We start from the raw sequence: 288,358 nt of genomic DNA, 5'->3' as shown, positions 1-288,358 counted from the left end.
CAGCACATGGATGGCAAGTCCATAAATGTTAGTTAGTATTATGTTATGGTGAGGTGAGGATGGTTACCAGGAGAAGCTGACCCATTCCCAGTCAGCCACAGCAAGTACAGAAATTCAACCAGACTGTGAACTCCTGGCTGCCTGATTCTACCCATTCTTTTATCTTCAGTACCCATGGAGTAGTGAATGACACACAGTTGACACTTGACAAATATAGATAAATAAATGGATAAATGGATCTGGTAACCACCTTCCAGCTGCCCAGATTTTGGCATTCCTGGGCAGCTGTGATCTCTAACATACCTGGGTAAACTGTGTGGGATTTCTGGGAGGGGCATCTGGGTTCCCAACTCGAGAACCAGTATCTAGGTGTACTTTTCCACCAGCGGCTACCTTTTTCTAGGTCTCTATGTAACACTAGGCAGAACTAAGATTTCCAGTTCGAACTGACTGTAACATATGGCAAACGCTGTCTGAGGTCACTCTCTTGGTTTGGGCAAAACCAGTTAGCACTGTTAGAGTTGGGAGCCTGGCAGTACAGACACATCCTGCCAGACCCTTTTTGGCAGAGGACAGATTAAATGAATTGCTGTGATCCAAGGGGCCACTCCTTGTGAGAGCCATCTGAGAAGTCCTGAAGCTTCTCTGTATGAGACGAACCTCATTAAACTCTGTGATGCAATCGTCACAGATTCAAGCAATCAAAATCTTAAGTTTGTATAACAGAGCACAAGGAAAGGATTTTGTACATGGGTGGAGAGGGCTACTTCTAAAACTGCTCTCCTAAGCTACCTCCTCCTTCACTAGTTCTCATCTCTCCCAGCAGGCTCTTAGAATATGAAACTCAGTAGCACATACTGGTCTCTGTACCGAGACTAAAAGTCTCAGAAACCAGGTTTCTATTCTCCGATTCCCAGAAGACAAGCAATGTCACCTCTTTAGCATTACTAGTTGCCTGATTTCCCATATTGTTGGTACCATGAAAACAGCAATTTTTATGGGTACAGGTGTCCTTAAAGAGCAAGCTGGCCATTGGTTTTCATTTGCTAGTCTCATGAACTGTATACATAAGAATCACCTAGGCAGCTTATTAAAAATTCAAAAGCCTAGGCCCAAAACCCAGATATTCTAATTTAGTGGGGTTTAGATGGAACCAACCCAGTTACTTCCTTCCTTTTTTTTTTTCAAACTAACTTCTCAGAAGATTCTGAAAATCACAAAAATCTTCCAAATTTGTCTAATTTCCAGCCCGACGCTTCAGCCTCTCCATAACATTCACAGTAAATGACCAGCAAATCCATGTTTGACAACGATTAGTAACAGGAAGCTTGACTTCTGGAATAAAACCATCTTTTCAGATAATGATATAACTCACCGTAATTTTATCCTTTTATTCTAGTTTTAACCCTTTGGGACCTTGAAAAATAAATATAATCCCTCTTTTACATCTCAAATTTCTTCATTTGACCTGGCTTTCTGTAGGAGGATTAAAGGATTATTTATAATTCAGTCTTTCTTAAATTATGTTTCAGAGGACAGTGCTGTGAGGATGCATTCCAGAAAAATGGTGGTCTGTTGTCAAGTAATTTCACTGCTTACAAGAAACATCGGATGCATTCAGTGCTAGCAAGTACACATTTGATAAGCAGAGGCAAGATGGTGATCTCCTTCATGCAAGCACGGCAAGGGATTTCCCTAGGGGATGAAAGCATTGAGTTGATAACTAAACTACCATTTCTGGTCCATCCATTATGAGTACTTTAATGAAAAGGATCTAGTAATTCCTTCTTGCTTACAATGACCCACTTCCATTTGAAACCTCATAGGAAAGCAAGGAAAAGTGAACATTCTCTATTTAATCCATTCCCAGTCATCAAGGGTCAGCCCTGGGTCACACCCAGTCAGCAGAGTTTGTCAATGAGTCATCATCTTGAGGGAAGGGCCGGGTCTGTGTACTCCCAATATAATTCACTTAGTTCTCATCAATGGCAATAGAAGATTTCACCCTTCACTTAAAAGCTCAGCAGATTTCAGATGAAAGAAAATCAGAAGTCAGGGAGGTCCACACCTACCCTTTCCCAGACACTTGGGAATTTGGTCTAATTTTGTTTTTACACATTGTATAAATCCTTAGAGAAATTGTTTAAAAGCGTACTTGTGATATGCCAACCTATTTCATGAACTGCTTTTTTTTTTACATAAATTACTCTAGTCCTATAGCAACTACTTACATATTTTTCGTAGTTGAAAACATAGTGCACATATAATTTTGTGTACTATAATTTCACATATGTGTACACATCTTTCATACTCTTATGGAATTCGTATTTATCATGCAATATATATCTGGGGAGTTCCCCCTAAGTGTCTTGAAGGTTAAATAACTTCAGGTTAGTTCAAATACTTATTATGATGTAGTGTTAAAATAAATATTTTGTACAGAAAGATTTCTCCTCATCTTCATTTTGTTAGTGTTGAATTTTATGAGTGGGATTATTGACCTAAAAAGCATTAGTAATATTAACAATTTAAGGCAAATTAATGTTTTATAATGCTATGCTAATTTATAATGATACCAAGTTATTAGAATTAGAATAAATAGTGTTTTAGGATACACATTTCATTACAATTTTACCAATATTGTATAATAATTTTTCTTTTACATTCATCTATATTTACAGCACTTTCACAAAATTTTTAGAAAGAATGTATCAAAAACAGAATTTTTTCCAAATACCACAAAACATATCTATACAGAAAGATATCCTCAAATAAGTCTTTAAAAAAATTTCTTCAAAGACCATGAAAAACTGGTATGATTTAAATTAGACCTTGTGATAAGCAGAATTCTAAGAAGGCCCCCAATATTCCCATCCCATGTTTATATACCCTGTGAGTGCTTTTGAGTATGGCAGTTCTCATAAACATGAAAGCAAACCACCACCACCATTAGGCTATGTCATATGACAAAGTAAAGGGATTTTGCAGATGTAATTAAGGACCCTGATCTACGAACTCTAAGTGAATTAAAATGGAGATAACCCTGGGTGGGCCTGATAGAATCAAGTGAACCCTTGAAAGAGGGTCTAGAGAAAGGTTAAAGATGGAAAGTCAGAAAGATTTGAAGCAGTAGCATACACACTCCTGCATATTCTTAAAGAATCATACTGCCATATTTTGAAGAGGGCACTCTCTCAAGGAATGAAATGTGACCTCTAGAAGCTGAGCGCCTCTGTTCAACCATGGCAAGGAACTAAATTCTGTCAACAACCAGTGATTTTGGAAGAAAATTCAGAGCCTCACATGAAATTTAAGCATCAACAGACATTGATTTCAGAGACTATGTCTGAGACTGAACATAAGACCCGTGTAATCCATGGCTGGACTCCCAACTCACAGAAACAGTGAGATAATAAATGTGTGTTATTACAATACATTTAGTTGGTGATAATTCATTACTCAGTGATAGCAAACTAATACAGACCTAACAACATATTAAAGGTAAAAAAAGAGAAAAAGAAAACTCGTGGTGATCAAAAAACTCAATCCATATTAGAGGAAAAAATAATAAAACATTAACGGCAAATGAGAAGAGTCAGGGCTAATAATCATTCCAAATTAATGTAATGTTTTGGAGAAGTGATAATGATGAATAAAATGTTATAGTCAAAGATGGGATTTCATTCTTCAGATTAAAAAAACAAAAATGCGCTGTAAAAATATTCTCTTTTTTTTCCTATAAAAGTAAGTAAAATATATATTTTAAGTCAGCATAGATAGATAATTTGGTTAACAATGTTTAAAATTATGTTAGGAAATAACAGCATAGAAAAAAGAATCTTTATGCAATTTTAAATATAAAATCAAATAGAAGATAGTTTATGCACTGATAAGCAAATAATAAATATAAATAAATCCAAGAAAGTGTACAAAAAGTTAATACAAGTAAAATTATGAAAAATTATTAAATAAATATACATGCTGTTAATTTCTCTAATCAAAGGCAAGGAATCTCTAACTGTATCTGAAAAGAAATTTAGGAACAATGCCTTGAAAGATATTTTTAAAACAAAATTATAAATTAATTAATTATTTCATTTAAAAGGCTGGGGGGAAATGAAAAAAAAAGTTATATTTAAACAAAAGAAGAACAAAGTTGCCAATCTCAGGGGAAGAAAAAGAATTGGACAAAACAAGCAAGTTTTACAGGATTATTTTATAATAATTAAAGTTGTAATAACTTAAAAACATATAAAATATTATGAATGGAGGGAATGTGTAAAGCAAAAATGTTATACATATTTCAAGAATGATCAGAAATATAGCTTTATATTAATGCAACAAAAGGAATCTATTGGAGATGAAACAAATATGTGACAAAAGCAGACCACTGAAAAATACTTAATTAAAGTTTAAATCCTACATACTAGAATTTATCGAATCTGGTCAAAGAATTACTCAGAGCAAAAAATAAAATGAAGCCACATCACAAGAAAATAAATAGAAGAAAATCAATTAAATATAAAAACTGCTATGTCTAGTTTAGAAATTACAAGCACATTTAAATTAATCAAGCCCAGTTCCTTAAGTATGTCTAGCAACATAGACCAAAATCGTGGAATTTAATCAAAGGCAAAGCAGTAGCATACACTTTGTAATATTGAAGGGAGGATACATTAGTAAAATGGTTATTTCAACGACTGAATTTGTAAAACTATTAACATGGATGATTTTATATAAAAAAAATCCAAAATATCAAAAAACAACGCAAAAAGAAAGCTGAATCAACCTGAAAAATAATAATGGAAATGTAACTTAATTAAGGTGACTGTCTCCTCCTTGTTTATATTTTATGATACAGGAAGTAGTCATATTTAGAGTCCTTCTGAAATTAAGGAAAGGGCCTTTGTGTGTTAAGCCTTTTATATGGTTTATAATTCTCTCAAAACTGTTAGTTAAGTACATGTCCTTAGTTTTGTGCTACAAAAGAATTTTCATTATTTCTTTGTGTGTGTGCGCACGTACGCACGTACACACACACACACACACACACACACACACACACGGCACCAATGGAATGAATACTAAGAACACTCCTACGTCCTCAGTGTGATACCAGAAAGGCCCCTGAGAACAATCCCACTGACAACATTGCTGTGTCCTCACTTCTTCCATGAAGTATACTTTGGTAGTGAATCACGTAGAATTTTTCATGGTCAAATATACTTTTTGCGGTCTATAATAAAAAGTTCCCTTTATTTTTCCTTTGTGTGAGAAAGCCTATCTCAGCATCATGGATCTAGGGCTGAAGGACATGTCAGATAATGGCTTTATTTTTGCTTTTCATTTGTTTACAAACACTTCCTAGAGAACAGTACCATGAGCAGTTTAAACTTAGGTATAAGGCAGACCCAAATTGCTGAACTTCTCTGAGCTTAATTTCCTCATTTCTAAAATAGGACTAAAATACCTTGCTTGTTTGTTTTCTTTGAGACTTAAGAGAAATAAAGACTGCATCTGGAACAATACCTGAAACATTGCGCTCTTCTTTTTCTTCTTCAGAATTGTTTTAGAGGGGCAATGCTGGTGCTGCCACCGATCCACAAGCTCTCTCTCTCTCTCTCTCTCTCCCTCTCTCTCTCTCTCTCTCTCTCTCTCTCTCTCTCTCTCTCTCTCTCCTCCCTCCACCCCACACAATTCACTCCTCATAGCATAAAGAATAGCACACTGGTGCTTTCCCAGTGGCTGATGAGGGCAAAAAAATCACAGAATAAGCATATAAAGAACAGGCTTACAAACTGGGGAAGTGCCCTGGATCTGTGCTTGATTCTTGGAACATTTGCTTACCAACTCTGTGTACTTGGACGAATTCTCGAACTCCTCTCCGCCTCAGTTATAAAATACAAAAAAATAACAGTAGCTCCCTCATAGAGATGCTATGAGTATTACATGAGTTAACAGAGGTACGTAAGCCCTTGGATGGAAGGGTGACACACACTTCATGTTCAATAAGTGCCAGCTATAATTATACCATGAGTAGTTGAACGTATTAAAATGTTCATCACTTTGTATAATCCACATACTCCAGGATTCACCAAGATATGACAATAACATAAGGTCATACTTCCTTTTTATAGCCAAATTGTGATAGGACTATTGATCTCAGATCAAAAATCATACACCCTCTACAGGTCCCTCAAGTATTTCTGAGATTTTTTTTTCCCATTACTGCTATTTACGTCATTAGGAAATAGAACTTCTAGTCCATCTGCCCTTAATTCTTTCTCATGCCATCATCCCATAATCTCTATTCCCAGTGACCCTTGGAAATTATTGTCTTGTTAAATATAGCTGTTATCCAGAGGACATCACCATTGTTTATTCTCTTTTGGTATCAGCTGAGCAGTTGGTTTTCCGCAAACTGTTTCGCCTTTACTATCTGAACAAAAGCTCTACTTTTTGACTAGAACTTACTGAAGCTTTGTGGATAATGAAAGGAAGGTGAAATACCGAGAATAACTTTAAAGGTTCTTTGCGTGGGCAGTTCCTCTTAATTTGGAAACCATTTAAAATGTCATCTTCTCAGAGAGACCCTCCCAAATCATCTCCCCACACGTCTTTCTGTTACAACTTTCTTCTCCTCCTTCTCCTTTTTATTCTTCACACTTGAAATTATTGTCTATATTTGTTTACTTGTTTATTTTTCTATTTCCTTGTTTTAGAAAGGGGGTTCTTGTTCATTCCTGAGTCCTTACAGCCTAGAATAGGGCATGTCTCATTGTAGGAAAATAATACGCATTTGTCTTAAGAAAGGAAGAGTGAATAACTGAATGAATGGATGTCCAGAACCAGACTGGCCATAGAGTATAGCTGATTTTTGCTCCCTTTTCAGATATCAACTTACACATGACTTCCTCAGGCAAGGTCTTCCATGACCCACTAGACAAGATAAGTCTCCCTGTGACATAATCCCTCTGCATTCTTTATTTATCTAAAATCATTCACTTAAGTATCTGTCTTCTCTGCTTGATTGTCAGGGCAGGAATTAAGTCTATTTCCTTTCATCATATGTACATGCCATGTAGCTCATGCTTAATAAACTTTTTCCAATAAAATAATTATTAAAAAGACTATTCAAATTGATGAAATAACATACAATTAAGAAGTAGCCTTATTTAAAGAAAACACAAAACTGAAATTTATCTGAAGAAATTATTCTGCTATAAAGTTGACCTGCCCAACATTTGTACAAATTATTTTTTGACTCTTTACATCTCTCATTTATGAGTCATTCTGTTCTCACCATTACTAAATATTACAAATTGTTTCACTGTAATTATAAGAGAATTGCTGAGAATACCACTTAGCAATAAATGCATTATTTAACCCATCAAGCACTACTGCCTTCCATTAACAAATCTATCGACTAAGGAAATAGTTTCCCTATGTGTACTTTCCCATTATTCCGTAGGGGGCAAAAATTATAACAGTCAGGGCTTGTATTGTTACATTTGGGTGTCATCATGAGAAAGCAATAAAGTGACGTGTCGTGGGAGTCAAACTGCCTAAGGTTTCTCAGTGTTCAGGAATGTGAAGATAATAGCACATTCCCACCTAAATTTCCATGACATAAATAATAAAAGAGCCACTCAGCTATTTTGATGCTTAGAGTTTAAACCCTAGTTTTCACATAGGTTCACACGATGGCAAAGAACACCGTTTAACTAAATAAAGAAACATCACAACTTAAAAAATATTAGATGTATAAGAAAATTCTGTTGAAATAATGTTATTGTATTATTTAATTCTATGGCAAAAGCTCTCAGCCTAGAAGCATACTTTATTTGTGCCTTGAAAAAGATATGTTTTTTACAGTGCCTCAGTTCCCTCATTTGTAAAGTAATATAATAATGGCTGTCGAGCTGAGAGAACTGCCTAAGTTTAAGGGAGAGCACGATCATGGTCACAGTAATTATAGCTCCCATTTATGGTTTACTATTTGCCAAGGATTGTGTTAATTATCTTATTCACATTACTACACAAACTTTACAAAAACACTGTAATATCGGTGGATTTCCAAGAAAAAAATTTTTAATAAGGAACCAAGGCACAAGAGATTAAATAACTTGCCTGCAAGAACCACCACAGTGCAAAACTCTATTTGGCACCAGATGTTGTAGGCTGTATGGATGGCAGGCCCTGGTCGTCCAGCAACACAGCCCTGTGTGCCAGAGCCAGGATTAAAATCAAGCTCTTAAATACAATGTTCTACCACACGGTTGGCTATAAAGTACACCACTGATGCAAAAATACTACCTACTATCGACATAAACAATTACAAATATTAAAATAATTCATTTTGCTCTGGTGTCTTGCCTAGGAGAAAGTATGTTAATTAAATGTATTTAAAAGAGAAAAATGGTTATTAAGTTTACCAGAAACACTAATTCAAAAGAAAAACCATTTAGTCAGGCTTGGAAGAATCACCAGTTTGACCCAAAAAGCACAGAAGAGAGTAGACCAGTGGCTGAGCTTACAATGAGCTATGATTACATTCTGTTGGTTTGGAGTACAACAGATAAAGGAACAGCAATATTACATGTGTTTTATGGAAAGAAAAACAGATTCAAGCTACAACTTTATAAGAATTTGTATTCTAAAAGGATCCCTTCACTGTTGTATTTTCTGATCAAAGCTTTTGCAGTCCGAATTTCAAGAAACTGGTGTGGATATTAAGACTAGTCTTAATACGAACTTAAAATCTCTTCTTGTCTCCTTAAAAATAATTTTTTATGATCTAATAATAATAACTACTTATACTTAGTTAGGGGTTACAATGTGCCAGGCTCCATAGTAATGATGTTACATTGATTACCTAATCTAACCCACCCAGCCTCTTTAAGAGTTATTAATATCATTATGACTCCATTTTACAGATGCAGAAACTGAGGCACAAAGGTATTACATAACTTGTCATAGGTCACGCAAGCTAGCTAAGAAATAAAGCTGGTACTAAAACAAGGCAGTCTAGACTCCAGTGATAATACTCTTCAATGAGTCAGTTTCTTGAAAAGGGATTAATTCCAGGATCATCCCTGAAAACTGACTCTTTCCAACCAAACTACTTACCAGTCGTTGAAAACACACTACACCTTATTTAGCATTTGAGTCTCTCTCCACATCATTGTCTCTATCTGAACTTTTATTTTCATGAATTATGAAATAGCTGTATAATTCAAATTCTAGATGCAGGCCACTTTTCCTCATGATACTCTTTTTCCTGAGATTTCTTATCACGTGCTGCCTGTGTTGTAGTTATGGGAAAACAGGAACCATAGTCCTTTCTGTTTCTTTCATTGTCAAGAACTGTCATTATTCCAGTGTCTTCTAATGTCAAGAACAAACAGCTATTTGAGAGTTATCAGTAGAGTAAATAAAGTAAGATGAAGAACAGAAAAAGAAAAGCAATTGATCAGGCAAGAATTTATTTAGTTACATCAGACTATTAATATTTCCAAGATTTTAAAAGCAAGGTGTGACAAGACCATAATCACCAGAAGAACAGGGGCGACTCTTCTTGCACCTTTGACTCTGGTAGTTCAGAATTCTCCCTTCCCTGTGGGTTTTTCTCTTTGACACCTGCCGCCATTTCTATGCCCAGAATCAGGTAGAGCCTACTCCTTCCCCATGTGCAACTGTGTCCCCACTTGGACCAAAATCATTTTCCTTTGATAATGTCAGTATGGAAAACAGGGGAGTAGCATTTTTGAAATAAACATCTTCAACAGCCTATGCCAAATAGAAAAAATAAGATAATTTTAGGGAATAAAATTAAACAAGTTTTTCCAGTGGAGAAGTTTCTGGTTCATAGTAAAGGTAGCAAAATAGTATCAGTTTGCCAAACACTTTACATATATTACCTCATCTGAGTGAGAAAGGTGCTATTTTCATTTCCATTTTGTATTGGACAGAGAATTTAAGTAACTTGCCTAACTACACATGGTTGGTGATATAACGGGAATTTGAACCCAGCTTTGCCTGATGTTAAAGTCATTTCAACTAACCGCTATGTTTTACGGAGTCTCCCAACTCCTTAAACCTAAAGAAAGCCTCACCAACTTCCCAACTGTGCTTCTGTGTCATTTCTTCTCTCCCTCTTCAGTGGGATCAGTATTATCACCTTCTTTGTGGGTCTTGCTTACTCCCCTGAATGATTTGAGAAAAGCCTATAGAAAAATTTTTTACTCCTTGGTTTTTCTCATTCATAATTCCCAGCACCCGTAAACTTCTTTCATTTCTAGAAGAAGCTACAGAGAAAAGAGCAAGGAACCAAATCCTGGCTCTGATTCTGGAGACTTCCTCCACAAATGAGGAAGGTGTAGACTCAAGACATGATTTTCCTTCCTATGCAAGTGACCATCTCTTCTCATCTGTCCCATTCCAGGGACCGTTACTCAGGCAAGTGTCTCCGTCCATCCACACATATGCACGGACTCGATTTTATTATTAATCATAATAACAGTGATGACAACAATTTGCATTTACTGGCATCTTCTATTTTTCTCAGTACTTGCTAAATGCTTCATCTGACTTATCCTACTTAATTATCACATCCACGCTAAAAACTATATATTACTATCACCATTTTGTAAAGGACGAAACTAGAGCTCGTACAAATTAATTTTGCTACCAAGTGTGTAAGCTTGAGTTAGAACACTGGTCTTTCTGACTCCAAAGCCCTTGCTCTGAACCTTCGTTCCAAAATGCATTTGATCCCATCCCATCAAAACTGAATTAATATTGGAGCATAAATATTTTAGCATGAACACAGATATAGTACAAACACGTACACACATGCACACATAAAAATCACCATATTTATACATTATGCAATTCCACACCTACAGGTATTTTCTCACAGTGTCTGTCAAGTTTCACTTTGCAGTGAGGTGACCAAGCAAGCCATAAGAATTCCACAAATAGTATTGATAGTCTAATGCACTGCAGTGGAAGCATTATTATAGACAAACTCTCTGTGGCTTTTTATAGTTTACAAAACTTTCATCTAGTTCTCACGGGATGTTCACGTGTCATGTGCCATTACCCTATCCGACCGAGGGGGTGCAGCCTCTGATACTTAGGTAAGAAGCTGAAGTTAGAAGCGAGCAGAGCAGAGTGGGGAATTGAATCTCTGCTCGAACTCCAAAGACTGAGCTTTTGGCATCACTCCCCACTGGCTCTCTTCATGTGTTTCCTGGATTCCTTCCTGATGTTGGTCATTGGTGGAGTCAAACATTTCCCCAGGTGGAAATCTCCAACCAATGGTATTACACAAGAATGCTTTTACCTGGGTGGAGTCCTTGATTTTCCCCCTAAGTCTTTCACTTTGCAGTTAAACGCCTGGATAAGGTCCAAAATAAAATGGGCGGAATGGCTCCATGCCCTCTACTGCTGAGTCAGCTAGTGTGGGGCCTGCGTGACTGAGGCAGCCGATTTCCACAGGCAGGCAGGCCTCTTCATCTTCTCAGTAGCCCCGGGCCTAACAACCCAGTAAGCCAGCTCTTTGTCTGGGATGGCTTTTTTGGCTTCTACACTGCAGCACTTGTATTACTTCATTTTTTTAAGTGGAAGAGAAGGAAGGATGAAAGACCTTTCCCATCTGACATTCTGCATCTACAGTTAGTCTTTGCACCTTCTCTGGTTCCATGTACTTCTCTGAATGGGACATTCAGCCATCATTCCAAGCTAGGACTACATGTGAATTAATGTGAACTCCTACAAACTACTGCCAATAACCCTATTTAAGAGGAGCCATATGGAGGACACATTAAGCAACTCAATGCTGTGGCACTGCCAAGGCTGGTCAATAGGCTAGACAGCACGACCTGTGATCTATTCTTGATGTCCCATAGGTCAAACCACACTGCAGCTTGGCTATACTGCTGTGTTAGCCTCCATACTATTCTCTGCATACATTCTTTTCCCTCTACAGCCTAATCTCCAAACATCAGCCAATGTGATACTGAAAACATATACCCGATCATGTGACTTCTCTTCTTAATTCCATCCAATGGCTTCTCATTACTCCTAGAATAAAACCCAGATTCCTTAGAACGCTGGCTTCTTAGATTTTATTCAAAGAACATCCTCAGAGTGACGCATGGCAAATTCAGTATCGTTAGTCCCTGAATACTCAGCAGAGGAAAGGTTTCCCTGTAAAATATGTGGATTAAAGAGGGAAACTTGAGCGCAGCAAGAAACAAAGATCTTTACAGTGAAGAATGACAGACTGAGAGATAATTACCCCACCCCCAAAAAAGGATTTACTTCTTATGGGGATCTGAAGAAAAGCTTTTCAAGTTGTGGAGGAGTTTTTACCAGAAAACAGGATTAGTTGGCTTGAAATCAAGCAATGGAGGTTTACTTAGTTAATTTTTTGCTTTAAAAAATTATTTAGGATTCTTGTGATGATGGCATCTTGAAAGCTGAAATGGAAATTAAAAATCAGCTATTCCCAGATTCCTAATCCATTGGTTTTAAGTATAGGGCAGAAGGCCACACACACTGAGCATTTTGATCAACTTCAAAAATACTCAGACTTCTCATAGACACAGACAATAGTTTAGTGGTCACCAGAGGGTAAAGGGGGTGGGGGGTGGGAGATGAGGGTAAGGGGGATCAAATATATGGTGATGGAAGGAGAACTGACTCCGGGTGGTGAACACACAATGGGATTTATAGATGATGTAATACAGAATTGTACACCTGAAATCTATGTAATTTTACTAACAATTGTCACCCCAATAAATTTAAAAAAAAAAATACTCAGACTGACTAAACAGCCCTGACGGTTTCCATTCGGTAAACCTTTTTGATTTACCAAGAATTTCCTCCAACATTTATTTCCCACAAGAAGAAAACTTTGAGGAAGGTATAATCATTTTTCCAAAATTACCCTGTGGTGTCCTAGCCCAACAGCACTTCTCAGCTTCTCCTGATTCATGTTTTTCCACATCAGCATTCAGCGTATTTGTTTATTTGTTTTCTTATGCCCACCAATAATAATAATATGCATAGTATAATAAATTCAACAGTTACTATTCTAGAACTTTATAGACATTTATTCATTTAACCTTTATAACAACCCTGTGAAGTAAGTACTATTACTATCCTCATTGCTGAGATGGAGAAATTAAGGAGAAAGTTGATGAGTTCAGTTTTGCTCTTGATGAGATTGAAACAACACCTGTGAGATATTCCTGCGTACGTATCCAGGAGGCCACTACACATACTCCTGGAACTCAGGAGAGAAATGACATTAGATTTAGACATTAGAATCCCCAGTCTATGCATGGAAACGAGGGCAGCAAAACTGGAGGAAATCTCTTAGGTTGATGGCCCTGGTGTGTGTGGTTGGGTCTTTTTGTGCTGATCTTTTCAGGTAGTGGGGACAGAGGAGAGGAGACAAAGGTAGCATGCCAACAGCTATGAGTAGGACAGGATGTGTGATGCTTGTTTGGCTCTCTCTGATACACGAGACCAGCATTTGGGCAGCACAACTTTCTCTGTGACTTCGTATAAGTCTTTTTACTTTTAAAGACTTCTATTTCTCTGCATGAAAGATGAGTAAGCTATACAATGTAATCTCTAGGTCTCCAAGCTTTAAAATTCTAAGAAAATAAGCTCTCATATACTCTGCTTCTGGTCTTGTAAAGGGAACATCGGGTATGAAAGGTAGTTTGTCAATATCCTTCAAAGCTACAAAGTCCTATACCTGCTGGCCCAGCAATTATACTTCTAGGAATTTATTCTGTAGTTACATGTGCATATGGAAAAAATGATATGAATTCAAAATTGTACATTGCAGCACTGTTTGCAGATCAAAGATTGGAAACAATCTGAATATCTATCAATAAGGGATCAGATGAATCCTTGTAGTGGAATGTTACATAGTCATAAAATAAAATGTAGATACAATGAAATACTATGTAGCCATGAGAATGAACAAAGTACTGTTACATGCAGGAGTATATAATATCAAAACAATATAGAGGAAAGGCAGAGCAAAAGAAGCCAAACACAAAAAGAGCACACTCTAAGAATGTGCTTATCTAAATTTCAGAAACAGAAAAGAGAAATCTCTAGTGTTAGAAGCTGGGACAGTGGTTACCCCTGGGCCAGAGCTCTAAAGAGCACAAAGTACACCACAATCTATCACCAGTGGCTTCCTGTAAGTACATTCACTGGCTCCTTATAACTGAACTGTTATGGAGAACAACTCCCCTTATGAAGATAAAGGGCCCCAGGTTCCCCAATCTCCGGCCTTCAAAAAGAGCAGAGATGCACTGCTTTAGAACATGATGTTGATGACTAGGAAGGGAAGGTACTGGAAACTGTGCTCGAGAGGAACAGTGTATCTGTGGGAACAGTGGAGAATGGCAGAAATCAACAACCACTGGGCAAACACTCCATCAGTCTGCAGCCTCTGAAGAGTTTCCATGGGCGACAATGCGGAGACTCGTTCTTTGTAGTTCAAGGAGATGAAACTAGGACATGTGGGTGAAAGCTCCAGAGAAACCTATTTCAGTTTGTTTAAAGAAGGATTTTCCATAGCCAGACTCTCAGGGTGGAACTGGTTGTCTGTCAGCAGCCACTACTGAGAAAGACCAGGTTCCAGCTGAGAATTAGACAGGATGGAACCTCTCTGTACCCATGAGAAATCCTCACGGCCTTTCCCACGGCTGTGAGGAAGAATGTGAGGACAGAACAGTCCTTTTCCCTGGTTGGGCAAGAACTATGGGACAATAGCTGTGTGGTTCTCAGTCAGCTCTCCTTGACAGTGACGTGGGTGATCTAAAGGCCAAGTTTGAGTGTCACAGCCAACAATGGTGCTCTGAGAGCAATGACTCTTTGAGTCCTGATGAGCAGTAACTTAAGTGCCCTCCCAAGATGTAGGAGGAAAACTCAAGTTCCAAGCTTCTTCAGCACCTTGGAGTTCAACAAAAAGCAGAATTACAAAAGTCTCTCAGCTGGAATCATGTCAAAGTTCTAGCTGAGCTCCCACCCATGTAGGAGTCTCCCTGCAGCGTCCCTCACCAATGCCCAGCTGCTCTTGTTTTCACACCTTCAATAATGAGCAGCTCTCTGCTTCACAAGGTGGTTGTCCATAGTTCAACAGTTCTCATTGTTACTGATAAAAAGTCAAAACAATAGCTACCATTTATTGAGTTCTATGTGCCAGACTGTTGAATATTTTCCATGCGTTGAACCATTAAATCCTTGCCACAAACTTATTAAACAGGTAAGGAAATTAAGTATCATAATGTTAAGAATGTGTTCAAGGTCATGTGAAGTAATAGAGTGCGCTTCAAGAAATACAATTTCCACAAATAAAATTTTCAATTTTATTTGCTGCTCGATCACCTCTTGCAATATGTCTGAGAATCACCTTTACTATTTATTATGCACTTAACATTTCTCTTTAAATGACCTTGTTTCATTTAAAAAAACTTACATACCTACTTTAACCACTTGTTATATATCTGAAATTACAAAATTTGTCTATTAGCTATGTATTTTCCCTAATATATATTAAAATAAATTCATAACTAATAAAAGATTTCATATATTCAACTGTGTTCAAAGTAAAAATATCTTCCTTAGCATCCAATTGTATGTACCATATTTTGGTAAATATTGTCCTAAGCTATGTTCTTATTTTTAAATGAATATTTTTTAATAAAAAAACCCTGATTTTTGCAATTATTTTTCACTGTTGGTATTAACTCTGCCCTGTGAGATTGCTGAGAAAAAGTCTTGGGAATATTGTCTTCACAACTGGTTTGTAAGTGTCTAGGAAAATTAAGGAGATCTTCATTAAGACTTCTCCAGATTGGTCATTTCTTGTTCCTCCAACTTCTTAGACAGGGTTTTATGTTCCTCGAGACCCACATAGGCTGGTCACTCTTGCTGGAAATACCCTATTCTGTAGCCCAGCCATAGCTATTATTCTATAAGGACATATACAACCCTCATTATAGATTCCAGAATCTTTACACCTATATCCAGTAGTTGCTTCAATGCTTGGTTTCAGATCTATCCAGGGCTGGGGACAGCCTAGTAGAAAGAACATAGAACACAGTCCCAGCCCAGAAAATATGAGTTATTTCCCAACTCTGCCCACCCTTTAGCTATCAACTGACCTATAAAAGCCTCAGTTTACGCAACTGAAAAATGAATATAATAATTCTTGTTTTTCCAACCTTTCAGGATAGTTATGAAAATAAAATGGGAAAACTGGTGTGTAGATTTTGTAAACAATGAAGTCACAGACATCAGTTATCATTAAAGCAGACCTCATGGCCTAAATACACCATTACTTATCCTCTTCAGCAATTTATAAAGCCAGGGCACCTTACAGCTCTTCTAGAAAACATCGAGTCAGAGAAAGTGGCATGTGGACAAGACTTGATGATACTCAAGCAATTCACCAGGTGAGGAACTGCTATTTTCCATCACTGTTCTAGGCCCTGACATACAATGTTGAATATGGAAGACATGTTGAATATGTAGGGATGACATTCAACCAGTACAAACTCCTGGCTATACTGATTACTGATATATTTTCATACTAATGGATACATAGCCATTTCCTTGAGTTTCCTAGTTCACATGTATTGTCCTAGTTACTCCAACCCCTCCCTCAGGACTCCTAGACCTCCCCAAAAACCAACAACTTAAAGGGTTAAAGGGCAGATAGAGGTGCCTCCTGGTACCTGTTCCAGGACTTTGGCAGGTGTCAATTCTGATTGATAAGTACCATGTGATACTGGTTGTTAAATATTTACAGTATCACCCAGGGAGAACAGGTTTCATTCTATTGAGAAGACACAGAGTAAACAAGTCAATGAAACAATGCATAACTCAACTGCAGGGTGTGATAAGAGCTATAAAGGAATGAGATGGTGATGGGGGCAGAGGAGGGTACCCCAGGGAGCCTGATCGGGAAAGTCCTCCTTAAAGAAGTGAGATTTGAGTTGAGACAGGAATGAGGGTGAAGAAATGAGAGTCAGCCATGCAAAAATCTAGGAGGAGAGTGGAGCCGGAAGAGGGACGAGTAGGAGCAAAGCCTGAGGGCAGGAATGGCTTTGTCCTGGGTGAAGAACAGAAAGACCCATGTGATCAGATTGTAATGCAGGTTGCCCAAGGTAGGCCAGGCCAGGGCGTGCAAATGCTGGCAGTCTTTGGTAAGGAGTCTGGATTTCATTTTGAATACGAAGAGAAGCCATTAGAATGATTTAAGTACATTGACATGTGGTTATCATCTTTACAAAACTCCTTGTTCTGAGAAACTCTAGTCTGGAAGACACTTCCTGTCCTATGGTTTCTCTATAGAATTGGAAAACCTGAGGCTAATGAATGTCCTGAGAGAAGTATATGTGTTGGATGATAACTACCCATTCACCAGCATAGAGTGACCAGATTTGGAGGCTCCACAGAGACCTAGTAACCCTGTCCTATGAGGTTGGAAGAACAGGAAGTCACCAACCTGGAGAAACCTTAATGGGAATATAGTGAATCTTTTCAGACACTGAAAAACCAGCCTTGGAGACAAAGTTGCCAAAACATTTTCCTTTATATCCATCTGATCTTCACAATATCCAGGTAAAGTGGTCCAAGCTGAAGTTATTATTTCTTACTGTTTTATAAATAAAAAGCATCAGATTCTGCAAATAAAATTACATGTGTGTTCTATAGGATGATAGTTCCATAGGCAAGGGTGATTTTACCTCTTTTGCTTAATGAGAAAGCAATTAAGAATATTTGCCTCACTTTACACCCCAATTGTCACAGCTGGGTTGGCACTGGAATAGTATAGGTGCCCTGATTCTCACTGTAACACCGCACTGCCTCCTTTTGACATTTAGGGAATATGAGCATTTTGAAATGTCTGTGCTAGTCAGCTGAGGAATGACCCAGCCTACTTCCCACGTACAACTCGGCTCACACACAAGCCATGACCATCTGGTCAGGTACTCAGAGAATGTGCATGCTCTATCTAGTGTAGAGAAGGCATCTATGCATCCAGCTCAGCACACACATTTCCGTTAAGTTTTATACCACATTTTAGAGAGGGCAAAACCTGCCCAGAAAATCCTATGTCATTAAATGCCATCCAAGCTTGTAAATTGTGAACCAGACGATCCCGGTGGTACAAGTGAAAGGCGGGTGGCCTAGCAAGAAAGTGATGTTGCTTTGTTCATTTTCCTAGAGGCCCCTAACGACCTGTAGCTTTAACCCACGGGAATGCCCCCGAAATACACAATAATAGCGGCATACATTTTCCTGGTCCTGATGCAGTGCTGTTCAGTGGAAGAGCCGCACAGAGGGCCACGGGGAAAAGCTTTGGCCCCCAGGATGGGGACATGAGGGCAAGGTGGCCTTTCCCACACCTTTTCAATGAAGTTTTCTTCTGAACTCTTCTCCAGGTCATAGATGTTCCAACTTCAGCTCCATCAGTTCTTTCCCTCTAACTTTATCTCCACTTGTCCATTCCCCTTACTTATTTTGATAATTTCTATCTCTTCCATTAGCCTGCAATGTTCTTTGAGGACAGGGAGCATGCCTCCTTCTTTATCTACTTCTATATCCTGTTTCCCTGAAAATAAGACTTAACCTGACCATCAGCTCTAATGCATCTTTTGGAGCAAAAATTAATATAAGACTGAGTTTTATATTATATTATGGTACATAAGACCCGGTCTTATAGTAAAATAAGACCGGGTCTTATATTAATTCTTGCTCCAAAAGACACATTAGAGCTGATGGCCCAGCTAGGTCTTATTTTCGGGGAAACACGGTAGTACAACCTTGGTAGTTTTCATAATAATGATTCAGTACATCGTTATTAAATTAAACAGAATATAACTATGACTACCCTTTATGAAGCAACATGTGCCAGGCATGACGCTAAGTGCTTTTCACATTTTATTTTATTTAATCCTTATAGCAATCCAGTGAGGTAGGCGCCTTCCGTCTTGTTTTATGGAGGAGCAAATAGAAGCTTTAGGAAGTTAAATAACTTGCCCAAGGTCACATAATTAGTAAGTAGCAGAATTGGGACTCAATCCATATTTTCTCTGATGCAAACATAGAGTAACTTACACACTAATCCACTCTGCCAACTTGTACTGAATACTTTATCATAAAATTGGAAGAGAAGAGCCAGAGTGGTGAGCCAGAATTAGACAAGTAGCCACTTGCATGAAGGAAGCTGGACCAGTTGAACTGCCAAGCAGAGTCCACATTCTTGACTGGGTATTAGAGGGTGGGCAGGTATCTGTGGGAAGGAACTCATTTCAGATCTTAAGCTAGTTCCCACCCCCTTTTAATACCAGACAAACAGGCTGAAAAGGAGCTGCCCTGTGCTTGGTGTGCTAAATGCTAATCCCAGTCTCCTGGGAGAAGAGAAGCAATAAGAGATGTTTCCTACAACTCTTTGCCTGGTTTTGTAGGTAGTGAGCTGAGTCAGAGAGAGAGTTGGCTGAAACAATGGAAAGGCAGACCAGCAACTTAATTCAGGGTGGTGCAGAGCTCTTGTTATTCAGCCTTTACCAGGAGTTGGAGAGCAGAATGCTCTCACAGTGAGAGTGGAGATTTAGTAACACTGGGTGGTGTACCGGTGAAGGTGCAATACGTCATTGCCGGTTTGGAAATCCAAGGTCTTGAAATTGTTTCTGAAAAAATTATTGAAATGAACACGCTAAAGACAGCACACAGGGTGTGGTCAAGTAGAACAAGCACGAGCCGTGGACTTAGGAAATTGTGTCTTTGCATTTCAATACTGGAACGAATCCTAAAAATCATGAAGATGGATACTATTTTGAAATGTTTCGTTAATATGCTTTTGTTTTCAGAATTGGTTTCAACCCATGTTTCTTTCCTCATCCAGTCAGCTAAGCATTCTCCATCACTGCTTTAGAGATAAAGTGACAGGAGAAAGCAAAGAGAGTTAGTTGTTGGTTTTTGAGTTTAGCAAAGCATGTATTATGGCTCAGCTACAGGACACATGAGATTTTGAGAGAACAGATGGTATGACGATGATATGAACGATAAGAGAAAAATGTCCCACCTTCAAGATAAAGGGTAGAATTTTCTTACCTTCAAGATAAGAGATAGGAGAGACTAAGAGATTAGTTGAACAGAGAATGAGGGGACACAGCCAGTGTCAGGACAGGAGTGAGTCAACATCCAGGGAATGGCAGTGTCCATGGAAGTGTGCAGCAGCTGTAGCCATGGCCCATTTAGAGAAGCTACTGCCATCAGACATGAAATCGTACATATTGTCTGTTCTGAGGAATCATAATGAGGCCGTCCCTTTGACAAAAGTCAGCATCTATGTGGTGATGGAAGGAGGACTGACTGGGTAGTGAGCACACCGTGTGATATACAGATGATGTATTACAGAATTGTACACCTGAAACCTATATAATTTTACTCACCATTGTCACCCCAATAAACTTTAATTAAAAAAAAAAAAAGAAGTCAGCATCTAGCCCATTGATCATCTAGCTGGAGTGACAGCCGTTCCTATCCTCACTCTTAAGCTTGTTCTGTTCCCATACATATTACACTAGAATTGTCTGCCCTTCATGAGCCTCTTGGGACAGTTGTATACCAAGGAGATGGGCACTTAGAGGGGTGGGGGTATAGAAGAAAAAGATCCTCACGTGTGGATTTAGGTGGGAATGAATGAAATCATCTAGGATTTCTCTGTGTAACCAAAAATAATAGGTTATCATCTATGATAGAATGGCCTCCCAAAGATGTCCACATCCATCTTAATCCCCAGAATCTGTAAATATGTTCCTTTACAGGCAAAAGTGACTTTGCAAGTATGATGCGATTAAGAATTTTGAGATGAGAAGATTACCCTAGATTATCTTGGAGGGCCCAGTCTAATCACAAGGGCCCTTAGAAGAGGGAGGTGGAGGGTGAGAGAAAGGGAGATGTGACAATGGAAACAGAAGTTGGAGTGATGCACGGCCATGAACCAAAGAATGCGGGTAGCCTCTAGCAGCTGGAAAAGGCAAGGAAATGAATTCTCTTCCTACAGCTTCCGTAAGGAAGCAATTGGTTAATAACACAGAATCTTGAGCCCTTCTCTATAGATAGTATACTAAGTCAGATTATCTGGATTTGGGCCCAGACTTATGTATTTTTAAAGCTACCCCAGGCTATTCTGATACAGCCAGCCTATACTAGCCACTGCACAGCAGGTGAAAAAATACTGAATCTAAATTGACAAGTCACTCACTGAGACCAGGATCACATTCAGAAATGTTAATGTCCTTTACCATGGAAACCCCACGGAATCATTCAGTTTCACGAGAACACCTGAAGGGACTATGACCTCATCACCTCTTGAATAATAATAACAGCTTCCATTTATTGAAGATATCCTAAAACGATCAACATGCTAATATGCTTTCTGCATTTTGTCATTTCATCACAGAGCAATCTTATAAAGTACTTATTAATGTTAAAATCTACAAAAGAACAAAAATACCTAGAAGAGCTAACTGTAACTGATGGGCAGGGTAAAGAACAGCTTCCATGGAACTGGAATTGCTGTTGTGAGTGAGAGGCTTTCCTTCCAGGTAATCACTCCTCCGATCGGTGTGCAGGAGGCCTTCTGTCATGTCCACAGGGGACGTAGACCATACCTGGTGAACAAAAGTTGTGCCTCCACAGGGCAAGTTGGATGGAGCTGAGCAAAATGTTGGTCCCAAAGAGCTGTGGCAACTCTTACAGAATGATAAGCAGCACTCTGCTGGGGGCTCAGCAAGAGGTCTGCATCGGATAATGGGGGCGGGGGTACAGCTCCATGGCATGGGGGGGTTAAACAGTAGGCCCACATGCCTACTGTGATCCCCGATCTTCCTTAGTGACCTGACTCCCATCCCACTTGGTGATGGGTGATGTTTCCCTGTCGGGAGCTGATGGGTCTTTAGTGCTGACTCCGCTGCTCTAGCCCTGGTCCCTCCAGGCACACTGAGCCCCAGGCGGGCTGGGCTCCACCCACCTCCTCCCTCCACACCTAAACCTCTAGCCCTTGGAATTTTCATTTGGGCTTAGGGGGTGGTACAGTATGACTCCTACTCTGGATTGCCAAACCTATTGTTTTAGTATATACTTTGCGTGCTACTTCCTTCCAGATGTTCTGGCCTTTGATTCTAAAAGCCAGACTTCCGGTACTCAACCCCCGCCCCCACCTTTTTAAATCAAACTATTCTCTCAGCCTTGAGTTTCCAAATCCTGACAGTATAAGTTGGTAGTAAGACCATGAGGTACAAGGGCATGCAGAAAAGAGAGAGACAAAAAAGAGCTGTATATATACAATATTGCAAAATATTATTCCTTTTCAGAACAGTAATTGCCAGCATCATATAGGCAATAAAGGATGGAGCCAGGAATTAATACCCACATCTCTCTGATGTCAGTCTATATGACAACTAGTTCATCATTAGACAGCTCTGACTAGTAAGCCCAACTGTAAGTCCCAGCACATTCTCTCCACGGGTCCTAGTTCTGGGCTTATCGAGCAGCTGAATTCCTCCCTTCCCATAACAGTCATTCAGACATTTGAAGATCATTATTTTGACACCTAAGTCATCTCTGAGCTAAGTACCCAGTTCCTCCAACTCTCCTTAGACAAGGTGCTTCCCATTTTTCATTATCCTGGACCTTCTTTTGGATAGGCACAAGTTTTTGTGTGGCCCTCTTGACTTGTAACTTTCCTAAATAAGCTGTGTCATTGCAACCAGGAAAATCGGAAGTCAACTACAGAAACTTTTCTCATCTCGTCGTTTCCGGCAACACACTCCTACAGTGAAGGGTGTTCGTACCACGCAGTATATGTGCAGCTTTCTACTGCATCTACCTATGAGATATTTGCACACTCAGAGAAGACATTTAGATCAATTTAGGGTAGACCTCGAACTCTCACTAGAGCCCAAAGCGCTCCCATGGCCAGGATGACTAGACACATAAAGACACAAGGACAAAGTTTTTAAAATGTATTGCATAGTAGTAAGTCTAGTGAGAGAGAAAGAATCTGAACTCACTACAGGTGAGCCTTACTTTAGAAACCCTAGATTGGAGGGAAACAAAGGATGGGGTGGGCATGTTTGTAAAATGACATAGTGAAAAGGGCAGGAGACTACAACTGACCCTGCCAATAACCTTGAACAATCATTGTTCCTCTTTTGGTATTATTTTTCCCTCTTGCAACACAGTAGGGTTAGATTAGAGGGGTTTCCGAATGTATTTGTTTACGTACTGGGATCAGAAAAACATTTCTGCCCATGCACATAAAATTATGTATATTTTATTTATTTATAAATCCTATATATAGGAACTATTCTAATATATTTTGTAGAGTATAAAACAAACTACAGATGAAAGTTTTTAAATAATTAGATTTTTTAATGCATCTGTTTTCCTTCATCCCAGTGACTCACGATAAGCATCCAGGGCAGGGAGCAAATTTTTTTTGTAGAGGGCCAGATAGTAAATATTTTAGGCTTTGCAGCCCATACATTCTGTTTTAAAGACTAATTCATCTGATGTTAGTATAGCCACTCCAGCTTTCTTATGGTTGCTGTTAGCAAAATATGTCTTTTTCCATCCTTTTACTTTTAACCTATTTGCATCTTTGTGTCTCTTGTAGGGAGAATATAGTCGTATCTTGGTTTTTAACCCAGTCTGTCTGGGTTAAAATCTCTGCTTTTTGACTGGATTGTTTAATCTATTCACATTTAATGTTATTATTGATAGAGTTGGATTTACATCTGCCATTTTGCTTTTTTTCTATATGTCTCATATCTTTTTGTTATCCTATTCTTCCTTCACTGCTTCCTTTTGTAGTAAGTGAATATTTGCTAATGTAACATTTTAATTCCTTTAATGATTTTTTACTTTTTAAATTTTTTAATTGGTTGCTGTAGGGGTAACTATATACATTTTAATTTACCACAATCTACTTCAGACTTAGACTAACATAATCGAAGTCAGATATAGAATTATTTCTATAAACTCTATTCCCTCTATTCCCCCTTTTTGTGCTATTATTGTCACACATATTGAATCATATCTGTTAAAAATCTTACATTGTTATAATTATCTTATATAATTTTATGGATAGTAAAGAAACTGAGATACAGAGTCTACCACAACTACTCAGCTCGGCAACTACCGTAGAAACAGCCATAGGCACCATATGAGTGTGTGTGTGTGTGTATGTGTATGTTCCACTAAAATTTTATTTATGAACACTGAAACTGAATTTCATATGATTTTCACATGTCATAAAATATCCTTCTTTTGCCTTTCCCCAACTGTTTAAATTGCAAAAACCTTTTAGCTTGCAAGCTGTCCAAAAACAGGCAGAGGGCAGGATTTTACCCAAGGATGTAGTTTGCCAACCACATGACCTTCACCTTCATCAATGATTTTTCAAAATCTTTAATGTGGCACTGTGGGGTTACCCAGACAAGCTTCAGGGCCTGCCATGGTGCAAAGATAAGATCAGAGATTGGGCTTCAGCATCCTACCTCTATTTAAAGAAGGACAGCTTTGCTTATATTATGTTTTGTTTTCCAAGCTGGAAAGATTGCATTTAACAGTGTCCAAGAAGGAAGGAGGAAGGTAGGGAAGGAGTGGAGTAGGAAGGAAGAATAGGAAATGCTCTCAAATGTTCTATCTAGCTCCAAAATTTTACTACATTCTTCAAAATGGTACCAAATCGTCAACAACTCTGGGACTGACTTTAGTTAATCTTTAAATCTAAACATTTGTACATTAGGCTATATTTTCATTATGTCTATTAATATGGTCCTTAGATTTGTAATCTAAGTTCTTTTCCACAATGGAAGCAGCATTAATGGAAGAGAACGTGGATTTTCTACGCCTGGGTCTAAAGAACCAGAAGAACAGGTATCTTTTAGCACCCTCTTGTGTCCATAATTAGTGATCACAACACTCAACCCTGCTAAATATCAGGGATGTCTAATAAGGCCTAAGGCAGTGGGTGAGAAATACATGGAAAAAAGAAGTTGAGGTAGTAACAGAGGTTCTTCTTTCTTATTTATACTGATCTGCTCTAATTGAACACATCTTCTACAAACAAGAATATGTTACAAAGAAAAGTGCTTCCTTTCTCCTCCTTATCTAAATGCTATGTACTCTTTGAGGGAAAATCAATCACCCTTTTAGGTTTTTCTTTAGTTCACCATAATGATCCCTTCTCTGCATAATTAGAGCGGTGAAGATGACAGGTTTTAACACCAGGGGTTTGATTCTCGACTCGGCCCTTCATTAGCTGTACAACAGTGGGTAAATCAATTAACCTGCTCTCCTAAGTATGTCTGCAACCATTTATCACTAAATGGGACTCCACACATTTAAGCATAGGTGTTTCATCTATGACTGAACTAAGCAAGGTCACATGCCCTCAATAGTTATGACTGGAGGCATAAGTCACAAAAGAAAGAACAGACATATTGGACTTCATCAAAATTAAAAACTTTTATGTACCAAAGGACACCATCAAGAAAGTGAAAAGACAACCTACCAAATAAGAGAAAATCTTTTCAAATCATAATCTAGTCTCCTTATTTGTGATACTTCCATTCTAAGTCACTGTAAACACTGAATTAGGAAAAAAAACACTGAAACATTGCTCCTAGGAATAAATATACACACAGAGAAAGGGGATTATACAGAGAGAGAAGGGAATAATCACGCAGATTATAATCTTAAATCCTAAAAACAACTCATCCTGGCAGATTCTATTTTCTTTGTTTTACAAGAGAAAACGAGCTTCAAAAGAGTTAAGTGACTCACTGATACCCCCCTACTCACAGGTACCAGAGTTGGGATTCAGATCCCACTCAACTGCACCCAGAGTGGAAGCTTCTTGTTCTAGCGTGTTTCCCCCAAAATATGACGTAGCCAGACAATCAGCTCTAAAGTGTATTTTGGAGCAAAAATTAATATAAGACCTGGTCTTATTTTACTGTAAGATCAGGTCTATAACATACCATACCATACCATAATATACCATACCATACCATAATATACCATACCATAACATAACATAACATAACATAACATAACATAACATAACATAACATAACACCAGGTCTTATATTAATTTTTGCTCCAAAAGACGCATTAGAGCTGATTGTGCGGCTAGGTGTTATTTTCAGGGAAACACAGTAAGTGTACTGCACTGGCCCTGCTGCCGCCATCTTCTGGTCACCTCTGTATGAAAGGTAGTACAAGAAGGCAGAGTGACACCTTATTTGACCTCAGCAGGGAATGTGCACCTCTGGCAAATAAATTTTTCACTGCTCTGTGTGTCTTCAAACGACCACAAAACCATATTGATGTGGGGTTATAAACAAATTTTAGCAAGTAGGCCAATTTGCAAATGTAGAATCTATAAATGTTAGGAATCCACTGTATTAGGTAAGAGACTATTACACATAATATATAAATGTTACCACTCAACAAGAAAAAGATAAACAAGAAATTTTTTAAATGGGCAACAGACTTACACATATAGACATTCCGCCAAAGATTTATACATGGCCAGCAACTACATTAAAAAGTGCTAACTGTTGGTGAGATGGTAAAGTGGTGTAATCATTATAGACAACAGTATGGAGGATCCTCAAAAAATGAAAAACAGAGCTACCATATGATCTAGCAATTCCACTTCTGGGAACATATCCAAAGGAAATGAAAACACTAACTCAAAAATATATCTGTACCCTTGTGTCCACAGCGGTACTACTTGCAATAGCCAAGACATGGAAACAACCTAAGTGCCCATCAATGGAAGAATGGATAAAGAAGCTGTAATACAGATAACAATGGAATATTATTCAACGATAAAAAACTGAGGAAATCTTCCCATTTGCAACAACATGGATGGACTTTGAGGGCATTATGCTAAGTGAAATAAGTCAGACAGAGAAAGGCAAATACTGCATGTGAAATCTAAAGGTATCTGATTTGTGGTTATCAGAGTTGGGGCGGGAAGAGGAGGAAAAGGAGGAAGGTGGTCAAAAGGTACCAACTTCTAGTCACCATGTAAGTAAGTACCAGAGATGTCATGTACAGCATGATGACTACAGTTAACATTTCTGTGTTAACTATACCGTGTTTACCGTATAGTTAACATACCGTGTTTCTCTGAAAATAAGACCTAGCCAGACAACCAGCTGTAATGCGTCTTTTGGAGCAAAAATTAATATAAGACCCGGTATTATATTATATTACATTATATTATACTTATATTATATTATATTATATTATATTATACCTGGTCTTATATTATAGTAAAATAAAACCAGGTCTTATATTAATTTTTGCTCCAAAAGATGCATTAGAGCTGATTCTCCAGCTAGGTCTCATTTTTGGGGAAACATGGTATGATAGTCATCAAGAGAATGAATCCTAAAATTTCTCATCACATAGGAAAATGTTTTCTTTTTTTTTTGTTTCTCTTTTTATTGTATCTGTATGAGATGATAGATGCTCACTAAACTTATAGCAGTGATCATTTCATGATATATGTAAGTCAAACCATTATGCTGTACACCTTAAAATTACACAGTGATGTACGAGGTTGGACAATTAAGTTCGTGAACTTTCCACCATGTAAATGCACAGTGGAAAGCTCACGAACTAATTGTGCAACCTTTTTTGTACGTCAATTTTATCTCAATAAAACTAAGGGAGAATAAGGTACTCAGTATCGTTAGTCATTAGGATAATACAAATTAAAACCACAATAAAATACCATTTTACACCTTTTAGAATGGCTATCATTTCTTTAAAAAGAAAGAAAATAAGTTTTGGCAAGGATGTGGAGAAATTGGAACACTTGTACATTGCCAGTAGGAACATAAAATAGTGCAGCCATTGTGGAAAACAGTTTGGCAGTTGCTCAGAATGTTAAACATAGAACGACCACATGACCCAGAAATTCCATTCCTGGGATATTCTCAAAAGAATTATTAATACAAGCAAAACCTGTAGCACTATTCACAACAGCCAAAAAAGCAGAAACAACCCAAATGTCCACCAACAGATAAATGGATGAATAAACTGTGGTATAGTCATACAATGGAAATTATTCAGCCATAAAAAGAAATGGAGTACTGATACATGCTATAACGTGGATGGATCCTCAGAAACATTTTACTAAGTAAAAGAAGCTAGCCACAAAAGGTGACACACTGTATTATTCCATTTATATAAGATATTCAGAATGGGCAAATGCACAGAGACAGAAAGCTGATTAGTGATTGCCGGGGCCCGCGGCAGAGAGAGGGGAGTGACTGCTTAAGGGGTAAAGGTTCTACTTTGGAGGTGATAAAAATATGTTGGAACTAAATAGAGGTGATGGTTCCACAACATTGTGAAAGTACTAAATGCCACTGAACTGTACAGTTTAAAATGGTTAATTTATGTTATGTGAATTTTACCTCAATAAAAAAATACATCACCAAAAATATGTTGGAATTGGAACCAAAAGTAAGATTTTCTCTTCATAAAGATTGCAGCATCTGTGATATGTCAGCTCAGAAACAATCAAATGGATCTCTACTGCCTACCATGGGGGGCAGAGGAGCAGAGAAAGGTGTTCTGCAGAGAAGTAGGGAGTAAAAAATTTTAATCTGTAGCTGGGATGGAGAGAGAAAACAGCTGATATTCCAGACCCTAGTTTCAGTTCTTTTTATCCGGCCTGTGGATTTCTTGAAACACCTCCCAATTCTTATAATTAACTTTTTTTCTTAAACTAGTTTTTATCCTACAACTTGTAATCAAAAGTGGACTACGTATCTCAAAAAATTGAAAATGGAACTACCTTATGACCCAGCAATTCCACTCTTGGGTATCTATCCAGAGAATTCCAAACTGCTAATTCAAAAAAAAATCTGTGCACCCCTGTTTATTGCAGCGCTATTCACAATAGCCAAGACATGGAAACAACCAAAATGCCCATCGGCAGACAACTGGATTAAGAAACTGTGATACATTTATACAACGGAGTATTAGGCAGCCATAAAGAAGACTGAAATCTTACCATTTGTAACAATATAGATGGACCTAGAGAACATTATGCTAAGTGAAATAAGTCTGACAGAGAAATACCATATGATCTCACTTATATGTGGAATCTAAAGAATAGAATAAATGAATGAACTAATCAGAAACAGTCTCAGAGACATAGAGGAAAACCTGAGGGTTGATAAATGGGGAGGGGATAAGGGGGAAGGTGAGGGGATTAGAAAGCACAGTCGGTAACCACAAGATTGCCACAGGGAAACCAAAGTCAATCTGGGGAATGTAATCAACAATGTTGTAAAGATTTTGTAGGGTATCCAATGGACACTTGTCCCATTAGGGAGACCACCTCAGGGATGATGTAGATGCCTGATCACTGCACTGTACATCTGAAGCTGAGGCTGAATAATAATGAATATCAATTATAATTATATATATATATATTCACAAGAAGTGGAGTACAACATAGACACAGTGGAAATGTAATGGCTGTATGCGATGTCAGAGGGGTAGTAGATTGGGGGAGGGCGTTATCACTCTGTGAGGGGTATAAATGACAAATGTCTAACTATTACAGTGTTTTGTACACGTGAAATTTTTAAAAAGTAAAAAAAAAAAAACGTGGACTACGTAATGCCCAAGTCCAGCTGAAGGATCACTTTTGTCATAAAACCTATTGCAGTCCAAAGAATGTATTGTATTTTGAAATTTATTAGAGAAATATTGACATCTAAAATTAGAAAATACCTTAATTGTCCCTTTCAACGAGACACAATCACTATACTATAACAAGTATCAGTAGTCTCTGTTTAAAAAATAATAAATGTTTTATTATCTCTAAGAGCAGATTACTCCATATTTGAGCAATTCTGGCTATTTAGAAAATTATTCTGTGTAAATGGACCGAAATCTATTCACCCAAAATATAACATCTGGAATCATTTGGAAAAAAAAATCATGATATTCTTTTCCCTATGACAACTATTTAGCAATCTGAAGACAACAACCATACCTCCACCATTCTCCTTCCTCTGGCTCCCCTTGTGTGTAACACACACACACACACACACACACACACACACACACACACACACACACACACAATTTGTCTTTTCTCCACCAAATATTATTTCCTTGTCCAATCCTCTCACAAGCATCTTAGAGCAGTTAGGATGACATGCTGCAACGTCAGACTTGGATTTTATTTCAACTCTGCCTTTGTTAGAGATGTAACGATGGACAAATCTGTTACTTCAGAGTCTCAGTTTCCTCACCTGTGAATTGAGCGCAAGAGTTCTTCAATGCAAAGAACAATTGTGAGGGTTAAACGAAATGGTTCATGTAAAGAATGCAGCACAGAGCCTGCTACCAGTTGGCATTCATTATTAACAATATCGTTAACACTAGTCTTGTTTGACAATGCCCTCATACTGAACCCCAAGGCGTCAGATTAGCAGCTCTGTGTGCTTGCTATAATACCAGGCACCATGGGCAAGGTAGATTACCCCATTTACAGAGGAAACTGATGCACGGTTAGGTTAAGTAGCTCACTCACAGTCACATAACTAATAGGTAGCAGAGCAAGAATTCTAATCCAGGAATTCTGTCCCCAACACTGTGGCAACATGCCAATTACACCATTATAGCTCATTATTTATCCACAAGATGGCGCTCAGCAATAGAATAGCTTGTTCCGCTAACGACCTCTCAAGCAAAGAGATTAGCAACTCAAAATGAGGCCCCATGGTACTGAGCCACTATTTTTAACAAAGGCATTTTCCTCCAACGGTCAGACTTTAAGTCAGTATTTAAGGAGAGCAAATAAGTCATAGGGATTTAATGTACAGCATGGTGACTATAGTTAATAATACTGTATTGCATATTTGAAAGTTGCTAAGAGTGTAGATTTTTAAAGTAAAATACTACTACTACTACGAAGAACTGTAGGTGGGTGGTTTGGTCATTAGCACAAATTTAGGGCACAAGAGAGGCACTGAAATGCTTTAAAAAACTGATGGATAAACTTACATGACTGTAAACCAGAAAATAAGCAACTTCCTACAACTAACTACCCTATGTCTGGTCCCATAACACAAATTTCACATCCCCATAGCTACGCTGTTAATTCAGTCATCCCCTTGGAGAGATGAAAACAAACTATACTAAATTTAAACTATGTATGTATTAATTTATGTGTTCATTAACTTTTACCCTTCCCCAATGTATTAAAGAAAATTATGCATTGTTCTGGGTTTTTCGCTAGACTTCAATCCCTGCCCAACTTCAAAAGATAGATTCAGAGTGTGCTACTTCTGCTGCTGGCCCATTTTTGACATAGAATTGGCAAATGAGAAGACAGAACAAATGGAAAAGAGAGATAATTTTCATCAGAAAGGCAAATATTTAGTCAACTAAGAGCATAAAATATAGAGGCTAAAAATAAGAGAGGGGAAGAAAAATAAAGGGTCCCTCAGGCTCAGTCTGGTTTGGTTTTGTATTTTTATCAAGGTGAGTTTCATGAAGGATTGATAGTAAAGGTTGAAAATCAGGGCTTGGGTGGCTGTAGAGTGTGAAAGATGTGAAGACTGAGAGAGACCGGGGAAAGGAGGACTGTAGGAGAATTCAGCATTACTTGCATCTCTGTTGATGTTTTCCAAGAGAGTCAAGATTTGAATCACTTTGAATTACTTTTGGATAGCACACTTGATATCTTGAGGAATACACAGAGAACGTCAGCCAGCTGGAGTTCTCAGGTAAATTCTGGTAACAGCAACCGTCATCAGAAGCACCCACACATGCACCCACCTTGCCAGAATGAATGATTCTTATCCCGTTTGCTCCCCCCTGCTCCAGAGCAGAACCAGGCAAATCAGTTATTTCCAAAATGCTGATGAACGAATATTAAGCAAATTATGCTCCCTTGTAAGTGTGCAATATAAATACAAATCCCTTATGCACCTGCTGTTCTTTACAGTTTGCAAACTTCTTTTTTATCTCATTTGAACTTCATAACATTCCTGGAAAGCAAGCAAGGGTCATTATCACCATTTGACGAGATGAGGGAAAGGAGGTTCATAGAAGGGACATGGCTTTCACAAGGTCACACAGTCGGTATGTGGCAGAGCTGGATTTTAACTTTGGTCTCTGACTGCAAAATCCACTGGACTCCGGGAAACTGGTCACCACACATTTCTACTGTTCAAGTGTGCTTCAAATACTACTTCATGGTGACTGCTCTGTGTGTAGAGGCAAAAGCATTTGGCTTAGAGCTTCCAGGACTTGGTTCTAGCCCCTACCTTTCTAGAACTTTGGTTAAGTCATTTTGCCACTTTGGTCCTATGTTTATCAACTTCTTCATCTATTTGTATTTTAGAACTCCAATATTCTACATTATCAATCATAATAGCTATTATTACTGAAGGCTTCTGTACGGCAGGCACTACTAATAGATACATAGATTTGTTATTCATTTGGTCTTCATAACCTTACAAGGTTTCAGAGGGGTTAAAGAAACTTTCCCAAACTAGCCAAGTAGCATTATAGAACCAGGATTTCAACGCAGATCAGACAGGTTCTTTTTTCACATGTGCCTTCAGAATCTTTTGTTGAATATCAGAATATGTGAGTGACTGTGAAAGAGACAGGCCACTCCAGATTGGTAGGTGGCCGTTTTAATAAGAATGGAACGTCCATGCAAGGCTTGCCTTGGGCATCCCCCAGTGGAGTAGATTTCCACACCTGCCCGTTAGAATCTTAAAAGTTTATATAGAGGCCTGGAACCAGGTTCAGTCATGTATGCCGCCCAGGCGGTCTCCACAACACATTACTCTCTCAACCTGCATCGCTGAAAATGGACCCTACTGTGGACACAGTGGGCAGAACGTACACTGCAAGGATAGAGGAGGGGATGAGGAGCCTCCAGTTGCTCGGGTCCAGCTCGAGGGGCAACCAGCAGTCACATCCTCTCATGATCCCCTCCAACAGGTTCAGATCTGGGTTTGTCTTCCTCAGAGCCCATGTACTTAAAAACTGCTGTGTACTGCTCAGCTAAGTGGGACTTTTTCTGTGCTCCCTGTACCTGAGCCTCTGTCTTGAATCTAGGTGGGTAGAAAAACGTCTCCTTTGAGTGGACCACAAACCTTTCCTCCATTGCCTCAGTACCCTTTTCTCCCATGCCTACTCCCTCCCGCTCATTGGCTCAATCGCCTGTCTGAAACTGCTGGTGCATCGCCATCTACCTTTCCCATTGCTCTAAACCAGGATATCCTCACGTGTACAGTTTCTATTTATTAGTATGCAGGAAAGTAATCTTCAGGAAGTAGAACTTAATAATAAATTAGGCCTCTTTTCTCCCCATTAAAGGCTTGGGAACTTTATGTGGGAGAAGTGACATCCTCAAAGCACCTGTTGAGACAAGCTTTGGGCTTCATTCTGGATAGTGGCCACATTTCTGAAATACATACTCTAAAGCAAGTGGGACAGGTTTGAGCACTTAATCTAAAACAGTAGGCCCTCTTCAAGCCAAACATAGGACTCTCCAATTCTTACACTGGGAGAGGAAGCCCAGCTTTCACTGGGGAAAACACAAGGGCACTCGAGTTCACCTCTGAATATCCTGGGAACCAACACACAGCTCTGTCCTTATTGAAGGCAAGTAGGCCTTTCCCACATTAGGTTCCTATCCAGCTTAGACATAACCTTAGCATTCCAGACCGTGACAAAGTCATCAGGCTCATTCCACGCCCTCTTATAGACACAGAAACTGAGGGCTGGAGACTTGCTCAATGTCAGACAACTCCTAAAGACCGTGCTGTTAATCCCGGCCCTTTTATTAAAACGTGACACTATCTCTTGGCCAACCCTACAACGACTGGGAGTCATCCTGACCAGCAACTAGAGAGGACTGCCCTTGGCAAAATCCTCCTTCCCTCCTGAATTTTCTAAGATAGATCCACAAACTACCTATCCATAAATGGTGTTAGAGATCTCCCCAAATTATTGGGACAGAGAGAAAGAAATAAAGGAAGATAGGAAGGAAGGAAGGAAGGAAAGAAATCTTTGTCAATGAGTACCATAAATGCTGGTTTAGACCAAGTTAAAGAAGTGTTTTACTTGCTACTTCTTGAAGTCTTTAATATGGTAAAAGGTATTACGATTTCCTAATAGGAAATAAGCTTCCCAACTTATTTGGCCACAGATATGTTTTTTATTCCCTCCATAGAGAAGTGTACACATTTAGTGTTATATGAAGCATACTTTGGGGTAGCGAATATATGTAGTCCAATACCTTAAGATCTGATTTGCAGCGTTCAGAAAGCTGAAGTGACTTCTGTAAGGTCTTGCAATACACGTTTAAAAGAAGGACGACTAATTTGCGACATCATGGATGAACATGGAGGGCATTATGCTAATAAGCCAGACAGAGAGAAACACATGCTGCATGGTATCATTTTTATGTGAAATCTACAACAGCGAAACAAACAAAAGAAAGATGATCTCATAGAAACAGAGAGTAGAATGGCGGTTGCCGAGGGATGGGGTGGTGAAAATGGGGAGGTGTAGACCCAAGGATACAAACTTTGAGTTAGGAATAAATTCTGCGATCAACGCACAGCATGGTGACTGCAGTTAATAATGTGGTCTTGTACACCTGAAATTTGCTGAGAGCAGATCTGAAGCATTCTCACTACAAAGGCACAAAAAAGAGTTCACTATGTGAGGTGACAGAAGTACTAATTAGCTTGATTGTGGTAATTTGTGTGTGTGTGTGTATATGTGTGTAATCATGTTGTCCAGTTTAAATACATACAATTTTATTTGTCAATTACTCCTCAATAAAGCTGGAAAAAAATAATAAACAAAAGACAGAGGGCTGCAATCTATGTATTCTCGCCTGTGATGTCAATCATCTATCTACAACACCGTGCTGCCACAATCCAGAACAGGAATCACTTTGGTCCACAAGACTCAAAAGCAATGTAAGCTACGTGAGGCCGGGAACTTTGTCCACTGCTGAGCATTTAGCACAGTTCTTGGCACACTGAAGGTATCCATGAGTATTTGTTTAATGAGTAAGTGCTACACAGCAACACAGGATCTCTTTGTCTTGTTGACTGTTCACAACAACCCTACAATTATTATTATGATTTTCAGATTACAAACTTGAGGTTTAGATAAGGACAGTAATTAGTCACGAGTTCATACAGCTAGTAAGTTAACTATGAGTGTATACCAGCTGAGTATTTCTCAAATCCTACATGCATATAAATCCCTTGGGATTTTTTGAAAATGTAGGTTCCAATTCATTGAGTTGGGGGGTAGGGTCAACGATTCTGCATTGCTAACAAACTCCCAAAAGAAGCTGATTCTGCTATTCCACAGACTACACTTTGAATAGCAAAGCGCTACTCCACAATCATGGAATGCCAGAGTTTTAAAGGGGAATCTTAGGTGGCCAAGTTAGAAATATGAAGCCCAGATATTACAATCTATCTATATTATAATCTAAATTATCTCTTAGGTGACTTAGGGATGCTCACGTCACTACTCTGAGTGTAAATTAGGTCCAAATCCTACTGCACATTACTACACACAAAGCCAACACACAAGGACGTAGCATGCAGGCCAGTGGAGGAAAAACACCTCATAACACTTTCCTACTGCCCTTTGATTTCCCACCAGTGATCACCAGTAGCCAAACCCAACAAGAAAACGGGAGTCAAGGAAGCCCACTGATATAATCCAACCAAGAGCAAATAGCAGAGTACAGAAAAACAGAGGATGGCTTTAGAAGGGCAAACAGACTATCCAATCTGGATTCTCTGTAGAGACCAGACCAAGCTCATTTCCACCTCCTTTCACCCAGAGTAGACCAAATGTCAAGAAAATAAAGAAGAACTGGGGGCGGGGGGGAATACGTCTTTATTTTGTACCTGAATATTTTACCTAGAACTGGATCATACTCCTGTCTGTGGAAAAGAAATACATCTCTTCATTTAGAAAGATAAACTTTTTGCCTGTGCTCTTAGCATCATCTCAAAAACGTCTCTTTTCTTCTAAATAGGAGTCCCTTACCTCTAAATTCTCTTCTCTCTCATCTTCTAGAGAATTAACTCTCAGGATTCTTCCACAAATTATTTTACAGTTTCTTGTCAGATACATTCTTCAGGATCTCATCTTTTTTTTTTTTTTTTAAATTTGTAATCCAAAATGTTCTATCTGTTTAAGGTTTTAGCCATCCCATCTTTGGGGCTCACCCTCAACTCCATTCCTGTACTTCTATTTCACATCAACTGATGGGGAAATGCCACCTAGATGTTGAGGAAACTCTTCAACGTCACTAAGTGCTCAACTAAACTTTACACCTTTCTGCTCACATTCCTCCTTTGCTTTCACATCATGACAAAGTCACACCACCCTTCTGCTAATCACCCAGGCTCAAAGCCAAGTCTAACAAATTCTAGCTTGACAATATCACTGGTAGTTATGCAAGTATCCTCTGCTTATTTCCCACTGACAAGATTGTTTAATTCCTTATTTTTTCTTGTCTGGGCTAATTAAATTTTTTCCCAATTAGTTTCTTGCTTCTTGTTTTTTTCCTCTCTAGTCCAGTATACGTGCATGGCCATAAGATTAATATTCCAAAATTACAATTCTGATCACATTATACCTTTTAAAAAAAAATAATTCAGTCTCTGAACAACTGTTAAAGGGAAAGGAACTGTGAATGTGTACGAACAAGAAAGGGCAGGCAAAGTTAGCATTCTACCTTTTTGGATTTCATCTTCTGTCATGTTCTTTACCCGCTATAGCTTTCTGTGGTGGCGAGTGGTATATTTGTCTTCCTTTTCATTCATTTCCAAATCTCTTGCAAATTTTGGAATTGGAGATAGTGTGAGAGGGAAAAAAGGAGAAATGTAATTTGTGGTAGTAGAAGAGGAGGGGGTAATGAAGCCCCTGAGTAATCAAACTGGTCCTTGATAATCGCCAGTCGTCAACTGGGAAACTGAAAGCATGAATGGTTATTTTAAAGAATGAGGATTTCTAAGTATGGCTAAAGAGGAACTAACTTCATTGACTAGTGTCCATGTGACAATATCATTGACTCAGTGACAATATCATTGCTGGGGACTTGGAAGTTCCGGAAGGGAAAAGTCGGAATTTTATTTCAATATGAATGGAACCAAAATCAAAGTATTCCGTTGAGTAGATGTGCAAAATCTCAAAAAATAGAAAATTCATGACTTGCTTAACTATGAGATCACAGTCCTAAAAGTTGGGAAAGTATTTTTTTTAACTGTTGCAGCAAAACATACTTAGAGTGATATGGTAAGAAAGATAATAAACATCAACTCTGAAGAGGAAGAGGCTAAAGATGGAAATAAAGGTAATGAAGATAATGTGGAAGATGGAGCCAGTCCACCAGAGAATACAAAGGAAAAGGAAGAGGAGGAAGAGAAGGAGGAGAACGAGGGCAAGATGAAGCAAGCTCAGAATTGGGAAAGGAAGAGGACATAGACCTCTCATATTCAGAAAAAGAAGAATTTCAAGATGGATATTATGACGACTATGTTGCCAAGGAAAAAGTAGAGGACAAAGAAGGAAGTCTTCAAGGGTAAAAGAAGAAACCAGATGTTAAGGATGAGAGAAAGAGATGACTAGATAATTCTAAAGCCAGACTCCCTAAATGCTCCTGGTTTTGTAGCAGAATAGTCAGTACAATTATGTTTAAAGAAAGCAAGTAACATGTAACTTTTTATAGGAAGAATGTGTTTTACTGTCTTCATATTGTCTTCATTCAAAATGAGCTTTATTAACCGTTAATGATTACATGTGTGGAGAAAAATTTTCCTGATCTCATTGTCAAATTCCCTAGAAATTTATTGGGAATCTTTTTTTTTTCCTCCTCCTTTTCTTGTTCTTGCTAGTCATGATTAGCAATCAATGAACACATGGCTGATTTTACACAGGTTAAATGATAATTTTATTCATAATGTTTTAAACTTATTTTTAAAATAGCAAATAAAAGTTGCTATAATATAAAAAGGTGGCAGTTTTTCTTTTGAATGGCAAGTCGATTATCTGTGTAGTTACCCAGAGATCTCAAATGTTAAAGCTCTCAGTTTTTTGTCTGCTTGTTTGGCAAGAGTTTTTAATTTTTTTAAAAATTTGACTACGTGTTTGTTTTGTCACATGAGTAGTTTGGAGAGTAAGAGTCAGAGTAAAATAATAAATCTCAGCCACATAGTACATGGATTTTAGAAATTTGTATGACAGCATATATATGTATTGTGTGTTCAGTTCCTCATGAATCTCTTCTTAAAACTTCAAAATTATTATTTTTTTGTGTGTAACTGCATTTTTCAGCATTATAGAGGTATAACTGACAATGAAAAATTGTACATATGTAAGGTGTACAACTTAATGATTTGATAGATACATTGTGAAGTAATCACCATAATCAAGCTAAATAGCATATCCATCAGGTCATTAGGTACCATCATTTTTATGTGTAGTGAGAACACTTAAGATCTACTGGTCTCACAATATCTCAAGTACACGATGTAGTATTGTTACCTATAGTCACAGTGCTGTACACATTGCTGTACATTAGCTCTCCAGAACTGATTCGTCTTGCATCCTGAAACTTTGCACATCTTGACCAACATCTCCCCATTTCCTTTACCTCCAGACCCTGGCAAGCACCTTCTACTCTCTCCTATATTCATCAGGGATATTAGCCTGCAGTTTTCTTTCCACCTTCCTTTGCTTACTTTGTCCTTTCCACCTGAAGTACCTTATTGTCTCTCGTCACATAGTTCAAACATAACTATCCTTATAAGTCAAGTTCAAATGCCTCCTGCTCTGTGAAGATTTATTTTTGACCACACTACACAGAATTGTGAATTTCCCCAACGCGTCACTTCTATTTCCTGGTTCCCTGACATTTAAGAAATAACATTTTGTAAAAATAAATAATATTAGCAAGTTTTGTTCTCAAAACTGGACACGTGTGTCCATACTCAACACCCTAAGAATCAGGGAAAGTTACAATGCTCCTATGAAGAGCTAACACAGAGCTGACATCTGTTCCCTTCTGCCTGGTTACACTACGGTTAGTGTTGGCTCTCATTGCACACACAAGGACCATTGCTTTGCTTTCCTCTCTCTTTTCCCTTCTGACAACCATACATACCACGTCCAGGATACTGTGCCAAACAACTGTCTGATCGTGGCTCACACTCACTCCAAAGACACTGAGGAATCTCTGTCGTCAACTGAATAGAATTCATTCCTTAAAAAGGCATTCAAGTCTCTCCCTTACCTGGCCCCCTAACCTAGATCCTCAAACTTAATTTCATAGTACTTCCCACTGCACGGCCTCACTGCAGCTTAACTTTTCACCGTCTCTGAACGCATCCCAGGAGGTCCACCTCGTGTCTTTGCCTGCTGTTTCCTCAGCCAGCAATGCCCTTTACCTGCCTACTCCTCCCACTTCCAACCCTGCATCTAAATTATGCCTTTGGTTATTAATAATCTTTCAATTCTCAGATCAAATGCCACCATCTCCACTATGGAAGAACAGAGACACCTTGGAGTGAATTCAAAATACAGTAACACTGATGGAGATGGACTTTAAAAACATGGTTATAATGAAAGTTTGAAGAAATGGAGATGTTTACCAAGAAGGACAGAAGATTTAATGTGGAAGAGCTGCTTGGGTCCAAGAGCAAAAACTAATTCCCCCAAAATATTCGGGAATTGGAGGTAAACACTTTAGGCCAAAACAATTAAGAAATATTCAACCAGTCAAAGATGTCAAAAAGAAAACAATAAAAAAAATACCTATCATTTTTTAACACAGTGTCTGTGCTAGAGGCTGTGCTATTTGCTTTTTATGCCTCATCACCTTTGAGTGTCTTGACAAGTCTGACAGCTAGGTATTGTCATCTTCATTTTACAGATAAGAAAACTGAGATTTAGAGAGATTACCTAACTTGCTCAAGATATCATCGATAGAACAGCACCCACACCTAGTTCTGACTACATAGCACATAGTCTGTGCTATGTAGCACCCACTGTATTGTCCTAAAGGGTAATGAAGTGCCCAGCATTAGAAGCAGAAGAGCAAAGTGTGGACGCACACTTTGGGGGGAACAATAGAATGAGGCTCTAAGAAGAGGATGAGTTGTTGAACGAAACCCTTCAGCACAATTACGACCCTGATTTTAGCCTTTCCAATCACAGGAAACTTTAAAGGTTATAACATTTTATAACATGCAGTGATGAATTCAACGGGACATTTAAGATGGAAGCAGCAGAATTAGCAAGAGCAGAATATTGTTTTTCCCTTTCTCTCCTGTATATCAAGATTATAACTTTATCATATTCTGCCTTATATTAGAGGTTTTTACATTTGATATATTTCTGAGGTAGAGAGGAGCCATCAACGCCTGTGTTTCTCAGGTAAGGAAACCAGCCCTGAGAGAGATGCTTATCCTCGTGGAATCTCCTATCTTGATTCCCACACCATCTAATGAGGTGTATCACCACCATGACACTAACACTTCTTGCTACTAGATTAATAAAACATCACAGTCTTGGTCTTCCTTGATTTCTAAGCAGCATCCAACACAGCAGAACCGTTTCCCCCTCCATGAATCCTCTCTTCCCAGTTCTCATAGTATCTAAACATCCTCTTTTTTCCTTCTGTCTTTCTGATAGCTTTTTCTAAACCTCCTACAAGGCTTCTCGCTTTGGGGAGTCCCCAAATGTTGATGTTTCTCAAGCTCCTGCGTATGTGCTCTTCTCTTCTAATTCTACCCACTAACTATCCTTAAATAGTCTCATCTACGCTCATAGCTTTATTTTTCAGTGATGACTTCCAATTCCATATCTCATGTAAAGTCCTCTTTTCTGAATATAGATCAGAAAGTATTTGTTGATAAGTGATTAAATGCAGGAATGAATAAATAAGTATATGAGAAGTAACCCAGTTTTCATATTTCAGACGAGAACTCAGTTAAGTGCATTCTTATCACTGGTTTTAGCATCAATTAGAACTAAGTTCAAGTCCAAACTTTGCCCCTTGCTAGTAGAGTGACATTAGATTAGTGAATTAAAATGCTCACACTTTAGTTTTATCTTGTCATTGTTGCTGTTTTTGTTCTCTGTAATAGTTTATAAAATGAGGCTAATTATACCCTCCCTGACCTATATTTCAGGTAGGTAATTGTGAGGAATGCATGAGTTCTCACATGGGAGAGGGCATTAGGAAAGAGAATCCTTCTTACTAAACTGAATTAAGCTGTTCACTTAAAAGAGACAGCAAGAAGGATGCCTAGCAGTATGCAAACCAGATGTTTTGTTTTGTTTATCCCCAGGCTCTGGATAGCTGTTGATGGCAGCTGTTCACAGCTCAGCCATAAAGAGCCTGCTGAAGGATACTGGGTGGTGGCCTGATTAACTAGCCCTAGACATCTAACACATACCAGCCTATCATGCATGGTAACACCTCAGAACATGGGCCCAGCCCAGGCCACAGCCAGAGTACCTGGTCTCAAAGATTGAGAACAGAAAGGCAACCAAAGAAACCACCTCCTCAGTCATCATATAACGCCAAGACCAGAAGGCACTCAAGCCATTATCCCATTCAACGTTCTCATTGGAAAAATGGAGAAACTTGGACTCAGAAAGGGGAGAAAGAAGTGCCCAAGGTCACCTAGCAAGTTAGTCACAGATCTGGGATGCAAATATAAGCTACCAGTCCACTAGATCGCCTAACCACTCTGACCGCCACCATCCACAACGTGATTATTACAATGACTTTTCTTTTCCTTTATCAGGGAATAATGTACATATAGGAAAACATTACAGTATAATTTATATACAATTTAAATATTTGTGTAATAAATAAAATATGAAGTTCTGTGAGTTTTGCCAAATAGAAAATTTTATCACTACGACCTCACGCATGGCATAAATGTCCATCATCCTGAAAAATTCCTTCATGCTCATTTACAGTAAGACCCCCCCTCGCTGCTCAATGCTTTTGCACAACGTTATATAAATGAAATGAGAATTATACAGGATGTAGCATTTTGAGTTGGGTTGCTGTCACTTAAAATAATGCATTTGAAGCTCACCCATGCTGTTGCATATATCAGGAGCTCATTCCTATAGAGCTGAGTAGTATTCCTTTATGTGGATGTACCACAGTGTGTCTATTTATTCACCAGTGAGGGACACTGGATTATTTCCAGTTCGGAGCTATTACCAGAAAAGCCTCTATAAACAGTCATGTATATTTTTTGTGGGAACGTATTTATTTCACTTGAGTGTATACCGAGGACTGGGACTGCTGGGTCATATTTAAGGGTATGAGACAAAGCAAAACTGTTTTCTCATTTTACATTTTCCCCAGCAAGCTATGGAGAGTTCCAGATTCTCTGTGTACTCTCTAGTATTTATCATTGTCAGTTTTTGGTTTTTAAGTGTAGCCATTCTGATAAGTGGGTAGTGATACCTCATTGTGGTTTTAATTTGCATTTCTCTGATCACGGATGGTGCAGCATATCTTTTCATGTGTTTGTTAGCACACATCTACTTTGATGAAATATCTGTTCAAATATTTTTAATCTGATTATTTTCCTGTTACTAAGTTTTGAGAATAATTTATGTATTCTGCTATAAATCCTTTAACAGACTGCCTAGGGCTGGAGGTGAGGAGAATTAGGAAGAGGTCAGGAGTGGCTGCTAATGGGTACAGGTTCCTTTGGAGGTAATGAAAAGGCAAAACTGATTCTGACGACTATGTGACTATACTGAAAAACATTGAACAGTACACTTCAAATGCTTGCATTGTGTGGTATGTGAATTATATCTCAATAAAGTTCTCAAAACAATTAAGAACTGTTTCCTCCTCTTCTATATTTTCAATGAGTTTTCTCTAACTTGTTATTATTTGTTTGCTGAATGTTTGACAGAATTCATTAGTGAAGCCATTTTATCCTTCATTTTCCTCTACTAAGAAGTTTATAAGTATGCATTTTATTCTTTCATAGATTAGAACTATACAAATTAGTTATTTCTTAATAATCTTCTTCAGTTTGTATAAGAAATGTGTCCATTTCATCTAAGTTGTCCCATCTATAGGCAAAGAGTTGTTCATGTTATCTATTTCTTATTATTTGTTAATAACTATAGGGTCCATAAGATGTCCCCTCCTTGGTCCTGATACTGGTAATTGTGCCTTCAATTTCTCTCTGTCCTTCTTGCTCCCTGTCTTTCTCTCTCATTGACAAGTCTGTTTTGATGTTTATCAATTTTATTATTGTTTTCAAAGGGCCAGATTCTGGTTTCATTGATTTTTCTGTATTCTCAATTTAACTGGTTTCTGCTTTTATTTTTATGTTTGTTCTGTTTGTGTTGAGTTTAACTTGCTCTTTTTTTAGTTGCTTAAGGTGGAAGCTGAAATCACTGATTTCTTCTCTTTTAATACAAGGACTTAATGCGATTAATTTACTGCTAAGAATGGTGTTAAATGACTCCCACGGATTATAATGTGTATTTTTATCCAATTCAAAATATTTTAGTATCGCTTGGGCATCCTCTTTGGCCCATGGATTATTTAGGACTTTATAAATTTAATTTCCAAATATTTAGGGACTTTTGACATATTTGATTATTTGATTTTTAGTTTGATTTCATTATGGTAAAAAAACATCCTTTGTATTATTTCAATTCTCTTATATGTGTTAAGGCTTATTTAATGACCCAGTAAAGTCTACCTTGAAAAATGTTTCCTTTGCAAACAAACAGAAAAAAATGTATATCCCACTGTTTGGGGTAGAGTATTTTATAATATAATTTAGGTCAACTTGGTTAATAGTGGTATTTAGGTTTTCTGTATCATTCCTGATTTTCTGTTTGTTCTATCAACCACTGAGAGACGAGTTTTGAAGCCTCCATCTATAACTATTGATTTGTATATTTCTCCTTTCTTGTCTGTCAGTTTTTGCTACATAAATTTGGAGGTTCAATTGTTAGTTGTATACACATATAGAATTCCTAAACCTTTTTAATGAATTGATCCCTTTATGATTATGCAATGTACCTCTTTATCTGTGGTAATATTCCTTCCTCTGAATACTATATTTTCTGATATTAATAGAACCACTGCAGGTTTCTTTTGATTAGGGTTTGATGATATACATTTTTGCATTCACTTACTCTTATCTATATCTTTATATTTAAAGTGAGTTTCTGTACCCAGTCTGACAATCTCTGCCTTATTATTGATGAGTTTAGATTGTTTCCATTTAGTGGCATTACTAATAAGTTATGTTAAAAATCTACAATGTTGTTAGACGTTTTCTTGTTATTCCATCTATTCTTTCTTTTTCCCTCCTTTTTGCCTACTTTTGGATTAAATTACTATTTTCTTATGGATCTATTTTATCTTAATTATTGACTCAATAGAAAAGCCTCCTTTAATTAATCAGTTTTCCTTAAATGTATAGTTTTCAATTTGTAGTGGGATAATTTCTATTTTTCCAATCAATTCTGTATCTACTACCTCATTTGATAATAGGAAAACCTTGTGATTTAAGTATTATGCCCACATCTGGCAAAGGTAATTTACATATGGCTGGCACAGAAATATTTACACTCTGAATTCAGAGCTAGTGTCTTCATAATTTAAGCAAAAGTCGCTATTTCCACATGATTAAGTAACACTTTTTTTTTTTTTTAAGTCCCCTTCATTCTATCCCATGTGCTAAGTGAGGCATAACCAAGTATGTCTTCTGGAATGTTGCCTCCTCCCTCAACCATAGCTCTGGCTGCTAAAAAACAAAAGCCACTAGACTCTTCATTGTTTGTATCTCATTTATTGGCCTTCACTTTGACTTCATTCCAGTGAGGCTCTGGAATCACCTCCAACACTGGCCCAATTGTCCATTCACACACTTTATTAGCATCCACTGAATACCCACTGTATCTACTTGCCTGTCTAGTTGTAGGCAAAGGCTATTTGAGTATAAACAAGGCATGGCTTATGCTTTAGAAGCCTCTTGCTTAATGAAGGTGTCAGATATGAAACAATAAAATGATTCAATGTAATACATGTTGTAATAGAGATGTGCGCAGAGTGTGCGCACAGCAGAAGTCATTAATTTTGTCATGGATTAGGTAAGGATGTGGTCATGATGTTTTTCTGCAGGACATAATATTTGAAAGATGGATTGGTTGGGGTTGGATATTCCAAGCAAAATTACAGGGTGATAGAATAAGTAATAGTCTGGAGGTATGCCTGGTAAGGTAAGAGAGGAAGTTACATGCTCAGAGAGGGCTGGGAGGGTATAATACACATAGTAGTAACTCTTTATAGGCTGATCTCATTTATGCTCATAAACATTTTATGAGGCCCACATTCTTGTTCTCTTCATATTAAAGGCGAGGAACTGAAGTTTAGAGAGTATTAGCATCTTGCCAAGTTGCACTGTTAGGAACTGGGAGAATCTGATATAACAATGAGGGTGCAGACACTGACCCTTCAGAGCGGACTAGGCAGAAACCACCAATGTAAGCATTCTAGTGCATGCCAGGTACATACTGGCCCTGGTGAAGTCAGAAATGGAATGCAGAGAGCTGACTGCGATTCTGCAGTCTAAGACGTATTCTATACTACAACGGAGATAAAGCTGGAACTTTTGGTTGAGAGTAAAATATGAAGGGCTTTCGCTATCTGCAGTAAGGAGCCAAGGAAATTACTAAAGAAGGCAAAAAACGGAGGAAGTAAAGATAATTGTGTTTTGGAAAGATATAACAGCAATGTTGGGGAGGTGGGGGATCCACACATCAGGAAGAGTCCGCGGCTATTGTAGCCAAGGCAACGTCCTAAACTATGATACTCAGTGTCAAAATAAAGAGAACTGGATGCATTTGGAAGACATTTAAGAGGAGAATTACTAAGACTTTGTGAGCAAATGAATTCTGTGTCGAAAAAAGTTAAAGAAAATTCACATTTCTCACTCAGGTAACTGTATAGATGGCAAGTACTTATGTGAGATGGTATATAATCGGGAAACAAGAACAGCAAAAGCTAGTTGAAGGTCTGTAAACTTCCTGATTGGTGATTTCTTACTCTCCACCCCCAGAGCTCTGTTCCCTCTGTGCGCTCTCTCTCTCTCTCTCTCTCTCTCTTTCTCTCTCTCTCTCCTCCTCCTCTTCCTCCTCCCTCTCTCATTATCTCTTCCTAGCATGTTCATTAATTAAAACAAATTTCAAGGTTCAGTTAGCTCACTTTCATTTTTACTTCTAATAGCAACACCCAAGAATTTGAGGGTCCACGCCTAGAAGTGTGCTATGCTCTTCCGTGCCTCTGTGCCTTGGCAGATGTCATTCCTCCTGCCTAAGTGTCTTCACACCGTGCTCACATAGTCAATACCTGCTAACACACTTCTCAAGGCCCCAAATGAACGATACCTCCATGATGGCCTCACCAGGCAATGCTCACCACTCACCGGATCGTCTCCCATAGGAATCTGTTCTTACTCCATCAGCATTTCCCAAATTTAAATTGCAATTATTTGGTTATATTGTTTGCATCCTCAACAAAGGTGAGGTCTGGGACTGCTGTTTTGTCCCCAGTGTCTAGCAGAGCATCTGGCCAAGAGTGCAAGCTCAACATATGTCCATTAAATAAGAAATTACTAAACTGATCAGTGGCATGAGGACTGGCTACTCGTAAGTTATAAGCTATGTTTAGAAAGGCGATTGGCATGACGAAGGCTGTGGCCACTCCTCAGTATATGGACACCACGGGAATGAGAAGCCTTCCTAAAGCCACATACATCCCTTCCAGGGCTGGAATGAAACTTTAGTTGGAGTGAATCAAGAGCAAGAAAGGGCCTAATGATTTTCTTATGAGGAATACAGGGGAAAAACATGCCCTAGATGTGATATTAAAGAACTGGAGCTCTTCAATATCTTCCACTTTCCATATATGATTTTAGCTTTTCACATACTACCTTTTCATCATTGATTTGACCTCCTAAAGCCTGTGCTTCACTTCTGATCTGAGGTTTAATGTAAGAAAACACTCATGAGGGCCTCTACAGGTAGGGTTTCCAGAGTCAGCAGATACAAGTACAGGATTAAATTTCAATTCAGCTAAACAATGACTTCTTTTTTTTTTTTTTTAGTATAAGTATGTCCTGTGAAATACCTGGGACCTACTTATACTAAAATAATAACTCACAGTTTATCTGAAATTCAAATTTAATTGAGCATGTTGTATTTTTTTCTATAGCCTATCTCCAGTTCACTTTCGGCCCAGGATTAAGAAGGCACTCTGTACCCTGCATATTAAATACATCAAACTGAGCTAAAATAAGAGGTGAAGGCGTGGGTCAGGCCTTCTTTAAGAGGTTAGTGGGGGCTGGCCCAGTGGCTCAGGCAGCTGGAGCTCCATGCTCCTAACTCTGAAGGCTGCCAGTTCAATTCACACATGGGCCAGTGGGCTCTCAACCACAAGATTGCAAGTTCAACTCCTGGAGTCCCGCCAGGGACAGTAGGCTCCGCCCCCTGCAACTAAGATTGAACACGGCACCTTGAGCTGAGCTGCCTCCCGGATGGCTCAGGTGGTTGGAGCACAGGCTCTCAACCACAAGGTTGCCAGTTCGACTTCCTCAAGGGATGGTGGGCTGTGCCCCCTGCAACTAGCAATGGCAACTGGACCTGGAGCTGAGCTGTGCCCTCCACAATTAAGACAGAAAGGACAACTTGAAGCTGAACGGCCCTCTCCACAACTAAGACTGACAGGACAACAACTTGACTTGGAAAAAAGTCCTGGAAGTACACACTGTTCCCCAATAAAGTCCTGTTCCCCTTCCCCAATTAAAAAAAAAAAAAAAGAGGTTAGTGGGAAATCTAGAGCCTAATGGGAAAAACAGAGGAGACAAACAGGACAATGGCTACAGGGTTCCTTGCTTGACCCAGGCTTTTTGCCAGTAGCTGCACACAGCACATGACAGCGCAACATAATGTAACAGTTAAGAACACAAATTTTGAAGTCACATGCCCTTAAATCTGATTCCCGCTCTGGCTCATACATGATTTGTAACCCTGGACAAATTACTTAACTTCTCCAAGCTTGAACTTCCTTATATAAAATTAGGATAATAGTGGCAGCCTCCCACCAGCTTTGCGAATATGTTGCATCTAGTTTGATACCTGGCCAGAGTTAACAACATTAGCCTATTATTATTATTCTTACCATTATCATTATTCTTAGCTAGTGACGCTTACATGGCTAACTGTCACCACCTCCTCCAGTACAACCCACGGTAGAACAGGATAGGACAGAACAGAATGGAACACAATAGAATGTCAAGTCTACCATTTATTTTTCACTTAAGATGTACAAGGCACTGTGCTGCTTGAATGTATTTTCTGAACCAATACTCATAACAACTCTGAGAGATATAATTATTCTTATTGTGTAGACATTAGATCCAAGGCACAGAGAAATCAGGAAATATTTCTAAGGTCACAAGGTCACACAACTTGTTAAGTGGAAATCTAAAACCCAAACCCAATTCTGTCTGATCCCAAAGTCCAGGCTTTTCACCACTGACGCACACATTAAAATCTCTCTATGAGATTTCTAACCCAGATTGTAATTTTTTCCTACCCTAAGAAAGAACTCTGATTACTTTCAGTTATGCCGGAAAATGTCCATAGGAATTAAAGCGCTCCATATTCCTTTCATTTTCATATCTTCTTACCAAACTAGAAAGGCGTTCTAGAAAAAGGCCCTCACTTTCCTCTCCCAGACTGCGTAAAACCATCTTTCATAATCTCAGTTTTTCCTCTCCTTAAAGTCAAATTCATTTGCTTATACCAATGGAAGATAAGTGACAGCTTCTTAACTGCTAGTAATATGGCATACATTAAAGGTTCCTTACAGTTTATCAAGCATTTTGTCTCATCTCTCCCACATCTTTAAAACAGTGCAGATAAACAGGTAGGAAATTGCAATATGTCCCAATTTTACAGATGAGGAAACTGAAACTTAGAGTGGCATCAGCATTTGCCATAGTTACACAAATAATAACTAATAGAACTATTACATGAGTCCAGGCTTCTCTTCCCAAAATTATTCATTACTTCACCTATTCAGTGTATATTTGTTGGGTATTTTCTGTGTGTAAGGCACGGCCCGAGAAACCAGAGCTGTGTCTGTGAATGATGTAGACCAGAATCCTTCCATCCTGGATTTTGACATCACTTGGGAATAGAGACATTAAATAATCAAACAACAAAAAAATAATATTTAAGTGCTAAGAAGGAAGACTGCAGAGTGCATATAAGATTACAATAGAGAAATCTGTGTTGGATTAGAGGGTCACAGAAGTTTTCACCAAAAATAAAGACATTTTAGCTGAAATCTGAATCTAAAAAAAAAAAAAAAACCAAGAGAAGAGAACGCAGTAAACAGAGAAAGCAGTGTCAGGCCTGGTGGGTATTTAATCAGGGTCACACAGAGTCATGGTACTGACAGGAAGAAAAACCAGCTATCCCGAAACTCGGGTTGGTGTTAGTTATATCTTTGACACCAAACCACCTATAGCACCTGATTCAGGACTTGCCTGCATGACCTTTCAGCTGATATCCTTGAGAAGCAAGCAGTTCTCTCCCCTAGGTTGCAATATCCAGAGCTTTTGCTTGCCTATACAGTGTTCTTGTGGTGAATTAGAAACAGATGTCTCCTTCAGGGCTGATTAAGCTCTGAGGGCTCCAAGTTTGTACAAAGTAAAAGATATCGATTGCTACTCTTTCCCCACCAAATGCAGCCACATGGCAGGGTCCATGGCATGGATAGCAGAGGGTACTTGGATGTTATTTCTCCACACTTGGACATGCACAGTGCTCAGTCCTAAGCAGTGACCCTGATGGCATCAATCTAACTTGCTGAAAGCTTCCTATCGTGGACCACTGTCTTTAGATCACAATCACAGCTCTTGGCATACGCGAGACAGGATCAGAGTCTTCTTGAGAAGATATGCGTAGGTTAGAGAGGCCACTTTCTGAAGCAGTTCTGGAAGTCCTCTTTCGTGAGTGTCTTTAGTTGCACTGTCATGGCTGCTTCCATGTCCTGAATCGATTTAAAACGTTTACCTTTCATGGTCATTTTGACTTTGGGAAAGAGCCAGAAGTTGCATGGTGCCAGATTCGGTGAATAAGGTGGATGAGGACACCATAATGTTTTTATTTGACAGAAATTGCAATACCAGAAGTGAAGTGTGACACGAGTGTTCTCAAATGGAGGATGAAACCATTTGCTCATTTCTCAGGCTCTTTTCTACACACATCGTTTCTTAAACACTCATAAAGACACTCACAAAAGAGGACTTCCAGAACTGCTTCAGAAAGTGGCAAGAATGATGGGATAAGTGTACTCGAAGCAAGGGGGAGTATTTTGAGGGGGATTAATGGCAATGTATCTTTCACTGCAATGAATTTTTTTTTATTTAAACATTCATCATAGTTTTTGATCACACCTCATATTCAACTCTGAAAAAAGATAGTCTTGCCTTCAAAGAGCCTACAGCCTATTGTTGGAGACATTTACTCAGGCACCTATTAGGCACATGAGAGAAACATCTAGTTCTTTCCAGAAAAACCAGAACAAGCTTCCTAATGAAGTCAAAGCTGAAACCAATGCCAAGCACAGGATTAGGCTCCTTGAGGAATCAGGAGTGAATAAAACATTCTGACCTTAAGAGATCCATAGACTAAACGAGAAGAGTGTTATTAAAATACTTAGTCCTCAACAATAGACCAAGGATTCTATATAATAGATGATGGAGCAACTAATTCTCTGGAATTGGGTGAAATGGTCATCATGAAGATTCACAGAGAAGAGAGAACTTGAACCTGAGCCTCAGGAATACGTAGGAATGCTCCAAGAGGAGATGATGGGGAAGGTATCACAGGAAAAATAAAGAACAGCAGGAAAGGCATCAGGGTGTGAATGGACGTGCCCCTGCGGGGACAATTAATTAGCTCAGCGCATGGGAAAAGAAGCAGAGTGCCCTGGATGGGAAGTAGGCACACCTTACCTGATTTGATGCTTGTTCCTTGATACTGAATAATCATTTTGCCTGACACACATCTCATTGTGAATGCTGGCATTGGAACCACCTCCCCCAAAATTATCCCAGTGCCATTTAGAAATACACATTAAAAACACCAATATGGTTTTTCTTTCCCTATATAAAAAATTTTAGGCTGGGCTCATCAGAAAAGATCCAAGAGCAAGGTGTATAGACATCTTGAGCAACAACCTAAATTCCATAGCAGATGATGTCACCTATAAATGCCCTATAAGTAGGGCAAGGTTTCAGGTACATTAGAATGCTTTATCTGCATCAATACCCAGTGCTACAAATATGGCTGTCTCAGTGCTTCGGATGACAATTGTCCTGGGACTGCTTGTCTTAATCCTGACTTGCCATGCCGGTAAGTGTTTCCAACTGCAGCTCATGCAGTGAGCAGCCATGATTTGGGGAAGCTGGTGGCACTGATCCAGAACATAAAGGCGAGAGAAGGGGAGGGACCTTTGCACACTGGACTGAGTTACAAGAGGCTGATCTTCTAACAAAGAGAAAGTAGAATTTTATTCAAATGTGCTTCAGTTACAGCCTCTATCCTCCATGAATGTATGAAGTTTGAAATGATTTTTTTCTTACATATTCATGTGATATAGTCACACTATTTATTATATTATAAATCCCTCAAGAGCCAGGGGTGTTTATTTTTTGATGATGATGACTAACAATGTTCAAAAGTTAAGAGTATATACTCTGGAATAAGACTCCTAGGCCTGACTCCACCACTAATCAGAAATGTGACTTCAGGGATGTTATTTAACCTCTCTGGACCTCACATGTAAAAGAAAATATCAATAGTTAACTTTCTCATAAAGTTATAATGGAAATTAAACAAAAGAGACAAAACAAATTGGGTATTTGGTCCATAATAGGCACATAATATTAACTGTTATTATTATCATGTATTATCTCATTTGATTCTCATAATAACCTTTTTATGTAAAAATGCACAGTTTTATAATTTCCCTTTTTGTAGGTTAATAAATGAAGCTTGTAGAGGGAAACATACTTGCGCATTAGACGCAGATAGCAGTAGCACACCTGGGACTGGAACCTAAGTCCCTCAATTCTTTCCATTGTAACTAAGCATCGACTTTTTCGTGTCTGTTCCAAGCACACAGGGAACCTCAAGGCAGCATGCAGAATGCTCATTAATTAATTTATATTTTGTCTGCAGAAGATGGTAAGCTCTTAATTTGTCTCTATTCAGAATGATAGGTCAGAAAACACAGACAATGCAAATATTACCCTTTAAACTATTTTAAATGTAATTTGGCAGAACTCACATGGTTCGCCACCCACTGTCCGCTGGCACAACACACAGGCAGACACTCCAACAATATTACTGTAGAGATGGCCTCAGAGATTACTATGTCCACCCATTCCTAAAGTAATAACCGTGGTAAAGTGAGATTTATATCCTAAAGACCATTCCCAGCTCTGTCTCTCATGAACCTGAAACTGGTTAAATTAGTTCACTGCTTTGAATCTCAGTTTCTTTATCTGTAAAATGGGATAACTATCAACTTTACTAGGTCAAATGAGCATACTTTTAGAATTACTTTGCGAACTATAAAAACTGTACAAACATCAGCACTACTGTATTTTTCAGAACCTTTTGATTACACAATGTAGTTAATATAAATAAAGGCTACCTCATGCTATATTTGAAAATACAAAATATTCAACTGTTGGCTTCGATCATTTGTTTTTAGCATGTCAAATTTCTTAATTTTATTATTATAAATTTTTGTTTTGCTGTCCAACATTTTCGAATTTCTTAATATTTTAACAGCACTTCTTAGATCTCCTAAAGCACTAGAGGAGAAAGCTACCATGAATCATTTTGTTATTATTAATCATACTAACAATAATAGAGCAAGCATATCTTGTGGCCTTACCTTGGGTCTGGTACTAGAATAAGTGGTGTACACACACACACGATGTATATGAAAATACATGACATATCTTTTAATCCTGACAATAACACAATGAAGAAACACAGACAGAGTGGTTAAGTATCGTGTACAAGATTACCTGGCCAATTTTTTGAAGCACTCAGGTATGCAGGACTCCAAAACATGTGACCCACCAAAGCCTAATATCTCTCAATACACATGTGGTCCCAGGACTGGGGCCGAGGCTCTGATCTACACACATACTCCAATCCAGGGCTTTTCATGTAGTAGAAAGCTACCATTTAGTGTCATGTTCAAACACAAAGTTGATAAAGGTAAATAGTTTTGCAAATAGGCAGACAGGAACACGGAAAAAATTCACTTTTCGTGCAAGGAACTGCTCTGTTGTACCTGGTCAATGTCTTCAGGGGACAACTGCTTAAAGGCAGTATTAGATCACACACAGAACATAGTCTGTGGAGTTAAAAAAAAAAAAATAGGTCAAAACCTGGCTCAGCCACTTTCTAGATGTGTGATTTTAGGTGAGTCACTGACTTTCTCTGATTGCCTGTTTTCTCTCCTGTAAAACTGTATTATCACCACTCAACTGCAAAAGGATGAAGGCATGCTATGAAAGCACGATCCCAAATATGCATTCTCATTCCTTCTCCTGCCTGGGATGAAAACAAAGCAATTCTGGCCACTGTGTTTGACCTGTACGTTATATGAGGCTCATATTCATATATGTCCATTTTTACCCTAACTCTTAGCATATGCTGCTATGTCCATAATAGTAGGCTCACAAAATACTTGTTGAAGGAAAAAACCAACAGCTGAATGAACGAATAGCTGGTGATTAGTATATTAATTTTGGTTATAGGTCCCAGACTGGTGCTTTCAGCGAATCTTTTATTGGGGCATAGTAAAGTGTTTGCGGAATCTAAAGCCATATTTTTTTACTAAGAGTTTCCATTTTAGGATATAATATAGATGCAAGGTTTTCTAACATAAATTGACAGTCCTCACATTTCATTCAGAGTCAGGGGATACCTTGTCTGGAAGTTGGGACTTCCTGAGTCAAAAAAGTTGTGGTGGGGTTACCAGATGAAATACAGGACACCAAATTAACATTGAGTTTCCAATAAATAATGAATATTTTTTTAGTTTAAGTATGTCTAAATACTGCATGGGTCATTCTTATGCTATAAAACTATTTGCTGTGTATCCAAAATTCACCTTAAATGGGGCATCTTGTGTTTTCATTTATTCAATCTCGTAGTATTACTTGTGAGGCTATAATAAAAGGAAAAGATTAATGTCCTACTTTATCCTGGCACCAAGGTCCAGTGGGGAGGCCACATGCAGTTGCTTACTGCCACTCTTCATTCCTTTGAATCTCCTGAACCACTTAGACCACTAAGTAAAGGCAAACCCCTCCAAAGGTCATCAGTCTCACTCTCTAGATCCTTGGCCTCATTCCAGAGTGCACCTGATTAAGAGTCAAGAATAAGAAGCCTGCAGTTATAGTTTCTTCTTCTTCTCTTCTTCTCTTGCAATATATCTTCTTCTCTTGCAATTTGTAAGTCTTCTGCAAGTCACGTTATTTTTTCAGTTTCTTAGTCCAGTGAGCTAAAATGTACATATCGCATAAGATTGATCAAAGGTAAAATTACTCAGTATTTTCTTTTCTTTTTTTTAAATTAAAGTTTATTGGGGTGACAACTGTTAGTAAAGTTAGATTTCAGGTGTACAATTCTGTAATACATTATCTATATCTCACATTGTGTGTTCACCAACCAGAGTCAGTTCTCTTTCCATCACCATATATTAGACCCCATTTACCCTCGTCTAGAGACCCCCTCCCCCTTACCCTCTGGCAAACCCTAAGCTATTGTCTATGTGTATGAGTTTTTGTTCCTTCATTTGTTTGTCTTGTTCTTTTGTTGTTTTCAGTTTTATATACCACATATCAGTGAAATCATATGGTTCTCTACTTTTTCTGTCTGACTTATTTCGCTTAGCATTATAATCTCAAGATCCATCCATGTTGTCACAAATGGTATTATTTCATCGTTTCTTACCACCAAATAGTACTCCATTGTGTATATATACCACTGCTTCTTTATCCATTCATCTATCGAAGGACATTTTGGTTGTTTCCATGTCTTTGCCACCATAAATAAAGCTGCAATGAACATTGAAGCACGCATGTTGCTGTGGATAAATGGTTTCAGATTTTTTGGGTAGATACCCAGGCGAGGGATTGCTGGGTCATATGGTAATTCTATTCTTAATTTTTTGAGGAACCTGCACACTGCCTTCCATAGCGGCTGCACCAGTCTGCATTCCCACCAACAGTGTTTGAGGGTTCCTTTTTCTCCACAGCCTCTCCAACACTTATTACTATTTGTCTTGTTGATGATAGCCATTCTGACTGGGGTGAGGTGATATCTCATTGTGGTTTTTATTTGCATTTCTTAGTGATGTTGGGCATTTTTTCATATGTCTATTTGCCATTTGTATGTCCTCTTTGGAGAAATGTCTCTTCAGGTCCTCTGCCCATTTTTCAATTGGGTAGTCTGTTTTTTGTTTTTTTGTTGAGTTGCATGAGTTCCTATTTTGGATATTAGCCCCTTATCGGAGGCGCTATTTGCAAAAGTCTTCTCCCATTCAGTTGGTTGCCTCTTTATTTTGTCAACGGTTTCTTTTGCTGTGCAGAAGCTTTTAAGTTTGATATAGTCCCATTCACTTATTTTAGCTTTTACTTCCCTTGCCTTTGGAGTCAAATTCATAAAATGCTCTTTGACCCAAGATCCATACGTTTAGTACCTATGTTTTCTTCTATGCAGTTCATTGTTTCAGGTCTTCTGCTTAGGTTTTTGATCCATTTTGAATTAATTTTGTACATGGTGACAGCAGTCCAGTTTCATCCTTTTGCACATGGCCTTCCAATTCTCCCAGCACCATTTATTGAAGAAGCTGTTTTTGTTTCTTTGTCAAAAATTATCTGTCCATATTTATGTGGGTTTATTTCTGGTTCTCAATTCTATTCCATTGGTCTGTGCCTTTTTTCCTGCCAATACCATGCTGTTTTGATTCTTGTTGCCCTGTAGTACAAGCTGAAGTCAAGAAGTGTGATACCTCTAGCATTGTTCTTTTTTCTACACAGTATTTTCAAAATCATTATTTTCAGAGTGATCAGCTGATGTACAAGTGGTATAGTTCTTCTTCTCCTCGTTACTATCATACTACTTTCAATCTTATAACATCTGTGGTTAGATCACAAGTTTTCTATCAAAGACTATGCAGTTCGTCACGGAGTGCTTAACAATCAGAGTTTAACCAGATAGACATGGGATTGAATTCAGTTTCTGCCACTTCCTACCACTGTGACTCTGAACCACTTTCTAAACGTCTCTCAAATTCTGTTTCGGGATCTTTAACGTGGAATAATAATTTTGCCTACCTCGTAGCGTGGCGGTGAGAACAAAATGAGACGATGCATATTGATTTCCTGTCATAGGTATGTGCTCAACAAGCTCCATCCATCATTATTGTGTCCTCATCATTATCATGACCAAGGGCCCAGGGATTACGTGGAGAAAGAGATGTGAAACCAGGCATTCTGTATTTCAGTCCTGGCACTAGCACATACAGAGGGTGCCAAAAAAATGTATACACATTTTAAGAAAAGAAAAAATTGTATTAAAATTGTAATACTATACAACAAGGACATTTTTCACAGAAATAGAACATATAATCCTAAAATTTAGATGGAACCATAAAAGACCCCGAATAGCCAAGGCAATCTTGAGAAATAGAACAAAGTGGGAGGTATAACGATACCAGACATCAAATTATACTACAAGGCTACAGTATTCAAAACAGCATGGTACTGGTATTAAAACAGACACATAGATCAATGGAACAGAATAGAGAGCCCAGAAATAAATCCATGCTTATATAGTCATTTAATCTACGACAATGGAAGCAAGAATGTACGATGGGGTAAAGACAGTCTATTCAACAAATGGTGCTGGGAAACCTGGACAGACACATGCAGAAAAATGAAGCTGGACCACCTCCTTACACCATATACAAAAATAAATTCAACAGAGGGTAAAGGGGTTGGGGGGTGGGGGATGAGGGTGAGGGAGATCAAATGTATGGTGATGGAAGGGGAGCTGACTCTGGGTGGTGAACACACAGTGTGATTTATGGATGATGTGATACAGAATTGCACACCTGAAATCTATGTAATTTTACTAACAATTGTCACCCCAATAAATTAAAAAAAAAAATTCGTGCTGTGAACACCAACCATAAAAAGTTGAAATAGTTATTAATTGTCACATCACATCACTATTATTTTTCATGAATTTTGTCAGTGCTCCTCAGGGTACAGTTAATGTTTTAAAATATTTTGCATTTAATCATAATTACCTGTAACGTTCTCATGCTCTTGTGCAATTCTGGCTGTTAAGATCCTATATGTAATGAAATATCTGTGTGTTAATATTTAAAAAAAAAAAAGAAGAAATTCAAAACGGCTTAAAGACTTAAATGTAAGATCTGAAACCATAAAATTCCTAGAAGAAAATATAGGAAGAAACTTTACAGACATTACCCAGCGTAAGATGTTTACTGATATATCCCCTCGAACAAGGGAAGCAAGAGAAAAAATAAACATGTGGGATTACATCAAACTAAAAAGCTTTTTCACAGCAAAGGAAACCATCAATAAAACAAAAAGGGATCCTACTGAATGGGAGAAGATATTTGCCAATGATATATCTGATAAGGGGTTAATATTCAAAATCTATAAAAAACTCACTCAACTCCAAAAAAGCAAGCAACCCAATTAAAAAATGGGCAGAGAACATGAAGAGACATTTTTCTAAAAAGGACACACAGAAGGCAAACAGACATATGAAGAAATGCTCAACCTCATTAATCATTAGAGAAATGCATTGTGGCAAATAAAAACCACAATGAGATACCACCTCATCCTACTCAAAATGGCTATCATCAATAAATCAACAAACAACAAGTTCTGGAGAGGATGTGGAGAAAAGGGAACCCTTGTGCACTGTTGGTGGGATTGCAAATTGGTGCAGCCACTATGGAAAACAGTATGGAGGTATCTCAAAAATCTGAAAATGGAACTACCTTATGATCCAGCAATTCCACTCCTAGGTATCTATCCGGAGAAATCCAAAACTCTAATTCAAAAGAAAAGTTATGCACCCCTATATTTATTGCAGCACTATACACAATAGCCAAGACATGGAAACAACCGAAATACCCATCGGTAGACGACTGGATTGAGAAACTGTGGTACATTTATACAATGGAGTATTACACAGCCATAAAGAAGAAAGAAATCTTACCATTTGCAACAATACCGATGGACCTAGAGAACGTTACGTTAAGGGAAAGATAAATACCATATGATCTCACTTATATGTGGAATCTAAAGAAAAGAATGAATGAACTAATCAGAAACAGTTTCGGAGACATAGAGGAAAAACTGAGGGTTGCTTGATGGGATGGGAAGTGGAGAAAAGGGGGAAGGAGAGGGGATTAGAAAGCACAGTCGGTAACCACAAGATTGCCACGGGGAACGAAAGTCAATTGGGGGAATGTAATCAATAATGTTGTAAAGATTTTGTAGGGTATCCGATGGACACTTGTCCCATTAGGGAGACCACCTCAGGGATGATGTAGATGCCTGATCACTGCACTGTACACCTGAAGCTGAAACTGAACAATAATGAATGTCAACTACAATTTTATATATATATACATAGTTACAAGAAGCGGAGTACAGCATTAGGAATAGAGACAGTGGAAATGTGATGGCTGTGTGCGATGTCAGAGGGGTAGTAGATGGGGGGAGGGGAGTTGTCACTGTGTGAGGGATCTAAATGATAAATGTCTAACTATTACATTGTTTTGTGCACCTGAAACTAGTAAAATAAAAAATAAATTAAAAATAGATAAATTTAAAAAAAAAAGATCTAGAAAAAGAAATTGTAATACTACATACCAATAACAAAAGATGAATCCAAGTCATGTGTATACTGTTTTTGGCACCCCCGGTCCTAGCTGCTCAACTCTGGGCAAGTTCCTGAACCTCCATGAGCTTCTGTCTTCTCATCCGGGAGGGGAAACAACATCTACCAAAGAGTGAATGCCTATTGGTCCGTTTGATTTCTTTTAGGAATAAATGAAATCATGCATGCAAAGACGGTCATTGGGCAGTCATTCAGTGTTTAATAAACACAACTTTACGAGGCTCTATAGTTAGAGCATTGGTATCACGGGCACAAGGGACTGCCTACAAAGAAAGACATCCCTCTCTTGTTGCTGAGAATCACCTGAGATTCTGTTGTGTTTTTCAGATGACAAACCAGATGGCAAACCAGATGGCAAACCAGATGACAAACCAGATGGCAAACCAGATGGCAAGCCCGATGACTCAGACAAAAAACCAGGGCAAGACTTTCCCCATTTTCTAAGCCTCTTGGGCACAGAGATCATCGAGAATGCAGTGAAGTTTGTTCTCCGCACCATGACGCGAAACAACCTGTAAGCACCGAGACAAGCCTTGCTTTTGTCCCTTTTGAGGCTGGTAAAGGCCGCCTTGTATTAAAATGAATGAGAAACGAAAGTGTGGCGCATGCCAATGTATTACTTGAATGGAAAAGTGTCACCCTACCTGGAGTTCTATTTGCATTCAAATGAATTTTCCCTGAGCTCTTTTGGGGTGAGCACATTCCCACTGGGTGGTTCCATAAAATATATTTTAGCTCAGGACCAAGGAAAGAGGAGGAAGAGCAGCAAACCAGGGGACAGAAAGCCAGGTTCTGGTCTTGACACAGGTGCTACTTTACTGAGTGATCTTGGGCAAGCCACTCCCTCTCTGCGTGCCTCAGTTTGCTCCTCTGTAAAGTTAACGGAATAAGGGACCCACCCTGTATTATAGACACTGTAATTCTTTGGTGAAGGTGGTAGGTAATGGTCTGTTCATTAGTTGTAGTTGTGATGAGTCCTGCCTTTATTTTCTAGTTTGAATAACTCAAGAGGGTTAACAGAGACAGCAGCTAATCTCTCCTCACAGGCATTCTAGAGACACTCTCGTCATATGCGTGTTTTAATCATGAGAGATTGCCTTGGGGGCAGATTCCACAGCCCGGAATCTTCCCAGTGTTCTCAATCTGCTTCCAAGCCCCTCGTGCATCTTACTCCAGACTACACAGCTCTGACTTTTACTCCTACTTCACCCTGTTCTTCATTCTCCCCACGTTCATCTCCCCAGTTTCAGCTCTCTGGAATGCAATTTGTTCTTCTGAATGTCCAGAAACTTTTAATCTCCACCTCTCTGAACCTCTGTTCTCTGATGCTCTCCTTCTTAGACCCCTAAGCAGAGTCTGCCAGAGTGTGGTCTGTTACCCACCTGCTTCAGAAGTCCCTGGAGAACACAAAATGTAGGTCCCTTCATCCCATTTTGCACCTTCCTGGGACAAGGCTATGGCTGTACTTTTTAATGAGCTTTCAGGTGATTCTGACATACCGTACAATCAATTCTGAAAGCCCTTGATTAAATGCTGGGGGCTACATGGCTGGGCCTTAAAGGCCCACATAGCCTTTACATTTTTATTCATATTTTGTGTACATGTGAGTATTTGCATTTTTCTAGGGAAATTGCTTCTAACTTTCCTTTGATTCTCAAAGGGGTCTATGACCAATAACAGATTAAGAACCACTTCTGTATAGAAATAATCAGGAGTCATTTTGTAATCTCTGATCCGCTTAAATCAAAATATTATCATGTGGGTGGGTAGGATTCTGTATACAAGCCTTATGCGCAAGTGTTGAAACTCAGCTTTTATTTTTTCAATGGTGGTTGCTTTTGCAACTGTTGTGTTTCCATGACTATTAATTAATGTAAACAAGGAGAAAACTGACCAGCAAACAATAAGCATAACACCCATATGTATAAAGTACAGATTAGACTCCAGTAGAATTCATATTGTTATAGAGCACAATAGCAGCAATGCAAGGTGTTGAAACAATAATAGATCTTTTTATTCCTCCCCTGGGGAATTCCCCAAATATATTATAAAATAGAACTTTTTTTTCTCTGTTAGCCCTAAAAGTTGACTATCTGAAATACTAAAGAACTGCTGTGAGCTCTGGGTTCAGAACTGGCACCTTCCATTTTCTCCTTCTCTGATTATATTCTGAGGAAATGATGTTCTTTCTGTTTTCTGGAACTTAGAATCATTTCAGGCTCTCCGTCCTTGCTTTCATTTCTGCCTAAAATGCTTTTGCCTTTTCTCATGACTAGTGCTTTGTCCTGCAGCTCATAGAAAAGTCACTGCCTCAGAAAACTATTCTATAACCACTCATTGTCTTGTTTCATTCCTGGTTATTTTCTATTACTTTACCTTGTCACAGTGTCATTGTAACATGTATCGACATCTCAAATGATTTCTTGTTAATCATGTAGCTATATGAAAGTAGAGACCAGATCTATTTAGCTCATTGCCATAGCATAGTACCTTGTAAGCTGTATCAGGCACTCTGTAAATAATTGTTGAGTTAATTAATTAAGGAAAGCTATTTTAGAGACTAGATCTAAAGCCCATCTACCTCCAAGTGAACTGAGGAATCCTGAAGCATCTTTGTTGAAAAACACAGCAATCCTTGCTCAAGGGAACCAATCTAGCTGTCCTCCCTCTTGGGAGGAGACCATCAAGAAGTATTCCCGAAAAAAAAAAGAAAAAGGTATTCCTAAACACTTAACACATACGGAGTGAGGACAGGAATTGTGAAGGAAAAATCTAGATGGTAAATCCCTTCTCCTCCGAGAATTTGCAGCTTTTATGGTAAGATAACAAGAGCAAATGCAATGATAATTAAAATGCTAAATAAGATAAATGTCAGCCAAAAATCACAGGTCATTTCTAGAGAAAGGAGCTGTCAATGAAGCCAGGATGCTTATGGAGTGCTTACGACAAAGGTGAGATGCAATTTGGGCCTTAACGGGCTCAATGAGATTTGATTAGAAAGAGAGAATGACAGGAGTGATGGAACGTCAGAAAGTGGAAATTTTGCTTTATTTACTCCAATATACTTGATGTCTAAGTACTGTGTCAGGCACATAATAAATGCTAGACATTTGCTTTCAGGACAGTGAACAGACCAGCTTGTTCCTTCTACCTGCTACCTCAACCTGCATTTTGGATTACCTTAGACCTATGGAAATTGGATTCTGGTCACTTTTGAGAAGGCTTCAATTCTTGTGGATTTCCCCCCACCCCTGGGTTTTTATGACATGACATTTTTTTGGTTCTGTTCCTACCTCTAGCCATTCTTTCTCATTCTTTTTATTTGACTTCTCTTCGTGCACCTGTCCCTTAAACATCACTGCTCCTCCAGGCTTCAGTGCAGCCTGCCCGGTTTTTCATACTGGGAATAGTAAGTACTTAGAATCGAATGGATTCCAATTTCAGATGTCTATTGCGCTCTTTTTCCTAAGCTACATTCTGAAAGGACTAATTGCTACAAAACCCCACCTAGGTTTTCCATCAACACCTCACATTCAACGGATCTAAACCCAAGCCCATCATCTCACTTACATACCTGCTCCTTCTCTGGTGTTCCGTGTCTCAGTAAGTCACATCCGCCGTCATCCCAAATTTAGAAACCTCAGGGTCTTCTTGGGTCCTTCCTGCTCGTCACTACCTGCATCCAATTGCTGAATATTCTACGCTTAACTTTTTTCTTATACTATCCCTTTTCTTTAACTCCACTGACTCGTCGGCCTAGTCGAGTCCTTCATCCCCTCTTTCCCAAGATCTTTTTGTTAGATTTGTAGTAGTTTCACTGTTTCTGTCTATCCTTACACCAATCCATCCTCTACCTACCATCAGAGTTATATAACAAAAACACAAATTTGATTCTATCACTGCCACGCTTAAAGCTTTCATGCGTTTCCTTTGCCTACAAAATCAGAGCAAATGCATTCAGCGGATGTTAAATGCTCTTCCCTGATGCCAATATATCTTTCTTTTTTAAAACATTAAAGTGGATTGGGGTGACAATTGTTAGTAAAGTTATATAGGTTTCAGGTGTAGACACAGACGATCTAGCTCTCCATCATCTCTCTCACTCCTGAAGCCAAGCACTCGATGCACTAACGACAAATGATTTCTGTTTAAGAGCAGGTCATGTTTGTATAAACTGCCAGTATCTTTGCATATGCTTTTCTCTCTGCCAGCAACGCCTGGCCCCCAAACTCCATTTTCTTCACCTGACAAGTCTAATCATTTTCTAAAGTCCAACTCAAAGACAAGCTCTGTGAAAACATCGCAGACCCTTACCATTAAAAAACTCAGGCATTCATACTCTGGGATTTCGTAATGCTTTGTAGGACCATACATAGCAGTTCCCCCCGCTGCCCCACACCTCATTGTTTAAATTACTTGTATCTCAATGCATCTTTTTTCTCTATTAGACTATAACCTCCTCACAGACCATATTGAATTCACATTTGACCTTCTCAGCAGCTACCCCATACCCAATCCTTGACCAGCAGAGTACAGTGGTTCTGGCATTCATTCATGATTGTGGAGATCTAAGTTTTAGATTTTGCTTTGAGATGTACCAGTCATGTGAATTGGACAGGTTGTTTAATCTCTTTGAGCTTCATAGGTTTTTTTTTCATATGTAAAAGAGATAAAAATTCATTCATTTTCCCATTTAATATATATTTATTAATTTATACTATATGCCAGGCATTGTTTTGGTGCTGGGGATATATTACTGAACAAATATATCAAAATATATGTATACATGGAGTTTATATATGAATAGACACCTAACTAATAGATTTGTTTACAGATTCAAAGAGATAATTCTACATAAATGGCTTTTCAACTATGAACTTCCATGGAAATCTTAGATCTTATTTCTTTATGACATATAAATCTGGAGAAGAAAAGTGTGGCTTAAACATTGTAAGACACCCTAGTGATTATTCTAACATTTCTATTCAGTCTAAATTATAATTCATTATTCTCTCTCTCTTTTTTTGTGTTTTTTTTTGTGTTTTTTTTTGTTGTTGTTCTTTTCAAGAGGATGTATGGAATTTGATGATAAAGGAGAACACTCATCAAATGACTTCCCAGGCAATTTTAAGTGACATTTACAATTAAAATAACAGTCTATGGAATAAAGAAAAAAGGGTCTGATTTTATTTAATGAATTTGGACACCCATGCCTACCTACAAGCAGGAAAGGCATTTCTGTTTTTGCTTTGCTCTTGCTGGAGATTTTAAAGATTAATTTTAAATAGATTGTTCTTTATCCTCTTGAAGACAATAATAACTTTAGGATTACGGAGGCGGCCCGATGGTGGGGGGAAACAAGTAAGCACAAGGGTTTAGGAGACCTGGTTCCTGCCCTGTCACCACTCAGATAGGAACTTGTTTTGTGCACATCCAGCCTATGGAATGAGAGGATAACATCCACAAAAATCTAAGGGCCCATGGAATCAAGCAATTAGTTACTCACAAGAGTAGTGAGATTTGCTGAACCTAATTCCAGAAGGAAGGACTAGCAATCTCCCTAATCCCACACAGTCAGGTTTATGTACAAGCTATATGGTTTGAGTGCTCAGAAGTATCTGCTGTTTTCTTATCTAGTTCTCTCCTGAGAGTGGATTTTGAAATAGCAAAAACGAAATGTTAGAGCTGGAAAAGTAATTATATCAACAGCTAACATGAACTGAACACTTCCTCTGTTTTAGGCATTAAGCTAAGTGCTATATATGTGCCACCTAACTTAGTCCTAACATCCCTATGAAAAACAGGTATTGTTATCCTTAAATTGTATAAATAAGGAAACCAAGGCTCAGGGAGATTCACATATGGGACCAAGTTATAAGGGAGGAAGGAAGGATTTGAACTCAAGCAGCGTGATTCCAGAGCCTATGCTGTTTCACGAAGCAGTAGAGCTGTGGAGAACAAAAGAGAATAGTGTAGAAGGAGACAATAGGAAACAGTCATTAAGCTATTTTCCCTGAGACATGCATGCCACAAGATGTCCACAGAAATAAACCACTACCCCTTTGGTTAGTTAAGTTAACCTTATTTGCAACTCCAGAAGGCATGATCTTTCCCACCTTCTATTCTGTATCTGATCTAGGGATGCTTCTTTTCCCTACTTGCTCCATTTCATAACTTGGATGTGATTAGTGTAAGCTTAGCAAATCACTATCGTGTTATGCCAGAACTTAGGAAAGTTATGCCAGAACTTTCCATAAGCTTTAAAGGATGGAAATCAGATTTGAGCATTGGAATCAAGACATGTCCAACTGACATTCCTGACTCTCAGCCCAAAGCCAGTTAAGCTCCTAAAAACATATGTTTGCACTTTTCCATCTTTCCAGAGAACAACGTACCTGTTGTTGCAGGTCTCCTAACTCTTTGCCTTCATTCAGTCTTCTGGTATATACCTTTACCCATTGGTAACCACCCCCCAAATCCTTGGAGTATCTTCCCAGATGTTCAATAGGTAGACAATACAAAAGAGTCAGAAAGAACAAAAGGCATGGATCTGAGAGCAAACAGTTCCACGACTGGCACAAGATCAGGACTGAAGACATGTGTAGCATGTAGCATGTGTAGCAAAAGGCATATATCAGTTGACCTCCTTGAACCTCCCTTTCCTCCTTATCAGTAGTAAATATATGAGGGACTTAACTGTTCCAGATCTTAATGCCAGATTTCTTTTTAATGGCACCTAAACAGCTTTGAATAGATTCATGAACCAATAGGCCTTCATGGTCAAGGAGGAATGGCTCAATCTAGGGATGGCGGAAAAAAAAAATCTGGGTTTGAGAGCAAAAAGCCTGTAAGGCAGATATTAAATTTTGGATGGGTTGATTAGGAGTATCTCTTTAAACCCTAGGGACGGTGCATTTAATCAGTAGTTTTATAAGTTTCATTTGTGTGATAATTGCTTCATCTAATCAAAAACAGATCATTACTTTAGAAGCAAGTGATTCCCAGAAATGCCTGTTTCTAGAGTATAAAACATTTGGCCCAAGTTCCAGATTATTTCCTAAATTAAGATACATAGATAGACAGACAGACAGATATCCGATCCTTTTCCTACAACATACACCGTTTTCTTACACGTGCCTTTAATGGTTAATCCATGCCTACTATGGGTCAGGTTCTGCCAGTGCTACCAAGATGAATAACACTGTCCAGACACTGAGAAATTGATAGTCTAGGCTATCACTTAGTACAGTGTACCCCAGGGCTGTGGAGAGAAATGATAAAGTTACATATGAAAGTGCCTTGGAGAAAGAAGAGGGAACATCTGGAGGAAGGGGTAGGAATTAAAAGGGCTTTACAAAGAAGGCCAGTTCTGCATGTGTTCTCGGATGATGTGCAGAGAGGGGCCAGGTCTCGAAAACAAATCAGTCAATATTTGGACACATAATTAACCTGAGACCATCAATCACACGAGCATGATTTCGTTGTGTTAATAGATTTACAAGCTGAACTCCTGTTGTCTGGCATCACTTAAAATCCTCTGTCTTAAGTTATTTGACATCTTAAAATGTAAATTTCCTTTCTTTTGTTAAAAAAACAAAATCTGATAGACCTCACTAGACTGCTAAGATTATCAAAGAAGCAAAAGATGGGAAAGTGCTTTATAAATTCTTAATTTCTATAGACATTTACTGAATTAAGAAAAATACACTATGGACACACTAGATCGCATGATTAGACTTGCTGAGTCAGAACTTCCTAAGGAATAAGTAAATTTAATAGGTAATTCGCATGCAGCTGATGAGCAAAACTGCAGTTGGACATGACGTCACTCAGTATTCACAACATGAAGTCTTATGGGAATAAATTCTTTTAGAATTTTGAGGGGAAAAAAATTTGCCTTCCCTCAGAACTGCTTCCTCTTTTTTGATTATAAGATTTATGTAACTTGGTCTGTTTTCTTTTACTTTTTCCCTATCTATCTGAAAAAAAATGAAAGTAAACACTCAATTTATCCTGAATGTTAACCTACGGGCATTCTCTCTTCATCCCTGTTACTGATTCTTGCCCTATATATCTTGCATTTTTGTTTGTGTCGTTATTGCTTATTCCCTTAAATATGTATTATAGTTGATTTCATTATAAATCATTTCACATTCTGAAGTGCAAAGGTATAAAAATCTTAAAGAAAAGATTTAAAGGCCTTTGTATTTTTCTTAAATCTGAAGCCCTCTCGAGCTGGTAATTGTCTCCCTCTGGCTTGTGTTTCTAAGGACACACCTATACAGCTCCAGAATAATCAAAGGGCAGCCAAATCCTGCTTTTCCAGTTCTTCTGTTTCACAAGTCCTTCAGTACAGAAGCCTTAAAGCCCCTCCCAGCAAGTTCTCTGGATTCAGGCCCTGGCTTCAACCAAATACAGCTTCTTATGGCACATCCTGACTTTGCGTTTTCTCTTCTATTAGGTTGGTGCAAACGTAATTGCGGTTTTTGTAATTATTTTTAACCTTTTAAACCGCAATTACGTTTGCACCAACCTCACAGAAGTCAGAATAAATGTGTCCTATTTGAGGTGACATATCCTAGTTCACTGAAGATTTTTGTTAGTGGCAGTAATTTTTCCTGAGCATGTTTAAAGTGTTTGATGCTGTAAGAAAATATTAAACATATAATTATTATTAGCCAGAATAACCAAAGAATGGTTCAAAATAAGGAAACTAAAGCCTGGATAAACTAAGTCCAACGTCGGACAAAGAGTAGATGTTAAAATGAGGATTTTAACCTGACTCCAAAGAAAAAGCTCTTAACCCCTAAACATGTATGAAGTTTCAGAGTTAGACATTTCATACATCCTTTTTAGAAAATCTTTCAAAAATTATCTGAGCCTAAGGGCAACAGGATGGCTCAGGTGGTTAGAGCACGAGCTCTTAACAACAAGGTTGCTGGTTCAATTCCCGCATGGGATGGTGGGCTGTGCCCCCTGCAACTAAAGACTGAAAACGGTGACTAGACTTGGAGCTGAGCTGTGCCCTCCACAACTAGATTGAAGGACAATGACTTGGAGCTGAGGGGCCCTGGGGAAACACACTGTTTCCCAGTATTCCACCCCCCAAAAAATTAAAATTAATAATAATAAAAAAAAGTATCTGAGCCCACTCTCCTGGGCTAGTAAACAAAAAACTGACCTTTAAAATAATTAACAAGGTTATTGCTGTTCCACAGAGGCTTTATTAGTCTCTTAGAATAGCAGAGTGTTAGGGATGGAAGAGTCCTTGAAAAGCCTAGTGCAGCCATGTCACTGGTGTGAGCACCTTATCCAGAGGTTGAGTCCTCAGGAGGTGGCCAGTGCTGTGGGGCTTGTCAATTCGTCACAGAGGATGGTACCATCATAAAAACCTGACCTAGCGGAGCCAGAAAGATTCTTCCAGGATTACTTAATATGCACAGCAAGACAAGACTGAAATCAGAGCATGATGACAATTATAGCAGCACTCTAGTCTGGAATAAAACATCTATATGCTCTGCTACTGGGTTCTCAAGAGCTGTCCTGAGTCCCGTCCTTCTCAAATACTTGACTCTGAAAGCAACTCCTGTGTATTTCCAATAAATCTTTGGTCTGTTTGACTGTCTTCCTATTTTTACTTAGCCAAGGGAGGTTCTCATGAAATGCAAAGTTCCTTCAATAATACAAATGGCTAAACAGTGAACACCTACCAAATACTGAAAAATACATATTACTTTCTACAATAAATTCAGAAGAACCACTCTCTGCATTTCCCAGAGACTGTTCCAAATTCTTTTTTTCCAGCTTTATTGAGAGATAATTGACATGTAACAGTAAGTTTAGGGTATAAACATGGTGATTTGATATACATATATATTGCAAAATGATTACCACAATAAGGTTAGTTACAACATCCGTCACTCACATACTTGCCTTTTTTTTTATTTGTTGGTAGTGAGAACTTTTAAGATTGACTCTCTTGGCAACTTTCAAGTAAACGACACTTGTACAATATTGTCAACCATATTCACCATGATGTATTGTACTTTAGATCCCCAGAATATACTGATCTTCTAACTAGAATTTTGTACCCTTTGACCACGTTAACCTATTTCCTCCACCACCTCTCTGCCCTTGGCAACTAATCACCAATCTACTCTTGGTTTCTATGAGTTCCATTTTTTTCTTTAGACTTCACATAAAAGTGTGATCATAGAGCATTTGTCTTTCTCTAACTTATTTCACTTAGTATAACAATATTCCATATTGTTACAAATGACACGAGTTTCTTCTTTTTTCTAAGCTGACTAATATTCCATTGTGTGTGTGCACCACATTTTCTTTCTCCATTCATCCGTTGAGGGATGCGGACACTTAGATAGGTCCCACGTGTTGGCTATTATAAACAGTGCTGCAATGAATGTGGAGATGCAGCTGTCTCTTCAAAATAGTGATTTTGTTTCCTTTGGATATGGACCCAGATGTGGGATTGCTGGATCATACAGAAGTTCTATTTTTAATTTTTTAAGTCACCTCCATACTGTTTTCCATAATGGCTATAGCAATTTACATTTCTACTAACAGGGCACAAGGGTTCCCTTTTTTCCGCATCCTTGCCTGCACTTATCATTTACCTTTTGATAAAAGCCATTCTAACAGGTATGAGGTGATACCTCCTTGTGATTTTGATTTGCATTTCCCTGATGAAAAGTGATGCTGAGCACCCTTTCATGTACCTGTTGGCCATTTATGTATCTTCTTTGGAAAAAGGTCTGTTCAGGTCCTTTGCCCATTTTTTAATCAGGTTAATTGTGTTGTTTTGCTATTGAGCTGTATGAGTTTCTTATAGATATCTTATCAAATATATGATTTATGAATTGTTCCTCCCATTTCATAGTTCGCATTTCCATTTTAATTATTTCAAGACTATGCTAATTTCAAGTATCACACCCTCATAACCAAAATCACCTAAGAGTTTTATTATATTTAGCATCTGACATGCAAACAGCTTCTCTCCAACAAATGTGACCCAAAAATCCCTTTGCAGATTCTGAGTGCCTAATTTGTACTTGAGAAATACTAGTACATTGATTACTGTAGTTATAATAAGTATACAAAAGTGCGATCAAAACATACGGTGAATGTTTAAATAAAAAAAAATTATTATAGTAAAAGACACATTGCCATTAATCCCCCTCAAAATACTCCTCCTTGCTTCGAATACACTTTTCCCATCATTCTTGCCACTTTCTGAAGCAGTTCTGAAGTCCTCTTTCATGAGTGTCTTTAGTTGCACTGACGTGGCTGCCTCCATGTCCTGAATTGATTCAAAACGTTTACCTTTCATGGTCATTTTGACTTTGGGGAAGAGCCAGAAGTCTCACGGTATCTGATCTGGTGAATAAGGTGGATGAGGACACACCGTAATGTTTTTATTTGACAGCAATTGTTGTATACCAGAAGCGATGTGTGACACGGAGCGCTGTCATGACGGAGGATGATTTATGGCGTACTTTAACACACACTTTCTCTTAACCGTAGCTCACACCCAACTGACTGCACTGAACAAGTTGAAACTTGTCATACACTGTTACTAAGGTTCAGCGCACCACTTTCCATATAGAAGATCCCTGCCTTTCCGTTGGATGGCACTCGGCAGCTGCATTCACCGTATTTTGTGATCACAACAGAAAGGCTCCGTGTCACACATCACTTCTGGTACGGCAATTTCTGTCAAACATTTTGAATCAATTCAGGACATTCAGGACAGCACAACTAAAGATACTCACAAAAGAGGACCTCCAGAACTGCTTCAAAAAGTGGCAAGAACAATGGGATAAGTGTATGCGAAGCGAGGGGGAGTATTTTGAGGGGGATTGATGGCAATGTGTCTTTTACTGTAATAATTTTTTTTAATTTAAACATTCACCATACTGTTTGATCACACCTCATATACTAAATTTTTTCCTATCCATACAAACTTATGATAAAGTTTAACTTATAAATTGGATACAGTAAAACAGTAACAATGACTAATAAAATAGGACAGTTATAACAATATACTTTAATAAAAGTTATATGAATATCTTTAAGGCCATTATGTAGTAAAATAAGGGTCACTTGAATAAAAGCATTGCAATATCACCATAACTAATCTGATAACTAAGAGGGCTACTACTATGATTCCCCAAAAATAAGACCTAGCCAGACCATCAACTCTAATGTGTCTTTTGGAGCAAAAATTAATATAAGACCCGGTCTTATATTAATAAATAAAATAAGATATTTTATTTATATATTATATTAATATATATATTAATAAATAAATATATTAATTTTTTATATATATTATATATATATATTATATTAATAAATAAATTATATATATAATTTATATATATATATAAATTATATATATATATATATTTATATATATTATATATATATATATTTATATATATATATATAAATTATTATAAATAATTTATATATATATATAAATTATTTATATTAATAAATAAAATAAGACCGGGTCCATATTATAATATAATATAATACCCGGACTTATTTTAATATAAGACCGGTTATAGTATAATATAATATATAATATAATATAATATAATATAATACCAGGTCTTATATTCATTTTTGCTCCAAAAGACGTATTAGGGCTGATGGTCTGGCTAGGTCTTATTTTCTGGTAAACACGGTAAGTGACTCATGAGTGGGTGTGTGTACAGTATGGACATGCTGAACAAAGGGATGATTCAAATCCTGGGTGGGACAGAGCAAGTCAGAGTAGGATGACACAGATTTCATCACACTACTCAGAGCGGTACAATTTAAAACTTATGACTTGTTTCTTTCTGGAATTTCGTATTTAATATTTTGGACCATGGTTGACCAGGGGATAACTGAAATCATACAAAGCAAAACTGCAGGTAAGAAGGGACCACTGCACATAGAATTGATTCAATAGATGGTAGAAGACCTAAAAAGTCAAATAGGTGATGGTGAGGCAACCTAGAAACTGGTAACAGGAGGAAGCCACTACCAACCTAAGCTGGAGAGGGCAAGAGGTGGCCTAACCAGAGCCAGGAACCAGAGTCACCTGGCAAAAGCTAGCACCAATGAAGACCTATTCAGTAGGACCTGGCGGCTCAGACATGGTACTGGCACTTCCAGAGATTTCTCCCAGATAGGGAGGGAGAGGAGGCCACACTCTGGATTTCCCTTTTCCTACCTCCTATCTCCTGCCTGGGGCTCCCAGGGGCAGAACACAAGCCAAATGTCAGCTGGCCTCGGAACTCAAGAAAGGCAACCTGAAGCGGTCAGCTTCATGACCCTTTCTTCCCACAACACAGGGCAGAGCAGGGGATAGGTGGGGAATGGATCTGAGAGCAAACAGTTCCACGACTGGCACAAGATCAGGACTGAAGACAGACTATGGCAGAAGTTCGAGCTGGGAAGAAACTTGATTTTTCATTAAGGCATAAACGTTTTAGCAGCAAAGAAATGTAGCTATCTCTTCAGCATGGCTGGGGCTAGCACACATGTGAAGAAAGGAACATCAATGAGACTAGACATGTATCAAAGGACAGGGCATGAAGGGTCTTGCATGCCATGCTCAGGAGCTTGAAATCTATTTTAGAGGTGGTTGTGTATAACCAGAATGACGTCTTGGAAAGTTAATTCTGGCATCATTGTAGGTGGTAACACGGCGGAAAGGAAAGGATAGGTCAGAACCCATTTGCCAAAGGCTGATGTAGTACAGGCCTAACTTGACGGAAGGGTCTGTGAAGCTATGGAGTGGCCCTACTGTCACTATCAACTTAGTAGAAACTCACCTCCTGGTGGTATCGACTCCAAACCAATGAGGTTTATAAGACCCTAGTCTTGTCAGACAATACTTTGAAAATTCTTTCACATTTTGTTTTAAAATTTCTTTAGAAGTACGGGGAATAGGAGTATAAAAGATCTGGAAACACTGTTGCAGAAAATGGAGATGTTTAACTTACAAGGGAAGGAATGATGATGTCTTATTGAAAATATGAGTTATCGTTATAACAACAGGCTCTCTAGAGTTTATGACCCAAGGGAAAAGTTATCTAGTTAGGCCCTTCTGAGTAGAGCCCCCAGAAACAAAAATAGGACAAAAGGAAATCTATTCATTGCTTTATTCATTCTTTTCAGGGGTCACTGCATTTTAGGATGGAAGGAGTTTCAGCCAAGGAGGAGGAGGCCATCATCCTCCTTCCACTTTCACTCCTGCTTTATCCTGCCGTCACACCAAATGTGATAAGGCCTCCTGAAAGGCAGAAGGACAGTAATAAAAATAAGAGCAGCTTACATGCAATTAGCAGATTTCCAAAAATAATCTCTCTCCTACTTAGACACCTCAAAACAAAGGCTCAGAGTGGTGAAGTCCAAGCCAGAATCACAGAGCTGGGAAATGGCAAAGGCACAGCACACATCTCTCTTGTTCAAATATTCCTGCTAGAAACTACGCGTAGATATTGCCCTTTCCTTGAGGTTCCTGGAGAGGCAAACTTTATATGAGCACAGTCTGTAAGGGGGAAATACAGGCTCACAAGTGAGAATAGGGTGAGGTGGGAGTGGGATGGACAGGGTAGGCATTCAGGGTGACTAAGCCCTTCCCCTCGGCCAGTTAGCCCACAAGCTGTATGTAGTTACCAGCAGTTTCTTCACAGCCTCAGAAGCCTCTGGGCCCAGCTCATCCACACATTTCTTGAGCCCTGCCACAAGGTGCTCAACAGAAATGCCCAGAGTTTTCAGAAGAAGCTTTAATGGATCCAGGATGGCGAGAACTTCCAGAGGTGAAGGTAAGACATTGCCGACAGGATTTGGCACACTGTTGATGAGGAAGGCAGTAGCTGCAGAGCAAAGGAGAGACCAAGTGAAACAGGAACATCCCGCTCCTGTCTGTGACCTCACCACCTTTCATTGTGTCCATCAGTGGCTTCATTCCAGCCTCACTCATCTTGATTTCCCATGAAAACTTCTGCCTCAGGGCCTTTGCACCTGCTAGCCCAGCTCCCTAGAATTTTCTTTCCCCATATAGGTAAATGTCTTTCTTCCTCACATTATTTGGTCTGTCCTCAAGTGTTACATTCTCAGAGAGTGATCTAAAATGGCACCCCTGTCACCCTCTATTTGTATTTTTTTCTTACCACCACCTAAAATATTAAATCAATTTTTTGTGTGTGTGCCTTCATGCTCTCACCAGAAGGTAGGATCCATGAGAACAAGGAGTTTATGTTTTATTCACTACAGACCCTGGAATGTAGTAAGCACTCAAAAAATACTGGTGATTGACTGAATAGGGATGCATCTTGCTTGTGGCTGTCTCCACAGCCCACAGGTTTGGAACCAAAGGGGAGATGCTACAATGTATCTCCATTTGGGGATATGAATGCACCCAACCACAGTCCAGGACAACTGCTCCAAACTAATTCAACTCAATGCTACAAACATAATTGAGCACCGACTCTATGCCAGTTGGTACAGCTACACAGATGAGTAAGACAAGAATACCCCATTCAGAGAACTCACACAATCTGGTGAACAGTGAAAATCTGTGCGTCACAATGCAGCTTATGCTGAGCTAACATTAGGGACAAAGCTCTATGGAAACACAAAAGTAGCAATGACTAACTCTAATGTGAGAGTATGTTGTAGGAATCTTCCCAGAAGCGAGAAGTGTGTGTTGCAGCAGATCCCGGGATCACAAGGTAATGGAAGGGAACAGCATTTTAAAAAAGAACAAAGTTAACAAAGGCACCGAGATGTTGAAATGAAAGTGCATACACAGGATGGTGAGTCCTCCCTAGAATAGCTGGAGTGCAGATGCCATTGGGGTGTGGTGAACGGGCATACGGATGAGGCTGCAAGATTTGGGTGAAGTCAGATTTTTAAAAGCCTTGAATGCCACACTAACAAGGTTGAGATTGGTTTTCCCTGAGGGCAGTGAGGAGCTATCAAGGCTTTTATATGAGACGACTGCAGTTTATATCTTCAGTTTTAGAAAGACAACTTTCACAAAGAAAAGAAACCAGAGGGAAAGTAGAGAGAATGAAAAAATATGTATGACATATTTTTATAAAACACGTGTGCAGATATATAAACACACATGTACATATCTCACACATAAGACTGCATACCCTCCTGCTAGCTAAGACCCTAACATCTTTAATTTTCCTTTCGAATCCTTTTTATTTCCCCAAATTGTAAAAATGGAACCTGTGCACCTGCCTTCCTTTCATCTTCTACCACGTATTTCCACTCTTTCTCTTCCAGAGGGGTGATATTTATTTCCCTCTCCCCCATCTTTCAGTTGCCACCTATGCCAATAGATACTTGTCCCTGGACACTAAAGAATGACAAAACAGCTAAAACTGGTGAAGTTACAAATTTGCCGAAAATGCAATAAAAACACAAGACAAAGTTGGCAATGTATATAGCAGGTGTGGGCAGCACCCAGTTTCTCATGATTAATTTCCTTCCTGCTTATTTTAAACACTTTGGTGAGTGTCTTCTCTGTACGTATTTATACAGAGGGTGCCAAAAAAATGTATACACATTTTAAGAAAGGAGAACTGTATTAAAATTGTAATACTCAATATATACTGATAACAAGAGATGAATACAAGTCACATTTGACTTTTGCAATTACAAGAGGTGCTCAAAGTGGTCACCATCAGCATCCAGACACTTCTGATTACGGTGAACTACTGCTTGAGCAACGTTGACCAAAGTGGCCACTTGTAGACACTTTTTTGGCACCACCGGTGTTTTTCTGGGGCAAGACCCTCAAAGCTCTCTGTTCTCTCAATGAGCAGTGGCCAATCACAATGCATTCTGATGGGAACTGACCCAAATACATCTTCCTGATACTTACAATAACTCCCTCCAAAAAGAATGAGTCAGTTTCCATTCTCTTCCAAGAAGCCAGCTTTTATAGCCCACCTAGAAACTAAACTGTTTGCCCTTCAGTATTCCCACAGAGCTCTATCTGTATAATACTGCACTGACTTCTGTAGAAGTCTTATCTTCCCTGCCAGACTGTAAGCACCTTGAGAACAGCATCTGATTCATTTCTGAATCTTCCAATGCTCAGCCAGTGCCCAACAAGTTGCAGATACTCAATAAATACCCATTGAGCTTGTGAACAGACAGATGTAGCTATGTCTCAGGAGAACCAACCTGGCAACCTGACTGATTAGAGATAATAGATAGCAAGAATGATTCCATACGGTTTCAAGAGCGTAAAGGAAAGAAGTTGCAAGTCAGATTGGACTCAAGATGAAGGAAGATAAAGAAAAACTGTAGCGAAGAATGCTCAACAATTAAATCTGCTTTGTTGACCCTCAGTGGGAATTGGCCACTTCTTATGGGGGATGCACTGGGGGTGTTGGGTTAGGGCTTGGATTGAGGGCTGAGTGGGGTACCTCTGAAATCCCTTCCAACCTTACTATTTGTTGGTTCCAAAACTCCCTCTACCATATTCCAGTGGGAGCCTAAGCTCACTAGTTGTGTTTCTAGGAACAGAAAAGCAGAGAAATACCCTATGTTCCAAGCTACTTACCAGAGTAACTGCAAATGCTGATGGTCACCAGCAGGAATACAGTGACCAACTTCATGACAGGTTATCTATGATATTTACTTGGAGTTTAAAATTGAACTGGAAAACCCAGTGAATCCACGAGCCAGTGTTCCACTTGCTGTACCAAGTGTAACAGCTGCTTCTGTACACACACATATTTATATACCCACCGAGGACCTGAAATTCAGTCATCACCACTTGACTCGCCCCAGTGAAGAAGAGCGTGAAGATCATGTTTCCTCACTAAACACTGGAGGTTTTTCTGCTTTCCCCTATGTTCCCACGAGAAACCAAGCCCTAACTGAAAGCCTTCTCAAAGACCTCTTGCACAAGCCTTGCTCAGAGACGCCAGCGGGAGGCAAAGAATTCTACGAGTCCTTCTCCTGGAAGAGCACTGAAAAAAAGGGAAGTTTTTATATTTGGATTAAAAGGAATGGAAGCTCTGTTGTTTTCCTCTAGCTTTCTACTCATTTCAAGTTCAGAGAATCATATTACCTGAGGAGCTACCCAGCTGGAGAAGCAAGCTGGAGGTCCCATCAGCTGTGGTATAATACAGACTCAGCTTAATGGCATTTTGTGCCATATTTCTCTAGACTTTACCTCCACCCACTCCTTCCCCACTCACACATCTACTATGGCAAGATCTTGTACCTTTTCTCGTTCCTCCCAGTTATTTGGGGAAACCCCGGGGTATGTCTTCTCTGTGCTCTCATATAGAATAATAGGTTCAGGGTTTAAAATCAAACATGCCTTTTTAAAACCCTGGGATTTGATTTTCTCTTTGTGTAATCTTGGATTAGACTTTTTATTTTAAATCTACAGTATTGGTCTTCTCATCTAAACATTAACAGCAGGATAGTCCCAAAGCTGTGTGATCTTGAGGAAAAAAAATTTTCAAGACCTTCTTGGTATAAGCAATTTGAGTCGCCAGAATATGCATTCTAGAACCATTCTGACCTTTCAATCCCTTGTAATCTTGCAAAAGAAATACTATGCTGGCCACAGAACAATCTGCTTAAAAGGATGCCCTCTTGGAACCAGAACTCAGCCATGGGGACCAGGATGACCCTATTTGTAAGCCCGAGTCTGGAGTGCCTAGGGTACCTGGTGCCTCACATGCAAGGAAGGGAGGCGGGGAAGAACCTTAAAGGAGAGAAACAGGGGTCAGGGCCCAAGTGGGTCCCTGTGCCAGCTCAGGGCTCCATGTCCAAATGGCACTGCTGGCCCCAGTCACCCCCACCATCAAGGAGGGGCTCTGAACATTTTGAGCAAGATATGCCAAGACGCAGGCCCCTTCAGGTACAAAGCCAGGTGTGTATTATTGCTAAGAGGATTTAATAGAATTATGTAGACAAAGGATATAACTGAACCAACCAAAGATGAATACTTAATAAGTGTCACCGGTTATTAATTCCTGTAAGTCACCTAGTTGTAAGGGCTATTTATTTTTCTGCTACTTTATAAACTGCATGAAGGAGATCATGTATTACTACCAGGAACGAGGATTGGAGCAGTAAACCAGACAAGAAAATGTCATGCCTGCAAGGAGCTGACAGTGTAATGGGATAAACAGATAATATACAGGTAAACAAACAGAGAAAAGCCAATAGGGTGCCATGCGAGAGAACGAGTGGATTGGGGTCCATCAGACTTGAAAAGAGACTTGGACTCGGCTACTTCCATGGTCTGAGCCATCGCATTAATCGGGTCTTTTCATTCCTTATTTCTGATGCTTTGACATGTTGGGGGCCTTGCCTGACCCTGGAGAGATTGCTCCTACAGGGCTATTTAATGCCTAGAGGTAGCAAGCCATGTACCTGGGAGTGCACCTTTCATATGCAAACCAACCAATCCAGAGCCCACCCTGCCAACCACCTCCTCCGTGGAGGTGTTACGCTCTGGGCCACTATTCCCCTGCCCCACTCACCCCAGCGCCAGGTACCAGAGAGCTAGGGATAGCCCCTACACCCGAAGCTCACTGACACTGTTCCAAGTAGCCTATCCTAAACCCGCTTACCCTGTCTCCCACATCGCTTCTTATGGAACCACAATGAAGGCTTTGCCCACTTCCTGTTTCCCTCCTAACAAACCTGGTGCTTCGTGTGTGCTCCCCACACCCCTTGTGGTGTGGCGTGCTCCCTTTTCTCGGGATCTGTGAGTATGATAAACTACCTGTTCAATGGCAGTCATCTCCTGATCTGCTAGGCTGAATAATAATAAAACATATTTCAAAACAACCATCTAGCCTTTTCTTGTGCCTTTGTTATGGTACAGATAACTGTCTCTCTTTCCCAGAAGATGTATAAATATCTTGAGAGCAGTTTGTCTTGTTCATGTTTGGATCTGAACACAGAGCCCTACTCACTTGACAATGTTATTAGGACTCATTAATCAGTACCAGGCAATACAGTCTGCATACGGTACCCATTTCATTCTCACAAAACCACTGCTGATAAGAGCATTTATCCCATTTTATAAATGAATAGTCTGAAGCTGGAGGCAATGAATTCATTGCCAAGGTCACTTAGACAATAAATAATGTGGCCAGAATTTGAGTCCTCTCTTTTCTGATGTGTATTTCTTTACCTTTAGACAATTAATATGCACTTCCAGTAAGCATGTATTAAATAAATTAATGCATGAAGACAAAAAGAAAAAGAAATGAATGTCAGTGTTTCTAAATTAATTTTGGATGTACTTTTCGAATGGATTTTTTGTGGAGGTTAAGTTTATAATTGGGAGTAGAAATTCAATTAGCCATTCAACAACTATTTATTGAGCACCTTTAGTGTACCCGGCTCTGTGGTAGATTCTGGGAATACAGCAGCAACAAATCAGTCATGACTCTTGCCGCATCTTAATTATATTAAAGATAACTGTTAGAAGCAAGTTGGTAAGTTTTTTTTTTTCTCTGTAAGAAGAATAACAATGATAAAGTCACCTGAATGTAGATGTAAGACACTGATTAGAGAAAAGAAAAGAACTGGCCTGAGATTTTTATCTAACATCCTTCTTCCTAGCTGAAAGGAGACATTCATTGCAAATCATATTGGAAACACCAAACTAGAGCCTGTTATCTTCCCTCTTCCATTTTCTCCAAATTGGATTGTCAACGTGGCCTAAACTTAAGGCTATATGAAAGGGGGAAAATTTATCTTAAAAACCCAAGCATATAACATATAATCAAATGTCACAGCTCAGTATATAAACCTCATCAAGCTGGGAGAAAAGTAAAAATATCTGTTCCTGGCTCCTTTCCATATATAGTGCAAATCAGTCCATTGTCATTTGAAGCGAACATTCCCTTTTCTAGGCACTGCAGGGAAATCCCAATGGAATATGAGCCCAGGAGGATTTAACACAGGAAATAATGGGTAAACCAAGACTCAATCGAAGAAAAATCTAGGGAGCATCAGAGGGGAGATAAACAATACATCCAGGCTTGATTTTTCAATGAAGACTTCATAAATTCAAGTGGTTCTTGAATTCAGAAGTTTGAATGAGCAGAGAAGATGAGAAATAAAACTAGAATTTGCAGTGTTCTATTTCAGAAAACAAACTGAGACAATCAGACAGGCTGAAAAAAATATGTGTGGACAATGTGCCTTTCATCCTTCTGTGCTCAGCACCACTCATTCAGTGTCTGACCATGGTGGACATCAAGCAAATATTTAGTTTACAATCAAACAATCAATGAGTTGTGTCAGCTGAGTTTGAGGAGAAGGAATGGCTATAAAAGACTCAAGTCTGTCTGAGATTGATCTGGCAAGAACTGATCAATAGTAAGAAATATGGGTTCTTGAGCAGGGAGAAACCTGATCATAAGTGTTTATAAAGCAGATCAGCAGAAAGTCCTTTCAGGAACCTGGAGTCTGGGCCCAGATGAATACAGACAGCCAACCCATGGCCCACTCCCACATTCACAGCTAATGTCATTGTCTTTTTAGGGGACCAGGATACCATCTGCTACACCTACTTCGAACAGGAGGGCAACCCCCACAGAGGACAGCTCTTCAGTGTCCAGCGGGCATTCTCCAGGCCGTGATCCTGTCCTAAGGCCTGCCTTTCAACTGCCCTTTGTAGGGGAATGATTCCGCCATGTACCCTGGCCAACTTGCAGGGATCCACACAGGCAAAGAGTTGAACCATAGCTTATCTGAGACTTAGGGGAACAACTTGTGATCCTCCTGGAACCCAAGAGAATGGGAGGCCTGTAGGAGCTGCTATGAGCCATCTCCCACCTGCCCCGCCTGGACGGCTGTCACAAGACGTTTCTCATTGCCTCTCAGGTTCTATGCGGGGTGGGACTTTCCGCCCCTCCCCCCTCAGAATACAGCAGCAGGATATAAAACCAAAACCTCTTAGCTCCAATCTAGAGGTGGCTGCTTAGGAACAGGGTATCCCACAACTCGCACTGCAGTCATCTGGTTCCTCTTGTTTGGGCGTCATCCTTTTTGATGTGTGAGATAAAATGACAGGGAGCTAGCACTCCTGGGTTAGCCTTCTCTTTGCTGTCTATAGAAGTGATAAACTGTCTAAATCTAAACGTGATTCATTGGATCTTCAGCAGTTGACTCTGTCAGCCTTTGGCTTTGCCTTGTCCTGTATGTGCAAGCTTGACACCCGGACAATAAACAGCCAAAGTGCACGTTCTCCATGTGGGTGTAACCCAAAGAACATCAAAAGCTCACAGTGTACTTGGCCAAGTTACAGGTCCTCACTCAGTGCCTCACGTATAAATCATTTCCCCATTTTCCAATGTTTGTACTATGACTGTTGGGACCAGAAGTACAAGTGGGGTGAGGGAGAAGGGGACTTATCACTCAGGCATGTGGGCTTCTGGCAAGCCTCGTACAAAGGTGCATAGTGGATGAAGTGTGCTCAACAATGTCTCCAGCTTCTCCAAATTGTCGCTGTGTGAGGCTGCTCTTTCATTCCTTAAATGCCTGTATTCTTACTTTCGCGATGAAGAGCGCTGGTCTGGGGGCCAGCCTGTCTGGATTCATGTCCCAGCTCCTCCATTGGGGAAGCTAATTTAGCTCTCTGGGCCTCAGTTTTATCAACTTACAAAATGAGACTAACAAAAGTATCTTTTTAAATGGACTGTTATTGTTGTTGTTGTTGTTACTATTCCATCGTCCTCTCCATTCTACTTTTAGTTTTGCAGCTTCCTCACCATAACCTCAAACACAGCAATCACAATTACCAACAAGCTCACGAATACTACTTCTCAATTGTTGAATTCCCACTGAAATTGGGAGAGTTTTACTTATAACTTTCTCTTTAACAAATTCCGTATTGTGTTGGCTTGCTATATAGAAGGAGAAGAATGGATAATCATGGTATCCAGTAAACAAATAGTGGATGGTCATTTTGGTATAAGGTTTTATATTTGAAACAGCTCCAGACTTACAAATGTGCATAGGTCTGAGTATAGTACAAAGAATGTTTTTTCTGAACCAGTTGAGAGTAAATCGCTGACCCAATGCTCCATCACTCACAAACACTAGTGCATACTATAAGCAAAGACATTGTCTACACACCATAATAAGCAATCTAACATTGATACATCACGACCATCTAAAACTTAGACCCCATTCAAATTTCACCAGTTGTCTCCATAACGTCCTTTATAGCAGAAGGATCCAGTTCAGAATCACGTGTTATACTTAGTTGTCAGGTCTTTTTAGTCTTCTTTAGTCTGGAAGAGTTTCTCAGTCCTTCCTTGACTTTCATGACCATGAGATTTTTGAAGATTATAAGCCAGGTTATAATATTGCTCAATTTGGGCTTGTCTGATGTTTCCTCATGGCTGGGTTCAGGTTATACAAGAAATCAGGCTGTGTTCTCAGTGGGTCCTATAAGGTAGCACATGATTTGTCCCCTTACTAATTTATGTTGTTTATCTTGATAACTTGATTAAGGTGGCGTCTACCCGACTTCTTCACTGTACTCTTTTTCCTCTTGTAATTGACAAGCATGTTGTAGGAAGGTATTTTGAAACTACGCAAATATTCCATTCCTAATCAAACTTTCAATTTGTCTTTAAATATCAGAATAGACTCGTGGTTTCCTACTTTCTTAAATGGATTATAACCCATTACTATAATGTTTTATTTGATAACGAAATTGACCTAAATTTTGCCAGTGACAGCCCATCAAGCTGCCCTCTTTGCCTTCTGGTGTGTCCCCCTCATTCTTTGTGCACGTCCTTGCTTTCTGGTACTATAAAATGTTCCAGGCTCATCTTCAATATTCTCTGCCCCAACCCTGGAATAAACCCTTTCTCCCATAGTGACCCTTAGTTCTTTTTAGAAGAGTAATATTGTGGAATCATCCATGCACTAGGTTGCTCATTTCAATTAGGGTGTCCTGCTCCAAGAGTCTCTCAGTGGGCAGAACTAAGCAAATATATATAGGTATATACAAAATTTAAATATAAATTATATATATACATATATAAATTATATATATAATTTATATTTAAATTTATATTGGTATTGAAGATCGAGTAGCTTTTCTTTTGACTTAAATTATTATAAATTCACTTACTTGAGAGCCAGAACCCTAAAAAATTGGGATCCATAGGGAAAAATAATTTGTGCCTCAGTATTTGCTGAGTTAGAGATTTCTGCTTGTGATACAGCCCCAGAAATGGCAGGTGAGAAGCTTGACCAATCTTGAAGTGGTTTATTGTAGTCTTGAGCACTTTTTTCTTGAATTAAGCTTCAGTTTAAGGAAGCTGTTGTAATCATGATCATAGAATCGGAAAGGGTCATGAAGATGATCTAATCTATCCCCTTGTGTACTGTGGGAACTTTTTCTACAGTAAGTATGACATTAGTCAACCTCTGTTTGTGGGATTCAATACTGAATCACTAAACTGCACATTCTTGTAATTTCTAATCATATATCGAAAAAGCTCTCAAATTCTATTCTCTGTGTGTGTGTGTTTATATATATATATATATATATATATATACCTCTCTGTCTCTCTCAATATATATGTATATTCTCTCTCTCTCTCTCTCTCTCTCTCTCTCTCTCTCTCTCTCTCTCTCTCTCTATATATATATATATATATATATATATATATATATATATATATATATATACATATTTTTTTTTTTTATTTTTTAACTAAGAAAAGTGAGGTGTCCATGGGTTTGGCCTGGCATGGAGAGTCAGGGCCCAAATAGAGTAAGAAGGGCATTTTCCTTCCTCACTAGGCAAGGACTGTGACTCTCTTGCTGTTCGACCTTTCAGTGGATGCCCTTCTTACTCTTAGTTAAGTCAGTTCTCCAGTGAAAGAAGTTTTTCTGTTCCTATCCTGTGTTCACATCTCACTTTACTAGCTCCATCCATTTATACTGATGATGGGATGGCTAAATATACAAAATACTGGCATTTGGCTAGGAGCTCAGAGGGGCTGTCTCCATGAGTTCAAGAAAGGCATTCCGAGATAGGAAAGTTGAAAGAATAGAGTTCCTAATGCTTAGTATCAAAAGATACACAGCATCTCTTCTGCTACATTCTATTATTCCAATCAAACCACAGACCAGTCCAGATCCAAGTGGAGAGGAAATAGACTCTACTTCTTGGTGGGAGGAATTGCAAACAATATGTGCCATATTTAATCCACAACTAACCCGTATTAAGAAGGGTATCCAGGCTTTCAAAGGCTCATATGAGAGACAATTAATGAATATGGGGACATTGGCCTACAGACAGGATGAATCAAGAAGACCTTAAGATATTGTTCAAATACTTGGAAGGTTATCACAATGAATGAAGAATAGACGTGGAGAGAGAATAGAACTTGAGAGCTTTTTTGATATATGATTAGAAATTACAAGAATGTGCAGTTTAGTGATTCAGTATTGAATCCCACAAACAGAGGTTGACTAATGTCATACTTACTGTAGAAAAAGTTCCCACAGTACACAAGGGGATAGATTAGATCATCTTCATGACCCTTTCCGATTCTTTGATCATGATTACAACAGCTTCCTTAAACTGAAGCTTAATTCAAGAAAAAAGTGCTCAAGACTACAATAAACCACTTCAAGATTGGTCAAACTTCTCACCTGCCATTTCTGGGGCTGTATCACAAGCAGAAGTCTCTAACTCAAGAAATACTGAGGCACAAATTATTTTTCCCTATGGATCCCAATTTTTTAAGGTTCTGGCTCTCAAGTTAGTGAAGTTATAATAATTTAAATCAAAAGCAAAGCTACTTGATCTTCAATGACAATTTCAATACTTCGAATATTTATTTTTTTGAAATATTTAAAATAACTCAAAATGCCTCACCAATATTTTAAAGAGTGACACTATCACGGGTCCTGAAATCTAGGGCCTTGTTGTTGACAAGCTAGCTTAGTTATGTCTGATACGCCTCCTGGTCTAGAAGCACCGTAACTACATTTTATTTCTTCCAGGGAGGATTAAGAAATCCAAGCCATGGGAAACCATGCGAGTTTGTGAAATTTAATGTTGAACAGGAATAATTTTCAAAACAGTTCACAAGTGCCCTCTTGTGGCCAGCTCAGAGGCTGTGCCACAGTTTGTCTGTGAAACAAAGCAAACCTTAATAGACAATAGGTTAGTAAATCCCATCTTTGTGCCAGGCCCTGCACTGGAGGAAAATACACATTGTGAAGTTAAAAAGGGGAAGGGAAGGCTTTTTGTTTTCAGTTTTTTGTTTTCCTTCTCAGGTGATAAGCAAGCTAAAAGAAACTCTATGCCAAATGTAGCATAAGATTCAGAAACTATCCTAGTGGATTTGGGAATACGCATGTGTTTTTGTGTCTCAGGCGGCTGAGGTGCATGGACTGATGGCAGGCTAGTCAAACCGACTAATGGACCTGGAAGGCCTGGAAGCCCCTAATCCTCAGAGATTTTCACAGCATCCCTAAATATTTAGCAGTGTAGGAGCCTTCTGTCATGCCAAAACTTTAATAAATAAACAGACACTCTGGGGAATACAGGCTGAATTAATATTCAGTCCTCCTGGAATTTCTAAATCCAAATGCAGGACTTCCAAGATACTATCATCAACCGTAATCGAAAGCATTTAGAAAGAGTAGAACTGTTTTCTGATTCCACATGTAAGGAGCTTGGCAGTGGTCACTCTGTCCTAAGGACAAGTAAAAAGCTGAACAGGCGACGACGAGTTAGCTCAGTTGGTTAGAGCGCGGTGCTCTTAACAATAAGGTTGCCGGTTCGATCCCCACATGGGCCACTGTGAGCTGCGCCCTCCACAACTAGACTGAAACAACTACTTGGCTTGAAGCTGATGGGTCCTGGAAAACCACACTTAAAATAAATAAAAGTTAAAATATATGTCTATATATATATATATATATATATATATATATATATATATATATATATGGAACAGATTGAAAAATCAACAATTCTTCTTGTATCTGTGACAGGGGAAGACACGCCCCCAAGACTGGAGAGACAAAGAAGCAAACAGAGGGAGTTATGACTTACCAGAAAGCTCAGAGAGGGTAAGTCTCTTGCCTACAGTGGTAAGTAGAAATAGAGTAAGATGTGGCTTCTAAGATGAAGATTGAGACCATGATTTCTGATAAACAGGCATTACTGCTGGAATTAAGCACATACCAAGTACTGTGAGTTATCAGAGGGAGAAGCAACTAAATCTACTAGCATAGGTGTGTGCAGAATTTCACCAATGGGAAAGGATGGAGGGGGGCCATTCTAGGCAGCAAGAGCAGTAGAAGCAAAAACATGAGGGCTTAAATGAGATTGAAGACTGTCCCCAGCGCTTGAGGAATGTATATATTGAAATTGGAGACCAGCACAGAAATAGACAGCAATACCAATAACGTGAGGCAAAACTCACCAGGTTCCCCCTGAGAAACAGAGAAAATAATAATTCGTAAGGATTAGACATTGATGTTACTCTTATGCCTGGCTCCTAAATATAGCCGATGTGACCACAGTCCTTTAAGAGAACGTGGAGGGTCACTGGGAGAGAGTCCAACACCTCCAGGACACCAGTTTCAAGATACCCTTTCCCCATAATGAGAAGCATGGTGACAAGGTGGGGAACAGATAGGGTTTGGCATCAGGAGGTCTTAGTTCAAGACCCAGGTCTCCTACTTCCTATTTTTCAGGTGCATGAAAATAGCCTCTTTGAGTCTTTGCTTTCAAACATGTAAAATGATATCAATAATAAAACATGTTTGGCCAAGCAGTCCATCTTGGGAATTGTTAAATACTGTGAAGTACGGGAAAGCTCCTTTGTAAACCAAATAGAGAATATAAGTATGAGCCCCATTCGTAACACTGAGGGAGGAATATACAGAGAGAACCAAAGAACAGTGCCAAGACTATGAATTTTTAATGAAGCAGAGCTAGACTCAAAATTCAGTTCTGCTGTTTCACTCATGGATATCTGACATTCGGGAACGTACTCACCTCTCTGAACCTTATTTTCCTCATCCATAACATTTCCTTTCTACATCGTAGATTTGTTATGAGGAATGAATGAAATGCAAATGTGATCAAAGCATTGGATTCATAGTAGGTGCTTAACTCATTATACGCAACATCATATGTAAAGTCAGTGGCATAGTAGCTAGCATGGAGTAAGCGCTCAAATGAAGCTAAAGAGCTGAATATAAAATCAAAGAGGAGGAGGAAGAGGGAGGAGGAGGAGGAACAGACCAACGAGGAGAAGGAATATCACCAGTAGAGAAAGACACATCCTAAAGCAGGGACATGAATGCTTTCTGCAGTTATTATAAGAAGGGAAGTGGTAAGAATTTAAGCAATGTATGCAGTTGTAGAAGTTTGAGTCTAACTAAACCTTGGCTGATTTTACAGTAGCATGGAGAATATATCTATGTTATCAATGCTGACCATGGAGAGTTCTACGCCTCTGTCAGACTATTTTGATGATTCTTTGGAGAGTCAAGTCTCCTCTTGACCTCTCTTCCATGATAGTTACTCAATGACTTACTTCCCAGGTTTGACTGGCAATGGCCCTGTCATCTGTGTGGCTGGTTCCACCCACCCCGCACAGTCAACATGGTGTGGAACCTCAGCCCGGCCATGGCTGACTTCCCCATCATCCTCTTGTTGCCTCTCCAGCTCACCTTGGGGGCTCTGTACTACCACCGGCCCTTTGGCCAGTCACTCTGTAAACTCAACAGCACCCTGTCTATTCTTAACTTTCTGCTTCTGGCCATCATCACCTGCTGCTATGTCCTTGTAGCCTTGAAGTTAAGACAAAGCCAGCTGGCGAGGTTCAGCCGACCTTTCCAGATCCTTTCTGCCACAATGATTGCCTTCTGCTGCTGCGGGTGGCCCTTACAAGTGTTCCGGTGGATGGACTTTGCCTCCTCCCTAGATTACAGTGAGGACCTATACCATGTGGCCGTACATAAGCCCCCTGGCCTCGTCTATTGCCTTTATCCACAGATGCCTCAACCCAGTCCTCTGTCTTCATTGGTCATGGTTTCTGAAATCACTTGTTTTTCTCCCTGCCGACTACATTAGAGAATATGCTCAATGCGGAGCCAGAGGTGCAAATCCAGCTCCCAGACAAATGAATGCTTTATAATCTGACCCAATTTCCCAGTCCATCTGATCACAACTCACTCCATCTTCCTAGACAGAGCTACGGGAATCCAAGATCAAATCAGAATTATCAATCACACCTTGTAAATGGCCTCCAAGTCTTGAGTTGCGTTTCAGGAATAGAACCTTAAGTGCCTTGGAGGCAGGAGCAAGAAACAAATAAGGTGTCACTCTACAAAGAAAGACATACTGAACGGCTCATCAAGACTCAAACAGAAAAAAAGATAGGAATCCTGAGACAAAATTGATCATAAGATATGATCAGGACCCACAGCAAGAATGATTGAGCACTAGAGTCCAAAGCACTGATAGGAAACTGCTTAAATTTTGCCTATACAAGGTCAAGGTTAGACATAAGTATCAGGACAAACCTGGGGGAGATGAGCTAGTTTGACCTTCAGTGGATGGCTCAGTGTCATCATGGTCCTTTTGATGCCTTGATGGTGATATGGAGTCTTTGAGGGCAGCAACTTGAGAAGATGGGTCTGACTCTGTGTACATGTTATACCCTAGGTGATTGGTGGATGTTTAATAAGGGAAGGAAGGAGGGAAGAAAATCAACAAGAAACCTCGGTCATGCCCAACATAAAAGGAACCTCTAGTTGTAGCAGTCCATGGGCATGTTTCAAAACCTCGGCACATGTGCTTGTACACACACACACACACTTTGAACTCCTGTTATAAAATTAAGAACGGTAAATCTACCATTATTTTTTCCCAAATGGGAGTAATTCTGCATCCTGGAAAAGGTCCTGGTACTAAGCCCAGAGGTACTAAGGAGGCACTCATCAAAAGATAAATAGGTTTAATCTATGTAATTTTACTAATAATTGTCACCCCAATAAATTAAAAAAAAAAAAAGAAATAGCAAGGATGAAATTTCCCTCTAAGCTCAAGGCTTCTTGATGGTTTTAACCCCCACTTTGCAGGCTTTCTTGTGGATACTGTGGATACCGATGGATACTGGGATGGTAGCTGCCTACACGTTCTGCCTGAAATACACCCAGCAGCTGTAGTCATCACCCTTTCCATCTCACAGCAAGTGGAAGAGGCATTGCGTCCTATTCTTGTCCCAGCTAAGAAATAAGTGGACACTGGGAGCCTTCTATTTCTGCAGGAACCATGAAGCTGATGAGAACAAAAAAACGGAGTCACCAGTATAAATAAAGATTTATATATCCATATAGGTTCAGAGTACCAGGCTGTGAGTTTCATTTTCTTGGCTGTTCACCAGAAATCTGATATTGGTTCCTAAATAACTTGGGTTGGGCAAAGGTACAGAGGGAAGTTTAACAAGCACCTAATAGTTTGCCAAGGCCAAAACAATAAAATGTTAAGCCTTCTAGGCTTAACATTTATGGTATACATGATGTAACAAATGCCATTTGGATTATAAATAATTAATCTCCTGTTTAAGTGATAAGTGGTTTAGAAGGCTCATTTTTGCTTTTGTTAGATCTATACAGAGAAAAGACCTAGATAGGGAGAAAATAGATTGAGTACCTAAATGAGAACCTAATTCCTTAAAACGTAGGTAGGTAGGAGACACCTGCCATTTCAAAGAGAACCCTGCCACGTCAGAGTAAACAATATTCTCAAAGTTAGAGCCTATGCCAGGATTGATAAAATCTAGAAGGATGAAGATTGGCAATGCATGATTTCAGAAACTAAAGAGAAGAGTTCCTGGGCCAAGTTAAATGGACTAACTAAGTAGTAGCTCGTGATAGTTGTTCCCAGTTTATACCACAATTCAGGGTTGACTTATTGCTAAGGAAAAAGAGAAGAGTATCAGGCACACTTGATCAAATAAAGGAAAATTTTCAAAGGACAACAGGAGACCTACTGCAACATCACTAATAACTAAAAGGGAGTGGGAATGATGTTGCTACAAAAGAGAGAAAAGGAAAGATCAGGTGCATAGGTTTCCCCACAGGAAATTGCTTTTAAAGAAATGAATGATAACCAATTGCATCTTGCTTAGGCATGATTCAGACACTTAAAGTTACGGTCGAAAACAACATTCTGAAAAATCTGTAATTTGAAGGTGCAGCGATAGAGGTAAATCCTGAAGAACAAGAACTTGGAAATGGGACTGCCGAAACAACTGTGAGTGCTGAGATGCTAAGTGTCCCCAGAGTGGGAAGATGAGTCTGGCAAAGTCTGACAAAGTCTTCATGGAGAGTGGAATTCAGGCCAGGCCTGGAGGAATGGGCAGAACGTAGGAATGTAAAAGTGGGTGACGAGGGTTTTGCCTATGACAAAAGGCAAGAAAGACATAAAGAATTCCACCTACACTATCTCGAAAAGCTTGGAAATATCATCAAAACTCAGATACCAGTGGGATTCTATATTCAGTTAAACTCATACCAGAAACACCCAAAAAACTAAAATAATGGTGTTTGGTAATCAGAACACTCGCAGGGCTGGTACTAGGGTGAAGCTAGTAAGACACTGACCTCAGGTTCAAAATTGAAGGCAGCACCAAAAAACTCAGCATCGAGGTAAGCCATACCTTGAGACAATATTTTTTTCAATCAAAAGTAACGCCACAGAAACCCATGACGAACAGAACATAACATTTTAAATAAAGACAGGATTCAACTCTGCTCTTGAATGCTTGACCTCAGTCACCTCACCCTAACTGGGGTCCTCAACAATAGGCTCGTGTTTCATCATCCAAGAAAGTGAGCTCATCAGACGCTACACAGTAAATAGGAAAACTAATGCATTTTAAAAAATACTTTAATAAAACGGAAAATATTAAACTCCAGACCACTCTTGTTACAGCATAGCTTGGGACCAGATACTTCATTTTAGTTGCTTTTTAGTCTTTGAAATCAAGAAAAGTAGCTGCCTCACAGTGTTGGTGAGTGTTAGATAAGCCATATGTATTTGAAGGCACTTTGGACATAAAAAGCTTTAAGGAAATGTAAGAGATTCAATTCTGCTGGGCAGGCCAAGCCTCAGGATGCCTTCTGTGCTAATAAATGGAAGCTGTTTCCCCCTCAGCCCTTGTTTACTAGATGACCATGAAGTTTACCAGAAGACCCCAATCTAACGCCTCTGATGGATTTATCCAGGGGTTATGCACCTAGCTCCAGAGCAGACAAATTACAGGCTGGCCTGAGAATTATGGAATGACCTGTCTCTCTCTCTCTCTCTCTCTCTCTCTCTCTCTCTCTCTCTCTCTCTCTCTCTCTCTCTCTCCCCCCACCCCGCCACCCCCCGAGCTAGGTCAGAATTTGTATTTTAGGAACATGAAAGTATTAATACAAGAAAATAAAGTAGTGGGTGGCAGAAGCTGAAAACAAAAAACTGTGCTGTGTCAAGGGTCATGGCAAGGTGAAATTATAAGAAAGCAGAAACTTTAAGATAAAAGATACAGATAAGTTGCTATCTAGAAAGAAAGAGCAGAGCAGAGAGAAAGCAGAGTTGCTTTAATAGGTTGGACAACCTTGTGACCCACGAGAAAGAGCATAGTGAGGAGCTGACCCCTGAAGCAATCTCAGCTTCTGATGGATTTCTAGCACCAATTTGAATCTCTCCTCATGAAGGACCTTTCCCCTTAAGCAGGTCCCTGTTCCTTCAAAGCCACAATCCTTAATTCAACACATTTCCATTATTATGTTTAGACTGTAGAAGAGAAGACCCAGCCTGGCAAGAAGGGAGAAGAATGGGGAACTGCCTTCAGTTACTTGACGAGCTACCACCATGAAAATACTCCGTGTGTCTCCAGAAGCTTGAGCAAGAACAAACAGAAGTTATAGGATCCATGAGGGCTTAAAAAGGAAGACCTTTCAAACAACAAAATTTTCTTGGTATACTATGCTTTTATCAAAGTTTCTATCATGAGCATGTTTTATGGTTTAAAATTGAAACCTGTTTTGAGTATGTTTTTCAACATTGAATTCTTCCTATAAACATCTTTAGAAAAAGGTGTTTCCTTTGGTAAACATTGCATGAGCAATGTTTGTTAAAAATATCTAGGACAAGTTCAACAGATGATTGATGGGATTTTAACAGTCTTACTTGGCCCCAGTCTCTGTTTTGAACTAGGTGGATAATGTACTCTTTGACCAAGGGACTCTTTAGCTAAGAATCAATATACTGTTCTTTGGAGATTCCCTCCTTAATCCTTTTCTCATATAGAAAAAGAACAACTTGTTCCCATGATGAAGGCATAACCCATTTTTCAGAGACACACACAAATATTTCATCTGCTCCAATTTCTTGAATTGAGCATGTGGGGATAGGAGACGGTTACACGCGTGTTTAAGATGTGGACTCACTCAGATCTGTTTTTGAATGTCATTTCTGTGTGGCCTCAAGTGTGGCAAGCAAGATTCTTAACCTACATAACCTGGGTTTTCTCATCAGTTAAACAGGTATAATAACAGCCTTTTATGTGTTTTTGTAGGATCAAATGATTTCCATAGCATTTGGCCAGTTCTTGACACTCAACGAGTACTTTTTATTACTTATTCATAGACTTATTACTACTGGTGCTTTTATTATTATTTTTGGTTTTGCCATTATTAATGATGAAAAAGAGTTACTTTTGTTTTCTAGACTAAAAAATTACCAGTAACGCGAGCTGTCTTTTCAGTCCTCTACCTAGTAACCTCATAGCTACAAAGGTAGACATTTTCGTAATCTCAGCATACGTGGTGATTTAAATTTAATAAAATCTGAATCAAGCATTTTACCAGCTTCAGAGTTCACAAGTATCTGAGGACCCTTCCCCCCTCAGCCCTGTTAAAACTCAAAATTAGGGAAGAAACCAAATGAAAATGGAGGTTGAACATACACATAATCGAAAGTTAGCTTCGAAACCTCCCAAATTTTACATTCCTAGGTATGTGCCTTTCTCTTTATGTTTCGATTAACTCAGCAAGGGAATAATTCTATTGGAAAGATACTTAAGGCCTTAATCCAATATCCCATCCATACCCTGTAAAATTATTTGTCCTGTGGCGACCCATGCCCTCCCAAATACCACTGAGCAGCCCATTAGATATTTGACAGTCCTGACTGTTGGCAAGTGCTTTTAAATATTTGTCTAATATACGTAATATTTGTCTAACATTTGTCTAATACTCTTTCACTCATTTGTCCTATTTCTACCCTCTGAGGACACAAAGGAAAATGTTCTCCCGTTTTACTCAACAGCCCTTCAGATATATCATATATCCCTTTATGTTATTCTTGCATAATTTTAATTAGAATTGCTTATTTATTCAGTTCATTCGGAAAAAGTATTTACTTACTGCATACTCTATCAGAAACTGTGCTTGGCATTACGGGGTAAGAACAGGAGGAAAAACAATGCAGTCCTTAAACTCTTAAAGCCTATATTACCCTAAGTCTTCTTTTTTCCACATCAAAATTTCTCATAATAGCTTTTTCAACTCATACAACTCAATAGCAAAAAAACAAATAATCCAATTTAAAAATGGGAAGAGAAACTAATAGACATTTTTCTAAAGAAGACAATATAAATGGCCAACAGGTACATGAAAAGTGCTCAACATCACTAAACACCAGGGAAATGCAAATCAAAACCACAATGACATATCACCTCACCTCTTTTAGAACGGCTGTCATCAACAAGACAAGAGATGGCAAGTGTTGATGAGGATGTGGAAAAAAGGTTACCTGAGTACACTGAGTGCATTGACCCTAAGTACAATGTAAATTGGTGCAGCCACTATGGAAAACAGTATGGAGGTTCCTCAAAACATAAAAAATAGAACTATTGTATGACCCGGCAATCCCACTTCTGGGTGAATATCCAAAGGAAAATGAAGTCACTATCTCAAAGAGATACCTGCACCCCTATACTCACTGCAGCATTATTCACAATAGTCAAGACATGGATACAACTGAAGCGTCCATCAATGGATAAATGGGTAAAGAAAATGTGAGATAGATAGATATAGATGGACAGATAATTATTCAGCCATGAGAAAGAAGAAATTCTTGCTATTTGCAACATGAATGGGCCATGAGGTCATTACGCTAAGTGAAATAAGCTAAACAGAGAAAGACAAATACTGCATAATATCACTTATATATGGAATTTAATTTAAAAAAGATAAAACCAAACTCATAAAACAGAGAGTGAAACAGTAGTTGCCAGGATGGCTGGGGGTGGTGGGAGAAAAGGGGAGAGGTTTGCAAAGGTGCGTAAACTTACAGCTATAAGATCAATAATAAGGTCGGAGGATCAGTAGTTGATAACACTGAAGTGTATGATTGAAATTTGCTTAGAGAGTAAAACTTAAATGTTCTCACCAAAAAATGAATAAATATGTGAGGTGATGGATATGTTAATTAACTAGATGGGGAGAATCCTTTCACAACGTACACATACATCAAATCACAGCAATGTACACATTAAACATAATATTTTGTATGTCCATTACACCTCAATAAAGCTGAAAAGAATGGTATTTTTCAACTATTATTCATATAGCACAATTTCACTCCTCTCTCCTCCTATATGCATCTTTTCTGATCAAGCTCTAATGTATCTCTGATTCCCTTAAGGTTTGACTTACACAACTTTCTAGTTATGGTCTAATCAGTGTAAACATGTGAACACTGGAGTGGGTCCACCTTCTTCCCAGCCAGTTCCTCGTCTGACTCCTGATTTCTCTGAGGGGAATGATCACCAAAGTAGGAACTCTTGAGAATCTATCCTAGAGTTGGTATCCAGATTCAATCAGTGACCAAATCTTTTTAGGGTTTCCTTTTGAGATATTTCTTATACCTATCTTATATGACATAGCTCCAGTTCAGACTACCAATAGTTCTCATCACCTTATTTTTCATCTGTCTAATTCTAATCCTGACAAAGCACCACAAAAACAATATTCCCAAAATACAACTTTGAACAGGTATCTTCTCTGATTACATATCTTCAATCGATCCCCTTTATATTTAAAGTAGAGCCAAACTCTTTGCCCGGCATTCAAGCAACATCCTTTCCAATCTGCTTTCTAGGATTTTGTTTTCCTCCTCATTCTCTGATTGCATGTGTTTCATTTAGGCAACAAAACATGGGGAGAGGCCAGGTGCTGTTTATTTTCACATTCACTCTACTCAGGAGACACTCAAATGATGTTACTTGAAAGGCTTTTGGGTAAGATTGAGGACTTCTCCACTATTCCTATCTACTTCTATCACCCTCTGAATGCCAAGTCTACCTTTCATAACAGTGAAAAAAGTGGGTAAGCAAGTTTCTCTATGTGACAGGAGCCTCATAACCCATGGCATTAGTGACAACAGCTGGAGAAAGGGTAGGTGCAATATCTGTCATTTTTTGCCAACCGACATTCTCAAATGTTCAAATCTAGGCAGTCTTATTAATAACATTCAAGATTTCCTTCTTCCTCTGCTAATCCAAATCTGAAGCTTCTTTCAAGGCTCATCTCCAAAACTCTTTTAATGATACTTCCCCGAAACTCTGGCAAGTATATAATATCTACACTGTACTGATCATTCATACAAGCTAATAACTCTTCAAAGTCACACAGTTCTTCTCTGTCTTCTAACTTGTATCATTTTTTGTCATGTGTCCAAGTCTTATATGACTTCATCCTAACTGAGGACTCATGAGTATGTTTCCATAGCAAATGATTTTTGTGTTTTCCGACACGACCCCTCAGCCCACCTCTGATTTCAGCTTGTACAGCTGTGCCAACCAGTTTTGTGCACAGTGACAACCTTAGAACAATGCCGAGACTTTCAGCCTTTCTGCCTCAGGATCTTTTCCCCTTTACCCTGTTCTAGGAGCTTAAGCAAGGATGTTTATACACCTGGAGACAACTTTCGAGAAATGGGAGTCAAAGTTCCATAAATAATCTGGCTTCCAATTCTGTGCATTTCCTCAGAGAACTTGCACTGGGGGTGGAGCCCCAGTGGCCCACGATGGCAATCAGGACAATAATGTATCCCTTTTTCTCCTTTTTCTGGCTGACACTTCCAGTTCCCTTTCTCTTTATTTCTGCCAAGTAAACTACTTGTCTTAGGCTCTGCACTGGTGTGTGTTTGATTCAAAGTAATTCAACTTATTTCATCCCTCACCCCAATTTTCTATCATAATTTATATCTGTGAGTTGATTAAAATTCACATAGAATTTTCACAAACCTACCACACTGCATTCAAACAATTAATCTATTAATCTCTGAGAAGACACCATGTCCATTTTTCAAATGAAGACACTGAGGTTAGTTGTCATTTTAAAGATCACAATATTAGTCAGTCAACACAATTTATTCAGTGCCTACTACCTTGGGGTCAGAGCACTATGGAAACACATGGAAAGGTTTCTGAACCCACGTTTGGGGAGTGGGAGTTTTATGAAAGATAGTTTCTCAGAAGAAGTGAAATCTAAACTGAGATGCAGGTGAATTGGTTCATAAACAAGGGACAAATCACAAAGGATTAATTACACCACATTAAGGAATTTGCATTTTATCATAATGGCAAAATGAGTCAATAAAAATTTTTAATTAAGGGAGTTACATGATCATTCTGCTTCCAAATGAAGAACAAATTAGAGGATTAGAAAACTGTCAAGAGAGAAGTGGCTGATTCTAGGGCTGAGGCAAGGAAAATACAAGACAAGTCTCAAGAACCTTGTAGTACCTGAAACAAAAGAACTGCTCAGAAAAACAGAAGAATAAGAGCATGTCATACGGCTTCTGGAGTCAATCTGAAAGTATGCTCAATGGCAAACACTAAAACAATTTGACCAACAAAATAAATAGCTTGGTGTTGGATTATAACCAAAATATAAAATAAATAGTCTTGAAACTTTGTGCTTACTTATATCAGTATTTATACTGATTTTTAAAAAATATTGGATGAATAAATAAATAAATGGAAAGAGATAAATCTTCCTTATAGAGGAATTCAAAATAATTTATGTAAATACTACACCCTCAAGAAAATGGAGCTTAACTCCCCCTCTCCCTCATGTGGGTTGCACTTACTGACTTTATTCCAAATAGACTGTGGAAAGGAGATAAGAGGAAATACTGTGTTTGAGAAACCTTGCAAGCACTACCTGGACCAGGTGACCAAGTTTAACATCATCAGTGACAAGTCATACTAATAGCATATATCCATAATATACGGTAAGAAGCTTCTCTCATCCCTATGATGCTTTCCCCAAATCCACAACTCAAGTTTAACCATGAGAAAAACATCAAACAAACCCAAATTGAGGGGCATTCTAAAAATACCTGGCTAGTTCTCCTCAGAACTTTTCATACCACGACAAGGAATAAAGGAAAATGTCACAGACCAGAGGAGTCTAAGGAAACATGACTACTAAATGTAATGTAGTATCCTGGATGAGATCCTGGGACAGGAAAAGGACATTAGTGGAGAAAGTAGTGAGATCTGAATAAAGTCTCAAATTCACTTAATACCATGGTTCCTCGAAAATAAGACCCAGCCTGACAATCAGCTCTAATGCGTCTTTTGGAGCAAAAATTAATATAAGACCCGATATTATATAATATTATATTATATTATACCCGGTCTTATAATAAAATAAGACCCAGTATTTTATATTATTATATTATATTGTATTATGTTATATTATACCTGGTCTTATATTATAATAAAATAAGACCAGGTCTTATATTAACTTTTGCTCCAAAAGACGCATTAGAGCTGATTGTCCAGCTAGGTCTTATTTTCGGGGAAACACTGTAGTAGTGTTCTAGTGTTGGTGCCTCAGTTTTGACAAATGGATGGAGGTAATGTAAAATGTTAACAATAGGGGAAACTGGGCAAGGGGTATACACTGACTCTTCTGTACTGTCTTCCAATATTTTGTAAATCTGAAAGTATCCTACAATAAAAGGTTTGCTTTAAAAGGTAGTAGGATATAGTGAGAACGGTTAGGAGAATGTTTCTATGAGTTCATAATGGTCAGAATTAGGGAAGTATCAGTAGAGAGAAAAGAACAGAGTTATGATTTTGAAAGTAGATTCAACATGACTTTGTGACTATGTCAGGGGACAAAGGAAATGGGTGACAGAAGACAGGGGACATAGATTACATTGTTGAGAGGCTGAAGCAAGTCATAATCCAGGTCCTCTGCCTCTATAGGTTCATTAGATGAATTGCATATAGCATATGGGAGAGCCCATCTGAAAGGTTATAGGGGAATAATCAAGGCATGGGGCAGAATGGTACAATAGAAGTACAAAGAAGGATGTGGATAAAAGATGAACTAGGAATTCTGGTTGATTAGATCAAGGGCCATGGAAAAGTAGGGACCAAAGATGGCTTTGAGCCTAAAATTTTAAATGATGTTGATGCTCTCAAGAGAACAGGAGAAGTTTGGAAGAGGAGGATTGACAGGAAAGATGACCAGATCTGTTTTACAAAGTATATTTGAAATGATGTCATGCCACTAGTGGAAATGCTCCAAGACAGAATGAAGCCAGGTAGAGTCTGGAGACAGATACCATTTTCCTAGAGATGTGAGAACGACTGAAAAGATCATTTTAATTGGCAAGAAAGAATTCATTAATAAAAAGTGAAAAGTTAATTTAAGAGTGGTAGAACTCAAAACCAGAATTTACTCCAATTGTTTTCATTTCTTTCACGTACTCTCCCTCTTGCTGTGGTTGTTCCATACCCATTTCCTTATTTGAAATGGGGTTAGTTATTTATTGATCTTTTGTCCCCAATTCTATGCCTCTTCCTTTAGCTATAGACTTTTTCTTCAGTTTCTATATATCACAAAAACATTTTCTTTTCTGCCAGCAAATATTACATTTCTCACCTGGAATGCTTCCTTCTCTCCTGTTTGAGCATGTAGTTAATTATTGCCAGAGAGGAATCAGTGCCAGGGTGGGAGAAGAACAAAGTTTCTGGAAAGTGAGACTCAGGGCTCTATCAATAAGGAAACCTGGATGGGAGGTGTTCACAAATGTTCTGGGTCCAATGGGGGTGGTCTCCAACACTGATGGCTAGCCCTTTTTAAAATACTTAGTATAAGAGCAGTTTAGAAGTTCCCTATAAGTTAAATATATATTATAGAAAGATTTTACTAATAAGAGGAAAGAGAAAGGGCAGGAAATTGATCCCAAGTTTAACATGATCTAAAGTATGGCAGCAATAATAGTAGTAACCATTTATTAAGCTTTTAGTGTCATGGTCTGAGCTATGAACTTTATGTGCATCGTCCTCGTTATTCTTTATGACAATTCCATGAAGTAGGTATAGGTCCACAGTCCCTGATTCATAATTCCAAACTCCACAGATTTAAGAAAACCAGTTTCTGTTTTATTTTGTAACTCATTTGACAGCAAAGCCTATCAAGAGATGATTTAAGGCTATATATTTTCTTTATATTATTTCATTTTATTACTGTGTGTTTGATTAGAGGGTACTACCCTAGATACCACTCAACTTTCTGTAATGAACAGCAAATGCATCATATGACTTTTCTAAAATTAAAAGAATTCTGAATTCTAAAACTCACTTGGCACCAGGGCTTTTGGAGGAAGTAATGTGAAAATTGAGAGTCAGAATATGAAGCTTAGCTCACAGTTACACAGACAGAGATTGAAACTGAGGTCTGTGATTCTCCAAAGTGGTTTTTCAATCACTAGATAACATGCGGGAAATGTTATTATCTTAACAGCTGGCACCAAAATTTATCTTAGGGAAATAACTGTCTTTTGGGAGAAAATACCCTGAAAAGAATGTATTGGATGTAGTATCTTAAGGACCTTAAGAATGCAGTATTTTAATTTTGTGTCATTTGGTCCTGTTTTAGACAAAAAACAAACAAACAAACAAAAAAAAAAAAACAACAAAAAAAAAAAACTGCCTGTTTTGTTCTGGAGTGAAGGGGTTAGAAAAAAGAAAGGAAGAGAAGGAATAACCAAACATGTGGGTTTGGCTTCTGCTTGGGGGGTAAATGACTAAGAAAGACTGCCAAGTAAGAGTGGTTGTAAAGGCTAATGTGTTATTTTAAAGTGCTTTGTTGTCTGGTATGTGATACAATACCCTCCACCATTCCTTTGCAAGCTTATTAAAGTCTACTATGCCCACAAATGCTTAGAGTGAATACATTTTTTTTTCTCATTATATCAAGGAACTCTAGATTGAACAGTGTGCTTAACTCTGGAGATTTAAAAAACAAAGAAAGGTCATAACTTCAGGAGTTTAGTCTAATAGAAGAATGAGGGGAAAAAAATGGAAAATCAGAATTCTTGGTTTAATGTTCTATAATAGAAGCAGGTATAAGTGCAGGGAGGCCGAAATAAAGGAGCATCTCTTATGGCCTCGTAGAGTACCATTACTCTATTAGGTTGGTGCAAAAGTAACTGCAGTTTTAAAAGTTAAAAATAATTGTAAAGACCGCAATTGCTTTTGCACCAAGGTAATAGCTATATGTCTGCGGGGGCAGCCGAAGTAGGGAACACCATCTTCACATGACACTGAAAAGTGCTTCTTTAATACTAGTATTTGGAAATACGCCACTAAGTTTCCAGTGCTGGAGGAAATTTCCCTCCTGAGTCTACAGTTGCTTTTGATCTTTCTTAGCAGTCCTGTATTCAAACACATGATTGTCTCAAGCCGTTTTCTCCCTTTATGACCCCCATAGCAACTACTTATCATTTGCCTTTTATGAGTTGAATACTGGAAGGCTCTATAAAGTGTTTATGACACTATTTTCTTGCCACTCTGGTAAATGATTTAAGGAACAAAGAATTTGGGGCCTTCAGTAAAGAATATTTACAATGGGCCTAGTAGTTGTCTTTATAAATCTATATTTGAAGTATGTTATTTCCCATCTTAAAATGTTTTATAACCCCATGCCCACTTTCACCACCAGCCTCCATTTCTCACTCTCTGTGGAACAAAACTTCTTGAAAGAGGTGTGTTCTCTTTGTCTCTATATCTAATGTTTACTTTCTTACTTTAAATGGAATTTACATATTCTTTCTACCAACACCTGACCCATAGAAGTCTAAACTAATATTTGTTGAATAAAAAAAGTACATTGGTTATAAAATTTCCAAGTTCTGAGGAAGTGGAAAGGTTGAGGCATTTCCCTATCTGGTTTACCCAAATGATCTGATAGGCTGAGTGTCAGCAAGAGGACAGAAGTGAGAAAAGGAACTTAGCAGCATTACATAAAGGGAAAAAAAGATGTAGGTAAATTTTGTGTGGTAAAGTAAAAGTATAATTTTGAGTTGGAAGGTAATTAAGGAGATTTTAGACATCACTATTAGAATTTTGTGCATAGAAAGAGTAATAGTCCTACCGGCCACTGCAGTGGTCACACCCTCCTGGAGTAGCATTCTGGGTAGTTTCCTTTAAAAAGCACAAAGCCAAAATGGAACCATTTTGAGGAAGAAGGGCCTAAAGTAATATCAAACGAGAGGTAGTAGGTAGACTAGGTTAGCTCATGGAAGAGAAGATTTGAGTGGACTATTGACATTATTAACAAATATTTGAAGGAAAACCATGGCCATAATAAAGCAGAATTGTTCTGAAGTCAAGATTAAGACAAATAGATAGAAATTCCAGAAGGACAGTTTTCATCTGCATATAAGAAACTGTCAATCCCTATCTATCCCCTGAAGCATTTAAGCATTGGCTAGACCCACTAATAGACAGACGAGATTTAAACATCAGATCGAGAGTTGGAACAATGATTCTTATCATTCCCAATCCTATGAGGAACATAGTTATTCTAGAGAACAACTGCAACCACCCTGGAAAGGTATGTTGAGACAGCCAGCTGACATCCGCTTTGCCTTAAACCTGTGTTGTTAAAAAAAACAAAACAGTATTTGCATTCCCTAAGGTTAACTATGAGATTTGTATGATGATGATGATGATGTTAAAACAGCCAGTTCATTAGAACACTGAGGAACATCTAAGCTCAGTCCCTAACTGACACCAACACAGCAGCAAGTGCTCACCTCCACTGTCTCCAACGTTCTTTGATTATAAAAAAGCAAGCCCAAGAAAGAGAAGAATATTTCAACTCCAGTTAGAGTTTCAGTGATATCAGTTAAAGACCTATTTTTATAAGACCAACGTGGTCTGACATAGGTCAGAGTGGATTTTCCATTGACACAGGCCGGGCCTCTACAAAGTCAAGAAACTTTAGCCAATAGCAAGGACAAGGCATTATAGAGGGGAAGGCTGCCACCTACTGTGCATAACAGGAAACGAAGGTGGTGCATGTGTGAGCGGTAAGTAGACATTATATAGAAAGAAAAACATATTAGAAAATAAGGTCCAGTATTGAATCTGAGCAAGGATAGATGAAAGAGAATAGGATGCGACACTCACCCGCAATTATATGGCCAACTGGTTTTTGACAAGAGTGACACTGCATTGTGATGGGGGAAATGGTAGTTTCAATAACTAAAAATGGACTGACTATCCACCAACCAATGTTAAAAAAGATTCAATGTTAAAAAAGATTCAATACTCTTGACACCTATTTACATCATCCACGAAAATTAGTTACAATGGATTGTAGAGCTTCTAAAATTATACAGAATATCTTCATCATCTTGGGGCAGGCAAATTTTCTTAAATAGGATACAAAAAAATTAACAATAACCAAAAAAGATTGGGCTACATTAAAATTAAGAATCTTCATTCATCAAAAGATATCATTAAGAGAGTGAAAATGTAAGCCACTGAGTGGAAGAAGATACTCGTGATTCCTATATCAAGGAAACTGAAGCTGGCAGAGTAGAAACTTTGCAACACATCAGACAGGTTGCCAGTGACAACATTAAACGAGGAATCAAGTCCTCCTGAAGCTTAAGCCAGAACTTTAACCATGTCATTAAGCTTAAATAACCGTTTCCAAGTGAAAAGTGGTGGACATAAAGAAGTGCCTTAGGAAGAATGAACAAGATAATTGAAGTCAGATATACAGTATACACATACATATATATATAATGTATACCTGTGTATATGTACGTGTACTCGTATATATGTATATATGTATATCTGTAGTTTACATGTGTGTATATAGCATAAATATATGTTAGTATTTAATATAAATATATATATGTCTGCATGTCAGTATTTAATCTCTGTGACCAGGAACACGACAACTGAAATATTTGTGCTTCAGTTTCCTTACTTGCGAAATGGGAATGATAATGCTGTAGGAATTAAAAATTATGAAAATAAAGTACCACAGTGCCTAGTGTAGAAGGTTTTGAAAATTTTCAGCAGTAGCAATTATAATAATAGCTATATAATGATGTAATTAATATAATTATGGTTTAGTGATATTTTATGAATTGGTATGAGAGATAAAAAGGGAGGGCGGAATTGTTACTAATTGATTCAAGCATCACAAATATTTTAGCCAAGCTACACAGGATGGGTACAATCAAAACCATTGGAACCTGTCTGGAGAGTAAGCAGGAGAAGAAAAAGGGGTCATTAAGAAAAGTCATGGATCCCATGAATAATAAATAAGACTGAAGAACTAAGATACAGCTAAGTCAAAGAGGTCTTCAAATCTCAGGTTAAATACATTAGACTCCATCTCTCTCATTTCATTAGTTTTCTTAGAAAAACTAAGAACAAGTTTTTCTTAGTTAAAACTTGGGCACAAGGTGGAAAAGGTGAAGGGGAATAAAAGGTACAAACTTCCAGTTATAGGGATGTAGTGTACAGACAGGGAATATAACTAATAATATCGTAATAACTTTGTATGGTAAAAGATGGGTACTAGATTTATCATGGTGATCACATCTTAAGGTATATAAATGTTGAATCACTTGGTTGTACACATGAAACTAATATAACATTGGATGTCAATTATTCTTTAATAAAAAAACAACGTGGCCATAGGATGTGAACATTAACAGGTGCTCAACAAACATGCCCGTTCCCGCAAGTATTATCAGCAACCATTAGAATTGTTCTCTGAAGTCTGGTCATCATTCTGTATTCAGGTTAACAATTAGTCCTTGAAACAGAGAAAAATATGTTTGCTTGAGTTCCTGATGATATACACACATAGAAATGTGCAGAGAGGTAATGAAGGAGGGACAGTCTGGTTTATTTAAGCCTAGGCTGTGTAAACATATTAAATATGACTAATAGTCTAGCACAGTAGCAGAGTTGTCTCAACCAATGCCCATCCCATCCCCAAGGTCAGAAAATATTTATTCTGTCAAGGCATTGATCACATGAAGCCTGAATGGATTATCCATTATTCCAGTCCAGAAGAGTATTATCAGCTAGCAATTATTATTTCAGGGGAAATGAGGATAATATTTTTGTACAATTTTTATTTACTTTTCTAGGTTTATTTTCATTCCAAATGAACATATTACAACATGCATATTTGTAGTCAAGGCAAATGATTTACTCCGAGTTACATTACAGTGGAAATGGCAGATCTAGACTGGAGCTAGGTCTGTCTCTTCATGTACTCATCAACTTGCTGCCTCCAAAGGGCCATTTCCCATCACAATTTTAGGGCCAGTTTCTAACTAAAATTTTATCCTAGTTTTATAGCAGTTAAGAAAATAGGATTGCATGGAGTCCACGGGATATCACTATAGTCAAATGTTTTTGAAAGTGCAAGTCAGGATTGGTACACCAGAACAGAATAAAAAGTACCAAGAATCATCACGTATAATAAGGCTACATTTTGTTTCTTAACTATTTTATTTGTCCACAGATATGCATACATACGAGTATACTAGGTCATAACACAAAATTACTTTTTTACTTTGGGTGAAAAATAAAATGAAAATAATGAATTTTTACTCTTTCCTGTGGAGTCAAAATGTTTGAAAATCACTGTTTGGTGGGAACAGCTCAGGCTTTGGCATCAAAGACAGACTTATATCTGAATGCCAAGACTGCTGCTATTATCACCGAAGGAGTTCCTGTGACAACATTCCAGCCAATTCCATTCTCCTCAGACTGCTTGAGACCAAAGAAAAATTCCTTTCCTCAATTATTAAACCCCCTTTACAGTGGCTTTTGGAACCTTCTGATTCACAACAAAACTACTAAATTATGATTTAAAATGGGAAAAAAAACACAATTTTACTCCTCCAACCAACATCTACCAATGCTAAGCCTAAACTCCATGAGGGCAGATATAACATCCATTTCCTTAGCACTAGGCCATAGCTTTTAAATAGTAGGGACTCAATGAATATTTGGATTATAACAATGGTTTAATGAATAAGACTGAATGAACCAATGAATAACTATTCTATAGCAGACACTGGAGACACAGAAATGAACACGGCGTAAATCTGAGTCTTCAAGCAAATTAGGATATATATGTAAGCCTTAATTCATGTTTTCACCAAATATTTATTTAGAAGCTACTATTTTCCAGGCAGTTTGCTAGGTACTGCAGTAAACAAAACAATCATATTTGTTCCCTAAAGGTGAAAATACATTATGTAAAAATCATACAAACAGATACAGAATAAAATGTAAGTGCTATGCAGGGAACCATGAAATAATACAATAGCAAGGCCTGATCTGGATGCAGAAAAGAGTGAGGGAGGGCTTGAAAAAGCAGCTCCATGAGAAAGTTATATTTAGCCTGAGTTTGAGGGTTAAATGCTAGAAGCTTTTTTCCCCTCTATTAACAGAGAACAGAGAAAGGACCGATATAGCTTGACAGACTGAACAAGGAGAAAACTGGCAGGGGATACAGTGAGAGAGGTAAAAGGAGCCAAATTATGAAGAATCTAAACCATCCCTGAGGATTCTGAACAATGGGAAGCTAGAGAGCGGCACGATCACATTTGCATTCTACATAGAACATTGGACTGTTCTATGGAGAGTAGCTTTGAGGAAGAAATAATAGTCGATGTTGTAGAGAGACCACTTGAAGGAAATTACAGAAAGCAGAAGGGGAATCAATGCCATCATCTCAGATATGATAGGGTAAGTGGATGAGAAGTATCCAGAATTTAGGTTATTTTGGACACATGTTCAAGAATAGAACTTGGTAACAAATTAAGTGTGTGGAAAATGGTGCATTGTAAGGGCCAAGGGAAGCATCAAGTGGAACACTGAGGTTTGGGTTTGAATAACCAGTTGGAAGGAAAAGAAGCAATGGGGAGACTGAAAAGAAAAATATTTGTGGTGAATTATCAAAACAGTAGTATAGGACATATTAAATTTGAAGTGCCTATTGGATGTCCAAATTGTCAAGAAGAAGCTTAATATCTGGTCTGAAGATCAGAGGAGAGATCTAAGAAAGAGATACTTATATGGGAAATATATATATATATATATATATATATATATATATATATATATATATCTCACTTAAATGGTATGAATGATTGAGCTCATCTAAGGAAAATGAAAAATGAGGCATGAATAGGGCCCAGAGTCAATATTTGAGAAACCCCAAGTCTTTACTCATGAGAAGAGGAAGAATCAATAAAGAGAATGGAGAAGATACAAGGAGATGTAGGGGACTATGCAGTCAGGAACCCCAAGAAAAGAGCTTATATCAAGTGTGATCAAGTAAGAAGAATTAGAGGGCCATATGCTCTGAAAAAAGGTCCATGGAATTAAGCGACCTGAATTGGTGACCTATACAAGGACAAGTTCACTGGCAGGAGTGAAGGAGGAAGCTAGAATGGTGACGGTTGAAGCACAAAGGGAAGACGAGGAACTAGTCATATACACACCCAGTTTCAACAGTGTGTTATGTGTTATGTTCATTATGTGTTATATTCAAAATGCCACAAAAGCCCAGGATGAGCTGAGAAAGTTTTCCCAGGAAGAAACAACATTCAAACTGAGTCTTAAAGATTTAGGAAGAATTTATTCAAATATAAGTGTAAAGAGGAGCATTCTGATAAGATGAAACAGCAACGTAAATATGGAGAAAATAACAACAATAAAAATAATAGTGATGGGCAATATTTCTAAGTGTTTACCATGGGCCAGAAACTGTTCTAAAAGCTTTACATGTGCTAATGCCCCTAAACTACAAAATCAACCTCTTCCTTCCACCTTCACCATCATCATTTGGTTGGACTATTACAGTAGCCTCGGCACCTGGCTTTCTTGCTGCTGTACTTGCTTTTTGGTTTATTCTCATAGAGCAGTTAAAGTGGCCTTTTAGGACAAACTATCATATCATATCATTTCTCAGCCATAACTCGCCAATGGCTTTCATTTGGTGAAAACCAAAGTCCTTCCTATGTCCTACATGGCCCTTTATTATCCAGGCCCCCACTGCTTCCTGTATCTCACCACCTGTTTCTCTCTATCACTTTGCTCCAGCCAGGCTATCGTCCAGGATATTTGTCCAAAAAGTCAAGCAAGGTTCTGTCTCGAAGCCTTTGCACTTGCTATTCTGTCTGGAGTGGATGTTCTTGGATATTCTCATAGTTCAATTCCTCACTTCCTTCACGTCTCTGTTCAAATGTCACCTGATCAGCAAGGCTTTCTCTGACCAACCTATAACCGTCTCCCAAATCCTCTAGCACACTTACCCTCTCCATTTATGTTCTCAATGATATTTATCATAACCTGATATACTTTAGAAGTATTCATTTTTTTATTGTCTGTCTCCCCCAACTAAAATTCAGTGGGAAGTTCCATGAGGGTAGGGCCTGTCATTTCTAGTCACTGATGTATCCCCAGAGATGGGTACAGTACTTGACATGTCAAGACCTGAGAGGCTCTGAGATTTTACCCGACTCGAAAGCTAAAAAGTTAGCTTGCTAGGGTTGAATGGATGCTGTCAGAGGACAGACTCCTGAGTCAGAGGCAAGGTGTGTAATTGTTCAATAACAATAGTCAGAGTGTCAGCACTTGTTCTAGTTTCCCAAACCCCAGTTTCCACAGGTGATGTGAAAAGAGAGGGCCACGTAGTACCTAAACAGAGAGTGTAGTGTGTTACAAGAGCAGGAAGGCAAGCTTTAAAAAACTCCCTAATCTTTTTAAAAGGGAACTATACCTACCGAAGCTTTGCCCTGGAGAGAGATATTATCTTTATTTTACTGACTATAAACAAACCTCCCCTTAATTCCAGAGGGAGACACTAATCCACTTTCCAAGGCCATCTGTTACACAAACACTCTTGAGAAGATTGTCCGAAACACAGGCAGTCAGCGTCTCAACTCACAAGGCATGCAGAAACATGAGAGAGAATGGGAAACTGTCTCCCAGGAACACATGGTGGAAACAAGACATATTTTTGAATGAAAGGTTAACACTTTGAGATAGGTACTTTTATTATTTCAGTTCTCTGACGATAAGGTGAGGCACAGCCAAAGTGAACTACGTGTCCAATGTTGCAGAGCTCGGAAGTGTTTCTGTCAAGCACACTTTAGTCCCAGAGCACACACACCTCAGGGAACTGAGACCTCCATGTCTCTAACCTGTCCCCATGGCCGCTACTTTAGGCTTTACTCATGGGTGAGAGAAAAAAAGAGACAAGAGAGAAAGAATGAAATAGGGAAAAGCTGAAGAAAAGCAAGAAAGAAGGGAGAGGGCTTTTTAAATATCCCCTCCTGTTCATATATCCAGAACTACAGAGTACAACAGACCTTCGAGTTCACCTTACAGATGTAAAAACTGGGGCTCAAGAAAGGCAGGGCCTCCCGTGATCACAGAGGAGGTTAGGGAGAGAACCAGCTAACTAACCACCAGAACTCTTTTCCTGACAGAATCTTGGCCTTGCACCTTTCAGGCCTATGGCGTTCCTTCTACCTTTCTTACACAGGTGACATTACCCAAACCTAGGGGCCAGGTTATACTACAAAGTCAATCAATAACCAAGGAGATCTGTGGCACAGGGCAGCAGGTGGAGTCTGGGCTGCCATCCTGCCTATATAACCCTTCCCATCCAAGGGTTCTGAAGAGAAGTGGTAAATTCAGTGCAGCTTTTGACTGAGCTCTGGACACACAACTTTAGCCATGAAGGTTACAGGCATCTTTCTTCTCATTGCCTTGGCCCTGTTGAGTTTATCTGGTAGGTGTCTTTGCGTATATTTCTAATTTGAGTAAAACCTTATGACCTATTGCTTTACTGAGCACATTACCTTCTAGACTTAGACGGAGTCTAGTCCTGGACAGAACTTTTGGTCCCAATGAGATGAAATAAGATCAATGGATGAGAATTAGAGAGAGAGGAATTTTAACATAAGGAATTTTAACAAAATAAGGAAAACAATTTTTTAACATTACTTACAAAAGGAGACTTAAATGTAATTGCAAAAGTTATTTTTGCATCAGAAGACCTGGTTGCTACTAGTGGTAACTAATTCTCAGCTAGTTATACAAACGCTCCTTCATCAATAGACAAAGATCAAGAGAGTTATACTTCCTATGTCACTAATCGTGAGATGGAAGGTCTAAGTAACTAATGTTGAGAATGTCAGGGAATATTCAGAAGATACTTGCTCAGTGCTTGATATGTTTCAAGCAGTAAATACATCATTTCTATTTTCAAGGAAATGGGTCAACTTTTCTGAAATACCAAATTGAGAAACTTTGTTTATAACCAAATTTTTGCTGAATTCTTTGAGGTTTCATCACGCAGGGAATGAATGGCACCAATGAGATGTCTTTGAGAGAAAAAAGAAATAGAAGGGGTGGGGAGTGGAAGAGGCCAGCAGAGAAGTCACAGTCTTAAATGAAAAACAATTCTGAGGAAGACTAGATCTGGCTTCTCCCATTCAAGACGGAACTTCACATGTCTGATTTATGTTTCCTAGGCAACGCTAGAGCTGACACCCTGGAAAGAGAGGTAAAAACAATTTTGTAATCTCGTCTCTCTCAGGCTAGAACTATTTGTCCCAATAAAAGCACAGTCTAGCTGTCACCTTTCGGTTCCTGAAGGCAACAGGAGGAGTATGAATGCTAGCGAGGCTTAACCTATTAAATGCAGACAGGAACAATAGTTACCTACCCAACAGGGGCTTATGTGGAAGAACAAATCACTGATACCAGGCAATTTCTATGTAGTCATATAATGCTTGCTGTGAACGGGGTTTCTATGCATACTAGGGCTATCTGGAAAGACAAGGATTTGGGGTGGAAGCCTTCTAAACTTCACTCCAAATAGCACTTTCTCCTTATATGCCCCCCATGTTGGTATGAAGTTCTCCAGATCACCAAGGTGAAACTCTAATTAACAGTGAGCAAAGGAAAATAATAAACCAGTTTCTTCTTCTAGAAAAATATTCTATATCTAACTTTTTCTATTTTTTTATGTGTTTATAAAGTAAATTTTAGTAAAGCTGGAGACTAAAGGAAGAAGTATCCCTCTTCTCATTACATTTATATCTATCTAGTGGAGAGGCAAATGACAAACTAAAGTACATGACTGAATAAATTCTTACATTTGTGATAAGTGTTATAAAGAAGTTCTGGTACCATTAGAAAGCTAGCTTGGTTAGAATGACCAGGGAAAGTGCCCCTAAATAAGGGAGATTTATTTGGAGCCATGAAGGATAAATTAGTGCTGGCAAAATATAACTGGTAAGAAGAAGTAGTAGAGTGAAGTGGTTAAGAGCTAACGCTCAGGACGTACATTGACTGGGTTTGAATCCTGGATCCAAGAGCTGTGTGGCCACGAGTGATTAAATCTTTGTGCCTCATTGTGTTCACCAGGAGAGGCGTATAATAAAAAGTTCAGGATAGTTGTAAGTAGAATAATAAAAAAAAAGCACTTAGGACAGTCTCTGGCCTGTCACAGTCATTTAGTAACCACTAGTTCTTCCTGACCTTGAGGAAAGAGGCTGTATAGAGACTCCAGTGGTGGAAGGCACCTAGTGTCTTAAAGTGATTGAGAGAAGACCAATGTGACGGGGCCACAGTATGCGAGGAAGAGCATGACCCAAGGTGTGGCTGACGTAAGAGGAGCCGGCACCTGCAGTAATTGACACTTGAACATTATCTCACTCATCTTATTTAAACTTCATAACACCATTATAAGGTCGGTGGGGAAAATGGTAATATCATTCGCATGTTGCAGATCATGTGACTGAGATTCAGAGACATCGAGATTTACCAACGTCACACAACTTGTAACCAGCATAAGCAGTATGTAAAAGCAGGCTTTCTGACTACAAATCGTGGATTCTTTCTCTTGGAACACTTAGTATCACTCTCCCACTCACAATCATGCTTCCATCTTTAATCTGAGCAACTCCCGGGAGGTAAACACCATTTTAGAGACTTTGCTATAAACTCAAAGAATGGAAAATGATTCTATTTAACTCCATTTTTAGGCTATATGTAGGAATCATGTTAACGGATGTACCAAGATCTATAACCCTGTCTGTGGGACTGATGGAAATACATATCCTAATGAATGCGAGTTGTGCATGGAAAATAAGTGAGTACAAACTTAAATTTATTTTAAAATAGATTTTAAGCTAGTTGTCTTCAAATTTTCATATATCTTATCCCTTGAAGTCCCAGTCAATATACCTATAACATCAATCTTATCATGAGAGAACTAAAACATCTAGTTTTTCCAAAAATAATCCTCAATCTTCCTTCTCCTTATTATAGCTATGCCTGGTACGATTATATAGAGAGGTGTGCTTGTGTGTGTGTGTGTGTGTGTGTGTGTGTGTGTGTGTGTTAATAGAAAATAGTATTTACTATGTCAAGCATTGTGCGAGGCATTTAATATTCCCAGTGAGTCTATGAAATAAACAATACTAAGCCCAAAATATGCAGGATGAAATTGAGATTCAGTTACTTTAAATAACTTGTTCAAGATCACCCAGCAGTCAGTGACATAGCTGGGCCCGAATCCTTGCTCTCTCTATTTTGCTTTCAAGTCAGATACCAGACTAAAGATTTGTGAAACGCAGAAGAAAACCCAACATGCTTTGTCTCTCCATTTGCTTACACTCAATGCTAATACAACGTGGACAATGGAAGTTTGAGCATAGTGCTCTAAGAGCACAAAATTAAAAATGATTAATTATGCCAGCTAGGATTTGGAAAAGTATGGAAGCTTTCTCTATGCCACAAACAAGGAGAGAAATAAGAAAAAAATGAGCAAAAGAGAGACAGGAATTAATTACATGGTGCCGTATGAAATGTGTTAAGGAAAGGGAAATGGAATAAATGAGGGGAAGTAGTTGAATCCTTCTCCTAATGAACTAAAAAACTCTCTTGTATGATAAAAGCCCATGTTTTTGCAGCAAAACAGAAGATAGCCTGGATTTTCAAAAAGCTCGTACACCCAAAATAGCTTTAAATTTAAAATATCACTCTTGGTGATAGTAATAATTGCGTTTACTAAAACCTCAAATATGCAAATATGAGTTATATAGATTAGGTGACCAAAGCATATTTTTGCAACACTTTTATTCATTGACATGAGAACCTGATGTCATGAGCCACCATGTTTCCATCTTACCTGGTGCCTGGGCTAAGCCTCAATGAACCTCATTTTCTGAAGTGATTGCAGGTAGGTGATGTGAATCTGAATTGGGCACTCAGAGAACCTGACGTGCCACAGATTTTCTGTCTTACTCAGCTACTGAACACTTCACCTGTGCCAAGCACTGTGCTAATCTCCTCTGCTTTTCTTGTTGTGCTTATGACTAAAAGGAAATAGGTCATGAGCACAAATAAGGTAGCTTCTTGTAACTTGTAAATAATGCCATCAAACCAGCTGTGAGCGGAGTGCTATAGGAGTGAAGGAGAAATACAGATTTCTTCTTACTGAAAGGTCAAGAAAGGACTCAGGGAAAAGATGTTACTGAAACAGGGCTCTGAATTTTGGTAGCATCGCAAAAGCATTCCAGGTTAAATAAAGGTGTAAAATGATCAAAACAAATAAAAGAGTCTTCATGAGTGATCTAGAAAACTCTAAGTTATTCTGGAACTGATTTGCTATTAAAGACTTTGATTTAGGCTCAAATGACAACATACGTTTCCATTATTCCACTGTATAAATTCCCTATAGCATAAACCCTCTTCTTGGTCTGCTTTAAATCATTTCAGAAAATTCTCAGTGTTTAACAAATATTGGGTAAATAGGTCCTCAGGGAGAGAGATCTAATATCCTAAAGTTTTAGACCCAAACATTAGGTGTTCTGCTTTCTGGTGAGTTTGTTTCCACATTAAAGACTTGTCAAAGGAACTTGAAACCACTTGTTAATTTTCTCATGACCTATGTTGTTGACATTAAGGTCAGACATCATATTTCCATGGAAGAGGAGGAGAAAACAATAGAACAGCCTTGAGAGTTGGGAAATTTCCAAATGCCAAGACCAAAAGGCCCAATATTTAGGGTAAAACATACTAGGAAAATATGAGCATAGAACTGAGACAACCTTTAAACCTATCAGCCCTGTTGGTTCTTTCTATTCTTTAAGAAAGATATGTAAATATGGGAGGAACATTTGAATGCCAGAAAGTGTAACTTCTCTTCCTGTATTTTTCAGATTAAGAAAACAGGCTTACAAAGAAAATGTGGTTTTCTCAAATGCAACATCTTTTCAAATGTACCGTGTTGCCTTTCTCTCTACTGACCATTAAAAGTACCAGATAAATGCCAGGTTCTGACTCTAGTTGTTGGGTTTTGAGATAAGTAGACAAACAGGACTTGGATCATGACGTGCTTGGCAGATATAGTCAGGAAGGGCCTTTTCCTATTTCTTCCACATCTTCTTAGGGACTTTGTATTGGCAAATTCTTTTCAGCAATCTCCAGTAGAACTTGCTGTAATGACGGAAATGCTCTATATCTGTGCTATCCAATATGGAAGCCATTAGCCACACCATTAGCACAGAAAATGTGGCTAGTGCAGCTGAGAAACTGAATTTTAATATTACCTAGCTTTAACTGCTTTTAATTTAAATAGCTATGAGTGGGTAGTGTCTATTATATTGGACAGTACAGCTAGAGAAAATAAGTGAATTTGTATGCAAACATCACATGGGATAAAGAGCTGACTTCCTTTAGTGAGATATGACAGATACGAATCCCTGGAGTTCTAAGGTAAACGGTCAGGCCATCAGAAGGACCCGCAGTAGCCCAGGTACCAACTAAGATGGAAACATGGTGGCTCATGACATCAGGAGCAAAAGATGCAACAATGGATTAGAGCTTAACTTCAGAGGTTTACTGGAATGCCCCACGAGGTCTGTAAACTCTGTGAGGACTGACATTTTTCCTTTCTATTATACCCCTAAACTATACAATAGTTTCTTATCAATATTTGATGAATTAATAACTGAATGAAAAACATGAATGAGAAAAAGAGAAATGAGAATAAATCTCAAATCTCTCTATTTTAAATAAACTAAACGTTTTTCAGTTTTCTTCTCCCATAGTCACCTTTTTGTCAGCAAAGTTTAAGCTAATTTTTTTTTCAATGTCTTCTACAGGAAGCACCAGAGTCCAATCCTCATTAAAAAATCTGGGCCTTGCTGAGAACCAAGGTTCTGAAATTCTGTGAGGTCACCATGATGCCCAGCTGATTGTTGAATAAAATGCATCTAAATACTTTCTGTGGTTCCCATATGTTTTTTTCCTCCAAGGCATTGTTTGATTATACTAGGGACAGAGGACCAAGTTTATAAAATCCAGCAATCCTGTAATTTCAGACAAGGTATCCTTTATGGTGCTTTTTCCTTCCCCACCTTCCTCACATTCTGAGGACTCTGTCAGGGAATGTGACTTCAGATATTATGTGACAAGACACAGCTGATCATTAATACATGTAGGATTAGACTAGCATTTTCAGGAACAGTTGGAAAACTCTCAGCCCAGAAACATGTTACCTACTCATCACCTTTCACTGACTGAAATGATTCCTTTAGATTTCCTTGGGATTTCATTGAGCATCTACTCAATAGTAGTATTAGCTGTACTACTCTAGACAAGTTATTACCTTCTGAGACTATTTTCAGTTTTGGAAAGAGGGATAATACTCATTTCCTGTAAGCCGCATGAGTATTAAATATTTATTATTATATAATTGTGCCTGGCACGGGTCTAGGTACATTACGTACATACATGTAAGATTTCAAACAGGTGCCTATCTACTAAATTGTAGAAAACAATTTAGTCTTAAGAGTTTCCCTATGTCTCAGGTGGATTTCAGGTGGAACACGATTTTCTCAAAGAGGCTCTGAATTATTGAGGAAATCTAAAAAAAGCTGCAGTTTCTCAACTGTGCTGTGGAATGGCCTCTGCATTCGGCCTTAATTCTGGCTCAGCTGCAGTAACTCCCCATTAGTGACCGAGGTTAGTAGCAGAGTAGCAGTGATGCAGAGCTCTGTTTTCCCTGGTACCTGAGGTTTGGAGAGAGAACCTCATCCAGGGCTGGATGGAGAGATTTGCTTCATAGGGTCTGATAGGTTTGTGCTGAGATAACCAGAGGGGAAACAAAGACCCAATTGTGAATTAATTTTAGGAATGGTTTCTTTGACCACTAAAGCATCCCCAAGCTATGATTTGGCAAGGAGGGAAGGAACTGTAGACCAGATGAACAGATTGTGAGAACTCTGTTTAGTTCACTTTGCTTTACATGTGAGCCACAATAACCCTGTAAGATTATCTTTATCTTGTGAGTAAACTGAGAAAAGTTAAGTAACCTAACAGCACCAGCAAATAAGATGGCAGAGTTAGACTTTTTATCCAGGGATGACTCCAAATCTAAACACTTCTTCATTTAAACCACAATCACCGCTGGTGAATTATTCCTCGTCTATTTCTTCTGTAGGAACTTTAGGTAATACCCTCATATTAAAAGGCCAATGTGTTTATATTCAGAGATAGAAAAGAAGGTAGAAAAAAGGAATTACTTCCAAAAGAAAAAAGTCTATAATCACTGAAAAAGAAAAGGGAAAGCAAGTTGAATTTCTGAGCTTATATGAAGAACTAGCCTAGAATGGAGAAACTGATAGAGGGCTAAAAGAGCCTGAGATGCACCACGTTCCCTGATATGTAGTGGGGAATAGACCACCCATCGAACCAGAAATAGCCAATCAAAATCTGTCCCACCCACAGTTGCAAAAGACTGACACTCTAAGGTTTATGCTAATTTCTTGTGATAGTCAGAATCTGCATGTCGTTATGTTTAAATTTGACCACTAGAGGGTGCTATGGTCTGCCAAGTGACTCAGCCAAACAAGCACATAGCTGCTAACATGCCAACAGATGTTACGGATGCAAGATGGCTTCCAGCATCTTTTCTGTGATGCTAGAGGACACTTGAAGGGCACCCATAATATTCAAAAACTTTGCCAGAGTAAACGGAATTTAAATCATTGAATGGTAGAAATAGTCTTGTCTAATTGGACCATTTTATAAGTCTTGAGAGAAAAGTTTAAGAGATTGTCTGCCTTTAATGGTTGTTTTCTCTCTCTTATCTGTTAAAAGATAAACTCACATTTCTGCCCAGCCATATTTTTAGGGTCCCCCGCCAACCTGAGTGTTGTCAAGCCAAGTTTTCAAAACACAAGACAAACAAGAAGAAAATAGTTGTCCCTGGTAGAGAAAGAATCAACCAACAGATATCCAAAGGCAAATTTACAAGTCACAATACAAAGATCTAAACTTTTTTTTTTTTTTTGCCTGTCAATCTGAACTTGGAAAGGAAGGAACAAAGTGAAATTTTACCTTCCTATCTAAACCAGACACCATAGGTAGAAATAGAAATGAGAGAACAGCCTTACGTAAGAATTCTTATTCTTTCCTGCATCTGTCAGTTTTCCCAGGATCCTGTCTGCAGACTCTGGAGTAAGTAGGATGTACCAGCGGGTCTCATCCTTATCACCAGAAGCTGTAGAGAAGGAAAAATAATTTTCCCTCCACCATTTATGATGAGAGCTTAGCTGAGAGGCGCCTTTTTCTCTCATAAGTGTAAATGGATAAACTTATCTAGGTTAAAAGTTCTCCAATTGTGGCCACTGTAATTCAAGATTATCTTTCATAAGAATAACCTACTTGTTCAACCTTCAAACAAAATTTTATTCACCCAAGGCCTCACACTGGACCCAGTCCACCCTAAGTTGGAACTAGTCTGACCCTGGACTCAGCCTGGTTTCCAAGTTGGACCCAATTCAACTCCAGCCAGTTTCTGGACCCAATCTGGAAAAAGAAACGCTCAAATATATTCTGAAAGCTCAAAATGCAAAAGCTGTGAAGCTAGGATCCAAGAGGGACTTACTCACAACCTCCAGAGGCAGCGAGAAAGCAGCAAGCTCAAGGGGCTCAAGAGATACTCATGATGCTCGTTGCTCCTGGGGGGCCTACAGGGGTCTCCTTTGGTTCCCTCTTCTATCACCCAAACTGCTAAAAGATAAACTTGAGGCATATTAAAAATTTAAACAGTTTATATGATCACAAGTCAATTTGAATAGTGAAGCATCCAATCTAGCAGATAGAAAGGAGTTCCAAGGAGCTGTACGAAATGAAAGACTTTTTTCAGAAGAGAGCGGGAACAAGGGTTATACTACACTTGGTTATTGCAAGGTTTCTTTCCTTTAGCGAATGTCAAAGGTCTATCAGGCAGATTGCCTAACTAGTGCTGATCAGGTGATTTTGATTGACTGGTTTAAGATTCCATTTCTAAAGAGCCAAAATTATAATTAAGTCTTGGTTCGGTGATGTGGGGCTTAGCGTAAGTGACTCTATGTTGGGCCTGTTGTCTTGTTTTTAATACCCCATCAGAAAGCACGTGGTTTATTGTTTTTATGTCTGGTGGCTACATTTTAGAGATATTTACAAACTGGAATATGTTTAGAGGAGAGAGACTACCGAGATTGATAAGACTTTGAAACTTTGTCCTATGATGAGTGGTTGAAAGAAGTAGGAAAATTTGATATGAAAATAGGAAAACTCTTAGAAATCTGGTGGGTCTTTTCAAACAATTTAAGGGAGAGAATGCTACCACCATGAAAGCAGAAACTTTGTTCTTTTTTCAATGCTGTATTACGGGCTCGAAGACTGTAGTATCTAATATCTGGAGGTGCTCAGTTAATATTCTTTCTGTTACATACGTGAATGGGGAAGAGGAATGAACATGTTCTGGGTGGCCCCAACAAGCAGAATTTAGACTAACTGGATAGGAATTAAAGGAAGATTGATCTGGGCTCAGTAGGAAAGCATATACTATAACTGTTAAGATCAGAGCTCTGATTTAGAGACCCTGGGCTGGCATCTGGCTTTCCCACCATCCAACCATGTGTCCTGGGAGAAGTCAGAGAATTTTTCAAAGTCTCAGTTTCCTCATCTCAAATATGGGGTTAATAATAACAATTTCATCACAGTGCAATTAGCACAATGCCTGCCATATAGTAAGTACTCAAGAAGTATTAGCTATTATTATTGTTACTGTTATTATTCATCTTGTAAGCCTTTGAGCTCACGAGAAAGGTCACCTGGTACATGAAGATTTCCTGGATAGGAGGAGCTTTGCTTCTTCAGTAACAATTCATCGCATTATTGAATGATCAGGGATTTTAAGGAAGAGATTCCTCAACAGGGTAGAAGGTTGTACTAAAATGTCTCAGCTTTTAACTGAAACATTCCAGAATTGTAAACCACACCCCCACAAAGCAGGAATCAAGCTTAGTGGCCGAGAACGAGTTTTGTGGACTGAGAAGGGTTTTGTGGCCTTGGTAGGGAATAGGGCAGTAAACCCATTTCCCACTGTTAGGTCTCCTCATAAATGTAGGACCACATAACAGCAGCTAAACTCCAGGAGGGCCTGGTCACAGGGCCAAGGGATTTCTGGTCAGTTTCTTTTCTTTGTTTCAGAGCACTTGAAATATAAAGCTATTGGAAGGGAATAGTATGCCAAAAATGCTTTGTCCCATTTGAGAAGTAAACTTGTTTAAATAGTTTTTTAAATGACCTATACTGAGTCTCCTGAGAAATAGGAACGTGAGAAATATTGAACCTTTATTTCCACTTTTCTGACCCAATTTATCCCGTCAACTTTAGCTTACTCCAACTAAGTAAAAAATAAAATGTATTTGCATGACAAAGGAGGTGATTACATGAAAAGATGCAAAGCTCCTACCATCCAAAGCCTTAGCACTGCCAACAATTTCCTTTGTTTTCTTTCATTGTTTAAGCAGTAGCTAATTTTTAGCTAAAAGTATGGAATATGTAGATAAAATGAGGTTCACAAAAAAGTAATAGTATAGATCTTTTGCTTTTAAACACGTCAATATTCACTGAAAAGCCAACAAAAACAAACAAAAAAAGTTTGTTGGGGCAGTAGGTAACACAGTCTATTCACTGCGTGTGTGGCATGAACGAGGACTGTAAAATAAAATTAATGCTTTTTTTGGCTTTGCTACTATTCCCTGTTGAAGGGAGAAGGAGGAAAAAGAGACTAAATTTGGGGATTAGGAATCACCAGCAGAAGAGATGTGCTAGAAATAGAAACAGAAAAGTAAACACAAAGAGAAAACTATAAAGACAAAAAATAAAAAGAAAGAAAGAAAGAAAAATACATACTTGTGGAAGTTAGAGTGGAAAACAGCAGAAAGAGCTATGTGTGTTCCAAACCAAACCAAACCAAAACAAACAAACAAAATAAAAACCACAGAGATAAGCAACCTGAATAGAAAAAGAATGAGAAGCACAGAGAAAGACAGTGAAAAATTCAGTAAGTTTTATAGTAAATGTGGTTCTGGACGGCCACGTTTGTAGTTAAGTCATATTTTGAACTGCTTATATTAAATTTCAGGTTTTTTAAAGGCTCTTTAATTGACTGAAATAAACTGCATGTGCTTTTCTTTACAATGTACAACTATATTTTTGAAATAATCTTTTTCGGACTTCTAGAGATCTTTACAATCATCAATAAATAACTTAAGAGAAATGAACTGCCAAACCTTAAAGATGCAAATTAGCCCCAGGTTAGAGTTCATGAATAATAATAAAGATAACAGAAGCTAACTTGCATTGAGTAATTCTGTGTTAGACACTACATCAAGAAATGGCAGTAGGAGTGTCGTATCTGGGGTTCCTGCTCAGCTCCGTGGTGTGGATGCCACCACCGAAGCAGCAGCAGTGCATTTAACAGCAGCAGCAGGCTTACAAGCCCCTGCATTCCCGCTCGACTGCAGGCTGCAATTTCAGTATCAGTGGCCGCACTTCTAGCAGACAGCTGGCCAGAGCAAGCTAGGCTCCCGTCCAGGTTCCATCGCAGCTTCTGTTCCTAGATAACACCCTTCTTTCTTTATTTCCTTCAGCCCTTCTAAGTGACCGATTCCCTCCCTACATTCAATGCCTCTTTGAAATACTTAGAGTGGTCTCTGATTTCTGGCCATGACACTAACAAACACGGATAGGAATCTCTGATTTATAAAATATGTGAGAAAACTCTTTTCCAAAGTTGTCTGCTCTTTCTAGTTACAATTTCTTACCCTCGTCTGGGAATATTGTTTGGGAAATTGGGCTGATGAGCTCAGCCGGGGAAACTGTGGCAAAGAAGAAAAATAGTTATGGGATGGTAGGCAAATTAAAAGTACCTTTCAGGGCAAATTTCCTTCAAAATGGAATAATGAATAGAGGGTTGCCAAAACAATTGAGATAATCATGTGCATTGCAATACACAAATTATTTGCTTATCAAATGCGTTAAGTGGTTTTAGAATTAAAAAAAAATCGATAGGAGACATGAGGCTATCTGACTGCTTATAAAGAGTTGACAGTTCCTGTCTGTCTACTCTTCTTTATCTTTCTGCTCTGATCTCTCCCCCCACCCCCGCCAGCACCCCTTAACACTACCTCTAACTCTCTGCATTCATGCTTTCTCCTCCTTTCTTTACTCCTGCTTTCTCTCTCTATTATGCATTCGTCCCCAGAGAGACACAGTTCAGTACCTCCCTCCCATGTAAGGTCACCAATAATGTAGCCCCCATTATCCCAACATCTGCATCTATAACTAAAAAGTTAATTTATCGGACTTTATAAGTATTATCCACTGAGCGTTCCCCTGCCACGTAAAACAAAAGAAGTTTCAAAACCTGCAGAAGTACAATTCAGATTCCATTTAAATAACTTGGAAGTATAGCAGGCATAGGTACCTAAAAACAAATCTGGGACACTCTGAAGAGGATGGCTAAGCAAGATACCGGTCCAGGCTGAGGGTAAAGGGTCAGGATCCTATCCAGAGATGAAGCTGTTTTGTTGATAGACTCTAGAACAGAAGTACCCTTCTTTGCTGTGCTGAATCAGAATCCTCTGAAGAAACCGGCAAAGGTGTTAAAGGTCAAAGAATATGTTGGGTCAGCGAACCAGTACCAAGAGAGATGCCATGTCTGGGGAAGGAAGAAGAACGCAGAAGATGCTGCCTTCCTCTCATCCTGAGAAACCTATACCTACCCTGACTTGTACCCGTGAAAGCTTCTGCTAAGGGAAAGCCTCGTGTGAATCCAAAGGCCTAAGTGCCTAGAAACTCAGCCTCCTCAGTCTCCTCTATGGGACTACTACTGATCACAAGTGTAATCAAGCAAAATGTCCTGAGCATGGAGGACCCCTGGACGAGCTGCTCAGTAGATAAAATCCTGAACACACAAGGATGGGAGAAAGGGCCACCGTCATAAAAAGGAAAACAACCATTGTTGAAGGCGAAGCCAAGGGGATTGGGGATTCACGCTTTCAGGGAAGCTGGCAATGAGAACAGGGCTTCTTATGGGTCAGAGAGGAGAAACTTGGAAGGTACTGGAAACAAACCTAAGCATCAGGGCAAGTTATCTTCAAGGCAAAGATTATCACTGTTCACAAAGATACCATCCCTGTGCCAGATTTCTCACCCCTCCCACCATCACTATTCCAAATCCTGCCCCATAACTTATGCCCTATTTCTCTTATTTCTACCTTCCTCTAATCTTGCCTTTACTTATTTCTACCACATTTAGCTAGAGTTCTACTGCAAGACCGTGAAACATATCATCTCTACAAATTGAGTCCATGAACTAGGTAGGGTATTTTGCCCACCTGACTAGGAAGGAGGAGGCTTATTCATTGATTTTTGGAAGGCCACACAGTTTTTATCTCAGACATTCAAAGAGTTGAAGGCCAGAAGTTACTTACCTGATATAATGTACTTGCAACCAAACGTCCTTGAGAAAGACTGGTCTCAATGATGCTGAGTTCTGAAAGAGGTATAATTTGGCCTACACTAAGGAATATGTGTGCGGTACAGGCATGCCTCATTTTATTGTGCTTCACAGATGTTGTTTTTTGGGCTTTGTTTTGTTTTGTTTTTACAAATTGAAGGCAAGGCACTTCACCAGCAAATACATTACAACTCGCTGTATTGTGATACTCGCTTAATCGCCGTACGCTGGAACCAAACCCACAATCTCTCCGAGGTATGCCTGTACTCTGTTACTGGAGTAGGCAGAGACCAAGGTTGGGACAGAGAAAAAAGCCCCCTAGCACCTGATTTCTTAATATATCACTGGCTGGAGGTCAGTTTCAGGTGGTAGGCAAAGAACTAAGGAAAAATTCATCCCTATAACCGGATTCTTTTAGCAATGAGAGGTCTGCGCTTTGCTCCCAGGAGAGGAGCTGTGAACTTCCTTAGAAGGAATGGAAAGGAGGAAGAAGCAGCAGATAACTACGCCCTCCCCACTCTGACCCACGAGGCCCTGCATTGTCTGAGATGAAGTTCCTCTTAGAGCCCAGAAAACCCCGGTTGGAAGACCTGGTGCTTTTTATGATGCCCAGCGTGGCCCTGACACCAGCCTATGACATGACTGTGTAATTGTCCACCTACCCGTTAAGAAGGAAGGGGATTTCGGGGGTCACATCTTTTTCATTACTTGGAAAAAAAACAAACAGAAAACCAGAGGGTATCAGAGCAACATCTGGCTTTGTCCTCCTCAACTTCTGATTTCTACCCTTTGATAGCCACCAACCAATTCCCCTCGAAAACCAAAGAGTTTAGGGGGTATATACTTGGGTTTCTCCCCCGTGATAACTTCACATTACAGAAACCAGTTAAGCATGCTCCAAGACAACCGTTGGAAATTAACATTGAGTGGGCAAGGTTTGCTGGTATTAGTTGTTCCCCTGAAGTAGGAGAGAGCACTTTAAGTGAGAGAGAAGGAGAACCACAGGTGTAAAGGGCAACAAAGACAAGACTGACCAGAAAGTGCAAAGTAAGAAAAGGCAGAGCACACGCATATCAAGCATTAGGGTAGGATTTCCCAGAGCTCAGATCAGATTCCTATCAAGACCATTTTTAGTGTTCCCTTTCCTCCGTCCCAACAAAGCTCTCCTCCAATCCTCTGCTGAATCCCAGGTTAACCTAGGCGCTTGCCTGACCCAGCTTCGAAATCTTGTAATTAACTGTTTATCCTGCTGTTTTCTCAACATTTCTGGCTGCATGTATCATTGCCCCAGGCAGACCACATTCAAGACATGTCCATCTGTCTCCCCAGATCAACTTAATTTAAATGAGTATGTCCTCCTGGCTGCAAACAGGAGAGTTTTGTTTTATGGATGTTTCAGGAAAACTGGGACGAGTTACTTCTAAGATGGAGCACTGCATTTATTTACTCAAAGCCACTGGGAAAGAATGATTGATGAGCCAAGGTTTGCTTTTCACCATATGTAACCAAAGGAGCATGCATTCAGTGTTGCTATGTTTCTCAGCATGTAGTCAGTGGAAAGTATATTTAATTGGAACAAGAGAGAGCTATTTTAAGTGACTTCCTTTGTTTTAGTATTAATATTAGACCACAAATGAATCAGGTCTTCTATATAAAAAACCGGAATTTTTTAAGTCATTAAGTAAATACAAAACTAACTTTCACCACTTAAACCAAGGATGATCCATGTATCGACCCATATGAGCGTTTCTGGAATCAGGAATACCGATTCTCTGGCCTAAAAAATTACTTAAATATGAATCGGAGATTCTGACTAAAGGGCCTCTTCCTAAACATTTGTAAAACATTTTCTCTATAATTATCTGGATCCTCGGTAAACCTACCCTTATGTTTAACTTCTTTTGCCACATTCGCTTACCTTCACTTTCTGGTTGGCCTTTCTCTCACTGTCCCTGTCACCTGACGTTTCCTTCTCAAATAACTAATTGCAGGAAATTCTCCCCCATTCCACAGAACACACTCCTAATGTTCTTTACTGCACTATCCTTGAGGTGTTTCCTTCTAGTAAGGGCTGGCGGAAAATCACATCAGTGTCAATGCAGTGAGATTTGTGAGACAAGATGATGTTAAACGCAGAGTTTGGCTGTTTGTAAATTTTCCTATATAAACAGGCTCTATGGGGCATTTGAGCTGTGCTTCCTGGAAGAATAATTACATCATAACATTGGTCAACAATAAAAATTGTTACTGGACCAGGTACAGGGCTAAGATAATCCCCCAGCCATCAAAAACTCAACTGACTACCCCTATCATGTGAGAACCGTGGAGCAGGACCTCGGGAGTCAAAGGGAGGAGACAGAACAACATATTCCATTTCCTACCTCTTCTAGCGCCTGCTTTACTCATTTGGCCAAAGGGGTCCGAAATAAAACCCAGCCTCAGCTATGTTTCTCCATCACTCCGCCATGCTGAGACGGAGAGCCATGGAGAATCAGGAGCATGGCTGGTGGTGCACAGGAAACGGCATTCCTCCTGACTCTACCTGAGTTGATCTGTGGCCTGTGGCAGGCTATGACCTATAAGAACTGTCCAAAAGTGGAGGCCCTGAGAAGGGTCAGCAGCCACCCCAGAGAACTCACAAAACCTAAGGAGCTCATAACACTTGATTCTCAACTACAGGTCCCAACACTGGTGTTGTAAAAACTTGCTGAGAATTTTATAGAAACTTCTAACCACAAGAATAAAACATATGGCTCCCTTCCTGTGGGAGAAAAGTGTCCCCTTTAAGAAAATGACACTAGGAATTCTGAGCACTCAGAGGTCAGAGTCCTGCCTATCTAAAAAGCAACATGAAGCCCGCTCTCCAAGGCTGAGTCTCTTATACTGAAGTATAAGTCATGAAGGCACCTCCTAGGAAACTCTGAAGGGCTAAGAGAAAAAAAAACAAAATGCATTGTCTCTCAACTCAAATCCGCTCTTCAATGTTTGATTTATGATATTAGGGCTGGGACTATGTAAACCCCATTGTTACCTGACCAGTCAGCCACCTCTGGCAATGGGTTGGGGGTGTTAGAGGGACTCTAGAAGACTGTAGGAGGGAGAAGGGAGTTGTTCTTTTCCATTTGTATTTTTTGTGCTTGGGGTTCCTGTAAGCATCACTCCAGCAACGCTAGGAACTGGGGGGAGATAGGGGCTGGGGAAAGAATTAGTAGAGGGCAAAGGGTGGGGAGAGAGAAAAAAGTTACAGACACTATGTTCTTTCCCTTAAATACTGCGTGTACTTCCTAAAAACAAGGACAATTGTTGTATTTCTCTCGTCACAAGAGTTCAATGATCAAAATCAGGCAATTAACATTGATTTCATTCTCTCCAATCTATATACCTTATTCAACGGGTGCCAATTACTTCATTCATGTTCTTTATGGCAAGCTGTTTTATTTTGTTTTGGTTCCCAAGGATCCAATCCAAGATTTCATAGCATTTAATAATCATGTCTCTGATCTTCCTTAATCTAGAATATTTTCTCTTACTACCTTAACGTTTTTGAAGAGTACAGGCCAGTCATTTTGTACAATGTCCCTCAGTTTGGGTTTGTCTGCTGTTTCCTCATAGATTAGAATCAGATAATGCATTTTGGCAGAAATAGCTCAGAAATGACATTGTATTCTTTTCAATGCATCGTGTTAAGAGGCATATGATTTCTGTGTCTTCTACTCTTGGTGCTTCTAACTTTAATCACTCGACTAAAGAGATATCAGTCAGCTTTCTTCACTATAAAGTTACTATTTTCCCCTTCGTATTTGATAGGCACTTTATAGAGAAATGGTTTGAGACTCTAAATATCCTTTCCTCGTCAAACTTCTTTTTATTAGTGTTAGCATCCATTGATGATTCATGCCTAAAAGTATTATGATGATGTTTGCTAAATAACAATTTGCCAAATGATTCCTTTTATAATTATTAGTTGGCATTTTCCTGTAAGAAAGAACTTTCCCTTTTCCCATTTATTCCATTTTATGTATCGGTTTATAACACTATAGACTCACGGATTCTAATTTTATCCTATGGATTATACTCTATTACTACCATTATTTATTTTGATGCTTAAACTTCCCCATGTTTTGCTAGTGGAGTCTTATCAAGCTGGCACTTTGGACTTTTGAATTGTTCCGATCATTCTTTGAATACTTCTTTACTTTCTGGCCTGGCAAGATGTTTGAAGATCATCTTGTACTTTACTGCCCAACCCCGGAATCAGCCATTGCTCCAAGGAGCCCTGGTTTCTTTTCTTTTAATGAAGTATGGTACTTAGAATTCATGATCTGAACGCTGGTGTATCAGTGTGGCGAGGCCCTCTCAGCAGACAGCTAGTGGGTACAGGTAAGTATCTCTCCCCCACCTCTCACTACCAATTTGCCTTCACACAAACAATCTATGAGAGTGTTTCTCCATGGCCTTATGAACAGAAGCTGTTTTCATAATAATCTGATTTTATAAGACAGTTTCCAATGGTCTGTTCTAGTCGTAAAGGCCAGACACACACAGATCTGGGAAGGGGCGATGCTCGCTGTGCCCTCGGAAGTGTACTCTGCATCCCAGCATGGAGGCACAGCGCGGTCAGGTGTCTCCAAAGGGCTCCCCTCAGGGGAGCCATCTGTGACTGAGGCTCTGCCTGCAGCTCTCAGGAGAAGACAGGACAGGTATTTCCCAGTAATCTCTGTCCACCTGCCCCACTGCATAAGAAGGGCCAACACAAATCAGAGCACAAATTATAGGAGATGCATGAAGCCCTGACGCAAAATCTGGCCCTTGGTCTCAGATTTGCATTATTAAAACTCCTGCTAATTCTGGAGAACTCAGGGGTTTCTCGGTGGGAAAAAAAAAAAAAAGTGCTCTTTTGGCTTTAAAGGTTCACATAAAAACTTGCCACAAAGACAATTAAGAACAGAAAGGAATATGGGGTAGATGAGTTTGTAACATAAAGCAAAGGGTTCTGTTATTCCTCTTTGGCCCTCCTTCAATGTTAGGGTGCTTGTTCAGAGTAAAAAGTGACTGAAAGTAGAAATAAGATCCAAGAGGTAGCATGAAGCTCTACTCGATTCTGCCATAGCACATTAGTGCACGAAACTGTACATGTGAAAACCAATCCCAGACTGTTTAATAACAAGGATGGGTCCATGGTTGCCCCACAGTTTAGATGAGGTCCTGCCAGAAGACATGACTGAAAAGATCCTGGTCTTGATGGTTAGACTCAACAGGTTCCAGCGATGGTCCTAGGAGGAGTGCGAGTTAATGTTCTGTTGATCAATTTTTAATCAAGCCAAGCCTGGAGGAAGAGTTAAGTGAGGCGCGTTCTAAAGGCTTTTCATTGGAGAAGGAAGGCACAATTCTAGTTTCTAACTGCAGCTCCTACACACAGCTACAAAGGCTGAGGGATCCTGATAACAGCCGTGGAGCCCCTTCTCTACTGAGAGGTAGAGGTGGAGGGGAGAGGCCCATACTAACAGGACACTAGGAACGCTGGGGACGCATCACTCAAATACTTGTTAAAGGAAATGGGGAGAAACAGCATCAGGATTCCTCTCTGAGTTGGGTCTCTCAGACTAGGCTTTGGATGAAAACGTTCTCATGTACTTAGAATTCATTAGTCTCAATCATCTTCATTTTCTCATCCTCTGTTTTTATACACGACTCTGACCTGAGAATAGGGTGCGGAATGGAGGAAAGTGCAAGGACTGGGGACATTGAATGACGCAAACAATTATTTGGAGATATATTAGCTAAAGTATGAAGAAATCTGGGAAGCCAGGAAGATGTTAGTAACCAAAATATGAAGCTCCCTTTTCTTGGTCTCATACTGTCTGCTTTTAAAATCCTTTTGATAGAGTCTTACCCAAGTTGATCTGAGGAACTAAGGCTAAAGACCTAAATTTAATATCCATTCCAACATTTGGTTCAAGACATAGAAAAGACTGTCATTGTGACCTATAAAAGGCCAGGCCTTTGACTTAGTCTAATTTAGGTCACAGAGGTCACAGTTCGGCATAAAATATTCTTTCTGGGCTTGATATCCCAGACTATATTATCTCTATATAGATCTCTGCCTAAACTCACACGCAAGTCATTTTCCAGAGAATTGTAGGAAATTAGGACACAGCCGGATATAAAGCACTTTGCTCTTCCTCTTGGATATCCCCATGATATTATGTCTTAGGGCCAAAATAGAAATGGTTGAAAAAAAATAGAGAAAATGTTAGGAGCTCCTTCACCTCTGATACACAGTAGGTGATTTAATCCCAATAATTAGTATTAAAACTGGACAATCATCAGTCATTCCACAAAAGAAAGAATAAAAATCTATTCTCAATTCTGAAGGCCCAACAAATCTTAAGCATTACAGAGGAGTTTGCATGAAGATCAATAGACTACATCTCCTTTTGCTCTTGTATTTAAAAGTTGTTCCATGTTACAAAGGCACATTACAGCTTGCTGGGAATCTAGGGGGAAATAATCATGAAGTAGGGTGACCTATTCCTCCTCTCTGGGTCTCCAGTTATTCAGTGACTATAGATAAAATAGAGACGACTTGGAAACTGAACTGTTTGGAGACATAGAAAGAAGGGACATTTTCCTCACTCAGTGAGGAATTTGCTCCTGATATAAGGACTTTTCAAGCCTCCAAATATAGTATCTGGAAAGGAGAGGTTAAATGCACAACTCATGTCATCCTTACATATCAGGCATTTCATGAAATAAGAGGATGGTCTAATAGTCCAGTCTTGAATTCTACCTCTGATACTCTCTGCTCACGTATTGAAGGCCAAACATCAAACACCCTGGGAAAGGGCCCAATTTTCCATATTATAAAGTAAAATCTAAATCTGCCTGGAGATGGGATGATGTAAGTGACCCTTAAGGGGACCTCTGTGGTGTAAAATCCATTGACTCTCTGCACTGCTCAGAAGCATGGCTATAATGAGTCTGCAGGGAGCTGTGGCCACATAGTGTTAGACTTTCTAAGAGGAGCTTCCATTTGAAGGGGACACTAGAGAAGTAGTGACCACAGAGTTTGCAGTTCTATTGAACGGAAGGAGAGGCATGAAGTTCTTTCTCCAGGCTGGATTTTTCATACTTTCTCTGGGCTCTGAAAGCCTCTGCAAGATAACTCTAGACAGATTCAGGGAAATTCATAAAGCAAAAATTCCTCTCTTCTCATGCCTTCAGGAAATTCTCTTTCTTGAGAACAGTGGGATTAACAGAAAATACGGGCATGAGCAAATTGTACGATTAAAAAAGTCTTTATTTTGCTACCGCTGTCCCATGGCACTCTGATGTGGCAGTGAAGCACGGAAAGTCAGACAAATGAGAGGGACAGAGCATGACACTGCCCTGCATTTCTGTAGCTCACTCAGTCTACCTGACTGCAAAGAAGATAAGGTAGATTGGAGAAAGAACCTAAAAATAACTATTTGGTATAGAACCAAAATATCCTGAACCCTGATTGGCCTGGTGAATGAATGAGCCCTGACCTACTCACACTGAAAGGTTACATTCCTGCCAAATATACCCATATGCCCTCCACATCTCCTGTTTCAGTATTTCCCTAAAAGTCCCCAAGAGGATTATTATATGAGCTCGAGAACCGGAGCAGCAGCCTGTGGTCTTTCTTCTCAGAACCAGGCCTTCACCACTAAACATGCAGGCCTGCTACTTCCGGATGCCCCTCCCACAAGTTTTGTGGCGCTTCCCGCCACTCTGCGCGGGTCCTCAACTTCTCCATGACGCAGTGGTTGACCAGTTCATCCTGCCCACTGATGCCCTCAATCGCGCAGAAATGCTTAGCAGCCCCTTTGAAGGTAAGAATTCACTCTCACCTCTGCCATATGCTCTTTTAGGAAAGGGGGAGCTCTTTCCCTGTATGTCAAGCTCTTTCAGTGAGGCGAGAACAATTATTTCTGCCTTCTTTCAAGAGTTGTCAAAGCAGGACTACTGGCACCCAGTGTGTGAAAGTGTTGAGTGGGATGGATCTTTCACTTTTCACACAGAGCACAGCATTGGTGACACCCCCGCAGCGTGACTGGGTCGAGACTGATTCAAGGATCAGCACCACACTCTACCTGAAAACACTGTTTTCCTCCATTCTTCTTTTTGTCCTCTATTTCCGGTTATCTCTCTGACATACAAAGTTGTAAAATGGGAGGATATCGTGAGAGATGAACACATTGCATGAAATGAGAATCCCAAAATTTAACTTTGGACATGTTGTAAATTAAGTGGATGATGTTAAAAAAAATTATCTGGCAAGACCAAGATATGAAATTCCATTTCTCCATCTTCAGTATCAGATCATTGTGCCCTTAACACTCTGTGTAAGTTCCCTACCAGGAACAAGAGAAGAGATTAATATTTATTTCACCTATTGATTCAGGGTGGCCAACAAGGGGTGGCCATTACGACCTATAAAAGATCAACCACTAGCTTAGTTTATTCAAGGTCATAAAGAGCAATAAAATTTGTATCTCAAATACAACTGCAGAAGTAAAACCATTCTTGTCCTTTCATCTGTATATTACCTGTAAGTATCTAGCTTCTCAATACTCTTTGGGCCAGTTTTAAAAATATTACAGGCCCTCTGATATAAACAGACAAACAAATAAATAAAAGCATTGATGTGTACATTGTGCATTGGCCTGAGGGTCCTGATTTTACCATTTTGAAAATTATACTTCAACAAGAGTTTAGAGCTTTACAGACTTATTTCAGAGATGGATTGTGAAATATTAGGAGAAATAGATGCTAAAAAAAGCAGTTTGGACTTAGGGTAGAAGAGGTATAAAACGAGTTAAAATGGGGAGAGCTGCTTTCTTGAAATTTAACTCCCCCTCTCTGGGTTTGGCCCTGCCTTCCTCCCATCATCCCCATTCAGCAGCAAATCCCCCTGGTTCAGATTGGTGGTCCTTGAGTCCTTGGGAAGACCTTGAAGTTTGTGGCAGGAGCTGGAGCTAGGGGCGCGTGAAGGAAGAGTGTCCCAGAAGGAGGCAGAGGGCAGACGCAAGGGCTCTCCAAGATGTCCTTGTAAAGTTTTGCTGTCCTTGGTGGGGAGAAAAACCCATAAAACTTAAGTTTCTTCATTGTGCATTTTTCTAGCATGGAAGTGTTAGCCATCTCCAGGCTCCCAATTTCACACTTCAGACCAACTATAAGAAACAAATTGAATAGTACTCAAATGTAAATGTGGGATATAAATATTTAAAGAAAGGTGGCTCATGGATGTGAGACAGACCATGAAATCTGTAAGCTCCTTTTAGACTACCCTTTGCTCCTCTCAGTACCTCTGCACCTGGCATGTCTGTCAGAGGAAAACAAGTACTCAGCCATTTGAGACACCTAAGGGATAATTTTGGGGCCCTACGGTGGGAGGTATTAGAGGCGATTTTCAAAAATTTGGGGGTTGGAAGGAAAAGATCGGGGCTTTAAAGGTTTTAATAAGAAAAGTTCAGATATGGGGAGGGGATAATCTAATAGAACAACTGGAACTCATAGAGCTTTTTTTACATGCCAGGCACATGCTAAAGTTTTTACAAACAATTCATTTAAATCTCCATTAAGTAGGCAGAGCAATTTTAACCCTGGCTTCATAAATGAGACCATGAGTCTGAGAGGAGATATTACAAGGTCTCCAGCTTAGAAGGTGGCGCAATCAGGACTGTATCCTTAGGAACCAGGGTACAGTCTGAAAGACAATATGGTTTGGAACGGTTGGGCAAGCCACTTCTCAAGGCTGAGGGGTTTTCCGAGTCAGAATCCTGGTGTTCCTCCAGGCTTCCTCAATCCCTTCTCGGCCAAGATGCTTATGTGCAGTGATGATTTGCCCAATGCACTGGTTGGTCATTAATGCCTAGTTGTCACGAGCACTAGGCCTGGGGAGAAAAAGAGGAGACACCCCTGAAAGCTGAGTGCTTAGAACCCTCCGAATTTCCCCACACTTTCACAGAGCCAGAACCCTGGTGCCTTTCCTCTCCACAGAAGGTGAAAACTAAACCTTAACAGAGAAACCTTCAAAATGGAAGGTAGTTGTACTCAGCAATGACCCTAGATACCTGTCTTTCCTTCAACCCTTACATCTAACCCGTCAACAAATCCTCACAATGCCACCTCTAAAATATATTCATTCGAAAGAGCTCAACTTTCTCCATATCGACTGTCACTACCTTCATCCAGCCACTATCATCTCTAACCTACAAACCACACCATCTTAACGACACCCATTTTTGCCCACCGCTAAGTCATTTCCCACAATGGCTTGAACCAAGTTTACACTTTTTAATGGCCCATCACTGCATTTAAGAAACCTCAAATTACCTGAGCTACAAGGTGCTGCCTACTTTGGTTCCTGACCACCTACCCAACATGCCACTGTCGCCCATGCTCACCATATTCATCTGTACTGACCTTCAAAGTTATTTCTCACTCCTGACCTTCTCCTCTGAGCTCATCCTTCCATCTGAAACTCTTTTCTTAGTTCTTACACGACTGGCATGATCCATAGTTCATTTCCCAGTTTAAAAGTCACCCCACCGTGAATCATTCTCCCTCTCCCCACCTCCAGTCTTTATCTTCCTTTCTGTTGTTCACTGTTTCATATGTAGCATTGTGAAAATTTGCTAAGGTATTAATTATTTTAGCGGTTTGCGTTCTTGGTCTGAATCTACTCAACCTGCTAGACTCTACGCTCCGTCAGGACAGAAACTATGTCTGTTTTGTTCACTGTGGGATGTGTGTCCTTATTAGATTCCCTGGCTCGTGTTCTCTACTCTTAGTGCTGTGTGTGATAAGACATTTTGAGTTCCGGAGTACCGTAAAAATTATGAAAATTATGGTACTTCTCATAGATAACTAGAAGTAAAAACTATACTAAAATTAAAATAAACTTGCATGTGCAGTGAAATTAAATTGGCTTATTGTAGATTTTCTAATTGCAAAATTTTGGAAAAGACCATTGAAATGGAACTTTTCTCATTTCTTTGATGTCCCTGATTTGCTGGTAACCAAAGTCCAGGCGTTGTCTGCCATTGGGTAACATACAACTGCTCAGGACCTGAAAGGAAAACCTGTTTCTTGTTTCAATATCAGAGCAAAGGGTTGTGTTACCAAGTAAATCTTAATAAATCTGTAATTGAGCAGTGGTCACTGTCAGCAGGACATCTCCGTGTCTAAGGTAAAAACAATGACTCTGTTGGCCTCCCTTCCTCATCCCACACAGCCTGCAGTCTCCTTAGGTATTGACAAACTCGAATCCCCCCATTAAATTCACAGAAGGAAAGCATGGAAGAAAGAAGTGGTGCGCTTATGTGTTAGGAAGGTAAGGAGGCTGATACTTTCAACAAATGTGTAAGTGGCACATAATGTATGTGCACAGGTCTTTTGCTAGGAACTAGCAGGAAACAAAAATTGAGTAATGCGCCATATTCTTCCCCATCTCAGGACCTGCATACATTTCCTTCCCTTTGTCTAAAACCACCTGTCCCCATCCCCTCACACACACACTGCCTCCAGTAATATCTTCCCTAGGCTCCCATACTCGGTAATATCCTCCCTTTAGCTGTGCTATCAGAGCTCCCTGTAGTTCTCTGTTGTATCCTTCAACCTCATTTATTTTAAGTAATTATGTAGTATCGCTTTCGTGTTGAATTACAAGCCCATGAAGAGAGTGCTCATGTTATCTCATGCACAGCTATGTTCCTGGTCCCTAGCACAGCACACAGTAGCAGCTAACAGTAAATATTTGTTATCAATAAATGTATCAATAAATGAATGAATGAACAGTATCCCTGATCTCAAAGTTCTTACAATCAAACAGGAGAGAAACATAAAGAAAAAATACTACCATTCAACATCATAAGTGTAGCCATAAAGACACGACAAGGGTCAATGGGAACTTGTTCTCATGCTAATCCTGGAATCAGTGAAGACTCCCCAAAGGAGGTGATGGGTAAATCTTGAAGGTTGAAGAGCAGGGCCAAAGAAGGGACTTCCAGAGGAAATGGGGTGAGCAGAGGCAAAAAGTGTTCACCTGCTATACAGGGAGTCATCCAAAAGATGGTTGGACTTCGGAGTGTAGAGTTCATGGGTGAGTTCTAACACACTCGCTTACGGGTAAAGTACTACATGAAGGACTAGAGGAAGGACATGCAGTGAGGTCAGAAGGATATCCTTATTCTTAGTTGCCTCAAGAATATCCTGGCTGCTTACATTTAATGTTTTTTTTGCAAATATACAATATATTAATAGTCTCTTACAGAGGAGACAGGGAATAAACAACAGTTTATTTGAACTCCTCCCCTTTGGTACCGTTTTCAGGGGAAATCAGGACGGTCGTCTATCTTTGAGATAAATGTCTCCAGAAATTCTCATAGTCTGCTGAAAGCTGGTCTGCAGTCATAACAGCACATTCTTAAAATTGACTGAGTGAATCTGAATGTTTAGGAACCATACAGAAAAATGTGCTATACATAATCATAGTTATTATAAATTATATTAATGATATTCGTTACACTATTTTGCCATTTATGACATGCCAGATACCCCTTAACTCTTTGCACACATGAACTTTGATCTTCAGAACAACCCAGTGAAGCAGGCATTGCTATTATGTCATCTAGTGAAGAAACCGAGGCCCAGAGAAATTGAGCAACTTACTCAAGGTCACTCAGAAAACACATGGGGAAGCATGGACACAATCCAAGCAGTCTGTCTCCAGAGCCCACACTTTACAGCTTCCTCCTATTATGCTGTGATTTCTCCTGAAAATTTAATGCGGTTTTTGGAGCCAAGCTCCACATGCTGTACTTTTTCAGACATGTCATAGAATTCAGAAGTTAAAGTTGGAAAGGTCCCAGGAGAGGTAAGCAGTCTGGTCACTGTTAGTACTACTGGAGAAGACACTCTCTAAGTACAAAACTCCCAAAAAGCCCTACGAAAGCTATTGGCAACATGCTAGGTGACTCTGAATATGTATGCACACACATTTCCATTTTAATAGCTATGTATATTTAAAATATGGATTAGATAGACATTTTGCTAATATGCACGTATACCAATAATTAATACTTTTTAACTTTAAAAAATATCAAAAATATATAACTAGACAAATACTATTATAATAACTTATATGTCCATGACTCAATTCAGAGTTTTTGATATTATAATTTACTGGTTTAGTCACACAAGAAGTATTTATTGAGCACCTAATATGGGTCGGCAATGTTCACAAATAAATAAAAATTCCCACCTATTTCAGAGGACCTGAACAGACATTTATCCAAAGACATACAGATGGCCCATAGGTATAGGAAAAGATGCTCGACATCACCAATCATCAGGGGAATGCAAATGAAAACCACAGTGTGATATCACCTCACTCCTGTCAGAATGGCTATCATCGATAAATCAACAAACAAGTGTTGGTGAGGACGTGGAGAAAAGGGAATCCTTGTACACTGTTGGTGGGATTGCAAATGGGTGCAGCCACTACGGAAAACAATATGGCAGTTCCTCAAAAAATTAAAAATAGAACTACCATATGACTCAGCAATTCCACTTCTGGTTATTTATCTGAAGAAATCCAAAACACTAATTTGAAAAGACAAATGCACCCCTATGTTCATTGCAGCATTATTTACAATAGGTAAGATATGGAAGCAACTTAAGTGTCCATCATAGAAGAATGCATAAAGGAGATGTGGTACACATATACAATGAATATTCCTCAGCCATAAAATAGAATGAAATCTTGCCATTTGCAACAACATGGATAGACCTAGAGGGTACTATGCTAAGTGAAATAAGTCAGAGAAAGCCAAATACCATATGATTTCATTTACATGTGGACTCTAAAAAACAAAATAAGTGAACAAAATAGAAACAAACTCATAGATACAGAGAAGAAACTGATGGTTGCCAGATAGGAGGGGGTTTAAGGGGATCGGTGAAAAAGGGGAAGGGATTAAGACGTGCAAATTGCCAGTTATAAAAACAGCCAAGGGAATTTAAAATACAGTATAGCGAATAGTATTGTAATAATACAGTCAATAATACTGTAATAACTAAGTAGGATGTCAGACTTATCGGGGTGCTGACACCCTAGGGTACTAGACTTATCGGGGTGATTACTTTGTAAGGTATGTGAGAAATGTCTAATCACGAGGTTGTACACCTGAAACTAATATAATATTGTATGTCAACTGTAATTGAAAAATACATTTAAAAACATCCCTACACTTTCATAGCTTACCTTCTAGTGGGGAGACACAGATAACAAAAAATGTTAAAGCACAAATAAATAATATAGTGTATTACAAGATGATAAATACTATGGAAAAATAAAGCATGGTAGAGAGGGATAGCAATGGAGAGAAGGAATGAAATTTAAAGTTTTATTTTTTAATTAAAAATTATTACAAATACAGTTAAAGTCTCTGTTTTATTAAAAAGAAAAAAGAGTATGGTTTTGCTTTAAGTTCCTTTCTCTGTCACACTCTCTTTACCATGCCTATTTTTATTATTGTTCTGCTGAAGCCAGAGACAAATTTCAAGTAAATAAGTAACAAATAATTAAAGTAAATAAAAATACTACATAAGTAAAGTAAATATCCAAAGAAATAATTCAACAATTATTAAATATTATTAAAAAATGAAAACAGTGCTGCATGGATGTGGCAAAGAATGGGAGATTAGTATTTGAACGTTTAAATTGGGAAATCACTCAAATAGGGAACACTAAACATTTTTCTCTCCCCCAGCTGATTGTTTGTGTTGATGGGAAGAGAAAACTAGAATCACTCACCCCAACCAGGTCAGCTCTGGGTGCTAAAGATGAAATAAATGCTCTTTTATAAGGCCAGTGGAGAGGGTTCTGTCACCTGAACACGTGTGCACTTCTCCAACTTGCAGCTTTCTTCTCTGCTTATTGACAGGACCAACTGTGTGGAGAAAGCGGAAGATGAAACACAGAAAAACACAAAATGAAGCGAGATCATCACAACCTATTCCTTTATGTTACTCAAGTACACTTACATGATGCAGATGGTTCTGTAGGTACGTTTGCAGTGAGTGTCTTTGCCGCAAGCATTTTCACTGCAAACACTTTTGCCGCAAACATTTTTGCACGTAACTCATGGCTGTAAGGCAATCTTGCTGTAAAAACAAGAAAGAACGACAAGTGAAAGAGGGATGTTAAAAGGCACATAACATGAAAAAAGTGAATAACAAAATTAAAAAGTCTTTTGCGAAATACAAAATACTTGAGTACATTTAAAATGTCTGTAGTATCATGGCGATACTACACAACTGATTTTATTTTGTGGATTATACCTAAGCAAGTATCTTCCTTCTATGGGAAATGTAGGTCCAACTCTGTGTCTTCAGAGCGTCCTTGCCTTGCTCCTCCCAATGTTGTTTCAAAATAAGCAACCACCAATTCTTGGGGCAAATCATCATCATCTGGAAGAAATGCTAACTATTTAAGACCACCAGCACCAGTCTACTCATAACTGTATTGTCATGCAGGGACTCAGCTCCACTCCCTGCGCAAGAACGCCAGGACATGGTGAAGCCAAAAAGGAACACCAACGGAGCCATAGATAGGGGGTTCCTACTACTGTATTCTCGGTGGCAGCTAGTCAAAACACAAAAGTAAACATCCGCCAGTCCCCACAAGGGAGCCTTCCTGCACGCCCATCTTGCTGGTAGCTGGGCAAGACACAGGACGCAGGAGCAACACGATCCGCGGTCCACTGTCTGCTTTCCCTGCTAACCAACTAACTCCCTAGTCTATTCACGGCAGCTATATTAGTGGCTAATGGCTAACTGGTTACAGCTGATGGCCAACTAGTCACAGCTGATGGCCATCTACTACTGGAGTCAGTACCTTTCCATGTGAGGCGGAGAGCCTGGAAACTGCTCTCTGGGACTCTGCCCCACAGGTATAGACCATTATGAGGGCTAGGTAAGATTTATATCTGATATAAAAATAGGAGTAACTGCGAAAAACATGTCAAAACAAACAAACAAACCAAACAAAACAAAAAAACAAGCAAATGAAAAACCCCAAACTGTCAGGACAAACTGTCAACTAGTTATTTTTTTCTTTTTTACAGAGGTTGATTTGTCAATGGAGAATGCCTCAAAAGACTTACTGTATCTTTTATGACAACATTGCCTTAATGCCAAATAGTGATGCTGCAAAAATGCTTGCAGCAAAGATGTTTATGACAAAAGTACCTGATGACAATGATGCTGACGTGAAGTGAGTGTAGACTGTGATTGTTCAGACTGCTGGGAAGCCTGGGAACACTGGGATGCAATGCCAGTGCCGAGGCTAAGTTGCAACCCTTTCCTCAACCACCTAAATACCTTCAAATCAGTTTTGTTAAATTAAGACCTTGACTTCAAGAGTAACCCCATGCAAGAGAAAGTTCTCTCACATTTGAATATTAATTATTTAAGAATGAGTAACAAGTAATCATAGCTAACATTTATTGAACACCTACTATGTACTAGATGTGCCAATACTGTATACGCATCATCCAATTAATTCTCACAATGATTCTGTGACGGTTCTGTGATTATTTCCATTTACAAGGGAAGAAGCACAGGTTCAGGGAAGTTAATTAACGTGTCCCAGATTATATCTATGGTAAATCAAGCCCAGGCTGTCTGACTCTGAAACTTGTATTAATCCCACTTGAATCTATAAATTACTCTATGGGTTAAGAGCAAAGAGTATCTTCATTCCGTGGAGGAGTAGCAGAAAAATGTAATGGTTAGGAGAGAAAATGCTAGTGTTTGAAGAGTCAGTTTTAATTCTGCCTCTGCCATTTATTAGCTGTGTGAATTTGGGGAATTTATCTAACTCCTTAAAGACTTACAACCTCTTCCATTGTTACACTTGAGAGAACTTTTAATCTCTCAGGGCCTTCCTATCTCTGCCATCACCCTCACCATCATCATCATCATCAATCGCATACTAAGTGTTTTCTCGCCTTAATTTTTCTCCATATCTGAAATTGTGCTATTCCTTTAACTCCTTGGATTAAGAAGTGGCTATAATGAAACTACTACTAATAGTATCATTTATTTACTACTAATAGTATCATTTATTATACACTTGCTACATGAAAAGTGCTTTTAGTGCATTTTCTCATTCAAACCTTTACAACTGCGGCATGAGATAAATACTAGTGTCATGTACAATTTATAGTTAGAAACAGAACTCACCTAGAACTCGACACTGTTGATTCACTTCGTTTTTTTCCTATCTACCTCCCTGACTACCGGCTGTCTTGGGACCTCCAAAAGACCATCCGTGAAAATGACACAGAATTTCCTGCAGGGACTCGAACACTCCAGGAGTTTGACACTAAAAAGGTTTGATACTATTCACCAACTCGTGCTATTGAGAACCGTGATTGCTCAAGGAATTTCTGTTTCCTCTGTTCTAACTTCCTTTCCCCCAGAGGAGTTCTAAATAACTGCGGGTCCTCTTCAGAGGGGAGCTAGAAAAACAATAAGAACAAGACTCACCTGAAAAGGACAAGGGAGGAGTCAAGTACTGCTGGGGCATCAAACAGACCCTTGTTTTATTGCCAAGTACAGGCACTCACTTTGCTTTTTAACAACCTTGAGTGGCATTGAGTAAAAGATGCTAAAAAGGACAAACGTATTTGGAGTGATAATCTTCTCCTATTACACGACATCATTTTCTCCATGCTATTTTTTTTTTTATCGCAAATGTAATACATTTATTGGAAAACCATAGAAAATGCACAAATGGCTAAGCTATTTTGTACGTTTCAGTGTAGATTCCGATTAAATTTAAATCATTCTCCTCCCGTGCCAATACATCCTTGACGCATTTTCAAAGTCCCGAAGTCCAGTTTAGGAGAGACCAAGAGCATCCCAGAGGCCAGCAGCACGAATGCACTCGCCCCCAGTCCCTGAAGCTCCTTCACCCATCTCCCCTCCCCCTTAGTCAGGTCGCTTACCATTGGTCATTACCATGACAACCAGCAGCTGCCGGGGGCAGGCAGCCTCTACCGCAGCAGGGGTGGGCTCTGGGGGAGGGGCAGGAGAGGAGGGAGCCAGAGGAGGTGTCTGCTGCAAGTTCCTGGCTGTTTCTGAGCTCACCCCATCCTCCGAGAGGGAGGAGGCCGCCAAGTGGTGATGCTGCTGATTCTATCGCCTCGACTGCTGGATACTCTAGTAGGGCTTGGGAGGGTGGTTCCTATTCGCACCATCGCCAACCAGAGACGGAGGGGGAAAAAAATCCCAGCAGCCGCTGCTTGATGTTGGGTTCGGAGGCTGCATCCGACTCGGGCACAAGGAAAATGGACTCAGTTTGCATCTCTCCCTCCTTTCAACAGCTTCTCCGGGTCTCAGCATGGTAAGTAGGAGACAGTGCGGCTATCTTCTTGGTTTAGCTTGCTATTAAATGACCTGTGTATACATTTGTGGCCTGCACTTGAACAATGACTCCCTTAGAGTAGGAGAGGGAGATTTGGAGACAGAGATGGGGATGGAGAGGAGGGGGGGTTGCCAGGAAAAGAGAAGTAAGAAGGCATCTGCTTAAGTTAAAAAAAAAAAAAGAAAAAAGAAAAAAGAAAAAATGGTGTTCTGATTTTAGCTTAAGCTGGTTTACAATGCAGACTGATCCACTTGGTTCCTTTCTTTCCAAGCTTAGCAACCAAATCCGGGGGTGGAAAAAGAGCTAACAAGAAATGGGTGTTATTGAAAGGAATTATTTAATTTGCAGCTCTCACATATGAGGCTGGGCCTTCCTCAAAAACACATTCCGTGGCTCATAAGCTTCCCAGTCAGCCTAATTGTAAGGTGATTTTGGTTATTTTCCTTCATTGCTTAGAAAAGGTGGCCCCAGAATTTAGCGTTCTGCTTCATATTCTAATGTACTCTTGTTGAGAAACCATTTCCCGGGTACAGTTTCATTTTCCGTGCTTGGATTTGATTGTGAATATACAAACGTGTACCTAGGGATACACATAGCATATACACACATGTCAGCCAGCATTTATGAAGCATATTTATATGCAGAGCAATTCTTTGCAATCAGTTTTATGGGTTACAAATGCCCTTGCACGCTTGGAGGTAATTGCATATTTTGAAAGTATGCTTCTGGTTTGTAATATTATTCATTGGCTTCATTGGGATTGATGTGAGATTTATTCTTGGTATTGTCCCTTAGTTTCCTGTGAGCGATTAGAACAGATGCCTATCATTTACTCTGTATCATAGCTCTAGATGTGAATTCAGAGCCTGCCTCTTTTCGTTATTTTTAATTAGGTTTGTGGGGGGTGGTTTGAGATCCCTGACTTGACAATGATGGGAAAGGGAGGTGGCTTGTGGCCTTATTTTGTGTCCAGCATCTTGCCAAGGGAATGTTGAAGCAAATCGGTGTTCTTGAAATTCTACCCCAATCCTTTCATGTTTCTGCCTTGTGTCCCAGAAAGCAAAGACGAGCTGGACAGTGAAATGCATTCGTTTTATTTAATAGTGCTGGTATTTGCTGTTCATTCCTCCAGTATCCTGGCACCATTTTAGAGTTCTCTCAAAGGTTGTCTTATGGGTTTACTTCTTTAGGTGGTCGAGCAGGAAAGTAGGATTGTTTTGGAAAAGCTAGGTATTCCCACCTACCCTAGCCATTACCAAATTAGCCTGCTTATACAATGACATAACACAGGAGAGAGCAAAGCTTAGCACAAGAATGTGTGGTTTGTAGCCGAAATGGGGAGCTATTGTAGTTTACAAATGCTTCCTGGGATCTGCTTGACCTTTTATTATGCCAAAGCTTCCAGGCACCTCAGGAGACTAAAGATGTCTGAGATGAGGAGGGTATAGGACTCAGTTATCCCCCAGGATAATGGATTTCATTGAATTAAAGCCAGAAAAATCCTTGCAGGTGAAAGTGTGTTAGTAATACTGCATTCGTCATATGGACTACTTTTATCCATCTATCTCATCTCTAACAATGCCATTGTCAGTGCAAACATATTTTTTACAGTGTAGAATGTAAGTATTTTTTGTCTTAACCTTTCATTTTATTTGACATACAGCCTAGCCCCCCTCATGGAAAAATGTTATATGTATTTGAATCAGGTTCATAGTTTAATTTCTCTGAGAATAAATGTCCTATTTGGTTTATATATGAAAAGGCTCTTCAGCAATTTAATGGGAAGAATGGATTTAATATGCTTCTGGTGTGTCATATATAGATTCACAACTCTGTAAAGTCGTGCTACCATTTGCCTAATTATAATAACTACATAAAGTCGACCAAGGAAGGAAGTACTGGTCTTATATAGCATATCAAAATTTTTAGAACACATTGCATCCTGAACTCTTCAGTCATAACTTGACCTCCCCAAATTAAAATTTTAGATATTTCTCCAGTAAGCTTTACAAAATTAAGACACATTGTAGTTGACCCTGTTTCATGAAAACGTATCTTAAGGCTTTGCTTTATTTCCTTTGTGTTGACTTTTCATTGGGATGTGGTGAAGTTGGTACAATTTGAGCAGAGGCAAACCACTGTGGGCCATGGACATAGAACTGGCTATTGTAAGTCTCAGCTATGTGGTCAGACCCTGATGTGAATACAGGTCTAGTTTTTGGTCTCACAACTTGGGATGATTATTACATGGCCTTTGCTGAGGAGCCACAGAAAAGTGAAGTATGTTTAAAGGACTACAAGTTGAACTCTTTAAGAAAGGATAAGGAACCTAGGATCTTTTCATTGGAGAAAACTGAGAGATGACAATCATTTGCTGTAGAAGAGCTGTGGGTTTTTACATAGGGCATTACTTCCGGCTATTTTTTGAAACCTAAAATATGGTCAATGAGATTCAACTTCATTAGGAAGAATGAAGATTATAAATACAAAGTGTAGAACTTCCTGATAGCAAATTTGAGTTGTCAGCTCAGTAACCTGATAAGGCAGTGCATCTTTCTTTCATCCAAACTTTCAAAAGTGGGCTGGCCCAGTGGCTCAGGCGGTTAGAGCTCCATGCTCCTGACTCCGAAGGCTGCTGGTTCGATTCCCACATGGGCCAGTGGGCTCTCAACCACAAGGCTGCCAGTTCAATTTCTCGAGTCCCGCAAGGGATGGTGGGCTCCGCCCCCTGCAACTAAGATTGAACAGGGCACCTTGAGCTGAGCTGCCGCTGAGCTCCCGCTGAGCTCCCAGATGGCTCAGTGGTTGGAGTGCATCCTCTCAACCACAAGGTTGCCAGTTCAACTCCTCGACTCCCACAAGGGATGCTGGGCTGTGCCCCCTGCAACTAGCAATGGCAACTGGACCTGGAGCTGAGCTGCGCCCTCCACAACTAAGACTGAAAGGACAACAACTTGATGCTGAACGGCACCCTCCACACTAAGATTGAAGGATAAGAACTTGACGTGGAAAAAAGTCCTGAAAGCACACACTGTTCCCCAATAAAGTCCTGTTCCCCTTCCCCAATAATAAAAAAAAAATCTTAAAAAAAAAAGAAGCAAAAATCCTAACTAAAATGTTAACGAATTAAAAAAAAAGTTTCAAAAATATAACCTAAACCTGGATTTATTGGGAATGGACAAGATTCTTTCTCAAAAATTCTCCAGTTTGTTCTAGAGTACACTCCATTTAAGAGTATGCTTTCGTTGTTTAACATCAGGTACTTCTAGACCTATAATAGTAAGACTTCATTTTGTAATGGGCTTCTAAATTACAGAATCTGGATTTTTTAAAGAAATCAATTGACCATCTGCTTCAGGAAATGTATATGTCATTTTTTTTCAAGATGCAGGGAACTGAACATTGGCGTCTTCATAAAAGTCCATTCTCAGCAACTTTATGAATGTGATGCCTAACAGCCATATTAAAATTATTCCTTTTGTATAGCTAATTTTGAAAAATGAAATGGGTTTTGATGGGATCTATATCCAAAATAATTCAAGAGCCATCGAGTTGATGTCAGAAAAAAACAATATATGAAAGATACATCCAAATTATTGTTTAAATGCTCTGTTTAACAACAAATTCGTTTTATTAATTATTTTTTTCTCAAACACTATCTTTTTTTTTTCTTTTTCACTTGGGGAATGTTGGGGGACTCCAGGTGTGTTTCTCCAGGGCCCATCAGTTCCAAGTCATTGTCCTTCAATTTAGTTGTGAAGGGCACAGCCCACCATCCCAAGTGGGAATTGAACCAGCAACCTTATTGTTGAGAGCTTGCGCTCTAACCAACTGAGCCATCCGGCTGCCCCTCAAACACTATCTTGAAAATGTCATTCTTGTTGAGATATTAACTATTTTGACTGGTATTTAAACTTTAGTAAAACTTGTTTTAATGGGAGTAAAACACACTTATTTCATTTGTCTCTTTGTGATAGGATGTTCCTATTTCTTCAAATGACCTCAGAACATATTTCAGTTTTTCGTACATGTGTCAAATCTTAGTTAGGGTGACTGAGGAAGTATCTGGAGAGACAAACCTGTTTTCTACATTTCTTATAGGTTCATAAAAAGATTAGTGCTTTCTTTCCGTGGTCAGAGCCTAAAAGAAAAAAAAATTTGTAGTGAAAGTTTCAATATAAATAACTCAACAATCAGTTTTTACTGAAATAAATAAACTAGATTTATACTTGGGTATTATTCTGAGAGGTCAGTTACAATTCCCCATTTGCACATCCGAACTATTATTCTACCAAGTGAAAATGTGTTTTCAAATGAGTTGAATTAGTCAATTGAAAAACAGCTGTTTGTAGAACTCTTATATGACTAGCACAATTTGCATATACTAGCAACATAGAATTTCCTTGGGGGACATAAGATGTACACATGTGAAAAGTTAAACAAAAACAATATACCTTATATTAATCATTACAATTTATATTAGTATAATCTTACAATTCTCAGTCATTTTACATTCTTTATTTTTTACTTATATTCCCCCAAATTCTATCATGCCAGTAAAGCTAATGTCATCATAATTGTTTTAAATAAGTACAAACAGGCTCCGAGAGTTTAGACTTGTTTCAATTTGGGTTTGGTAAATGATTTAACTGGGACTGAATTCCAATCTCATGAGCTCACATCGGGCATATTACAAAATTTAACAAATTATTTTGACAATTTGAATTTTTAAATATCAAACAGAGTAAATATGCATTAAATGTGGCTCATTTTTGTTCAGACTTTTATTTGAATATTTCAGGTGCCATGATTTGCTCTTTGGTCATATTGAATTGTCAGACTGTATGGTTAGGGTATCAGCCAAAAAAAACCCAAAAAAAAATGGCACACCAAAATTATTTTGAAGAAAATCTGGGATTCCTCATATTTCAGAAAAGCATAGAAGTGTTTATCTAGGAAAAACTCAGAACTCTGTTGGACTGATGTGCACTTATTTTATGGCTAAGTATTGTTTTTATTTTTAATGACACACAGTTTAGGAGGCAACATACATTTTTTGTGTGTTTTGGACCGAATTAAGATTCCTATAGGTCCCGGACCTTGCAACAACTTAACTATACCTCCTACTGATATGTCTTCAGCATCTCTCCACCTATATGTTATTAAAAATAAAAATGATACTAAATGATAAATCTGTACATCAGTTCAACAACTTTCTGATATTTTCCCTGTTCAAATACTTTTATACTTCTCTGAAATATCAAAAATCAAGTACTTTTCTCCAAAATATTCTAATTTTTTGGTGTCTCCCTTTTTTTGCTAATACCGTGGGCACATACTTTGACTATTTGGTAATTCAGTGCTAGCCCAAGAGCAAATCATGCCATCTGAACTATCATTCTACATTTGGGAAATGTCCTTGAAAGTTAATGAGCTTGCAGTACAAGTGAGATCTGTCATACTACAGACATTCTACTTAAAATCAGTATTCACCAATACAATTAAAGTTTATCTTTTGAAGGCATTTTTAACATTTGAAAAATACGTCTTCATTGTGAGAAATAAAAAAAAGATAATACAGAAATGTATGAAAAGAAAAGCATCCATAAGCCTACCATCAAGAAGTAATTACTGTTAGTAATTTGGAGTATTTCTGTCTAGGTTATTTTTTTCTATATGACAATATAAACATACTCAGACATACAATTTCCTAAGTGGGACCATACGCTAGGCATTGTTTTGTAATTCTTTTACTTTATATAAGGTGGCCATGTTTCCATGTCAATGAAAATTCTCTACTACATTTTTAACCTCTGTGTGTATTTTTCTTGATGATTCAAGATGTCTTTTCCCTACTTGGGGGCCTTTACACTTTGCTTTTAAATACTTCTTGTGATACAGGTAGATCCTGCTTGATTTACGGGAGCTGTGAGTTAAGCATTATTTTTCAGGAAATATGGGATCTGTTACCCTGGCCTGCCACTACCTCTCACAGTGGGTATTAAATTAACCTCAGTCATCTTTTGTTTGCTGGTAAAGAATGAGTTTTAAGGCCAAATCAGTGTAATCCCTGCTTGAATCACTAGGAATTTCACCAGGTTCATGTATAAGCAGCAGTTTAAAAAAACAAATGTCTTTCAGATTCATGTTCGTTTTCATCAGTAATGGTAGTGGTGTCCTGCAGTCTTAACCTCTGTGACCAACTCAGATCCTTTATGAAAACATATTTAAACAACGTACAGTAGCTGTCACACGACTCAGACTAAACTAAGCTGTATTTTTGGCATCTGTATATTCCTTAAACCTGTATATAGTTTTTATATTTTTATTTTTTATTAAATTATTGTTGATATACATTATTGTATTAGTTTCAGGTGTACAAAATAGCAATTCTACATTTACATACCTTACAATATGATCACCACAATAAGTCTATTAACCATCTGTCACCTGCAAAGTTATTACGATATGATTGACTATATTCCCTATGCTGTGTATTACAACCCCATGACTTATTTATTTTATAACTGGAAGTTTGTACCTCTTATTCCCCTTCACCTTCATCCATTATCTCCACCCTCTCCCATATGGCAGCCATCAGTTTGTTCCCTGTATCTTTGAGTCTGTTTCTATTCTGTTTTAAACCTGAAGATAGTTTTTAAATGAAAGCCCCGTCATCTGACTCTTCTCCTCTTAAAATATGAATGGATGGATTCGTCTTATATTTTAAGTTTGAGCTTTAAATATGACTCCTTGGAGAGGTTTCTTTCCTTAAGTATATAGATCTCCACTTTTACTCTCTGCAACCTGTGTGTTTCCTTCATAGCATTTATCAAAATTACAGAGATATTTATTTGCTTACTTGATTTTCCTTCCCCTTCACTAGATTGTAAGTTCTGTGAGGGCTGAAAATGAAACTTAATAACAAGTAACTTGGCACAACATAGGTGTTCAGTAAATACTGGTTGACTGAATGAATGAATGAATGGGGGGTGCCCTGAAGCACCTCTGGCCTAAGATTGTAGAAGAGCTTCCCTTTAGTAGTTCTTTGCACTGTGATTCTCATCCTTTTATTTTGGATGTGAAAATAAAATGGACTGTGTTTCATATATGTGATAGTCTCAGGATTTGAAATTTTAATAAAAGAAAAACAAATTCTTAACGGTAACAAAGCATAACACTTACAAATCCATTGTTAAAAATTGTGCACTACATGTTATGACATAAATAAGAAAAGCTGTGAATATTTCTTCCCTTGTGGTTCTTTTTATTCCCTTTCGAAACAGAATTGCAAGTTAGAAATAGTGAAACCATTAAGGGAACACCTTTGGAGACACTGTAATTTATTGAAATAAATTAGTAATTTAATTACTATTAGCATCAAATTACATGATACACACTCATAGCTATTTTGCTATTCTAGAAATCCACTCTACTAAATTCACTAATCATAAACAAATCATTCCTTCATATCTATACCAAAAAATTAATCTGAAATGGGAATGGAGACAACAGCCTGACTCAAAAGATAAATTAAGGCAGCATCTTGCTCTCATGAAAATTTTTAAATCAAATATAAAAAGAGTGACTTGGAAGAGAGAGGGATACTTGGCAAATACAGAGAAATGTCTTCAAATCAATAGGACCAGCTACCTTTATAAATGCCTGACCTGCTGACACATTGAAACTTGAGTATGAGGGAAAAGTCTTTGTTCCCTCCCTCCCCCCCCTTTTTTTCATCTTTGGTATCTAAATCAAGATCATTTACTGCAATGCTTGAAATTCTGGAGTCTGACTGCAGTTAAAATATACATAGAAAACCAAATCTGAGTTTAATTGACACTATGTGGTCAGAAAACGATTCATTGGTATTATTTTCAAGAAGGAAATTTTGCTGAGATCATTGTGACTCTAAAAAAGCCTTGTGAGCATGTGCTGAAGAAAAGAGGGTGATATTTTCATCATGCCTTCTGTTCCAAACTGGAAATGTTTCCCTGGAAAATGCTACCCAGTGTAACCACAATGAAAATGTAAACCAAGCAAATGTTTCTCACCCACATTTCTTATCTGGCCCTTTCTTGTACAGCATTTCTTGGAGAGGGGTACTTTCTAAAAATAAACTGAGCTCTTATTCTCTAGTCATTCCTGATCCATATTTATGGACCATAAACAATTTGTAGGTCAGGTATATGTAATTGGAACATATTTTCCAAAATAGAAGTTGGGTGGGTTTTTTTTATTATTGCAATAATACTGATGAAAGCAACTAGAGAGAATATTTTAAATGAGTACCATTCTATAAAATTTAGGATATGGTGTCATTCTACCAACAAGCCATTAAAAGAATAGCAAGATAATTGACAATAATTTTTTATATAACAATAGCCAACCTGGAGGGTTTATACTAAAAATCAACAATGATTTCACATGAAAATTCATAAGATGCGAATTCTGCCAATTGGCAGTGACAGGACAGAGAGAAGGACTTCGGTGTTTTAAAGATGTTATAAATCCCATTTGCTTTCTTTTGAATTTCCTAGATAATTCAGATTATGAAAATGGGTATTCTGGGATGGCTGGGGTTTCTCTAGCAGGTTTCTGTTCTGCTCTGGTTACCTAGATCTAAAGGAAAGAATTACTCCTACTCCACTGGTTCAGCCTTTGTCTCCTACAGCTCTTCAGGATGAATTTAAAGGGTAGTTCATTAACCATAAAATGAATTTTGTATTTTAGAGAATATGATATTTTGCTACATTAAGAAAAGCCTTTGAATTATGACTTACTTTTATTTTTAAAGCACTTCATTTGATAAAAGTGTCTACAAAATTTAGATTTTATAGTATTTTGAGCCAGGTGCCTAAAACATTAGCAATCATTAAAAAAAATAAACCCTAACTTTATTAAAATGAAGTAAAAAGAAACCCCATACTCCTCCTTAATTTTACATAAAAGGAACATTTAGCCATCTTGCTATCATAGCTAGACTGCCCATATTTTAGGCTCGATAGGGTGCACTGCTACACTCTGGAACAAGAGAAAGGAAAATATCAGCTTGCAACGAGGGAAATTGAGTCTTCCACCACTGAGCGACCTTCAGGTTTTTATCCTCCGTAGAGCCCAATTTCTACATGCATGCTTAAACATGCCTGATTCGTAGTGCTCCTATCTCGATAGGTTTGACTATACGTATTGTTCTATCTCTTCCAACTGTGGTAATATGATTTTATGTTTTTCTTATTTCACTCTACTTATGATTTTTTTTATATCAAACCTAAATGGTTTAAGTGAAGGCCCCTGGAAAGTAGTAAAGAGAGAAGATTAATTTTTCTAGTCAGTCACTGGTCATTTGCTTATTGAACTTTCACGAACATTTGTATTGTTTGAAAATATTAATGGTCTAAATTTATTTTATATAATCCTCTTGCTTGAAACATCGATCTTTGGCTGTAGATTCAACTGTAATCTAAGCACAATCGATCTGTTCTAAGCTCACAAGGTGCCATCACTTACCGCATGTTTGGCGTCCTGAAATGCTGTTTCACTAACGAAAGGATCTTTATGACAGAGAGTAGCTGATAAAATAGTGGGAAAGCATTTTGTACAAGAGACAGTAATTTTGCCAAAAAGCATTTTCCCTTGGGTCAATCTGAAAAATGTTTTAGACTTGATGCTGACTCATCTCTATCCTTTGGAAGAATTGGGGATATCCATAATTTCAAGTTTTCTCTATATTTCAAGTAAAACAATTTACTCACAACAATGGAATGGATACTCCTGACCTTCTTAATATCTGACATGCTCTGAATATAACAAGTATAAAAAGAAGAAAACAGAATGACTAAGTTATCCAGAAAAAGAGCTAAATTCTTTGAGCACCTATTATGTATCTATTATAATGTTTTCATCCATGTCCATTTTTGCAGTTTTTAAAACAAAGGCATTGTTCTTCCAACTTTGCAAGAAGAAAGTGAAGCTCAGATAGGTTCAATTTCTTAGCCAAAGCCATTCAGAATGTTGGTGATTAGAGCTGAGATTGAAATAATATCTGATGTTACAGCACAGTGATTAAAACCTGGAGCTTTGTGGACTAGACCCAGCTCAGGGAAGTGTTTGTAAACATGTGTAACGTGCTTGTAAACAACAATATATGTTTCTAGGACAGTATTTTTAAAAACATACTTTTATCCAAAATTTTATAATTTTCACATTTCAGAAAACATCTGCCTCCTCTTAGAAAATAAGAAAATCTGGCATCACTAGGCCCACATCTCCTCTTGGCAAACACATCTGAAGTTGAGTAATGCGTAGTCCTATGGGTGGAATGTATTGTGCTCTACAGAGTGTGCTACACTGACCCCCAACTCTCAGGGCCCCTCAGTTGATGCACATTAACTCTTTAGCCCTTGAGACAGTTGGGGTTTTGTCCCGTTTAGCCCATTTTCATTTCACTACACCATGTTACTTCCCAGTTAAGCATGAGTTTTGTTTTTCAGGTTAACATTCAGGTTTCACTAACATAGAAGCTGAAAATGAATGTAAAGCATAACCTAGCAGATAAGCATTCGATAAAAATGAACTATCTGTATGAAATTGAATGCTGTTGGTCTGTTTTTGGGGCAATCACAATGATATTTCAACAGGATAATTTCCAGCTTCGAGTGTTTCCTCTTGTGCCCCATCAATTACTTGTTTTCTCTCTTTCATAATTAGTGAGCTAAGGCATTTTTTTCCTACAATTAGTTTATTAACAATTAACATGTGTTAAATATTTTGTGTTACAAAGAACTTCGGGTAGTTTAAATTCTCACAAGCATATAGATAGAGAAGATACTATATACTACGTTATATTGTATTATATTACGTTATATTATGTTATATTATTTATAGTCATCCTCAGGGTCAAGTTTCCAGTGTCTACATATGTTCAGCATCACTTGATCAATAAGTGAAAAGTATGGGACTCCAATCTAGATTTCTTTACTTTAGAATTTTTTCGTTCTATAAGATGCTGCCCCAAGCAACCAAATGATCCATCAGTGATGTGACTCATGGCCAGAGAATCATGACATGGTCTGACCTGGCGTATAAGTCCTAACTCCGGGATCAAGGTAATTTAGGCTTTTTGGTTATCCTCACTAAATCCTTTCACACACAACCAATGTGTCTGTATATGGAAACAACTACATAAGCCAAGAGCTTTCGGAAGGGTACGAATAAATAGTTCCCACATGTGGATCATTATCATCATTGCCAATACCATAAAAGCCTATTGAAGGTCCTCAAAATAGATGGCATTCGCAGACTTCGAGGATTAGCCCTGGTCCCTGTCCAAAAGGAACTTACATTTTTAAAAGGACTAAATTTAACTAGAATATTAACACATGTAACACATGGAATGCAGAAATAGCACCAGTTCCCATCAGAAGTCTTTGTTTTTGAGAGGTGACCACTGTGGCTTCTGGCTACTGGGCCTACATTGTTAATGCACCTGTGGAGGAGGATGGCTTTGCATCCGTTGTATTCAGTTGTTTCTTTCTTCTCCTAACATATCTTTCATTTGATGCGCCAAGTATAATAATGTTTACATTAGTAAATAGAGATTGTTAAGGCACATCAGTCTTCTTTTTGGTCCAAATTCAGGTTTTAAAAAAATGTCTAAGAAATTGTTTTACAAACATATTTGACATTAATGTTAGTTGTTGTGTTGGTTTTGTTTGTTTTACTCTTCTGCCTCGATGCCAAGCATGGCACTAAAGTCGTTGCATACCTTCTACCAACATACTTTGAAGAAGGTAATAGTATCCCTATTTTATGCATGGCTAAGCTCAGGTTTATTGAAGTAAAGCAATTTAATACTTACTCAAGATTACCTAACTAATACCTGATAGATCTAGATTCTGAACTCAAATCTGACTCCAGAGTCACTCTTAATAAGCTAAACCACTTCCCTGTTCTAATGAAAATTTGATTGTGCTTCTGATAATTAAAGTAAATGAAGAGAATGGCAAATATATTTTAATGTTATTAATATTGTTAAATATTCATCAAGACTCAATGCTTGCTAAATGAAGGATAGCAACACCCGGCTAAAATTTACATTCAAGGACATAGTCCATATAACCACAGATTCCTCAGTGAAATAAAAAACAAAGAGCCGAATGAATCCAACTCCTAAACTAAACCATTTGAAGATTTTGTGTTTAAATAACGATTAAGAGATCATCTGTGAGTTGTGTGTATTTGTATAATACAATTCAGGCTTTTCTTTTTAAAACAAAAATTTAAGTAAGAATTAAATCTAGTAATAAAAGAAAATTACCTAATTATCCTCCCTACTTTTTTTAAGCAATAAAAAAGCAAGGAAACATTTTGTGCTGTGTTTTGGACAATTTTTTAACTATGAACATTTTCTTTTACTCTAAAGAAATTCAGAGAGTAGTTTTATGGAAATTTAATCTCTGGAAAAAAATTTGAACTGCAAAATAGACTGAGCAGCACAAATCCTAGAATGAATAATAAGGCCATAAATGACTTCGGTGCATGTATACCTTCCATGGTGCTAGATTCAATGCAACTTAAGACTTTATTGTTTAAATCTTTTGCTTATAGTGAATAGCAGGAGTTTTGACAAGAATAGGTTTGGGTGAGAACAGGTTGAAACCTTGATTTGCTTTTCTCTGTCTATAGGCCAGGTTATACATGATAAATTAGTTGTGACCTATCCCAATCATGAATACAGTGAAGCCCTTTAAACAATATGTTGTAGAAAAAGGTTTAGTGACATAGGGAAATATGTAAAATATGTCTTTTAAGTTAATACAAAACATCAAAAATCAAAAGATGGAATTAAGTTCTAATTTTGTGAAAAGGGAGAAAAATCACACAAACATGTATATATTTTTTAAAAGTACCAAAATAGTATAAATCAAAATGTTCACAAGAATTAATTCTGGATGATAAGTTTATGAGAAATTTCTTCATTGATTTTTTTTTAATGTTTTCTAAATTTACTAAAATGTATCTTGCTGATTTAATTAGCAAAATGTGGCAAATATTTTTAAATGAAAGATTTTGTCATCAAAATTTCTAAATTATTCTCAAAACCCGAATATGTAACTATCTAGAGTAACACTGCAGGACTTCTGGAAGATATAAGTTTTGCTTTCTCTGGGTCAGATGGGCCAAACTGGTTTCCATAGGCAACCGCAGTGTTCCTGATGAGCCACAGAGAGAAGAGAAAGGATAGGAGAGGATCCAGGCTCTCAGTACAAAATACCCATTGGATGTCCTACTAAAGTTTTGAGAAAATGATCCTTGTCACAAAATCGATTGAAACCCCATGATATAATTGATGTTATTGATATTCTGTGTGCCAAAATATCTAATTTCTTTAAAAACTAAAAATTTCAATTTTTACTTAGATATTCATTGTCTTATTTTCATTAGCCTCTGGGTGGTTTAGTTCACAGTAGTTATTAGAATCGGCGTTAATAAGACAAAACTCCAAGCTTAACTCCATGTGATTCAGTTCTAATTCATTTTTACTGATGACCTCAATAAGGATAATTAGATGAGAGAGCAAAAATCCACACGAATTATTCAAAATTCTGACCTTTTTCCTTTTGGGATGTAGATACAGTTATCCCCACCCGGAAAGACCTGCTTATAATTTCGCTGCCCTCTCTGTAGTTTAGATGAAGTGAAATCTTTCTGTTGTTGAGCCTAGTATTAGTGAGGGTGGTGGTGATGATGATAATAATGAAGAAGACAGGTCACCCTTTGAGGGTGGGGTCTGGAGTCGCTCAGCTCCGGGAGGACTGTGTGAAGGACATCTCCAGAGTTGTGCAGTGGAGCAGTACTGAATTAGCACCTGCTGTGTGCCCGGCGAAGTTCTGAATACTTTACAAGCGCAACACAGTTAGATGCTGTTGTACTCCCTTCTTATCCCTTCAGTTGAGGAAGCTGGGACAGAGAAATGTTAAACCAGCTAACCAATGATTTCTACATGCTTTCTAAGGGCTTGTCTTTTTAATATGTATATGGGACAAAGATTGAGGCCCTATTCTCAAAAAGCTTATAAGAGTAAAAAGGGAGACGGATCTTTAAACAAAGAGTTAACAGTAAAACATGGCAATATTGTAATGGTATGGCTTTCCCATTTAGCCACCAAAGGACATGGTCTCATAACAAATTAAATATCTTAACTTTTGCCATCAAGAGACAGAGTTTTATTTGAGCTAAAGTATTTGTTCTTTACTGAAGAATAAAAACAGAATGTGAATGATTTTTAGTGACTATTTCCTGTTGCTGTGTGTTACACATTGTAATACTGTACTTTAGAGCGTATATTTTATTAGGTTGGTGCAAAAGTAATTGCGGTTTTTGCAGTTATTTTTAACCTGTTAAACTGCAATTACTTTTGCACCAACCTAATAATACTATCTGACCAAAACCATCTCAATTGATGGATCCTTAAAATAACTCAACTGTCTTATTGCTTAGGTGAATTACTAACCAAAGTTTATTTTTTTTTTATCTTCATGATATTCACCTGATGAACCTGTTCAGTTAGAAACCAGGGATATATTTGAATATTTTGAATTGAAACAGAACTTTGATATATTCTTCAAACCAAATGCGAATGGGTATTCTTTAGATTTGTGGTCCTCATTTTAACACAAAGAAAACTTAAATTTAAAATAATTCCAACAACTCAGATGTGTTTTTCTAAGTTACGTGTTTTTGTGGGGGAGTGAAGCGTGGGGAACATAGTACAAAGATGTATAAGGCTCAATCCCAAAGGTACAGTAAGCCGTAAGCAAATTTAGCCACAAAATTATGCCAAAAGACATAGCCTTTATCATAACATAAGTACATTTGCAAATTGGATATCAAACATGAGAAAATCTATGCAAGAAAACTTGGTTAGGAACATCACTCAAGGAACAAGGATGAAGAAAAACAGTAAATTCACAAAGGTGGAGTTGATTCACCCGCAAGTTGGGAGGGCATTGTAACCTACCTGGCTTTAAAGTTAAAAAAAGAATGTTGTAGTGACACAGAATCAAGCCATAAATGGCCTCCTTTTGAGAGAATAGTGCAGAGTATGGATTTTGAAAATAAAACAAACCACACAAACAATTCCCATTGCAGCACAAATAGTTTGCTACGCTCTGAATTTCAGGATACTTGAAGATGTATCACTTGGGACGTGTTAGAAAACAGGCTATAAGACAAAGTAAAAAATGACTGTTAAATCCTGAAGAGAAAATTATGAATGGCTTTCTAAAGTGTTTTGTTTTTTCTTTGAACTCTTTCTTGCATGTGAATCTAATGAGGCCATATGCAAGTAAGTATTGGAAAACATGTTAGATACATTGATTCCAAAGGTACAGTAAGCAACATTGATTCGAGCTATAGTCAAGGGACTCTTTCATTATTATTTTTCCTGTATTTAATACATAAAAAGTAACCCAGAAAGTGAGAAAAAATATAAATCCGGAGGGAAGAAGTTCACTGAGTATTTAATGAGAGTATTGATCTTGACTCACTTGCCTTCACTTTGGTGTTTTTCTCTTCTTTGAATTATGGGTATCAGTACTCCTATCTCTGTATTAAGTAATCTGTAACCTCTCTCTCTCTCTCTCTCTCTCTCTCTCTCTCTCTCTCCCCCCCCTCCCCCCCCCCCTTCCTCTCCCTCTCCATCTCCCTCTCCCTCTCCCCTCCCTCTCTTTCTTCATTTCCCATCTCCTCCCTACCTCCCTATTTCCCTCCCTCCCTCTCTGTATTCAAATATCACTGAGGCAGAAACATGTAAAACCCTGGCAAATCTCTTAAACTCTTTATTTCTCTTTAAGGGAAAGGAAAGAGTTGGGCTAGATGATCTACAAGAAGGACCCTTGCAGCTGTGAATATGTTTATGACTCTGGCTGTCCACATTTTCTGTCAGTCCTGTGTCATAATAAATGCTTCCCAAGGTAATAAAGCAATCTCAGCTTCTTGTCCTTTTCCTCTTTCACTGTGTATGTGTGCATGTGTGCGCGCGCACATGTGTGTGTGTGTGTGTGTGTGTGTGTGTGTGTGTGTGAGAGAGAGAGAGAGAGAGAGAGAATGTTGCCCTTCAGTTTAGCAGAAGGTCATTATATCCAAACCCTACATCTAAAGAGGCATATAATGAGGTATACTGGTGGGCTAGTCAGTCCAATGCATAAAAATATTGAGTTTACTTTTTCTTGACTGTATTCATAAGTGCAGATGGATATTCAAGAACAAGGTGAATGATTGATTGACAGAGATATTGTTGACAGGTTTTCTGACTTGTGTAAGAGGTTAGATGAGATTAACTTTAAGGACTCTTTCCACCCAACATTGTGAATGCGTGGTAAGTAGACTCCCAAGGCAGGAGCATTCTCTGCCTTATGAAATACTTGCTCTTGCACATACAGAAAGTCACTTTCTAGATTTCCCTTTTTAGAGGCCATGTTGGAAGCCAGCTTGCCATATGTGTGATATTTTAATCAATATATGAAAATAGTTCTGCTTGAAAGAAGAAAAAATCAAATGAAAGGATACAGGATTTTTTTTTCCTTTTTTTTTTGGTTGTCTCCCATTTCTCAGGATACCTTTTGCTGTTGTATATATAAAGAGTCAGTAGAATTTCTGATAAAATCAGAGAATCCCTTGGCTTGACAAGTATTCATTGCACACGGTCTTTATCTTGACCAAGTTCATCTGTTCCAGCTGTGAATTTTTTTAGGGTGACCCAGTGCAACACAGTGTGAAAACACAAAACTGGAATTCAGAAATCCTGGGTTTTATATGAATTCAAATAATCATTAACCATAAGTATATGTAGGAAATGAAAACCCTGGGATTTAGACAAGCCAAGTGAAGACCAGCAAAGCTGGCCTGCAAAGTTTAAAGCTCTAATGGTGCTGAAGGAAAGCCACAAGATCAGGTCAAGGAAACCAAAGTGATTCCATCACCACCATCAATAGGGAAAAAAAAACACAACAAGCTTTCTTGATGTTCTATCTAACTAATAATTATACAAATTAATATTGGGGACATTTCATTCAAACCAAGATGACCTATTGGTTTACGTTCATGGATCTTTTTGTAATTTACAAAATGAATTCTGATAAACCATTATTGTCATCTGTTAGTATTTATTCAGTACATACTCATACTGTAATCCTTCTTAGTCATTGTAGTTATTTTTAATGTATCTCTTAAGAGCATGCATTGCTCTTTCCATAAATTATGGATCAGTTGAAGAGTTTCATTTATCACTTTTGCTTAATTTTATTCAATGTCCTTATCATTTATTTGTGTCTTTGCTCCAGCATCCCTTCCCTCTCATGCCGCTTTCAATGTGTTCTTTCCTCAACTTGCTGCCCTATGTTACTTATCCCGGGCACCCAGAATGTAAGACCCAACAGTCAGACCACTCTTTCACTGGCAGAGTAGTCCAGTGCACTCAGATCTCCCCTTGTCTGAATTCCTATCATACTTGTGGTCACTCCTGCACTGTTTAGTGCATAATTGTTCTCCTTGTGTCAAATGTTTTCATTTTACATCTAGATTGAAAGCCCCTTGAAGAATTTATAGCTCTTTTTCTTTTCCCAGAAGTGGAAGGAAACCTCCGTTTGATGAGTGTTCTGTATGTCATGTACGATGCTGGGTGCTTTGCATGTTATCTCATTTAAGCCCAATAACTACTCTGTTAAGTTGGTAGTAATACCCTCATATGTCATGTTAGGACATCAAACTTAGAGAGTTTGCCTATTTTCCTAGGCCACACAGCTGGCTAATGTCAGAGCTGTCTGCCTCTGGATCTCTAATCGTTTTCCACTTCACCATGTTGCCTGAGTGGTTGATAATAGGTCACTTTAATGTGGTAGCTTATTTATCATTTTACTTAATTTTCTACTTTTCCATGCTCTTGCTTTGGTTGACATAGTTGGTGGAAACATTAAATATAATCAACTCTTGATTATTTGCTTTTAAATGGTCTTCCCTGTTCCTGTCAAGTTTTCCTTCTCCTCTTGGTGTCTTCCCCATATTTCTTCCACTCACCAAAAGTACATTAAACCTCCAAGTTTACCCAATTCATTCAACTGCTCCTCTAGCCCAGAGGAATGTTAGAGACATAAATACGTGGCTAAGCTCTCTCTATTCCCCATGTGAAAGAACTACCTTCCCTCTTTCAATTTGAGCTTCTGCTCACCTCTAAGTTACCAATCGTGGAGGCACCAGACTCCAGAGAGAAAAGGCACGAAGAGGAAGCAATGGTCCCAGACCGTATGCCCTCCAGTGCCTCTAGGATACTCAGAAGCCTGGGGTAACCTGACCCCAGCAGGAGAGGCAGAGTGGAATATTCACGGAGAGAATGCTGAGTAGGAAAAGGCTCCCCTGTAATTGTGTTAGTTTAGCAGGAAGCAGGAGACAGCTTCATAGCTGCCCCCACATTAACCATATTTATAAAATTCTTATAACAGTACTGACAGTAAGATTGTATAGGTATTTATTAACTCCATGGAGAATTACTACTGGGGCTGGTATGTAGTGTTTATCAGCAGGAGCACGACACCGTCCACGGGTTTAGCACATATCAGAAACAACTGTATATCTGTCAGCTCTTTTGTCACTGGATAGCTGGTGAGAACTCCTTGATTTAGGAGCTTTTTTGAGAATTTGTTACTTTTCCAAATTTGTTATAAAAACAGGTATTCAGTGACACTGGAGGAAGGCAGATTGGTGTCCTGGTGTCCTCATTTAACTCTTCAGTTACTCATGTTTCCTTCCAGCCTCCCTAACACATACATGAGGTCATAGTTATAATTAGAATGTGCATGTCTTTGTGTAGGACCTCATGCTTCTCACAGTGGAAGCGTGTCCTTTCCACGCGATAGGAAGAGTGAGGCCAGAGAGGAGCCTGTGGATTCTGAATCCCATCCCCTGTCACCTTCTCAAGGTCTTTTCACCTGCAATTGTATTCTCTTTCTCCTGAATCATCCGTTTCTTCTTCTCAACTCAGTTACTGACATCAGCATATAAATATGCTCTTGTATCTCAAATCTTAAAAAATTTCTCTTTTGACCCCAGCGTCTCCTTTAGTCACTCCCCCTCACGAGCAGCACCTGTTGAAAAATGTGTTGCTCGATGCTGTCTACCGACTCACCCCAACTTTCTCCTTAAACTACTACAGATGGGCTTCCATTCCCATCAGTCCCCTGACTGCATTTGTCAAGTCCCCAAGGACCTTTGTGATGCCAAATTCTAAATCATTAGCCCTTTTCTTAGCTTGACTTTTCAGATAAGATTGTTGACCAGTCCCTTCTTACCGTGTTTTCCTTCATGGTTTTTATTACTACACACTCACTGATTCTTTCTTCTGTTTCACTGTCTCCCTCTCCTCCTTTCTTGTGCCAGGTTCCTTTTCTACTTTCCACTTCTAAGTATTTGAGTTCATCAAGGCTCAGTCCTAGACCTGCTCAAGCTCTCTAGCTACACTCTCCTCAGGTAATCTCATGCATTTCCTATATAGGGTGACAGCTCTCCTTTTCAGTCCGGACTTCTGGGAAGTCCAGACTCATACTCAGTCACCTTTTTGACATATCCACTAATGTATTTGCTAGTCTTTCAAATTTAACAGGGACAAAGTAGAACTCTTGACTTATGTGCATGTAGCAGGGAGCACAACTCATTCTTCCCTGGTTTCCATCTTACTAAATGGCATTAATCCTCTCAATGTTTAAGCCAAGTTGGGGAGCTGCCCTTGATGTCTTTCTTTCCTTGATACCCCACATCCAATCTAGTAACATCCCTGTTAACTTTTACCTGAAGAGATTACCTAAATCAGCCTACTTTTCCATCTTGATTTCTACTTTTCTAGTTAAATCCGCCATCTTCCCCTGCCTGACCCACCTCAGCAACCCCTAGCAGTATTTCCTGCTTCTGTCCCCCTTACAGTAAATGTTTCACACAGAAAGCAGAGCAATTCTTTGAAACATAAATCAGATCGTAACTTCCACTTCAAAATTATCTAATAAATACAAGCTCCTTATCTAACTCTACACAGCCCACAAATTGACCTTGCACACCTCTGTAATGTGAGCTTCTATTAGTCTATTTCTCATGTGCTCCATCTTCTGTTCGTCACACATGTCCATGAACTTTTCTATAACTGAATAGATACAATTGTAAGATTGGGAAATAATGGGCAATATTTTCATTGCCCTATTACTTTCGTGTACTCATTATTAGTCTAGCAGCATTTTAATTGGAGGAATCAAACTTCAGGGACCTGTATTATTTCCTGACTCTTAACTAAACTGTTCCTTACTGCATCTGACTGTGTTACCTAAAATAAAGTCTATGGTGAAAGCCTTTAATAGATAAATCTGTCCTTTAAAAGTTAAAGAACTCATGGTATAGTTTATGCATGAGTTTTTAAAAAAAATTCATGGCTCATATTATCACTCATTTCATAGAAAAGGTTCAGAGATTACATGACTAGACGAAAGTTAAGTAGCAGAGGCTGGATTCACATCCAGGCCCATCTGACTCTAGAGCCACTGGAATTCTATGGCTGACTTGGTTGACTGGAGTATCGCTCTTGTCTTGTGAAAACTATAACTTTTCGAAGGTCTTCTCTAGATTTTTATAAAAAAAATTAAAGACCAACTTTAATCCGGTGGGTAGCGAGAATTAGAAGACATCACCCTAATGCCACATGTTACAGCCTCTGCTCCACTACCAAAGTCAAGAACTAAGGCAAGGACTTCATATGTGAAGAGTTCTCCTCTACCCTCAGTACTTTACCCCTCTAGAGAAAACAGAAGATCTTTGGATAATTGGGATTCTTTGTCCCAGTGGCTACTTCTGTTCTTTGTCCCTTGGGTTCTCCATTTTTGGTAATAATATTTTCTGTGAATAAAGTGGGTCCTATTGGGTGCAATCACTATACAAAGCATATCAGCCAACTTTAACGCATCACTATGCCTGCCCTTTGCTTCGTGCCTCCAAATACTACTACACACATAAATTAGCTTCCTTCACGATCAGCAGTTTTAATTCGCAGCGACTCCTTTTTCTCTACAAAACCCAGGTTCCTTAACAAATAGCATACATTATAGCATAGATGTCAAATTCCACCAGTCTCTTCATTAAATTGGCATAAATTAGGGAAGACACTAAGTGTTTTCTGAATGCCTATTAGAAATGTGACAGCATCCAGCACAGTTTCCTGAACACAGGGAGTACTCCGTTAATTATTCCTTTTTCTTGTTCTCTTTTTTTTTTTACCTCCCTACCCTCTGCACTTCTGATGTTTTGTTCACAGTTGCTCACCTGTGTTAACAGATGGCAAAGTCTAGGAACAGCAGCTACCACCTGAGAAGGGTAGAATGCTGGCTGTTTATATTGATAAGTCCTATCAGAGGACACATTTGTGCAGCCCTGCACTTCTTTGGTGACTAGATGACAGTGGGTGCTTGCCCACCTTCCTTCCCTCCTCTCAGTCTCTGTTCTCCGTGTATCTGTCCCCAGTGTCCATTGAGTGAGGAAGCATTCCCACAATCATCTGTCTTAAGGAGATTTGTTAGATCTTCTTTATAAAACTTTTTTCAATTCTTCAAAAAAAAAAATATAAGGATGTCTGGATGGCTCAGTGGGTTAGAGCACGAGCTCTTGATAACAGGGTTGCCGGTTCGATTCCCTCATGGGCCAATGAGCTGTGCCCCCCACAACTAAACTGAACTCAATGAGCTGCCGTTGAGCTTCTGGAGGGGAGGCGGGATGGCTCAGTTGGTTAGAGTGCGGGCTCTTGACAACAAGGTTGCTGGTTCGATTCCCGCATGGGATGGTGGGCTGCGCCGCCTGCAACTAAAAATTAAAAATGGCGACTGGACTTGGAGCTGAGCTGTGCCCTCCACAACTAGATTGAAGGACAATGACTTGGAGCTGATGGGCCCTGGAGAAACACACTATTTCCCAATAAAATTATAAAAAAGAAAAAAATGAAAAAAATATAAATACAACACATCACCCTGTACAAGGGTTTCTGTTTAATGTTTTATAACTATGAGAACTTTCCATGAGCAAAGCCTTTCAGAAGGTAATGTGCGCGGTAATTCCAAGGTTAATTGGTTAGAATATTCTAATGTCTGCATGTACCAGGGTAAGGGGTGAGGGGAGGAACTTCCCTGTGGTTTTTATTGACCTTTAATTATTTCTCCTGTAAAGACAACACAAATGCATATTGTCTTTGATAGTATTCCTCTCTCTGACGTTTGAGTTACTACATAAAAACACAAGATGCTTTAAAAAGTAATTCTTTGAAAACATTGTACTTTCATTTAATTCACTCTAGTTGCAATATTAGTAATCACCATGATTATGACTTTTTAAAAAACATTTGGCCATTCATAATGGGCTCTTCCCCTTGCACTGATAGACCATCTGTCCCCAGTTGGGAAATGTTTAATTTACTGATACCCTAGTCTTGGTGAATGCTCAGACCCTTTAGCCATTAAATACTTGTACATGGACTAGTTGTAAAAAAAAACAAAAACATTATTCTTCCTTGGTTAATTTCAAACAACAAAAGCAAATTACAGAGGCACTGGGTAGAATAGTATTTAATATCGAGTTAAACCTTATTAACATCTGTGTATAACTATTGTTGGTGTTGCTATTGTTTTAGGTCTTTATTTCTTCTCATTCCCTCACTGCCTGAGTGCAGCTGATCTCCCCATTCTTGTGGCTCCTAAATCTATGTTTTTAAGATAGATTTCTGTATTACCAATTATTTCTTGGACTTGTCAACTTGAACATTCATGGACTTTCCCCGTATGTCCCAAACTTCACATCACCTACCCAGTTATTCAAGCACAAATCCCTAGTCTCACCCGTGATACCCGTCCTTCTTCCCTCCAATCAATCCATTCTGAAATCATGTTTATTCTTTCTCTGGAAAATGGACTCTCTTATGTACCCTTATCTTCTTTGTCCTCACTGCCAGTACCCGGGTTTAGACCATCATCATCTTTTGTCTAGATGATTTCAGTAACTTTTTAACAGCTTTTCTAGCATCTGCTTCCTCCAAAGCGTTTCAGAACTCCTGGATTTATCTAACCAGCTCTCTTGATCATGTTACTGTGATCCTTACAAGCATTCAAAGTCCTTGCTGCCTGTGGAGTAAAGCTCCAACTCTGTAGTCCTAAAATCTGGGCGCAGTTTGCACATCTTACATTTCCTGTAGCATTGAAATATGCACAGCTGCTCCGTACCTACACCCCCCCACCCCAACGCACATGAATGAAGCTATATTCTACTCATAACGGACCAATCTCTAGTCCTCAAAGGAAGGTATTTTATGTCGACGTACTGCCTCCCCTACCTGGCGATGTAATGTTTAGAAGCCCAGGTCTTCAAGTCATACAGATCCGGAATAGAGTACAACATTTTCCAATGAGTAGCTATGAAACTCGAGCTAAATTACTTTACCTGTCTAGGCCTCAGTTTTTTAATCTGAAAAATGGGGGTTTAAAACATGTTTAACTTTTTCGGTTGTTGTGAAGAATAAGGTCTAAGTGCTCAATACAACACCATATTCATGGTAAACTTTGGGTAGATATTAGCTTGTATTACCTAGAATGCACCTCTTCTTACTCCTGAATTCGGAAACTCTAGCCATCCTGAAAGTTAGAGCTGAGTTCTAACCTTTCCTGTATAGCTTTCCTAGACCTAGACTTCTCCCAACTCTGCCTCCATGAAGTTATTATTAATCATCCTTTTATCTAAGTTCCCAGAGCATTTGTAATCCTTCTATCATAGCCTGTGTCTCAATCTATTATTATTTATGGATCTGTTTTCCCCACTGGAACTGTGAGTGCTCGCAGCCGTGGGCCGTGGTTTCTTTATTTTGTATCCTGGGACCTAGCACAGATCCTGGCATGTAATAGGCATGCAGTAATTGTTCAGCAAATTGAATTTGTTAGATTCTTTAAACATCTGTTTCCCTCCTTGATACACAATTTAGAGGTGGTTGCGCTTAAAATGGAAAAAATTAGCCAGGGATAGCATTTTCTAATCTCCCATTTTTACGAAATTAACTTAAGTTGGAACCATCCATAGGATATCTAGTCTCCAAACACCAGACTTAATAACAAGAAATGAATCTTCAAAAAAGGGAAGCATTCAATATCTTTAATTCTAAACTCGCAGGATTTGTTGGCACAGTGAGCTCAGTGAAGTTTCATCATTGCATTAAGGAGGACTACCCGAATTCATTAGCCGTGCAGACAATATGATTTGGGGTTTCACTCCAGTGCGGCAGATGTGCAAACATCAGAGAATGGCTACAGTGTTCTCGACACAAAAAGCAAGTGCCTAGTGCAACCCTTAGCTATTATAAGAAGCATCTTTGACAAAGAATACATTTGGCTGAGCACACAGGGACAGCGTGTTACATCAGGTTCACCGATAATATTTACTAAGGAGTAGATTAGTGTTTCTCCCCACTAAAAAGGCAGTTAGTCCACAAAGAAAAGTGTGAGAAGTCCTGCTGTGATTGGATTCTCGAGTGCTTGCTATAAGACAATCTCTTTTATGCTTCTTCTTCAGAGATTTCACATTTATAAAATACATTGGATTTCCAGCTTCTCTGGAAGAATCAGACCTGGCAATATTGGGTGGCTGCTTTTCCACAGAGTAAGAAGGCTCGGTGGCATCCAAGAAGCAGTCACCTACTTAAGGAAGGTTGTTCCCCTAAGGTCCCTTTCACCCATTTATACCTCCTGATGCATCTCAGTAGGAAAGGCATTTGTGCTTTTGATCCCTTGCTCAAGCCTCAGTTTCCAAATCTGTAGAACTGGTATAGCATGAACAGCTTGTTGGATTAAGTAGTGCAGCTTGCCCCCATGAAGTGCCTCACTTGAGCTCCTTTTGTCATAGTACTCAGAAAATGGTTGCTGACTGTTTCTTCAAAACCTATAATTAATTGAGCATCTATATGTGCCAGGTACTGGACTAGGCATGGAGATATACTGGTGAGCAATACAGGCATGGCTCCTGCCTCCAGAGTGTTTATGGTTTAGCATCCTGGGAAATGTCAGTTTTCGCTCTACTGGTCACCTGGCTTTTGTTTGTGTTATGGAAGAAGGAGGGAGAAGAAGTCATTAGGTTCTTTTGAAAATCACTGCACTGGACTGGAAAACAAAACAAAACGAAAGGAAAACCAGATAGGCTTTATTGAAAGACATTTCAAACTGAATGTTCCCCAGCAGTTCTTCATTCCCATGAAACTGCTCCTCCCCGGAAGTCCCTACTGAGCATATGACCTTGTTATCCACTCAGTTGTTCAAGCCCAAACAGTAGGAATTTTTTGATTCCTCTCTGCCCTCTCCTCTTTCCCCACCATGTTTAATTCGTCAGCAAATTCTGTCAGCTTTCTTGCAAAGCGTGCTGAGACCTGTCCCCCTCCCTCCTCTGCTACCAACCACTCTGGTCCAAGCCATCAATACCTTTCCATTGGATGACGGCACAGCCGACTGACTGCTCCTCATGCTTCCACTCCACCAAGCCTTTTCTGTAAAGGGCCAGATAGTAAATATTTTTATGTGTTGCGGGCCATACAATCTCTGTCACAACCATGTAGTTCTTCCCTTACAGCACAAAAGCAGCCATAGATGACACTCAAACCACTGGACATGGCTGTGCCCCCATCACAGTTTATTTACAAAAGCAGGTTGCATGCTGGATTTGGCCTGCGGGCCACTGTTGTAGTTAGACTCTCTGAACTCAAACCTCTGCAAAGGTTTCTGAAAGGACTCAGAGTACATCCTCAGCTCTCCTGATCATGTTCTGCATGGCCCTCTTCCTCCAGCGCCCCTTTTTACCATCCTTCATTCTCATTTTCAGACACACCAAGCTCAGTCCTGCCCTAGGCCTTTGCACCAGAATTCTCCTTCCAGATCTTAGCATGGCCAGACCACAGTTCTGAATCACTCCGGATGACTATTTAAAGCCATCCATTACTACCTTTTCTGATCTTACCAATACTTAACCATCATCGGAAAATACCTTATTTATTGACTTGGTTCATTTTGGACGGTGGTCAGTATTTATTTACATACTAGTTTGTAAGCTGACTGCAAAGACTCAGCTTGACCCCCAGGATCTTGCCCAGTACCAGGCACAGAGCAAGCCTCAAAAAACTACTTTGGTTACCAGAGCGTAAGGGGGTGGGGGGGGGGGGGATGAGGGTGAGGGGGATCAAATGTATGGTGATGGAAGGGGAGCTGACTCTGGGTGGTGAACACACAGTGTGATTTATGGTGATATGATACAGAATTGCACAACTGAAATCTATGTAATTCTACTAACAATTGTCACCCCAATAAATTAAAAATAAATTAAAAAAAAAAAAAACTACTTTGTGGAAGGAAAACTGAATAGATAAATACTCTCGATCCGTATGAACCACAGCCCCATTTAAGCTGCAGCCCTTAAAGGCCAGAGGAACCTTCCTTATCAGTCAGTGCAGGCCTCGGCTTTATTCTGCCCTCCTTGATCAAAAATTGACAACTGTGGCTGGCCTGAAAAGATGGAATTGTAAATCCCTTTCAACGAGAAAGAATTTAAGTTTCAGAAGGAAAAAGTACAATCCATGTAACAAAGAGCCTGTGTCATTGCTAAGTTTACACTGATTTCTGCTGTGTGGATGGTCTTTGTCTGCCAATGGCCCTTTGCCCGTGCTTGATTTCTGGAGGGAGGTACTCAGAGAAGAGATCCCTAAGGAAAAGATGCTTTACAAACCAAGTATTGCATGTTGGGTGTTAATATTTTTTTTTTCTTTTTGTATGAAGTATGAAAGCTGGAAGATCCGAACTATGTCTCCTCCGAAAGGGACTTCTTGACTTGAAAGAGATACAAAAGTTCTTTGTCCGATAAGCCATACTGATTCTTCATTGAGAAAATATAACCATTATTGTTATAGGAGGACAGGAAATAATTTAAAACAAATATTAGTCAACATATTAGTCTGTTCTAGCTGTCATAGTGGAATGTGGACTAGTGGAATACCACAGCCTGGGTGGCTTAAACAACAGAAAATACACTTTCTCAAGTTCTGGAGGCTGGAAGTGCAAGATCAAGGTGCCAAGAAAGTTGGTTTCTGGTGAGGCCTCTCTTTCTGATTTGTAAACGACCACCTTCTCACTTTGCCCTCACACGGTGTTTCATCTATGTGTATGGAAACAGATCTCTAGTGTCTCTTCTCCATAAGAGGACACTAGTCCTACTGGATTACGGGCCCCATCCTATGACCTTATTGAACCTTTATTACTGCTTTAAAGGCTTCATCTTCAAATATGGTCACATTGGAAGTTAGGGCTTCAACATATGAATTTGGGGGAACACAGTTTATTACATACAGTGAGGAATCTTCAAATGTTGCAGTAATAGATTTCTCTCTCTCTCTCTCTCTCTCTCTATATATATATATATATACACATATATACACACATATATATGTGTATACACATATATATACACACATATGTATGTGTGTGTGTGTGTGTATATACATACATATATATATATATTTATATTCACTGGCAAAATGAGTGATGTCTTCCTTGGGATCTTACTCTTTTTATCTCGTCTGCTCTAATACTTTACAGCTAGTCTCAATCATGCAACTCTTAATAAATTGGAGATCAGAGTTTCCAAATAAATGAGTACTACATGTGAAATTTACTCTGTCAGTGAAACTGGAGAACAAAGGAAAACCCTCACTGTGGGTCCTTTATCACGCATGGTAACAACACAAAGGCACCCACTGGGGACTCTGTCCCTTGGGTTAAAAATGAAGCTGTTTACCACAGAATTCTCCCCCCACCCCACCCGCCATTTCTCATATGCTTGTCCCTTTCAGGGCACGCTTTCCTAGAGAGTTATTTATTTTCTTTCCTTCATCTTCACGTTAAATAAACATCTTCATGTTTATTTCACAACATTTATGTCCTTTTCTGAGGAAAATTTTAGATCTGGATAAGAGCAATTGCTTGAGTGATCAAGGAGCTCTTCTTTAATTATTTGACTTTTAAAAAATGATGTTTTCATTTATCAAACAAACTTTATTCAGGGCTCACTGGGTAGGAGTCGCAATGCTAAGTAGTTTTGATGAATATTTTTATTTAATCCCATCAAAAAACCTAAGAGGGAGGTATTATTCTCATCTTTCAATTATAGACGAGGAAACTGAGGTTTGGAATAGATAATTAAAAAAACACACTTTAGAAAGCCTGGGGTTTGATTCCAGCTCAATCCAATTTCAAGGCTGAGCCTCTTAACTAATGTGAATGTTGTTTCTCATTTATTTGTCATTCTTAGTGGAACTGTACTTAAGCCTTTTGTCATTATAACTTGAAGTGTCAGCATATATGCAAAATATTTTCTTTACAACATCGGATTCTTTATGATCCAACTTCCGACATGAAGTTCAATTCAGCCCAAAATGTATTAGGCATCTACTACTTGGAAGAAAGACACTGTTTTGTAGGCAGTATGAGTGGGACAGGGTCCAGCTTTTTGGGTGATTGACAGGTTGGCAGTGGTGTCTAACATAAGCACAGCTAACAAAGTACCCAGTGACATAGAAATAGCTTCCACTGAGAGAACTGGAAGAACAGAGCAGTAAGAGAATGATTTCAGCTAAAAGTGAGGCAGAATATCTTTTCAGGTAAGAGTCTGGGTTTGGGTCCTAGCTCTGGCGCTTGTAAGTTGTATGACTGAACAAGTTTCTCTAAAGCAGATTTCCTCCTCTATACAATGAGGATAAAGTGGTCTCTGGTTGCTAAGTCTGCTGTGAGAATTAATGAGATAATGCAAGAATAGAGTTGAGAACTGTGCCTGGCACCTAGTAAGTATTCAATAAATGTTAGTAAATATTGCTATTGCTATTATTGTTCAACCCTCAGTCAGGAAAATCGCTAGGTTGAAAACAACTAGTCTGCCCATGTTGCAGAAAATAAGATCACTGGTTTAGAGTTGACAGATTGATGTGTGTGTCCTGGGTCTGCCACATATTAGCCGTGTAACTCTGGACATGTTCCATCCTTTCTAAGCTTCAGTTTCTTCATCTCTTAAATGGAAGAATGATGCTATCTGCCTTGTAGCATAGTGTGAGGTATAATAGTGACAGCATCAGATATTTACACTGTAATTACAATGTGCCAGGAATTGTTCTAAGGGATGCACATGTATTATTTTACATAATCCCCATAATAATTCTATTAGATTTTAGCTGTATGGTAACTATCCCCACTTTACACATGAGGACGCTAAGTACACAGAAGGTAAATAAATTCCCAAGTTCATCAACAAATAAGCAGTACAGCCAGGATTTGAATGCTGGCACTCTTTTAACACTATGTTATACTTTTCTCATTTGTTACATAAATGTATGAAACCTTTAGCAGAGTGCTTAGTGCAGTGTAAACATTCAGTAAATGTTCCCAGTTGTTGTTATAAATAATAACATATGGAAAAATGGCTCCTCGGCAGAGGTAGCATATGCGATACAATTTGAAGGATATATGTCACCAAGTAAATTAAGCAAACCCAGGCCTTGAGGGAATTTTTGCATTTAGACATTCTAGACATTGTAAATAGCTTATACAAAGATACAGAGGCAGGAAGACGCAGGACATATATGGAGAATAATGGGAGTTCATTTCGGCTAGAACATAGGATAAGGGACAAGGGTTGGGACAATAAGCCTGAAAAAGGTGGGCTGGGGTTAAATATTGGAGTGGTTTAAACAGAATGAAGGGCTCTCATAAGGGGAAGTCACGTACTGATTTTGAGTAGAAAGAGATACTCCCGGGCAGTAACTCTGATGGCACCTTGAGGATTGGTTGCAGGAAGCAGGGTCTGGAAAAGGCCCTGCTAGTAGAAAGCCACTGAATTGGTTCAGGTGGCATATGATGAGGTCCTAAGACAGACCAAGTGGCCATGAGATTCTATGAAAGTCAGCCTCTGTCTGTTTGCATCTTTGGTAATTCCCCGATCTTTACTGCTAGAATCTTCATATTTTCAGGTCAGCGGTGTCCAGTGTTGGAATTTTTGTTTTTCAATGTGTATAACTTACTCCTAGAACAGAAGCGCTTGATGCCAGGTAGAAGTGATGTTTTAAGCAATTTTTCTTGCAGGGATGTTTATATGTGTCATGGTTGCCAGCCTTTATCCCCAGTGGAAAAATGAGAGCAATTTATTTCCCTATGCTTGACTTCTCTGGTTACACCATGGCACCACCAAAATTTATAAGAGCCCCTTGTTTTTTAAAAGAACTCCTAATGACTCTACTGGGTAAAAAATGTAGGCACTCTGGCAGGTGTGCAAGTAAGGGGGCATTTGTACTTACATGAAGTCTTTTTCACAGCCTAGGATTCATAACGGTGCCTGTTCGTTAGTAAGCACTGGACACATAGACAGCATCTTCCACATGGAAGGTTGGCCCTGGTGAAGGCTATTAGAAAAAACCTTCAATTTCCTGCTTTATAGCACTAACTTATAAGCACTGGGTCATATGGTGACTTCATTTTTATTATCAGAATAACTGGCTTATAAATGTTTAAAGATGAAAGGGAACACAAAACAAACTATGCTAAAGCAAACCAGTGGACTACTGGGTCACCAATTATAAAGTTAAATATGAGAACAGCAGTAATAATGCTTCAAATGTATGTAAATGAGAATTTCTCAGTAATAATCATTTTTCGAAAAACAAAAGTTTGTCTTTTATACTAATGAATGAATTAATAAAGATACCTATATGTAAATATAATTAATGTCGAAAACATAATGTATGAAATAAAAATATATAATTTATAAATTTATATTATATTATGTTATATTATATTATATATACATATAGTAAGAATTTATCATGGAGCCTAAAACATGTAAAGCATTCAAGAAATATTACCTAGTTGCATTATTGCAGAATTCAATATTTGCCAAAATATCAATTAATTATACCTCTATTTTCTTCTACTTTTGTATAGACATCTTTATTAATTCATTATATACATATAGAAACAGTAGTTTATATAAGGAATAAGGGCGCCTAAAGTCTTAGAAGAGCAGCTGGCTCCAGAAAATTATACTTCTCCTGGCAGATTGGAGGTCTATATCCATGTTAATTCTATTCCTGGTTACAATCCCTGGTTATATAAATTATAACATAATTTGGGTCATCAGGCTTTTGCTAGGGAGGCCTAGACTAGGAAAGACCTCTACCAGGCACATCTGAATGAGAGACAATTAAGCATCCTTGAAGTTTGGTGAAGCCCTGCCACACCAGATAGCTTAGATGCTCTAAGCAACCCTGAGAAGGCGTACCTATTTCCTCTGACTGACTCTGATGCCTGTATAAGTCCACTTCTCAAACTATATATTTAATTGGGGTATTCTCAACTTGGATCCTGTACTCTCAGAATTTCAAAATTTGCTATCACCTTCCCAGAATTCAGCTCTCTTGGAAACGTCATCTCTCCTTAACACAACTAAGAATAATTATACGTGCCTGTCTATATTACTGTAAGGACAAGACTTCTGTTATACCATGTGACTATATTAATAGTCACCAAAATTCGATGTGCATTTTTCTGAATGATGAATCTGAGGCTCAGAGAGTCTCTCTCTGAATAGGCAACAGAACAAAAATAAATTTACAGAAGTTCAGGTATTAAACTCGATGCCGTGTATCTTGAATTCATAATACATTACCCCAAGGCTGTTTGTGTTTTGTTTTTGTTTTTAAACACAGCCAACAAAATTAGTCCTTTAATCTTTAAGTTCTCGGGGAAAAAAAGTGCAGGTCAGGGGAAAGTTTATTATTTGCAGGCTCAATAGCAGATGTGAGAAATATGATTGTTAACTATAAAACAGGAGAAAGCAAAAGGCCATAAAAATCCAACACAAGAGCTGAAACCTCCATGGTGGTCTGGAACAGTGAAGGGAGTATCCTTGTCCTCCTAGGTGGACACTGAGGGAATAGCTTAGCCGCAGCAAAGACAGTCACTAGTCATTATGGTGATGACGGCAGGCCAAGACTTTCTCTTGGTAGTCGCTGTTTAATAAAGCAAGGAGTGGTTAATCAAACAGAATCTAACAAAATCTAAAAGTTTGGGAAACAAAAAAACTAGGTCTTGAGTTATCTCAAGGATTTCAAGACAGTTTTAGTTTTTGTTTTCCTGCACTGGCAGATATTTTACTGATAGGCTATTGCTATTCTCAGGTCATTGGTAAGTGTGAGTGTAAATCAATATAAATCTAAATTTCATTAGTATAAATCTAAGGCTTCTCTGTCTGTGTTTTCCCAGGGGATCTGTCCATTTAGGGAGCAGTCAATGGGCGTATAATAGGGGCTGAGGGTGGATCTCATGTCCTAAGAGAATGTCACATTTAAACTTTGATGCTATGTCCATGCAAGGATCTGTGTACAGTCACAGAGACAACTTGACAGGATTGAAAACATCCATCATGCAATCTACAATTTTTGTCCCATTGCAAGACCTTATGGCCTTTAGTGAACTGGGATTAATTTTATATAGTAAATACTGTAATTATTTTTATGAGGAGCAATTTATTTTGTTTTGCACCTTTTGCATTGAAACGGTATTGATGGGTTTAATAGGTTTATAATATATAACAACTTTTGGAGAATTGTTTTGAACTTATATTTATTTTGTAATACAACTGTCCTTTGAGAGTCTTTGGTAATTTATTTATAAATGTCAGAGACTGTTTCTCCAGTGAATTTTTAAGTGAATTTGAGCATGTTCTTAATATCATCCATTACAAAAGGTCCGGTTCGAACCCGGTGGCTCCTTATCATAAACTTAGTGTCCCCTGTCATTACAAAACATGACTTGACAAGCTGGAGAAGTCTTGTTGTTTTGTTTGTTTGTTTGTTTGTTTGTTTGCCAAGCATAGTTGGAAAAAAATTTCATTACCCATCCTAGGTCCTCCCCTTGATATCTCCAGATACCTTTTGGAAACAGGCCAATTCCCTGTGTTGGTTTATTTATTTGTCCTTTATTATTTTTTTGAAAAACAAGTGAGACAACTTGCTTTAAAGAAAAGAGGAAGAAAGGGAGGGAAAAAAAGGAAGGAAGGAAGGAAGGAAAGAAGGAAGGAAGAAAGAAAGGGAAAAGCTGGGTGCTACAAGAAAGGAATATTGAATTCAGGCTTTGATTAACCTTGGGAAAACATAAGTTTCCACGGAGGAGCATAATTTCCAGTTCCGTTGTCAAGGCTGAGCCTTTTGGAGAAGAACGTCACTATGAAAGGTTTTCGAGGGCTTCTGTCAAGTAGCTCTGGAGAATTCACGTGGAAATCAGAGCCAACGCAAATGTAATACCCTAGGCCAAAAACAAGGGGAGGAAGACAAATCTCCAAGACATATGCCCTACTTTCATTAGATTATTAGGTGCTATGGAACAGTCTCAGATAAATTCTGACAGTAGCTTTGGACTGTCCATTCAGGCAGCTTACGTATCCATGAATTATTTTCGAGGATAATGGAGAGACAATAAGGATCCACTAACCCAGGTTCCTCTCTTGCTCAAGCTCTACTTCATCCCACCAGTGAACAGAAGAGATTCTTAAAATACCTGAGCTAAAGTTTCCTTTGACATCAAAGTATGATGCCTGCATTTTATTGTGAAGGTTACACAGAGTCTAATGAAAAGAAAGGATTTCTCCACCATATATACACCCACCCAGGTACTAGCAGCGATTTTGGTATCTTTAACAGATCAACCAGCCTTCTACATAAAAGCTATTTCAAATTAAATGGATAATATAAGGTTTATTTGGACAATGTGGGTGAGAGTGATGAAGAATGCTCGCGTGGCTCAAATCAGGTAGCCTCGGCTCCAAGCCTGTCATACCTCCTACAAGCTGTGTGATGCAGAGCAGGTCACCTAACCTCTCTAAGCATGTTTCCAAATCCAGAGAAAAAAGGATCAATGAATATGTCCCTCAGAGTGTCAGTGTGAAGACTCATAAAACGATAATCTAAAGGATTAGCACCACTCATTTATCATAGTAAATGTTCAATAAGTTTGGTCATGATTATTATTATTTGAAAGGTTTCTCTAAGAGAGAAAGCCAAACATTGAGGATTGGGATATTGTGTATAACTAGAGGGAGAATCAAAATTCAGTTCTATTGCAATGTAATTACTTATAAGTCAACAAACCTTGGAAGATACCCAGTATATGCCAAGTATTGTGCTAGACATTTTTCTAAGCCATTCAAGTTTTTATTTCAATAATTTGCTTCTAACACAAAAATAGCGTAGGGATGATTAACAACTCACTAAGTGAAAAAGGAAATGCCTTGGGGAGGGGGTAATAGTTAAGTATGATGGGTCATCATTTCTCCAAGGACCAGAAACTGAACAAATACAGGATTGTGTATAGCGGCAGTCTTTCATTTACCCAGCAAGCATTTATTGAGCACCAACAGTGTACTTTCTTAACCATGCTGCATGAACAAACCGCCATCTCGTTTCCTTAGCTTGCTTTAACTTTTTCTTCTTACTTACTTGCCATACTATATACTTAGTCTTGTTTTGTTATTGTCTGTTATCCCTCAAAAGACTAAGTTCCATGAGAGCCAAACTCATTGGCTGTTTTACTTTACACCTGGCACATAGTCAATGCTCACAAATATTTCCTGAATGAATGAATGAAAGAATGCCAATTTGCTCCTTGCCACAGGAGAGTTATGCAGTCAACTTGCAATGACTGGGCCAGATCTCAGGGGGCATGATCCTGGGAAGCCAGGGTTGACAGGGGAATGCTGTACACCTTAGTTGCATCGAATAAGCAATCATCAGGGAATAATACGCACTTTTGAGCCAATAGTTCAGTGTTGGCTGCCCTGCATTTGTGACAGCTCAGGGTGTCGCTAGTTACCATAAGGAACATGTTGCTATCCCACCAAAGGCCCACAAAAATTCACTTAAAACGTGCCATACAATAGGATAAAAACACATGTGATCTGCGTGTCTTATGGAGAGATAGACAGGGTCCACATAGCTTAAGAGAGAAGTTCACAGATAATTCACTATCAAAGTAACAATACCCAGTTGGGCAGTGTGGTTCCACAGTGGCAAAGCTGTTGTCTTTTAATATTTCATGCCTACATGTGTATGTATGTGTGCGTGCATGCGTGTGCTCAGATGCAATTTTGAGCTGAACCTTGTGTAATTTGGTCAACATTAATACTATTGTCACCTTGATTGTTAAGGTTGGGTAACCTCCAACAGCAAATGGAGTTCATCTTGAGTGCTCTTTCTTTTCAGCAGTTTTGCTGAAGCCCATACTCACATTTCATTCAGGCTCAGGTATTGATCGTACTGACCATTGATTCTAAACTGGTAGCATTAATTCAATACTTAATTATAGCTCTCAGGCTTTCCCCGAAGCGAGAAAGAAAATACTTTCTTGAGCACTGCTGAAGGAAAATTATTTTCCTTTAGTTAATGTCTAGAATGAATAGTGCCCATCTCTATTTTCTGTGTAAGTATTTTCTTTCACCAAGTAATAAATACTCATATATTACCAAACTCTACAGGCTTACAAAGTAAAACAAAGATTTCTTAATTTTCTGGTGAGTTAATCAAGAAAGCAAAATTCCTTGCTTCTAGGAAAAACATTTATAACTTTTACCTTCTTATAGATTAAACAAGTTCCATGTGTACATTTTGAACAATTTGGAAAATAGAGTAATAAAATTCAAAGGAATAGATACAAAAGAAACGCCACCCACAATTTTCCTCTCTAAGAAATAGCATTTTGGCAGTCACATTCTGAACCTGCAATTGGTATATTTTTTTAAAAGTACATATCTGATATTTTGTTTTGCAATGCAATTATCAGTATTATTTTAAATATACTTTGTGCAAATGTTTTTCATTTATATTTGGAGCAGTACTGAAATTATTTTAGTATGTAGGTAAGGTTAAAAAAAATAGTTTCATGTAGTGCTATCCTAACACTTAATTTAGCTTATTAACAAGTTTGTATTTTAGTTCATTGGGTTTCTTGCAGCAGGTTATAGCTGTCATGCACTCCCAGGCCTGAATGGAAAGGGTGCTCTGTACTGATCAACTCCCCCCTAAGAAGTCAATCTTATATGAAGAGGTAGTTGTCTAGAATACTGTGAGTGGCTGCAATTAAATCATATGGTTGGGGCTTCCAGCTCTAGAGATTTATGATTATACCGGGGGTGCCAAAAACATGGATACATGTGACTCGTAATCATCTTTTGTTATTGGTATATATTGAGGACTACCATTTTAATACAGTTTTTTCTTTTCTTAAAATGTGGATACATTTGTTGGCACCCTCTGTATTTAAATTTCACTTCACCTAAAAGGAACCCACAGCTCATTTTAGAGACAGCGTTCTCTTCACCAGGCTTGTGTGTGAGGTTTGTGCTTCAAGATGGGCTGTGGTAATGATAATAAGACACTGTTTTTCCCAACTGTCCCCTAGTCATCACATACGAAGTGCCAATCACTGTGCTAAGCTCTGGTTGTGCAGACAAGGTGATCTCGGAGCTCTGGCTCTGGCCCTTTCATTATGCCAGGGGATTCCTGGAAGATGAGAGAAGAACTTGTAAGACTGCAGCATAATTGTGATCATCCCATGTTACTTCTAAGTTGTCCAAAAGTTTTTGGAAATGCAGACATGCTGAATACTGATGGGAAAGACTTGGCATTGGAGGGAAGGTTCATTGAGACAGGTACCAGGTTCTAGCGTGGGAAAGGCTCTTAGTCAACTGGCAGAACAAAGAAACTTCATGAAATTAGCCTTGTCCTTTAGAAATAAGACTATAACCAGACCTACTTGTCATAGCTGCCATGGTTAGCACCTAAACCCCTTTCCTCCCGCAGTGCTGTTCAGTCTGGCTTCACAGAGAGTTGATTTTGTGTGTGTGTGTGTGTGTGTGTGTGTGTGTATGCAAAAATATGTATATATATGTAATGGCAATCAGTCCTCAATTTCTTCTTTATATCTGAGTAATTAATGTGTGTCTTGCATTCTGATTCTATAATTTGGGCTTAGATCTTAGTGCTACCTACATCCTCACTTTACATTTGGTTTACACTTATATAACATTGTGCTGGAGTGTGTGTAACAAGTACTCCTCCCTGATGGCATCTGGTTAAAGCCAGGAGAGCAGGTTTGGAGTGTGACCCAAGAAAAAGCATTATATAATTGTATGGATAAGGGTCTGGTGTCTGGTACATAAGGTTTTCTAGTTGATTAAAGAGAGAGAGAGAGAGGGGGAGAGAGAGAGAGAGAGAGAGAGAGAGAGAGAGAGAGAGAGAGAGCACTGTTTATACCCATAGTCAGTTGTACTTTGAACAAGTACAGCTCATAGAGCGTAATAAAACAATTTGCTTTCATTTTTCATTACTCCCTCTAAAATTTCCATACTGAGCATAGTCTTTCTATGACCCTGGATGGAAAAGTTAGGGGCTGTGACTTTTTTTGGTCAGTCTTAGGTAATAGAAAGTCCTGCGATCTCTTTAAATCACAGATAGTCTCATTTTAGAAATGAGACTGTCTAGTCCCAGTGGATAAACTTGATTTAACATTGGCTTTTTCTCCCACCCACAATGGAGGCTAGTTTCTTGTAGTTTGTGTGGGTTGAAGGGGGGGTCCTTCTCTTTTTCTCACCCCCAACTCCCCTCTCTGTGGTTGGAGCATTGGAATAGGGAAGGGCAAAAGGGCATAGTGGAGTTGTTACTACTCGAACTGGTACTATTTCAAGATGGCTTCTGCTAGGGGCCTTTTTTTCTTTTCTGTGCTTTTTTTTATTTTTTTTCACAAGAGAAAAGAGTTCGAAGGTATCTTTTTTACCTTGTAGACACTTTGGTGGGTTCTTCAAGTAGACATTTCATGGCCCTGGAGCTGTTACTCTCATGAACCAGGCAGTGTCTCTCCTTTGGCTGGTCACCCCCTCACTCCGCTGCTGGTTATCTGGGAGGACATTCCACATGGACTCTCATGGGTAGAGTCCCCTTCCAGGTGGTACTCTTCAGATAAGTGAGAATGCCCCTAGGCCAGCTTTTCCTCCTATGTCACTTAAATTGGAGAGGAAACTCCCATATTCTTTGATCGGCTGTTAGAGGGAATGCAGTTACAGCAGGAACTCTCTCCCCAGTAATGCATCTCACCAGCCTCTCTGCTGCTCTCCAGAATTCCTTGGTAAAAGTCAGACTCAAGTCCATCCTGTAAAGTTTCAGGTGGCCCACATCAAGCCCTCCCAGTGGGCATGTTAAAGCCCATCCCTTGGCTTCTGTAGAGAGGACAGTCACCTCCTCCTCAGATGTGATACACCATCCTCTGAAGCCACTTTTTTCTAAAATCAGCTGAACAAAACCCTTCTCCTTTTCATTCTCAAGCGTTTTGTATCGTACAACTTGTTTAAGATTCTTGGATGAAGACCCAAGGGTCATGAAACTGGTTCTGAGGCTATACACTGAAAACTTGTATTTTGACCTAGTATCTCTCTTTGGTTTGCAGCATTTATTAGTCTTGGTTAGAATTTTGACATTAGCCCTCTTTTACTCATGATCATCTCATGATCTCATTAAATCCTAATGACATTCATGTGAGGTAGCTGACACTTATCATTCTTATTCCAATGTGCAAATTAAAACTTAGCAAAGTAACTGGCTCAAAGTCACACGTCTGGTAGGTGGCCGAGTCGATATTTGATTCTAAGTTTTTCTCCCTCCAAAGCCCAAGCCCTTTTTTTTTTAAACCAGGTTTCCCACTAACATGCATTGGTTGACAGGTGAGGTGGTGGCCCACTTTCCAGCCACTCCCCGTTTCCCGGGACACGGGCCTCTCTGCATGGGACCCCTGTCCCTAAAGCCCAAGTTCTTAATCATTTACTAACACACTTGCCATTATTAATCTAATAGTTCTGTAAAGGAAGTTCAAATTTCAGTGTTCAATACTGAGTAATTGTCTGCCTGACCTATACATTAAATATCCATACCTTGAATTTTCTTATAAAATACCAACTACCTAAACCCATTATATTAACATTTTGTAAAAAGTATATTTATATATGTGTGTGCTCAATAAGATACTTGTATCAACTGAGATATTTAAATCACTCAAATTAATCTATCAAGAATACTGACTACCTTTAATGAGAATGTTATTTTCCGGTAGAAGAATGAACATATTTCATGAGCAGAAGCTTAAAATCAATCAGCAGCTGTTGGAACCAATCCCTGTATAATATTTTTAATAGCTATACCTAGAGGTCTGCTATAGCTTAAATGCATTCTTGGTCGGAATAAATACCTTAAAGATTACAAAAGTAGGAGAATTATGGAAAAAGCTGTGACATTTCCAATCTTTGAGGACTTCAATTCTAAATTTATACCTTCATTATCTCAGTTAAAGGAAATTAAAAATCTCAGTGATATTTATTAGTGAGTTCTTTCTTCCTCATTTCTTCCTGCCTCTAGAAAAAATTCTTGTATGTCTTGGTCTAGAAATGAATAAAAATTTACTTCCTTCTTTATTTATAGTCCTAATTTATGACACTGAAAGAACTGAGTTACAGCAAAGCTAGAGCAGGGCACCAAAACAAAGCAAAACAAAAAACAACTTAGTGATAATCATATACATTAGCTCTATAATTAATTTTATTAGTAAATGTTTTGACATTAAACTGGGAGTATTTTTATTCTACAATATTAGGCAGCACTTAAATCAAAGCAATGAAAATAAAAAATATAGCATTCGAAATTTCCATTATTACAATGACTGGAAATATTCTGGCTTTTTTCTCCAAATTTATGTTCTTTAATGGAGACTGCTGAAACTGACATCAGATAGTCAGCAAATATCTTTCCTAATGGGACAAATACCCATCGATATAATAAGAGAGGTAAATGAACAGTCATATGGTGTACAAATCAAATATCTCATGCAATAATAGTAACTAGGGACACCTCAGATCTCTCCCTATTAGGCATAGTGTCTCTTCTAGTAACCTTCTCTCTTCCCTTGGGAACTCAGTTAGGAAGTAGTAATACTCAGCAGATATGTGTGAAGAATTACCCTTAAATTCCCTAAATTGCTGTCAGTTACCTGAATATGTCCAGTATTTTAACATTGAAACAATACAGGGCTCACATAAAATCTTTGTAAAAGGTACATATAAGTACTGAACATTAGATGGTTTAAAATCCAGGATATCTTTAAATGAGCTTTTAAGATTCCCCTTAGTAACTAATGTTCTTTAAATCAAATGGATTAATCTTTCTAGAATGTTCTTGGCAATGATTGAAGCAAAATTTTAATTAATCAGGAAATTAAATGAACTACAAAACTTCATCTCTTGAGACTTGTAGGTCAGAAGCAGTTTACTACATTTCTTTCTTAAGCCAGGTTAAGGAATAAGAGGTGGGAAAGAGTATTCGTTTGTAGGAATTGCCTCATTTAATTTGTGTGAGGCTCAAGGAGGAGAATGACTTGCCCAGAGTAGTAATGAGCTGGAGTCCAAACTGAGACCAAAACTATCAAACTGCTGGCTTCGAAACCAGTGCTCATTCTAGTCTATGTGCTGACATCATTATTTCATGGAAATGGTACCTACACTGTGTAACCAATAGCAGTGTTCGCTAGGAGTACAACAGCTAAACACATGTAGTGTCATGTCTAACAAACAGAATTTTGAGATGGCCAATTATTAACTAAGGCCAGTCATGAAATACGAGAATGCAATTGGTAGAAATATTTGGAATATTTCAAATAATAACAAGCAACACTTGAAGTAGGCTTTACTATTTGAAAATCACTTTCGTATTCTGTACATTGTTGATTTGAGTTTTGCAACCTCCCACTTTTTTCAAACAAAGCAACTAAGACAGTTTTAGTATTTTGACCAATGTGACATTGTTGGCCGAGCCAGCACTCAAACTGAGGTCTGGCAAATGAGAAACACATTGAAATAGAGACACCTGAATAGCAAGGATGGTGGAGGAGCCCGTTTTCAGGTGCTGACCCAGCACATGCAGATCCACAGGAATCCATTTTCAGGGAAATCCCACTCTGGCCCTCTGCATGGAACTTTCCTTGCAACACTGGTGGAAAGTCTGCCTGGGAGGAAACTGTTTGCTCCGCTTCTTGCAGTGGAGCGTTTTCTTCTCACACAGATGTCTGCAAGAGCCCTGAGGGTGCCCCCTGCACCTCCTCCCTTTACACAGAAGATCCATCACGCTCTGTGTTCACACTCATTAGAAAGAGAAAGCAGTTTATTAGCAGTTTGTTATGATCTGCAAGTAGTTTGTAAATCTTACTCCCACATCAATTTCTGTTGTTCTCGGAAAGCCATCTGTTTTGTCAATAACCTTACATTCAAAGATGCTGAAACAGCAATGGCAAATGGTAGGTAGAATGGAAAGCATAAATCAAGAATAAATAGGAAAATGAAAGGGCACAGGGAGCAAAATACCAGCACAAAAGGATAATAATTAGGGAAAGCAAGAACAAGGTAGTGTAGTAACAGCGTAAACATAATGACAGATAGTCTCCTTCATTCGTTCCCTCCTTTGTCAAACATGGAGCCCAGCGTGGACTGAAGTTGACCATTTCAGTTTTTCTCTGGCTGATCTGCGTTCACAACTAAAGCGAATGATATGGTCATGAGTAAAGTCATTTGTTCTTTTTCATTTGGGTTTATTCAATAAGCATTACCTGGTGACAGCCACCTGTTAACTATGAAATGGTGAAGACCATCTCTCCCCTTAAGGACCTCAGAGTTTAATGGATTTAAAAAAATCCTCGCCTGAACCATGATTTCATTGTGAGTAACAGTTTCACACAAGCAATTCCTATCAGTGTTAAAGTCTACAAGCAACATAAAGATTTTCATTTGGGATATTTCCTTGAAGGTGCTAAGAAGAAAGACGGATTCGAGTATAACATTGTAGGATCACAATAGCATAGGGCCTATGTTGTGAGGTATGTCAGAGCTTCACACTATGAAAGAGAAATATCATCACATGAGATGAAGAGCAAGTTCAAAGGTCAGACAGATCTGGGGGTAAATCCTGATCTCATGAAAAATCACCAGCTATGTGACACCGGTCAAGCTACTTAACCTCTCTAAGCCTCAGTGTCCTTATTCGAGCAATAGGAGAGTGACAGTGCTGACCTCTTCAGGTTTTTGTGAGGATGAATTGACATGACACGGAGAAGGCCTTCAGCACCTAGTATATGTTCAATACACACTTCTCATTATCATTGGCAGCAGAGGTGTTAGTGCTAGTCTTATCACTCATTATTATTATTAAATGAAAGATCACAGCAAGCCCTGTGTTTTCTCTGATACCTGCCATCGAGGCAGAAGAGGAGAAATAGCCACATTGAAATTCTAACACACTCCATTTCTTGCAAGAGTTGGAGCCATCTCTTTTTTCTGTGTTGATAACAGCAGCTATGAATAGAACTCCTGGGGGCCCACAAACACATGGTGAAAGAAAAGGACATTAAGGATTACTCCAGCAAGATAGGGGAAGGGCATAAAAATGGCAGTGATTCCAAATAAAGCCACTAATCTTTTTTATAGTTATGTTGGGTGTTATGGGAAATACATTGAGTCACATGACCTGTTTTCTTAGATGCCATTTAATCAAAGCTTCATACAGAGTCAACTAAATGTGCTGAAAATAATCTATTAAACATTGACTGAAAACCTAGTGGTAGGAATTTGGAGACGTAAATCAGGAATCTGTATTAACCAGCTTTCTTTGAGGAACAGCCCAGGGACAGGGGAAAAGATCCCTCAAGCAGAATATAATTTAACTCGCAACTACTCAGTAATATTTAGTTTTTTAAACCCACATATTCCAACCATGTTCCAAGATTTTCTGTAGTGATGCTTTGTATGCACAACACACTGATCCTAATTGAAATGCTGAGTAGTTTGTTTCTGCAAGGTTCAAATTCTTGATACATCTTCTGAATATCAAATACCCAGAACAATGCTTCAGTACTGGCAGATGTGCAAATAAATGTGTTATGCCGGGTCTCTGACATGCTATCAAGAACAGTTCATTTCAAAATCATCCTCAGCCCCTATTGGCTTGAAACAAAATAGTTTTGAAATCTAGGTGACCTATTTTTCAAAACTATTGTTGCAATTAATTTGGAGGAAAATAATCTAGTTTAAAAAAAAAGAGGAGAATGTTGCTGTGTTCTCTGGAACTCTAAATCTGAGGCTCTTTTTCCTGATAAATAAGACCAGGAATTTAAGAGACACAGTACAAAACCTCTAAAGCATAAAGCATGTTATTGAAGGATCTGCTGTTTTCACAATTATGAAAACTTCATCCGGAATCCCTCCAAATAAGGCCCCCTTTATTGTGAGGCCTCAGAAGGAGGGGGAATATGTATAATTCATGGTCCAGACCTGGACACCTTTAGAGCACTGTTTGTTAATAGTTACCCCAGAAGAGCAGGTGTGAAACAAGTCTGTCCTGAATGAACTGGAATATTACCATTGCTTTACTCAGAAGTCTAAATTATCTCACTTCCCCCAAAGGATTTCTTTCATCCTTAATGATTTATTTTCCTAAAAATTCCAAACAAGGCCTGTTACTGTCATACTAGATCCCGTGACTTCATTGACTTCTCTCCCTAGTCCATTAAGTTAGAACCACTATTCATATTTCTGTATCCCATCACCTCTGTGCCGCTGGCCAGGGACTCTCACCTTCGTATCCTGTTCATTCACTTTGTTCCAGTCTAACAAACTTGCCTCGATTCTTCCTAGCCCGTCTATCTGCTTGCATTCTTTATTAACCTAAAATGGCCTGAAATCACTCAGGCTTGGCCCACAGTTAAAAAAACAGATACAAATGCATTGGTAGGTGATCACCCAGGATATCATTCTGCAGAGACCGTTTCCTGAGCATTTTTCTCTGTGCCAGGCATGATGCCAAACACAATGCAAGCACTTTGCATATGTTATTTTTATTTGATTTTCACAACCTTATTTCAGATTGCCATTAAGATTCCTACTTTATGAGTATAGATGGGAAAGTGAGGCGTAGAGATATTAAACAATTTCTATGGTCTTGTAGATAATGAAATGGCCAAGCCCATTTCAAACTGGGCACAGTTGACCTTGAAGTCAGCTTCCCTAACTACTGCACCTGCTGCTTCCTCTGGACAAACCCTTGCGTTTGCTCTGCTCTGCTCTACTGGGAGAAGTTTGCAGGGAATACATATTTCATAGAACAAAGCTCGTTATTTGACAACGTCTAACCCTGCCTTAGCCTTTTGAAATGATAACACTTTAGAGACATGTAGTTTGGTGATTTTTCTGTCCTTTATTCTTCCCCTCCCCCAGTTTCTTATGACACTTTCCTTTCAGTTTCCTAAATTTTGTCTCAAACATCCTCTCTTTTTATCCTCATGAAAGTTGAGGACTGGAGCTAGGCAAGGATGGAATTAAGACTCTATAGATGAGAAAACAAACATGGGAAGGTTAAATGTGTTGGCCAAGGTTATGCTCCTGTGACAAAAACTGATGTCAGCTAACTGTTAATTCAGGAACACCCTGACTTATATGGGATAGCAGTCTGTCTATCTATGTATCTACCTATGTATGTATGTAGGTATCTATCTATCTATCTATCTATCTATCTATCTATCTATCTATCTATCTATCTATCTACCTACCTACCTACGTGCTTACCTATCTACCTCTCTCTCTCTCTCTCTCTCTCTCTCTCTCTCAGCAGTGATTTAAAAAAGAAAAGAGAACTGCTGATCCAACTCTTTTAAAAATCAGTTCAAACTGCCTTGACTTGTGAAGACTTCGTGAAGATGGAGCAGGTACAGGGAAATCTTCCTTCTATATCACTATTCTGTGTAACATACCTGCGATTGCGTTTGAACTGAGCCTCTTATTAGCCAGATTAACTCACGAACTTGAGTAAATCACTCCAAATCTCAATTGCTTCTCATTAAATGAAAATGATTGTAGTTCTTACCTGATAGAGTTTTTAGATGGATTTAAAGAGATGATGTCTATAAAACCTTTAACCTGATGCAGGACACGGGAATACACAACCCATTCTATGTTTTTTCTTATTATTACTGTTATCGAAGAACAAGAAAGACATAAAAAAGATACTGCTGTACAACACCTTGCCTCATTATATCAAGCTGCAGGTGTGATAACAAACAAATAAGAGGAAGATGACAAAAATAATGGTGCTAGGAAAAGTATGTTTGGAAAGTTTTACACGGGCCTTCACTTATGAGCATATGGCACATTAGGTAGTGAAAGAAAACTACCTTACATTCTAAGTACTCTAGAATAAAAAACTGAATTGAAGTCAAATGTCTATCATCCTCAGGTCCTCACTCAGTGCTTTAAAAATAGTAAGTTCAAAAAATGGTAGAATTATGAATAAAGCAATAACTTTACTTAACTTCTTATTTGTCTTTGTCATCCTATCATTTTGCAATCAGGCTGCCACAAAATAAATCCTCAATTAAGTATCTGGTGAAGTGGATTGTTCTTCTTTATAATAAATAGTATCTTCTAGATATTGAGTTCAGTTTGATTGGAGCCCCCTTTGAGATGTGAAAATGCTTTCCCACAGGTGGTATAAATGATAAGGTCATTTTACCACACTATCTTCCAGATATGTTTTGCGTCTCTTCTTTTGGGTTTTAGACATTGGTTATATTTTTTAAAGAGTTAACATGTTTGGGATTCCTGTCTCCAGGCTACTATTAAGAGATAACTATACAGCTATAGCTGGTGGATGAGACAGAACGAGTACTTTTAAAGCCATGTGCTGTTCTTTCCTGTGATGTCTACTGATGGTTTATACACACTGCATAATGAATGAGACACCGGCAGAGCTGTTATGGCTAAAAATAACTACATCAAAAGGCATAGAAGAGTAAGAGAGAGTCATCTTCTGAATATTAAGGAGGAGTATCAACTTTTTACTATATTTGGATCAGTTTTTACGTGTTTTAAAAAATTGCCTGTGACTGAACAACTAGCAACGAGAGAAAAGGCGTTCTTTTTTTTGAAAAAACAGTGACCAAACTTCACCCCAGGGTAGTACCCAAAAAGGATGTTAATAACCCAAAGGGGGAATTGTAATAGAACATATCACCTGGAATGTACAAAGTTACTGTGTGATACTCTTCTCCTACGCCGTTTGGAAAGTGTTTTTTGGTTTTTTTTAATCACACAAATGTTTCCATTTTTGGGAGAGTTATTTTACATGGTCTCCATTACAGTTTGAAAAGTCTTCCAGTTCATGTATGTGGAAAGTTGCTAATTTGTTGAGTTTAATTGTATTTTATTTTCTAAAGATGAAATCTCTCACAAAAAAAGTCTAGGAAATGGAACTGTTTTGTTTCTTAAACATTAATGTAAGCTGGAAAATGGGTATTAAAGCCATAGGATTGTATGCAAGTTTATAAAATGTTTAGCTAGTATATTAGATGCCATGTAAATCAACGTTTACAAAATACACATATATCTGGATTGTGTGTCTGATTATGTGTAGTGTATGACATTGTTTTTCTCGCGGTCTGATATTGAAATGAGAATAACAAGGCATAAAGCCCATGTGGCTTAGAAAGACTGCCGTATCACAATGTAAAATTTGTGGATGATGATTTTTCTAAAAGTCCCACTATCTCCTTTGGAGTCAATACCATACTAATGATGCATGGTCACATATTTCAAAATTCACTATGTATTTAATCACAGAATATTCTTATTTTTCCTCTCCCACAAAGGAGAGGATGCTGGGTGATGCTGGGTAACTATACTAGCATTGTCAGAGTAGTGCAATGTTTCCTGCACTAAGGGACATGAAATGGGGTAGCAGGAGGAAAGAAAAGAAACATGCAGATAAAAATGAACTATACATTTTCCTACCTTCAAATTTTTAAGTAGATAATTCTTTGAGAAAATAAATTATCATGGCATCAAGAGAACAGTAAATTACAGGTAAGTTTATTTTATAGACAAAACACCAAACGACATCTTCAGCATCAGATGATTTACTTTCTTCTTCATTTCACTTGTAATGTAACGAAAATTGTCACCATCCTTGTATGACTAACATTGTCCCCTGTTACCTTTTCATTAACTACACTTTACTGGAACTGGTCCTGTACTTTAAAAATCTCAGGTCAAATCCTCTTGACTCTGAGAAAAAAAGAAAAGAAATTTCAGTCTGTGATATTCAGGAGCTCGTTGGTACAACTCTTCAAAGATTTGGAGAAATGGGAAATCATTCAGAAGAATTGTTAGGAAATAGCCCCTCGTTACATAAAGAACCATGAAACAGTCAAAAACAAAGAAAAAGGGAAAGGTGGGGAGAGGGTGTGGAGGTGGAAGGAAGAAAAGGGAAGGCAAAGGATAACTAAAAAGAGCAAGGAGACAAACCTGAAATCTGCAATAGCAAGTTATAACAGCATCTTTAAAAGATTGCATGGGTATTTGTAAAACACTAAGATTCGTCATTTGTGGCAAAGTTGGGTAGAGAGTGCAAAGAGCAATTAGTTGATTTTTTAAATGTTGTAGATATGGAGGACCCTTTAGAAATTATTCAGTGCACTGACTTTAAAAACGTTATACCTTCAAGTACTTTTTTTTAATGTCTCAACAATTCTGTTAGTTTTCTCTCTCCTTCCTTATCTTCTTTTGGATTGATAAGAAAATAATCAATACATTTCTTCTTTCCGTTAATTTAGAAGTTATACACTCCTTATTTATCCTTTTAGTGTTAACCCTAGTAATTATATCCTTGAGTTATCAAAGTCTAACTTTAATCCATATATCTCTTTTCCCAAGTCCTTAAAACTATTTATTTTTCTTGAATTATAAAATTAAGTTTATTTCTGTGAATTATAATTATATATATATACACATATATATATATCAAGAAATATTCGTAATTTTAAATAGTCAGTGTTCATTTAGATTTGCCCAGATCTCTATCCTGCTCTTTATTCCTTCCTGTATCATTTTTCTTCTGCCTGAAGACTACCCTTTAGAATTTTCTTTAGTATGCGTCTATAATGTCTATTTTACCTTCATTCTTAAAGGATATTTTCAGTGGATACAGGATTCTAATTTGGCAGTTACTTTCTTATACTGAAAATATCATTCCACTGTCCACTGCTTCTCCTGTTGCTGTTGAGAAATCAGCTGTCAGTATAACTGTTGTTCTTTTATAGGCCAGACATCTATTTTTCTCTGGCAGCATTTTTCTCTTTCTGTTTAATTTTTGCTGGTACTTATTAGATTTCTTGAATCTATGGATTGGTATGTTTCATCAAATTCTGGGAAAAATTTAACCATTATATCTTTAAACATTGCTCCTGCCCCATTCTACCTCTCAGATTCTTCCATGGCTCTATTGAGCCTTATGCCAGACTTTCATGTAAATCTTCTGTTTCTTCTTTCATATCTTGGATCATTTTACATCTTTTGATCTTTCTATGCTTCTGACCAATCTTTCATTCACTGATTCTCTCTCCGGTTACACCTAAACTGCCAGTGAACTCATCTGTTGATTTTTAATTCTGGTTGCTATTTTCTTCAGTTTTATGATTTCCATTTTGTTCTTTCCCAAATTTCCCATATCACTTTTTTTTTTTCCAGGTTGGCTTTCAAATTTTCCCAGCTTGATTTTTATCTCCTTGCATTAAGTAAGCATAATTGTTTTACAGGACTTTTCTGATCATTACAATACTTAAAGTCTGTGTGTGCTGTTGTCTCTTAGTTCTGCTGGTTCTTCGGCATGCTGTTTTGTCTCCCCACGTGTTTGGTCACTTTTGATTGTGTGCTGAGCATGGTATTTCAATAATTGTTAGTAGAAATCATTTGAGCCCTCCAAGTCCATTGCCTCTTGCCTTTTCCAGGCTCCTGTGGACAATAGCAATCTGGGATTACCGTAATCTAAATTTGAAGTTTGAGATATTCTGGGACATCTAGATGACTCACAGCCAAGCTGCAGTCTTTATGAACATTCCCGTATTTACTTTTACTTCATCCTTTCTTTTAGCACGCAGCACTCTGAGGTCCCAGCCCAAAGCAAAGACCGTTTACCTGAATAACTTTTTTCCTGTAGCCCCATGAGTCTCTCAGAAACTCAGTGCAGCACTTTAGCCATCGGTCCTGGATCAACAAATGCCATCACACCCAAACCCCTGAGTGCTCTGTGTTCTTGGCTCTGAGTTTCTGTTTCTCCCCAAATCTCAGCCTGGTAATTCTTTACAATCTTGCTTGTTCTTTAATGCTTTTTAAAATTTGGGATTTCCACTCTCCTTTTCCCCTACTTCCACCCTAGCTTTTTAAATTGTCTTTATTGGCTGAAGGTTGGTCAGAATGATCCAGTCTGTCATGAACTAAGTATAATCACCAGTGTACTTAAAATTTTTACCATTTTTCCTACTATCAATGCCCTCATACGTATAAAAAGGATTACCCGCTTTTTAGACTTTTTTAAGTGAATTGATGCAGATAGGGCTGCAAGAACAGTATCTGGTACTTAGTGAATATTCCATAAAGTTTAATTTATATGGTTTTTCCTAATATTATTGCTACTTGTTAAAAATGTCTCATGTAAAAAGTGGAACTTTGAAGTGTGAGCTCACACTTGCAGAAAGGCTTGTTAGCTTGTAAACTATCAAAAAAAATTGAACAAACGTTAGCAATTTTGTATTAGTATAGCAAAAACATAATAATTATACAATCCTTGAAGTGAGCCACCTGCCTTATGTCATTCCTGGCTAGAAATATCTTACATATAAAGTGTAACAAATTAAATCTATACAATATATTATTAATATTCAGGATGTGGTTTATTTTGGGAGATTGCCAGTTTTGACAATTCCTTTTACTCTGACTTTCCTCCTCTCATACACAAATTTCTAAATTGTTAGCCATATCCCTTAAAGGAACCCTGTCTCCCTAGACTTACTTAGATCAATGAACTCAACATAACAAAGAGTACTAATTTCAGTCCTTAAATTTCAGCATTCTTAAATGGGTTACGGCTTTGGGTTTTACTTGAAAAAGAGAATGGGAAGTGTTTGTGTTTGAAGCTGAAATGGATGCCTTTCCATTTTTGCTTTTAAACATTCATAGACGTGGCCATTATTTCCATCAGAGTGGAAGGGGTGTGTGCCAGGTGCTGCGTGGTTATGGTGTCTAAATTAAGATGGATGAGGGAGCAGCCAAGTGAAACATCCAATTCCAACTTTTCAAATGTTCCCTCCCACCTCCTCTAACTGATATTGGCAATGCAATTTTTTAATGCGAGAAAGCCACACAAAGAGATGAGAACGAAGCCCCGTGTAAGAATTATTCGTGGAAGGACTCCAAAATTTGTTTCCTGGCCTGTGTGTCCCTACTGTTTCAACAGATTTCATATGATTTTAGAAGGGACTATATACAAAATGTGATCATTTTCACTCTGTGATTCTCAAGGAGCAACGTTGCATGTATTCTCGAGAGCTAAATTATTAATAAAGCAAGCTTCTTAGTAGAATGTTATAACATGATGTAATATGTTATAACACGTTATAACATGACTAGCTTAAAGTTGTATGGCTGGTAAATAAATCTTTATCAATACCTTAAAGTCTACCATTTAATAAGAATTTATTATGTATCACATACTGTGATTTATATCCATTGTTTCATTAATCGTCTAAAAGACTCATGAGATCAGCGATATGCTACCCATGAATAAAATTTATGGCTTAATAAAATTTGCCCCCAAATCTCATAGGTATCTGTCTCTTTAAGCTGTCTGCATTCTCTCCAGTATGCCACCCTGCTTCCTTGTTCTTTCATATTTTTTTTTCTCTGTCTGATTGAAAAATCTGGGAAGAAAAGAAACCCATTATTTTTATTTACTACTGAGTCTCCACTTCCAGGCATGGTACCCAATGCAAAATAAATGCTTGTTGACTGAAATCATAAATGAGTAAATGAATAGCATTTAATACCATTTTATCATCACTCTGTGGACTGGCAATTACCTCGTTATGACTCTAGGAAACCACAGACTCTCCGTTTGATGTATTTCCCCTTGTATTAGGCATGCATCTATTTCTTGGCGGTAATAATCATATTCTCTTTTGCCATCAAGCCCATGTTCCCAAAGTCCCTATGAAAATAAAAATTAGGAAAGTTATTTTTTAAGGTAGATCCATTACAGAATGTTGTCATTTAGCATGTTATCTTTTCAACATTGGTGAATAGTTTTCAGACAGATTTCAGAGCCTGCAACTTTTCACTTGGATGAAAAATAGTATATTTTTATTTCTCTCTGTTCAGAAACATTCATTTGTTACTTAGACATTTTACTACTTGGAATGTGTTCCTATAACTGATTCAGAAATCTGCATCAAGATATAAAATAATATTACCTTACATTTGCATAATGTAATTAAGTTTCCTGAGCTGTTCCCATCACATCTATCATTTTATTTTATGTTTCTTTTTAGCAGAGCCTTGGTGCATTTTAAATTTGTTGTGCCATAATAATATATAGTTGAATACCATTAAAACATTGGTATTGAGGGATAAAACTACAGCCTTCCTTTGTACTTTATAAACTGCTTTCACATATATTATCGTAATGGATCTCACAACAACCCTGAGAAGGAGATAAAGCAGGTATTAGAATCTTTATTTTACAGACCAGGAAATGGAGCCTCAGAAGTTAATTGACTTGTTTCTGAAGGTCACCCCGCCAGTAAGTGGCAAAGCCCAGACTAGATTCTGGGATTTCTTACTTTTAAGTGAGATCAGTCAGTTGCGAAAGACGACACATTGTGTGTGTGTTTTTTCACTTCTTGACACTTTGCTGTACATACAAAGCATAACCTTTTGGTTTTAGTTACTTTATTTGACTTTTCTTTTTTGATAACTAATATATTTGATGGAAGAAATGATAAAATCATGTGTCACAGCAGAATCTATTTATCTCCATAATGTTATAAAGCATATTATTTTTCTGAAGGAAAAAAATTAATATGTGAAACAAAAGAAACCTTCCAAATCCCTCGGAGAATAACTAAGCCAATCTTGTCATTATGAGGCTGAGTAAACAGGGTTCCAAGGAAATTAACTGACTGGCTCAAGTTTAAGAAGGTAATTACTGAAAGACCTCAGAATGGAGCTCATGTCTCCTGACTCATCTATCCATTTGGTACTCCTTCGGATTTTATTGAGCCTCTGTTATGCGCCAATCACTTTATTAGGCACTGAAGGATGCAAAGACTAGTAGAATATCATTACCTTCAATTTGTTCATTGTGTTGTTTTCAAGTTGACATTTATCCTTGCATTGTCAATTGAACCTTAGTTTGTTGGAATTTCCCCATGTGTATCTCTGTATGTAAAATATTTTTATACTTTTTGACTCAATAATTGCACACTTTCAAGACTGTCTCTAAAATATTTTAGGAAATAAGTAAATATTTATTTATGTGTATCTAATATAAATCTAAATCACCCTTCTCTCTGACTTATAATCTTAGAAAACATTGCTCAGACATCATTCTGGCTTAAGCTTTCTTCTAACTGCCTTTTCTTAGACCAATTCATAGCACCGACATCAAAACAGCCCCAGTGCAGTGCTAGGGAAGATTTCAGTTCAGATCATGACTTCCTCCCAAGGTTGTGTTTCAATTCCTTTTTGCTGAGACTCTTTACTTACTATTTCTGATCTGATTTAATATCAAACATTGACTTATCACAAATTCAGCATCACAAACCTACTATTACATATTATATCAACAGTCGGAGTCCAACGTTTGGAAGGAAAATGCCCCATGGAAAATGGATATGTTTGCCAGTTTTGGAATAGGGTATGTCACAATGTTAGTGACAGTCTGGTAGCTACACATGGCACTTCTGAATGCAATAGCGTTGTAACAGTTCAGTGAGAGAATCTCCAGGGGCATGGGAGGGGGGCACTATCATGTTGCCACAAGCTGCCATTAATCCAGAATTTCCCAAAGTGTGATGTTAGATGGGGCAGTAATGGATTTTTTCCCCACAGTAATATATTTAGTGTAGCATATATTAGAAATATATTAAAAAAAACCACAACTTTGGTTTTACAGATATTGTGCTTAGATTGAGGCTAAAAGAGATGGACTTTAAGGCGGAAAATGAGTTGATTTAAAGAAAAATGAAATAATATTAGAGTTGGCATGTGGATATAGTGAAATTGTGAGGGTAGTATAAAAGTGCCTGAAGTTTGGGCCACACTGCATTTATCAATACTGGTTGCACATCTAACATGGCCACCCAGCAACACTGAGCACACAGGTCCATTGCTGTCCGTTCTGGGACTCGACAGCTTGGCTACCTTTGGACTTAGCACAGTGCCTGGCACCTCGTATTAATTAACAAGCATTAAATCACAGTGTCTGCAAAAATGTTTAACTTCCTATGTAATAAATTGTTTACATGCTCTCAAAGAAGGCCTATGAATACAACACGCAAATAAACACACTTCAGCTTTAGTAGAAGAAAGGACAAAGTACTAATTTCAACCCCTTACTGACTGTCATTCTTTGAGTCAATTATTAAACTTCTGAGAGCCTGTGTTTTCTCACCTGACAGATGGAGATAATATTTCGGTAGATCACAGTTTTTAGGATGAATGGCAGAATCTACATAAATTTCTACTCATACTGCACAATATTGTAGGTACTCAGCGCTATAATTGCTATTCTTTTTTTTTTAAAAAAAAATAGATGTCCATTATATCATGTGGCCCTAAAAAGTGTTAAGAAACAGAGTTTTGAGTATCACCTAAGGTGTTAACCCAGGCATCACTAGGAAGGGAACAATTGTAGGAAAAGGGATAAGATAGAAGAAGAGACCGTGAATGGCATACCTCAGCCAGAGTCCCCATGCGCCATCCTCGTCAGTGTTGACTGAAAAGAGTTCCTGGTCAATTCTTTGTTAGGATGGAGTTGCTGGCCTTACACCCATTCCTGATACTCACGGCTTGGGAAACATGAAAAAAATCTAGCTTCCCTTTTGAGCATCTCTTTAATCAGCTAGCTAAGGTATTTAATTTCTGCAAGAGTGTTTTCTTTTTAACATATTTTCATACTTTTGTCAGATCTAGTCTTTACTTGTAATAGCTGCATGATATTCTACTGTAGAGCTATTATATTATAGATACTGATATTTCTTTCCAGTGTGTCACTACCACAAACAATGCTATAATGACTTGTCTTACCCAAAAATCATCGGACACTTGTGCAAGTATATCTATAGCATACATTCCTAGAAGGAGAATGTCTCAGTCAAAGGTTGTGTATATTTTCAATTATTAAAAATGGTGCCAGAATGCTCTGCAGAAAGTTTGTGCTAGTGTACAGTCTCACTACAGTACAGGAGTTTGCCCACATCCACGCCAAAACAAGGTACTCAAAAAACATGGTGGTGGTTGTTGTTTCTGATATGTAGAAAACAGAATTGTAGTTTTAAATTGCAAGTCCTTAATTATGCATGAGGTTGAACTTCTGTTCTCTTTCAATGCTTTCGGTCAAACAGAATGACCAACCTCCCAACCACACGCTTTATCCTGAGGATAGAGGATCAGAGCATTTCTGCCCTGGATTTGACCTTAGATTTTTCTTAGTCCAACTCCCTCACGTTGAAGACCTGGGAGTTCAAGCCCAAAGGGGAGAGAGTTTTTCCAAGTACCTCAGATGTACTCTTTACTTAACAAATGACCATTCACTGTCTGATTTAGGTCCTCATGACATTCCCTTCCAGCTTCAATAATCCAGTGCTTAAGATGCATAAAAAGTAAGTGACTTTTAGAATTCTGGGGTTCAAACCCAGATTAAGCCAGGCAAGTTTTTCTCTGCATTCACAGTGGCCTTATCTGATGCAAAAGGTGTTCCAAGGGATCAAGAAATCAGAGAACAGTTATCCTTACCAGTAAAGAATACTCCCTCTTGCAGCACCAATGAACAGATTCTAAAGAGATTGCAGGCATCATGGTTATAGCAGATGACGAGATAAAAATATCCCAGCTGACTTGTGTGCAGACGTTTGCCTGTACCTTGTTATTCACACCCCGCTATGTTGTTAGTGCTATTTTCTCTCTCTCCGGCTCCATCCAATAAATGCTGTGTCCTTAAGAAAAGTGAACAAACACCCCTCCAGCGGGCCTCTGACTGCCTTCACACAGTCACACTGCGGTGCTGCTTCTCCAGAGAAGCTTCCTAACTCCACCCCAGAGCCTATCTTCAAAGTCAGAATAATCAGCAATAGCAAGTGAAATAAGCCAGACAGAGAAAGACAAATAAATACCATGTGATTCCACTTATGTGTGGAATCTAAAAAAATAAAATAAATGGAAAAAAATAAAAAAATAAAATAAATGGAAAAAAATAAAATAAATAAAATAAAAACTAAAATTCGTAGATACAGAGAACAAATTGATGGTTGCCAAATGGGAGGGAGGTGGGAGAATGGAAAAATAGTTACGGGGATGTGCAGTATATGGCACAGAGAATATAGTCAATAACATTGTAGTAAGTATGGTGTCCGATGGGTACTAGATTTACATGGTGACCACTTCATAAGTTATATAAATGTCTAATCACTATACTGTACACCTGGAACTAATGCAATATTATATCTCAACTGTCATTAAAAAATAAATTTTAAAAAATTTTTAAGGAAAAAAACACTTTCCTCCTTTAAACTTTCTATAATAAGAAGGAAAGAAAAAAGAAGAACACTCAGCAATATCATGTACAAATAATTATTGACAGCCAAAGATACTTAGAAGTTAAGGAAGCAAAACCTCTGGCAGACTCACTATTGATTAATGACCACGCTGATTGATTATCAAAGAGAATCCAGTTGATTTTTCATGGAGAAGCTGTTGATTATTAATGGATAATTAAGTCTTCCTGGAGAATGAAGTCATTCTCCTTGGTTTTATTTTTTCTTACCTTGCTCGACCTCTGTTTTCTTGAGAGAAAAAAGTGTGGGAGACCTGGACTTCAGCACTAGATCTAACATTCACTTACTGTGGGACTTAGAATTAGTCAAAACATTTCCCTGGGTACCCTCTTTATCGGTAAGGTTCTTTACTGCTTTGAAACTCCAGGATTAGCTTTTTATGCTTTGCAAAATGATTGCAAACCAATTCCGTCCATTTCAAATTTTCCTAAGTGTATTTGTCAGGAGTTATTCTTTTGCCAGTGACAGAAGCTTGGCAGTCTCAGTAAACCTCATACGATATAGAATAAAATCTTAAGCATAGCTGGCATTTGGTGTCTGCTTACTAACTTTTGTCCAGCCTCCAAAGGGACGTATCTTAACATTCTTTTTGTAGTTATCTAAACCTTGTTGGGATGAGGAAAGTTAGGACAGGTAGCAGCCTGTATATTGGGAAGCCCTTCATAGAACGTTGTTTTGTTTTTGTCTCTCCTTTAAAATGGAAGCAAATATCATAATAATTATATTCAGATTTTAGATGTGGGGTTTGTGGTGGCTTTAAAATGTGTAGTATAATACAAGTATGTATATTCAGCATAACCTTGCCAGAAAAAAATGTTTTCAATTATGTCTCTGTCTAAGTCAAGCAGGTATGTCCAATGTTAGTCTTCAACTCCTATAAATCAGTATACAATAAATGACTATAAATGAGGGAAAAGTCCCTGAGCTAGCGAGAGTGAGAGAGAGAGAGAGAGAGAGAGAGAGAGAGAGAGAGAGAGAGAGAGAGAGAGAAAGAAAGAGAAAGAGAGCTTTATCTGTAACAATAGGGGAAGAAAAGAGAGAAACAAGCCTTGCTTTGATGGTCAGAAGCTAGGGAGGCCCAGAAATGTCTGGACTGAGCTAGGGATTCTGCAGTTGAAGTCATGCTCTTTCCATTAGATAATGCCATAAGAAGAAATCCTATCATCTGGCACTCCCTAGAGAGGAAATATGGGAACTGTAGCCAAGCAGCGACTATGAGAAACCATCATAAATTTCACCTACCTCATGTCTAAGGAAAGAAAACCTGCATCGTTGAAAGCCCTCTACCTTGTGGAGTGGATGTGGAAGGAAACCCTGCAATAGATCCCCTGCTGCATTTCTTTTTGATCCCCTCAACCAATTTATAGGCTTTCCTTTGTGGAAGCTTGTATTAAAGGGCCCTTATTTAGTTGGATTAGTAGCTATCTATAAACTGCCCAATTTAGTACAAAACTTACTCTACAAGGGTCCTGAGTGTTAATCCTTATCATGTCTTCCTATCGGTTTCACTGGAACTTGATCATGAATACTCAGCCTCAGTCTAAATTTGAGGATGCGGGGAGAAAATCCTTCTGGTTCTACACCTAAAAATGGTCACACAGAAAACAAATTGGCTTGCTTGTGTATGCTTCTGTGATCCTGTGCCTTTCAGTTACTCAGCCTCCAATGTAGAACCTTAAACAAACATAAAACTTGTCACAATTTGGTAAGCTCTGAACCACGTATGTGCCTTACTTTTGGTCAAAAGGACAAGAGACATAAAATTTAATTTCTCTGCCTGTCAGGACAGTTTAGTTCTCTGTGTTTTGTTTTCTGCATTTGACAGCTGTTTCCATCTTTACTGTATCTTTTTCAAAGATGAACTCTGGCTCTCAACAACAAGGAATGAATTTGAATGATAAGAAAAGTTTGAGAAAGATAGAGTCTCGCTAGGAGAAGTAACATGGAGCCACAGTCCGGGAGGCATGCGAAGGCCAAATTACACATCAGACTGTAAAAGCTACAGATGGAAATTGGGAGCCACAAAGAGCTGGGGAGGGAGAGACAATGACAAACAGTGGCTTTGACAAGCATAGCCTATCAATTTTGCTGCACAATTATAGGATCTGTAGGAATCTTGTTGGGGTGGCCCATTTTCCTGTGTAGCCTCTCAGTCTCCGGAGGTTCTGGCGTGGCGTGATAACTGCTTGTGGTATAGACCACCCACCATTCTGTTTTAGCTGCCCCAAATATATGAATGTGATCCCAAAATTAGCCACAAAGACAAGATGGGAAACACCCAAAAAGATAACAAGCGGTTGGCATCCCCCTGGACAATGAACTTTATCTTCTCTAGCCAAAATAGAATCTCAAAGATATTTTTTTACATCTCAGTATTTTTCCGGTGGGGGCAATAGCTACTGCCTGCAGATAATTCAACATTAAATCTGAGATTGAATGACAGTGATCCTATTTGACACCAAAAGAAGAGCTAAGTTGTAGCTGGCTATTCCGATCAATCGTTTAAATATATTAATTGGCAATACAATTCTTTAACAAACAAGTTATTGAATATGTTGTTAGAAGAACGTTGTTTTTCTTTTTGAGAAGGAGCAAACACCACTGATATGCTTAATAGATTTGGTTCCTCCTAAAATCTGATTTGTCAGATAGATATTCAATCCCCAAATTAATTGGAATTCTGTCTTTAAACCATTCTGTTAATCTGAGTTTTAACACTCCTTTGACAGTTGGACTTGATTTTTTTTTTTTTAGACAAGACTGAAACTAAAGTGCAAAAACTTGAACTTAAAAAAATTACCATAAAAAATAATGCCTTTAAAAGAATGGAAATGGGGCATTTTCATTCCATTAATCCCATTTTTGACATTTTGTTTTATGCTGCATATTCCCTTGCCAAAAATAAAGATTAATTAAAGCTTTCAGCATTTTTTGTTACAAAGAGATGTGTTTGCACAATCTCTTTGCCATCCCTAACCCTACACATCACTCCCCTGTCTTTGTTGTTCGTTGCTTCTAACTCTGAAAGGTGAAACAGGAAAATGATTTGTAATTTGTAGTTATGACATAGACAAATAAGATTATATCAGTGACTACTCACTATTGTCTCATCAAATGTAAGATGTCTAATAGCAATAATAATGCTAAAATGTGTTGAGTTTCACTATGTACCAATTACTCTTGTATGTATTTGCATATATTAGCTTTTTCGATCCAAACAACAACGCTATGAGACAGACATTAATAGCTGGGCAGAGAGGAGTTAAGTAATGTGTCCCAGGTCACACGGTAAGTGGTTAGAGCTAGTCTTTAAGTCTAGGGTTAGACTCCAGAGCTCTTGTCCTTAACCATTATGCAACATAATTTTTCTGTAATTTTTAAGATGTATGAGTATGTGATTTAGCTAACTCAAAAGACAGAAAAAAGTATGACGTTTACTGTTTTTTAATCAACTAAAAATTGTCTACATTTTAGATTATAAACAAAATTGATGATACAATTAATTACTGTGCTGTTTGATAATAAGACAGAATAATAAAGAGCATCCGATTTCTCTAACTTATAGAAAGAAATCATTTGTTTTCATTTTTCATAGTTTTATAGTATTTATCATCAGTGTCAGTGTTGACAGTTTTCCCTGATGTCGTGAACCGTTTTGTCAATCTTATTCCCCACAGACTTTTAAAAAGACTAATGTTCTGACTCCAACTTGGCAAAAGCAAGAGAATGAGAGAGACAGACTGAGAAAAGGGTGTGGGGGGAGAAAAAAGGGTGGAAGGAAGAAAGATCTTTGTTTTTCTCAGATGGGCCATTTTTCCATACCACCACCTTCAAAATGACAAGTACTGTACTCTCCTTGTCATTTATCAATCCATTCATTCATTCACTCTTCTTTTGTTTAAAAAGTATTTCTTATATTCTGTATAACTTTTTTTATGTTAGTCACAAGGCTTTCATTTTAGTGGGGTAGGGGAGGTGATAAATATTGATCCAAAAAATCAAGCAAACAGAAGCAGAAGTGATACAAAGCAATTTAGAAAAAAATTAGTTGATGCTATGAAAACATATACTAGGAGAACCTAGCTTGATTTGGAAAAACCAGGGATGTTTTGTATTAGTTTCCTAGGGCTGCTGTAACAAATTACCACAAACTGGGTGGCTTAACACAACAGAATTTTCTTCTCTCTCAGTTCTGGAGGCCAGCAGCCTGAAACCCAGGTGTCTGCAGAGTTGGTTCTTTCTGGAGGCTCGGAAGAACGCTCTTCTGTGCCTCTCTCCCAGCTTCTGGTGGTTGCTACTAGTCTTTGGTGTTCCTTGGCTGTTAGAAGCATCACTCCAATCTTTACCTCCAATTTCACGTGGCGTTATCCCCTGTGTGTGCCTGTGTGTTTGTGTGTAAATTTTCCTTTTTTTGAAAAGACACCAGTCATTGGATTAGGACTCACCCTAATCCAGCATGACCTCGTCCTCACTTGATTACGTCTGCAGCGACCCTATTTCAAATAAGGTCAAATCGTAGGTGCCGGGAATTAGACCTACGATTGGGGAACTGTGTTGGGGAACACAGTTCAACCTACAACACTTTCAACAATGAGTCAATTACATTTCAGCTGTGATCATGAGAATCTAAGGAAGAGAGGACCCCGCAAAGGGAGTGGGATGTGTGAATGTCCGAGGTAGGAAGGACGTTCTCTTTGATGACCTGAAAGAAGGACATAGAGACAGATAAACACAGGGAAACCTCGGAACAAAGAGACTCACAGATTTGTACTTACAGGTGTGGCACACAGGCTCCTCTCACGCGGGGTGAACAATGACAAACCTGATAGTCTTCACTCCAGTTCAGGTGCTCCTTCTCTGCATCCCGTTAATCAACCAGCACCGCCATGTGCCCTTGAGTAGAAAGAGGGGGAACACGTCTCTGTTCTGGGTAGGGCTGTGGGCCAGGAAGTCTGTGTGGCAAAGCCTCCTCCAGGGCTCAAGCATGGGTTGTGAAACATGAACATAGGGTGTAGAAGAAGACGATGTAGATTGCATCCCAGCTTTGTAGCAACTTGGGGAAGTGACTTGTCACTTCTGAGTCCATTCTTTCATCTATAACGTTGGGGGAAGTAGCATCTGCCTCAGTCTCATTGTGCACGTTAAGTGAGATAAAGCACGTTCCAGTGCTTTATAAACTCATAAAATAAGGAGTAAGAATGTTAGGCGGCACTAGGAATTGAGAAGATTAATAATCCTTGGCCGTTTAGTGCTAGCACAGTTCATGCAAATGCCTTTCCAGTGACAGAAGGAGCAGGGCTGGGGAGGGGATTTATTAATAGTGTTTCCCGGTCTGTATACCGTGGAGGCGGTGAGAAGGTTAATAATAACAATAACGTTTAATCTGTGTACAGTGGTGAAGGTGAGAAAGTTAATATTAATCGTTTTAATTACTGAATTTACCTACAGTGGTTTATGGGTAGCAATGAGTTTTTTTCTCACGTACAATCTCATGCAATGCTTGTAGCTTTTTAAAATAAAACCCACGTATCAGGGGGCTGGGAGAGTCTGTCAACACAAACCTTATCAGCTTGCACATTGGCAGGAGTGGTTTATCACATTTACTGATCTTGGGAAGGCTAAATGGAGTGAGGCTCTAGGCGAGAAAATGGTGACAAAGAAAAAGGAGAAGGAGGCCACAGTGGGGCTCCAGGCACCTCCAAACCCCTAAGAAGGCCCTAGAAAAGGGGAGAGAACCTGAAGAAATCTTGTTTTCACCCGAAACTGGTTCTGTCCACTCTAAGGGTCTCAGCTTTTCCAGAGACAGATCAAAGTATGTAGTTGTCAGAGCCGTCCTCAGGGTGAGACTTATAACAGGATGACACAGCCACACTGCTGTAGAGAATTATAAAGACTGACCCATGGTTGAGAAGGGAGGGCTTGGAGCTGCATTCCCCAGAGGGTTGGAAGCAAATGATGTGAAGCATTAGGAAGCCTTTTTAATCCCTGAATGAGGTAGAACTCTTCACCCAACATATCCATCCAAAAAATGTAATGGCCTTTTATATACATTTGTGTGCACATAGAAGTTGTGTGTGTGTGTGTGTGTGTGTGTGTGTGTGTGTGTGCTTCATTCATCGTCTTGCTCTTTTGATTCAATAATCTGTCTTGAAGTGCAACTAGTCTGATTGGTTCATCAGTTCTTCTTACGTACTTTTTAACTATTGCATACTAATTTGTAGACTGGACATACCACTTCATTAAGCCAGTTCCTTCTATGTAGACATTACTTTGTCCCTACTTTTTCACTATTACAGTGTTAGGTGGATATGGGTTTAATCTTTGTGAAGTCACTCATTGTTACCTCTCAATATGCTATATAATTTATATATTTATCTTGCTGATTGTCAGTCTTACTCTACTAGACTGTAAACTCCATGAGAGCAGGAAATTTTGTCTAGTGTATCCGCCGCTCTATCTCTAGTACCTAAAATGCACCCAATAAATATTCGGTGGACCCCTGACTGACGTGGAACCCTTCACCCAATCTATTTTTCTAAAATATGAAGTGGCCTTATTTACGTATATGTACACATAGAATGCACATGGCCACATTCTGCTTCCACATAGTTAGGATGTATTGTCTTCTTACTGGAGTTAAGTTCTCAAAGGGGCAGGGAGGGTCACCCTCATCTCTTTCATCTGCCCTGCCGGGCATTATGCCTTTCTTAGAGTGGGAGCTTAATAAATTTCAGAGACAAACAGTGTAGCACATCTCAGCTCAACAATTGACTGGTTGTAATTTTGGCCAAACACCAACTTCAAAGGGAGTCACAGCAGTTTATGTCTGGTTCCTCTTACCACCTCCAGAGCTCCCACCCTGGCCTAAACCACCACCATCTCGAAGCTGGATTTTTGCAGTGGCCTCCAAACCAGTCTGCTTACTTCCATTCTTATGCACATTCTTCTACAGTCACCGTGGCCATCAGTGAAATGCTAAAACCTTAGTCAGATCAGGACACCTCCTGTCAAAGCCTCCAGTGGGACCTCACTCTGAGTAAAAGCCCAAGTCGATGTACAATGGCCTAAAAAGCACAGCATGGTCTGCCTGCACACGCTGCCCTCCCATTAATGTCTGCTCTGGACTTGGCTGCTGTCCTAGCTGCTCACTCTCTCCAGCCCCGCTGGCTTCCTGCAGTTCCTGGAACTTAGATGTCAGTGCCTGGCTGTGGAGCTCTTGTACTTGCCCCAAACTCCTCCCAGAGTGCCCCACCAACACCACCACCTCTGGGCATCCACATGGCTCACTCCCCTCCAGCCTTTAGCCAAATGGAAATAACACCTTCTTGGTTAGGCTTTTCCTAATCTCAGATGGCAACCCCATCTGGACACTTCCTATCGCCTTCTGTGTTTTATTTTTTTCCCTCATAACACGTTGTGTCATCTATCATAGAACTTATTGATTTATCATGCTTATTGTGTGTCTCCCAAGTTAACACATGAGCTCAGTGAGCCAGAGAAGTGTGCATGCTTTATTTTATTCAGTGCCAAAAGCAGTGCTTGGCAGCTATTATAAGGGTTCTATACCTCTTTGTCAAAAAAACTGATTGAAAAAGAGAGCACTTATTTGACACACACCCTCCTAACCCCTTTGCCTGTGTTGTTCCATGTAATTTTCACTACCACTCTGTGAGGGAGGTGCTTTGGTGACAGAGTGAAGACAATGTGTTCTACAGTCAGACCTCACTCCACTGCTTACCAGCTCTGGGCTGAGTGTCCATCATCTATCTCCACTAAGTCTCTGTTATACCATCTGAATAAAATCAAGGACAATATTAATGATTGCTATTTACCACTACTGGTTGTATTTTGTCCGATTCTGTATGAAGCAACCAGGTCAACACTGTAGGAAGTTTTTCAACCACAGCCCTAAATTTAGGCTTTAAGTCCCATCTTACTTAATTATGTATCTCATGTGATCATTTAAGACTTCATAACTATTTTGTGCATACTGTTTTGCAAGAGTAAAGTACTCCCTTGTCTTACCCTGTTTCACACAGGAAAAATGATAACTGCTAGATCATAAGTGCCCTGAAAAATGAAATTTATCAGCGAAATGCCCTAAGCGATTAATTTAGTGGGTACCCGGTGCCTTGCTACAATGATACACAACTTTGTGCTAAATCTTTCTAATGGTCTGGGCGAGAAATCTGTGTAGTCGCCTTACACGCTGATTTCTGCAGAACAGGACTTGTTTTTGAGTCATCTGAGAGTTTTAAAGATAATAATAGATATGAAAAGGAAAAAAAATCCCTTTCTGACACTAAAGGAGAGATAAGTGCCATGTAGGGGTTAAAATAAATGGTTTTGAATCAGGCTGACCTGATTTTAAATTTTGACAGACACGTGATGTGCTCTCAAGAAATAACTGAATCTAAGAATGGCTCGTAGACATACAAGCTATCTAATGGTTGGGCAGATTCTAAAATTTTAATGTTGTCTCTTGTATAATGGGAAAATGATATCTGTATCATGAATTTGTTTTAGTTAGATAGTATATGCGCAATGCTAACTACTGTGCTTGACATATAGAATTATTATTAATTAATAGAATTATTATTAATAATTAGATTTAATAGAATTATTATTAAACATTTTTTTCCACTGTACAGTTCAGAATATGGAACCCTGCTCCTCCAAATTAAATGTTTTCCCTGATGTGTAAGAATACAGATCAGCTTAGTGTCAGATATAAAAAGGAGCTCTTTCCAAATTCTGCCCTTCTCCTCCATCCTCCCCCAACTCTAGTTAATCAACAGCCTTGGGTACATCCATAAACCAAACTTTCTTATATATTTATTCAATTCTTTCTCATTTCCTCAACCACGCGACAGATCCTCTCTTATCTTTCAAGACGCAGCTCAGCCCTCCCTTCTGTTAGAAGCAGTCTGAGTCCTCCCTAGGGAACTAGTTCTCCTCCTCCGTCCCCAGTAATGCCTGGTTTGCTTCTCTCTTATGACGCTCATTACATCGTCGGGCCTACAGTTCATTATTTACATATCAGTGTCTCCCAACGGGGAGAGTTGCCGAGAGGATTCATAAATCATACACTCAATGCTGGACTAGATGACATTTAACACGCATCTCAGAGCATTAAGAAGATAATGCTTGTAAATACGTTAGCACCACGGCCAGCAGTGGTAAATGGTCAGTGATAGTAATTGTGATGATTATTAGCAGTAGTGGTAGTATTCATCTGTCACAGTACGAGGTGAGTCAGTGGATGAAGTATAATTATCTATACATACGCCCGTATGGTCTAGAATATTATAGGCCAGTACCCCAGAGCTTTGGGATATCAAAGATTGCTTACTGTGCAAAGAGGAAATACTGGCTCTCAGAATCTTCCTTTAGGGTCTGTGTGGAGAAAAAAAAATTTGCGTCTTTGAAACTGCTTTTAAAAAAAAAAACCATACACACAAAATACCTGTCTCTAGAAATAGTTTAAAACCTTAAATGAGATTGTAATTCCTAGTTTCTGTGCCAAGAGATAATAAGTCAAAGAAAATGCTGGGGGAAAGTGTGTTTCTCAGGTGTAAATTGCTCACACTTCAAAGAATATCGCTTAAACTTCTGAGTACTTGGATACTATTAATATACTATGGCGTTTAATATGGGGTAAAATAACATTATCATTAAGTCAATGGTGAATTACACCTCTTCCTGTAATAGTCCATATTGTGGGAGAACAGCATTAATATTTTGTGGGTTTAAAGGGTGCTTTGCTCTTGCCAAAATTTCATTTTGGCTCCATTCACTTTACTTCAATAGACATTTTTATTTTTGAGTACCTACTGTCGAGCCCTATGCTAAGCACTGGGGATAAAGTGGTGAACAGGTCCAGGGCAGTCACTGCCTTTGTGAAGTAGAAAAGGATAGAGATGTTGAAGAGGGGACAGTTCATTTCTTTGGTAATGCAATTTATTTCTCTGAGTGATCTGTACTCTTGAGTCTGTAAGATATACATGGAGGAAGCTAGCAGACAGTGAAGGCTTCCATGAAGAAAGTCGGTTTGAAAAAAAACAGTGCCCCGAGCTATTTTTTAAAAAAATGACTTATTCAAGGTCCAGTCTAACTGATTACACAGTCGCTTTGTTCTGAGCAGGGGTCCGGCATCCATTCAGAAGGAATTTGTTCTGATCTTGTTGATTTCATTTGTCAAGTTTCGCAGAGTTGGAAATTGTGCCGTGACCTGCTGTGCCTAATGGTTGGTTCTCTCTTCAACAGAGAGGCGAGGCATTTGAGGATCCAAAGAATTTCAGATTTAGGAGGAAACTCTGTATGCTTGTATTAATTCTAACTTCTCACGATGGGATGTCAAAAGCATGATGTGGTCCAGCCTCACTCTTGGCTTCAGCTGGTTATTTACCCTTATTTTGTCTTTGTTCCACTTTCCTCACTGAATTCTTCTTCATTTATCCCCAGAAAGACTGTTTTGTTCAGATTATAATTGTGTTAAAACAATTATTATAGACATCTTTGGGAGGAGGAAGAAAAGCCTCGTTAAGTTTAAATTAAGATCTCTCATCATCTACCACTCAAAGAAAACTCTTGCTACTTGAACACGTATCTTTATGTCCTAGCTACTTCATTTTAAATGTCTTAAATCTTATTATGTTGAAGTGTTTTTATGTGTATAAAGTACTTGGAAATTGTTTTCAAAGAAATTGTGGAATAGATTTTTTAAAAATAAGTAAATCAATCAATCAATAATAAAAAGATGGTACTGTTGTCCCTCAAATGGGATTTCTCTAAAAACACGCTGGAGATTTTCTGGTACAGCATAGATGTTGGGTTTATAGGCTGTGCAGTAAAACTGTCCAAATTATGTCCTGACTTTGCTATTTACCACCTGTATAATTTTACACAATCCATATTTATTTTGGGGGCTTCTTTTCCTTATCTGTAATATGTATTGTGTTGTGAATTAAATGAGAAAGTGGGTATGTATTATTTAGCATAGTTCCTGGCTTATATTGACCACCCTGAAAATATTAGCTCTTCTTTTTTCTAGGCACACGTGTGACTCCTTTCATCTTAATGAGTTTGTTCATGGTACCCACATTCTGCGTGTCCCATGCACAGAATTGGGTGTCATCTCCGACCTTGTGTCTTTCACTACTTTCTGTGTGGACTCTTCACACATCACAGATCAGCTGGAGAGAAGTGTAGTGCTTTAAGTCCATAAGGCTCAAACACATTTTGACCATGCCCTTTACCTAGCTCTGTGAGTTTGAGTAAGAGAATTGAACTCCTGTTAACTCAGTTCTCTCATTTATAAGTAGGGAATAATAACTGCATGTATCTCATAGTCCTGTTTTAAATCTAAAATGGGAGCATGGACATAAAATGCTGCTTTATACAGTGTGCAGCACTTACTAAGTGCTCAGTAAAGAGAAGATGTTGAATGGTGATGAAGAAAATGATGGTGAGATGAATAAAAGTTCCTTTAGCTTAGAGAAAAAACCCTCCTACCCTACATACTAATCCAAACTTCATCTCTTTATATATGAACATTGGCAATGGATTCCTATCTGGAACTCTAACTTCTAGTTTCTTTCTGTTTCATTCTGCCCTGCACATAACTTCAAGATTAAGTTTCCTTTAAAAAAAAAATAAATAAATTTGGATCATGCCTCTTTTCTTAAAAATGTTTATCAGATTCCTGGTAATTATTAAACACAACGTAAATTCAGTATCTAGACAGTGAAGACATACATAATTTATCCTTACCTCATTTTTCTAGCTGTACATCCATTAGTTCCCTACAAGGAACCTTCCATGCCAGACTTGTGATCTATAATTTATTCCTTGCACTTACCTTCCACTTGTCCTACCTGCTTTCCTTTCCTTGATCTCTCCTGTTCATCCTTCATTGTCCCTGCCTTAAACATAAGGCCCTCTCTTTTGGTGAAGTCATAGTTTATTCAGAAATATTTATTCAGAATGCACTTTGTGCCTGGCACTGTACTAGGCGCTGAGATTCAACAAGGAGCTAGAGAGACATAGTCCTCGTTGTCATGCTACTCTTCCTCTGTGTGCGTGCATGCTTCTCACTCCTTTGGCACATAGTATGTGCAGCTTTGTTTGGTAGATACATCTTGTATCATCTTCAACTCTAACATAATACCTTGCACATAATTATGGTTCAAGAGATAGTTGTTGGGTGGCCCAGTTTGTTAGAGCACAGAGCTCATAACACCAAGGTCACCGGTTCGATTCCCACATGAAAACAACAACTTGACTAGGAGCTGATGGGTCCTGGAGAAACACACGGTTCCCCAATAAAAAATTAAAAAAAAAAAAAGAGGTAGTTGTTGATCTGTTTTTTGAAATGATTTTTCTCTAGTGCATGGCCCACATACCTTCTGTTAGTCAACCTCACAGTCTTGCTTCAAAGATCCCATCAGTTAAAAAACAAAAATATAGCTGAACAGAGTTCTCAGTGTTCGAAAAGGAATAATCTTTATTGTTCTGTAATTTGTTATACTGTATTATGCCATAGTATAACATATGGAAAATATTGACAGCCAGTTTCTTTTTAGTAGAGTGTAGGAAATTAAATGCAATTCTTTATAACAACTATATATGGTAGCATATCCAAAAGTTATTTTATTCAAACTTTATGTGCTTTTATTTAATATAAATCAGTGTAAGTCTTAATACAGACATTGTTCTGCATTTTCTAAAATAGCAGGTACATATTATTTACGTCCTATATGTAGAAATTTCTGCTCATGTTTGATACTGAAAAGGTATCTTTATGATAGTTTTTTTTTCTTTTTTTAATTCAAGGTCTTTGAAGACAGTCACCAAGGAAACAACAGAATAGGTTATATATGTTTCATTTAAACCTAAAATGGAAAAGCTTGGTGTCACTTATAAATAAAATTATCTAAAGTCCACTACCTCAAGTGATTTGGATAATTTTATTTAACTTTATGTGCCAGTTTGCTTTCAATAACAGTGTATACACAGAGCAAATGCCTGCTTTCCACAGGGGCTCTGATGCACTTTTCTTGCTCTCTCTGACCTTGAATACATAATTGTTTCCTGCTGTGTTTGAGATTTCTCCCCCATGTCCCATGGAGTTGGTCCTTCTCATACTACAACAGCTGTAAAATAGTTTGAATCCAGAAAGAAAGGACAGTGCAAATAAGAATATACAGCACTGAGAGATTTACTTTGTTAAACTCATCCTTATGAAAGCCTTCTAAATCCAGACAAAAGAGTGCAATGCAAGTTGATTTACTTAGTGCCTCGGAACAAAATTAAGCTTGGGAGTATGATAGATAGCAGCAAGGATTATGAAATCTCAACATATGGCGTATGTAAAAATTTACTTAATTTTATCATTTATTGAACTGTTACACCAAGCTTTAACTTTTGCCTGAAATCAAAACAGTCATTCTAGACCTCCTGCAAAGTAAAATAAATTTCCCATAATAAACCTTATTATAAATGATCTTTGTAGAAATTGTGAAATATGTCCCTCAGTCTCAGTATGTTCCTTGGATCTGAATCGATGTTAATTAAATTGAACTTTGTGATGGTCATTGTAATAGGTACTATGAGTACAAAGGTGAATAAAAACAGTTTTAATCTTAAATGGGACTCAATCATTCATCTGAAGAATAACTATAATACTAGTGGACTTGGCCCCAGCCTCCTACCTGTCCCTTCTGCTTCTGTTTACCCCTTCAATCCATTCCATCCTCTGCTGCCAGAGGACTGTTACTAAAACCAAAATGTGATCTAGCCACTCCCCTCTATGAAATCCTTTGGAGACTACACGCTTCTGTGGGGATGAAATCCGTGTCCTTTGACAGAGTTTATACTGGTCTCTCCCAGCTACTCCCTGCCTGCCTCTCCAAGCTCATCTCTTACTCTTTTCCCGTTCACTCACCAAACTCTTGTCTTTATTTTTCTCCAGAGCATTCTTCATATTCTGTTTTACCTCTAGACCTTCATACTCCTTCTACCTAGAATATTCATTGTTCCCCCTCCAATCCTTTGCTGGCTGATTTCTTCTCGTCTGACAGATCTTTGTTATATATCTTTCCTGAACCACCAAGACGCCTGTGATTTTTATCGCCTATGAGATGTGCAATTACCAAGCTGTACGAAATTGCTGTTTCCTCTTCTGAGAAGGACAGGGACCCTGTCTCTCTTGTTTATCACAGACATCCCCCACCCTCCAGATGTTTCATAAATATTTGTGGATTGATGAAGGAAGGAAGGAATGACTGATGAATACAGTAAGAAGTGCCTTCAAACTGAAAATGGAAACACAGACGAGGGAACACTCTCTTACCTTATCAGGGTATGGGGAAGAGGTATGAAGGAAAGTGATGTGCAGTGACATTGGATCTGGACCCTAGAAGATGAGTAGGAGAGAGTTGAGGAAGGGAAATGGAAGCCAAACAAGGAAGTGTGTGAGCAAAGTCAAAAGTTTGCAGAGTAGATCAATTCTGGATTAATCCTGCCTGCTTTAGATCTCAACTTAGACATCACCAAGCCTTCCTGACAACTCCCCTTGAAGAAGTTACGTAGGTGTTTCTTGTACATATGCTGAGAGCTCTGTCTTACTGTAGACTTTATGAGGTGTATTTCTAATGTGACACTTTAAAGCTGAGGTCTAAAAACCAATCATCAGGAGTCGTAAACTTTTGGTTGTGTTTTTATATAGCATTCTTTCGTATGAAAAGCATGACATGTTGACTTCAAATAATCTATAATAATGGTAATTGCTATTATTGTTAAGTGATACAAGAGGGCAATTCAGTGGAAGAATAGGAGAGAAAACTAAAGAAAAAGGGACATACAAGCCTGGCATCTTACAATCCTGAAGATGCATGAATCACTACCATGCTGAATGTCAGCATTTCAGATTCATTTTCTTCTCACGGGTGTATAATGTATTAAAAGCCTTTTGACCCCACAGCCACACCACCATACTCTTTTTATGTAAGAAAACTAGGATTCCAGGGTCGGACTGACTTACACAGCACTTCCCTTCCTTTATATTAAATTGCTTTGTCCAGTTCATGAATCCACAGTGAGACATTTTTCCTGCATAGAGAAGGGTTTAAGAAGTGATAACATGTCTCCTCAGGTCACCCGGAATAAATTAAGTAAGTTTGATTCATTCATTTTAAACACTAATGACATCTGACTGTAAAGCATCATCTTTGGAAAAGATGGAGGAAGGGCTTAAACAAACTGACAGGCTTTGGAAGAGTGGACATATCCAAATATTAATTATGGAGAAGTGTCGCAGCATTTAGCTTCATGCATATGAAGTCTAGCTCTTTTATATTACAGTTGCTTTTCAAATCATAATTCAGAGGCAACAACCTTATTGGAAACTCCAAGATTAATAACTACTTTTTTTAGTTTATAGCTTAGGGCAGAATCCGCCACAACACCAAGACTCTTAGGAATACTGATCCTGTCAAGTCAGGTCCCATTTCCCCAAAAGCATAAGCACGAGGTCCTTTAGTCTTTCCAGGGATCGCTGTGCTTTTCCTGGTCTGAGTTTTTAACACAAATGGGTGATGAATATGTTTCTTCTTCCTTTAAAATTTAAGTTGGCTTTCAGTGGATAGTTAGGTCCTAGAAAAATAATAATTATGATAACGATAATAATAATAATTGGCTAATCATTTTGACACAGTTTAGCTCCTTTATTCCTTGTAAGAACTCAGTGAGGTAAAGATATCCCTTTCCCAATTTTACCATCAGGGAACAGAAGCTTTGAGATGTTAAGTAATTTCTCAAGAATATATAGCTACGAAGTTTGATGCAAAGCCAGGGTTTCTGATTTCAGATTTCAATCTCTTAACCACAACATTCCACCATTCTATTTTGTAAGCTCCCAGCTGACATTTTCATGCATTTGACATCTCTTTAGCCTACCCACAACCAGAGCTGAATCCTGCCCTTCCTTCAAGAAACTGTTGTTATAGTTAAGAGGTTTTAGAGACCGACATTTGTATTTGAGTTGCAGCTCTGCCATTTCATAGCTGTGTAAATTTTATCAAGTTAATTAACCTCTCTGATCCTCGATTTCCCTGTCTAAAAAATTGCAAGAGTAAATATCTGAAAGTGTTACTTGGAATAGTTAGTGTGCCTAAAGTTAGTGTACCTTTGCACGGTGCCTGGCACAGAGTGAGAACCCAGCAGGGTAGGCAGCATCACTCAGGCAGCTCCTATGTCACCATCTCTACGAAGTCTTCATCTTTCTCAATCTATTCTAAGCTATGGCATTTACCAATGAGATAGTTCGCTTCTTTCCAGAATGTCTTCTCTTTGCAGATATTTTTCTCCTTTTATAAGCTGGAAGCCACCAGAGGGTTGGCTTATTATATAATGATATTTATTATACTTTTTTAACATCTATGAAAAACTAAGAACAGTGCCCAATAAATAATGGCCATATTTTCTTGACCAAATACGTGGCCACATTTCTGACAAAGAACTATATGGCATTTTAGGATGTGAGAGCCAGTAGAAACTACAGTTGAACATCAAAATATTAGAATTTCTTGGATGTTTTTACTTTTCTAGACAGACTATACAACCTGGATTATAATCTGCAATCAATGGCATAGAGTCATCCTATTTAAATACTTGGACATTGATCTAATAAATGTTTCTAATTTTTTGACTTTAATCTTGTGTCTTAAAGAGACTAATGCTGAACAGGAATTTTTAAACCTGGACATTTTGTTAGAAAGAACAGACGCTGATGTTCCCTACCCACGAAAAGCCGTAAAAGGGCTACCCATGAGAGTAGATGATCTCAAAGATTATTTCAAATGCAGCATCTTGAACTTAGAGTCTCCAGAAGTGATGTGCATGGAGAAAGCATGGTGAAGCAGGAAGGAGGACTCATCTGCTCATGTTAATGTTCACTCACCTTTCCTTGGTTTCTCTCTCTCAAGGGTTTTGTGCCAATGCCTAAATAAGTCTATGGAGAACCAAGAATAAGAACGGCTTTTTTACAAATGAGCAAACAAAACAGAAACAGACTCATAGACGTGGAGAACAAACTATGGTTGCCAGATGGCAGGGAGATTGTGGGGCTGAGTGGAAAAGGGGAGGGGATTGAGAAGGACAAACTGGCAGTCACAGAATAGTCACCAGGATGAAATGTACAGCTTAGGGAATGTAGTCAACAATATTGTAATAACTACATATGGTGCCAGGTGGGTACCAGCCTTATCAGGGAGATCCCCGCATACATTATATAAATGTCTAACCGCTATGCTGTCCACCTGAAACTAATATAAAATGATATTAATGTCAACTGTAACTGAAAATGAACATGAAAATCAAATCCAGTCCAGACCTATGGGGGCCCCTTATGTACTCAGTCACTGTGAGAGATGGAAAAAATGCCTACATACAGATTCTACTTTCAAAAGCTCATAATCTAGTGCAGAAGTAAGACCTAAATACATGAAAACTCTTTATAAAAATGACACTAAATGGGGGGGAGGGGGAAGATGGGGTGAACGGGCAGAGCACCGAGGATTTTCAGGGCAGTGAAACTACTCTGTATGATACTAGCAGGATGGATATGTGTTATTTTGTCCAAACCCACAGAACGTACACCACAAGTGACCCTGATCGAAACTGTGACCTTGGGTGACGATGGGTCAATATAAGCTCGTCAGTGGTAACAGACGTACCGTCCTGATGGGGGGTCCTCATAACGGGAGGAGATGCGTGTGCGCCGGAAACGGAAGCTTATGGAAAACCTGTATCAGCCACTCAGTTTCGCTGCGAACTCAAAATTAGCCTAAAAAATAATTACAAAAAAGAAAGAGAGGAAAGAGAGAGAGCGAGAGACAGAGAGAGAGGAGATTTTTTTAAATATAGGAAGCCTTCTGTAAGTGTGGCACTTGAATGACTATGTTTGTGCATCCCCCGTCATTCGTATTCATTTTAAGCATCTTGAGGCCAGCGTTTATGGGCTAGCGTAGAAACAGAAAGCACTCAGTAAATGGCAACTCTTGGGTGTCATGAGCGGTGTGAGACCATCACTTACATTCTGTCACTGAGTTGTCAAATAACCTGATTTCATAGTCCTATATGTCCCCAGTTCCCTCACCCCCCCTTTCAGAGATGAAGAATATTGAGGCCTAGAGAACTAAATGATTTCTCCAAGGTCCACATCTACTACACACAGAGGTGGGACTTCAACTCAGGTCTGTCTGACTCTGTAACCCATGCTGTTCATCATAAGTTCTCAAAATTGCTTGTGCATCAGAATCACCTGGCAAGTATTACATCAAAATCTCCAGAGGTAGAGCTCCAAGATTATTAAAGCTCTCCGGTACGTTTTAACACAACCGGACCACAGATTTGGGCAGCTCTACTCTCAATACTTCGTTATATTTCCTCCTTGATACATGTCTGTTTGAATGAATGAATGAATGAATGAATGATGGTGGTAATTCGTCCGTTGATAATCCATTCCTGCATTAAGGTTTATTCTTAAGCAATGATTCATGTTTTAAAATACAACTACTCCTGAGAGTACTCTAAATTTTCTGATATCTTTAGCAGAAACTTGGTTGCAGAGAAGCTCAGCCTTGGTAGCTATGAGAGGTACCTGATGCAGACAGGGTAGGGTCAGAAGGATAAGCTGAAATTGACACCTTTGGTACCTCAGTGTTGCCTGGGGTTACCACTGCCTGCCCTCGCAGCTAAGAGCTGGAACCTAGGGCTTATTAAAATGCTTCAAGGTTTTTTTTTTATGTTGTAAAGTCCCCCAGGATTGGCCCTGAGTTGAACAAGCCTTTTATCCGCACTCCTGATCGTCCGGTATAGCAGACATTACCAGTGACAAGGGCTCTTGGACCTTCCATTGTTGTGCAGCGAGTGATACCTTCAAGTACTCCTTTATGCTCTCAAGCACACTCCTTAAAGGGGCTGTGTCCTTCTTCATGGCTGGCAGCTTCTCTGGAAGACTGACCTCAAGCCACATAAGCACAGGTAGATAAGTGTCCATCAGCTGATGAATGGATAAATAAAATGTAGTTTTAGCCATACGACGGAATATTATTTTGTCGTATTTTTTTATTTTGTCGCAATAAAAAGAAATACCAATGCATGCTGTAACATGGATGGACCTTGAAAAGATTAAGCTAAAGGGGAAGAAGCCAGTCACACAAAAAAATACATATTGTATGATTCCATTTAATACAAAATATCCAGAATGGGCCAATCCAGAGAGACAAAAAAATAGATTAGTGATTGCGTAGGGCTGGGAGAGTTTGGTGGGGAATAAGGAATGACGGCTAACAAGTATGGGGGGTGCTTTTTAGGGCAATGAATCACAAAATTCTAAAACTGATTGTGGTGGTGGTTGTACAACCTTGTGACTATGCTTAAAACCGCTGGATTATACACTTTGAAAGTGTAAATTTTATATGTGAATTATATCTCAATAAAGCTCTCCAAAAAGAAAAAAAAGGCAGCACAAGGTGACAGAAGCATTGTAGTGAAATTATATATGAGAATCATGAGATGACCAGGCACCAATCACAACTGGAAAAGACTTTGGAAAGTTCCCCTCCACCAGAGCCGTATATAGGACCGTGCTTACGAACAGCTGCTCACCTGAAGGTATCCATAGATTGATTGTACCAGGAACTTTCTGGATGCTTTTTTCTCTCCTGAACATGTTTCTAGCTGTTTTTACCCTTTTCTTTTCCCCAGCTCTTATGGGACTACGTTCACAATAACACCCAGGCTAGAAAATAGATGAAGTCAAGTAGAAAAAGTACTTTATTTACTTTTTTTTTTTTTTTTGGCGAGAGGGGAGGCGGGGAAAGGATTATAAATTGAAATGAAAAACGTGACTGTTGCTTTGCCCATTTTTGTCGCACGCAGTATCAGAGAGCTCGTGTACGTTACTTACGGTGAGAGCGAATACTACTTCAAACCAGTAATAACGGTTAGAAGTAGGACACGATTCTATCAAGTCTCCCTCCATGTGGCAGAGTTGCCACCTCTGTGTTCATCCCCAAGGCCGTGGCCTGGTTCAGGGCGGCAGTACTTCTCGCCTGGGCCTGGACCGTTGAAGCAGCCTGACTGATTTCCTGCCTCCAGTCTTTCCCACCCCAGTACCTCATCTTCCATTATACTGCCAGTTACCTTTTTAAAATACAACTATGAGGCAGTGCAGCCCAGAAGGTAACAGCTTGGGTCCTAGTCTCAAGCTGCTTGGATTTGAATCTGGGCCTCACCCTCTATCAACTTAGTCATCTTAGGCAAATTACTTAATCTTTCTGTTGAACCATTTTTCTTCTATTTTTAGTGAGGGTTAAATGAGAGCAGTGTAGTTAATTGCTTAGTCCAATGACGGGTTCAGAGCTGTCAGTCACCATAAGCTTGTATTCTTACCCTTGTAGTCAAATGCCATCATGTTTCTTCATTTCTACATAACCTAATCATTATCAATGAAATCTAATCATCAACCATGCAGGAACCTATGAAATCTAACCTCCGGTTGTCTTCTCCCTATTCACAAACTTCTCTAAATACCGCTGGCAAATTCGTGACTCCAAGTTTTTCCCAAGCTCTTCCTCTGCCATTCCTGTAGCTCCAACTAGAAAAGTCCATTCTTCATTCAGGACAACTATCAGGCTATGAAGTGACCAGGATGCTTTTCCCCAGGTGGGGTTTGAGAGAAGTTGACAAAAGTGAGTCATATTTTAGAGGTAAAACAAATAGGACTTCCTGGTGGACTAAATAAGAGAAATAAGGTATGAAAGAAGAACGAATAACGTCTAAGCTTAAATCTAGAACACCTGTGCATGTGGAGGTGCCATTTATGGGTACGGGAAAACCTGGGGAGGATAAGGTTTTGAGACTAGTAATAAAGACATGTATTAGTTGGTAGATTTGAAATGCCAGTCAGATATCCAACTAGATTTGGTAAGTAAGCAGTTGAATATATGAGTCTGGGGTTTGAAGGATGGTCAGGGCTATGTATACAAAACTGTGGGTCATATCTCTATGGGTGCGGCGAGTAGAGAGGACTGGGGAAGCTCTGGGACCCACAACAATGAGAGATGACTCGAAGAAGAGAAACCTGTTAAACATACACATGTAAGTTTCCTTACCCAGTACCTGCTTGAAGTTACTAAGTACTGTCTTATCTATCTTTGTACCTAGTGGTGTTTGTCATACAAATTTTGAATCACGGTTGTTGAATTCATTTTCATTCTAAAAGTGAAGAATGGTGCCTCTTAGAAGTCTCCCAGCCATATACTTAACTAATTTGGCAACATTTGCAAAACAAGCAGGAAGGACAAATCCAGCATCTAGTTGAGGGTGGAATACTGATGGACGGATCCATGACTGCCAGAGACAGGCTGATACTCCCTATCCCCTTTCCCTAGGGGCACACTCCAAAAGGCAGAGCCCCAGTGCTCACGAAGGGATGGCCGAAAGCCCGGGATCCCAGCATGGTCCTCAAGGCTGAATTCCAGGGGTCTTGAGAGAGCAACAGCTGCTGAAGCAGATGGATGATCAGTAGGAATTCCCTTTAGTCCCGGACCGAAGCACGTCCATGTACACAATACCCAATTTTCTGAAAGGTTCCATGGGAAACTTTCTCTAGCATCTTGTCATGCTTTTCCCATTGGTGTTAACAGTTTAGTGTTCATATTTTTCTAACCTCTTCGTTCCTATGAGGAATTTAAGAATTTGTAAATCAAAACACACCCCTCCTTTTTTTTCTCTCCTCTCGCTACTGTTCTGATTAGGCTTCATCATCCTTCACCTTAACAAGTTCAGTAAGTAGCCTTCTATCCAGTCTCCCTGCCTCCATTCTCTTGCTATTCTGCCACCCGAATAACCAAAGCACCTCTCTGTTAGGCCATCCCCCTGCCAGCTGCTTCTCCACTGCTTACTGAAGAAAAAAAAAATTCCAAAATTCTGAGGTTAGCATTCCAGTTCTCTCATAATCTACAATTTTCAGGCAACCTTTCCAGCATTAGTGCCCATCAGTCATATCCTGGGTGGTGATGTAACAGGCCCCCATTTTTCCCACAAAATAGTTGCTGTGCTTCGTCTACTGGGTCTCAGCACCTGCCATTCCTTTCACCCAGGATGCTTCACTGGCTTCTCCATCTGTTAACATCCTCCTCGCTCCTCCAGTTCCAGGTCGACACCACCTTTCTCAGTGAACTTTCCTACTCACCCCGTCAGAAGTCTTGTCTATACTTCTGAAACAACTGGTTTATTTTGCTAAGGCAGTTATCAAACAGATGATAAGACGAAGATAGATAGATAGATAGATAGATAGATAGATAGATAGATAGATACAGATAAGAGAGATAGGGGTTTTGTTGAGGGTTTGTTTTGTTGTTGTTGTTGTCTTTTGCCTTGGAACTCTAACTTATTTTCAGTTTTAACATACTATACCTAGCACAGCACATAGAAGGAACTCTAACAGTAATGACTGAATGAATAAGTGAGGCTCGGTTAACCCAGTATAATTAATCCCCACTTCTCACAGTTTATCCACTGTATAATTCTAGGTCTTCATATATCGAATTTTCTCTTTTTTTCAATTATTTATTTTTTTCCGTTACAGTTGACATTCAATATTATTTTATATTAGTTTCAGGTGTAGCATAGTGGTTAGACATTTGTATAATTTATGTGGTGATCCCCCTAATTAGTAACCAAAACATCATGGTACTGGCATAAAAACAGACACATAGAGAGCCAATAAACCAATGCCTATATAGTCACTTAGTCTGTGACAAAGGAGGCAAAAAATAAACAGTGGTGTAAAGACTAATCAACGGTGTTGAGGAAAACTGGACCGCCTTCTTACCATATACAAGAATAAACTCAAAATGGATTAAAGACTTAAATGTAAGACTCCAAACCACAAAACTCCTAGAAGAAAACATAGGCAGTAAACTTTCTGACATTGCTCTTAGTAACACCAGATTTTCTTCAAGTTAGAGCCCTTTAAAAGGGGACGACCGTGAGGTCATCACATAGGTGACTTCCTCTCACAAATACTAATTAAGTACCTGGTATGTCCCAGGCTGTATGATGAATTCTGGGAAGTAAGTTGGAAATAAGAACAACACATTCCTGCTCTCACCAAGTTTGCAGTTTCATGGCCGTGGACAAAATTAAACAATAAGGGCGTGTAAGAACCTCGGGGGTGTTTCCAGGAGGACCTGATGTGGAAGTTGAGACCGCGGGACTCCTAAAAGCTGGTCAAAACACAGTGTGTGTGTGGCAGGGCGTGAGGAGGAGGACAAGGGAGGACCACGTGAGGAGGCTGGGCAGAGGATGGAGAAAGTCCTTATGGGAAGAGAGAAAGAATCAGAGAATTAAAAGGCAGTCCTTATGGCTAGAGTATAAGGGAGTGAAACAGATGGGATAAAGCCGGGAGAATGGGCACGTGTAGACATAAAAAGCACTGAGATGTGAAAGATATACTCATATACTCATAGGTCTTTGGAGGATTTTAAGCAGGCACTGACATGATCAGACTCGCCCTTTGGAAAGATCTCTGGAAATTCATATGCACAGTGGACAGGAGATACTGGAGGGAGGAGCCCTCAAGGGGAGGCTCTTAGAGGCAGCTCAGGTGGGGAGGGACTGATAGGCACGAGCCAGGGTTTTTGCCACAACAATAACTACTGTCTCTGCCTCTTCTCAGGGCTTCCAGGGCAGCGGCTGAGGAGACCTTACCAAGAAGCATCACGCAGTAGATGCTGAAACATCGCACTCCGGAATAAGAAGCAGTAACATGGCAGCACCTGTTTGAAAGGAATTAAAAGCCAACAGACTCATTTAGAAAGGAACAATGTCCAAGAAAGGGCGAAATAAGGGCGAGAAGCCCGAGGCGCTCATTGTCGCCCTTCAAGCTGCCAATGAAGACCTCAGGACCAAGCTCACAGACATCCAGATAGAGCTGCATCAAGAGAAGTCCAAGGTGAGTGAGGCTTCCCTAGGCCACAGCCTGGCAAATGGCTCTGGTCCAGCTCTGCCTGCTGGCTCCTTTCAGTGGGCATCTTTCTGCCAATTCCCAGAGAGCAACAGCCCCTGTACGTATAGAGGTTGTCTTGTGTGTGGCAGGAGGCAGTTGAGCACAGGACTCACAGAAGACGAGAATCACAGGCTCATGAGGCTGATGTCTGCCTCCTCAGGAAGCCTGCTCAGGAAACCAGATAATAAAAACCGAGACAATGATCCCCCACACCACCGCCTTCTCAGTACACTTCATAGTTGTATGACCTTGGGCAGGTTCCACCCTCGCCCTCTATGTTATTCCCCCGACAACATCTAGAGTAATCTTTCTAAACTGCATCATGTCACGTCACTACACTGCTCAAAAGCCTTCCGTGGCTTCTTCCTCTCTTGGAGGGAAAGGATTTTTCCTACCACTCCAGGGTATTCTTTGACTCCTCTCCCACTACTTCCCTCCTCAGTCACTCTGCTCCAGCTTCTTTGCTGGGTCAACAGAGAGGCCGGTCACATCTAGGACCTTTGCTCTTGCTTTCCCTGGCCACCTCCTTCCGGTGTCAGCTGCAGCAGCCTTCATCGGACCACAGTCTCTAACACAGGACACCTCCTGAGCCCAGCCCCTCCCCAGGGCCCGACTATTCCTGAGCCATTTTATAGAAAATCATTTATTTATTTTATTGACTTATCTCTCCCATCAAACGTAATCTCTATGAAAGCAGAGACTTACACTTCCCTTACACCTGTGTATCTCTCGAGCCCAAATAAATGTCCAGAACTGAAAAGCTCAATGTAGGTTTGTTAAATGAGTCCAGGAATGAATGAAAGGCGATTCATTCCTTATATGTTAGTGTCTTCATCAGTAACATACTGCTATCTCCCAGAGCTGGGATGAGGTTGAAATTATACAAACGAATAGAGTAGTTATGAGGATTAAAGGAGAAAACTCATGTCAAGGCTCAGAGAGCTGCCTGGCATATAGGAGACTCTCAAATTGTTAGTAATAATATGCTTTCTAATATGGTCTGCGTTTGAATCAGTTGCTAACTAGGCTTAGGAAAGTCTCTTTACTTCTCTGAATCTCATCTCTTAAATGGGTTTGCTAACACTTACGTCACCGAAATGATGTGGATATCAAATCCGGTCATGGATAGGAAAGCATGGATAGGAAACACCGGACATACATGAGGCATTTCTGCTCCCTGCCAGCCTGAGACAACCATGTCGGCGCTAAGTTGCCTTGTCTAGATGATTCTTTGTATAGTAAGAACATGTTCTTGATCAAGCTGTATGTCACAAACCAATAAACATTCGTACTCTGTTTAATCTACCTCTTCTTCCTTGACATTACTATGAAACTTTAGTTATTCCCCCAAAATCTGTTTCTTTTGGTTTCAGCCATAATAAAGCTTAGGTCTGCCAAGGTCCCTTGCCTCTTATCTCAGCCAAACCTTAACCTTGGATAAACAGACTCCAATGTAAAGTTTGTGAAGGCCATGTTTTAGTGCCCATGAAGCTAAAAGGAACATGATATTGTTTAAAAACAAAACAACAAAACAAACTAACAACACATTTGTTTGAGAGTCAGAAGACCAGGATGTCGTCTTTCTCTCGCCTCGGGGACAAATTTAAGTGTCTCGATGTCTTGATCTGTAATTCAGATGACTGAATCTGTTTCTCCATATCTGTGTCCCTCAGGCATCACTGTGCCTTAGATAACCTGCGGGAACTTATTAAAAATGGACATCGCTGGGCCCATGGTCTGAGGATTCCTGATAAAATAGGAATGACCAGTACTGGCAGTTCTAACAAAAGTGCAGGCGGTCCCCCTGCAGGTGGTTCCCAGCTGTCACGGTGACAAAGGCTCCATGGCTCCTCCCATCTAGGAACATGTCATTGGTTTTAACTTTCCCTGGAGCAACGTAACATTTCAAGAGAGGCAGACTTCTTTAATGGCAGTAACGACAGGATGACAAACTACATGCACAGGAGGAAGCCGGTAGGTCTGGAGACTGGTAACCATAAACTGCCACTGATTCACAGAGAACAAACTCCTGAGCTTTCAAAGAGACAGGGGCCCTGAGGACCTTACCACTGCCAATTTTCCACACATTCAAGTATTTTCAAAGGGGTATCTTGAGCCTGGGCAGGGCTGCCTGTTTCTCCTGGGCCTGGCACGGGTGTCTAAGTCAGGAAGGTCAGCGTAATCTCCCCTTCCTCTGACAAGAGACTGGAAGCCAGCCTCTGGAATAAAAGCGCAGCCCTTATCCTCCCCGCTACAGGCAGCCTCCCTGTCTCCCTCTCCCTGGTAGTTAATTACAGTCCTAGCACCGGGACGAAAGCAAAGCCTCACCGCCTGTCAGCAGCCTTCCCTAAAGAACAAAGGGAATTTAGAGGGCAAACAAGTCATAAAGCAGTTTTATTAAAATTAATATGATTGTATTTCCAAAGACCCCAGGCTTTCAAAGAGAATATGAACAATGCCAAGATGTGAATTCACACTCTCAGTTTGGGTGACAAAATGACAATTTAGGTATGGGGAGTAGACTAGAGAGTGGAAACCTTTGGGGAGATGGGGCATTACTTATTTTTCCGGAAAAACAAATCATCCCATTGCCATTTACAGAACGCATTGTGTAGAGAACAGTCATAATTGCTTTGGGCTGATAATAAAAATAGCTACACTTTACTGAATGTTTACTATCTGTCACACACTGTAATAAGCATTTTTCCTCCTGACATAATCCTAGCTCTTTCAGTTAGCACCTGAGTGACCCTGGGCAGGTTACGAAACCCCTCTGTGTTTTCGTTTTCTTGTCTGTCAAATGGGATAATAGTGTCTGCTTCATAACGGTGTATGTGTGCATGTTAGTTTTTGAGCAGTTAGTGTCAAGCATGTGAGGTGTTTTAATTCATTATCTCATTTCCTCCTCATTTCCACCCTCTGAGATAGGCACTATTGTTATCTCCATTTTATAGATGAGAAAACTGAAGCTCAGTAAGGTAATTCATGCAGAATCACATGCTAGTAATGGCAGAGCTGGTTCCTTAACCCTCCTCCCCTCTTCTCCAAAGTCTATGCTCTTATTCTTTTGATATGTTTTCCTCCCAGTTTTATTAAAATATAATTTATGTGTAGCATCGCATAAATTTAAGGTGTGCAACATAATGATTTGACATATGTATATATTGCAAAATGATGCCACAGTAAGTCTAGTTAACATTCATCATCACACATAGTTAAAAATTTTTTTTTCTTGTGATGAGAACTTTTAAAATCTACTGTCTCTTTGCAACTTTCAGATGCACCATATAGTATTATTAACTATAGTCGCCATTTGGTACATTGCATCCCCAGGGCTTACTTATTATAACTGGAAGTTTGCACCTTTGATGCCCTTTACTCATTTTTCCCACCCTCTACCTTTCACCTCTGCTGACCACAAATTTGATCTCTTTCCATGAGTTTGGTTTTTTAGATTCCATATATAAATGAGATTCTACAGTATTTGTCTTTCTCTGACTTATTTCACTTAGCATAATGCCCTCAAGGTTCATCCACGTTGTCACAAATGGCAGAATGTCCTTCCTTTATATGGATGAGTAATATCCTACTGTATACATGGATATATATTCTACATTTTCTTTATCCATTCATCTGTCAGTGGACACTTAGGTGGTTTCCATGCCTTGCAAAGTCTATACTCTTAAAATCTGGAGAAACCTGCAAACTAGACAGAGAACAAGAGAATGTTGGAACTTTTCTTTCCATTATTATGGAAATTTGAAATGGAGAAACAAGTGGTAGGGGGTATGGGTACATACCCAAACTTGGGTTGCAAATTTCTTGCCTTTTGTACCTTTAGTTTTGTTTTCAGGAAGTACAAGTGGCTAAAAACAAGCAATGAAAAAAATAGAATCCTTTATAGTTCTTCAGGTTGTATAAAATGTCCCTTGTAAGTGACCTTCCTATTGTGGCACCTATTCGCTCCTTCACATCTCCTGTTTGAGTGTTACTTAGCCCCTTGAAAATCCCAGCCTACTCTGAGTTTACACCGCCAGCAACATCCAAGGCAGATAATCCAAACCAAATCTTTCCTTAGCTTGTCTTACCTTGATAACCTCTCAACTTGATAACCCCTCCTTACCTTTGACTGGGCCATCTAATGTTAAATCCTAGATTTCTGAGGCCACATTTCAAGCTCAAATCACCACCATCTTTATCTTGGCAGAATTTACACGGCATTTTGCAGAGGCCAGACTAGAATTAGGACAGAAGAGGAAAATATCATGTGAGGCCGGTGTGAGGTAGCCATGAATTGCCTTCCTTCTGTCATAGCGTAAGCTTTCCCCATTAGAATTAAATTTTCCTAATGATTATTTTGTTCAGAAAACTTCTTGGGTAGAGGGTATTTGGGAGCTGTATCATTCAAATCCCTTTGCCCTATCCCCGCCCCCCGCCATCTGTGTACACATCATCCAAGTGTCTTCAAAGTTAAGATTCGATGCCACCAATGTCAGGGACTCATCACATCCCGACGAAACCCAATTTTACCTTTGAATATCTGTTTCTGCTAGGAAAAGTTATTACAGTCTTAGTGCAATATTAATAATGTTAGTCTTATCACAATAAAATGGAAACATATATTTATGTTGTTGGTATTCATATAACATTGCATGATATAATATTAATATATACAATAATATTTATCAAGATTAATATTGTAATATCTACCATCTATAGTAATTAATAATTATTTATCTCCCATGTGGTCCAGCCTTTCCAAAGTATTTTTGATACATTATCTAAGTCAATCCTCACAACTCTTTGAGAATGATGGCGCCAATCCTAGCTTACACACAAGAACAGTGAGGTTGAGAGAGGTGAAGCACTTACTCTAGGTTTCAGAGCAAACAAGGAGATCTGGGCTCTGACCCAGACCTGGCTCCCGGCTCACGCTGGGCTCCAATCAGCTTCCTTTATGCCAAACGCAAGAGGAGACTATTCCTCACTTTTCTTGTCTGAAATTCAGATGAAACAAATACTAACTATATCACAGAGCTGCTAAGGAGGCTAAATGTATTGATACATGTAAAGCCTTTACAAGGGTTCCTGACTCACGCATAGTAAGCCCTTGATAAATGCTATGATGTGGTACAGCTGAAGTTTTTCTCCATAAAACATTTCCGTTAATCAAAATTGATTCTTCTACTAAGTATTTTTTTTCTATTTCAAGCGTTACCATCTTCATATTTTTTTCATTGTTACACAGGAATAATTCTTCGTCTTTTGGTATACTCATTCGCACAATTTATATTAAGATATAAAATCTATTTCTTTAGTGGTACAATCTGAGCTGCAAATAATTTTCACAAAATGCTTTTACTACAAAATTTTTATTGGCTGTTTTTTCCAAATGTCAGTCAAATCCTTTTTATCTCCTTTATATTGAAACAGTTTTCCTAAGCTTAAAAAAACGGTCATACTTAGAAATCCTACCAAAAAAAAAAGGTAGTTTATACAACAACCAAAATAACTGAACATAAAATTGCCAAATGTTATTTAATGCCTTTGAATTTTGTTTGGGTTCTATGGATTCATTTAATTGATGGACAAGGAGGCCAGTGCTTGTTTGTATTTGTTTTTGTCTTCAGGGTGGAATATGTTTTCCATACACCTGTATTTTCACTTTTTTCTTTGCCATTCATCTCCACACATGAAAGAATAGTGTTTATAATTTGAGAGAAATGACAGAATCACAAAGTGATACAATCTAATGTGCCTGCAGAGAATTTGACATAATTTTAGATTATAAGTATCTCCTCTCATATCCAGTAATAATACCTTACATTTCATAATACTTAACAGTTCAAGATACTTATTCATGCATTATCTAATTTAACCCTAAATGTGACTCTTTACAGGTATTTTTTAAAGTGTAATCAAAGATCCTCAGACGGATAAAGCAACTTTCTTAGAGATAGCAGATGGTGAAATCAAAATGCAAATCCAGAACTCCTTATCCTTTGTCCATTTTTACTACACTTTCTCATTATTCTAGGAAGAATTGCTAAAATTTTCCTTAGTAACTTGTTACCAGACAGCTGTTGTGGTCATGATTCTATTCCAAATGCCTAATGTAAATACATCCTGCTGAAATGGAAGATGAAATTTCCCATTATTTGAGCTAAAGTACTGTCCCAAGGTCCTAGATGGAAGGTAAATGATCAGAGTTACTAAATCAGTGAAAAATAATGCCCCCTTTTAAAAAAGATTACATTTCCATCCAGAAGAGTAATCAGCAAACTTTTTCTGTAAAGGGCAAAACAGTAAATACCTTTGTGGGACAGTCTCTCTAAGACTACTCAACTCTATTGTAGCCTGAAAGCAGTCCAGTTAATATTTAAATGCATAGGCATGGCTGTGTTCCAATAAAACTTTATTCACAAAAACGGGGCAGGAAAGATTTGGCCCACGGGCTGTAGTTTGCCCACCCATGGTCTAGAAGGTACCCACTTCAGTTTATTGTAGAAAAATGGAGAATAAGATTTAGGCTTTCTTTATCAAGGCACTGAGAGGACAAGAAACGTTAAGCAGAGGACAAGAAACATTCTTGTATGTTAGGGATGTCTTTGTTTTACTTTATACAGGGAAGGGATGGGTGAGGGGCTGCTCTGGGTAACCTCATTAGCCTGTGTTCTCTAAACTGTATGACAGGACATATTCTTGCCTCTGGTCAGAGGGCTAGTTAGGAAAACATATTGGAACACGTTCTTTAATTCCATGCATGCTCTTTGGCTCCTTATTATGTGTTGTGCTGGCAATCATTGGGTAGACAAAGATGATCAAGACTCATTGGCTGCCTTCTAGGTGTTTCCAGTCCGGGTAGGGGTAGAAGAGGAGGTAATGAGGACGGACAAGTGTACAGGAAACCATAGCATAAAGAAAAATGTGACTTCAAAGGAACATGTGCTTCCAGCCTTATGTTCACGGCAGCATTATTTACAATAGCCAAGATGTGGAGGCAACCTGCGTGTCCCTGAATGGATGAATGTATAAAGAAGAGGTGGTACATTATACAATGGAATGTCACTTAGCCATAAAAAAGAACGAAATCTTGCCATCTGCAACAACATGGATGGACCTGGAGGGTATTGTGCTGAGTGTAGTAAGTTAGACAGAGGAAGACAGATGCAATGTGATTCCGCTTGTGTGTGGAATCTAAAGAACAAAATAAATGAACAAACAAAACAGAAGCAAACTGATAGATACAGAAAACATTTTGATGGTTGCCAGATAGGAGGAGGTTTTTGCGGGCGCAGGGGTAAAAAGGGGGAAGGAATTGAGAAGTACAAGTTGGTAGTTACAAAATAGTTATAGGGATATAAAGTATAGCATAAAGAATATAGTCAATAACGTAACAACTATGTATAGTGTCAAATGGGTACTAGATTTATGTGGGTGATCGATCACTTTATGTGTTATATAAATGTCTAATCACCATGTTGTATTCCTAAAACTAATATAATGTTGAAATTATATCAAGTGTAATTGAAAAATTAAAAAATTATAAAAAAAAGAAAAATGGGGACAGGGCCAGTAAAGAGATATTAGCAAAGTGCAGTGAGAAGACAAAGGCAGAAGAAATGAGCTTTGTCCTGGGCAATCAGGCGTGGCATGACCAGAGAGGGTGACATCTAGCTGGGCCAAGAGGAATGAGAGGCTCCCAAAAGGAGTTGAGGGAAAGGCAGGTCAAGAAGAGGAAACTGTAGGCACACAGGTACAGAAAGGCAGGGCATGTGCAGAAAGCAGCATAATCCCCTGTGACTGGAGAGGAAGAGTGAGGAGTAGATATAGGAGCCAGAAGTCCAACCAAATCTGAGAGCCTGAAAGGCAAAGCTGACATGTTGCGATTTTATTCAGGAGCTCAAAGGAGCCCTGGGTAACTCTTGAGCAGGCACATAAATCAGATCAGAACCAGGCTTTACGCAGACAATATCACCAGCTGTGTGGGGAAAACTAGGTTCGTCACATGAACCTCCAAGAACTCGAGAGCAGTGCTGTCCGGCAGAAATACAACACGAGCCATGATGCAAGTCACACATGGGACTTAAAATGTTCTTGTAACCACAGTGTTAAAAGTAAAAAGAAACAATTAGTTTTAGTAATGTATTATACTTCATTTAACCTAGTTTGCCCCAAATATTATCATTTCGATATGCAATCAATATAAAAAAACTGTTAATGAGCTATTTTACATTCTTCACCTCACACGAAGTCTTAGAAATCCAGTGTGTATTTTACACTTAGACCAGGTCTCACTTCAGACTTACGATATGCCAAGTGCTCAGTGTGGCTAATGACCACCATGTTGGATAGCACATCTCTAGAGCATATGAGATAAGAGGCATCTTATCTCATAAGAGGCATCGGGATGGGATCTTGGCCTAAGCTGGAGGCAAGATCGGAGGACGGTTGTTTGAGGATGCCTGGCTGCGTATTTTGCCAAGTCTCCTTGTGTCCTGAGTTCTTTTAGAATAACCAACATGGGAATAATTGCTGTACCTTTAAAATAAAATATTCATAAAATGTCATGTGGATTTAGAAAATTCTGTTCTAGCTATAGGTAGGGAAACTCCGAAGGTAAGTAAAATCTCAGACACTTTATCATTCCAATGGTTTCAAAAGGAGCTTGAATCTTATCATTTTTTTCAGCTGGACAGGCTCTTTTTTATGAAACATTCCAATTCATGAACTATTCCAAATTATTTTATGAAACATTCCAACTTTACAAATGGCAGAGACTCAGTTATCACTCAACGAGATATTACTTCTGGGTCTGCCCAGTTCTTCCTGTTTCCAGGTAACTGTGCATGCATGTGTGTGTATGTGTGTGTGTGTGTGTGTGTACACACATGACAGAGACAAAGAGGAACAAAGACAGGCAGCAGAGATGAAGTTGGGGGAAGAGGAGAGTAGAACAGAAGCCATGAGGCTTTTTGAAGCTACAGATTCCAGGGCCCCACCCTAATCTATTGAATCAGAGACAGACGGACTCACAGCCAGATAAGGAAGTGCCATTGCTAATCTATAAGAATACCATATTATCATCGGAAATGTAACAAAACACAAGTTTTTTATTTTTTTTAGCCAGAATACCTGAATGGTATAAAGGTTAGAAGGAATGCTTCATTAAACTACTTGGTGTTGGCTTAGTGGGGAGCAAGAGAGGAAGATAAGCATGGGGATAGAGAAGGGTGCAAAGAGGCAACCATGGTACATGCAGAAATAACAACAGCTACTAAACTCCTCTAACAGAGAGAGAGCCTAAGGGACTGCGGGGTTTGGGGGCGGGTATGTGTATATACATAAAGTTTGGGATGGAACTAAGTTGCCATATTAAGAAAGGCGAGGTGGACGATCTATCAACTGTTTTCATTCTTCACCTTCCCCGTACCAGCAGCAGCATCTACTCTTCCAAAAAAAGAAAAAAGAAAAAGTGGAAAATATTTAATATTACTTTAGGTACAGTTTACTAGTCTTATCGTAATATTGAACGACGAACTATCTTGAGACACCCACATTTATCAGTTTGGACCTATCCAGTGAAACATAGTCTGAAAAGCCCTGTAGGTGGTCTGCTTGGAACTCCTTCCTGCTGAGGTGAAAACCATTATGGGACTGCCTCCTAATTTTATTGTGTGTACCAGTCACCCGGGGATTTGTTAAAATGCACGTTCTGATTTGTAGGTCTGGAAGGAAGCCCTAGATTCTGCATTTCTGACGTTTCTAATCTGCAGATCACACATCAAATAGGAAGACTCCAGCACATCAAACATTTGTCTGAACAAAGTAATAGAAGCATCCTTAGGCATTTCCTCCTTTTACACAACTCTATTCCCATCTTTAAAACCTGTGGTTCCCTGCCCTCCCTCGGAGCACACAGTGGCCTGGAATTTGAAAGGAGATGAGGAATTGAGAGATCACAAGGGCCTGAGCTGTGAATCCTGCCTAGGAACACACCTTTCCTTTGAGGCTCATCTGTTTCATCCTTTCCTCTTTCTGCCTTTAGGTGTCTAAGCTTGAAAGAGAGAAGACTCAAGAAGCAAAGAGGATTCGTGAACTGGAGCAGCGCAAGCACACGGTCCTGGTAACGGAACTCAAAGCCAAGCTCCATGAGGAGAAGATGAAGGAGCTGCAGGCCGTGAGGGAGAATCTCATCAAGCAGCACGAGCAAGAAATGTCAAGGACAGTGAAGGTGCGGGACGGGGAGATCCAGAGGCTCAAGTCGGCTCTGTGTGCTCTCCGCGACGGCAGCAGTGACAAAGTAAGGACCGCGCTCACCATTGAGGCCCGGGAGGAGGCCCGGAAACTGTTTGATGTGGAGCGCCTTAAGCTCTTACAGGAAATTGCGGACCTGAAAACTGCCAAGAAGCAGGTGGACGAGGCTTTAAGCAATATGATCCAAGCGGATAAAATCAAGGCCGGGGACCTGAGGAGTGAGCATCAGTCCCACCAGGAAGCCATCTCGAAAATCAAGTGGGAGTCGGAACGGGATATCCGGAGGCTGGTTAGTAACACTGTGCAGTAACCCAATGCAGACCATTCTCTTTCCAGTTTCAGAGCATCATGGATTTGCTTTTTCAGGCGTTTCTCATGAGTGGATTATAAAGAGTGCCCACTTTTTGTCTAGTGTTCTATCCAAAATACAAGATAGGTTGGTAAGCAGGTGGGTAGGTGGGTGAGTGGGTGGATGGATGGGTGGATGGGTTGAAGGGTGGATGGTTGGGTGGATGGATGGATGTTATGCCCAGAACAAAATTAACATCACATACAGGTAAAAGATTTTGGATCACCTTTCTCATAAAAACTAGATTGGTCCAGCACTGTGCATGTGGAGAGTACCTATTCCATGATTCCTGTTTTCTTGGATGTCTGTAAAAATACTCTAAATTACGAACTCTTCCAAAATCAGCATGCTTTTGTGGACTTTCCATTTATAAAATGTTATTGGTTTTTTACAAGTGTAGGGAAAGTGTCTGTGGCTTTCAAGATGTCTGAAAAAGCGCAGCCACTTGGAAACATCCTCAGTGATTCACCAGCCTTCTTTCCAGGAACCTTGTCTGGGAGCAATAAATAAAACTCTAAAATTCCTAGTCATTTTTAAAGTAGATCTTTTTCCCCCAAAATAAACAGGCGCCATTGTAATTTTTAAATTGGACATTATTCTTAAGTAGCTTTCTTGCTATTACCAACTTCAAAACTTACTTCAACACCTGCAGAGTTGGGTCTTTCTTTTTAATATGGATGAGCAAAAGCCACATCGATCTCTCACTATGTTTAAAAATAAAACAAATACCATTATTGTGGGAAAGCTGTAATGTCCTAGGATGACCTTGTCCAGTTATTTTAGAAGAAACATTTACATGCATATGAAAGGGCAGACAATTAAGTTCGCGAACTTTCCACTGTGCACTCACACAGTGAAAAGTTCACATATTTAATTGTCCGACCTTTTATATATACTCAGAATGTTTAGCATTAGTTGTATCTTAGTTATCTTATCAAATTAACCATCACCTGTGAGAATGTACTTTACGCTTCTCTAAAAATAATACTTTCTTAGTAAAACTACACTTTCCCTCTTGTGTCTGCCGATTCTAAGCAATTATTTTCGAAGAATTCTAATTATGTTCCTTGGGTGATATCTCTAGGATTTCAATTTCAAGTAAGAAAAAAAATGGTTACCATAGAACATTTTAAAATGTTAAACGTGTAATTTTCTTTGTACTGAAACACAGTGTGACTGTAAAATGTTGCCTCTGCAACACTTTCCTCATTCTGTATCTGCAATTCATTCTATTGCACTGGTGACAAAAAAGATCAAACGCAGCGCAGAAATACTGATTTCTGCCATTCCTTTGGTTTGTGAAACAATAGCTGATAAGGAAGAATCAGTACTATGAAATCTGGAATCAGCAGGTAGATAATTGAAAAGGAAGCTTTACATTAAATATTTTTGTTTGTTGATGCTTTTCAATGTAAAAATCTGTGAAGATATTCACTTGTTGACTTGTAATGTTTTTCCATCACTTTCTTTCACTGACACATTGTTGAAGTAGATATGAATTCCCTAAAACCTACGCTACCTCAAGAGTGGTTCAAATATTGGGTGTAAGCAGAATAACAGGAAACTTTTTCAGTCATATAGATGCAGTTGTCTTAATTTTCACCTTCTTCTTATCTTGTCCCTAATCTCACCCCAGCTCCATTTTTGAAACTGGAAGTGAGAGAAATGGCAGCAGTTCTGTCGAGACAATTTCCCCAGGGAATTCGGGTATATAGTCCCTTCCCATCTAAGAACAGAACTCTGGAAGATTTTGGTATTCAGAGACCAGAGTCCATGCTTATAATCACTATGCGATAGAATCTCCTCAACACTAATTCTTGGATATTCTACAGAAAACTACTTTGGGCAATACTGGAAGTATGTGGATATTCTTGGTGCCAGGAGAGTGTCTAATAGACTGGGCTCTAGTGTCAGAAGGCTGAATTTAAAATCAGGCTTAACCACTTATTAGCCATATGACTATGACCACGTAAACTCTTCAGGTCCTCAGTCATCATCTGTAAAATGGTGATAACAGCACCTACATAAAAGGATTGTTAATAAAATGAGGAAAAGTATGTAAAACTCTGTATTTAGTGCTTTGAATGTGGCAAAAGACCAATAGATTTCGTTATGATGATGGTGATGATGAATATGATTATAAGGGCAGTAACGGAATGATTTCCCAGCAAGTTTAGTTAGATAAGGTACATCAGAACCAAGTGGGAGCATGCAGATCTGGAACTACAGCAAGCAGTAAATAACACCATTGATGACAGGTCTGACAAATGAACGTGCTACTTAAAGATAACATTGGACTCAAGTCTTCTATAAGGAGACAGAAGCTAAAGACAATGCTTTTATTCCCAAATTTACAAAACAGGGTTTGATTCCTCACCAAATTATCAGACGGTATCGTAGGATCATGCAGAATTCAGCCCAGTGCTCTCTAAAAATTGCCCTAAAATTTCATCATGTGACTTGGAGGCAATAGCTCACAGATATTTACATGTGGCAAATATGTGACTATGTAACACAATTTCTGTCCCAATTTTATTTTTTATTTTTTTGTCTAAAGAGCACAGCAAAGAAAAATTTATACAAAGTTGCTTGTTTTTATAAGGAGACATCTTTATAAAGAGAAGAGATTGCATTAAATGTCTCCCTAATCTCTATTTTGAATATTCACATATAATATAATGAAATAGAAAACAAAACAGGTTTCATCTGATATCTATGCTTTCTTCAAAAATTGTTTATAGACAGTCACTTCACTTAGCCTTTGGATGGCGAAGACATTTCAGTCCGGTGGAACTCTAGACAATTGGTATCGAATGCTTCTGAGACCACACCCAGGCTTAGCAGAAATGAGTGTTGGGATCAATAAACATATCCCACAGATGCAGGAGGGGAAATAGTGCTAATATAATCAGGTATTTTCTGCCCCTGTTCTTGTTCCAGCCATGGTTTTCTGACAGTGAGGGTAAAATGGTGGCCAAGAACCACTCCGAAACATGGATAGGAATGGAATGATCCACGTGACACGAGCCATGGAAGGACCTAATGCCAGATTCACTACACATTGGTATTGGGGAAGGATTAAGCTATGGGGAAGTCTGCAGCTTCTTCAGCTCCAAGCGATCCATTCCTAGTGGCTACTGCTATTTGAACTGAACTCAAAGGTTATTCCCCCCAAAGAGGACGTAACACCAAAAATTGTCCGGGGAAGCATTGTAGTGGAACATTTAGTATCTGTCTTTATTAACATTGATGGCTAATAAAGACAGTAATAAAGACAGTATCTGTCTTTATTAACACTTTATTAACACTGACATTTTACAGTTAACTTTTCCGTTCCATTTCCAACCAACCCAGACCATTTCAAACAATATATTGATCAGAGCATACACGGAATATAATGGAGAGAAAAAAGTACTCTCTTTGACCCCAGATTAGCCTAGGATAGCCCTTCATTACACAGTCTTGCCTTGTCTTATTCAGGAATTCAATACACTTGTCATATCCATGACTTTTTTTCTATCTCAATATGTAGAGAGAAGTTAAACTTGTACCATTATAAAAATGTGTTTCTTTGCAGCATTGTTAAATAAAATGTCGTGGGTATCATTTAATTCAGATGGATGAAATCAAAGCCAAGGACAGGATCATCTTTTCCCTGGAAAAGGAACTGGAGACGCAAACAGGCTATGTACAGAAACTCCAGCTGCAGAAGGAGGCTTTGGATGAACAACTCTTTCTGGTCAAGGAGGCTGAGTGTAACATGAGCAGTCCGAAACGAGAAATTCCAGGGAGAGCAGGAGATGGCTCCGAACACTGCAGCAGTCCTGTAAGTCTATTCAAGTTGAAGTTAAGTTGAAGTTAAGAACACAGGAGTCATCTTTTATTTAGCTTCCAACTTTCACGTTTCACTTAAGCTCTTTTCCTGTTTACTGCAAAGAAATCAATTCTATCTCCTAGTATAAAACCAGCTAGTATCTCGGGAACAAGATTTTCTAAACTCATAGGCAACAAAGTGGTCTGCACTGCATTAGCAGATCACAAGAGAATTACAGATCTTTAAAAATCCTTCATAGAATTTTTCTAGTCAAGCAATACCTATCCAAACTTCAGCCTATTGCAAGAATTATAAATTAGATGAGAATACTTTGCATCTTGCCAAGACTGGTAATTCTTCCTTGTTGAACAATTGGGTTGGAAATTGGTAAAGACGGTTATCATCTACAGGGGTCAAAATGTGTAACTATAAAAGATTAAACCATTTATATCATCATCTGAATGTTTCTAGTTTGATTGAACTTGTCACTTCTTTCTGTGGATTTTCATCATTTTATATGAGAAATTATTTTCAGAAGTGCAATGATAGAAATCAGCTCATAAATAGTTGGCTTTCATGTCTTATACTTTTCAAATCATTTAACTGCTAAAAAGATGAAAATGAATTATTTAGGAACAGAGACAGGTTCCAAAGTAGTACTTAGAACCAAGTAATGAATAATTTATGAGTTGGTATTCAGGAGATATATATATATATATATATATATATATATATATATATATATCCCAGTAGGTGGTGGAAAGACTACAGAATTAGGATTTAGCAGATGTAAGTTTTAGTTCTATCACACTTAATTACCTGCAGCGTAGCATAATTGTCAAGAGAATAGGCTCTAGAGTCAGACCCTTTAGTTCAAATTCTGGATCTGCCATTTACATTGTAACCTTAGGCAAATCATTTCACTGCTCAGAGTTTCTTCATCTGTAACAAAGATGGTACTCCATAATACTGGTCTAAGGTTTAGAAGAGATGATATGTGGAATGTTGAACAGTGTCTGGCACAGTTAGCATTCCATACATATTAGCTATTGACCCGTTATTAGCCAGGAGACCTTGAACAAGTTATGGCCTCCCTGAATCTTACCTGTTCTGCTAAATCTTCTAGGATATTGTGAATCTAGGGATATAATGTGTGTGAAACTGCTTTGTCGACAGTATTGCACTATCAAAGAATAAGATGATGATGGAATTGCAAGTGTCTGATAAGAATGGTCCTATGGGCTCTGGAGAATAGAATTAAGCCATGACTGCTATGATCCATGGCGATTATGGCAGTCGTGAAGCTCTGGTAAAATATACCAGTGAGAGCTATCCTAGAATATACTGCCTTTCATACATGAAAGTCATGCACTGACTGCCTTACTCTGACCTTTTCCTCCAGGAGTATGCAGGAATTTACAAAGCCCATCCCCACCTCGGTACTCAATCCCTTCTTTGGCTAAGTGTCATAGCAGGACATCTGTCTGAGCTGTGGGAAGCGATGTGCAGCCAGGACACAATGATACTCCTTGAACCACATGTAATCACTACAGACCATGGTCTCACAGCTCATAGATTTGATAAGTTGATCCAACCGTCTACCACTCCCCCTGCCCAGAGTCAGAGCTCCTGGGAGTAGCTGCCACATGAAATTCACCTGCAGTTTCAACCACACTTGGTCTTAAACCCAAGTGGTAAATATTGGGGTCGGGGGCGGTTAGAAGAGGGTAAATGTTTTCTCTTCTCTGAATAACAGAACACTTTACTCTCACCTCCTAAGCCAGATAAAAGAAACTAAACCTATTACTTTTATGAATGGTATTCCAAACTTCGTAAAAAGTGTTGCTGAAGAAATACCCGTTTTAATTTTCGTGTGTAGGATTTGCGAAGAAATCAAAAGAGAATAGCTGAATTGAATGCCACTATAAGAAAATTAGAAGACAGGAATACTTTGCTTGGAGATGAACGAAATGAATTGGTGAGTTCTAATCGGAATTTTTTATTTTTTGTTAAGCATTATGTTGTAGAAGTACATATGATACTATAGACATATAACATGATAGAGGAAAGTACACAAATAATAAAGGTACAGTTCAATAAGTATGCCACAAGTGATATACCCATATAACTACTGCCCGGATGAGTAAGTAGATTACCCAAATCTCAGAGCTCCTCTTTTTATGACCCCTACCAATTACCACCCGTCTAAAGTTAACCACTACACTGACTTCTATCATGATACATGTCTATGACCATTTTTAAAATTTGTTATAAATGGAATCGTACAATATTTACTCTCTTGTATCTGTTTTTTTTTCCCTCAGCATTACATTTTGGAGACTCATCCATTGTGTTCCTTATAGGATTCATTCATTTTCATACTCTAATATTCAATTAATATACCACAATATACTTATTTTTCTATTGTTAATGAACATTTACATCATTTCTTAACAGTTTCAAGCTGTTAATGGTGCTGCTACATGTCTTTGGTGAGAAAATATGTTCATTTCTGGTGAGAATATACCAAGGAACACAATTACGGGATCAGAGGGCAACTTCAGTTAGTTTAGAAAACTAAACAGTTTCCCACAGCTGTTCAAACAATTTACATTCCCACCAGCAATGTATGAGGGTTGTAGTTTTGCCACATCTTTGCCAAAACACGAAGATAATTGTTCATTTTAGTCATCTTGATGGGTGTGAGGTATATTTTTATAGTGATTTTCATTTTCATTTTTCTTCTTAAAAATGAGGTTACTTTTCAAATTTCTCTTGGCTTTTTGGGTATCCTGCGTGTTTTGCCCTTTTTATTTTGCCCATTTATTTATTGTGCTGCCTTTATTTTCTTATTAACATTAGGAATTTTTTAGACCATCTTTTGGATATTTGTATTTAAAGTGTCCTGCTCTGCGGCTTACATTTTATATTCATAATGGTGGTTTTTGGTATAAAGAAGTTATGTCCAGCCTTTTATTCTTTTAAACATCTGCGTTTTTTTAGGTCATAAATGTCTATCTAATCATGACTTTGGCTTTATCCCATGGTTTCTTATTTTATAATGTATTGCTATTTAATTCAAATCTTTTCTAATATCATATAATTTCTTCTTTGAAATTTTAGGTTACTCAGAAGGTTGTGGCTTAATTTCCAAATATTTGCATGATTCTTTTGTTATTGATTTCTGTCTTAATTTCACTACAGAGAACATTCTATATTATTTAGTATTATTTCATTCCTTTAAAATTTTGTTGAGATTTACTTTATGACTCCAGCATATGGTCCATTTTATAAATGTTCTATGTTCACATGAAAAGAAGGCATACTCTGTAATTATTAGATGCAGTTTGAGTCAAGTTTATTAATAACCTTGTTTAAAATATCCTTATTGATATTTTTGCCTGCTTTTTCTCCCAACAGATTTTTCTATTTCCAGTCTTAAGTCTTTCAATTTTACTTTATATATATATGTATTTCAAGTTATGTTACTAATTATATATAAATTGAGATTTGTTATATGTTTTTGGTACATTGACCCTTTTATCATTATGAAATTTTTTTATCTCTAGTAAATCTTTGTCTGATATTAATTGAACTATATTAGATTTTTTTCCCTTTAGCGTCTTCATGACATATAACTTTCAACCTTTCTCTGTTGTATTTAAAGTATATGTTTTAAAAGGAACATTTTGTTAAGTATTATGAACTGTGGTTATTGATGTATGGTACAATAGACTTACAGATATTTCCTTTTTTTGTGTTTATCTGCATTTTCTATAAATAGCATGTACTAGGTAAATTTAAATATTTAAAACCCTTGTCACTGACCTCCAGAAAAGAGACAAAGTTAAAAATAGTGTACCCCATGCAATAATTTATTTGTCCATTTATGTACTCAGTATTTAGTATTAATACTTCAGGTACTAAAGCTCAAAATGAGGGTTCAATGCGATTATTTATGAAATATAAATTCAGTTTTGGCCTTTGATATAAAATGGGAGTTTTCAAATGGCAATTGGCATAGAGTTGGGGAATACTGTTTTAGAATCACAAGAGAAGCTTTTTCAAATATTTGTAGGTAGCTACCTCTCCTTCCCTGGCACTTCCCAAAATGTTCTCAATGGTAGTAAGTACTTTAGACAGTCTTTTCAGATAGTTCTGACATACCCCTTCGTTGTCCTTACCTTGGAACCCTTTACCTCAATACATACATTTAGAACCATTAGTGTGAGAACTAGAACATGGAACTCCATTGTGTATAGGGTGACCATAAAACATGTCATGCAAATGGGAAAGTTCTGAGAGTAAAAGGGGAGACTATTAGCAGTTACCTCAAGATAATATTCACAAACTTAGACCAGTGGTTCTCAGCTCGAGGCGATTTTGGCACTATCTGGAGACATTTTTGGTTGTGACAACTGGGAAGGTTGTTACTGACATCTAGTGGGCAGAGGCCAGGGATGCTGCTAAACATCCTGCCCACAGTGCACAGGACAGCTCCTTTCAATGAAAAATATCTAGCCCCAACTGTCTAGAGGCCGAGAAACTTCCTACGACTAAGCAGGCGATCCAGGGTATGGTCACACTTGATTAGGGGGAGGTGACAATACAACCATACTTTTCCAAGCCTTGGTGACAATGAGGTGTTCGTAAATACAAATATCAGTAGAGTGTCAAAGGTATGTTTTGTTTTGTTTCCTCAATAAAATTTTCTTAAAAATAAACAGCTTTAGTTGGGAGTCAGACTTGGCAAGGTCTCTGACGGAAAGAACAGATTTTGGGGACAGCCAGGCTTGGATTTGGGTCCTGGTTGTATTACTTAGTGACGGCATGATTCCAATGAGCTGCTTTATGTCTTTGAGCCAGTGAGGCCCAGGGAGAGGTGAGCAGCGTGGGATCAGGGCTGAGCAGAGCAGGGTACCTGGGCTGGAGGAGTCGGGGGCAACAAAGAGTGCAGTTCCCTTTTCTGAGCATTTCCAAAAGCAGACCCTCAGCAGCACCTCCTTTAAGGTAATAGACTGATGGAGGGTGATGAAGAGTATGATGAAAAGCCATTAGAGTCAACTGTAACTTGTGTCTTCCCAGCTAAAACGCGTGCGGGAAACCGAAAAGCAATGTAAACCTCTTCTGGAAAGGAACAAGTGCCTCGCCAAGAGAAATGATGAACTGATGCTGTCTTTGCAACGCATGGAAGAGAAACTAAAAGCCGTGACCAAGGAAAATTCAGAAATGGTGTGTACCACAGACTGCAAAATGGCAGCTTCCTCTTTGATGTGACGCCAATCACCTGACTGACTTACGGCTCTTTCTCCATTTTTCTTTGTTTTTTTTTGTTGTTGTTGTTGTTTTTTAAATACAATGCTATTAATGAAAGTTTGGATTTTCCCTTATGTAAGCAAGGGACCTTTAAGGAAAAAAGCAAGAGAAAGTCGCTGGCTCTGATTTTATGGAATTTCTAAATTTGCAGAATAGCAGAAGTGCTTCCAGGAATCTGCACACTCTCCAAAGTCCAAAATAGAGAAGCAAAGTTTCCACATAGCTCCTCAGCCACAGGCACCTCCTTCCAAGAATTTCACTAACATGCTCTTTACAGAACTGTGCTATTCCTCATCTTCTAAGAGCTTGCATAATAGTTGGGAAATGGATGCCATCTTTTGTATAATGTATGGATAAGTGATATGCTAATGCACTCCTTAACAAACTTCGAGTATAGCTGTAGAGACCTTCAGGTATTCCCAGTGATTTTGACTTAGAGCAGATAAAATGTACTTGAGGGTTTTAGTTGGGATGTGCGTGTATTGAAACTGGGCAATTTTCAAATTTAGCCAGAGCCTCATGAAGTTTCTACAGATATTTTATGTTAACCACTAACGTTTGGGAATTTTAAAGTCTCCACCTGTACTTTCTTCTTTTGCAATCCAGAGAGAAAAAATAACATCCCACCCGCCCTTGAAGAAATTAAAATCTCTGAATGACCTCGATCAAGCTAATGAAGAACAAGAGACAGAGTTTCTAAAACTTCAGGTCATTGAACAACAGAACATTATTGATGAGCTCACCAGGGTAGGTCTGGATCAATCTATAAACTCTAGGCTGTTCCCAAGGCCAGGTGGCCAAGAAATCAGCATACACTGGAAGTGCTTAATTTTGGATTAGCCCCAAACACCCAAGTTCATATGTTCAATTATGTAAATGGGTTCAGAGACTGTATTCCAAAAATACTTTATATTACTAAACTGTTTGGTATCTTTTCAGTCATAATTTGATTATAAGCAATTATAATAAATTAATTTGTTAACTAATTTTGTAACACAAATAATACCTGCAAAGCACTTTAAAAGAACTTTCAAATACATTGTAATGTGACTAGATAGGTAGTGTGGGTATGTATATCTTATGATTGACATCCAGTATCAAGATTCTGAGACTCAGAGATTAAATATTTTGCCTACAAATAACAGGACCCTATGCTTCTTTTCCAACCCCTAAATAGTGTCTAGCACATAGTTGCAGTTTAATAAATATTTATTGTATGAACAGCAGCATCATAAGTACATGACAGAGCTGAAATTCCAGTCTAGATCTTCTAACCATGACTTTAGTACCTGGTGAAGTAGGTAGAGCCGTTATGACTCCCATTGGCATCTGGCTGAAATCTGTGTTACCAACAGTTGTGGACGAAGACCTTTAGTGCCTTTGGGTTTCCTCTTTGCCTCTCTGTCTTTATTCTGTGAATGACAGCTCTGGCTGCTCTCACTTCAGGACCTAGCCAGGGCCTAGAGAGGGCAGGAACTGGTGGTGCGGCGTTTTAGGCAATAGTCTCCAGGGTAAGGTGAGCAGGATGAATCATCACCATTGAGGGAAGAAAAGATTATAACTTCTGTGTATAATTAATTATGGTTCATCTTTTTAAAGTTTTCTATGTTGGGTCTATGTTATAATACATGTACTGTATTAGGAGGGTAATCTAAGTGTAAATTTTAAAAGTTTCAGATATATGGAGGAGGTTGAATGATTAAAATGTTTTTACTTAAAAGGTAAGAAATTAAAAAGATTAACACCACTGGCTTTAAGCAGATTATTTATGAAACATGGTCTTCTGAAGTGCTATGCCCTTCACTTCATTTCTACACTCTTAATCCCTTAATAACACATAAATCTCACTGATGCACTAGTGCAGGAATTTGCTTGGCTTTAAGTATCCTGAGTTTAAGCTAAAAGTTTCTTATAGAATTTGGACATGCCTACGCATGTCAACCAGATTTTTAGGGAGATACTTATTTCATTGACCTTTGAATTTGTACATGAATTACTTAGCTGATGAACACTAAATTCCCAGGATATCTCCATTCCCAACAAGAATGAATCAAGAAATTATTTCTAGATATTCTTTTAGTTTCCCAGAAAATTCCAATGAGAACACCACCACCCCCCAAAAAAGAAAACACTAGATGATTTCAATCAAGTTGATACTCTGTTCCCCTCTTCAGAGGCTGCAGGTGAAAACAAGGATCCAAGCATACTCAAAAGATAGCTTTCTATGCCTTTCAAGTAATTAAATTAAAAGAATAAGATTTTACTTTATTGTGAAATGATATTTTTTCAATACTTAAATTTAAAGTGATTTTGGGTCTGAGAAAACTGAAGAATTATGCCTTGGGAGAATATGAGTGTGTATTTTCAAAGCTACTTGATCTTCAAGTATAAAACAAAGGATTCTGATTAGAAACACAATGTACTTCCTGAATGGGAGGCTTTCAAATCCACATGGATTAACACGGAAAGTTGTAGAATATTCCTACTTTGAAAACATTTAAGTATAAAACCCAAAAGTTGCTGAAATTTACAAAACACAATCTTATTTAAAATAGAAATATGTAATATCTCGGGAAAAACAACAGTCTGCAAAACAAACAAACAAATTAAAAAAAAAAAAAGTATAAGGAAAAATGTACGAACTCAAGGTCTGAAAAGTCCTTCATCTGTTTTCCAGGACCGAGAAAAACTCATCCGTAGGAGGAAGCATAGAAGAAGTTCCAAGCCAATTAAGGTAATGAGGAAACTAGGTTATCAGGCTTTTGTCACAAACAGCCAGAAAAGTGAAGCTTGCCAAGGAATCTTATTGCAAAGATATGAGAAATCAGGTGTTCCTGAACTTCAGCAAACCATGGGCTTTATTTACTAGAAGAAAATCTCTTCTCTTGATGTTTTTCAGAAGTCCAAAAATGTTGTGTATTTTAATCTGAAAGGATTTGCTTTGATATGACTTTCTCTGATTAAAGAAGCCACTAGGTTTGACACAGAAAGGGTTGTCTGACACAAGTTGGAGAGTCACACTCCAAGGACATGCAGTGATACATATGATTTGATATTTCCCACTGAATATTAGTGTCTGACACCACCTTATAATGATATATTTTCATTATTCATTTGGACAACATCATTGATAATGATATTCCCAATTCACCAATATCTGTATAGCCTCTTATAATCCAGTTTTATTTAATTTGTCTATTTGTTTGATTTTTGTTCTTATCAAGCACATCATTTGGTTTGGATATGGAATTAGACGATAAGACATAAGATTTGATAATCCTTTTCACATAGATACCTGGACTTTCATCCGAGTCCCTTGATTATATTTTAAATACTGGAAAGAATAAGTCACATAAACTCATCATGTTATAAAATGTAATATAAAAAAGGCTCCAATGTTTCTAGGAAGAGAGCCAATATTAATGAGTCTTCAAAAAAAAAAACACATCAGAAATGAAATAACATGGGACAAACATTGATTGGAATGATTATGTTTGTATTCATACTTTTATTTCATCAAAGGAGCATTAAAGGATCTATGTCTTCTACCGTGTTTCCCCCAAAATAAGATCGGGTCTTATGTTAATTTTTGCTCCAAAAGATGCATTAGGGCTTATATTCAGGGGATGTCATCCTGAAAAATCATGCTACAGCTTATTTTCTCATTAGGTCTTATTTTCGGGGAAATAAGTATATTCATTTGTATCTATGCCAGGTGACAGTTCTCTAATAATGTCGGCTGTACCCACTTTTACTTGTGTCATAAATATGTGCTTTCCCTCCATTAGAGGCCTGTTTTGGACCCATTCATTGGCTATGACGAGGACTCAATGGATTCCGAGACGTCATCTATGGCCTCGTTTAGAACAGACCGAACACCAGCTACTCCAGATGATGACCTGGATGAAGTAAGCTTTGCCACTTCTCTGGTCTTTTCTGATATTGTCACCGAAACTTTAAGAGGAAGAAGATGCATTTCACTTTTTAGCTCCTTTATGACCAGCACAAAATGATCTCATACTAGTGACCAATTTTGAGGCCACGCTTGACTTTGTTATCTCTTAGAAAATAGTTCACTTATGTCATGTAGCCCTTTTAGAAACCTCTTAAAGTGAGCTCTCTCACTTGAAGACTTCTTTCAAAATAAAAGGTACTGTCCCAAATTCTTCATCTAGGGAAGGTATGAACCGAGGAACAAACTTAGAATGAGCTTTTAGATATCATTTAAGGCAATGTTAAGCAAAATGCTCTGTAGACCACGTTTATCAGAATCATGTAGGGGGTTCACTTGCAATGAAGATTCCTGTACTCTACCACACAACTCCTGATTCAGGATCTTGGGGGGGAACTCCAAAATCTGCATTTTTCACAAAACTCCGTCGTGGTTGTATTATTCTCTGAATTTTAAGACCTTCATCTATAACACTGTATTTTTTATAATCTATCTGGGGAAGACGTTGTTGGATATGAATGTATTGAAAAAAAGTGAGACTAAAATTCTGAATACTATTTCCTCAAATTCAGATCCATAATCAGCGTATAAGTTTTTCTCATTTGGATCCAAGCCCAAATAGATAATCATCAGAAATGTAAAAATAAACAAATGCTTCTTTTATTCAAATAAATATGTAAGTACTTCTTCAATGCCCATTTTGAAAGTATTACAGTATTTGTGTTCATCCACATACTTTAGAATTAAGAATAAAATCGCACAGAATCCAGAATCAAATAAATCTTTAACTTCTCTTTAAAAAGTGGACAGATGTTAATATTTCACATTGAACATAGGACCTGAACATACACATTATTTTGGGGGGCTTTCTTTTATCTTTTTTCACCTCAAGAGTTTAGCAGCTGAAGAATCTGAGCTACGATTTCGACAACTAACAAAAGAATACCAGGCCCTCCAAAGAGCGTACGCCCTCCTGCAGGAGCAGAGCGGAGGTATCATTGATGCTGAGAGAGAAGCCAAGGTTAGTGGGCATTTGCAGAGTGCTAAGAATTGGCTTTTTTATGCTGCGGTCACAGCAGAAAAGTGTCATGGACATTAAAAATATCAATAGGGTAGCTTTCCTTGTACCATTCTTTTCACTATGGCTTTTGAACTGTTGTATTTTTTATGTCAACAAACCTTGGCTCTGGAGACATTAGAACCAACTTAGATCGATGCTTTTGTTCCTTTTAGAAAGTTGAGTACCTTGCTATTTGAAAACTTACATTTTCAAAGCTAGACTATATTGAATTTTTATAATCCATTTAAAAAAAATTTTTTTTTTACTTTCTTGCTTGGAAAAAGAAAATTATCTTTCAAAAATCAATAATTAGCCAGTTTCTTAGTTAATAAATGCACAGCATTACATTGACAACATACCAAGAATTTTCACTGAAAATATCTTATTTAATCATTGTGACAGCTCCCTGAGGGAGAAATTTTATCAAAGAGGAATTTGAGACTCAGAGAGGTTAATTGAATTGCCCAAGATCACACAGGGTAATAAATGGGAAACTGAGATTCCAACTGAAGTCTTCCTAAGTCAAATGTTTTTTCCATTGTGTCAAAACTGTCTCTCATACGCCTGTTTCAAAAATAAATAAATAAACACATGCAATACCATTTAACATTTATTGCGTGCTTGCTGTAATCCAGGCATTGTGCTAAGTGCTTTACATGCATTTGTCTCATGTAATTCTAAAATAACCGTATGAGTTAGATGCTATTATTACCATCTTCTTTTCACAGGAGGAAAAATAATATCTTAGTAGGAATTAAAAGTAGCTTAGTTAGCTTAAAACTCAGATTAAAGCTAGAATATGAACCTAGTTCTTCTGAGTTCAAGTCATAACCACCATGCTATAACAGTCCCATAGATTAATGTACAAGGGGCAAGGAGTGTGACCATCCAGTGATTTTATCCTACCTTCTATTTAGACAGTCTATAGTATGCTGAGGAGGGTTATAAGAACTACTGTGAGTTGTTTAGTGGGAAAGGATAGATATTATAATTATGTATTTTTAAATGGTAACACACATACATATATATGAGTAAACATGTTCTTAAAAGGCACTGATATTTGGAGTATACAAATAAGTAATCATTACAAGTGGATATATGTGTGTGCCTTCATGTTTATGCCCTAAAACTGTAATAGTTGTGTTTTCATTATCAGCGTTTACTAAGTATTCTTACCAATATAAGATTGGTCATTTAAAATAATAGCACATGTCTTGTGTTTTGGAGAGATGATTATGTAGAAACCAATTCTCTTTCTCTTGTCTCATTTTCCCATCTAAATAAAGGTAAAGGTTTAGCATTATTTCTGGCCATTAAAGTAAAAAACAAAACAAAACAAAAAAACCTTACCATCCTAAAACAAATCAAGATGTTAAAAAGAAAAAGCAGTAGACTAAATTCAAAGAAGTAGAAATGAAAAAAAAAAAGATAATATAGGTGAAAGGGAGTCAATGAAAACAAAAGACATAATCATTTCAATACAAGAAAAAAATAGATTATACTCAACATCCATTCGAAGTTGAAATAATTCTTAGCAAAATTAAGCTTGGAATTTTCCTAACCCGATAAAGGGAAATATAATATTTAACAGTGCAAAGAAGTATTCTCCTCACAATGAAGAATAAGAAAAGGATACCTACCATAGCTGATTTTATTTGACTTTGTACCAAAAACCTATCTAGATCATAAGACGAGAGAAAAATATATGTATGGACAGAAAACAAACCAACAAAAAACCCCTAATTTTTCACAGAAAATAGGATCATATACAGAGAGAACAGAAGAGAATTTAAAAACACATTACTAGACTAAATGAAGTAGGGTTGCTCCATGAAAAATCAATGTCCAAAACTGTTGACTCACACACACACACACACACACACACACACACACACACGATAGATACACTCATACATACATACATAGATTTGGATTTAGATTTAGATATAGATAGAGGGCACAAAGTTGGCTCTGAAAGAATGAAAAGATTTTGGAGAAGCAAAATGGGAGAAGGCTTTCCATAGGGGAACTTGTTCAAAATAGAGAGAGAAGTGGAGAGTAACAAGACATGTTTAGGAAACAAGGAGATCACCAGCAGGTAACGGTTGGACTCAGTGTTGATGAGTATGGGAAAAGATTGGAAACATAAGGGAGTTCTCGAATCCCAATCTAAAGAGCTTGGATTTTAACCCAATGGAAAAGGAGCCAATCAAAGTCCTAAGCAAGAATTTTGATCATAAAAATCGTTTTAAGAGATTCTCTGGTCAAAAATTCTTCTATATATTTTTTTTTCTTGTTGAGTGCTAATCAAGGAAGATGAGAGGAAGGAAAAAATTGAATTACCATTTTACTTACTGAGTTCTGGAAATTTGATTTCACTAGGCTCAAGAACAGCTCCAAGCAGAGGTGCTAAGATATAAAGCCAAAATTGAAGATCTGGAAGCGACTCTGGCTCAGAAAGGGCAGGTAGGCATTTGGTTGCTGGCACTTCTGCCAATGCAGACAATTCAAACCGACCTTTCTCTAGATCAGCCTGTGCATGGGCCACATTCAGGACACGGCTTGGCTCTCCACAGTGACCTTTCTCAAATGGTGTCAGAATGTTCACCTCTGTGTTTCTGTCCCTGGTGTTTTTCTGGCCAGAGCGTGAACCCAGCTACAACAGCGAATGAGGTTGGGCAAGAGAGGGAATGCCAGAGGAAGAGGAGCCCTGTACAAATAGTCTAGAGTGGTCCTAAACTGCTAAGACAAAGACCCACCCCTCCAGCTGCATTCTTTGCCTCTATGCTACATTTATGGTTCTGCATTTTAATGTTTTCCATCCATATGTATCTAGCCTGTGTGCATTCTGACCCTTGTCACTTTTTGCCTATGTGGTCACTTCTGAGTCCCCAGAAGGCTGGTCCTGGATTATTCAGACTGAAAAAGGTAGCGATAGTGAGTGACAATGAAAAGGGGGTTAAATTTTCCTGGCAACTTTGGCCCCAATGTCTTTGAATAAGGAGCTGGCAAGGGTGGGTGTCATTGACCAGGCGTTGGCAGGCAAACCACCTGGGCGACAAGAAGACAGTTCTGGCAAAGTGTTTTGACGACACCTGCTCTTCCGTGCCACTCTGAAATGCTGACTGCGCGATATTCTTTGTCAAACAGGATTCACACTGGGTAGAAGATAAACAACTTTTCATTAAGAGAAACCAGGAGCTTTTAGAAAAGGTATGTTGGGCGCAACACCCTAGTGGGGCAGAGGAGAAAATGATGAGAGATCCAGGAGCAGCAGGGGGTCCGCTCAGGAGTGGCACAGGGGCCAGGGGCAGGGGGGGCTTTTCAGCGCTGTGCTGTCCTCTGCTGCGTGCTCAACTGCATCCCTCTCACCGCCATCACCATCAGTGAAGTGGCACATGTGCATGGCTCTGCGCTGGCCATCGTGCCGATGTGAAAGGATGTGATCCCTGAAACCTACTGATCTGTTAACCGTGTATATATATAGTGTATGTGCTGTACATATATATATATACCCACACGTCCACACTTCCTATGTGGTTGTCCATCTACAAAAAACACACTCTGAGTAGGACTTGTTATTTTGTATAAAGAAGTGACAGAATATGACTCGAAGACCATGATGCAACCTAGCGTAGACTGTGTTCTCACTTTTAATCTTTTTGCTAAGCTTTGCTATTTATATGTATATATTTTTCTAAAATAAAAGAAAGCACAAACAGCATGCCCAGGGTTTTGCTCAATAAATCAAGATGCGAAAGCATGGTTTAATGCCAGTCGATAAAATTAATTGTGGGTTTCTGAACATAGGTTTCTGATGTGTAGAAATGAAAAACAACAAAGATCGTTTTAAGTTCAACGGCAGTTTTTCCTTTGGTATTTACCTTCCACACATCTATTAGGTTGTTGCAAAAGTAATTGCAGTTTTTGCAATTATTTTAAACCTTTTAAACCGCACTTACTTTTGCACCAACCTAATAGTGAAAAAAAATACAAAACAATCTTAAATTATCCTTGGCAAAAGCAGAATTTGCTAGCCTATTTGAATAAAGGAAATAATTCTGTAGGTCGATCCCAAATTATGTAGAAATTATTTTAGGATTATTTCTACTAGTATTCACTAACCTTGACAAGTAATAAAAATGAACCATAGCACCCTTATACGCATGAGAAGGGAAAGAAAATGCTTGTCTTTCCTCCCCTCTGATCTGGCAAAATTAGGACATCCTATCTCACTTTCTGCATGATGAGAGACAGACCTGATATATAGAAAGCAGATGAGTGAGTAGTCCAGGATTAAGAACCGGGACTCTCAGAAAGGTCAAGGGGCCCTATAAAGAAACTTCACCAGATATTCGCCCCTGTCTATGAATTGCAACCTGTGAAGCACTGATCTAATGGCTAGCCCTAACTACCAGATCTGGAACTCTCCCTAAATATTCCATCTCTGATCCCAACCCAAGATGCTAGGAAGTAGAATCTCTTTTGGGATCTAAGTCACCTTCACTAGACTACAAAAATGTAGTGTAAAAAACTTGAGTTGACTATATTAATTAATGTCACATAATATCACACTGTGTCCCCATTATTATTTTCCTGTAACTTTGGTATATCGTGAGGCTATGAGAAAAAGAGGATTTCAGTAGTCTCAGAGATGCCCAGTAATAAGTGCTATTACATCTCTTTATCATCTAAAAAATAATTCCCATTATGTCTTCTGTGTGATTTCCTTTGGTCTTGATTTTTTTGTGCTAAAAATCAAATTTTTAGCTCAGCTTTTACAAGTAAAAGAAAACCCAAGTAACAATAAAGTAAAACATCCTACTTCAAGTATGTACACTTGGGAAAGTAAAATTCATCCTATGCTAAAAAGCCCCTATTTTTTTATTTCTACATTAAAGATTTTAAATTGTTACAGTGCATATGGCCCACCAACACAGCTAATATCAAAGGCAGCCCCAAACCTATTGCATATCATGAAAACTCGTTGATCTCTTATGGACCCGGACCCTTGTCTATAGGGCAAAGCACATTTGTACGCAACTAACTTAATTCCATGCTTCATCAGGTTATACTACAGGTCCTATAGGAAAGCCCTATAGGAAAACAGAAGGAAGAGGTGTCACTTCTGAATGGGTAGTCTCTTACAGTAGGAGATGTTAGAGTTTGGTATGGACGGACGTGTAAAATTTCCTCTCCTAGAAAAGGAAATGGGGACAAGCTCTTTTCAGGCAGACAGATGAGCAAAAACAGCTCCATAAGCAGTCAGCCCATAGGTCTGGGCTGGGTTTCTACATTCTAGTGTGTGTATGATCACATGTGAGTGTGTGAGTGTGTAGAGGTGACAGTGATAGCATTGAAAACTGGAAAGCGATGTGGTGACCAGACAATTAAGGATTTTGCGTTCAATACTGAGGAGTTTGGCTTTACTTTGTAGGTAACTGGAATTCAGCAAAGTTTTGTGTTTGATCAGAGCTGTTTTAAAAAAGTTATTTCCCCGACGATTTGTAACTCCAGAAATGAGAGGTGTCAGTCTCCCTTTTACACCATTAAATCTAGTTCCGGGTTCCTGTCCCTGACCCCAGGAAGAACTCTCAGATTCGCTATTTACAAGGTCTCTAGACTTTCAGTGAATGGAGGTGTCCTCCAAGCATTTTTCTCTGTGACCCAAAAAACTCAACCAACAGAAAACTAGAAGGAAAGCCAAGACTTTTCTTATTTACATCTCCTGGGGATTTTTTTTTTTTCATGGTCTAGATGATTTATTCACTGAGTCAATGAACGCTATCCATGCTTGCTTTGCAAAGTTGTATTTGCAATGTGTACCTAACTTGAGGATTTACTTTATTAGATAGAAAAACAGGAGGCAGAAAATCACCGGTTACAACAGGAACTGCAGGATGCCCGAGACCAGAATGAGCTGCTGGAATTTCGAAACCTAGAGCTAGAAGTAAGGAAATGATGATAATAATGATGATGGTAACCATTAACAACGTACACTGAGCACATCCTACGTGTGAGGTGCTGAATTCAGCATTTCAGATGCATGTTCTCATTGGACTTCACAACCACAATCGAGATTTGATAGATGAGGCAACTGAGGTTAAATAACTTGCCTAAGTCCTGTGGCTAGTAACTGATAAAGCATTGATGCAACTGAGAATTGTCTACTCAGATACTATACTTTCAACACTATTAACTGCCTTTATGAACAAGACTAATGAATACTTTTTAAATAACTTAAATAAGAGGTTTCAGACTTTATCAATATTTTATTGCTTTTAAATAATCATTTACATCTTCATTGAATTCTGATTCATAAAAATGTCACCTCAAGAATTACATTTCAAAATGTGTTGTATACAAAAATATTTTATCGTTAGACACTTCCATTTGTAAGTCAACTTTTTAGTCTCTAATACATTTATGCCAAAGACTAAGAAGCAAGATAACTTGTTTTAGGAAATACTTTGATTAATCTGACCAAATTTCAGTCTTTCTTTCTTTCTTTCTTTTCTTTTTTTTTAGAAAAATACATCAATCAAATCAGGTTTTGATTGTATCATGCAGAATCTGGCTTAGGGTCTGGTTGAACGTATGTTGATATGTAAAAAGAAAATTCCATTTGATTTCTCCGTTATTTTGTCAGCAATTTCTTCTTGAGGTTTTTCAAATTAGATTTGGATAGAGTTAGCAGTTGATATGCTTGAGTGAAGAAGAGTTATCTTTGGTAGCCCACATATCTTACTCACAAAGCTTGAATGGATTGAATATGCAAAAGGCTGTTTGCTGCCATAAAACTTCATGGTCAAAAATCACTCTTTGTGATACCTGAAAAGCTCTAAATATTCATGTAGTTTAAATTGGAATTCCACTTCCCACATTTCCCCAATCAAAACATTGGCAAGATTGGATGACACCATCTATAAATTCTCTCCCATACCTCTTAGTTAACTAATCAGTTCTTTCCATTAAATGTAACCATGAACATTGTGAGTACATTTTTTTTTAATTTCTTTCTTTTTTTTTTTGCCAAATGTCATATTGATAAACTGCTGAAATAGCAGAAAGAGAGAACACAGACAACTGGTTTAGTGTTTGATCAGTTGTTGCTTTTTTTTTTTTTTAATTCCCACATATTCTTCACTGTATTTCAAGGAAAGAGAGCGACGATCCCCTCCATTTAATCTACAAATTCACCCGTTCTCAGATGGTGTGAGTGCTCTCCAGATCTACTGTATGAAAGAAGGTGTCAAGGTAGGCAGATGTCTTATGTTTGTAGAAAGTAGAAGAACTGGGAACTGGAGAAGGGGAGGTTGCTCATGACCGTTTTGTATTTCAGTCTCTGGATGTCATTTTGATACAAGCTACGTAGGAATTAAAATTGGGAAATCAATAGAGTATATAAACAAAATAAATGTGTGACCGATGTGTGAATGGTAACAGCAAAGAACACAGGAAGCCATGATTACTTAGAATCGAGTAACATAAAGAATGATACAGCATCATAAAATTTATTGTGATAATCACCTTTAAATTTCTAGAGGAAATGTTAACTAAATTCAGCACGTCAACAAGCATATTTCAGTTATGTCAGATTAAAAAAAAGTATTTGTCGAGTCCCTTTGTTGTGTTGTTTCAAGTGCTGTGAAATTCATCATCTTGGAATTTTAGCATTAGAAGAAACCTTGACATCACCCAGTCCACCATCTCTTTAGATATGTTTAATTTCGGGAGGTTTCTCTTTTGGAAGGACTTAACAGTTTATAACATATTGCTCACTTAGACAAAATATATTTCTATCTATAGGGATATTGGAATACATTTTAAATATTAAGATTGAATGGAGGTGGCTCCACCTCTTGGAAAATATACTGTCCTTCAATGTAATGAAAGCAAACGGTGACTATTCCAGAGGTAAAGCTGGGAAGCCTCCCGCTATTCCTGGTCTCTCCTTCACCTTCTGCATGGCCCTTTTTGCTCCCACTCTGAGCTGCCAAATATACCTGCTTTAGTTGCCTTCTCTCTACCTGTGATATTGAGCTTAAGACTTCCCCCTTCCTAGTGGTAGGGATCTGCTATACTGCATTTGAACATAAGTAAAAAGAGAAAGTGGTACTAAGGAAGCAAAACGTGGTGGTGGGCGGGGGAGGGAATTAGGTAGTAAAATTGTGCTTCTTTGTCTTCCATCTTAAACCACTTTCAGGGTGTTTAAACTTCTGACCTTCCAGGGCTACATGAAAATTTGTAAACCAAAGCAATTTATTGACTCAACTCTAATTAAATGAAAAGCACTTGACTTCATCTTTTCCTTAGATGCTTTTTATCTTAGATAAATCATAAACAGCCTAATCCAATGGATATAATTTATATCCAAGGGCAGTCTTTCAAATGAAGTTCAGCTTCTTTAAACTGATTCAAGGAATATAGTAAAAATCAGCTGTTTTCCATCGGATGGAATTAATGCTGAACACCTAAAAAAATAGAACTGCACTATAGTTTTCTGTGTGGCAGTCAAAATCTCAACCAGGTCAAAATTCTGTTTATTAGAATAAAATTGGTTGATTATTTATGTTTATTACCTATTTTCTTTATACCCGAAATCTACCGTAATTGAAAAAAAAATAACAACTATTAGAAAAAAGTTAATGAGCTAATTTGAGTCCTTACTATATCCTAGACTCTTGTACACAAACTCTTTACCCTCAGGCTCAGCCTACGAATGAGGCATTTATTATCTCCATTTTGTAACTGGCAAAATTGAGAATGAACTGTTAAGTAGTTTTCTGAAGTTCACATAGCTTATACTAAGAAGTGAAGTGGAAACTTAAAACTAGGCATGCCTGGTTGCAAACAACCCAAGGAATTACAGGTCTTAAAATGTCTTCTCTAACTAAAGGTTTAGACACTGAAAAAGTGGTAGGCTATGTCTGTGTGTCTTAGACATGAATGTATCTCCTTGATTTTGCAGGATGTGAATATCCCTGATCTCATAAAGCAGCTCGATATCTTGGGTGATAATGGGGTAAGTATCAATTAATTAAGTGCAGTAATGAAATGAATTTGCCTAAAGAGTGGCAAGAATACTCGCCAATGTATCACGTGTAAAATAATATCAGGTGGGAGGCCATGTTCACTGAAGGGTGTAGCACCCTGGGGAGAACCAGCAGTTTATCAAACAACTTGGCTACGGGATTGGAAGGATCTCTGCAAAGTTGCAAGAATGGGGACTGGTAATGCTTTTCATGAGCAGGTTTGAGGGTTGAATGCCGACCACATCTGCAGTGATTAAAGCTAATTACCTTCTGACTGTTGCTTGGAGTCATCCGGTGTGAAATTAATCAGCCATGCAGTTGCAAATAAATGCTGCTAAATAGTAGCGTTGGTGGCAGCCCCTTAAAAATGGACCAGAAAATGATAATCCCTTTTCTTTCTAAAAACATCTTCCAGGCAGGGTCAAGGCGTATTAATTCAGTGGGAGAACCATTCAATTGAGATATTAGATGAATGATGCGTGTAGGTTGAAGGAGTCATTTTATTCCCTTGAAAAATTATCAAAGGAGCAAAGGGAAGCAATTAAACCACATCAGACAGCTGTGAAGAGATTACTCTTTAGTTCATTTTGATTTCTGATTTTTGCATAACTTCACTATTAATGAAGTATGCTTATAGTAGAACATAAAACAAGTTAGTATTAGGTATAAAAAAATCACAATAGACTTTTTACGTGTTTTGAATGAACTCTTGGTTAAGAATTATTATTAAATAGAATAGAATATTTGGTCAGGTTCCAGGCATGCATAAATAGTAGCGTCCGTGACCAGCACTTAGGCAATATTTTTGGATAGTGTAAATATCGTCAGTGTCTTCAGCTTTTCTTTCTTTCTTACTTTTTCACAGAATCTGAGAAATGAAGAACAAGTGGCCATAATTCAGGCCAGCACTGTACTGTCCCTGGCTGAGAAGGTAACAAGCTGTACTAACATTCAAATCATCTCAGTGTCTGGCTTAACACCTAAAGACCAGGCTAGGTTTAAAGGACATTTGCACAAGACTTTGCATTATTAAATACCTAATAAATATTTTATTTTTCAGGGTGATACAACCCCGATAAAATGAGACCACATACCCAAACAGTCTACACACTAGTGGGCAGTGAGGTGATAATTCTTGCGTTGAAGTCTCTTAAAAATATTAATTCTTAACAAAAAAGTGGAAACCCCTCTAAATTACATTATTCAAGCAATCCCTGTCAAGTTGGGAAACCAATTAAGAAGGGTTTTGTTGTTAGAACAAAATTCAACCTAGTAAATCTGAAGACCTAATTGGCTTTATTAAGATATTCATGAATATGGAAGCATCCCATCTAGCAACTCGAAGGGTACTCCTCGGGGTTGTACAAAACAGATGGTTTTTATAGGAAGAAGGGTGGGGCAAAAGAGCTATTAGCAAAAGAAAAGAAATTATTTTTAGGTAGGTCTGAACATCTTTTGGGAGGGTTGGGGGAGGAAACAGCAAAGATTTTATCATATAGATTGCCTCTTCTCCCTATGGGGGATAGAGAAGGGCCCACGTGACAGATTACGTCGTTAGTGTTGACCAGAAAATTCCAGATTGGTTGATTAAGATTACATATCTGGTTAAGGTCTAAACTATAATTAGGTCAGATACTAATTATTAGGTTTGGTATCATGGGCTTTAGCACAAATGATGCCATTTTGGGCCTGTGGTTTTCTCTTTAACAGTTGAGAGGTGGTAAACTGGAGCATGGCTCTTTTTATAGGCTTTTCCTTGTGTGTGTACATACAAATTGTTCCCAACTGATTCTGTGAGTTGGTGGTGGCTCACTGTTCAGAAAGCCCAACCTATGGATTGTCAGAAGAGCAACAGAGTGTGCTCTGGCCCCCGTGTGTCTAAACCTGGTAAATGGCAGGAAGAGTGAGAGAACAGGAAAGAGCCAAGTGGAGAAGACTGACAATTGGCGGTATTGGGGGTGCCTTGACAATTGGTGCATAGTTGAGTCATGTATACCTGGTTGGATAAAATGAGAAATGTATAAGACCCTTAAGATGCTTTCTTAATTCCCAAATGTGTAAAAAGCTGTTATAAGTTAAATGAAACCTTGAGTGAACAATCAGCTTACTCCAGTCTGCAATGAGAGAATTCTACAGGTTAAATAAGCCAGTTAAGTTATTCAAACAAAACAATACCATCAAGGAAAAAAAAATGGCAGAGGGAGAGGGAAGGACTGCTATAAAATAAAGAGATACTTAAGTAATAATGAAATGATCTTTTTTGGCATCCTGATTCAAGCAAACCAAGTGTGGAAAAAAAAAGGACATTTTGCTGACAACTGGAAAAATGTTTATATGGATCAGGTATCAGAAGACAAAAGGAATTAACGTTAATTCCGTGAGGTGTGGAAATGGCCTGTGATTATGTTTTTGTTTTGTTTTGTTTTGTCTTAAAGGCCGTGTCTGTTAGGGATGCATACTGAAGTATTTACATGTGAAACAATACCTGGGATTTGCTCTTTAAAAAAAAAAAAAAAAAGAAAAACTCTACTCCCTCATTATGTGAAATACATCTTTTAATTTTGACTTCATTGTTAGTCCCATTTTACAAATAAGAAAGTTGAGTCTTAGAGAAATCAGGTAACCCTTCAAGGCCACACAATCATGAAAAGCTAGAATTGGAATTAGACCGAAAGCAGTCTGCCTCTGGAACCCACCCACTTGATTATTATGCTGCCCAATTGCCTCCTGAAGGATAAGCTGATGTTTATCTTGGCAGAGATACATTATAAGAATTTGTTCTGTTAAGTCATATATGTGGTAGGCTTACAACATAACATTCAAAGTCTAAATTTATTCAGGATGTTGATCAGTGCTAACACATATAACAATGATATGTTTCAAGTGTTAGGAAAAATTTCTAAGTTCTTTTTATATGAGTTAAAATGTCTCTACTTAACAAAAATGATTCTTCAACATTTAGCTTTACTCAATTTTATATACTAAAAAAATACCATTGCTCCACTCTCACCTGGCCGCCTTTTTTTTATCATTTTCCCTCCATCCATGGAGAATTGGGCGTCCCTTCTGGTTGGAACTTGCCTCTCATTTTTACCTAACCATCTCTGACTCATTCTTCAGATTCCAGTACAATTGTCACTTCTAAGAAAGCCTTCCATTGAGTCCTCCAATGAGGACAAAAATGTGTTGGTTACCATCACAGCCCTGGTATCTAGTCCATTACCTAACATTTGGTAGGCATCAATGAATGCATTTGCTGGGTGAATGGATGAATGGAAAACTATGGTCTTGTTTCTGAACTAAGAGATAAAATGTACCAAGTTTCACTTCAGTTCTCAGTCTGCTTCCTGAACTCTAAGGGGGTGAGACTAAGCACCTCAGTAGAGAGTACCATATACACCATATCAAGCAATCATGTCAAAGGCTTTTTCTTCTTTAGTGGATCCAGCAAATTGAAGGAGCAGAGGCTGCCCTGCACCGGAAAATGATGGAATTGGAAAGTGACATGGTGAGTGCAAAGATGAGGTATCATAAAAATGAAGGCAAATGGAAAATGACTATTTTCTATCAGTTTTATCTGTCACTGATGAAAGAGCTTGTAGCCTTCCCATTATTTTGTGCATAGACTGAAACAAAATTCCCAGAAGTATCCAATAATTTCAAGTAATATTCTCCAAAAAACATCATGTTATATTTTTGTACTATTTCCAAAACTAATGCTAAAGAAAATCCAGTTAGGTGTTTCTTTTCTTAGGCTAAATAATTTATTCACCATTTATAATTATAGCAAACATTATAGAAATGATGGGTGTAACTCTGATTTTAAAAATCCCCAAGCGCCGTAAACAGGGTTAAATATATGGTCATGGAAGGAGAACTGACTCTGGGTGGTGAACACACAATGTTATATATAGATGCTGTATGAGAGAACTGTACACTTGAAACCTATGTAATTTTACTAATGATTCTCACCACAATACATTTTAATTAAAAAAAAAGTTCAATACACACACACACACGCAAAATAAAAATCCCCAAGCCACCTCACACCCATTAGGATGGCTACTACCATAAAACAAACAAACAAGTGTCGGTAAGGATATGAAAAAATTGGAACCCTTGTGCAGTGTTGATAGGAATGTAAAATGGTGTACAGCCACTATGGAAAACAGTACAGCAGTTGCTAAAAAAATTCCAAATAGAATTATGATATGCTCCAGCATGGCCACTTCTGTCATTGAAAACAGGGTCTTGAAGAGCTATTCACACACTCATACTCAACGTAGCATTATTCACAATAGCTTAAACAGGAGAGCAACCCAAGTGTCTATCGATGCATGAATGGATAAGCAAAACATGCCATAGACATACAATGAAATATTAATCACCCTTTAAACAGGAAGGAAATTCTGACACATGCTACGATGAACCTTGAGGACGTTGTGAAATAAATCAGTCACAAAAAGACATATACACACGGTTCCACTTATTTAAGGTATTCTAAAGTACTCAAACGCGTAGAAACAGAAAATAGAATGGTCCTTGTCAGGGGCTTAGAGGAGGAGGAAATGGGGGGTTGTTGTGTAGAGTTTCAGTTTTTCAAGATGAACAAGTTCCGGAGATGGGTTGTGGAACAATGTGAGTGTACTTAACGCTACTGAACTTTACACTTAGAAATGGTTAAGATGGTAAATTTTATGTTGTATGTATTTTACCACCATACGTTTTTTTAAATCCCCAAGCCTAGGAATTGGTGATTATTAACTTACAGCCATACATAATAGAATTTTATAACTCTCTTGTCATTAATGTCATTATTAGTAAAAAAACGGGTAGTGAGTCCTATCAGGTTAAGGAAGCCTATAATAAGAACAACTTGCATTTTATATAGCGTGTGACAGCACACACATCACTTGATTGTGCTTTACACAGGGTTTACATTTTACCAGGAGGTTAGGCTGTAAAGTCAAAGCATGTAGCAAGAACTGTTTATATTCAAAATACCTTTGAAAACTCTTTAAATGCACAAATATTAATTATGCACCCAGCCAGTACCGGACACTGTTCTAGGCACTGGAGCTCAGAAGTAATCAGGAAGGTCAACAGCAAAATTGCTTCATGCAGGCAGTTATGCACTGAAGGCACTTACACACACAAAGACATAATTGACTAGACTTGGGGCTATGTTATACCCAAAGATATATCTTTAAATGCTAATAGCAAGATGCTTACAACATGAGAGGCACACAGAAGCTGACGACGAGGAAGAAAATATCAGATGGCAGTCTCCCAGCTCACTCTGGCTTTGCAGCAGGAGCGGGCATTCACTCCTTAAGTGTCTTTGTGGTTGTGGGTAGAATTGCCACCACTCTCTAAATTGTTATCTATCTTTCTGTTTGCTAATCATACACAGATAACTTTGGATAAGATTTTTATTGTACGACTCTTCTTCATTTTATAACATTCTTATAAAAATACACTATCAGAATGTATTTGCACACGTATACTTATTAATGAACATTTATCTTGTCAGAATCTATCCTTAATCACAGACTCTTGGATTTGGCATAAAAATCCTTCAAAGCATTCCATGTGGATTGTTCATTATATCTTTTATGCTTCTTTCCATTGATTTTCTTGTTCTCTGTGTGAGACGATGAAAGTTGAACTATTTCCCTGACAAAATCGATGACCCTACAAATACTAGTGATTTGTCTTGTGATGGAATTAGAGAAAACATTAATCAATACAATTTATATATCACTTTCTAGTTAACTAAGCTGACTGTTTATCAACATGGCCCTTTTTTATAGGAACAATTTTGCAAAATCAAAGGCTATCTGGAGGAAGAACTAGACTACAGAAAACAAGCTCTCGACCAAGCATATATGGTAGGTACAATTGGCAGTCATGACCCCTGAGTGTTTACAATTATATATTGTAGAGAAAAACATCCTGTTTAATTTGTCATGCCACGTACTTAAATAGACTACAACATGCGACTCAATTATTCAGTGGTTTCCAGTTCTAATTTTAGAACAAATATATCCCTAGCTCTTTGCTGTTACATTCTTATAATACTGAATAGTATTTCATTATACTTCATTTTTTAAAAACTAAATGTATGTCATTATATAATATTTTAATGAAAGACAGATTAGATGGCCATGTAAATTACAGAGAAATTATCTGAAATCCAGTCGTGTGGCAGCCTAATCTAGGGATAGAGTAATAAAGTATTTGTTTGTTGTATATATTTTAATTCAGTTATTTTTCACAACAACCCTATAAGGTGTGGGTAATATTACTCCTATGTTACATATGAGGACGTGAGGTTAGAGAGTGAAAGAACTCTGCCAACAGTGATAAGTGGGTAGTGTTTACATCTGGCTCCAGGCACGGGGGCCTCCAGTCATAGTAAGTAAGGCTGCATCAGTAAGTGGGCCGCACCTCTTTCTCTCCCACTGAATATTATGAGGAGCACATTTGATCCATTCCCCTGGACCACAATCATGATAAGTAATTCCTAATGTTGGACTACAGCTTGTATGTCTCCTCTCCGTATGCAACCCTTACACACCCCCAACACACACACACTAATTCACAATAATGACTCAAGAGGAAAATCGCAAACTGAAAAGAGGACCATTTCAAGGAGTTGCTAGTAGAGATTTTTACAATGCTTTCCTGGAAGCAGCTTGAGTCACTTTTGGGAAAAAGTGAAGCACTTTGTTTCTGCTTAACACAAAGATGAATTAGTATTTCCCCTCCAAAATGAATAAGAGAGTCTGAGCATTACTGGATAAGTAGGGAAAGGAGAGAGTGAGTTGGTCTCTAGAGAATAGAGAAGGATATGATTCTTGCTCTCCCTCACTCTCCTTTTATCCTTGCTGCTTAGCGGGGCAAGATTACAGATTTTGGCAACTGTATCTGAAGGATATTAAAAGAAAAAACCTAGGATATAAGAAACAGTAGAATCTTCATCTGAAAAAGAGAAAAGTGAAGGAGACATTTTATAGCAAGAACAACATGTAAATCTCAGAGTATTACAAAACAAACCAATTCCAGAGACTCTAGACCATGTTTAGATCATATTTGCCAAACTTTTATTGTAAGGAAAAATATGGAGCTTGTAAAGCAATCTTCAAGTACAGAGGTGTGTCATGTGGAAGAGAGGTGGAATTTTATGCATGAAATATATCTCCAATTTCAAGTATTTTATTCTACTTTAGACCACTTTTCAATACTTCTTTCTAAAAGTATGGACACCATAATAGATGTATTTAAATATCTGAAGAGCTGTCAAATGGAAGAGTAAACAAACTTATTTCCAGCTACATTCGAGACTAGAAGGGTATACAATTATTATAGCAAAGTAATTACTTTCTAAAAATGCAAGTTGTGAAATGGACAGAATCCCAAGAAAAAGACCAAATTTTTATCATCCGAGAAGTTAATGTGTTGGCTGGATGACTCTGATGGAACCTTATAAAGGAGGTAATCAAAAGAGTCCTTACTTAGGCTGGATAAACTGTAACATTTATTTTATTGCTATTATCCTGTAAAACTAAAAACAATACATCTCTCCCCACATTCACACTTCTGTGTACAGTCACACACCACACATAAATGCGAAGTTCCAAAGTCAGACTTTTCTAATTTTGTTTGCCAGAGAATCCAGGAACTAGAAGCTACTTTGTACAATGCTCTGCAGCAAGAAACTGTTATCAAGTTTGGTGAATTATTAAGTGACAAACAGCAAGAGGAGCTGAGGGCAGCAGTAGAAAAGCTACGTCGGCAAATGCTGAGGAAGAGCAGGGAATACGACTGTCAGGTCCTGCAGGAGAGAATGGAGCTTTTACAGCAAGCCCATCAGGTGAGAATTGCGTGACCTCTGGGCAGGGTTGGTGCTAGGCAAATGGAACTGGGTACTGAGTGCGTGGCATTGAGTAGGGGTATGGAGAAGCCCAGGAGCAAGAAGCTAGTTTCAGAGAGTAAAATAAAGAGCTATTGTTTCCTACCTACACTCAGATGCAGGATGACAGTTTTATAATTCAAGCTTAAGAAAATTGGCATTTCAGAAGCATTGTGTATTACTCCTGTTTTGGCAACTGCGTGGTCAAGAAATATCCTGTGAATCTCATGGATCTTGATTATCTCCGTTAAGCAAGGAAGCAGGCCTTTCTCCTGGACAGAAATAATGCTTTCCTCCTGTTGCTCGTCCCCCAGAACCTAGCCTGGTCAAATAATCTGAATAGGGTAAAAGTGAAGACGGCCTTTGTCTTTATTCCCAGAATAAACAGTGATAACAACAAAGCTTGGAAGCTGCCACTTGCTTCCTGACATTTGCTATATGTCAGGAAGGAAACTAGGGGCTCTACTTACGTCATTTCATTGAATCTCCACAATAGCCCCCTAAGGTAAGTATCCTTATTATCCCAATTTAGTAGATAATGATACTGCAGATAAGGGTGCTTATGTGATTGGCCCAAGGTGACACAGATAGTAAAGCAACAGAACCTGGATTACAACCCAGAACCCCTGACTCCAATGCCACATACCCACTGCACCTACTGTCATAATGTAGCTTGAGTCATGTATGATTTATATGATTCATCTAGACCAGCAGGACTCAAAATAGACACCCATTATTAATTTATAGCCAAAAGTCTTAATCCAACTCTTAGTTCACGTCATAGCTTGACAGGTAAGTACAAGGTCACAAAGCAGATTCAATAAAAATTCCAGAATTGAACGTGCCAGGCTATAGTATTTGGTACTCAGAAGCTGTACCAAGCAGCTGGTACAAAATCCAGATGGACTGTACAAGAACTAAGAATCATGGGGTCATCAGAGATGGGGGTGAATGGAAAAGGAACAGGCACCAGTAAGAACAATTTCTGGGGAACTTGACACTTAATACACTTCAGATGTAGCCAGGAGCTTTTGTGGACCTTTATAGGTTAACAGATGATTCAAGTTAACAGCAAACTCTAAAGACGTTTGTCCCAGAAATGATAAATATATACTTGTGTGTTTCAGTGCCCCTTGAGAATCTATAGTAAAGATTTGGATTTTGACCCCAGAAAGAGTTTTTAAAGCCTGGTATTACAGACTCTGTGGCATCATTGCAGTATTGCAGGCGTCCTTTCCTTTTGTCAGGGAATGAAAGGGTCCTCTGCATAAGTTTATTAGGCTGCAATAATATTTAATTAATTTCAACAAATCAGGAGTTGTGCCATGGGACCACAGAAGTGTTTATTTTTAAGGTAGACAAATAGTTATCTAAATTTATTCTTTATTGAAACCTTGGAGTTTCTCTTTAATCAGATAAGATACTTCACTCCCAAAGGAGATGGTTTTATCTGTTTTGTTTTAAGTTATCCAGTCTGAGCTCATAGGTACGTTACATTTCTAAGTCTCGGAGACATTTTCTATTTCCCAAACAAACGTTCATTAAAATATTCCAACATTGTACTCTTTAAAATAAATAACTTTTTTAAATGTCCAGACATGGCCAGATGTCCACTGGGGGGCAAAACCATTCCCAATGGAGAACCGCTGTTTTAGAGAAAGGGAGATGGGATTTCCAAGTTCACATATTTTTCATTTTAGCTTTCCTTCTTTTTCTCCCACATTGAATTATAAAAACCTCTCTTTCTGTATTATCATCCTATTTGGCTTCCAGTGTTTTATTCTTAGCCTCCAGTTCTCCCTTTTCTAATGATTGCCAAAAGAGTCATTAAATAACAAACCTACACTGTGTGACCATGTGCTATAAACAGAAAAGGCCTTTACACTGCCAGAGAGAAATTGGAAGACTTTTTTTCACTTGCAAATAATTGTCTACATAATGTTGATTTCAAATCTGTGCTATTTAAGTTACTGGAATTTTATTATATAGTTGACGGATAAATTCAAAAATAGTCCTGGAACTTTTTTGTCGTCAGGATTACTTGTGCTATTTTTACTATGTTTGCTTCCCCCCCGCCCCTGCCTCCCCCCTACCAATTTATCAGTTTCCTCCTTGGAATTTTGTGGCAATGTAATCTCTACTTTGTTTTATGAGAACTGGCCAGTCGTGCTTTGTGAAGAAATTCTACCCTGGCACAGAGTTGAAATAAGGTTGAAAAGAAAGCTTAGCAAAAACAATGGGATTGTTTACATTTGTGTGAATCAGCTTTAGCCATTTCTAACTGTAATAATAAACAACCAAAAATCTCAATCCAAATGGTTTACAACAAAGTTTGTTTCTTGCTCACTAGACCTGGTTCATACTGCTGTCTCTTCTAGGATGTGGCACAAATCACATCCCACTGGCCAAAACAGGTCCTAAGGTCAAACCCAAGGACAAAGGGGTGAAGACTGTACCTTTCACAGGGAGGAAATCTGCAGGGATAGACGCAGTAGAGATAGGCAGCAAATATTTTTTAAATATAATCAATGACAATGGTTTTCCACCATAAATACAGGTAATTTTGAACGTGTAAAAATGGGTATGGAAAAATGTATATGTGACGTTTCCAGCTGCTAGTACTAATGTTAACGTTTTTATAGAAAGCTTTCTTTCTGTTTTCGGTTGGTGAACAATCTTTTTGTTCAACCTAATACCCACTAATGCCTTCCCTTTTTTTTCTTTCTTCAGAGAATTCGTGACTTGGAAGATAAAACAGACATCCAAAAAAGACAGATAAAGGACTTAGAAGAAAAGGTATGTGGTTAATTTTAACATCTATTTTAGTCTTTATTTTTTAGTCAGAAGATAATATCGTTTTTACTCTCTCTGTGTTCTTTCTTTCTTCTTGTTTTTTGTGTATTTTGCATAGGCAGTTGTAGGTGACGTAAACTTCACCTTCAGGCCCCAGGATTCCATCAAAGGTTCTGCCTTAAGCAACCTAGACTTGACATTTTGCCTTTTGTATTAATTCCTATTCTTTTCGATAAGTGTTTTCTTCCCTCAGTTTCCTCTAATTCGTCTTCATTTCCTTTCCAAAAGTTTTTGTTTTGACTTTTGTTACTCTTCTTAGCTCTTTCTTTTTAAAATATCTTAGCACCTTTTAAAAAATTTCCCATTATTATTCATAAAAAACCCTTTGTTCTTGTATTGCAGTTTTACTTCAGTAATGAATTCAGAAATTTAAATTGATATAGGATAATTATGTCCTCATATCACATCCTCATTTCCCTTCCTGCAGTGGTCTGAAAGAGTCACTTCTTCTTCAAAGTTTGCTGGCACATTTTGGGGGGTAAAGTGGTATAGTTCTTAAAGAGGGCATTTGAAAATGTGTGTGTGTTGGAAGAAGGGAGGGGGCTCACGCAGGGATGGCTGAACAAGCTGCAGTGTGTTAAACAGTCTTGCACAACAGAAAATTATCCGGCCCATGAGAACCAGGAGTCGCCCTGCTGAAGAACAAAGCAAGGATGGCAAGAAGTTTTCTCTGGAGTTCCAGTCTAGTTGACTGGAAATAGCTGCCTGCATACCTCTGTCGCAAAATAATACGGTTGTTTTGCATTATCTTCCTGGTCACTCAAGAAGAAAATAGCAAGCCATCTGTCATTTCTGAGACAATGATTCGAATTTGGTTCATCCAAGTTGCTTCTATAGTTGTCCACATATGTGAGACTACAGGGAGTTGGTAGGGGCCGTTCACCGGGCCATTAGCCAGACCGTCAGTCACCTGGATTCTGTGTAGGCTGGGTCTTCAGGTACTTATTTGACCTTGGGTAAGTGACTTCGTTCACCTCCTGTGTCTAAGCCATCGCTGGAAAATAGGGACGCTAACACTTTCCCTCAGTTCCTCTCATGGGTTCCATGAGGTCACACATGTGAATATTAGGAGTCTCTAAGAAAATGTAAGTCAAATTTAAAAGTATAATTTTTAAAGTTCTAAATCATAAAGTACACATCTTCTGCAAAATTTTAAATTTGAATTTTCATTTCTCAAGTGTGCTATTTAGTTCTATGGGATTGAACAAAGTAAATGTTAACCAAGGACTTAGTCTAATTTCCCAGTGTTTGGCATGAAGACTATAGAAGGAAGGGTTTGCTCCACGGCTTACCTGGTTATCAACGGACAAACCTGATGTCTTCCATTTTCCATAGTTTTCAATGACGAGCTCTTGGCTCTCTTCATTTTCTCTGCTAATTATTAAATCATCCTGGGGCTGGCTCAAGGAGGAAGTTACAATTAAGACCTTTCTAACCCAGAAATTTTCAGTTCAGTCCCCATTTACCTGAGGAAAACAAACAAACACACAACAAACAAAAGAATTTTTTTTATATCCATCTTCATGGAAAATTTAGGAGACTGGTTAAGATTATGTTCACTGTCAGAATTCAGTAGGTCTGACCTTCCTAAACATTTATGATAATGAGATAATGTGTCTGCTATAGTATAGGTCCCATCCCATCTTTCTCCATCTTCAAGGAATGAAAAAAAAAAAAAGGACAGAGTTCCTGCATCTCAGACTAATAGAATCGTCACCAATACATGGCTCTTAGCACCATGTTTATAGCTTGTTCATACAATTTTGCCATAGTGAAATAAGAGGTTTATAAACAATGGCATTAAAGGAAATACGCAAACCTCCTGCCCAATATTCGAAGACGTCATGTGCAACAGAGTGCTTTGAAGAGTGATAACGAGGCAAAAGTCTTCCAGTTATCTCTAAGACACCCCCCCTCAGATTTCTAAACTTATGAGTAGATGTTAGTTGACCACCAGTTGTCACTGCATTGCTTTGCCAGTAGACAAATAAAAGGTATGTTTTCTTGAAAGAAAAGGTACTTGGTGTGTATGTGAGAAGTGATCAGACTTGATCAATGTGGAAAAGCTGAGGTTTTGTACTACCTGAATGGCACTACAGAAATTCAGATTTACATAATCTTCTTCTTTTTCTTCTGCAGTTTCTGTTTCTATTCTTGTTCTTCTCTCTTGCCTTTATTCTATGGCCTTGATGTCAAGGTGCCTCTTAAAGGTAAGATTCCATTTAATTCTCAAAATGTGATTCTAACAGGTATTTGATAAGAAGGATGACATATATATATATATATGTATATGTATATAGTTACTTTGCCCATGTTTTAAAATTATACACTTGGTTTGACTAGCTTAAATGCCATAAAATGAGAACTAGATTTAATCCATTTGGGTGTTTGGTAGAGAAATAAAGGAACTATGAAGTATAATGGAAATCAATAATTTTTTTTTTTCCTAGTAACTGTTTTGCTTTGGGAAACCATGATTTCTATACAGATCTCAGTATTCTCATCGTAGTCATTACACAGAAAGATTGCTTCTACAGCTGCAACGTGAAGAAATAGGAGTATATTTTTAGTATCTTTTCCAGCTTGAAAATTCTGGTTGCTGTGAATCTTAACAAACTAATAATGACTGATTTTCTTTAACCCTTTCTTTCCATCTCTCTTTATCATAATTCAGGAAAGCAGGCTATTAATTAAAACTGGATCTTGAGTTTTCAAATAAGATAATTTTCAATGTCAATTTAGACAAAAAAGAAGAGTCTTATTACTAGATTATTAAGTCCATATCTCATGAATACATATACTGTGAATAATCTTAGACAATGATTTTCAGGTGCTATTAAAAATACAGGTGCCATGGCCTTCCTCAGACTTAACAAAGCAGGTTACTTGACATGGAGTGAAATATAGGATGGGAGAGGTGGCGAGCAAGAAGTGGTCTATCTTTTTACCAAGCATACGAGATGATTTTGATGTCCACCCAGGTACAGAAACCACAAATCTCAATACTATTATTTTTAAATGAGGAACGGCGAGCTGCTATTCTAAATCCATTTATCACAGTCTGTGTCAACTTTGGTTATCCTATTAAGTTAGGGTATTCAGGGATATTTCTTGGAGCTCATGTTACTTAACATTTTCTCTAGCAAGTTGATAAGGGGAAGAGAGACACATTCTCTCCACGGGTATCAACGCCATTACCTGCTTGTGGGACAGACAAGCAAAAGGGCTTTAGCATGTACAAAGAAGGAGTTAATTAGATATGTCCAGAATGTTATGTCCTCATATAACCAACCCTCTGACTTTATTCCTTCTTCCAAAATATTTTCTTTTCAGACTGACAGTTATCTTTTTTCTGACACAAAGGTTGGTAGCCTTGTAGCACATACAGAAGAGGACTGAGTCTCTTAAATTGAATGAGAATATCTAAAGTGAAATGGGTGAGATTCTCTAAGAATGGATCATAATGACCAGAGCATCAAAAACTAAACAGTCCTGATGATAAATAATAAATAAACAAACAGGGCAAGAATAATAAATAAATAAACAGTGCAAATAAAGTTTATGAGCCACGAGTACTACCATGTTTCCCCGAAAATAAGACCTAGCCAGACAATCAGCTCTCATGCATCTTTTGGAACAAAAATTAATATAAGACCTGGTATATTATATTATATTATAATATATTATGTTACGTTATGTTATGTTATATTATAGACCGGGTCTTATAGTAAAATAAGACCAGGTCTTATATTAATTTTTGCTCCAAAAGGTGCATTAGAGCTGATGTCCAGCTAGGTCTTATTTTCGGGGAAACACGGTATGTGGTGATTTAGGAAAGAAAAATCCAACTTAATAAATACTAGTTAGAGAATGAGTAGGTTTGAACATTAACATCAATAACAGTTAACACTTATGTGTTAGGTGGTGTTCTAAGCAATAGAACAAAACCCCCTATAAAGTCGGTGTTGCTATCATTGCCTTTTTTTTTTTTTACAGTCGGAGGAACTGTAGCTTTTGAATGTTCCCAAGACCACACAGCTGCAGTTGGCAGGTCTAGGATTTGTACCCAGGTAGCCTCACTCCACAGTCTACTCTTAACCACCAGACTGCCTCACAAATGAAAGAGGGCATTTCTCTTGATTTTTGAGCATCATTTATGCTCAAAAACCAGAGGTGTCGTCCACAATTTGTGTAGTTCTCCTTACTTGTTGGGTTTTGAAATTACAGTGTGTTCATCTCTAGACCTTTTCCCATTTTTATGTAATTCCTTGAGGCATATATAAAATTTGATTTGTTTTTCCTCCAGAGTAGCACATAATTAACACTTAATAATTGTCGAATGAAAAAAAACATAATAATAACGTAGCAAACTAATGTGACAGTGTATCTGGGTGGGTATAAAATATGTCCAGGAAAATGGCTGAGTAGTTCAGAGTGTAAAGCCTTGAGGTTAAATATACTGTTAGGTTGGAATGCTGCCATTTACTCCATTTACTAGCTAGCTATGTCATAGTAGAGGTTTAATTTATCTGAGATGAGGTTTTCTATTCCATAAAATGGTTATAATTATCTTACCTACAGCCATGGTGTTATGTTAAGAGAATTAAGTGACATTAAGAACGTAAAGGCCCTTTCACTTATCCAGTAACGTAATACATGTTAAAAGGCACATAATTACCGTATTATCGTTCTGATCCAAAACAAAACTTAATAAAATATAAATACTGTATTGTAAGAACAGCCACAGTTGATTAGTTACAAATTCTCCATTAAAATAGGCAAATGTTTATTTCTTATTACGTTTATATTTTATCAGTCGCTCCTCCCATCAATGCCCATAGGTGGCCTATGGAAAACAAATGGCAACATGAGACCAATCTCTCCTACATTTGTTGTTTGGAATAGGAAACTTTTGCTCTTTATTTTTTTACATTGGTAAAAGAAGCCTGTAAGATGAATTATTGTATACCAGTTCATCAGTCCTTTCTTTGTGTAAATATAACCATTAGCCTTCATTTAGTCATGCTAAAATTGTTTCCCTATGTCACCTACATTAGACCATTAACAAAGCATAGAGTAGGGCTCATGCTTTATTCACTTTTGCATCTTTAGTGCCTACAATAGTGCCTTATATCTACTAGGTCCTGGATCAATTTTAAATTGGCAGATGAACTGAAGGGCAGATGGATGAATGAATAGATAGATAGCTGGGGAAATAAATGTGAAAGCAGATTTGTGACATGTTAGATCAGAGCCCTGGATAGCATGGTAATGCAATACCAAGATAACTCTCCGATTTGTTGTTTATGTGCCATTTGGAGAATTACTTAAAGACAGAGTGAACAGAGGAAAACAGATGCATTCTCCCCCACTCCATAGTGGGAATACCCTACTACCTGGGCTCAGTGCTTCTCTTCTAGACACTCTTGTAATTCATTCTCCACAAAGCCGCCCGAGTGAGTTTTAGGAAAGACAAATCTAACATAACCATGCCCCCTTCTTGGGAAAGTACCACCATTAGGGTCATGTCTCAGTTCGTTCATGTGGCCAACAAAGCCCTGAATGGTCTAACCTCAGATAATCCCTCAGGCTTCCTGCAGCTCCTGGACCTGCCTGGATGAGCCGTATTTCCTTCTGCCTACCACAAGTCTCTGGCCAGGCTGTCCTGTGCACAGAACTTTCCCTCCTGCTTTATCTAGTAAACACCTACTGACTCATCCTTCGATCTCAGCTCTCTTGTGACTCCCTCAGGAAAATCTTCCTTGATTTCACTCCTGGCTAAATTTTACATGTATTGGCGTTTTTGTTTTTTTGTTGTTTGTTTATTTTTTTCAGTTAATGTCTCCCTCATTATGTGTAAGATTCATGAGGACACAGTCCATACATGAGTTTATTCACACTTATATCCCAACTACCTAGACTGTGCCTAGCACATAGTTGACAATCAACACATACTTTTCTAATGATAGTGATGATTTTATGATGAAGAAGAGAAAGAGGACATCCTGTTTTGCAGTTGAAAAAGTACATTTCATGCCCGTTGTTTTATTTAATACTTACACCAACCCTGCAAAATAGATACTATTATACTTCTCCAAACATTAATTTCCTAATACGAAACATTAGCAAATAATAGCATCTGTTATTTTTCTGAGGATTGAGCCATGTAAGTAAAGCAACCGATATAGTACCTGACACATGGAAAGGCTCATGAAAAGCAAAGTTTCTAGGACCTGCCAAGCACTCTGTGTTGGCTCATGCCTTCCAAGACATGCTTCCGTCTCCCGGAACCGCATTTCCCACACGACCACCAACTGGTTAATATCCATTTGTCCTTCCCATCTCAATGTAAAATCAGGGACTCAGGGAAGCTTCCCCTGATCTTCTGCCTTCAGTTAAGTTTTGTTCATTGTCACCTGTCTTCCTCACTAGGATTCTTATAGGCCAGTTACCTAATGGTCCTCACAGTCCATTTCCTCATCTGTACAATGGAGGTAATAATAATAGCTACTATTTATTGAGTGTTTTGCTATATGATAAATTGGGTATGAGGGTTGACGGAGTGAAAGGTGTCAGGAATGGCCCTTAGGACTCTAGATAGTGTAACTGACGGGATGGTGGTTCCCTTTACAGAGTAATGGGAAGCAGGAAGAGGGAGTGACTGCTGTTTGTGATTTTTGGTTATTTGTGGTAACTAAAGAATAAGAGTTAACTGCAATTGTTAAGCAATATGCCTCTAAATATGTGTCCATAAAGGACCTGAAAAACCTTCCAACAGTTAGAAAATCCTAAGGAATAGTGAACATAAGTAGCCCATCAATTGATCTCAACAAATACTTGCCAAGTGTCTTCTATGAATCAGGAAGGGGTAGGTACTTGGAAACTAGAGCCACAAGTCAGGAGTGACATCACTGTATTCACTGACGTAGAGTCTGGTGGCATGTAGTAAACTCTCAGAACCGATAGCTACAATTCACTATTTTACAGAAGAGAAACTAAAGCTCAGCGCTGATAAGCAACCCATTCAAAAGAATCCCTACAGTTCTATAATATCCAGAAGGGCTGTCTGAGTCAAAGACGTATTTATATCCTAGACGATTTTAGTTAAAGTGTACTGACCTTGGGCTCATTGAAAATTGTTCATCTGTGGTGACTTGTTGGGTAACACTTCAGTTATTCAGAATGCCAATTTGAATAAATCTCGCTTTCCTGTAGAAATCATAGTTCCTTTAAAGATACTTAATCTATAGAAATTTAACATTCTGGGAGACAGCCTTTAAATCCATTTGTTTTTTTAAAACCAACATGGTTTTACTCAAATGATGGGCTTTACCCCAGTTGTGACAGGCAGAAATTATGCATATGTGCTTCGAAAGAGAACTTAGGATTTATCTCTGAGAGTACACAAGGTGGACATTTACAAGTAAAAGACTTTTGTATTTACATATTTATTTTATATATACAAATATACACATACACTATATATATACACACACACACACACGTACACACACGTACACATACCTTAAAGAGTATTTTATATACATTCAGATCAGTTCTCTTCTTTACCAGGGAATATAGGAATATTATAGTTGTAACTAGTTGTTTTAGGATCTCATCCCAGTGGGATGTATAATAAATATGAATGTAATCTATTTCTCTCAAAACATGGCTTTCAGTCAGGTTTTTGTCTTTTTTCCTTCTCTCATCCTTTAATTAAATCTTAGGTTGGCTCCCAAAATGTTCAGTCACTTTCAGTTCTTGAAAGTCTAGCTCAGTTTACAACTTCTGTCTCAGACTCTGTTTAATCTCCTTCCTCCCCTTGTCCCCAGTGGAGGAGGACGTTCACAGTCTGGCTCTAAGAGATCTGTTTCCTTTCCATCTGAGACTCAGCTCTTTAGGAGGGTGGGGAAGAGAGAAAGGGACCCGTGTCTTTCAACTCCACCGGCACGGTTGGGGCCATCTCCCTGGTGTTGATGCCGTTCCTCCAACTATGACCCACCAGTTCCCGATGTCTTTTCTATGAAAGGCGAGGGAAGACTCACCATTTGGGGGACATACGAGTATGGACGAGGTCCTCAGAAGCTGTGCATAGCATGCTCACTGCACTATCCCCTAACTGGCTGTGGCCCAGGCTCTTCCACGGCTTCTCTGGTACCACCATTGGTACCAGCCACAGCTTCTTGCTGGGAAGGAAGCCACAGGCCCTGTCTCTGCCCACCATCCCTGTCCAGTTCTCTGCCCAGATAGACAAAGGAAGATGAGCATTGTTCTGTGTTTGAGCAACAGAATGTGTGTCTCCTTTGTACAAGCACCACCAATCTCTATGTATGCCCTCCCCCAGTGTACTCCCGTCCCAATGACTGCACTTGCTTCCTACTGGTTCTGCTCTTTCATCCTAGTCTAACCTAATCTTTTGGAGCAGACTGAAGTGGCTCCGCAGATGTGAATTCCAAATATCTCTGACTTGCACTTGTGTCAGAAATGTCTTCGAATCTTTAATTTGCCTCTGTTTGGTGGACTAGAAGCATCTTTGGGGGTACTAAGTGCCGTCCTTTCCACCACTTCGGATCCTGGTCACCACTTCTGGGGTCCCAGTAGGATCCTGCTACAGAATCAGTATTTTTATTTTCTAGATTAAGACTTAGAGAAGTTAAATAACTTGTCCTTGGACAGACAGTGAGAAAATGGAAATCCCATTTGCTCCATCCATTGTCATTCAGACTCTACAAGCCATGACCTTCAGCAGCACATCTTCTGTACGATTTCCAGCTTTTATTGGAAGAGAACATTATGACCTAAACTTTTACCCAAGTGAAAAAACCCAGACACATGGACTTAAAGAGAAACAGAGCAAGGAGTCCTGACTGGCATAGCCCAGGAAAGTACCTTTTCAGGGACATTTCTGGGGTCAACCAGGAAACCTAGTGGAAAAGTTCCCAGGGAATCCCCATGTCCTGGAAATAGATACTTCTGTTTTCTCATTTTAAATTAATGGAATTAAGCTTACAGACTTTCTTTATATAATTTGCACAAGATCATACAACTCAAAGAGGTGGTAAAGAATAAAAAATATTTTTTTCTTTAAAAAAAAAGAGCTTGGGTTGTTTGGGTTTTTGTTTGTTTGTTTGTTTGACAGAATGGTGATTAAAGATTTTTTTCCTGTTTTACAGAGTAACCGAAAACACGGATAAGACCCCACAAAGGCAAATGCTTCTAAACCTTCAAAGATGGCAGAAATGTTTACAGCAGTGAGAGGGAGATCAAAAGCTAAGAACTACCCTGTAGCCAGGACTACAACTGTGTATTTTAAAGCCATTATTCAAGGTTTCTTACTTGACAGTTCCTACATGACCCTGTTGAAAATCTACAATATATGCTGCATTTAATGAAACCTGTATATGTCAAACCAGAAGAAAAGAACTATAAACATATATTGTGTAAAGAAAAAAAATTCAGCAATGGAAACAGTTTCAGCAGATCAAGCAAAGATGTGTCTTGGGCATGGAACCAAAGTTACAAAGAAACATTCTACCCCTGCTGTGCAGGGGGGGTCATTTTACTGTAACACCACACCCCATGGAAACACTAGTCCTGAAATATCATTTTAAAAAAATCAAAACAAAACAAACAAAAAAAAAACAAGGGTGGGTGGGGAATGAAGCACGAGGAATACCTATCAGGAGCTATTTACAATAAAATGTTTCATTTAAAAAGTCTGGTTTCTTACTACAGGGATTTGCTTTTCTGTCTTTATTATTGTTTAAAACTCAGGAACAGAGACATCTGCAATGTGAATGGGAAGAAAAGCACTCTCCGGTTTGTTTTTCTGCAGAAGGTGGAGCTGGTGGAATGCTTTCATTCCACAGATAACCGATGAGAAGTGGATCACAGTGACCCCAGCTACACTGGCAACCAAGATGAAGGACCCAGGCGAATGTAACATTAGAAGTAAAAGCAGATTTGATGCTTCCTTGACCTTCTGTCACATCTGTGTTCCTCCTCGAACAACAGACTGATCTTATTCATATTGAAAATTAAGAAGATGATGCTCTAAATCACAAGCTCCCTAACTTAGTTCTGTTTAGAATGCCAGCATCTCTAAGGGAACATGGGCCAGAGAGCATCTCTGAACTTTTCAGTTTCCAAAATACTGGTTTTCAAATGGCTGCTTACAATTGCCTGCAGATAAATGTTATATGATTTGAGTAAAAACACCATAGAGGCGATAAGCAAACTTCTACCAACTATTGAGTTCGCCACAGAGATGTGAATATTAAACTAAGTTATGATTATTTTTTAAAATGTCCTGATATGCCTAGAGCACTCGGACCTTTCGTCATATAGACTGACAACATTTTTTTCCCAGAGAGCTAACAGCAACAAGACAGCTCTGCTATTTTATACAGAAGTAACATTATGTTACTGATAGGTTGTTTTCTACCAGAGACAACTAGAAGACTGGTACTTTTCCTAAGTTATGTAATACCAAGTCTTGGATTCAGGTCTGAGAGCAAATAAATGTTCCTGAAAACCTAATTTTACAACTCATTTACTGTAAATAACAAAACAGCCTCAATTTTTCAAGTTGTCAAGGTTTTATTTACAGGGCTAGAATTCCTATGCATAGAGAATATGTAGGGAGCCAGAAACTCTTTCTATGAAATGCTACCCAAACCAACCCAACTCCACCTCCCCACCCCCATACATGAGTTCAGTATCTTATTCTTCAGATTTACCCCCTGGCTTTTTCAAAGTCAGCACAATAACTGAATAACGTACAAGAAAAGCTAGAATGCTGAGGTCCACTTTTTGTTCTTATATTTACTGCTGACACAGGTATCTTTAGCCCAGTCACTTAACCTCTCTGTGCCTCAGTTTCCTCATCTGCAAAATGAGGTTAAATGCTTTTTCATAAAGTTTCTTTTTTTGCAATTCTGGAACAAGAGGTGCTTAAGGTAGCACAAAGTGCTTTGTAATTATTATGACTGCTATATTATTTGAATTTCTTGTATTGTTGAGAAAAAGTCCCCTGTGTAATAAAATAGTGCTTCAGTTTGGTTAAATGTAAGCCCTGCGGCACTGAAGCTTTCCCATCAAACTACCTGGGACATTACTAGCAATAAAGATTGAGAGATCCAAAGCCAGGGTCTCTAATAACGTGTAGTATGTAGATCATCTCATGATACTGAACCAGGTAGGAGAATGTGTCCTTTCAATGGTGAGAATCTCCTAGCTCTCTTTACTGCATATGCATGCCATAATACAAAACCACTTTTACCGTAGGAGAGCCAACCATCGAATTAAGGCCTGGAGTGAACTGATAGCATCACATAATGAATCTGATGATCCCTTTCGTTTTGGGGGGAGGTCCAGTGATGTGTCCTACAAAATAATAATCCTTCTGCTGGATTCTTTGTTCAACTGGGTAGGTTCCCGATTACGTATGAATAGTAGAGTCGTTGTGCAGGCATCGTGAAAGATGGTGCCACTACAGTCTGTGACCCGACCCTTTCAAATTCAGAAGAGATAGACAAGGGTAAGTTACTGTCCTGCATCTTCAACTTTGCTACTGCTCTTCTTTGGCCATTCCAGGGTCCATCTGAGCAAATTCATACTCCATCTCCTCCACCAAACCTACTTTCCTTCTCTTCATCTTACTTTCCCCACCAGGAAACTTGTAGTTTAAATTTTATTTCCAAGCACTGAGTAGTTTAAATGATTAGAAATATTTGTGAACATACTGTTTAATCGTATACATTATGTGCTATAAATCTGATTGCATCACACACAAAAAATCATACAAGAGAAATGACAGCTCAAACGACGATCTAAGCAGCTTTAGGTGTGTTTAGGGCAAATGAGAAAGGAAGTGTTCTTTCTTGTTAAAATCTAGATTAACAAATTTCTCTAGCTTTTAGGCTAAAAGGTGATGTTTTTACCAAGTCTTGCTCATGATCTTCAAAATTAACATATTATTGGTTAAGGCCAAGTATTTTATAGGTTATCCATTTCCACAATTATAAAAATATCAGCAAAATTGTAAATGTATGTTACAATCACTCATGGATCCATGGAAATGGACCTTAACTAAAAGAATGCTTCACTTGTAGGTGATGTTTAACAATAGTAGAAAGAATGTCTTATTAATAATAGATAGGTTGATTGTAGCCCCACTTCTTACAAAAAGCAGATACTCCCCACTCTTATCTTTAATTTCTTCATCTTAACTGTCCTGATACATTTGGCCAATGAGATAGTAGCAATCAGAACAGTATTATTCAGGGTTAATTTACTTCATTTTTTCTTAACAAAATATCACCTCTTGGAAAATAAACATAACTGACAATATTCAAAAGTAGTTTGAGGTCAAATGAAAGCCCCAATTTAGCACAGTTATTCAAGATTGGAAATTGTTTATGAGAAAGGAAAAAAAATGGAAGACTATATTTGGCTGTAAGACTAGAAAGCGTCTATTACTAAATGGACTTTATTTTAATGCTACCCCAGTTTTATTTTAGGAAACACTAGAATTTGCAGAAAATAAGTATAAGATCTGTTTTTAACCTATTTCATATAAATGAAATTATTGCCAATCATGAGATTTTAGGGATGAAAGGATAAATTTTATTATCTTCCATTCACAAATAACTGCTCATGTAGGTGGCATGGTTCTTCAGAAGGATAGAGGTAATGTAGGGGGCTCAGGAGTCATCACTGGAGTAGAAAGGGGACATTTTGTTCTCCACTACTAACAGGAAATAAAGGTTTGCCAAATAATTTTCACTACAGTATTTTATTTCGACTTTGTTTTCAGTTTAGAATGAATCTCTGGCAAACTAGTTCCTTTTTGCCTATTGTCAACTTTTTCTGTAAAACATGTATTTCATATATGTTCAATGTCTTCAATGTAATTTACAAGTTTATTGTTTTAAAATGAATTAAGTTTTTTTTAACCTGCCTAGGTTTTCATGGAAACTGTAAAAATAATACTGATCAGTTGTGTGTTGATGTTTAAATAATTGGAGAATATGCGTTATGTTTCTCCAAAATAGAGGGAAAGCATAGACATTTTATTTTTTAAATATTGAATTGCATTTTTTGATCTGTCAAAGAATGGCACAGAAAATATATATATTTATCTACTATATTGAAAAAGTTCAATCTAACTTTTGAGAGATCAGTAATCAAAGCTAATCTTAGATGACTGTTTATGTAACGAGTTAATGCTTCCAGAACGGGCCCAGGCCTTTCCTTAAGTGGACTTCTACTTTCTAAGGGAAAAAAGTAGGTCATAAAGTCTAGAGGGATGAAAGCTTCCATTCCGTTCAACTGCTATGTCATTTCTACATGACATATTGTTTGGAGACTGAAGTTCCGGCGTATTGGCAAGAGAATTCAGACACAATAGAAGGTTGGGGTTGATCCTCTGTGATTCCATTTCAGTACTGGGCAGAGCAGGTTGACAGTCCTTTGCTGCCTGTAGTTTGGCAGTTTAATTCTTCCTAAATAAATCTTCTATTGTTGAGAGTCCAAGTCCAATATTGAATCAAAATTACTAAAGATATACTTCAAGGGTCAATGTGGCAAACAGAAAGATTACAGTTTGCTTTGTTCAACATAGTGTATCAAACTCAGAGATACAAGTGGTCGATTGGGTGAAGTTCCCTATTTTTGTCTTTGTGGTTTTGCATTGAGGTTTTTGTACCGTGTTTATATTTCCATCCTTGTTATAGCAAAGTTCTATGGGGTGGGAGTGGTGTGGATAAACAATTCTGAGTCCAATTTTGCCTACACTCAAGATTCCACAAACTTGCTAAATTGCAGATCCCCAAGCATCCATTAATAACAGCAATCATTTATATTTGATTGACATTTCACAAAATGTGCCTATTTCCCCTGATTAACCATAATAATGAGGCAGATCAAAGTCCAAACACTTATAAATATGTGATGTATATATATACGCATATATATTCTGTATATAGTATGATGGTTGAGTGCTTACTAAATGTGTACTTCTGTCCTAGGATCGAAGACTTAAGGAAGGGGATTTTTCTGATCCTGCTGGTAACTCATGTTTTTGTTTAACATCTGGTGTCTGTGCTCTTCCCCTCCTTGCTTGCCTCTTGTCCCTCCTACTCCACCTTCTGTTCATTACTACGATTCCCTGTTGGTGACTGAGGAAAAGAACTACCCATTGGTTTTCCAATTACTCAAGCCTTGTAGTGATGCCGATGGTTTTTTGGGAAGAGCAACTGTAAGTCCAGCACAACCTACAGTGTTTATATTAGCCAAAAGTCTTATGTTTTTATCAGCTAAAAATCCCATTTGCAGAAAGATTCATGCATGTTTCAAGATCCAATTCTGTGGGGACTCAAGTATGGAGCCAATATAGTTGAATACCTAATTCCCCCGATGTCTACTGTATCCATGTAGCCAGGGGACCAACTTCTCAGAGCTTTCATCCAATCAGCTGCCTCAATTGGGGTTCTTTCCGTCTCATTAGCATGACTCCATATATTGCTTCAGTGCTTGTTTACTAATGGAAGAAAAATATAAATTGACTGCGTTTCACCAGAATGATCCCCTGAAGTACTCCGAACGTGTACATGTACTGTATGTATTACCGTAGAGATTGGAATTAATTTATTGTACGTAAAGTTTTATGAATGGTTATTTTATAATTTATGTATTAAACATAGGAATCAATGAGCTCTGGTGTTTTAGTTTATATAAAAATAAAACAAGCTGCATTTTTTAAAACTTTATCTTGACTTGTTCATAGGTTTTTGTTTTGTTTTGAATTGAATGCTTACCTACTTTTGAAAAACAGGGTGAGCCTTTAATCAGGGCTAACCGTGTCATGACAGGGGACAAATTCCACATCAAGGAAAGTCTAGATATGACTCTCATATATGCTCTGAATTTCTTATGATACCTGCCAGGGGCACTGGTGAGGAGTCCAAGGCAGACTTTCCACTCAGAAGGTATGATCCTTACCATGCCTGCTCCGAGTAGTTTGGGAGAGAATTCTTCCAGCTATTTGCCATCCTTATTCTAGATATACTCCTGTTCCTTTGTCCATCCACCTTTTTCCTCTACCTTATAGAGCCACTAGATGTAACAAGTTAATGAGTATGTGTCACGTGAGCATCCATTTTGTGCCATCTCTATGGCCTGGTCTGTTGGGCTCAACCCTGAAAGAACTCAATGCAGGAAGTGACCCATGTATACATGAGACAAAGAACCAATCTGGTACAGTATGCAGTACAATTTTGTAGGTCACTGTTAAGAATCATTAAAAAATACTAGTATTTAGGGGTGGGCTCTGAAAATCCATGCTGAGAAGGTCTCTTCTTTCAATTGTAACCTCTTTAACCAGCAAAAAGTGTCACTCATCAGTTCATTCCAATGTTCTGTTACCCACTTATAGGTACCATGTACATGCCATGTCAAATCTTTAAAATGGAGAAGAGTAAGACATAGCCCCGGTCCTCAAGACATCACAATCTGCGTTATTTGATGGAGACTTACAACTGACTGAGTCTGTGAGAAAAGTACCAGGCATATTAGCATGCCATGAAATGGGCTGTTATGATCATGGATTCTGTCTAATTTTATAAACGAAAAACTCTTTTGATGAACTCCAATTCTGGTGTAAAATTCAAATGTGCTATTATATCAATGGCTCAAGTGACTTCTAGCTGCAGAGGAAAGGACCAATGTCTTCTGGAGATGCTAAAAGGGGACACTTTCTACCATAGTGCCAGTGAGAGAGGAAATATCCACTAGGCCCGTAGAAAGGGCTTCCTCCTATGGACTCAGGACACAGCTAAAAAAGTGCAGACCCAGATGTTCAGGCATACAGTTAAGGGCTAACCTCGCCCATAAAGATTAAAAGGGTAATCTTTAATTAAATCTGGTAAAGATTTGTGCCAAATGACTGATGAAGAATGCTAGTTTTATGTAAGCAACTTTGTGGTTACACATGGAATGTAAGGGTGAAATACGAGGGCTTTTTTCTCACTGAAATTGTTCCAAATAAAAATTGTTTTTTTGTTTTTTTGTGTTTTTTTAATTGTTTTTAACAAATACATTTTTTTTTTTTGCACACAGATGCACTTATAAATATGAGGTCATTGGTTTTGACCAAAAAATGTCACAACAAATAGTCATTGGTAATCTGTGCCTATAATTGCTGTACAAATGTTGAAAACGAGAGCCACTTCATCTGTCATCTCTGGGAAGGTACATATGACACCTGCAGGTGGAGGAAACACAAAACAAAATATCAACCACCTCAAAACTGGATTTTTGTTTCTTCCTTTATGATAAGAGATGAATAATTTACTGTGTAAATTACTGACTGCCTAGAAATGCACGAACAAATCTAAAATGTAATTAAGGCATTTTCTCAATTCTTTCTATTTTCTTTTGGCTTTATTGATTTTGTTTTGCTTTTAATTTACACCACCTCAAATAGACTTTGTATAGCATCGGATATAAATTCAATAGTTTTAAAAGGCACATTAAATATTCTTAGAGATACTATAAGAAAGTATGGAGAAAAATATTCAAAACTTGGAATTAAGTCAAAATGATGCCTATGTATGTATCTTGATAATTTCACTTCAGAGTGCTTTCTAATATACCAATTGGAAAGTCATTTGACTCTGGGGAAATATAACAATTGATAAGAGCCCAGATGGTCTTCAGCCCTCTAAAGTTAGAGGCTAACTTACAGAAAATTGATAAGATGTGACTTTTTTTCCCCCCCTGCTTGATAGAAAAAGAAAAACCCAAGGATTAGGTTTTTATCCTACATACAAATTAACTACTTTGGTTTCTAACATTACCTTCATTTCAGCCTACATTTTGCCATTCTTCAAATCCTTCTGTCATTCTTCTGGTTCCTTTAATTAATGAAGTACATAAAACTTTGACACGTGCTCATTTATTTTTATGAGAATGACATTTTTAACAATTTGATAACAGTGCTTTTTTAAAAGGCATCCTAAGGGATATCAGGACAAGATGTGTTCCTTGCTCTCAATGAACTTATAGTAAAATAAGAGAGATAAAGCTGAGAAACAATGAAGTAGAAATCAAAACAGGAAGGTTGGAAACCACTAAGTATCCTGAGTTAATCTTTCATTCCACACCTGCTCCTTTTCCTGTGTTCCCCCAACTTGGTGAGAGTCCTAGATGGAATCATGATGGATTCATGGGCTTACTTCTCTCCTGCTTTGACCTCTCCTTCTACCTCCAGTCCTTTACAAGTGCTGTTGATTTTAGTTCTCCTTTACTCTCCATCACTTCTACGGGGAGCTTCTCACCTGAACTCTTGCAGCAGCTTCCTAACTGAATTAAGTGCTTCCAGTTGTGCCCTCTTTAAATATAGCCGTTCCCCAACTTACGACGGTTTGATTTACGATTTTTTGCCTTTACGATGGTGTGAAAGCGATACAGGTATATCGTAGAAACCGTACTTTGAATTTTAAATTTTGATCTTGTGGGGACAGAGCCCCAGAAAGCAGTTTCCAGGCTCTCGGCCTCATGTGGAAAGGTGCTGGCTCAGGTAGTAGATGGCCATCAGCTGTGGCTGGTTGGCCGTCAGCTGTAACCATTGAGCCATTGGCCACTAATATAACTGCCGGGGCTACGGAGGGAAGTCGAGGAGAGTGGAGGAGAGTGGAGGAGAGTCGGTCGGTTGGTAGCAAAGCGGACAGCAGGTCGCACGTCGTGTAAACCCAGCCTCCAGTGAGACCATAGTGGTATGACTTCCCTACCTATGGCTCCGTGGGTTTTCCTTTTTGGCCTAGCCATATCGTGCGTTCTTGTGTGGGGAGCGGGACCAGAGACCCTGCCTGACACCCCGCATGACACTTGGCGTAGTCGGCAGGATACCCCGCAGGCCGCCCCGCACGACACCCCGCATGACAAATGGCGCAGCGAGCAGGGTACGGTACCGGCCAAAGCTCTCCGAAGGGCGGTGGAGCAGTTTGTGCGTGTGAGAGCACAGCTTCAGGAGGCCCATGAGGAGCGACACCGGGAACGGGAGGCACGGTCCGCCTGGGAGACTCAAGCCTCCAGCTGGCACACCACCTTCTTGGCCATGGAAGGCATTGCCTTAATTTTGATGATCTGCTGCGGCCTTAGGATCCGATGGTTGTGGACATCTTATAAGGAGGCCTCCACCCACTCAGGCACCTGTCACGGTGAGCAAGATTCCGACCAGGTAGGAATGGAGTCTGACTCTGGGCAGGAGGACGTGTGGCCCCCACACAGTGTGTGGTGTCCGGTGGCCACTGTTCTCAGGAGTTGGACCCCCAAGGAGAGGTGGGAGGACATGGATGGCTCTCCAGCCAGCGTGGAGAGGGCCCTGAAGGCTCTGGCTGAGCGGTTGCCGGAGGAGGAGAAGGCTACAGCCGGCCATGTGGGCCAGCTGTTCCTCACGGCCTTGAGTCTCAATACGGAAAATGCACTTAATGAAATGGCCCAGGTGCCGGACCAGGTGTCCCGGTTGGAAGCGCTGGAAGCTTGGGTCTGCCTGTTGGAAGCGGGGCCCCACAGTGGAGACTCTGAGGCAGAGGCGGAGGAAGCCAGTGGAGACAATGTAGCTCCCAACCCCCAAGCCCGGCCAATCTTGAAGCAAAGAGTAAAACGTGAGCAACCTTTGGGCCCCGGGGGCATTGCTGCAGGCAACCCAGCTGTGACTGAGTTCACAACCTACACCCCTTACACTCCCACTGAGTTGCAGGAGCTGGGGAGGCGGTACAAACAGAGCCCTGGAGAGCCAGTCTCAGCTTGGCTATTACGTTTATGGGATGAGGGAGCAGACAACATTCTCTGCTCCCCGGGTGAGATGGAAAAGCTAGCCTTTGTGACAGTGAATCCGTCCCTGCGACAAAGGTTACAGAACTGCCATAGGTTGGCCCACGACCAGGGCAACCATTCTCTAATGGAGTGGCTCACTGCTGCGGTACACACAGTATGGGGACAGGCTGGCGAGCTGCCAGACACTGTGAGTCAATGGCAGTCATATACGGAACTTACGCAAATCATCCGTGAAATGGGTATGAGACATGCTATTTTTAACCTTAACATGCAGGGGCCGGATGACGAGCTTTTTACAGCCAGCATGAGAGATCTGGTTTTGGATACTGCACCTGCGAGTGCTTTTGGATCCTTGGTTGCTATTCTTACACCTTATGTAGGGCGACGTATCCATGAAGTTACAACTGCCATGGCCACCCTAGGGGATGTTGAAAGCCGGAGACGAAGGAAATTAAGACAGGAGGTTCGCACAGTTGAGACCTGGAAGCCCATACCAAAGGTAAAGGGGCGAGGTCGCGGACCTCAGAGAGTAACACGCGCACAGATGTGGCGTGATCTTGTGGCAGCAGGGGTCGATCGGGAGAAAATAGACGGAAAACCCAATGCACTCCTGCTGGAACTTTGGAAACAGTTGCGTCCGGAACAACAATTCCGGAGAAGCATAAAGGAGATGTCTGAGCAAGCGCGACCCGTGTCCCTCCAGGACTTCATGCAGCCACTTGAGGACAACTCCTTTCAGCTTGATTAGAGGTGGGGCCAAGGTACCCGGTCAGAGGGGACGAGCAGGGACCGGAGGCCCCATGTGGAACTATCCTTACATTGGTCCCCTTCTAATGTGCAGAGGGTTTTGGCCCTAGTTGACACTGGCGCAGACTGCAGTCTTGTTTATGGGAACCCAGAACTGTTCCCTGGACCAGCAATCTGCATTGATGGCTACGGGGGAAAGACTGTGACTGTGAAAGCCGTTTCCTTACCACTGGGTATAGGAAGACTTCCCCCTCGTACCTACAAGGTTTATGTCTCCCCTGTTCCGGAGTATATTCTAGGGGTGGACGTGCTACATGGCCTCAGCTTACAGATGTCGGTAGGAGAGTTCCGTCTCCGGATCTGGGTGGTGAAAGCGGTGACACGGGGGCATGCTCACCACCCTCCTCAAGTGTTGCCACAGCCCCGGCGCGTGGTTACAGTGTGACAGTACCGCCTGCCAGGAGGGCAGGAGGAGACTGGTCGTACAATATTGGAACTGGAGAAGGCACATATTGTGAGGCTGACACACAGTCCCTTTAACTCCCCAGTATGGCCTGTCAAGAAGCCAGATGGGACCTGGCGAATGACTGTGGACTATAGGGAGTTAAATAAGGTGACGCCACACTTGCACGCTGCAGTGCCTTCAATACATGATTTAATGGATCGTCTGACTGTCCGCCTGGAGACATATCACTATGTAGTGGACTTGGCCAATGCTTTTTTCTCCATTGACATTGCACCCGAGTGTCAAGAGCAGTTTGCTTTTACTTGGGATGGGCGACAGTGGACTTTTCAAGTCCTTCCGCAAGGATACTTGCACAGCCCCACTATCTGCCACGGGCTCGTGGCCCAGGATTTGGCACAGTGGGATCGCCCATCCTCTGTGGCCTTGTTTCATTATGTCGATGATATTCTGTTAACATCAGATTCTCTTTCTGATTTAGAGCAAGCAGCTCCCTCTCTTCTCCGCCACCTGAAGTCACGCGGCTGGGCGGTGAATGAGGAAAAGGTCCAAGGCCCTGGCTTATCCGTCAAGTTTTTGGGTGTTGTGTGGTCGGGTAAGACAAAGGTTATACCTGAGGCAATCATTGATAAGATACAAGCCTTTCCCTGGCCGACCAAGGTCTCCCAATTGCAGACATATTTGGGTCTGCTAGGATATTGGCGGGCGTTTGTACCCCATCTAGCACAAATGGCAAGGCCCTTGTACAATATGATAAAAAAGGGGGCCTCATGGGATTGGACAGAGGCTGTAGAGAAAGCCTTCGTTGCCACATAACGGGCAGTGCAGCAGGCACAGGCTCTGCAAGTAGTGGACCCCGGCCGCCCATTTGAACTTGATGTTCACGTAACCCAAGAGGGGTACGGATGGGGCCTCTGGCAACGGCAGGAGCGTCTCCGGTTGCCAGTGGGATTTTGGTCCCAATTATGGAAAGGAGCAGAGGTCCGCTACTCACTAATAGAGAAACAGCTGGCTGCTGTGTACGCAGCCCTAGTGGCCACAGAAGCCATCACAGGAACAGCACGGGTGTTGGTTCGAACAACCTATCCTGTCCAGGGGTGGGTCCGTACGTGGACCCAGGGACCCAAAACGGGGGTGGCACAGACCACCACCCTCGCCAAGTGGGGTGCCTACTTGGAGCAACGTAGCACCCTTAGTTCAAGCCCTTTGAGGACAGAGCTACAACAGGTCCTGGGGCCTGTGGAGCTTGTAGCCCAGGCTGAGCCAAGCACTCTGCCTAGAGGGGAGGACTTGGAGCCCTCGCCCTACAAAGAAGGACAGCCCCCAGTACCTGAGGATGCCTGGTTTACCGATGGTTCTAGCCGAGGGGCTGCAGCTGTTTGGACGGCTATTGGTGTGCAACCCAAAACAGACCCCATTTGGTTTGATCCTGGGACGGGCCAGAGTAGCCAGTGGGCTGAGCTACGGGCTGTGTGGATGGTAATCAGCCACGAGCCCGGGCCCCTAGTTATTTGTACTGACAGCTGGGCGGTGTTGCGGGGCCTAACGCTGTAGCTCCCTACGTGGAAACACCAAAACTGGTTGGTAGGACACCGTCCACTGTGGGGTCAAGCCATGTGGCAGGACCTTTGGGACCTAGGGCAGAGAAAAGAGGTGACCCTAATGCATGTCACAGGTCACTCCCCCTTAGTGTCCCCAGGTAATGATGAAGCAGATGCCCTAGCACGGGTCCGATGGTTAGAACGGGCTCCTGCCACTGATGTGGCCCATTGGCTGCAGAGGAAATTGCAGCACGCCGGAAGCCGAACCATGTGGCAGGTGAGCAGACGCTGGGGTCTGCCTTTGAAATGGCAGGAGATAGCATATGCCTGCCATGACTGTGCCGTCTGTGCCCAGGACAACCCCCAAAGGCGGAGGTTCCCCTGGGAGACACAGCAGATTACGCGAGGGAGGGTGCCCCTCACTCGCTGGCAAGTGGATTACATTGGACCCCTGCCTAAGGCCCGCAATGCGATATACGCATTTACAGCAGTGGACACTGCTACGGGATTGATGTTTGCTTGGCCGTGTCCAGCTGCGGATCAGCGGCATACAGTGGTCGCTCTTACACGGCTATGCGCCCTCTATGGGCGCCCCCAAGTCATTGAAAGTGACAGAGATACCCATTTTACGGGGCAAGAAGTGCAGCGCTGGGCTGCCAGGATGGACGTGCAATGGTTGTTTCATGCTCCGTATAACCCACAAGCAGCTGGCATGATTGAACGCTATAACGGCCTTTTGAAGCAAGGTCTCCGGGTGTCAAAACACCCTCCCACAATGCGTGACTGGGCCTCGCGTTTATGGGATGTCCTGAGAGTCCTGAATGAGAGACCACGGAAGGGAGGGCCCGCACTAGTGGAAGCTCTGCTACATCGAACGGCCGCTCCCATTCAATTACAAGTTACCACCAGTGAGACTCTGTTAAAGCCAGGCTATGGCAGAAATGGAAACATTTTGCTGCCAGCACCCACATGCTTGAAAGCAGGGGAACGGCAGCAATGGACTTGGCCCTGGCAGGTCAAAAGCCCCCACTGTCGCTGGTTGGGCCTGATAGCCCCATGGGGGGCCGGTTTGACTCATGATTTGCAAGTGACGCCAGGGGTGGTGGCTGAGTGGCCACCAC

General features: G+C 38.8%; 4 protein-coding genes across 6 annotated transcripts; 3 read left to right on the top strand and 1 right to left on the bottom strand.

Annotated features, from left to right (window-relative positions):
• Positions 1-51,569: 51,569 nt before the first annotated feature.
• On the top strand, positions 51,570-59,910 carry C24H5orf46 (chromosome 24 C5orf46 homolog). The gene is made up of 2 exons (XM_033096880.1): positions 51,570-51,669; positions 59,623-59,910. Exons 1-2 carry the CDS (start codon positions 51,600-51,602, stop codon positions 59,811-59,813), a joined length of 261 nt encoding a protein of 86 aa, XP_032952771.1. The 5' UTR covers positions 51,570-51,599; the 3' UTR covers positions 59,814-59,910.
• Positions 59,911-73,464: 13,554 nt separating this feature from the next.
• SCGB3A2 (secretoglobin family 3A member 2) lies at positions 73,465-77,040 on the bottom strand. The gene is made up of 3 exons (XM_033097029.1): positions 76,901-77,040; positions 73,990-74,189; positions 73,465-73,603 (listed from the first exon to the last, which is right to left on the bottom strand). Exons 1-3 carry the CDS (start codon positions 76,953-76,955, stop codon positions 73,580-73,582), a joined length of 279 nt encoding a protein of 92 aa, XP_032952920.1. The 5' UTR covers positions 76,956-77,040; the 3' UTR covers positions 73,465-73,579.
• A 32,374-nt stretch (positions 77,041-109,414) lies between these two features.
• SPINK1 (serine peptidase inhibitor Kazal type 1) lies at positions 109,415-115,049 on the top strand. Its single transcript, XM_033096626.1, has 4 exons — positions 109,415-109,542; positions 110,288-110,319; positions 111,806-111,912; positions 114,932-115,049. The coding sequence occupies exons 1-4, from the start codon at positions 109,488-109,490 to the stop codon at positions 114,975-114,977; spliced, it is 240 nt and encodes a 79-aa protein (XP_032952517.1). The 5' UTR covers positions 109,415-109,487; the 3' UTR covers positions 114,978-115,049.
• A 25,766-nt stretch (positions 115,050-140,815) lies between these two features.
• Positions 140,816-281,654, top strand: JAKMIP2 (janus kinase and microtubule interacting protein 2). Of its 3 annotated transcripts, XM_033096676.1 has the most exons (22): positions 140,817-141,073; positions 220,766-221,041; positions 231,144-231,641; positions 235,318-235,527; positions 237,395-237,493; positions 240,601-240,747; positions 241,438-241,578; positions 243,509-243,565; positions 244,620-244,739; positions 245,676-245,804; positions 248,226-248,309; positions 248,994-249,056; positions 251,695-251,793; positions 253,002-253,100; positions 254,815-254,868; positions 255,744-255,809; positions 258,318-258,386; positions 260,692-260,769; positions 262,551-262,754; positions 265,524-265,589; positions 267,786-267,856; positions 274,820-281,654. In XM_033096676.1, the coding sequence occupies exons 2-21, from the start codon at positions 220,913-220,915 to the stop codon at positions 267,834-267,836; spliced, it is 2,463 nt and encodes an 820-aa protein (XP_032952567.1). In that variant the 5' UTR covers positions 140,817-141,073; positions 220,766-220,912; the 3' UTR covers positions 267,837-267,856; positions 274,820-281,654. The 3 variants fall into 3 exon arrangements, with proteins under 3 accessions (XP_032952569.1, XP_032952568.1, XP_032952567.1); XM_033096678.1 differs by lacking the exon at positions 248,994-249,056 and having other exon boundaries at positions 140,816-141,073; XM_033096677.1 differs by lacking the exon at positions 267,786-267,856 and having other exon boundaries at positions 140,816-141,073; positions 274,820-275,365.
• The last annotated feature ends 6,704 nt before the right edge of the window (positions 281,655-288,358 follow it).

Source organism: Rhinolophus ferrumequinum, chromosome 24, assembly GCF_004115265.2.
Source record: "Rhinolophus ferrumequinum isolate MPI-CBG mRhiFer1 chromosome 24, mRhiFer1_v1.p, whole genome shotgun sequence".
NCBI classification, from domain to species: Eukaryota; Metazoa; Chordata; class Mammalia; order Chiroptera; family Rhinolophidae; genus Rhinolophus; species Rhinolophus ferrumequinum.
The sequence above is the reverse complement of the archived record's forward strand: the minus strand, read 5'-3'. Positions and strand labels throughout refer to the sequence as shown.

Coding starts and splice junctions, on each gene's coding strand:
- C24H5orf46 (XM_033096880.1), top strand. CDS start 51,600: ATGGCTGTCTCAGTGCTTCGGATGACAATTGTCCTGGGACTGCTTGTC. Junction 51,670..59,622: donor AATCCTGACTTGCCATGCCG/GTAAGTGTTTCC, acceptor TGTGTTTTTCAG/ATGACAAACCAGATGGCAAA.
- SCGB3A2 (XM_033097029.1), bottom strand. CDS start 76,955: ATGAAGTTGGTCACTGTATTCCTGCTGGTGACCATCAGCATTTGCAGT. Junction 74,190..76,900: donor CAGCATTTGCAGTTACTCTG/GTAAGTAGCTTG, acceptor TTTGCTCTGCAG/CTACTGCCTTCCTCATCAAC. Junction 73,604..73,989: donor AGGCTGTGAAGAAACTGCTG/GTAACTACATAC, acceptor TCTGCCTTTCAG/GAGGCCTTATCACATTTGGT.
- SPINK1 (XM_033096626.1), top strand. CDS start 109,488: ATGAAGGTTACAGGCATCTTTCTTCTCATTGCCTTGGCCCTGTTGAGT. Junction 109,543..110,287: donor GGCCCTGTTGAGTTTATCTG/GTAGGTGTCTTT, acceptor TATGTTTCCTAG/GCAACGCTAGAGCTGACACC. Junction 110,320..111,805: donor CTGACACCCTGGAAAGAGAG/GTAAAAACAATT, acceptor CTCCATTTTTAG/GCTATATGTAGGAATCATGT.
- JAKMIP2 (XM_033096676.1), top strand. CDS start 220,913: ATGTCCAAGAAAGGGCGAAATAAGGGCGAGAAGCCCGAGGCGCTCATT. Junction 249,057..251,694: donor ACCAGGAGCTTTTAGAAAAG/GTATGTTGGGCG, acceptor TTACTTTATTAG/ATAGAAAAACAGGAGGCAGA. Junction 260,770..262,550: donor CTCTCGACCAAGCATATATG/GTAGGTACAATT, acceptor TTTGTTTGCCAG/AGAATCCAGGAACTAGAAGC.